Raw genomic sequence first — 288,358 nt, forward strand, 5'->3', positions numbered from 1 at the left:
TCGTCTTCATCTGAGGAGGAGGAGGGCGAAGAGAAAAGGAGAAAACCCAGCCACTGGTCGCTCCACGTAAATGCGCATCGGTGAATCCTACGTTTCCTTTGCTCGTCGCTTTTTTGTCGCACACAGATACACCCTTCAACGTGACATCAACTCCGCGAGCTTTCCTGAATCCTCTTACCAAAACATGTAACCATCGAACATACACATTCGAAAATTTCTCGAAGAAATCGAGAAATGTGTTCTCGAAGCGAGACGAAGGGAGATCTGGTCAAAGATTTAAACTGGCTGCCGGTAGAGATTCCAATTTGCTCTCAATTTTTCAAACGGGGAGGATTGAGAAACGAGGTGGAGGAAAAAAGGGATAGAAGTCGAAACTGAGAGCCCCTGAGGTTTAAGACGCCATTACACCCCTAGGCTGTCGGCCGACGCCCCTAAAACTATATTAAACTCCTGGAAATCTTGCGAGGGTCCTCTCTCCTTCGCTAATTCCCTCCCTTCTTCGCGTTCCTTCCGCCTACCCCTAGCCAAAGGTGCCCACATCATTCTCCTTTCCCTCCTCCTGATCCTTCGACCCTCCTCCGCGCCTTTCGCCCCGAGGAACTCTCGAGAGCGGAAAACCAAGACGATAGTTTGATCGTTTCCTCCATCGGGACGAGCAACTTATCTTCGTCCTCTCTCGTTCGAGAATAGTCTTGTTTTGACGATGCGTTCGATGAAGTTTCACAATATTTCTTCCTCTTCTTTTTCGTGTTTATCGTTATGACGACGGTGGAGAAAAGTTTTCCAAAATTACGAGATCGTTAAGATTGTTTGCTTCTTGATTAGCCACGATGGAGGGTGATGGAGGATATCCAGAGAATTGTCGAACTTTTTAAAACGAAGTTTCTCGTGATATTTTACATTCAACAACGATCGTAAAAGAAAAAAAAACTCTTTCAATACTACTCTCCTCGCAAAATCTATCTCCTCTCCTCGACGATTAAAAGTATATATATAATATCGGGGATGGATGGAAGAATTTGTAAATTGGCAAAAATGTTAGAAAAATATTATCGACCAGGTTGCTATTTATTTCCACGATTTTCCTGTTTGAATTTCAAGAGGGAATAATCGGAGAAGAGAAGACGAAGGTGAGCCGGACTCTGGCTGAGGCATTGATTTCCTCTCGTCTTCATCGACCACGTTCCGACCCTCTAGGGGCGTCCCTACCCTCTAACTGAAATCCTCGCGAGAGATGGGAGAAGGAAAATCGAAGGAAAGTACCATATCTCATATTTCATATCGGTGGGGCGGCATGGATTTTCTTGCGCGTCTGCAAAGCTTCGCGTAAGCGTTACCCGGCGACCGTCGAGCGAATCTTTCTTTCTTCCATCGAGCCGGGGGCTTCTTTCGTCGCGCGGAAAACAGAGAATCGAATCCAGCTGTTCTCAATCGGAATCCTCACCGTCCGTCTTTTATCTCGAGTCGAACAATGGGGATTTCTCGCTCGAGAATCCTCCATGATCGCCCTCGGAGAGAATCGTCGTCGAGAAAAAAATTATTCCGATAAATCTCGAGATTGGTCCAAATATGGTGCAAGTACAATTTCAATTACGACGCGAGTCATATTGGAGAAATGCGACGAAATTATGTGATTGAATTTGAATAAAAATTTCCTTGAAACTTAATTGCTCCTCTTTAATCGATCGATGACTGATCTGAAATTTGTTTCTCTTACGATTTAATCGAGATCGGGCCAAAAAATATTATTTCGAGGATTTCTAAAAGCGAAAAGTTGAAAATGAAATGATCCACGTTAATATATTATGCGCATATATGCGCATATTCGGTTTTCCTTTCGCTTACATCATCTTCTTACGATACTATATTTTGGATATTTAAAAAAAAATCAAATATCCTCTTCCAAAGATAAGATCCTCCTTCGATTTTTTTATACCTACGACTGAATGAAAGAGGACGATATACAAAATATAAAAATATTGTGCACGAATTCGTCATTGAGAGATGATTTTTAAAGGAAATTAATTCTAATCCGGGGAGCTATTTATCGGGAAAATTCCTTATCGACAATTTTACAGCTTGATCCAACAGCGTTCGGTCAACGACTGTTAGCAGTCCCATGGGTCCAGCGGGGGATCCAACAACCCGGTTGTATTTACTATTTCACGGGTACACGAGTACTCTATGGGAGCGGATGAAGTGGCCGGCTAAAACGGCAACACGATACAGGACGCGTTGTCGACGCAACTACAACGAGGAGGCACTGGTGGAGGGCTGTGCGCGGCGCGTTTTACATGCCGCCACGGTTAACGGCGAGGCTACATCGTTTCCACGGCCGATACGGATACAGGGCGGGTGTGGGTGGACGCAGGGTCGCCCAATGACAAGAGCACAGCCCTGGGAATTTGCGGCTGTCGAGCTGCAGCTGGAAATGTTTTGCACGGTACTGATATTCCGGCCTGACGACGAAATGCCTGGTAAACACGAAAAAATCGTCCGGCTCCACGGTTTTCCGGGTGGATGAAAAATATCGTCGATTCGAGCGGAGACATCGGCGCGTTTTAATTTCTCGAGGAAGGGGCGATGAAAAATGCTTATGATAACGTTGATACGTTTTTACTTGGCGATTAATTTTCTTCACGAAGGAATTTAGGGGGGAAAAAAGATAAAGAATATTATAATTATCGTTAATTAGAACAAGAGTATCGTTGAAGGAATTTTAATAACTGTCGAAGGAAGAATTCGAAGGAAGTATTCATTTCTCCGTAAAAGGAGAAACCAACGAATTGTAATATATCGGGTCAATTGCCTCGTGCACGTTACAACGCGTAGACGCGTTTTTGATCGCCAGCAATGGTTGGTCGCGATAATTCAAGAAGGGAGAGAACTATGGAGGAAGGAAGAAACACGATACGAGAGCTAAGTCTGTTAGCTCCTTAGTGCTTTCGGTATACCGCAGGGATCCGAAATAATAATCCTCTCTCCCGGACGATCACGGCGGATGTATGGCTATTAAATTATTACAGCGTCGATCAACATTAGGAATCGTGACAAATCCGATCTGCCGCGCGAAGGCCCTTCACCGGCCTCGTTTCCGTATGCGCGCACCTTAATTGACAATTGTGACTCACGAGAGACTTTCTTTTATCCGCCCATTGAGATCGCTCTGGCTTGGAAACCGGCTAATAATAGGCCCCTTATCATCGTGAATTACGTGTATATATATATATATATATATATATATATATAAATTATCGGTCGGAGAAAAGGATGTCCACGATGGACAAAGTAGAGATAAGAGATTCCGTTTCGAAAAATAAAGAAAGAAAGAAAGAAAGAAGAAGAAGAGAAGAAGAAATGCTGAAAAAAATGACTAATCAATTATCGAATCGTAGATACCAATTGAACGTTTATTGTAACTTGTGTCTTTAATTGAAATTTGAAAATCCCTGTCGTACCTTTCTTCTTCCTTCGTTCTTTTCCATTTTTCGAGGCAAACGTGCGGAAGAAAATTATTTAAGGGACGAAAGGTTTCAAGAAAGATGGAATATACATACGAATGCAATTCTAACGTTCCGGGCGCAGTTAATTTTGAGGCCAGATGCTAGAATTGGTGGATTCGAGCCGTGGGAGAGGGGAAGGGGGAGAGGGGGTTACGTGGATAGGTGGAGAAGCGAAAAAGGAGGAGATGCGGAGGGATATGAGTGGCGAGATATGGCGGGGCGGAGAGTGGAAGGGGTTGACGTGGTTCTGGCATGTCGATATCCCTGGAAATTTAATCATGCCGCTTCACTATGAACACTATGCGCCACTTGCCGCTATATGGATGATGCCTTGGATCCCTGGAACGTTATACCGGCGAATTTGCATGTTTAATGCGGTATCGGTTGCTTGTGCCGCCTCGCCGACACGACATTAAGTATAACCCCCCCCTCCTCCTCCGATCTAACAAACCTTAAGGTTATTTCTATTCTCACACGTCACAGGGAGATGGTATTCTGAAACGTCTTGATCACCCTTTTCCCGAATATTTGGCAAAAAAACTCGTCTCCCTCGTGAAATTCCATAAAACAGATCACCACCCCGATCGTCTCTCTCTTTTCCTCCTTTCGAAACACGCCTGTTGTCAATTTTTTTGAGAAAAAAGAAAAAGAAGAAAAAAGAGAAAGAAAGGAAAGGGGGAGGGGAAAAAAATGCAGCGACAACCACAAACGCGACTCGTACACGTGAACTATTATTTCGCGAGCAGGGGTGGGATACGTCGGTAGGATCGCTAACGAGCCGTAAAGACGAAAACGGGTGGAAAGATGGAGCGAAAGGCGTGGAGCAGGGGGCAGGGCCGGTCCTCGGAGCATGTCGCGAAGTTTAAACAGCTTAGAGGGATGTTGCGGCGCCCCCCGATGCTTGGGGCGGCAAGTCAGCCGGAAACCTCTAATAGCCCTGTCTCGTCTACATAGAGGTGGGGAGAGGGATGAGCCGCGGGGACAAGGTCTGGGATAGAGTCCGCAGGCACACAGGCGAAACGCGGCCGCAAAGGTGGGTTGTATGGGTTGCACACACGCTCGGTTGTATCTCCTCGGGTATACGATAACCGCACCCTCGAGGTGAGTTTGAGGGAGACGCTCGGCCAGGTATCCCTACATTAGAGCCACCGCTAAATTCATAATAACGCGTCCGTATCTCTTTCGTGTTTATAGAGTTGTCTCGTTTAGTTATCCCCAACCCTCCAACCGCGAACTCTTCCGTTTGAGCTTCCGGGAGAATCGATATACGCGATAATCGAGGATACTTCATTCTTTTCTTAATTTTCCTCCGAATAATTTGGTATTTGGCGAATTATGAAAAATGAATTTTAACATTTTTCTGGATAGAAAGAATCGTGATCGTTTGTTTCCGATATCGAGGAACGGTACGATCAGATCGGCTCGATCGAGATAAAAATGGAGGAGCGTAAGTACGTAACGTCCAAGGAAATCGCGTACAGGGGAAATCGATGACGATTTACGAGGAGCGTGATTGAACCACTAAAAACGAGAGCCATCTCTTTGCGAATCGAAGCGCGCACCATCTTCAGAGGCATAAACATCCGTGGCCCGTCTATACTGGCCCGTCTACGTGATGAGATCGAAAAGTATACGGACGTTACGGTAACCCTCGCCGATCTTCATCCCCATCGACTTCGCACCAACGATGAACAGGTTGTGTTTATTGTGAAAACACCAAGACCACCCACTGTTGTGGGTTCGATCGTAGGCGGCAAGCGTGTGTGCTTAAGCGCGCATGCACTCTGCAACTTGATTGTACCGATGCCAGAAAGACGCGAGTTTTGATCGATAACGTTTCTCTCTGTAATCACAGGCCGTGCTCTCGTCAACTTTGCATCTTTTGTAACCGATCTTCCAAACTATCGAATCTTCTTCTTAAATTCTTAAAAAAAGAAAAAGGAAATATATAAAATCTTGCTTTTCTAAATTTTTTAAATTTCCTTTCCAATCTTTTTTACTGGAATCCGTATTATTCGTCACTGAGAACGTGAAATGAAAAATTTGTTGAAACGGAAAAAGAAATATCAGAGTCGGAGAATCGAATTGACCCCTCGAACGCTTGGTGAAATCGTCGAGGGCGCCAACTTGAAAGAGCAATATTTTCCCGAGCTCAGGCGGATGATCAGAAATAGATAAGTTCAATGTTTTCTCATCGGTGGCTGCCGCCTGTGCGGCCACTTGTCGTTCTGTCACCGGCTCGTCCATCAACCGTCCATCCCGCCAACCCCTTTTGCGGGGCGCACTCGACCCGGCTAGGCCGGAAAGCGGCCCCGAAAGGCGCGACGAGCCAACATCGAAGATAACGCAGCCAAGTAACGCGCCCCCTCGCCACCTATTCCGCTCGCTGGCTCGCGCACCAACAATATTTGCAGAGCTCTTATTCCCGCACTTGCCGACCCCGTAAGCGCCCCTTCAACCCTCCCCTCGCCCTCGGTGTACGCGCTCCACCAAGCCTCCGCGTTTCTCTCGCCACCCCTCGTGTGCACCAGCAACCACCTACCTACCTACCTACCTAATAATGATTTTACGTTACGCCATGCCGGTCCCCTGGGAATCCGACGGTGCCGCACCCTTATTGCACATGGCCCGACCAAGGGAATATAGACGTGGTGGAGGGGTGGAAGGAAGGGGGAGGCCGCTGGAAAAGAGAGGACTGATTATCATTAGCAACAGAGTCCCAGAACACCCTCGGTTTACTGGTTTGACGCACGTACGCACGCCACCTCGAGGTCATGTCCGTGAGGGATTTCGCGTTTTAAGGATCGAAACGTGGGGATGGAATTTTAATTGGAGCGTGGAGTTAACGGGGGGTTGAATTTAAGAAAAAAAATTTGGAATGCTATTCGACGATTGCATGGTAATATTCTGTTCGGAAGATATTTTGGAGATGATGTTGAGAGAGGTGAGAAATTTTGTTTTGAGAATTGTACGAGGGAGGAGAAGGGGAGTTTCGATCGAACTAGTTTAACAGTGTATCGATAATTTTGTATCGAAACATCTCCCTCGAGGGAGATAAGACGATGAAACAATTGTAAAGGAAAGTGGAGGAGGAAAATTGCCACCGGCCAGAGGGCAGCGGCTCTCTCTTGCCTCCCCTAAATTTTTCATCCCTTTGAATAATGAATTAAATGTTCCGTGGCGACCCTCGAGGAGTCGTAGTGCGTGAAGGTGACCAGCATGGGCGCATGGAGGTCCCATAGGTTGTTAGAAACGAACAGGAAGTGACCAACCGCTTTGTACCCTCTTTCGCCGAGTCCTTCTTCGGTTGTTTCGTCGGAGCGAGGGTGAACGAGAGGGATGGCGGGCGACAGTTGGAGCGACAAGAAGGTGGAGACGGAGGAGCATGGGGGAGGACAAGGTGATAATTTGATAAGACATTGGGAGGGTTGCCATGGAAACGATACAAGACCCCGTGGAACGCTCCTTCGCCTATTCCTCGCTTCCTTGGAAGAAGCTTTCCTCTCGTGAACGAGTATCGCTCCATCAGCAGCGAGACACCTAAGTGGCGAGTGTCCCAACACCTTCGTCCACTCTATCTAAGATCTATCTAAGGGATGCTCCTTTCACGAATCCTCCGAAGTTTTGGAGAGAAACGAGGAAACAAAGGTGAACGCGTCCCCTCCGATATCTTTTTTTAAAAGAATTTTGCATAAATCGTAAAAATTTTCGATCGCCGTTCGAGCAACGATTATTAATTTTCCAACAGAATTCGAGAATTAACTGGCTGCGTCACCAATTGCCCATTTTTCACGAACAATTTTCGTCATAGAAAAATTCCATTCGAAGATTGGGGATCCAGCGTGTCAGTCTAGGTCGTGAAAGAAAAGAGGAAGACAGAACGACGGCCACCCCGAAAGACATTACGATTATTACCGAGCGAAGCTCGCAATGAGGGGCTGGCCACCCCTAAAATGCACTGGCCACATGTGCCACGATCCGAGTGGATCCTCTTGCTTACGACAAGACTCAGTCCAGACGGTTAACTGCATTATTTATCGTACCAAGTTGCTCTGCTAATTGATCCCTGGCATCCCCATTTGGCGATCAACCAAAACGAGAAATTTCTCGTGAAACGATTATAAATATTATAGAGATGAGTACGAATAGGAATAACTTTCTTTGTGCTTTCACGTGTGAAAAACAAGATTTCCTTTTTACGCTCCCTCCCGAATTTCGTCACAAGAATCGATATCGCAGCCAATCAAATTGAGAAAAAAAAAAAATCCCAAAGAAAGAAAATTTCGTATTCGCGTGTTAACAATCACTTTTAAAAAAGATCGCTCACCGGTGTGTATGTAGGTGTGCTTCTTCATGTCGCTCTTCTGGTGGAATCTCTTCCCGCAGAACTGACAGGGATACGGTCTCGTGTCCGAGTGGATTAAAAGATGAGTACTTAAAGTGCTGGAACGTTTAAATGCCTTGCCACACTGCTTGCACTCGAACACCTTCTCCGCGGAATGCACGGCTCTGTGTTGCGTAAGGCTAATTTCATGGCCGAACGTTTTATTGCACAGCTCGCAGGCGAACGGTCTCTTCCCATTGTGGGATCTCCTCGCATGCACCTATAAAAACCATATATTTCCCCTAAGAAACTCCTCGAACAAACAGACTCTTTTAAAATTGAAAAACTAATTTTCATCGAGTACGAATATGCAAGTGAAACAAATTAGAAAATCGAAATTTTTTAATACGATATGGATAACGATATAATCTTTGCAATTCATTCATTGCTTGATCTACGACAACGCGTTATCTCGTTAGGTAAAAAGAAATCTGTTATCTCTCTCTCTCTCTCTCTCTCTGTCTACGTTATTCGAGAAAGGGGGAAAAAAAAACTTTCTCTTATCTGATTAACCTACCTCGAGACCGTGAGGCGTGCTGAACATCTTGTCACACTTGACGCAACTGTAGACATCGCCCAGAGGATGATGATGGAGACCGTGCGCTGTGTGGGTGGAGTGGAGTCCAGGGTGACCCGGATGGACGCCACGTAGCAGCAAGTGTGGAGGTAACAAATGATGGGGGAGCAATTGAGGGTGCAGGTACGACAGGGGATGGTGAGGATGGGGTGGCAACAGTCCACCTTGAAGGTGAAGGGGTGGGTAGAGCATCGAGGATCCGGGCGGAGGTGGATGGGCGCCGATCGACGTCGTGTCCCTGTGCGGGGACGCGTTTTGCAGGTGGGCAGAGGGTGGATCCGGCCTGAGAAGGGCAGAGACGCTGAAACTGTCGCCCGATTTCTTGGGTGGATTCAAGGTGGGCGATATCGCGACGCTTGTCGGCGAAGGGGTGGTCGAGGAACGGGGTGGACTCGACGTGGCGTCGCGATCGTCCTCGTCGCCGACTTCCTCCACGTCTACGTCCACTTCCTCCTCTTCCACGTCCACGTCCACCTCGCCGTCCCGGCGATCCGACGGGGGAGAGTCCGGACAGGGCGAGTGCGACGGGGATGGACTCCTCGTCGCTGGAGAACCCACCAGGCGGCCCACTCCGAAGGACAATCGTTCTGAAAAAACGAGCGAATTCTTTGCGTTTTAGATTAATTTTTCTTTCTTTCTTTCTTTCTTTCTTTCTTTTTTTTTTTCTTACCATTTTCGAAGAATCGATGAAAGAATCGAAAGAAAGAAAGAATTATCGCGGAATCGATCGTTTATATGGGATAAAAGTTTGAGTCATACTCTAAATCTCTACTTTCTTATCTCGAAAGAAGATATAATAAAAGAAGTGGAAGATTAAAGAGACCTTGTACCTCATAGATTCGTATCTATGAACGAATTAGATTCTTCTAATTCCTTTCTTCGCATTATCTGAAAAATTATCTGAAAAATTAGATCAAACCTTGACTTTTTCCCGATTACAAAAATCCTGGAAATTAATCGAAAACGTGAGAATGAAATAAGAAACACATTCGATATCACGTATCGATCACACTCGTGATCACACTCGAGTCGAAATTATCAACTCGGTCGAAAATTTACAAATCACAACAATGGCCGATGATCGATCATCGAAACGGAGTCAATCATCGGTGATCGGAGTGTTTCATCGATGAATCAAATCAATGCGTGAAATCGAGCCACGAAGCTTTCAACGTCGAACGAGCCTCGCGTCTGGTATTTCTAATAATCGTGAACGATCTCGAAGGCAGTGATTTACGAGGTACATCGGTCAGAAAATCGGGTATCGCTTGCTGCTTCTGTGACGGGAACGAGGGGAGGGATCGTTCCGCCACCCTTCCACCGGCCGAGGGAACAATATCAATCCAACTCTCGCAGGATGCACGATGCACATCCTACGGTATATTATATTTATAATCCGTGCGCGTGACACGCGGTCACGTGCCTGGGTATATAATACACCGGTGTCGGTTAATCGCATTTAAACCTCTCTCTCCACCATCCCCCTGTTCTCCGATTATTATCGCGTCCTCCTGATGGTGTTGCAATCGAATCAAAATACGTCAGGAGTCTCGGTAGAGTAGCCTAATGTAATGAGAAACGCGTGCGAGTCCGTTGTGGTAAAAAAAAAAAAAAAAAAGAAAAAAAACCAGAGAGAGAGAAGAAGAAAAAGAAGAAGAATCGCACGATCCTGCGGGAAAAAATTGAAACGGAGGATGAATAATACGCGTGAATACGAATTTTTATTAGAACGAATACATATAATACGTGATAATATTAAAAAGAAAAAAAAAGACAAAAGTTGTCGTGTTCGATTATTATTAGATATTTACCTAGTTCATCGTTTTAGATAAGAGCCAGATAAATAAATCAATTATTATAAGGGATTATCCAATATCCTGTTTTATCGATAAAGCCGAAGTTGCGGTATTGGCAAAATCAGATTAAATTATCAGAACAATTTATTAAATTTCCTTGTTTCAAACGCGCGCGCGATTAAGAATTCTGACTCGAATGCGGTATTAATTCAAGTAGTATGGACTAATCATCACGAGCGAAGACAAGACTATCTATATAAAATCCGTCGTAAAGTCTAAAGTATCTCAACGGGATACACGATGATGATGCAAAAGGGAAAAAATGAGATAAAAAAGTGGGGAAGGGGAGGGGGGAAAAAAAGGAAGAGAAAAAAGAAAGGAAAAGGAAAGCGAGAAAGCGAGAATGGCAATAATCGAGCGGGGTAAAAGGTGGAACACGAGTCGAGGGAGGGAAGGGAGGGAGGGAGGGAGGGCAAAAGCAAGAGAAAAGAAAGAGGAGATAGAGGAAGTCCGGACAGATGTGACACTCCGGCCAAGATAGGAAGAACTGCTTACGCAAATGCCACCGTCTGGCCCTGGTGGAATGCGGTAAAAACCGACGGTGCAAACCGGCGAGAAAAAAACCGTCACCATCGCGCTAACCGTCCGGCAGATGGGTCTTACTTTGGTCCGGGTTCGGCACTGCTTGCATACACTTGCACTCCCGTACACGCGTGTCCGCGTGAACGTATACATCTGGAGGGTCATGGAGGATTCGCTTCACGTTTCCACCAGAGACGTTTCTATTCTATAGAGCGAAGAAAAAATTCTGGAAACGCGTCCTCCGAAATTATTTTTTTACGAGGACGTCTCTGATCGAAATTTTATAACGCGCCCAAGGAAAGAATAAAAGATGGTTGCTGAAGACGGTTGTTGGAATTTTCATCCTCTTCGTTCGATAATCTTATACTATCGATAATAGTATAATCGTGATCTGTAAAAAATAGCGGCGAGAGGAGAAGACAGATCCATTTCTACGAGTAATACGAGTCTTTTTCGATCGATGTTTCTCCCTTTTGAATTTAAAAAACGATAATTTTATATATGCAGTTTCTTTCTTCTTCTTCTTCTTCTTCTTCTTTTTTCTTTTAATTCTTCTTTATTAAATTCGTTGGAACAAGTGGATCCGACTGTTGAAAAGACCGAGTTCCTCTATTCAATTCGAGTTCCACAAGGATAAATCATGACGATTATTACCGAACATCGCGAATTTTATAGGAAGGAATTCAATCCTCGTCCGAGTCTGAGATGCGGTTACTACTAACCGCGGTCACGATTTGCCTCGAAGTTGCAAGACAATTTAGAGAAGACGCAACGATGGATCCGCAAGTAGCATCGAGAAGGAGGCTCGTGACAAGGGATGACAATGATGGCGATGCCGAAGATGCTTGTGGACGTGGATTAATAAAGGAAGGCCAAGCCGGGGGAACAATTAGATCGAGTTAACGGCCAACTTTAATCTTCTGTCGTCCGTCAGTCGTTTACTGCGTAGCGATCTGCCGCTATTAAAGCCGTTACACACTTCACCGTTTTCAAACCCCTTCCGTCCTGCCCTGCCGCCGAATCGAAAGAAACTACGACTTTTGTGAGGCAAAAAAAGGCCGCCACCAAAAGAAAGATGTGGGTTTTCAAAAACGGATCTCTCATCCTCGTGTCACTATCTATTTAAATTTAATAATCTCCTAATCTTCGGTGGCCAAGATCTTTTAACTTTGATATATCGAGTGAAAGGAGAAGAAAAGGAAAATATATATATATATATATAAGGGTAATCGATTAAAATCTCTGACGAACGAGATGAAAGATGCAACGAGGAATGCCTCAGATTGTAGATAAGATATAAATCATCGAAGTTGTTCGACCGCAATATTAATCACGCATCACAATCGTCCACGATCTTCACTATCGATCAAATCATCTGTCTTTTACGATATGTAGAATTAATAATCGTGCAGAAATATCTCGATAAAAGTCTGATTCCTGAATGTTTTATCTGTCTTCGTAACATAGTCAAAAACAATTTATTTCGCATTATCATCGTCGTAGAAATGATATGTAATATTTCATGGAAAAATCCCTTGATTTCCAAATCCCTTGCTAAAAAGAAAAAAAAAAAAAAAAATTCCATCCACGAACAATAAGAAGAATTATGATTCTTCTGCACCGAATAATCAACGATCGACGACGAGACGAGATCTCGGAAGATTATCTAGGTGGACGCAACGTAATGAATGGCCACGTGCATCAAGGAGTCGAGGAGGAGGGGAGGAGAGCTATATGCACGAGCGTTTAACATGACAAGATGTAACTAATTCAGGGTAGGTAGAACTGAGACGCCGACCGACGTACGAGTACAAAGGAGCCGACGGTCCGAATCCCTGTGCTGCGCCTCTAATCTGCTCCAATTGGGACGGCAGGAGTTAGAAGGGCCGATGTCCCTCCGCGGTGTATGACGCGTGCTACCATTTATCCCAATCATCGGACGACCGGTCGTTCTTAACGATCGACAAATAAAAACTACTCGTCATCCGGGCTGAGGAGGAAGCTGAAGCGGGGCAACAGGCCGCCCATTCCACACCTTCCACCTCGGATCCCCGCTCTTTCACGCATTAAAACATCATTAACTTTTCAATTTCCTCCCATATAAAATATGAGACCGCCCATTCTTTTTTTTTTTTTTTTTTCTTCTATTTCTATACGAACAATACTTCCGTATTACACGGATGGATTAAAGCGCATTCGAATAACGATTATCGAGTTTTATTGACCGCGTTGCGATATCGAGAAGGTTTAAACATTTAATCTCGTTATCTTGGTTTCGTTGCTGTAGTGATACGCGTTTTAATTAATTACCTAAAAATTGATCGGATAAAACGTATAAAATATTTCGATCGAATTAATCCCTTTCAATATCGTTATAATTCTAATTTTGTTCGATAAATTTTCAATAAAACTTTAGAAAAAGAAAACAGAAAAATAAAGAGAATTGAAATTAATTAAAACGATTACATTAAAACGAGACTGCACGTACCTGAATGACTTTTCGGCAGGGGTGGTAGACTCGTGACCTCGGTAGGGTTTCCGAAGGGAGCCCACAGTCTGGGGAACATTAGACGAACGTTGCATCCTCCTGAAAGCAGAGAGAACCGGCGTGAAACACATCTATCGCATCTTCGAAACGCATAAACCCGACGTTGCGTGAAATCTTAACGAAAATATCGAGAGGAGAGGATATTTTTTTCGAATCGCTCATGCATCATTATCCGTGTCGCCTGCCGTGGACCAGCCGCTAACGGAGAACCAGAAAAAGAAAGAGAGAGAGAGAGAGAGAGATCTCGAGCCGCCTGACAAATTTGGTATTCCCTGTTCGTACGAAAGATCAACCCCTCGACAAGAGCGTCTTTATTAGAAACGAAGGGAGACCCTCCTCTATTTATCAACGTTGCCCCGTCCATTATTCGCTCTCTTTTCTCCGTGGCTGCATTCCTATCCACCAACGTCCGCCATTCGTTCTCTCCCTCCGCCCTCTTTGATCGACACCGATAGCGCGCTGGAATTCGAATTTTGCTCCGCGACAACTGCAATCTCTCGCAGAGTTATCAGACCCGACTCCGATCGAATCAGAGCTCGATCTAAAATTCTCTCCAAATCTGTCTACGCGCAAGGGGAGGGGAGGAGAAAATAATTGACGAAATACGACGCGGATAATCCGCTCGGCGTCGATGATCCGAAGAGCGATCTAAGATTCGATCGATTTATCAAAATTCGGATTCCGTTATATCGCGTTTTCTTCGAATCGGATAGCCATTGATTAAAAAGGGAATGAATGGGATCGAGGCGAGGTATGCGTATTAAGAACGTTCCAAGAGGGAGAGAAAAAAAAAAAGATAAAGGAAAAAAAAGAAGAAAGAAAAAATAAAGAGGAAAGAAAGAAGAACGAAAGATCCGTAATCCGGGCAATATAGCACTGGTCGGGATAATCTGAGATAGCAACGAGAGATTAGCGTGCCATGCCGCAAAGGCTATCTCATTCTCGCAGGATTATCAGAAATAAATCATATTTTCCTATAAAAGCGAGCATACCACGCGGCCGAGATAAGATGACCGCACAGTTTAAGTGTACAAACCAACATCGATACCGGCGTGTGTACACACCGTGCAGGTAATGCGTGTTTGTTGCCCGTGAGCATCGGCGATATCGCATCGTTTGCCAGTGCGACGACGCTTATCCTGCGCGTTGCCTCTTTCGCGATATCGTAAATCTATAAACGGTAAATCCTATAGCGTGATTTCCGAAGGACGAAAATCCTATCCTATCGAGGACGATTTGCGGAGGCCACCTGCGTGGAAACCTGCGTGAAATTGACTTAAGGGCATGGTATCGATTTTCTTCTTTGGGAATGCGTGTTCGATAGAAAATGAGGATCCCTGGATTTATTACTTTTAGAAAAATGTATGCGTATAAATATTAATAAATATTCCTACAGATAATAAATTATCCTAAGTTAATATATCTTCCAGAGGATCTATTTAGGATTCTCGTTTGATTATCAAAGCTATGATTATTAATCATAATCTCGAATGAGTCTAGTAATAATGAAAACGTATTCTTGAACTATATACAAATTCTCTAAAATCGCGACAAAAGATTGATGAAAATTTAAATAATAAGAAATGATAAATTAAACGACGACTCAACGAACAATTTGTCGCACGATCTTCGTAACGAGCGTCTCTCTTCGAACTTCAAGTTCTGGGAACGAGACACCGAGCCACCCCCAAGGAGAGGAGGAACCCTCTCTCCTGCCCATCACCTGGCAATTATCGCATAAACCGTTTAAGCCGATTCCTACGCGCTACCGGCTTGATATTATTGCGTTAGCTGTTAGCCCGATTAGCGGTATTAGTATAGGTGGTCGTCTAATGCCCGTTCATCCCCTCTCACCTGTTGAACGACCGTTCTTGCGTGCCCTTTACGCACCTGCACGCACCCACGCACGCACGCACGCACGCACGCAATCCGCACACACGAAACCAGCTGTCGGTCGGTCGGTTACACGGGAGTCGAGTCGAGTGTGCGCGTGTACGTGCATCTCATCTCGCCGCTCGTGAACCAATGGTGAGGATCGGTGCACGCACGTTCGCCCGATGCGTGCACGCACACGCGTGCACACGCGCCGGGGAGGCAGCTCAGGTGTCGGCGCGAATTCAAGGGCGTAAACGGCGCGGTGCAGGGATAATGGGCAGGTAATAGATAGCATGATGACAGGCGACAACGGGATGAATGTCAGAGGGTGAGGCGCGAATCCGCGAGAGGAATGGAGAAACGATCGAGTTTGACGCGGTCGAGGGAAATGTAATTTCGCGATCCATTCTCCAATTACTGCACATAAACAAGGCAGGATCGTTTTCTTCCTTTTTTTCCCATACAATTTTGTTTCGTTTTTTTTTTTTTTTTTTAACGAATGATTCAGTATAGATTTTCGTTCGAATATCGGATATTCGTATATAATTTTGAACGCGATAGATGGGATTGAAATTGAACTCGTGTTTGGGAATCGATGATAATTATATCCTTTGTGATTTCATAGGGGATGACAGATAACGAGAGCGTAACGAAGCTCGTTTGTTACTAGATTAGAAACAGAAATTCCAATTTGAACCGTGGCGGGGTCGAAACTGTGACGTAACTGCGATTTGAAACCGCAGACGATAATTCTAATTCGGTTTGATGTTCATTGAAGTAGCGATGGATATTATTCCGCACGGTCTTCCGATTATTATTCGTCGATGCAACCGATTCAAAATCATCGATTTTGAACACTTTTGAATTCGGGCGAATCGATATGAAATTGAAGTCTCCGCCATCCTCGTCCTCATCTCATTTATATTTTTCGTCTCAGATCTTCTTACCTTCGGTATCCACGGGAATCTGCGAGTTCTCTTGAAGCGAATTTTCGTTGTTATTCGTTTCCGGGGACAACGCTTGCTGATGCACCAGCGACGACGCCGATTGCTTCGGTTTGACAACGCGAAAAGCGGACGCCTCCGCGACACCTCTGCGCGAAAAGTCGAGAGGACCCACCCCTACAGGGGAGTGTTGCTGCTGCACTTCCATCATCGTGCTCGGAACAAGTTGGATCACTTTCCTCTTTCTACAACAATCCTCCCCCCACTGTGCACGACATCCGCCCCTCGTTCAAGGAGCGCGTTCCACCACCACGGTGTCAACCAACCGTTCACCCTTCGATTACTTTTTATCATATACAAAGCGTCGAATACGAAACCAAACAACAATATACACGCCGATTTAAATAAATCTCCCCGGATTAAATCTCCCCGTCACCGCCACTTCCTTCGACTCCTCTTCAACTGCGATCCTCTTCGAAAATCATCCCTTCCATCCTTCACCAACCTCGTGAACAACAACCTCCCAACGGCCAACAACTTCCTTCGAAAAATTGATTCGAGGCACGCCAAGTGCGCGCGATCACTCCCCTCGATTTAATCTTCGGCTCGATTAATCTTCGGAGAACGGAAGTCGAATCAAATGTCGAAGGCGATCCCTGCTCTCGTTATAACGTTATTACGCGTGTCGAGTGGTTTCCGGCTCGGTCGGGTACACTGATTTCCGTGCGGCCCATCGGCCGGACAGGTCAGGAACGGCGAGCACCAGCAGCCGGGGATGCGAGAGACGTTATAGCGGGTGCCTCGACGCCGACTGCTGTTAACGGGTCTGATAGTGGAGGAACTCCCATGCGATGACGGACGAAAGTCGCGAGTCAGACTGAGAGAAAGAGAGGAGGGGAGAGCGCACACGGGCTTGATCATCTACCATCGGGTAGAGGGAGAGGAAGAGAGAGAGAGAGAGAGAAAGAGAGAAAGAGAGACTCCGAGCAAGGAACACCCACACAGATGTTGGATGCATGCCGGGATTTTCGATGGAGACTCCGCCTCCGAGGCACGCCTTCCAACGTCCCTACTCCACCCCCACGAAACCGCTCACCATGGCCCTGATACCAACACAGAGGCACGCTTTGGATACAGCACGAGGCGTACACGCATAAGCGAGCCGACGATTCCCAAGAGCTGATGCCGAGGCACGCTACCGGCCACCAACACACGTTATTTCCCGCGGAGTGTGTGGGTGCGTAAGGATACGTTTATTCGTTTCCCAGGTGATCGTGCGATGGTGATGCTGTTGCGTGTACGATATTCCACGTATGTGTGGCGCGTGCGCGCGTGTATGTGTGTGTGTGTTTGCGCGTGGAGAGAGGCATGGAACGGACACGAGACAAGGTGTGCAACGCTCTCTCACCTCCCCGGTTGCAGCATTATGTGGAACCACTCGGCCACCCTGATTCCACTCTTGACTCCACTGATTGATATTTGTGCGCCCTGTTCCTGCACAACCGGAAGTGGATGCACACCGTGTAGACGGTCCGTTTCCTCCACGCTCGCTGCATGCCGCGACGCTCTTGTGTGTATTTACTGAATTCTGGGGAGGATCGGAGCAGAAGCGAAACACGCGAAACACGACAGATAATTTGAGGAAGTTTATTCCAAGATGCTCGAACCATCTGATCTCGTGATTCGTTATATGTATATGTGTGTATATATATATATATATATATTTCTTTTTTCTTGAATTGTTGAACACATGCAAGACGATAGTTAGATAAAGTTATGTGAAGGGTTGTTCGAAGCAGATTTCGTGAAATCTTTGTTCGTTTCTTTTTTTCTTTACAGTTTTATTATCTTTAAGATAAACAAGGGTATAAAACTTTAATGCGAGTATAATTTAGTTGGATTTTGTCATTGATAAGGAGTGCAGAATAATAGATTTAGTATTTTATTTTTAAGCTTCTAAAAGTAGAGTAAAAAGAATTCTTAAACGAGCCTCGTATTATCAGTGCTTAGGTGCATCGATATAACAAGAACGAAACTACGTTGTTACGATTGCATCAATCACACCGCATTAATTTTTCGGCCGATTCGATAAGAAAAAAAAAAAAAAAAAAAAAAAAAAAAANAAAAAAAAAAAAAAAAAAAAAAAAAGAAAACAAACAAAACACATTAAGAACAAGATTATCGATGATTCCGAGGATTTCGAGCGATTTGATTTTCTCGGGAAAATAATTTTGACCGATCTGTCTGATAAATCCCTCTTTTCTTTTTCTCAAACAAGTTGCAAAATCATTTCTTATCAAAATTTCATCGATTCACAACATGTACGAACGACATTCACCCGTTCCAAAACGATCCATTATAACTTAAGCGATTACGTTCATCTTTTATTGCGTTCTCTTATTACAGAACAGATTATCCGAGAGAGAAGAATTTTTCACGTTCACGAATATTCAATTTTTTCCACGAACGACAAAAATTTCCTGGCGAAATTAAAAAATTCGATCCTTCCAAACAATCGAAAAGAAAAAAGAAAGAAAGAAAGATTCCTTCTTTTATTATTGGCAAATTATTTAAAATTTATCCGAGGAATCACTGATCACAATCCGAGATCAACATTGATGCCAATTCCAAAGAAGACAAGAAGACAACTCCAATTCACGACGATTGCTGCTCGACGCAGCAACGTTGTTTCGACTCGATCCACGAATCGTCGTGGAAAGCTTACATGGTAAAAACCCTCGTTCCCAAGCAAGATACGCACGTAGACGAAAGAAGTGTCGTCAGGGGCGTAGCTATCATGCCGGGACGAGATGTTCACCGTCAAGAGAGAACGACAAATCGCATCAATCATACTCACTCGCTCGCATCTCGTCCCTTCCCTCCACCCCGAACGGTGGTCCCAGCCTCATTCTATCTTCGCCGAAGAAAATTGCTTGCTCTCTTACCGCGAAAATAGGAAAACTCTCGACCTCGGGACGAGAACGAGCGATGTCCTCTCGAGCAGCACGCTTCGAGGAATCGGGCGGAGTGGAATGGAATGGAGACGAGGGGACAGAAAATGGGGTAAAAATGTTCCTCCCCCCCCCCTCCCTGGAACGAAATTGCCAAGCTTGGAAATTGTCGGCGATGTGGGCAAAGTGGAAATCGTTTCTTAAAGAACACGCGAGTTAGGAATTGTCTTCAAAAATTTAAAACGAGAGAGAAGAGATATCGGGTGTGAAGAAAATTTCGCGAATGATTTTCTCGAGAAAAGTTTTGGAAAAAGGGAATATAAAAATGATTTTTCAAGATATTTATAAGAATGATCATCGAATTTGTGAAACTTATTAAAAATTAATACGATTCCTTTGAATTTTTACCTCGTTCCCTATTTCGTTTCGAAAAAAAAAAATAATAATAATAATAATAATAAAACGATTAACAGTTATCGAAGGAAGACAGCGTGTGATGAAATTTTGAAGAACGATTTGAGGATATTAAATTTGTATTACTCGAAAATGTAACGATATCAGGGAATATTAAACATCGATCGGTTTCGAGATACTTTATCGATTTTCTTATTCATCGCTTCACACACATAGCTATCAATCCGAACCTGCCTATACGTTTGTTTGTACAAGTATATACCGGACGTGATTTACAGGCTGTAAGATAACTTAATCCGTCAACACACAAATGGACATCCACGAACGGTTCAACGGTGAGACGAGCTTTTACTACTTACATGTCTCACCACTGTCACGTCTCTTCTCGTCGAATCGCGTCGAAGTATTATGTATTTGTCTCTTTAGACGAGCGCAGCCTTGAATCTATCAAACTGATTTGCAGTTACTTATATTATTATAGAGTGTAGAGAATATGCAGAATCGAATGTGCAAAATCAATCGAAATGAAAGAAAAATGAATTCGAATCGAAGTTTCTTCTTCTGGCGATATAATGCAACACATTTTGTTACATTTTCATATCGAATAATTTCAATAATTTCAATAATCGATCCCATTTCGTTTCACCGTCCATCAATCGTTTCTTTTCTAAAAAATTTTCTAAAAATTCACACAAGGTTTTCGATTCTTTGCAACAATTTTTTTTCAACAATTCCGTTGCAAAAATTCCTAAACGATCCAGATATCGAAGCAGACGATTTCCGATCGAAGGAATCGAATAAACTCTTTTTTCCTTTTTTCCTTGAAAAAGCGCGAGTAGAAGAATATTGTGGGAATCGGGTATTTCTACCTTGACAAAGTGGTTCAACGCGCCGGATACAGGAGACGAGTGGCTGGCGCCACGAATTTAACACTTGATTGTCCCCGTCGAACAATTGTTTCGCCGGTATTATAGCAAGCATCGTGTCTCCTCGAGTCAGACACTGGGAGAGAGAGAGAGAGAGAGAGAGAGAGAGAAAGAGAGAGGGAGGATGATGTACCAGTAGGAATGACTCACTCCTCAATCGAGGAGAAAACATATTAGCGATTGTCTTTACCAATTGGGGGATGTGGGTGATGGTTATCGCCACGGCGGGGGCAGAAAACTATACGCGGTGAAACACGCGGTGAACGATATAATTCGTGGATATTATATACTCGTTCGTAAAAGAAGGCATCCACACGCCGGCATGTGGGCAGACGGTGCACACAGCCGTAGAGGAGAACGGTATATGGAAACACGCAGATGATACCCCTGCGGGTAGGCGAACGATCGTTTTACAGTAAGCCTGTTCGCTATCTGGAAACAGATACGGTGTAATTGGGAAGAATTGGTCTAATTGAAACCGATTAATCCGGATCTTGACGAATCTTGCGCGCGCGTGGATCGAACGGGCCGGTGATTTCGTTCGATCTCATTATCTCGGTATTTTTCGTCTATTTTTTCCACCGAGTCCTTTTCCTTCCAAAAGGAGAAAAAAATCGGATCCTCGCGATTAAACGATCCTCGAGGCTCCTAGATCGCATCGAATATAATCGTAAAAAGGGTCCAAGTTGAATCTTTCGAAAAATTTACTCGTGGACGGAGGAAATTTGGATTATTCGACAAACGAACGTAATTTTCGAAATCATTGGTTAATTGATAAATGATCTAATCGAGAGTAGTAACGGAGGGAAATAGTGTCAACAACGTTACGAGTGTATCAACGCGCTCGACGCTTCCTCGAATCGCCTCGAATCCTCTTATCTAATCTTCGAGCATGAAACGGTGGAACAGGCGCGATTTAAATCCACGAAGATGGATCGATGGATCCTCGACGTCGAGCATTCTCGAGCAGACGAGCCGTGTACGGGGATCAATTAAACGATGGAGTCATTGATCACGGCAAGGCCGTTCTTCTCTTCCTCCCAGACGAAAACAGTCTCGGGTCTGTCTGCGTCCGTCGAGCTTTCGACCGATCGAGCTTTTTCGCCTTTGTGAAACGAGATACGCGCAACTCGCTTGAACGAAGCTCGTGCTGCCGTCATCCCGCCTCTTTTTTTTTTTTTTTTTTTTTTTACGAAATCACGCGAAAAATCATCATATCATCGTCCCGTTGGTTAAACGCATAAACAAACGAGTTGTTCCACCTAATCGCGATAAATCCAATCGTGCTCGATCCTACGACTATCTCGAATGATTTCACGCGCAATTATTCCCGTTCATTTCCTTTTCTTTTTTTTTCTTTTTTCCTTTTTTTTCCCTCCTCGACACTGGAAAGTTGCACCGATTGGACTGGAACATGCGTGCATGATTACACGCATATTTTCGTCGTACGATTATACAGGAATAGGAAGTCGTCGAGGCACGAAGTCGCGGGTCGATTAGATTCTCATGGAAGAGGGCTTTTCGAAGGCGCGCATTGACTCACGTACGATGGGAGCACGGCATATGGTATATACGGAATGGCGCGCTGTTTCCATCCATCCACAAAGGAGGACGAGGAAACGATCGTCGATGACAGTGGAAAAGAGAAGGGAACGTTTAACGCGGGACAAACGAGCGTGACCAGGGTCGGGGCAGGGCGCGTATGGGGACTTTCATGGTAAATTTCGACGGGCTATGTAATCCCCCGTAATATACAGACATATGCACCGGCGAGTACATCCCCCTCGTCGATCCCCGGCGGACTGATATTTAGGGCCGATATTCATTAGCAGTTTCACGCCAGGATAGCGAAAGAGGGAAGGAGAGACGTTGCAAGATGAAGAGGGACGGTTTGGCTGACGTTCTCGATGATAACTGTTCAAAAGGGGTGGCACGATACCCCCGAAACGTTGCTCACCCTATGCGGTGATCTACGATTTCGTCTCCGAGAGAGGATCCAGATTGAGATATTTCCTCAGCGTTAATCGCGAGAGATTTTTCGAGATCGTTTAGGAATTTATTAATGTCGAGATGAATCCGATTTATTTCAACGAAGGAAGAAAAGTTCTTCTTCTTCTTCTTCTTCTTCTTTTATATCGACTCTTTTCGATGCTTGCAATTTATATCGCGCAAAGATGTAATCTTTATCTCGACGAAAACTCCTCGCTATGATTTTTATCCGAATTTATCGATCGACGAGGTTACGAGACGACGAGATATCGCTTGATGTATTTCAACTCGTCCGAAATTTTCGACAAGGGGGACACAATTGGCGAAAGGGACGTCCTCCTCGTCCTAAAACGCTCCTAAACTTCGGGATTACGTCAGTGGCTCAACGAGGCAGACGAGAGAGGCATATCCGGTTGGCTTAGATTGACTTGGCGCCAAGCGCTGCGCGTACGACTGCCGGAATTAAATGATTATTAGGTTATACACGGGCAGTCGGGATGAACTACTAACGGAGAAAGAGAAAGAGCAAGCCGACCAAGGAGGGAGGGACAAAGAGGAGGAAAGTGGAGAGCGTACATTGGTTGCCAAGCGTATAGCCAACTCGGTGGTTATAGGTCTTGCTCGGTAGGAAGCTCCAAGTGAAAAAAAAAAAAGAAAAAACCCGCATGAGTCCCTCTGTCACCTAAAGACCCACTTTGACCGTTGGACCGCTCAGCCTCGAGCAATGCCCATACAAACTAATTGAACGCGAGCCGACCCCCGCAGAGGCAGGAATTAGGAAACCGGGCAAAACGATTAATTTTTATAAGCGTACGCGTCGCGACACGGCCGTTCTATGTTCGTGGAAATTTCGCTCCTCCTCCGGAAAAGCTAATAATCGAAAGTAAACGAGCCGAATTCAGCGAAAATGGAACATTATGGATTTTATTATAGATGGATTTCATTGGAAATAGTTTTTGGATGAATGATAGGTTCCATGGATCGTTTTCTTTTCTTTTTTTTTTTTTTTGAAATTTTGGAAATCTAAATCTCCCCTCTTAAACTTAAAAATTAATCCGTTCGCAATATTTGAATCTCCATGTATCTTTTTCTTTTACCTACGAATAAAGTTAAAGAATTTTAAAGAAAAGAAGTAGTTTAGTGACGAGATTAACGAGTATCGAAATCGTGAGCTCGAAAAAGACGGAAAGGAGACAAAGGTTCACCTTCGAATCGTCGCGGAATCGACGCGCAAAATGCCCACGGCTGTCTTACGCTACTACACCCACTACACATCTCTATAAGTAAACCGTCCGTGAACGTACACGTGGCACAGAGTGAACCAGATCAAACGCACAGTTTTACCAAACGACTCCTGCCTCCCTGCGCCTCATCTGAATTGATAATATCGACGTCAGCATATCAAAGACACACCACCCTACCATCTCATCCCCGACGCACGTCTTCCGCACCTATTCCGCAAGAGAGAGGGCGGAAGCTCCGTTCGCCGTATTTAAAGTGAAAGACAACGGTAAAGAGCGGCGGAGGATTGGCTAGATTCAAATAAGATCACCGTCGCGAGGATACGCGAAACTTGTGGGAACGCTGACATCCCGTTTGCCCGCGGGGCGCACAGCCGAAAATTTCCTTTCCAACGATTTCACAACCGAGCGTCACAACAGCTTGAACGCTCGAACTCTGTTGGAGAAATGTTGTAAACGATGAACCGCTCTTTTATTTTATCTCTTCCTCCTTCTTTCAGGGGATTGATAAAAATTTTACGGAATTTTATCGCATCTGGAAGATAAAATTTCGAGTTGGAAAGGGATGAATCATCATCTTCCTCTGAGAGAATAGGCCTTGAATTCGATAGGCCTAGGTTTGAAATAATACGCGTAACTTGCGACAAGTTCTGGCCTACGCCCACAACATCTCGCCAACGACGCGCGCTACGATTATGATTTATCGTAATCGCGATAAAAAATTCACGACGTCTCGATGCGACAAGCAGCTCGGTGGCTGTAAGAGGGTTGTTGTTTATCCAAGTTTCGCCCAGAATCGGATGTTACAATCTCTGCCGTCTAGCTGGCAGAACGCTTCCACTAAAATAACGTTATATTATCCAGCGAGGATGCCACCTGAGCCGCTAAAAGCGCCGGTCCCGACACGGTCATAACGCGACCTCGAGGATTCGAGATTTACTTGGCGCGTAAAATTGCCAACTGGACCAACCGGTTCGGCCAAGATTTCATCCATCGATTACATCGCTTTGATAAATCCACCACCACTTTAATTCTACATTATGATATTCGCTTCGCTTTGCTACAGTCCAATTACATTCTGATCTAACCTCTGCTTAGACAGTTTTATTTTACCGATGACGAATCTGCCAACGTTCTATCCTCTTTCAATGGTAACACGTAACTTGGGATTTTTTTTTTATTTCTCTCTCTCTCTCTCTCTCTTTCGAAACAGCTGATTATCAAGATTCTGCGAACGCAGAATTGAATACTCTGGAGGAATTCGATCTCTCAAGAGATAGTCGATGTTTAGGAGCCGCGAAAATGGCGACGGTCGAAACATCGCGTCAATGAATCCGATTGATCGCAGATCAATGGGTCGTTGCCGCCGGACGATCGACTAATCTCGAGGGTCAAACGACGCCGGTCAAGTCGGACTTCCTTCGCCAGTTAACCCCGACGCTATTCTCAATCTCGACTCTGACTCATCCTCGTCATCGTCGTCGTCGTCGTCGTCGTCGTCGTCGTCATTGTCGTCGTTGTTGTTGACTTCGTTTCGTGCCTCTCCTTCTTCTTGGTGCGTGCCTCCTAGCGAGGCGAACGCGGCGCGAAGAAAAGAAGGCGCGTGTAACGTCACGTCACGATGATGTAACGTATTTCTCTAAACTGACCCTGCTACTTTTCGTGCCAGGCGTAGCAAGGTATTAATGTCTTCATCCATCCTTCCATCCGTCCCATACGAACTCTATTCCACAACGACGAACGAGACGATTGTAAAATTTAATAAGAACGTTTCTTGAACACGATATCAATTTTCATATCTTCCAATGCTAATAACACTTTAAAATTTCCCTTCTCTCTAAATGACGTTACGTTAGAATAGCTTCTAAAAAGCGACACTATTCGAAAAGTAATATTAAAATCCCGATTCCTTATCCACTCCTTATCCTTAACCACGACGATAATGTATAATTCGCCAGTACGAAGAAAGTACATGATCGAAGAAAGGCGACATTATTAACTGTGTCCGCAATAGAGACGCTCTTTACGCTCCCGAGATGATACGTGGAACAGAATAAACGGACAAAGTCGTAAACGACGTTAAAGGGGGCGAGGGTGGGAGGAGAACAAGGGAGGAGGTGATCCTGAGGCTCGCCTATGTTTGCCGAGCAATCAAGCCCAATCATTAACCCCTGGAAGCTTGGACGGATCGAACGTGGTGGGCACACGTTATATGAATAAACTCGCCACTATACCGGTTCGCCGGTTTGTACGCGCTTCGTACGTACGTATATACACGTGTGGAATAAACGCGTGGTAGAATTGTTGCGACGGCTCGTGGACAGGAAGTCCAGCTAATCAGGGGTAGTGAGTGGCAAACAGGGGTGCGGTTATGCCCGTCGGGGGTACGTAGTGCAGGACACCAGGGATTCGAGGACGAATCGTTCGACGACGCGATACTTTGACGAAGAAGATAGGAAGGGCACCACCACTCGGTCACGATCGATTAATTTAATTAGTCTCTGATTAATCTAGAGAGAGAGAGAGAGAGAGAGAGAAAATCCTATCTAGATAGATAAAAAGGTACACTCTTCATCTCCTCGTCATCAGCAAATCCATTTCTACCTTCCTCTATCCCTCCCTTCTCTCTTCTTCCCTCTCGCAGCTGTTTCTCGCAGCTTTGGTTTTAATTAAATTTTTTTGTCCCCAGCCAGCCAGGTTCTAGCTGGCCTCGCGTGATAAACTGGAAGAATAAAGAAATCCTCGAGGAATATATATGTATATATATATATTCTCGAGGTCCTTCTCGAAGAATGGAATCGTCCGCGTAATTTATTATAAAGGGTATATTAACGATAGCAGCAATTAATTCCTCGCTTCTCTCTCCTCTTATTCGCGGAAAGAAGAAGACGAGATAAACGGGAAACGATCGTTTCCCGAAAACCCGCTCGCGATAAATAATACAGACGTTTCATAACTGGCTGGCTTCCGTTGGATAAATGGAAAGGGCGCGAGTTATTATATCCGGGGAGGGTCTCCTCTTTCCAGCTCCTCTTTCCCTTCCCTCTTCTTTCTTCTTTTTTTCATCGCGCAAAGGGAAGGGAGAAACGAAAGGAAGAAAAAGTTGGACCGCGGACGATAATAATAAGGCTGGTAATTCGCAGTTTGACGAGCCCCTTACGCGACCCACCACGACTTAACTTTTTCGAGTTTTCCACTTCGTCGTCCGCTACACAGCGATGTCTCCCCAGCGTGCTCTCGTCGATTAAAAAGCGAGCACCTGGACAAGGGAGGGTAGGGAGGGTGTAAAGGGAGGGGCGAAAAGGGAAGAAAAATCGTGGCACTGATTATCGCTTGATGGACCACTTAACGCAAATTGACCTCTCTCTCTCTCTTTCTCTCTCTCTCTTCCATCCGTTTCTAATTCTCCTCGAGAGAGGAAAAATTAAGAAAAAGAAAGAAAGAGACGAATCGAGTCCTATTTAAAAAAAAAACTGAAAAATCAATCGCGCTTGATTAAAACCCCTTGGCAAAAATTACCCCTTCCAAAATTCGTTGGAAAGATTAACACAGACGTTTCGAGGAAACCTCTGTTTCTGAGGAGCGAAACGGAAATAATACGAGTGTGTATACGCGATCCCTCTGGTGAGCAACATCCGGTTAATCGTATCGCCGTTTTTTTTTTTTTTAATTTCAATTGGACAAAACGCGCGGAAACAAAGTGGATTTGTAGGAGCGAACGATACACGAATCGCGGGGGAGGGAGGGGACGGGCGAGTAATTTACGAATCTGGATGATTACTCGCGGGAACAGAAAGAAGAGGGGAAGAGGGGTACGTGTGAACCGGTCGGCGTCGACGTAAAAAAACGCTCGCGTTCAGCTAATTTAAACGAAATTGCCGGAATAAACGGAACTGCATGCATCCCGTCGCTCCAGATGTTTCGTAAATGAATCCTGCCGCGACTACTGGTCGGCCATACTCCCGTGCCTCGACCGGCTAATTACTTCTCCCTTACTTGGCCGGCTCGGTGAGGAGGAGAATCGTAACGGAAAAAAAAGGGAACGACGCTCTTGTGAAAATATCACGAGATCGCTTTCTTTCCTTTCCCGCTTCTTTCTCTCCGTTATCAAATTTCCCTTAGCACGAATCGATGCTTTTTGAGCATTGAGAATCGAAAATAACGATTCGATGGAAAATTCTTCTTCTTGATTGGAATCGATTCTTGATTGGAACGTGTAGTATTAAAATATCATCGATATCGTCTCCGTTGTAAGATAGGAGCAAGAAGAAAGTGAAAGAGCGATGTCAGATCTGGATAAACGGAAGGGGACGAAGAATCTCGAATCGATTACTCGCAACACGTCGAATTTTCACGTGTGTTGATAAGAACGACGATCATCGATGACGTTAAATAAAAAGAAAGCTTACTTTCCTCTTCGAGTAACAAGTAACAAGATAACACGAGTGGATAAAATTTCTTTCTCTTGATAAAATTTCATTAAAACCGGTCCGAGCGATATCTTGTCCCGTCGAGCTAGACGACGCTTAATTAAACCGAGCTAGTGGGGGATTCTGAGTTGACCAGACGTTGCATGTCCACGCTGTTATACGTATCATGTAAAAACCTCGTGTCTCGATTCCGCGCATCCCGGGAAACGCAGTTGAAACAACGAAAGGAACGGAGCAAAGAAGGGGAAGGAACGAACGAAATAAAAACGAAAATATATATATCTATTTCTCGTGGACGATTGTGGTTCTCCGGGAAGACACGGGAAACCAGAAAGGATTCATCCCCTCGTAAACCCTTGGTGGAACCCCAAGTTGGAATTCATGGCTGTCAGAGGTTTTCGCATCCTTGCATCCTTCGTTGCAAAAGGGAATCAACGCGATATCTTGGAGCGGAGAATGTGAGACGGAGATGGGGCGGTTTACGCCAAGGGGGAAGGGGGCTTAATTAAAACGAGGAACGAGCCGGTTCGCTGTTGTTATCATCGCATCGTATAACGGCGTGTTTCCATAATTCGGGCGAAAACCCGACAACCAGACACGGTGGTCAGCAACGGTGGTCAGCAACGGTCGGTGGACGACCGTGGATCCAAACCACGGTTATTAACTGACCAGGATGAACGAGACACGGGGGACCGTGGCAGGCTAGTGGAACACAAACTGCCGGATAGAGGCGCAGCCTCCTCCGAATTCTGTTGCCGAAAGGATTGATGAGAGAGTGGGAGATGGGCAGGAGATGCGCGTTCCTCCCTCTCCTGAAACCTGGACCAACCACTGGACAAACAACCTGGCCTGGTGAAATTGAATTATCGACCATTTGCTTCCCTTCCAATTCTTGGATATTTTGCGTCGTTCAATGACGCGTATAACGATAATAATCAATTAAACGATGATTATTCGAAAGAAGGAGAAAATTCGAGGGAGAAGGAATTGAAAAATATTCGGTAAGAGAGAGAGAGAGAGAGAGGAACGTGAAATGAAATCAATGATAATTCGAAAGGAGGCGAAATTGTATTCGAGATGATCGCGACCCCTCATCAGGTTGCATAAAAGCAAGGGGGGAAAAGGGGAGTAGCGGAGAGAGAGCGGAAAGGATAGAGGCCGCGCCGAGAGAGAAACCACCCCGAGTAAAGTCAACCGAGGATCTATCGTTCTCCAGGGAGTAAGTGGATCGTGCAGGTCGGAGATGGAGACCGGGTGAAAAAAAAAAAAAAGTACGGTGGACGAAGGAGGAAAGGAGAGACAAAGAGGGAGAGAAGCGGTGGAATTGAATCGAATTGGACCAACAGCGGTGTGGCGTGTTCGCAGGCAGTTCGTCCAAGGATATTTGTTCCGCATACGTATGTACGTATATATATACGGGACCTTTGGAGACTTTGCTTCGGTTGGGTGTAACGAGAACGAAGGACGAGGATATAAAGCACCGGGTCGGGACGAGGCACGTGGTGCATGCGAGTATTAAGTCCACGTGGAAAGTCACGCTCGTCCCGCGAGACACGAACCTGGATATGGGTGCGACCCGTCCCTGGAGAAGCTCGGCAACACACCCACGCTTGGCTAATTGTTTAAAATCTGATCGTGCAGAAGCGGTAGGGCTAATTAAACGGTGACGTAACTCGTTGCCCCTGGATGTGTGATTTACTCGAGGTGGTCATCGATCAGCACTGACATAGTTTCTTCTTTCTTCTTTTTTTTTTTTTTCCTTCTCCTCTTCTGATTAATTAAAAGTCCGGAATTAAATTACCGTCACGCTATCGTCTTCTCGCACTTATCGTAGCAATATATCGTGTAATTATATTTCGAATATCTTTATTTTTTTTTTTTTTTATCACGATCTTCCATCGAGATTATTCGTTCTCCGCTTTCGCGCAAGGATTTTATTCTCGGATCAATTTCTTATTGGAAATCGTAGAATCGGTATCGATGCGTTAAAGATGCCCGTAGCATTTATATTACTCGGAATTGATACATTGTAACTATACTAGTTCACGAGGTTCAAGAACCTGTAACGCTGTCTCATCGATCACGAAGACGCAAATAGACGATGATGTTAATAAAGATTTACACGATAACATTTCGCTGTCCTCGTCGATGTCGTATCGGCAATGCGGTTTATATTATTGTCACGCGGTGCATCGTGATTGAGAGATGCCAAATATCTGCCCGTTGGTCATTGCCCGACCTACTTCAATAAATACATCGATACGAGTATCAATCGTTGTCGAGTTCATCGAGGTCGACAGAGATTGTTCAGCTCAATCGAAAGGAAACCTAACCCGACCTCTCCTTCTTCTGGCATGCATTAAATCCGCCATAACGCCTAACGAAATCCGATCCGACTAACGATCCAACCGACCGACCGACTTCGAATTCATCGTCCAAGACGCGTACAAGATCGTAGATCTTAGTGTACCTACGAAAACACGCGAAAAAATTAATTCACGAGTACGGAAAAAGCCATTCGTTTCTCGAATCGTACTTTTTTTTTTTTTTTTTTCCCAACGAAGATTGGAAGGTCCACCCTCCCGCATTCGCATTCACCTTTGATTTATCCTCGAACCATTTGCACGCGTGCTGGCGAACGATCACATGAAGCTTCAAACGATATCGTTCCACCGCGGAAAGGGTGGTAGTAGAGGCGCGATGAAAATGGGATTGAAAACCACCAGACTAATCTCCTTCCTCCGGCGCGTAGTCGTAATATCTATACCCACGCCCTCCCTCAACGCGCGTACACACGCGCGCGATCCGCGATCGTCCACCTGCACGATCTCCCTCTCCTCTGTATTTTTCCACACGTAGACACGACTACGTCTACGTACGTATTCGTGTATACATGGTATATACGCATACGCGAGCGAAAGACCGCAGAGAAGAGAACATATATTAAATGCGTGTATGTACTTGACGGTATGCGTGCTAGTCGCGAGGCACCGAAGCACGCCTGCCATTTAAATAAATGTTTAATCTCGCCCACCTCTTGTCGCACCCCTCCCCTCCCCTCTTTCCACCCCAGGTAATATTCTCTCTGTTCCTCTGCTCCTTTCTTTTTCAGCTTTTCCATCCCCTCCGTCCTCCCTGTCCGTGGTGGCTTCACGAAAACGCGTGGCCGATGAAGTGGAAAAAGAGGTGGCGGTCGAATAGAACTGGAACAGAGAAAGAACTCGATGTTAGTAAAGTATATATATATATATATATATATAGTAGGAGAGAAGGGGAGGAGGAGGATTGAAAAAGAAGGGGGAGGGGGGCGAAACACGGGGTCGAGAGCAAGAAGAAGAGAGAAGGGAGGGAAAGAGACGAGCGGAGCTCGAGAGCTCAAGTAAAAAACCAATCGAGTCTGTGCAGTGGCTGCGTGCTATCTCTCCCCCCTCTCTAACGTGCCATCCCCGTTCCCGGAGCTGGACCGACCCCCGCAGCCATTTAACCTCTGCATTGCAAATGCCACCCCCTTTTTACCACGGCCATCGGTCTGTGTAAGGGTAACCGAGGGGCGCGGAGGGAGGGTGGCACTCAGTCGAGCCGAGACTGTTATTTTAACGAAATATCTTTAAACGGCGGCCCCGAGGAGAAAGAGAGAAACGGAGGATGAGAATCCCCTCCCCTCCCCTCCCCTTCCCTCCCCTCTCCTCATCCCTCTGCCCTCGACAGCGAAGCCTGGGGGGAAGCGAACGCGAGGGAGGGAGGGGGGAGGTGGTCGGCGGTTGTGCGGGGCGGTCGAGAAGGAGTAGGAGGATGGTTGGCCTCGGACGAGCTTCGAGGCAGAGAGATGAAAGGATACCTAGTTACGGGATGAGGGCCCAACGGTTTAAAGGATTACCGGCCTGCCCATTATTCAAATGTATGCTAAACGCGCGGAGCGATGTACGCGATAGCCTTATCAACCCTCTTACGAGCCATCCTCTGCTGGAACCCCGCACCGCTACACACCGTGTGTAGCGTGCGTGTATTTTACGGTGGCACGCCGCAATACCGATATGCAATACCGCCCTCCATATAACCGGAACCATCGATATTCCGCGGAGATGGAACACATCCCACCGCGGGATAACATGGACACCTCGTTAATTCTAACCCGTTTTTCTCCCTCTCTCCACGAATGGAAATGCGCCCTACCTAAAAGGTGTTACGAATCGATATCCTTGAAATTGTAACGCACGCTCTACGTACGTAACACGTACGGTCCAATTTGCACGACGATATTCGTATTCGCGAGAGAAAGAGAGAGGATACGATAATTAAGCGTACGTATTAACTGTACTGTACGACATCTCTCCAACGGTGGCGAGAACGTGGGAAGAGGAAAAGAACGGGGGATGAGGGATTCTTCGAAGATCGGGGAGGGAAGAGAAAGAGAGAGAGAGAGAGAGAGAGAGAGAGAGAGAGAGAGAGAGAAAAGGTGAGGACGATGGTGCTGCTCCCGACTCGACGCGACTCCTCCGTCGTGGCTCCGTCCGAGGGACGGAAAGAAAGAAAAAATTAGATCAGTCATTAAGCGGAGAACGATTTAATGAAGATGACCTCATACTCTCCGCAGCGGAGTTTGTACGAGCGTCTAAGCGGATTCTCACGTCAATCGCTGGCCGCGAGTCAAGTGGCGAGAATTGTCGGCAATTGTTTCCGAAATCCCGCGCAGATGCGCTCGCGCTCGCTCCCTCGCGAGCGGTTTGTGTGAGTGCGCGAATATCGTGTGAGTGACGCCGCGAGCACGCAAGCAACCACGGGCGGACCGACCGGCCGGCCGCGCCGATCCTCATGTGTGAATCACTCGGCACAATTACGACAATTACCGGGCCGGTCGCAAGTCACCACACTATCCGCGTTCGCCGTTTCCCACGCCCTCGTCCATTCACGCTTCGCGCAAATCTCAAGCGTACTTTCCTTCGACGCCGCCTCCCTCACCCGGATCGTCCTTCTTTCTGAAGCCTCGTGAACCGCGATCGAGACGCGGACCACCGTCGTCGCGAGACGATCTGCTGTGCAGTGTCCTTGGATCATGGGATGGAGTTTTACGTGCCCTTAATTGCAAGTTTACGAGCGGACAGCGTGAAGCGATACGTTGATCTTGATGAAACTTTGATGAGGGGAGAGAGAGAGAGGAAAGAGAGAGAGAGAGAGAGAGAGAGAGAAGGAGGGAGGGAGGGAGGGAGGGAGAAATGAATTTGACAGCCTGTGGAATAGCAGTAAAGTGGTAACTGGATGATGATGAAATATTCACGGAGTGCCATAAGACGATGCGAAAAATGCGAAATAAGGGAGAGGATCCTTGTATCTCGATTAATGACACGAGTAAGTAGTCAATTCGTTTCCATCATCCGTCTTTTTAGAGCGGAGTAAATAGAGATTTCGCAGGTGCACGAATGCTTCCTTTATGCCCACCAACTCTCGGCACGCTGGGTATTGCGGCGGTGTAATGGTAACTCGCAGAGCCACTTTGTCTCCGCATCCGCTTCCGCAGACTTAATGCTCCGAAGCATTAGAAGGTCCAACTTCCTCGTTCTCGAACGGTGACAGCTTCGAGCGTGCCGAGGCAAATTCAATCTATCCGTTTCCCTTTCGAACGGATGGAATCTTATTAGAATCGATTGTCGGCCGAATGTATAACCTCGTCGAGATCAACCCCTCTCCAAGCATCGAACGAAAGAAATCAATCCGTGTCCCGCAGGAGTTGACATTTGACACCTCGACGGGCAACGTGCCAGTGATCGGTTGATTATGATCTCGGTAATCCGGATCGTCGGTCCGGGTTGGTGGGCTTGGACCACCCTCGACGTGATTGTCGAGCTCTAAAGCAAATACGTGCAGAGAGAGAAAGAGAGAGAGAGAGAGAGAGAGAGAGAGAGAGAGAGAGCCGCCACCCCTGGATCGTTCCGTGTTTCGCGAGTCGCACGTTGAACGCGACCCCAATTTTCGTGCACGCGTACACCACGTATGCCGATTACACGCGATTCCACTGGGCATACCCGTACCACGGCGAAACGAAACGGAACGAAACGAAAATCCCGGCCATTTCGACGAGTAACATTCGAAAAACTCGTTGGTCATAGTGGACGTTTCGTGCGTGTTCGACTCTGCTCATCGTCGTGGCGGAATGGTCGTGCTTTAAATCGTCACTCTGATCATCCTCTATACATTTATTTCTTCCATCTTCCGGATGTTGTTCGATCGATTAACATCGATCAATTGTGTACAATTTCAACTCTTTCCTTTTCTTTTTCTTTTTTTTTCCTTGAGAATAAATAGTAGTAAGTAGAGTTGATCTTTCCTTCTTCCTTCGTCCTTTCTCAAGTTTTTAAAGAGGGTAGAGAAAAGCAGGGTAGAAACGCAAAGGTTAAGAGGAAGATTCCGAGGAGGAGGTCGCAATCAAAATGCTAATCGCCGCCCCCGAACAAGGTGTAAGTCCATAGAAATTGGATGTAAGGGACTTAATATTACTCTCCGCGTATCGTGGATCGCTAAAGAGTATTACGGCGGATTATCGGGGTAAAGTGACACCCGTTGCCCCCGGGGCTGCGGCAGCGTGCGGTGTGCAGTCTTAACAAAACACGGGGGAGGGGGAGGGGGAGGGTTAGCCGAGCCTTTTGTAAATATTGTTACCGCCACCCCGCCGGCAATTTCGCCAGCCATATGTCGGACCACGGATGTCTTTTTCGCCGTTCTCGCCTTCCTTTCGTGCCTCCCCCTTGCTCCACTTCAACCTCGGCTCGGCCGCGCGCAGATTCAGTGAGCGCGATCATATCAAGATTTCGCGTCTCCTCCTTCCTCGTTCCGTTCCGAAAATCGAGCCGATCGATTCGTTGATCGTGCACGTTGTATAAAGCACGTTGGATATAGAGGAATAATAAGTTCGGGGTCGAGGAGGGTGAATTCGAAATTAGAAAGCGGCGGGCACGGACGGAATTAGCATCGCTTTCAAGTCGCTTTCTAATCTCGGTAACTGGACAAATTGCCAGTTGAATGATTAGTAACGAACGAATAGATGATCTAACCAGTTGTTCAAGTGGGTTTTTTTTTCTTTTTTTCTTTGCGGGAGCGGAAAAGACGCGGGTCGTAGATTCGAGGGTTGTAGAGGCTTCTGGCCTTGCATCAATCGCTCGCGACACGTGTCACGGATTACATGTCGCATGTCGCACGGTCAATTTCGATCGATGGTCGAACGCAATGCGCGCGTCAAAACGACACGCGTAATCGCTAAAATCAAACCCTCCATTATTATTATTATTATTACTATTATTATTATTGTAAACTTCCTTTCGAAAAAAGGAAAGTAAATTTTAAAAACGTACATTCCTTTTTTTCTTTTTCGTTCAAATCCGATCCGAAAAATCCATAAAAATATTCCGTGGACGATTTCCGTTACGACAGATTATACAGCGATGGTAGCCGCTGGCCTTTCCCCCTCGCCCACCGCTTTCGTAAACATAAATTCGCCGTATATCCCGGAACCAGGATTTATTATACCCATGAATCGAGAAGGGGATGGTTTACAATGGGCCGGCAAATTGCGGACCGTTTATATCGATGGAGACGTTACGACGGAGGCGGAGGAGTTTGCGAACGAACAAGTGTGAAATCAGGTGCATCCATAATGCAAAGGGGTGGTTCGCCCGAAACTCGCCCCCGACACGGCCGACGTGGCGCAGCCCCCGTTCACGGGGTGGAAATCAATTAGACACGGAGCGGAAACGATGCGTTTGTTCCCGTGAACGTGACGAAAGACGAAAAATCGCCACGGAAGATCAACGTTCTAATTGCTTTATGAAAAACTACGATGCAGTTACACGTGTTCAGAATCTTAATAGAATCGGGATAAATGATCGGGAGAAAGATAAATATTGGAAATGCTGGTATAAAAGTATATGGAAAGTAAATCTGTAAATCTCTGGTCTAACGACCAGAAAAAGAAAAAAAAGAAAAAAGAAAAAAGTCGATTGACGAGGAAAATAGGAAGAGGAACGTAACGAGGGTAAAATGCGCGGACAATTTCGTGCTATCAGGAAGGCTCCTCCCGAGAGGAGGTAACAAAATATACTCGATGCAGCTTAGCGCTCGATTCGAGAGGCGCAGAGAAAATCGAACAAAGCGCAAAGTCGTGCTGATAGGTAGGGTGGTAGGGGCGATTCTAACTTGCTAAGAATTAAAGTGAACCGCTCGAGGGTAGGTAAGGGTCGTAGCCTCTAGCGATTATACTAATAGTCGGGGCGTAGACAAGCTGATAGGGAGAATAGGGGCACAGCTAAGCTACTAATTGTTTTACACGGTGGAAACTTCGTTTAGTTAATTCCCGCGCACCTTTAACGCGTTTATCTTCTCGCGAAAAAATCCAGGGAAATTACAATAACATACACCGTTGCCGAGTCCAGGTGAAAGTTCGATGTTTCGTTTTAAGGGATTAAACTTTGAACGATGTAACTTGTAAAGATACTTAAAAAACACGCAGGAATTATTTTATTTTCTCTTTCGTCTTTCTTCTTCTTCTTCTTCTTCTTCTTCGTTTCGTATCGTGGTACGCGATATTCGTGGTGGTGCGCGAAGAGAGGAAAAAAAAAACGTTGTTCCAACGATCGAACCGCAGAGAATGATACACCGACGACGTGGAAGAAAACCGAGAACAGCGGAGAAGCGAACAATGGCCTTCTTCCTGGCAGGTTGATCCTGCTTGAGTAATGTTGAAATCTGGGGCGTTCCTGGGAACGGCCACCTGACCTCAGCGTCCCTTCGCCAGCGTGGTTGCACCCTCTTGGACGAGTCATTCTCGTCCCGTTTCTCTCCCAACCGCCGAGTATCCCAACATCGGATTAATGGCATCGCGATGGCGTTAACGTTCTTGCGAAACACATAATCGAATGTTTGCCCTTTTTAATCCTTCCTTGAAACTCGAGAGGTTCGGTCGATCGTTAAATCCACCGGTTTTCCAACAGCCAAACACCGACAAAACGGATTAAACTCTGGCCGAGGGGCGATCAATTAAACGGGATATCTCGGAGCAAAACGATAAGATCCTCGGACTTAGAGCATTTTCGTTCAAATACGTTTCGTATTAAATTGTTTATCGCGTCACGAAATCGTTTCTTCCCCCGTCCAATTTATTATTGTTCGAGGAGAATACACCGCCGGCCGGCCGCCTCCATATCTTGGATGGAAGTCAAAAAATATTGGAATTTCGACACGATGGTGAAAACGTTTCCCCGGGACCCGGGTGGAAGCTGTTCGGGGATGGGCACGCGGTCGGGTAATGGAAGATGTGATAATTTAGTATGCACAGTGGAGTTTATTTGAATTTTATTGGCGGGCTCGCTGTCACGTGGGTCAACGCGTAGGAGTGGTGGTCGTGCCACAAGGGGGTCCCTCTTTCGCTTTATCGGATCGGGGGAGAGACGACGCTCCTCCCGTTTTCTCGTTTCCCCGAGGGGACACTTCCGTCCGACCAATATCGCTCCTCTCTCTCGTCTCCTCTCGCTTCTTCCCCCATGCTTTTTCCACCATCCACCCTCTCTTTTTCTATCTTTTACCCTCTCCTGAGCCGCTTCCAATATCTTTCTAAGTTCTCCGAGCCGGCCATGAATAAACTATTCCCCGACTTTGAATATCTCAACGTTTTTCGCGGGAATGGGACCGCCATCGAGGGACCGACCGCAGAAACGACGAGAGAGGATGATATCGATTGATCGACGTGTTACGTGGAAGGGGCTAACCGCCGTGCCCCGATGATGCTACCATCCTTCAATTTTTTTGGGAAACGTTGTGACAGAAGGCGAAGAAGAATGGCCGAACGTTTCGTCTCGAACGAGATGTTTCCCGATATATAAGAATAAAACGAGAATGTCTGTTTTCCCTCGAATGTCTTCGTTAAAAAAAAAAAAAAAAAAAGAAAGAAAGAGAAAAATAATCGTTCCTCGTGAAAATTGATCGAAATCTGCGAGTTGATCTTTATTCACCCCGATCACGAGGGACAATTAATTTTTCGTAACGGTGACGGTGATGAAATCAACCAGTCAGCATAATGAGCAGCGTTGTCTCCCGCGCAATTCATCGGATGTCGTGAAACGAGAGGTGAGACGAGGAGGAGGAGAAGGAGGAGGAGGAGGAGGAGGAGGAGGTGGAGAGGGTGGAACGAAGGAGGGGGTGGCGAAGGATGGCGCGGGGTTATTAATATTCAGAACGAGGAACAGGAGTCGAGAGCGGTGCCGAGTGACAAATACCTCGCACTCGTCCCAACCCCGGAACGGCTCAACTCTGTAATTAACGCTAATCTCCCGGCCGTTCCTCCGACACCGTACCACCCACTTCGTCTTCTCTCCCGCCTCTGTACTTACCGAGAGCCAGAGGGTGGCCTTAAACAGGCTCTCGAGTCGATTCTTCGAGTTCGAGAGTGTCTATGATTCCTTTTGGCGACCGGTGAAAAAGAAACTCTTGCACCTGAAAATTAAACGGCACATTTATGACGAACGATTTTAATTATATATTTTACGCGGTGTCCTTCTTGATCTTTTATTTAAGTTTCCGTTTAAAGAAAAACGGATGTTTCGTATTACCGTTTCATGGCACCTTCTCTCGTTTTTTGCACCTTTATGCGGGAAGAATTATTTTGTTGGCCCTTTTATCTTCATAACTGAATAAAGACAGTGTGGGGATGAAAAACATATCCACCAGCAGCGGCCTGCATATTTTTGCAAATATTACGATGGCACTGTTCGTTCGTCCTACGCTTTGTGTACATTTGAATTTACAAAACCGGAAGCTGAATTACTACCATTCGCCTATAGAAAGGTGAATTATCATTGCATCAGGGATGATGCAACATCTCTGAAATATTTTAATTTTCCGGCGTTGTGTCGTTGTAAAATAATCAAATATATTCTCGCTGTATAAATAATATTCCACAAATAATACGATAATCTTCTTATCGAAACGCGAAAATATTAATCCTCTCCCGTAAATAACATTCTTAAACTTTGATAAAATCTCCAAAGTAAATGTATCTTTTACATCGAGTATGTATTAATTGTTGCTATAACAAAATATTATATTGGAGACGTATACCGTGAAAAGTAAAAGAAAATGCACGTCGAATTACGAAAGACAGATAGGAGCGTCCCTGAGAGGTCAAAGGACGAAGATTCCTTCATCCACTTCCTGCGACACGGTGGTTGCGCGGCTCGGTTAGCACTTGGTAGACTAAAATAGCGAGTCAGCCGACCGCGAATATCCTTGATTAAACGCAAAAAAGCTCCGAGACCTAAAGCTCGCCTTGCGCTCTGGCGTGGCTGCGTTTTTTCGCCACCCTCCGCCATCACGATGGTCGGGTTTGAGCGTGGAATTGGATTGGCCGTCTTTCCTCTCTTCTCGTTCTCTTTCCCCTTCATTCCCTCTTTTGGCGAGAGAAAGAAACGTTGGCAGTTTCAAAGCTTCTGGGGACTCGATTAATGCCAGAGTGTGCGACATCAGAAATACGTAAGCATGATTCATTTCCAGGTATTTCTTCCGGTTAAATTGTTGCGCAACGATCTAATTTCTTAAGACAAAGGGGATATCTATTCCATTGTCATTCGAATACTTCAACAATATCTTGCGACTACGAATATATATGAATTTTCATGATAATTGAGTTGCCAATAAAAATCTATGTATTCTGAATTTTTTTTGCTTTTTTTATTTGTTCACTTTGGGAATTATATAAGATTAAGTTCTCTTAAAAGATCTTGAAAGAATGACTAGCATGCATTTAAAAAATTTCGAATAGAAAGATGTGTATTTCTTAAAATTGTAGTAATTTTCAGTTCTTCGATGGTGATAAAAGTTTATTTACATTATGGAACCATGAAATGATAATCGAGAATGACGTTGGTCGAAACAATGAAGCAGGCATCCATCCTCTTAGACATGAGTTTCGTATGCCAACTAGGGGTGATGTCAGGACACGGTGATATATGGTTGAAGCACGGGAAATGCCACGTGCCCGGCAACCTTCCATACAGCTGCAAAAGGATTAGGAACCTAATGCACACTGTACTAGATTATTTCAGAATGCAATTGAATTTCTTTCCCAATCATTAACTTCGGTCTATCGATCAGTATTGATCATCGATTGTTATATTTCCATAATTAATCGATAATAGACTTCAAATAATAATTATTCCAATTACTTTTGAGCGAAAACGTTATTAAATATTATAATTTTCTTAAAGATATTTGTAATATTGATAGAAAAATGGTATAAAAATTGATTCTAATCTTTGATATAATTATTAAATGTAGAAATTCATCGCCGATAAATGAAATTTCTCCTTTTCCAACAGAATACAACTATAGACCATTCCTTTCTTGCAAGAGATGTCATCAAAATCATGCTTAAGCCGCCATCTCAATAAAACTACAACAATGATAAGGGTTGCGTCGGTCCAATCAAAACGTGCATCAACTATTTGCGGCCCACTTGAAACTTTATCGTTCCAATGGAAAGTAGATTTAAATAGAACATGATATGATGCTCTTGATGAAGGTATCAGTCACTTATCATCGATGGCTACCGCGAATTATACGGTTCTTAATTTTATTCTTTTGCTTTTAAGTATATTTAACAACGATGTCGAAAGTTATCATGCCGTGGTCGTTATTCACGGCGTTCTCACTGGAAGCGACAGTATGGAACTTATTAGTAATAGAATTCAAGAAGTAAGTAATTCAAATGTAAAACAAAGAGTATTGCAGATGTCGCACCTATGTAAGTTTGGCGGGTAAACAACGATTTTTAATAAATATTTTAGCATTTTAAAATAATTATTGTCCATAAATTAATCGATTTTAGATGCATCCAGGGACACAGATTTATAATACTCCAAGATATGCTGGATGGAGTAGCTTGGAATCAATGTGGCGCCAAGTGGAAGAAATAGGCATGGATGTTATATCTATTGGTGCTGCATTTCCCGAAGGAATAAATTTAGTTGGTTATAGTCAAGGTGGTTTATTAGCCAGAGCAATACTACAAACATTTCCTGAACACAATGTCAGAAATTTTATTTCCTTGAGCTCGCCACAAGCGGGACAATATGGAAGTAGGTGATCGTAGTGCCATCTTTAAAAGGAAACAAAGGAATTGTTATTTTTCAAATTGTTATTCTGTATTTCATTCCAGCTCGATTTCTTCATTTATTTTTCCCCGACTTGGTGTGTGAAACTGCCTATCAATTATTTTATTCAAAAATTGGACAACATACCAGTATTGGGAATTATTGGAATGATCCTCATCATCAAGTGAGTATACGATTTATTAATTATTTCTCAACTTATAGCTGTGTTTTTCTTTTATAGAAATTATACTATAAATATAGTAATTTTCTACCATATGTGAATAATGAAAAAAATTCTACAAAAATGTCAGCATTTAAAGAGGGTCTCACCAAATTAAAACGTATGATACTTGTTGGTGGACCTGAGGATGGTGTTATTACTCCATGGCAAAGCAGTCATTTCGGATATTACGATGTTAACGAAACTGTGATAAATATGCGTGATCGAAGTATTTACAAAGATGATTTAATTGGACTAAAAACATTAGATGAAAGTGGAAGATTAGTTCTCATCACAGTGCCAAATGTTCCTCACTATGAATGGCATAAAAATATATCCATAGTAGATGATTTTTTACTGCCATATTTAGATTAATGTAATACTCTTATTCTAGATTAGATAATTGTTGCCATACAAGATAAAGAAAACTCCAAAGATCTCTTGAATCATGATATTTGATATAACAAATTTTATACATATCACATGAATTCTATACACTTTATTAATTTTCACGAAAATTAAATGTATAATAGATATATTTTTTATTTTTTAACAAAAAAATTTTTAATATTTTACAAATACAAGTAGAAAAAAAATTATCTAATGTATATATTTTTTTTTAATTATTAAATATTTCTTTTTATAAAATAAAATATTTTTATTCAATATACATAATTTATTAAACAATCATAATTTTAAATTTAAATCTTACATTTTTGTAATAAATATAAGTACTATAAGTAATTAGGCAACATGATTGAGTAAATTTTATTAGTAAACTACTTAAAAACTCTTATTATGTGTAAAACGTGTAATGAGATCAAGAGCCCATTTTGGCTGATCAAGAGGAACCATATGTCCAGCATTTCTTACCAAAACTTCAGTCAAGTTATCAATAGTCCTTGAATATCCAGCTAATTCGTTTCCAACAAACCATAGTTTTCTTTGTGCTGTTTTATATTTTTCTGCACCAGGCCATTTTAATTTTTGCAAATAATTTTCTGTTAAAGGATATGCAACAATAATATCAAGTTGTCCATTGTATATGAGAACTTTATAATATTGAATAAGATCTGCTACAATAAATGCTAAAGATTGCATAACGTCAGCTTTCATATATGTTTCTACTTTTTTAGATTCAGGAATAAATGTGCGATTGCCAACATGTATAGCTTTTCTGACATCTGCTCTTTGAAGCCACTCTAACATGTAATCAGATTCGTTACTTGGATCTTTTTCATACAAATAATTAAAATAATAATCAAAACCAGTTAAATTTTTAAAGAGTGAAGGTTGCTGTGTTATATCTCCATCAAGAAGTTCATCAAACAAATTAAAAGCTTCCAGCCATTTTTCTTGCTTGATTAAATTTTTACCCTGTTCCTCATATTTTTGAAATAGATCTCTGCCATTCGCATCAAGCAGACCCAATTGATACAAATAATCTCCATAGTCCAGTTGATTCACTGGATCGGTAAATCCATTTCCAATTGCCAAACCCTTTAAATTTATCTTTATCTTTGCTTTGATATTATAATCTTTAATAGCATGAGATACTGCTGGTACATATTTTCCACCATATGATTCACCAGTGACATAAAAGTCATTGGTTCGAAGTTCTGGGAATAATTCAAAAAATTGAACTAATGCAGTATGTACATCTCTTCCCACATCTGTTTCATTGGTAGCATAGCCTTTCTCATCTTCAGTAAAACTGAATCCAGTACCAACTGGATTATCGATATATAATAAATTATGACATTTATTCCAAGAATATTCACGTATTTTAACAGTTTTATTTTTAGTAATTATAAATGGACCATTTTCTAAGAATAAACCATACATGGATGTAGCTCCAGGACCACCTTGTAGCCATAATACTACAGGAGCAGTTTTTGGATCATGCTACGCAAAAATATTTCTATCTCACTACAGACATTTTTTTTTTTTTACATACAATTTCTTATATATTTTTTATTTATTTCTCATAATCAAAATTTCATTCAATATGTTTTTTAATTCATTCTATATTTCTCTTATTAATAAAAATAAAAATATGAAATTACTTACTTACCAAAGCTGGGAAAAACCAAAAGAACATATTCGAATTATACTTTTTATTAACAGTTAAGAAACCAGCATAACTACTGACAGTGTCCATTTCTTTGTGTTGTATAACAGCTTTATTACGGGCTTCATCTATTTTACCATTTTCTATAAGTGGTGTTAAAAAAAGAGGTGTACCAGCATCTTCTTCATGAAGAAGAGGATAATATTTAGGTTTAGGATAAACGTTTGTAAATCCTCTTGCAAATGAAATAAAAAATAAAAATTGTAGAAGTACGAGTTTCTTCATTGTGTTTTTAATCATAAAACACAATTACAGTAAAAATGGCTTCTCAGAAAACAACTTCCGTTATCACACGCGATCAGAACACAAGTACTTTGATTGAACGCAAAATAAATGTTTTTATACCGCCACCGGCTCGCCATTGTTGCCAACATGCTAAATTACCTGCAAGCATATCAAGTGTTTATTAGTACATATACAATATAAAATTAAAATTAAAAAGAAAAGTGTAAATTTTATATTTTTATATAATTTTTAATCGAAATTAAAACAAAATAAAAAGCAATGATATTAATATTAATAATAATTTTATAATACGAAATGCCAATTAGATTTTTATAGATGGCGTTTAGAAATAATAATGTATCAGCTGACTATATCAATACAAAATAAATTAGGTTTGAATTATATATACGTTGTGTTCCGTAATTTGATTGAAGGTTAACGTAGAATTGTTCCTATTTTTAAACTAAAGTATATTATAAACAATGCTATTGTATGCAAAGTTATATACTTCTTTCGATTAAAGGTTGAAAAATAATTAAAACTTTGACTTTTTGTTATAAATTCAAATATAAAAGTTAATAATATTATTTTTTGATGATACTGTGACCCAAATCTGAAAAGAAACAATTGTTATATTAAAGAATCTAAAGAATTCATTTATAAAACTAACAATAATAATAACACTATTATCTTTGCTATTACTTTAACAGAAATTATTTTATTTTATTTTATTTGTTGTTGAAATAAAAGAAATTAAAGAAATATGAATGATTCTTTCCTAGAAGACTTGGAATTAGTATCTACTGATGTTAAAACTGTAAATGCTTATTCAGTAGATCGTCACATAACAACAAGGAATGCAACATCTTCTCCTTTGCAACAATTGCGGCCAAATAGGGGAGAGAATGTGCAATCTGAAAAACAACCTAAGAAAGAATTGAATACAAGAGATGTAAAAAAATTGTCTGAACATGATACAAAAAAACAACAAATAAGAATAAAAACATCTGAAAGAAAAGATAAACTCGTTGAATCAAAATTGAAACCAATTGAGAATAAGGTGAAAAGTGATGGAAAAGAACAAGATGTTCAAGATGAGAGTAAAACAAAGAATAAAGAATCAAGAATAAGAATTTCTGAAAGCAAGATAATAGTGAAAGATAAAGTACGCCGTTCTGGAAGTAGTAAGGAAAATGTCCAAACCTCAGATGTATTTGCCAAGGAAAATAATAGGCCTCCAGATTACTCAAAAGAAGGAACTTCCCAAGTGGAAGAAAAAACTAAGGAAAAAACAAAAACTCATGATATTAGAAAAGTAGAATCTAGAGAAATTGATCCTGTTGCACTTCTTAATGCCATTAAGGATATTGTGAGTATATGCACAAAACAGGAAAGCACAAAAATTTTAAAAGCAATGCAAGAATTGCATATTAACTCTCAAGCAAATCTGATTAAACATTTGTTGTGTCAAACAGATGACATAATTAATGAAATGCATCCTAGTAAAGAATCAAATAGAGTGAAAAGTTTAATTGCACAAAATGAAAGATTACAAGAGGATATTGTTATGTTACAAAAAAGAAATGAAGAACTTAACAAGAAGATGGAAGAGTTTGAATTCTTAAAACAGGAGAATATTGCATTGAAATTGAAATGTAAGGAATTGTCTAAACAATAGCAAAAATGTACACTTTTCTGATTCTGTGTATTCAGAATTTGTCCATGAAAAGTACCATTCCACTGTTGTTGTTATTCTGTAATTATCAAATATCATTAATATATTATTAATTATCAATTATTAATACTATATGAAATGAACAGATTTGCAAAATTCTCGAAATAAAAAAAAAATAATACTAATATATACATAATTAAAAAAATATACAGAATTTTAAAAAAGAGATCTTCCGTAAATTTTTCGATATAATGAACAATCGATACATCGATATCGAATTTATTGTGACTTTTATATTCCCTTATGATTTGATTTTTTTATTGTATTTTTTTAGTTCCATTACATATAAAACCAATATAAAACTCATAACAAATCAAAACAGTGGATTTTCCATTTACATTTTCTTCGTAGAATCACTTTTATTTTCCTTGTAGATCGCTTACATTTTCCTCATAGAATCACTCATATTTTCTATTTTTAGAAAAAAACATTCGCTTGATTTTTTGACATTCTTTATGTAAAATAAAATATTGCATAAAGATAGTCATGCTATCGATAATTTATCTACTTGTTTTGGAAAATACGTGTTTTGCACAATATTGCTTACTCAATAACTTTCCGTATAATATTAATAGTTATTTATCGGAATGTAAAATTTTGCACATCTTTTAGTTATATGATATTTTTCTTATTATTACATATCTTGAATAAAAAGTGATAATATGCGTGCTGATATTAACGAGATGATATATTTTTTAACATTTTTACTAATATTTTTTTAAAAAGATTTAAGAAAATAAAATTATGTTATGCGGTTTAGATGTATAAGCTGCATTTAATATGTTATTCCTTGTTATATTATAACATATTCTGTGCTGATTTGTAGTTGATATCTTTATTGAACTGAAAAAAAAAAATAAATTGTAAATCTTCCTTTGTAAAGAAATATTCAATAAAATATTTTACAATGACATCTCTATACATATATTTTTTACAGTAGAAATTTAATAAATAAATTATGCCACATTCGTTTGAAACAATTTATATATATTCGAAGATATTTTTAAAAGGCATATTAAGGCGACATGATACAATGTTTTGCGACAAAGATGCACATCGTATAATGCATATTTACAAATAATGTTAATTCTTATGATGTCAAGATTTTCTTCGAATATTTTTAAATATATAAAATATGCTTGAGGTTTGGCAAAATGGCCAGATAATTATTTATGAGAGCTAGATGAATTGACGATTAGAAAAACGTATAAAAGAGAACGAAAGATCTTGCTATCGGCAGTATCGGGAATTCTAACTTTTTAATAGTAAAGAGTTTAACTTCTTACCTATGAAGATGTAATTTAAATGCTAGAAATACAGTTCGGTTTAGGCATGAATTGTAGTAAATTAGAGATAAAAACAAAGCACTATCCTGCACGTGCTGTAACAAACTTATTCATTAGATGCTTAATTTTATTAAAGCATTTCTTTCAAATTGAATTACTGATGTCTCGTAATCACAATTTTTCACATCTTAAAATATGAATACGATAAAGCGATAAATATTATTAATATTAAATTCCTTATCCTATAAATATTAAAATAAAAATTAGTAAAACCTGTGTTTCGCTTAAAAGTACGATTAGAAAGAAATAAATAATTCTATCGTATAATGTATCCTCGAACTTTTCTCAAATTTTCAAATCTTCCGCTTCTTTTAATTATATCATTTCCTCTCTGCATTACTTGCGTATATACATCTTTATAATATACATATTCGAAGATAGGAACGATCTTCGTTAATCAATTCTTTAACAATAAACACGGTTATAATAAATTCCTGAGTTTTTCGAATTTTTCGAACCATTCTTCGCGTCACTTTCGCAATAAGTGCGCGAACTATTGTCTTATCCGAAACTATCCGAAATTACTGATAATGAATTCACTTCGCGATAAGTGATAAAATATTCAAAATCTTTGACTCAACAAAAGTTCTTGGCCAAAGAACAGGCCAAATATTGTTTCGTTCGTAACGTTTATATCCTTATAAACGTTCGACAATTTATTGCCGAGATACTTCGCGAGATATCGCAGCATCCTCATCCGCGTCATCTTGATCTTCGTTATCAGTTCTCTCCCCTTCCTCGGGAGGCCTTGTCCACCTGAACAAAAATTTGCTTTCGTGATATCCTGAAAATTCGATAACGCATTTTTTTTTTTAATATAACTGATGATTTGATTTAACAGCAACCTGATCATCGTCTCTGGTGATCTATAAAGGAATATTAATTTGGCAAACAAATCTTCCTCGAGGCTCAACTCTCCACTTTCACGGACCAAATAAATATCCAAGCATAGTCGAAGTATCCTATCGACGTAGGGCAGATCATCGAACATAATTCTTGGCGCCATATCAGTCACCGCCCTTCTGGTCATTTGGCTTATGACTATTACGGCTGTAGTGTACAAACCTAAGATTCTACAGAAACGTACAAGAATCAAATAAGTTGTGAATTAATTAACTAATCACAATAGACAATTCGAGATAAACGTACCCTAATCCGCTGATAAAACTCAATCCTTCGGGGAACGTTTTATCATTGAATAAATACATCATGATGTATTTGCAATCATTTAGAGGCACTCTGTTTAATAAATTTTCGTATAAAGTATCGTTGCAGACCTCATTAACAAGCCACCATTTTTTATGCGAGCAACAATCCGGTTCCGAAGATAAAAAAAGACTAATGTTTCTATACAGATGAATATCTTTTATTATCTTATCGTCTATTTCCATCCATTTCGCTGAAAATTAATTTCGTATGCAATATGAAACAACCGTTTTACGATTTATCTTCGTTTCATTCTTCGTTATATGGATCGTCATCAAACTTACGCATCATCAATTGTGGAACGATGGTGGTGGTTCGACCGGTTACTTTCAGAAATTTTGGGAAAGCATATGGCAATATGATAGTGCTAGTATGGGGGATCGTTAAGTTGGAAAGTATATTGGCTAACGTTTCTCTCACGGGATTAAATTCCTTGTTTTCATACGGTTTCAATTTTATGTCTCGAACTGTCGTGGTTATCCCAGTCGAATCTTTCGCGTCCGTTTTCCGAGACACCGTCCACTCCACGTGAATAATCACGGTTGTTTCATTATCTCTTAATTCCTCTATCAGTCTGAATCAGAATAATATTACGTGACAAAAATCAATCATATCTCGTTAGAAGAAAAATATAAGGAACAAAGTGTTTAACAACTTGTTTTAAATTCATCCTTAACTCGAAGAGAATAAAAATAATTTTTATCATCTTACATTTCCAAGTCTGGGGGAGATATAGTCCATAATTTTCTAGAGAATCCGCTCAATCTCACAGCAGCAACATCAGAATGTATATAGTTCTCGAGAAAAGTAATCGCAGCTTTGTCTTTCGCGTACAAATTGACAAATCTCGTGTAATCGAATTTGCTGTATTCTATGATGGATTGACCTTGCGCCGACATGGAGTAAATGGGCTCGTGAGAGCCGATTCTTATTTTCATGGAAACCTCGTATGGTAGATTGGAAATGCCAACGGTGCCACCGAGGGCAAACAAGAGCAAAGGGAACCATATTAATCCGATCATGAAAAAGAGAGCAGCACCACCCATTAAGTATTTGCTTATCTGACTCTTCTTCTCGCCTCGTGGTTGAGGGAAATCTGTTTCTACCCCTCGCATACACTGTAATTCGAATTTTTGAATTTTTTTTTTTTTTTTTTTTTTTTTTTAGTAATTTATACGTAATTTATATATTTTTATTGCACGACATTACTTTGATTTGATAAATGTTGGCGAAGATATCTTCCATTTTGAACCAATCCATTATTGTCATGGAAGTATCCGTCCAGATCCAATCCATTACTGCTCTCAATTCGAACAAGAATGGGACCAACATGAATCTGTGAAGAAATTATGAATAGATTATTCGTTCGAAACGAATTCTAGGAAACTGCTTTTGAACGAAGGAAAATATTCTGACCCTTTGAATAAAACGTAGTTGATAATACTGTAATTCTTGCACAGGAAATTACCAAGTATTCTGGTTGGATAACCTTGCCTTAATTGATAGGCTGCCAATAAGAGATAGAAACACTTGACCATGTACCAAATTTGAGGCGGTAGCCTCTCGTTGAATCGTCTACGATTATTTTTAATTAAATATTCGAAATGGAATTTTTATACGATAAAAAGAGCCACACGATACCTTTCAGTTACACTTGGCAAAATGAAGAACATCCAAATGTGAATGCCAAGTATTAGGAAGTAATGGAAAATTAATTTGCCCAAGATCGATTTCTTTAAAAACAAAGCTCTATCGATAATTATCAATGAGAATTGTAATAGCAGCATCAATAGAAACGGCATCGGGACTCTATTTTCTTGTAAATAAGCTGCGACGCCACCATCACCTTGTTGCGTCTAAAAAAAAAAAAGTTAATAAATATCGCGATTAAAGAGGAATAATTGTAATCAAAATTTGAGAAAAAGTATTTGGAAAAATTATTCACTGCAAATGCGGAAAATCCAAAAATGAACAGCAAAAAATTAAAAAAGTCGCAGAGGAACATGTACGCGTATACGTTCGTCTTTTCTTTTCCATATGGGCTAATAATTTTATGGAAAAAATGTTTTATTGGTTCCGTATATTTGACGATCCTGAAAATAAATCATATTATTTAAATAAATATTAAACGTAAAACTTTTATTAAGTGAAAAACTATCTATTTACATCATTTTCATAACTTTGTTAAACTCTTCCTCCATAGGACTGGTTTCCTCCCCTTGAACCGCGACGAGTTGCTCGTACTCATCACTGGTTGGCACACTTTCACCGACAATCACAGCTGGTTGAAGGTTTAGAATTCTTCCTTTAGGCGTCGTCGCGCGAATATTATCTCTTTAAAATGAAAAAAGTTATTAAATAAAAATTAATAAAAAAAATTTCATAAAATACATTTAAAAAATTAATGTACTTCGCCTCAGGTCGTAATGTTACAGGCTCTCCTTGGCCTCTTTCGGATGGTGGTGGTTTAGACGGAACTAAAGTTAAAGCCGAAGGAATAATTTTTCTTGGTTTCAAAGACAAAGATGTCCATTGTCCCAATGACTTGAGCATAAATCTAAAAATTATATTTTTGTTCGACTTTCCCTATAAACGAAAAAACGATTTTAGAAATATTTGTATTAAATTTATACACCTTACCTGTGGAAGAACACTACGAGGAGCAATAATAAGTCCCACAGAGCGTAATTAAATTTGCGTTCAACTCCCATAATCCTAGGGGTGAAGAGAGGGTTATTCGGTGCAGGATCCCGATTCCAGGGCAATACTTCCAATTGAAAAATACACTTTACTATAACAATTGCCTAAAAAAAAAAATTGATTATAATTAATCGATCGATTTCTCTTTTGAAAAATTACTAGGAAAAATAATATTTCACCTCGGTGTACGCGATCAACGTTATCCAAAACGTTTTCGAGGGTCGAGGGATGGTTAACGAACCCCAGAAAAATACCATGAGAGGTAGAGGGATGGAGAGAACAGATGCATTTTTAATTTGATGAAGGAATACCATGAAGTAACAAAATAGAGACGAATGCGACAAAATTGCAAACCAAATAGACGCCAATAATTGTATAATTGGTGGTTGATCGGCTTCTGATAATTCGCCACCGTCATCATCGTGTTGAACAGGTGAAATCTCGGAGAAAAGTGTGCTATGGAAATAAAAATTTACATCAATCATATTGAGAATATGATATATCTTAATGATAATCATATTATATAATTCGCAAAAGAGAAATTCTTTTACGAAATACCAAAGCACATATAAAGCACATAGAAACCTATAATATAATATACCGAGCAAAAAATGATATACGATTTTTTGAAAATATAAAAATTTGTACAATTAAAATATTTATTATCTTTACGATAATAAAATAACTAACCGTTCAACTATTGAAAATTCGAAGAGAGGGCAGAAGAAATTATAATAATAAACGTGCTGCTTGCAAAGAATGTTGCAGAGAATGCGTTCAACATTGAATATTGAGTGAGAATGAAGATTTGAAATCAATCATGAATTTTACTAAAATACTCTCGATACCTGGAGGAGGATATGTCCAATCCTCGCTCCAAACTCGATGCCAGAATTCGAACGTAAGAGACCGTCAGTGTGCTGCTTTTCCTATTGATAAATAACACTTTCTCTCTGTCTACGTTTACTTCAAATTACATTCATAAGTTAAGATAAATGCGAAGGAAAAACTTTTTGAAGAAAATCATTTAAAAACGAGTTAATTGATTAATGATTTAAATGGAAGAAGCTCTAAACAGAATTTATACAGTAGCAACGAAACTGTTAATTTAAGCGATTAAAATATATCGTTTATTTTAAACAAGTTTTATTTGACATTTAAAAACGAAGCATTTTCTGATTTTCAACTCTTACCTCTGCTCTTGCGGCCGTGGTTGGCTAGGACCTTCACCAGCATCGTGAATTTCCTCGGTATTTCCATTAGTCGATCTGTCAGGTCGAGCACATTTACTACTCTAGCTTCTACAATATCTACTTTATATAGCGGGAGAAGATATGATCTACCTTTTCTTTTTTTCGAAGGGGGGGCTTCGAACCGATTCTATCGAGAAGAAGCGAATATTTGGGGCAAGCGCAATACTACTAAAGCTCTAAAATGTCAAATGTGAGATGCATATCGGAAGAGTTTACAAGGAATTGAACGATCTAACATCGAATCGAATCCTTAAAATCATCTCTGAATTCTTGTTAAACGCAAATTCTTTCTCTACGATATGATATCTGTACAATAAGGCGTCTTCAAACAAATATTTAAAGAAGCTGGGATGGCAAAGGAATGTTTTTTTTTTTTTTTTTTTTTAAATTAAAATCTATTTTATCTATCAAATCTTACTCTTTCTTCAGAAAATTCATTGGCTGCCACATTTGATTGATACCAAGTCGCATCCCCATGTGTAGATCTGGCTTTGCCTGTAAAAAAAAAAAAAATAAAAAAATAAAAAAAACGAAGAGAGGATAATTCATGGAATTATTGATTATCGATTAATTTATTCATAATTGGTACAACTCATGTACCTTCAATAATTTTTTCTCTTTCGTTAAAACTTTACGAATGTATCTATAGTCCCGTGAAAATCGATTCAGGTATCTTGTCATCGATATGAAGGTGCTATTAATCATTACTATGAGAAACTTGAAATACGTCGCGATCGATATTTTTTCTTCCTTCGGTATTTCCTCTTCATCCTTTTTATCTTCTTCAATGTCCGGTGTCTTCTCACGTTCCTCCATGGATACGTCTTTATCTTCGGTTTCTACGTCTGCTGATGTGGTATCAGCAGCCTAATTTCAATGGAAAATTATCATTTATATTATTAATCTATCTCGAAACCGTCGTATATTTTGCTACGCCGAATTTGAATATCATAATTCATCGAGTGATCCTTAATCGTTCAATAATGATCAGATCCGTGTATATATTATAAATTCCTCCGCCAAATGATTATGATTAAGATTTGGACGATGATTAAGATTTGGATGATGATTCAAATTCAGCGTATGCGATCGATCGATATCAAAGATTATTGTTAAGATATTAAAAGCGTGAGATTACGGTGCTACAGTCGCTGTAAAACGTAATGAAAACAAATTAAGCTAAGTAATCGAGCGGCAGATTATGTACACCAACGATGAGGAGCCTCCTGCGACTACAACATTAAAAAGAAATGACATAAAAAACATAAAAAAAAAAAAAAAAGGAAAATCGACGTAAAATGGTACGCCACCGCTTCCGTCATTATTTTTTATTTTTTTTTTTTTCTTTTTTTTTCTTTACAAAGCTGTAAGATGCGAAAAGAAAAAAAGAAGAATAATTACACGGTCGAAGCACTGTAATAACTAGCAAAAAATATAAATATTTGTACAATATAATTAATATCGCTATTACTCGCTGGTTTGCTGTGTGGTTGTATTATCTCGTGTATTATTATTATGTTAAAACATGTTAGAAAATGTGAGTTTTGCGTAGCTGACTAATTTAATTTGAATAAATAATTTCTCAATAAATATGCTCGTATTCAATGTAAATGAGATGATAAAACGAAAAAGAAAAATATATATATATATATATATATATATATATATATATATATATATATATGTATAAAAAAAAGAAAATAAATATAAATAAATCAAGAAATATAAAAAATTAGAGAAAAAAATGTAATGAGTAAAAAAATGTAATGTATAGTACAACGAAAGCTGATAAAAATTTATTCACAGATAATAAATTATTATAGAAGACACTGATGATCGACGATATTAGGAAACATAATGATACAACGATAATTACAGAGAGGACGAAGAAGAAGAAGAAGAAGAAGAAGAAGAAGAAAAAGTAGTAGAAAGAAAATGAAAGAATTATTAATCAGAGAGATTAAACGATGTTGAGATGGAGGAAGCTATATATATATATATGTATAAGAATGGAAAAGAGAGAAACGAAAAAGAGAAAAGAAGAAGAAGAAGAAAAAAAAACAAAAAATACAAAAAAAAAATGAATACAAGGAAAAGATGGTGGAAAGGTAAGAAAAAGAGAGCCTGTAGCAGTGACATGCAGCCTTTTAAGGGGGGTCTCACATCGGTGGCCACTGCGGTCTCGGAACGTGCACTGAGATACGACATAGACGATTTCTTCCTTGTTAAAGGCTCACTCCGACGACGTAGTTTCAGCGCGTCCTTTTCAGTCCCTCCGAACATGGCGACGTGCGTCGCGATCTCAATGTCTGTCTTAATCAGCGTGTTCATCAACTGCAAGGGGACCAGACTTTTGAGTCATTTTTCACTCCATGCAATACCGTATTGCCTTCTTTCGTATATTGTTGTCTGCTGTCTGATGATCTCCTCGATGGGCCAAGGATAGTGAAAATTGTGAAAATCGTGAAAATAGTGAAAATTCGGGGGGAATTGGGGTGGGGGAGGGGAAAGAGAGAGCCGACTCTTTTATACGGAGGGGGAGAGGGCGAGGGTTTAGTGGGTGGATCGATAGAATAAAATGCAAGAATTTAATGCACACACAAAGGAGAACAAAGTCAACCTTTGGCCATGATCCGATGATCCATCTGATAGATTCGTCGAGGAACGAGCGTGATATATTGAATATTATAAATAGTTAACTGAGTTAACCGAATGACAAATAAGTTAACAAAGTTAACTGAAGTAATTAACCAAATCGATAATTGATGGGATGGAAGAAATTAAAAAAAAAAAAAATATTGTTTCTCGGTTTTTTGATAGTATATATAAAATAATATATGTCGGGGAATTTTCGTTTCGCAGAATTTCTCAGTGGATCAAGCATTCTTCGATTAGTCAAACTTTCAGATTTTCTCAAAAATTCATAGCAGACAAACCAGAGTTTTTTATCGTGTAAACCCTCTCTAAAGAATAAGTAACGTTCAAATTCAGTTCAGTAGCGATTTCGATTTCTATAAAAATCGACGTACCTCGGAAATGGTCATTCTTCTTCCGCGTTGCTCCAACTCGCGACGTTTCTCCGCTTCCCTCTTCTCGGACTCGGTGTCCGGGATCATGTCAGTGACGTCGTCGTCGTCCAATTCGTCGAACATATAATAGTCACCCGATCTAATAGCTGATCAAAAGAAAAAAAAAAAAAAAATCGTTTTTAATAACTTTGGAAAACCATATCCTCATACCTTACACTATATATATATATATATGTATATATTTTTATATATTTATGCCAAAGCCATGCTACGATATCTCGTTTAACAACTTAACTTAACGAGTTGTGCTTAAAGAAGAATCGTAAAATTACTCCACAAGAAATTACTATTTAATTAATTAAAAAACATGTTACGTCTATCGTATCTAAGATAAATCGTTAGTACAATCCACGAAGATACACGCGTTATATATAAAGATGCACCCGCCACCATCATCGGTAATGCTATACATTATTAGAACTTCGTGTTTCATATTATAATATGTACAGTGTGAAGTTCTGTAAAAGCACAAGGATAGTTAGTCAAGGGGGTTGGGTGTTGGACACGTTGGGTATTGGACAAAGCCCAGATAAGCTGCGGAAAAGAAAATAATAATTTTCATTTACCCTCTTTGTTGGTCTTTGGCGCGCGAACTCTGTACAACGGCCGTGTCCTTGGATAGAGAGTATCTAACCGGAAAAGAAAAAACACAAAGAGGTATATGTAAAAAACTGAAAAACTGATGTGGAACACTCGTCTGCACAGTTGGATATAGAGATCTATCTTACAATAATATACAATATCTATATTACACGTAATCGTATCCGGCATCTCGATTCCTTGGCCATCACGATAGGCGGGATACAGGACGATCTGTCGAGAGAGATAAACGGAATTTTTTTTTTTTTTTTTGGATCTCAATTAATAATAATAAATTTTCCTTCAAAAAACAATTGTGAGAAAATGAAAATGGAATGGGAAGAATGCGAATGTTCGAATGCGAAAGCAAAGGCACAAATTTACGTATACATAACCGAGTTACACGAACGTGATGATAGTGGTTCTATTGTATGTACATCTAACTTGAAGAGATTCAAAAACGGATCTAACACGACACAGATCTAACAGAGATCGATCGAAACTCGATGGACAACAGAAAGATACAAATTCTCGAAACAGAACGAAAAAGAAGAGATAGAGGGGAAAATTTCTAACTTCGTGAAAGATCGATCGAACACATTCTACACATCGAGAAATCAATCATACGAGAAATATCAAAAACCAAAAAATTACCGAGGAAACATTTTCTCGTTTCTCAAACGAGACGTAACATAACGTTAATTATTAATTTTATACAAAAACCAAAAAAAAAAAAGAAAAAAACCTAAGATATCCCCTAAGGATCTTGAAAAAAAAAAAAAAAAGAAACCATCGAGAAAGAAAGAAAAGATGGGTGCTTCAGATAGATGATCTATATAAGTGCTTTCGCGGAAGCGTATGTACAGGACATCGTAGCGGATCGACGACGATGATCTTGTTCCCGATCTTGTGTCGTTACATGTGTGATGAGATTGCGGGGAACGAGATGCGGTGGAGACGATCGACTGCCTCGGTGTCTGCAACCCGTTCATCCATGGTGGGCCGACGAAGCTCGACTGACGCCGGTGACGTCTGATCGACGACGAGGTGAGGGATCGATCGTGCGCCCTTCTATCGTACGGCGGTGGCGAGAACACGGGGAATGTCTCGTCCGGCGACGGTCCACGTGGATTCAACTCGCTACTCGGCGGGGAACCGAAAGAAATACGGGTCGGCTCGAGATAACCCTCGAGGCTGACCGTCATCACGGCGGAATTGGGCGTGGGCGCCTGCAATAGAGAGGCGGCCCGTGGTGTCAACGGGGGTGGCTCGTCCTCCGGCTCGTCGTCGTCGTCGACAGGCGTCTGATAACCTTGAGGAGGGGTGCGACCGGAAGAGACGCACGAGCTTACGCTGGAAGACCTCGCCAGAGGCGCCTCTCCTTCTTTTTTTTTTTCGCGTGCACCAAATACAGAGAACAGTTATAGAGGAGATGTACCATGAGTCGAGATTCAAGCTTGTTTCTTGTTTATTATTGCGTGTACGGGGTACACGTTGGGTCGAGAGAGGGAGAAATAAAATTTCAAGTAAGGATGTTCGAGGAAGGATGGGAGGATTGTTGGACAAATAATAATCGTTTCATCCCGTCAATCTGATCGTCCTATAATATACTTTGAAGAAAGATAATTAAGGAACCGTTGAAATGATTCTTACCAACTGCGTGTATCTCTGGCTCCCTGTAACTGGGGCCTTGAATTTTCCTCTGATTCGCCTTGATCTGATCCATCTTGAATTTCAACTTTTGCAACACGTTCTTCTCGATGTTTTCTTGGATCTCGATGCGTTTCTGATGCAACTCTTCCAATAATTCCGCGCCTCTCGACGCCAGGATGCTCATAGCTTTCGTTTCGTTGACTATGTGGAAAAAATAGTAACTCTTGAACAATCGTTTTTGGAATAATAGGAAGGTGAAACACAAGCCGTCCCAGATCATTCCTATGTCCTCCTCGGGCACGTCGCAGTCCAATTTTTCCGGGATCAGATCGGTGATCGGACTTTTGAATTTTCTTACACAAATTATACCGAACAATTGAATGAATGGACACGCTACCATTTGCATCTAAAAGTTTCGATATTTTATTCGTTCCAATTGATATATTTAATAAAATCGTAACGTGATAAACGAGATATTACCTGCTCTATCATCACGCAACCGACACCTTGTAACAGAGACTTGGCGAATATGACTACCACGTTGTAGCCGATCAACAAATTCCACCATGTTAAAATCGTTTGCACTGGCCTCAAGTAAAAGTCGCTTCCTTGCCAGAGGAACACGAATGCACCGATCAAGTAACCCAACGAGAACAGATTAGTCCTCTCTGTTCCAGCCAGGAACACGATCGATAAAGCGATCCACATCAAACTTATAAATACGCCACGTTTCACTATGTCTAAATAATTGTGAGCATGGGACACGTAATCCTTCACAGGATTTACGAAACTTGGTTTCTCTATGTTTTCGTACACGGAATAATTGTGACCGGCTGGAAATTCTTGGCCAGTTGCCTCGCTTCGCTTTTCGATTTTGAAAACGTGACTTTGCCTGACGATCATCATTAATAGCAGAAAATCACCTGTATTTAAAAAAGATAAAAAAGATAAAGATACCCTTATCAACAGGAGATCGCGTTTGAATATTTTCTTTTTTTTTTTTTTTTTTCCATTATAGCAGCCTTACACATTAATTTTCTAGCATTAGGTGGAAAATCAGGATCTGGCAGATACATCCACTCCTGCAATACCCTCAAAATTCTGGACTTTTCCCATGGATAGTCTAAAAAATTATATAAGAAAAAAATCTCCGTAATCTCTAAATTGTTGAAATTGTTTTAAATTTCTAATTACTTTGAGGATATTCAATTACCTAGGCAAAGCCACGGAGGAGGTGCCACGACGAAAGCATATTGAATAGGTAGGAGAATTATAATGAAAAACTTGAAGAAGGGCCAAATTTTGGATAAGATTCTTCTCCTCAGACAGAACAATATTAAAAGCCAAATACCATAGAGGACCGAATAGAAATCGAGTCTGGTAGCGATAAGCGCCACGATTCCTATCAAACAGAATTCCACGCCAAACTTGTAGAATGCGTAATTGAAAAAGAATTTCAAGCATTGTAATATTCCTTCGTCAGCATGCTGTCTGGTGATTAAGGGGAACATGACATAAGGCCTGTCCAAAGGTTCTCCTCGTGCTTTTCTGTAGAAACATTGTCGAATTCTAATTATCTTTCTGAAAGTGGTCACCACTATGATTCCTATGTAGCCTTTCAATAACTCTGCCAGATTTCCTGGCTCGGCTTTCTTTATTCCAAACCATTCCGCTATGTTATACATAGTGTTATTGCTGCTATATTGATGATTCTCTGGAATTATCTGTAAACGATAAAAGATAAATATTTTTCTTCTTGAAAAAGTGTATCGATCATGCGCATCATATTTACCGTGCAATTAATATCCCAATTGCTGTGATTGATATATTGAATTTGATACAGCATTTTTCCAACCATTAAGATACCGATTATCGCTGCTACTATATTCACGGTGCATATTTGGATGTTTCTTCGAAAATTGATCATTATAACTGATATCAGGACGAATATTAAATTAATAGCACAGACCTGGAATAACGAACGAATTTTATCGAATAAAATTTAGATAAATTTATACCGATAATATATCTTTGATCCGATTCAAACTCACATCGTTGACGCAGAGAAGCATCACAGAAATAAAAATGATCTTTTGCATATGAATTTCGAAGAAGAGCCAAATGTAGTTATAAACATTTTTTACATGCATTATTATATCGCTAAATAACGCTACTAGTTCTATTTTAGACATGCCTGAAAATTTTCGTCAAGTCAGTATTTTTTTATCGTATTAATTTTTATTAAAAAAAATATATATATATGGTTCATCGTACGTTTTAACTGTTTCAACGTGTATTTAGGTTTTTCGTCATTGAGAAAAATTTGTTCTGGAGAGGATGGTGGCATAGTTAAAATCGAACGGCCAAGGCTCGGTCGTTCGATTTGAGAATCCTCGATTCTACAATTTTTTTTTTTTTTTTTTAATATTAATTTATTTAACACGGTTAATTTATTTAACAGAAATTCCATATGCTAACCCGAATTTTTCAAGATCGGTCACTTCTAAGAAATCTTTGTGGAAATAATGGATCTGAAGAACCGTAATAATTACAAAGAATGTTGGTGTGAGTAATCTAACGAAAAGATCCTTAATCTCGTATTTTTCTAAACCGATATCTTTTTGCAAGTTCTCGTCGATATGCAAATAATTCCAATATTCTGGAAAATTGTGAAATTGATAAGTATATACAAGAATCAGCATGATTACAGAATAACCGATAACTGTAAGCCAGAATGGATACATCATCTTTCTCCAAACTGTCCAAGATATCTATAAGAAAGAAAGAAAGAAAGAAAGAAAGAAAGAAAGAAAAAAATTAGTTTTATTTTTAACAGATTACTTTTTCTTTTTCCACGTACCTGGAAGGTAATAACTAGAACAAGGAAGAGAGACATGTAAATGATTCTGAACACCGTCATACGTTCACCAGTGATTCCACAAATGAAGAGCATAATAGTCACCACTGCGATCCAAAACTTGGTCAATAATTTTTTCAAAAGTATACCGACATCTAACATGAATTTGCTTTTAATTTCCGGGGCTTCGTGGTTCATCGCTGTGGTAGCTGTCGAAACAGATACGTGCAATGGTGCCACCATGTCTCTCAATGCCGAGGAACGTCTCTCCCTCGATCTTTCGACCGTGTATTGTCTCATGGTTATCCAGAACATCGATAGGAATAGACACTGAAAATTAATTGTTAACGTTTTGAAAATAAGATAATGTATTTTATATAAATTAGATTATAATTTACAAATTATTTCTTTTTTTTTTTTTTTTTTTTTTTTTTTCTTTTACTTTGACCACTAGATGCCAGCAACTTAGCTGATCAGTTTTGATGAAACCGATTTCTGACACTTGTATCCCGTTTATTTGCGTTGGTAATTCTTCTTCGGTCAAATCCATGCTATAAACGTATTGCACGATGACAAGGAGCATTGAATAAAAAACGATGAAGGGAGAGCACTTCATCATCAAAGCGCGTTTATTAGGGACCATCCAAAGGATCAATGCCCATAATAAGAGTGCAAAAGTTGTCCAACTGTGATACATTATACTCCACGTCTAATAATAATAGGCGAGAAAATAAAATAAATTAAAATAATTTCAAGTTTCAAAGAAAATTTAATAAATATCTGGCTTGTTAATTTCTACCATCATTATGATATTCGTTGCAAGATAAGACGAATTAATTATCAACTGGAAGATCGAGTATACGGCCATGATGATATGCTCGATAATTCCGGATTGTTCATCTGGGCAAGCTAGAAAAATATTTAATCGATTAATATATTTTATTTTATTTTTTTTATTCAATGGAAACTAATTTAACAAACCATCGCTGAGACTTTGCATCTGAATGTTGTCATCCTGATGGCCATCCTGGACGATGACGCTTCCGGTTGAATCTTGCAGTAGCCCCGTTCTCCCGGACCCAAATCGCATCAACTATCGATAAAATTAACTAAACTATTCTCCGAATATAAAAATAAACATTCTGAATATCTCTACACAGCGTCTCTTTTATCGTCTCTTTTCGCTTAATAATCTTAATTTTTATTCTGATTTATTCTAAACAATTTAAATTTGAATTAAATATATATTGTTCGTGAAACAAAATCTCGTTCTTCAAGCGTGTGCATGCATGCTGTGTATAAATGAAGTGGATTTACCTTCACCAATAGCTACCATAAAAAAGATTTCCAAAATATGTATCGATTATTTAAATAAAAAAAAAAAAAGAAGAAAATATAAACAAAGGAGAAAGAATATGTTTGAATAAGATAAAAGCAAAATTGATCGAATAAGAGAAATAAAGTAAAATTAAATAAATAAAATTTCTGTATATAAGTGAAACGTGCAAACTTAATCATTATACGTACGGGTGTGCGCTCGTCGACAGGTGAGAACGATGAATTAACGATCGGCTTCTAAAACAATGGCAAACTAAACATAGCGGCATCCAAATGGAAAAGGAATTTGCTCAGCATTAAAGAACAACCGCAAATCTGGAAGGCGATAGTAAATAAAAACTCGGGAGTTGTCTGAATGGAGGCGGTGAAAAACAAAATGATCTTAACATAAATTTATTATACCTTCTTCTTCCATAATTTTTATCGCCTTCGCCAATCAAAAAATAAAATAAAATAAAATAAAATAAAATAAATAAATAATATAAATTATTAATTTCACGGTATGGTTACTGTATATACATTCCATAATGATATATATTACATACATTTTCTTTTTGCCATGATAAGTTATATAATGATGGCACAAAAATGTACAAACGATCATACCGATGTTCAACATTCCATAATAAAATTTACATTTTTTTTTCTCTCTCTTTTACCATGATAAATGAACAATGGCACGTATGTATGATCGTATCGATGTTCAACAATGTAAAATAAAATCGGTGATAAATTGTATGTACAATCGAAGATCTAAAAATGTGATTAGAGAGAAAGAAGAAGAAGAAGAAGAAAAGGGAGAAAAAAAGAGAAAATTCGGCTCATGCAGGACGACGAGATCCTTACGCGAGCCTTTCGTCGCGCCGATTGCCATCTTTGAGATGGTGTCCTTCTCCTGATGGAAACGTGCCTGGACAACGGAGTGTTCAGATTCTCCAGTTTCCCGCTCAAACGTTTCACTTTCTTTGCCTGGAACGCCTCGTTAGTAAAAGCAACGTTCTTCAAAGAAAGACAGGTGTGTTACCAGATACACTTGTTGTTCGAACGGTTAGTAAAAATAGATCGTTACAAGCTTAGGTCGTGTTATTCAGCCGATATATCGGTGTGTTAATCGTTTTTTCCTTAACCGTAAGAAGGTTAATTAAGTCACATTAACAGGCACATTGCACGCGACTTGCATCGTTAAAATGATTCATGCTTGGATGAATTTCAATTAAATTGTAAATTTTATTGTATTATCGATAACTTCTGAATATTCGCGGTTCTAAATATTTCAACTGATATCTCAAACTTGACAGTATTATTTAAAATTTTAATTCGACAAGAAACTCGTCGACTTTTGTCCGACCAATTAATAATTCTCGTGTTTATTAATCTTTCGTCACGTTCTACTACTATCGTTTAATCGTTTAATTTTGACTCGTCGATTAATTAATTCGCGTTTATCTCGACTTTAAAATATTCCCAATATTAGCAAAGAAAATAAAAATAAAAATAAAAATACACTAACGATAAACTCACCGGCTTTTTGCTCAGGAACTGTGATTGCAACGCCAAAACGAAATAAAGCCAGAACAGTCTCAGGGAGTATCCGTAAATCAGCCAATCCGTATGATCGGTGTATTTCACGCATCTTGGATTGGAGCAGTTGATTTGATAGACAGGAATCAGGGCAAAGTATCGTTGCCAAGTGCTGTTCATGGGTATTAATTCTTGAGGTATTTGATTCTGGTAGCTGAGCAGGACCACTATATGAAGTACCACGACTGCCATCAAGATCCTGCACAACCTGGCAAACCCTTTTCGAAGCTCTTTGTTGCACGCCCACCAGGTCGAAGCTCCCAAGAAGATGAGGAAATAGAAAGCGCCTTCGATCGAAGGTCTCAGAGATGCTGTGATGCATAACGATGCCAGAACCACGTAAGTTCCTATACGTCCTAAGAAGTTGATGATCTGACCATGGAAAATAATGGGTTAACTCGAATTCTCTAAGCAAATTATTAATTATTGTTTCGTGCGTGTTTTGAAAAACTTATGAAAAAGCTTGGGCGAAAATATTATATGCATATTGTATTTTGTATTAAAAAAAAAAAAAAAAAAAAAAAAAAAATTGAACGATACCTTAATATTTCCATCTACAATTTTCTTAGAGGCCTCGATGTTTTGATGCAACGAGGCGTCGCCTTCTTCGGTGATCGTTTTTTGCGATAGGAAACGACATATGAAATATATTATTATACTAGTGGGCAAGACGATTAATTCTGGCGTCAACCAGAAAAATATCTCCCACTCGGTCGCGCTATCTAGCCTTACGAAACCTAAGTGTCTGAAGATCACTTCCATAGGTTCGCCTAGAAATTATTCATTACAGAAAAGACAATTTTTTTTTTTTTTTTTTTTTTTATTCCAAAGTGTATTTAAAAATTGGCAAACGTTCTCTTTCCTTGAAACTTTTCTTACGTACAATTCTGGAGGAAGTGTCCGTAAGTAGGCAGGGCCAATAAAACTATGTGGAAAGTGATTTGGCTGGTTGTCGTGAGAAAAGACAGGCCGATGCAAGTTTTTAAATAGTGGCCCGTGTGGCCGGCCATTGTTTTTGCGTCCGGTATTGGCACGTGGGGCGAATATAGCATCAGAGCCAAATAAACTAGTGACAATCCTACAGGCCTCCATACTACACCTGTTCAATCGAAGAATTATAAAATTTTTTTTTAATATCATTCCATTTTTTTTTAATGTCAATCCATGTTTTATCAATTATTATCTAAACCAGAATGCGAAACTAGTATTCTTTCATATTTTCACGACATTTTCTAAACGATATTCGCCACGTAGAAGAGATGCTGCTCGTTTCATTTTGGTACGAGAAGAAATAGGGTGGAAGAAAGGTCAATTTCAACCGAGGGACTTCAACAGAGATGAAACTATACAACGAGTGACATTTTATTCCCTGATGATTATCTCCGAATGAAAATTCAACAATTCACATTTTCTAATAGTTCTAATCGTCCACGTGTCATTACACTTCACAAGAATTTCTATACATGTGTTATGGAATGGAATACACGTTGTTTATAATTAAATCTATAATTAATCGAAAAAGCATCAGGATTCGGAACGTTGATTCGCTTAGGAATCGTTAGCTAGCGTGAAACGTAATTAATTTCTTCGTTACGAGCGTCTTCGCACAGGGTGCTCGCGTTTTCTGGCAAACGCGCTCTGTTTCTTCAAAGGAAAAATCTCGTCGGGATCGTGCTCGAAACTCATTCCATTTCGTTCCAGTCCTCTATGAGCGCTTTCTATTCGCGGCATGCATTCTGCTTACTATTTTCTCTTCTCTGTGCTCACAAACGAAAAGTTTGACCGGCTGCCAAGCAAACTCGGTGTTATTCTCTCCGTGTTCCAGCACTGTTACGAGTTACTTCGTTATTCTCGAACGTTTTGCGCCTCTGTTTCCCTCACATTTCATCCACGTATCTCGTTTCGTAGATCGAGAAGATCGAAATTAAAGATTAAGACGAGTTAATTGCGAATTATTAAAAAAAGAAAAAAATATTTTTATACAAATATTATTCATTCTCTGTGAGCACGTGACTGTGATTCTCGTGTGTTTTTAACGGGACATCGTTAATTATAAAGAACTACGAGTCAACTAATTACTCGTGCCAGTTTATGCGCATCGTAATTTCACAGATAACATCCGATACATCCAACGTCGTAATTTTATTTTTATTTTTTAGTTTATAGACTATCGAGGTCGAAAAATCGAAACGGCCTCTCGAAATTATCATGAACGATAAAAAGATTGCGCGAATTAGAACTTCCTTTCCTCTAAATAAAGGTCTTTGACTCGCGATTGCTCGCAATCGGTTACCTTTTGCTTCGAGAATTATCCTCATATAATTTAAACGAATAAGCAACGATGACTCGAACGAACGTTAACGAACGATAACGTTCTCGATCGAGTTATCGAATAAAATTCTCTAACCTAATTATAAATCGGGACTAAACGGGGCCTCGACCTTATTACTATGAAATTTAAGAGGCTATGGAATTTTAAGAGGCTTCCTCGGATTTGTAAATATATCACGTCTCTTCTAACTAATATTCGAAAACGCTTGTTCTTTTTTTTTTTTTTTTTTCTTTTTACTTTATCGTCTACTTTATTTACGGGAACGACGATATTTATATTTTTGAAACGTTGAATATGATGGATACGTACGTAATCTAATTTATTGTTTTCTCGAAATTGCAATCAATAATAAAATATTAATTGATGAGGTAGGTTATTTAGAAGATTATTTTATTATCGGGTTAAAACGAGGCAACCAATGGCGACCAATGTTATTTATGACATACTGTTAGGCGGATCTGGAATGATCTAACATGTGGCGCGTTGATAACATCCTGATAATTAATAATGGCATTAAACTGGCTAATGGAACGGTCAATATATGAAAACTTTTGATTCAATATATCCGACGTTAAATTTATATTATCATTTTTATAGCGTATTAAATTGTAATATGTTATAATTATTATATATTATAATATGTTAATTTTGTCACGATGATTATCTTCTTTCGTGATGAGTGTAGGTGTTATAACGACGATTGAAGACATTGAAACGAGACTAAATGAGAAGCGAAAGGAAAAAGAGTAAATTTCTCAGATTCTCTATTGCTTATTCGTCTATTTCTAGATTTTGCCTTCGAATATACTATATGCCTTGTTTGCAGTTTCACACGATTCATTCTTCACTTTCAAGAATCGACATAGTTTAGACCTAAGGTCAGTACAAATCATAGCTATTTTAACACCATGACATCATCGATGTGTTTTCTTTTATACATTTTATATAAAAATTTTGAATCTTCAAAATTTAGATGTATTGTATTAGATGTATTGTTTGTATTTTCGAAACCTGCTAATTTTCTACGTTTTTTTTACTCTTAATTTTTAAGATGAAAGAGAATAAATAATTTTATAATTAAGTTTTTTAATATTCCCTAATCTAATAATTCATCGAAATTACGTAATCCTATCGAAATTACGTAATGACGTAAGATTTCCTCAAAGCTTATCAATAGAAATGGAACGCACAATATATACATTCCTTATCTGTTAACATTTTAATATTCCAAATCTAAATGTTTAAATCGTCGAATCATTTTCTTTGGTGCGCAATATCGACGAAATTATTCGTAATCGTTTCGATTAAAATTTTCGAAAGATGAGTTTAACATAGACACTCACATCCGGTGAAGACGAACGGTAACAGAACCCTGATGAGGGCCACGTTCAGCCAATACTTGGACATGCCTCGATCTGCTCGTATGCCCTTTCACCCTGAAACACATAGACAGAGAAAGGTTGCGAGTAAAACAATCCACCGTGTACGTTGTCAACATCTCGAGATTTCACGGCGGCAATGTCAGCTCGACTGGAATCGATACGACACTGCCGCAGTCGGATACCTTTAACCTCGTTTTGCCATGAGACCGCGGCACCAACGTTCTTACACCCGGCCTTCGTTTTTACAACCGACCCGACCCCCGTCGAAATTTACGCTCCACAGAATTTAACCACCCCCTCGTTACATCGTTCTAGTCCTCGAAAATTTTTCACCAAATAAACGTACGCGGAGGGCGATCATCCTCTGACATTTCTTCATACGAATTGCCAAATTAACAGAATGTCTCGTTGACAGAACGAGGTTTGATCAATTTGATCCGATCGAATCATAAATACGAAATAGTGTAATGTATAAGAGTGCATCCTTTATAAAGGCTTTATTTAATTAAATTCCCTTCACGGATCGTCGAAAATACATTCGATTAGATCAAATATAAATTGTTACTTTAACCTATACGATATTTATTTGCAAAATGACATTAACAAGATGTAATTGAAAAGTAATTTGCTATCATGCCAAGCATTTAATAGCATCCTAATGTGTAGTCGATGTCTCTGGAGTGTGACGTGTACACCATCTGCGCCCATTTCCTGCTTCCGTCTAAGATTTCACGATGGTGTCAGCGGTGTTCGGTTTCACCATTTCGAAAATCAATCTATTTCCGTTCCTTTTTGGACAATCATCAATATCACATTTTTATCGAATCTTGCCATCTTTCTTTTCGTTAAAAAGAATTTAAATGCCTCTGCGCACTGTTCCATATAAATAAAATGGAAAAAAAAAAAAAGGAAGAAAGAACGCAAGATTCTTTTTAGAAATCGTTTCAATTTTCGTATCGTACTCGTTGAGCAAATATTTCGGTAAGAAATATTTGCATGTTTATTCACGATCGATGAAAATGGAAATAGAAAAAGCTTGAGGTTATCAAATGGTTCCGAGAAACGAAAATGCTTCGAGGCCTGCATGTTTTTCGATAAAAACTGGCACGCCCAATTTAATTACTAAGAAATTATATGGGGTTGAACTGGGAGGGAGGGGAACAAGGTGCGTCCAATTTGTTTTTAGTTTTACTAAAAGCTACTTAGTACTACTCGATACTAATGCAGAATTATACCAAAAGTAGGAGGAACGTTGTGAAATATAAGAAAAAGAAGATTCAACTTGTCTCGAGTTTTATATTTTCAATAATGCTGACATTGAACATCTCGACTAGACTGTTCATTTTCATTTATCTCAAACTATAGAGATCGCCTCTTCGTGAAGTCCTTCAATAAATGTATACAATGCAAGATTTTTTTTTTTTGTGCATAAGATTTTATCATTTGACCTAGATGAAGAATTTAATATATTATAAAGCGATCCTTAAAACGTTCTTTCGTCGAAAGATGAAAAGATGGAAGTATTATTGACATCGAGTAATTATATATCAAAATTTATTGTCATCCATGTTATATCATTGACATACCATATCATTTTATACGTATATCGAATCGTATTACGAATCGCTTGTATAAGTGAAAAATAATATCTTATTATTATTCGAGGATTGAAACGAAAAGAAAAGAAAAGCAAATCCTCGAACAAAAAGTGAAATTTAAATAATGAAATAAAATTGCGACATGTTAGGAATTTCCAATCTGCGTCAAGAAAAATTTGAATTCTTTCGCGGTGAATTACCTTTGCCTCGTGCATTCTTGCTTTCGAGAGTACGATATACTATACGATTATACTGTATAACTTGTGCAAATATTTTTTTTTTTTGTTTCATCAAAGATCATCCTCATCTGTCACGTGACTTAAAAAAGAAAAGGAGGAACAACGTCCTCGTTTTTATAAATATCCAAGTTTCGATAGGATACGCGATCGATGATCACACCTACGTGTTTAAAACGACAGATTGTGTAAATACTACAGAACTGGCAACGATAATTGGCATGCTCCAAACCTGGTGAAATTTTACTAATCCTCTGCAACAGATTTGTAATCGCGATTAAATAAACGTAAAAGTGAAAAAGAATAAGTATTATTTAAAAAAAAAACAGAGAGAAATCACGAGGGAAAAAAATTCGTAAAAGTACGTTTCAAATTTTTTGAAATCTCGAAACCTAAAGGAAATTTTGAAAGAGATCAACGCTACTTTGCATTAAGTGCATTTATGTTACTTAAGCGACTCAGCACTGCTGAGAAGCTGCATTTTAATCAACTTAAAATGAACGTCTTATTCATACTCTAAACCGGTTTGAGAAACATTACGCGAATTAAATTACAGCTGCACTTGCGGATTACTTTCATTTCGTCAATTTGGTCAATGTACTCGTATTATAATATATATATATATATATACAAGAAAGAAAGAAGTGTATTTTGCGCTAATATTAATCAAACATTCGATCGAAGATGCGTTTCATATTTTCATCGCTTTCACTATTTTTATAAAGAATATCTATTACTTCGATCACGTTTTATCTTTTATTGATTTCCATTGAGCAAACAGATAACGCGGTTCGTGATTCAACGCGGTTCGTGATTGAATATGATATGATTTACTTTATTTAAACTCCGGTGAAAAGAATATTTTTATAATTTTAATCTTAGACTTAAACGAAATTGTATATACATATACGACAAATTCGTAAAATTAATATCGTTCGATTAATACTCGCCAGTTGTCCATGGAATCAATGTCGATGACGAAGGTATTGCAGAATCCCGAGCTTAATTTTAGCCTGAAAAGTTCAAGAGAATGAGAAACTAACTCAGCTTCCATAGAAAACGTCCAACATGTTTTGTTATACAGAATAGGCTGGCTCGTTCCTCAATGAAAACACGTGACAGTTATCGTCTTTCTTTTATGAAGACATTCATTAACTTTTCAAATGTGTGATAAAGAGACAAAGACGAGAAAACTATTCTTACTTTCTCATTCTCGTTTCTATTTAATTAATGGAAAACACGTATTAACGATCGTTAAATTTCTACTCGGAGAATACAAAAAAAAAAAAGAAAGAAGAAGAAAAAAAGGAAAATGTAATCATGAAACACGAGGTATAGGAGGTCTTTTAGAAATAATTACCTTTGAAAAAGCTCACGCTTTGATTCCCGCTGTTATATTCCATTAAATTTCTCGGATACATATACCAATTTTAAGAAGAAACGTGCGCATTGCGTGCCCATCTTGCGTACGTGCGTGCTGCACGCAATAAGGAATTGATTAAGGGAGTGTGCACATCCCTCGTTACGCTTTCAGGATGAGTATAATTCGTGTTGAGTTTCCTGATGTTTCGATAAGCAACCATGCTTTTTCATTCTTCTTCTATTTAAACGTTTTATCTAAATCCGTGTTATTGCAATTAATCCTATTCCGTTTTTCATTTATATAGAAATTTATATTCCTATCTTGTTGTTCTTTTCCTATCTTCCTACGAACAATTATTAACAATTATTAATTATTATATACGAATATTAAAATTTTCTTAATAACGATAATCTAAACTTTTGTTTCAATATATTTTATTGGGAATGAGATATAATATAATTGTAACACAAAAATTTGAATAATGTAAGAAACTATATCGCGTTATTTAAATATCGATTATATTTTCTAATATTTTAAATACTTTTCTAATATTAATTTAAAACAGGTCAATTATCTACGGCGAAATACGCGTTGTAAACACCTTCATGCGGCGAGACGATAATGTATTGTATTATCGTTGCTTCGTCGACATATATACACGAAGGAAGACACGACATAACGAATATGATTCATTCTTATCGCATATACAAGAGACGGCCCCTAAATTTCGAGAATCCACATATTTGTTTTTGTACCGGCGATCTTCCAATCGTGAGTCGCAATAAACAACGTTACGGTCGAATTTCGTTTCGAAAATTTGCTTCGATTTACGACGTTTCTTTACCTTTGCCAAATCGTAAATGAACAAAATGTCAACCGTTTTACGAGCGACTTGCGTTTCCTGCGAACGAGCCAAGTTCCGCATTGTAAAAATTACGCGAATAAATCAACGGCATTCGATCATCGATTCTATTTTCGAAGATTATTATTAAATTATTAATAAATGATAAACAACGACTGAGTCATCACACGTGTGTCGACCAATTCTTTCACAGTTCACCTCTACTTTTTCGTACTTCTATTCTTTATCTTTTTATATAAATAATCGCTAGTAACAAGTTCCATCTGTCCTCCATTCTTCCATCTAGAATAAAAATTTCTTATTGTATTATACTCCAAACCTATTGTCTATGCCAACGATATGCTATATACCATGCATCATACATGAAAAATTCACTCCAATTCATTCTATCAATCACACGCCCACACATCCATGTATTTTTTTCCCTTAACCAACCATCCAACTTGGGTTGAACGTACCATCATCGCTTATTCCCAGAATAACGTATACGTATATACGAATCCACACACGCGTATAATTCAACTACCAACCACATCGAAGCATAATCAGCTGACTGGAATCGGCGCACAAAAGGGTCGAAAGAGAGAGAGACAGATGGAAGAAGAACACGCTCACCTTGAATGAAACCACTCCACCGGTGTCTCAAAGCATCCCTCACGACAATTCTTCTCCCAATTGTGTTCACGTCGATCGAACTTCCAGGAGAGCAACATACGCCTCCCGGCTCCAACACGCGTCAAATCTCACGCTGTCACACACTCACTCGATCTCCCCCTCGCTTAATGTTATATTTAACGTTCGATTTAAATACACTCCACGATACGTGATCCTCGAGTGGAACGATTCGCGAACGCCCACGAGGCACGTTTTCCTTTTTTTCCTTTTTTTTTTCTTTGACGAGGAATCGTGACTCATCCGCACGTATCACATTGATACGCCTCGAACGACGAACGACGATCAACGCCGGCTCAACACACACTGAACCGTTCTACGCCCGTTCTCTGGCGTAGAATGTCCGCGCCTGCGTACATCTTTTGCGTCATTTCCTGTATACAGTAGCGGACTATTCGGAGAGTCGTTACGTGAGGGAAGAATTATCTTTTCATCGATATTTGGGGATTGTTTTCTTCTTTTTTTTTTTTTCTTTAATAAAATGATATATTTTTTTTAATTATTTAATTACGATTTATTTGTTGTATGAAGATGACTGTTGTTTTGTGTGATGTTAATTAAATCGAATGATAATTAGATCGATATAAGTATTAATTTTTAGTTTTTAGTTTTATCTTATCGTTGAGGCTTGGTTTTGGATTAATTTATTTTTTGGATCAGGCTCAAAGATTTTTGATTTTTGTACTCCTCGATTCAGAATTTGATCGTCGTTGTGAATATCAAATTTGAATTTTTGATTGGATGAAATAAAAATATAAATTTAAAAAAGATAAATAATGTAAGATGTAAATCTTGTTTCCCAATTCCTTGTTTCATTTTATCCTCTCCATATCATCCATTCACAAGCCAGGCAAGAGAAGTAACAATAAAGTATAAAACACGCTTATTATCTTCTCTAAATATGGAATTCAACTAAAAATCGTATGAATTATTGGGAATGTAGAACCGTAATGAAGGTTTTAGACGAGGAAGATAAATTCTGTTCTGAACACCAATTCGATTTATCCAGTTACTGTCATTTTCATCTGATATTAACAGAAATGCAGAACAATGGTAGAGGTATTATATACGACAAAAAAGATACTCCAGTCAGAATACCAATTTTAATTTATAACTTACCTTTGCTCCTGTTATTTGCTCGCAAGTTAACAGGATGTTAGAACTGTGGAGGAGGTTTCAAATAAGGATGGAAAATTATGAAAAAAAGAATGGAGGTGAGTTTAGATCGTAGCATAGTTGTGCTCCTGTTATTTTTTAAACTTCTACGTTAACAGGATTCAATAATGATGGTGGAGATGTTAAATAACGAGTGTTAAATTATGGGAGTAGGTATTTGAAAGTTCCTTGCAAATTCAATGGATTAGTACAATCGATTCCTTACCAGATGGCGACTGCGTCTTGATACATATGAATGGACGAAATATTATAAAAAGAAGGGAAATGCATTTTCCTAGAATTAATTTACGATTCTTGTTGCTCGTGTCTTAAATTATGATTTAGTTTTAGAAAGTTTTATTTCGAGATAATAATTCGTTCTTGTGATTTTTTTTTCTTTCCCTTTCAGTAACTATAAAATTACGAAATACAGTTTTTCTCATTACTTCTCGTATCCATTATAAGTATAATTTTTTGAATCCTTCCTTTTTGTTTTTGAAATAAATTTATATATATTATAATTACACATCTAGTTTCTTCATCATATAATGGAACACAGCCAGGACCGAGAAACTGAAACCTAATGGTATAGATGTTGCTTTTATCCATGCCCAGATACTGAAAATTAAGAGATAAATATTTATTATAATTCATCAATCGATTAAAAGTCGTACTTATTCGAAATTACATTTAATTTTAATACATTTTAAATTTATATTTTTTTATAGATCAATTACATACCTTCTACTTCTTATACTATATCCTTTTCTACTGCATTTTTTTCTCTACAAGATATAATTCAACACTACGATTTACAGTGAAGCTCATATATATACTTTAAATTTATACATTTCTAAAAGAAAATTAAAAAATTATAACTAATAAAGACTAATAAATACTTAAAAGACTACGATTCTTCTACTGCGATACTTTATAAAAAAAATTAATCGATTTACTTGTAAATATTGTCATCCACTTTAAACGGAGACGGGGTAGGTATGGAACCACATTCGAAGATAATCACGGGTTTAATCGGCACGTCATCAGCATCCGTTTTCGTCTGCTCGATCTTAAAAACTACATCTTGGCCTTCGATCACCTACAAGAAAATAAAAATAAAAATAAAAATTTCTGCATCCTCGACATATTTTCTCGTTACCTTTCCAAACACAGTATGCTTCCCATCTAACCAGGGTGTAGGAATAGTCGTAATAAAGAATTGACATCCATTCGTATTCTTTCCGGCATTCGCCATGCTCACGTACATGGGTGCATTGTGACCAATCTCAAAATTCTCGTCGTCAAACGTTTTTCCATAGATACTAATCGATCCGGTACCGTCTCCATTCTCTATATCTCCACCTGAAAAGACACGAAAATTAACCAATGCTTCTATCTTTGTTAAATAATTCCAATTATTTAATTACCCTGTATCATAAATTTCTTAATCACTCGATGAAACGTGCTATGCTTATAAGTTTTTCCTCCAATCCCTGTAGTGGCCAAAGTGAGAAAGTTTTTCGTAGTTTTAGGCACGATATCGCTGAATAATCCTATGACGATTCTTCCCACTGGATGATCGTCTATCATAATGTCCAGATACACCTGATCGACTACAGTGAGATTGTTTTTCTGGAATAAAATTTGACAAGTCAGTAAGAGAGAATAAAAAAATTAATCGTTAAGTATTGTTTGCTTAATCGTCAATCGATGAATCACAAATAATTCACAAATAAAAATTGTGAATGGTGGTTCAATCGTGAATCGAAAAAACGAGATGACGGAATAATTTCGACGATGTGTCGTGAATAATTCTCATCGACTAAATTTCCACGACTTTCACGCACGTCAAGTTTCACGCTATTCTAACGTCCTCGCCAAGAATTGTCGAGAATCGAACGTGTATAAGTATTAAGCAGATGAAGGAAACCTTATGTAGTCCACAAAAGCACGAAACGACGTACTTCGATCCTCTTTCATTTCTTTCGTAATTGATGGAAATTCATTCCTCAGAATTTCATCAGAAAATCACCATTTAATATTTTTAACGATTTTTTAATCACTTTATCGTATCATATCACTTTTCCATCTTTTTCCAATTCTTCTGGTATCTCAAAAATGAAATTTCTTCAACCTCATTACAGAAATTATATTTTCAAATTCCAACCTTCGTCCTTCCTATTTTCTCTTATTCATTCTTTATCACCAAACGATACATACAGAAATCTTGCGACGATTTTCTTTCAGATAACGGTACGAAATTGAGACGCAATTGTATCAATGATATTTCATTCAATGTTAAATTCGAAACGATACCTCGAAAGTTGCGACCAATCCGACCAGGCAGGCTATCGCCAACAGAATCTTCATGATTTTACGATTGCGTTTAGAATGAGCCGTGTCCCCTGATAGTTGCAGCTTCATAATTCAACCCGCACTTAAATGCGATCAGAAGCACCACGCGATGACCGAGCACGAGGACGCTTGCGCGGAATATATTCCTTGATTGAAACCACGTTGATACTGTTTCAAATTCGTGTGACGAAATAACTACGTATCGTTAACATTAGTTACAATAAAAATTGTAACAATAAGTGTCATTAAATATTGATAAAATCCTGGTAAAATTAATTATCTATGTTATCGTGTTATCGTATTACGTAACCGTTAAAGTTGATTTTATACGTTTCGTTATTTTTAATTTTTTAATCTTTAAAACTCTCGATCTCAATTCGCGATTTCGAAAATCTCGGATCGAGAAATCTCATCGAATGATATATCTAAAAATTTTGGATGACACGGTGATGGATAAAAATTCATCGATTGATGAATTTCACGGAAATATATTTCAATTTTTTCAAAGATGGGGTCAAAGATCCTCGAAACGACCCACGATCGAGAAGGATCGAGGCGAGCTCGTTAAGTCCCGTTACTCCCGATCGTCGACCGGCTCGAATATTATAAAAGCAGGGACTATTGTCGATCCAAGGACAGTTGTTCGCGATGGAGAGGACCGGTCGATCACATAATGCACGCTTCATCGCGTTTTCCTTTCTTTTTGTCGTTGCCCTGGTTGCCGAGGCGGCGGCGGTGGTCGATCGTCAGAAACGAGAATTCGTGATCCCCGACTGGATCGAGATCGTGGACGAGCCTGCCCCGGAAAACTCGAAGACGATTCAAAGAGCGGTCAGAGTGAGGGATGCCAAAGTAACTTACGATGGTGCTCAAGTTTGGAGGGTGGAAGGGCACAAGGACATAGTGTCGAACGTCACCATGGACTTCCAGGAAGCTGGATGTTCGTAAATTTTTCGTCCATTCAGAGAGAATTTTTAAATCGAGAGTTTAGTTTTTCGTAATTTCGTAAGAGAAAAGTTTAAAAGTGAATGGAACTTTTCCAAAAAAAAAAAAGAAAAAAAAATCGTATCCAGTTTTAATTTAAAAATTGAACTTGAATATCCATCGATGGGTGTTTCTAAAATTAATTTATACAAGATAAGTTGCGAGAGATCGAGGATAAAAATAATTCTCTTATTTTTATTTCTATTCTTTGTACAGTACTGTCATTATGGGCCGGCAACGACACAGCAGTAGACGTAATGATACGTTCAGAAGAAATTTCAAGAGTGTCTCGCTACTTGAAAGAAAAAGACTTGAACTATCGGATAGTGATCGAGGATTTGCAGAAAGCGATAGACGAGGAAAATCCATCGCTTTCCGAGCAAGAGATGGAGGAACTGCAAGGCCGTAAAGGTTTGCACCAACGATATTTCATTGATCATCGCAATTCCATCGCTTTCCTCCTGCTTGGTATTTCTTCTTTCTCTTTTATTTCACCCAAAAATCATCGCCATCATACCAGCAACCGGGACGCTTTTACGATCGATTTCGCTCATCAGGATTACGATTCAACAGTGAAACGACGTTTCGCTTGTTATTTTATTTGTTCCACTGACACGAATGATGACGTTTGACGACTCACTCACTTAAAGAGTTATCGCGTATTCGAGTCACGCGGCGAAGAAAGCCGAGAACGTCATTCATACACATCGGTATATTCGAAAGTGATTTCGATAAGCGTATTTTATCGTCGTTTTTGATTCGTTCAGGAATAATCGCGTGAAATCGTTATTTGATTAACGACATTTTAATACCTTCTATGCTTTCGACTCGAAACTCCAAACGTTCGCTTCTTGGCTACGCTTACTTTTGGATTTGGTAAAGAGATTTTTTTCAGCGTCATCAAAAAAAAAAAAAAAACACTTGCTGTTTTCGACGGAAAGTTTACCAGGTTATTGCCCTCGTCGCGATTTAACCCGTTAACCTAGTTTCGATAGGTCGACAATGTTGATTAACATTAACAGTTATGCACGTTTAGCGTGTGCCCGCGCATCTCCAATTCGACCAAAGACGTTTTCGATTTTGTTGTTTCGATCGTGGTACCGTTATTTGCTCCCAGACAGTCGTCGAGATGCGCGTTGGCAATTGGCCCGGTTCGAAAGTTAGCGAAAACGAGAACTCTTGGTCAGTGAATCTTATTACAGTCTTAAAACATTCGCGATCGATAAATCATTTGAAAATCTCGACAGATTTTCTTCCAACGATATTTCTTGATACAATTACCTTCCGATTATACAACTGCTTCCGAATCGAAAAATTCATTTTCATTATTACATTTCATTAATTAGCAAAATATCGTACGATCTTTCACGATAAGCTTGAACGACTAACCATAAATATACCACTGAATACTGAGCTTTTTTAGTAATTTTCTAGCTCGTTACGCTTGGTGGCAGAGAGTCGCGATCAGGCCAAGTAAATATTCACGTCCTCGTCCTCTTCGTTATCCTGTAACTAGCGTGCACGGTGTCGGTGGCTCTTGGCAATTTAGGGGTGAGGCTCTTGCGCGCATAACCCGCTTCGTCGATTCAGAATAATTCTGATCTTATTTCGAACATTGAATTTATTCATGTTGACCAAAAAAAAAAAAAATCAATCAATCGGACATCAATTAATCCGATCCGAATCCACGTCTCTGAATCGACGGAGCGGAATATTTTCACGTGTCGTCCAAGGACACCGAACGTGCAACCTCTGAATAATCTTGAAGGTATACCCGTCAGGTCATCGAATGGAATGGACCAGTTATCACCGACTCGAGGACATTCACGGATACCTCGATTACCTGGCTGATACTTTCCCCGACGTTTGCTCTGTCGTCACCATCGGTCATTCCGTCGAAGGAAGACCTCTCAAGGTACGATACGTACGATAAAAAAAGGAATGTATTTTTACGAATGATTTAAAAAAAAAATATATCAGCAATGCGATAAAAAAAAAATAATAGGTTATAAGAATAAGCAACGGAAAATCAAATTCCCCGGCATTGTGGATCGACGGAGGTATTCACGCTCGAGAATGGATTTCCCCAGCCTCGGTCACTTACATTATCAATCACTTGGTTGAAAATAGCGAGACGCTCGAGGCCGATTATTATATTCTCCCCGTTGTGAATCCTGATGGGTAAATTGAAATATATCGCACAACGTATCTGTACGTGCGTCGTGCAAAAAGCCACGGTTAATCGACTCTCGTTTCTTGCTTCCATCGGCAGGTACGAGTACACGTTTACGAAAGACCGTTTATGGAGAAAGAACAGGAAACGTTCGGTGGGCAGTCTGTGCACCGGTGTCGATCTTAACCGGAACTTCGGCTATCGATGGGGTGGCCTGGGAACAAGCAAAGATCCTTGTCGGGAAATTTACGCGGGGTCAGGCCCGTTCTCCGAACCGGAAACCAACGCCATTCGATATTTCTTCGAAGCCAGTTCCGCCAATTTTAAAGTGAGAATTTAAACCATTGATTCATCATTTAACCGGTATTCGTTTCAAATTGTTTCGATTCTGATAATTGATTACTTACTCGTTATCGCGTATCCAGGCATATCTGACGTTCCATAGTTACGGCCAATACGTCTTGTACCCTTGGGGCTACGACAAACGGGTGCCGCCTGATTACGCGGATCTCGACAGCGTTGGCAAGCAAGTGTCTACGGCGATGAGGAAGGCGGACGAGGCGAGAAGCGCTTACACGGTTGGAAACAGCGCCACGACGCTGTACGCGGCTTCCGGTGGCTCCGACGACTGGGCGAAGGCCATCCTGAAGATGAAATATACGTACACGATCGAATTAAGGGATACCGGAAAGTACGGTTTCGTTCTACCATCTCGTTACATTATCCCAACGGCTAAGGAAGCGTTGGCCGCGGTTATGGTCGTCACGGAAGCTTGCAAGTCTTTGTAATTCGTTGAATCGTAGAGCAAGTTGTATAAATAACAATAGTTATACATATGTTACACACGATACGTATATGTACATTGTAATTATTATATTTTATAATATAATTGTATATGTAGGAAATAAGATGAGCGAAAACGGAAATTATTTATTGAATAAAAAAACAGACAAGCGTTGACAATGATTCTTGAGGTAATTCTTATCCTTATTCGTAATCGATTTTTTACGAATAATTTAACATGATTATGGCGATCCACGTGATGAAGGCGGAAACTCTCGTGTAGACGGAGGGTGCGTTCTTCCTTCCGCAAGGGAACAAACCCCACGAAACTATTCCCACCACCTCCGCTTCACCGAAACCATTCTTCGTGACTAAAGGACCCCCCGAGTCACCCTGAAAATTTTATATTTTCGAATTAGAAAAAAGATGAGGGGATCGATCGAATTTTTTCCTTTTCCTTTTTTTTTTTTTTTTTTTTTTATCATTATTATACTTTGCAAGCTGCCAAACTGCCGTCCAAAGGGCCAGTGCAGACATTCGTCGGATGAAGAGGATTCTTTTCTTTCGGTTTTAAACTTTTCGTAATTATCTTGTTGCACAATTGGTAATTAATTATCGGGAGTATGGCTGCTTGAAGATTCTCCGGCGATTCGTGAGCCTGGCTCCTTCCAATACTACCCCATCCAGTCAGCATAGCGTCTCCAACGGGAATCGTATCGGGATACGGCAAAGAAACGGTGGAAACGAAAAGATTCAACTCGAATGGTCGTTCCACTTTCATCAACGCAATATCGTACGGCCCTACGCGCCTGAATTACCAGAATTCGATGTTTTTCATAAATCGTAATTACACGTGGATAACAAAAAAAAAGAAATCTCACCCTTTGTATCGTGGATGAACGAACACCCTGTTCACCAATCTCTCCTGTTCGGTCTCCTCGATCGTTTTCAATTTGTACTTGCCGGCGAGTATTCGAAATTCTCCCATAGGTGGTGACAGAGTTTTGCAATGGCCAGCTGTCAATATCCATCCCGCTGTTATTAAACTACCTCCGCAAATGTGTTTCGTTGGAATTTTTCTCGCTGGATCGCCCCACTGCACCGACACCTGCCAAGGGTGCAACCCTTTCTGCGCGTCCTTCCCTCCGACGATCCTCGTTGGTCTTTGCGCCAACATCGCTATGCTCGAGATCATCTCTGACGAGCGAGAATAATTGAGTTCAGATAGGATTAATCCAAACCGGTTCTATCGTCTTTTTAGATAGAAATATTGAATAGGATACGATAAAATTGAATGAAATTTTTTTTTTTTTTTTTTTTCCTCTCACCGTCAACTTGTCCACACCACGCCAGACTCATTACGCGAAGAATTAATAACAATTTACCGTGAACGCGATTAATCGTCATTTCGTGGAACTGTTTCATCACCGAGGAATCGAGATCGAATGACGAGTCTTCTAGAAGGCGAAAGCAATCGCGGAAGAGCATATCGAAGAGGAACTGGAACTCATTTCTTCCTTCCTACCACAACTTAGAATAACTAGAATTTAAACTAGTTTTGTCGTACCTCGACGACAAACTTTTTTTCTTTTTTTTTCCCCCTCTTCTTTATCCATTAATGGCGTTGAATGTAATGTAGTGTCGAAGAATTTTTTATTTCTCGTATCAAGAATAGATATAATTTCTTTATAATTCGTAATATACTCACAACACGTGCATTTTATATTTTTATATCGTATACGTCAAAACACTTTAATTAATAAAGATTATTAAGAATTAAATTATTTAATTCCTCGCCATGATGTTTCCAATCCAGGTGACGAAGGAGGAAATGTTGGTGTATACAGACGGTGCACCGACGGTTCCACATGGGAAGATTCCCCAAGAAACGATTCCAATGAGTTCGGCTCTTCCAGTCGCGTTAAGAGCCAGTGGGCCGCCAGAATCGCCCTTTGATCGCGATTGAAATTAATTTATAATTAAGTTCAAGTCCATAAATATAGCGAAGGGCAAGTGATACTTACGTTACACGCGGAGAAACCACCGGTGAGCGGTCCAGTGCAAATGTTAGTCTCGTGCAATGGTGATGGACCAGTAAGTTCTTCTATGGCTTGTTTGCAAGTATTCAGATTGATTAACGGCAAATCGACGGTTTGAAGTTTGCTGGGCATTAACGGGGTATTGGTCCTCGATATCGATCCCCAACCAGTCAAAGTCGCGTTTCCGGTTGTGTTCGATGGCATACTTGGAAGATTAATCGCTTGAACAGCACCACCCAATTTCAAAGGTTTCTTCAGTTTCAGTAGCGCAATATCGTAGGGAGCCACGTTTCTGAAATTAATAAGAATAATATTGATAAGATAAGGATTATATTAATATTAAAAGGAGGATAGATAGATTTGGAAAAGTAGTCGATGAACAAATTAATAATATGATTTCTACTCTGTTAAATGAAATTATTTTATAGATGAAAATCTCGATTATATATTTCTTAAATTTAAATAAGATTTCAATTACCCTGTGTATTTATTGTGCACGAATATACTCTTAACCGCGATACTTTGCTCGGTGCTTTCTACTACTTTCAAGTCGTGCTTTCCGGCTTTGACTATGAAATCACCGTAGCTCGGAATAGCCCGGGCACAGTGTCCAGCCGTGATTATCCATCGGTCGGATAAAATGGAACCACCGCAGAAGTGAGAGGTAGCGGACAACCATCCCCATTGCAAAGAAACTTGCCATGGGTATTGTCCTTGTCTAGCCTCGTTTCCTCCGACTATGCGAGTCTCCAATAACGGTATTCTGAAGCCACGATAGGGCTTTGCTGTAAACGAGCAACGAATAATTTAGATCGAATAAAATGCGATCGATGAAAAGTATCGACGAAAAATTTTATATTTGATTTTTTACGACCATCTGTATTAAAATTTCACTTACCAGAGGCGATCGCCACGAGAAAGGTAATATAAATAATCAGTTTGAGTGACATTTTGATAATTTAAGATGTTGCATTCTGGGCACAGCAGTTTATATAGATCGTGCGTTATCGATATCAGGGAATCGAAAAAATTATGGTTTAATTCATGGAAGAGTTATTGATAAGTATAAGATTACAAAGTTTCCACAGTCATCTATTTATTAGATTGGATTGATGGTGCGCTTGTTTTATCAGTTTCGTACATAATAGAATGTTTTTTCTTAGAATTGTGCAACAAGAGAATTTTAAAATATCTTGAATCGTTCTATTTTTTTCATATCGGACATGATAATGATAATAATAAATAAAGTAATATTAATATATATATATATTATTATTTTTAAATATTTTTAAATATTATTTCTTCCTTTCGTAAATATTTTATATTATATTTAAAAAGATTTTCTATCACAAGATATAAACATTTTTATGAATCATTGTATTTTAATAAAAAATAGGAAATGAAATTTTTAAAAAAAGAAATTTATCTCATTTATCTCTGTTTCTTTCTCTTTAATCAATCTTTCCGATTTATCTATATCGATTAATTTTTAATCTTTTGAATTGTAATTTATCGATTACTTTTATCGAAAAATAAAATACAAACAAAGGTAAAGTGAATGAAAACGTCGAAATCGTTTTTTATTATTTTATTCGAAAAATTCTAATTATAAAATTTTATTTTAGAGACTTTTTTTCTTTTTTTAAATATCGTTTCAATTTTTTTCCTTTATTATTATTCCTTTTTTCCTTTTTATTATATTTTTATTATATATATTCCTTTTTATTATATATTTTTTTCCTTTATTATTAAAAAAAATTTTATAAACAAACTTTGTCAAATCAGTCACAATCGAAACGAGCTTAAGACATATTTTCATGGATCCAGTCTACGTAGGAGGCCACACGAGTATATACAGAGGGCATGTGGGATGATCCACAGGGCATCATACCCCATGAAACGATACCAACTTGTACAGATTTTTGGCCCACCTTTTGGGCGAGTGGGCCGCCAGAGTCACCCTGGAAACAAAATGCAAAAGATTTCTTATTCTAATAAATCTTTCAACTTTCATTTTCAATCTTTTTAAATCTACTTTCGTCTCGATGTATAATTTAATGGTCTCAGAAAAAAATAAAGTTTTAATAAAAAACATTAGTGATTCAAAATAAATTAATATACTTACGGAACAGGCAGACACCTCTTTACCAGCGATACCACTGCAGACTTGAGTGTCGAACAATTCAGGTTGGTTTCCAACAACGGGTTGGGAAGTGAGTTCTTTCAAGCATTCAGCGTTGTCCAGGATAGGTACATTAGCCTTTTGAAGGATGTTTGGTAAAGTTGGTTTTACTGTTTTAGAGGTTGATCCCCATCCAGAGAGAACAGCTTGTCCAGTTTGTTTCTCTCCTTGTTTGGGCAGGGTAATGGGTTGTACCAAGTTGTTGAATTTCAAGGGGGAGCTCAGGACGAGAAGAGCGATGTCGTGTTGCGCAACGCCACTAAAGTAAAATAAAATTATATTAGTGGAGCACGAGTGATATCGATTTTATTCTAAGTCAACAATTGAAAGATCGCCATTCGTCTCCTCTTATCTCGTCTCATTTATTTCGAGAATGGGAAATGTCGAGACAAGATTACGTATCGTCTTTCTTGATCAATGAAAAGAAAAACGACGAAGAGGAACGTCTGATATACCATTTTAATAATATTTTGATCCCAATATGATTTCTATTTTATTTCTTTAAAGTTCATCAAGATTCCATTTTTCTTTATTTTTTTCTTTCTTTCTTTTTTTCTTTTTTTTTTTTTTTTTTATTTCAACAATTCTTGCAAGATCGAATAAATTTTGCTCACCCTTTGTACCCTTTGTGAACGATGCTCTTCTGCACGTCAACGACTTGTTGAGAAGATTCAGCTTTGTTCAGCTCGTATTTGCCGGCAATGACTCTAGACTTTCCAACTTTCATAACACAGTGTCCAGCGGTCAGAACGTATCTTTCGTTCAGGATGGATCCACCACACGAGTGGCTGTATTGAGTTAAAGGTGGGATTCCCCATTGGACAGAAACTTGGTATGGGAATTCACCACGAGCGGCGGGGACGCCATCCGTGATACGGGGTTCCAAGGGGTTGGCCAAACAGGCTGTAAGATTAATAATAAGAACGTTCATTAAAATTTTTTAAAATATTTTTAATACTCGTAATATCGAATCTCACTGAGATTTATTAAAAATATAAAAATATTTAATAGGTTTAAAATAAGTAAAATAACGTGAAATTATTAAGATTATTCTCTTACCCTTGATTACGAGAATAGTAGCCAATAGACACTTGATGAGCATTATTGTACGATTATCTGTATACAATTTGAAAAATCTAGTGGAAATTACGATTTATATAGGATGTTGAAACTCGATATCTGATGATAATTCAAAATTATAATTGATAAGGGATCCACTCGATACTATTTTTGCGTCAGATATTTACATTAAAATAAAATGTTCACCTTTAAAGAACGATATTGATTATCGACCAATAAGATTTCAAGATTTTTCAAGATTTCCATCGCATCAAATTTTTTTCTCCAATTAATAATTCTCAACTATTATTGCTTTAATTAAGACTTCAATGATTAAATTCGAGTGTTTCAATTTCGAACTGTTTAATTAAATTATTAAAAAATAAAAATTATAAATTAAATTATTAAAACTCTTATAGATATAAAAAAATTAATAAAGTCATAATTATTTATAATAACATAAATCTTAATATATCGTGTGAGTAATGTTTTCAACTCGTTTTTATCTCATAATTATGAATCACAATTTTTAAAAATTCATTACATTTCTTTATACAACATTTATAAATCATTTTAAATTGATCAATCTTGATTAATTACATTTATTAGATTAGATTATCTCTATGAATAATTTTAATAATAATAAATAATAATAAATTTACAATATTTACAAGTCATCGTTTAAATCATACGCGATCGTATTTCTATTTAAAACGTATACAATAAATATAAAAATCCCGCTATTAATTTTATTATATTTTAATTCTCTCGAAAAAGAATTTCCCACATATTTGATAATTGCTGCTGAAAAAAAATTATCTTCGGTTTACATCAATGCTAAACATTAGCAGCAATGTCATCCCATCATACAGATTTTTCAGATATTTCGCTACTAAAAAACTTTCTAATCTTTGTAAACATGAAAAACGATGAAATATATCTCAGAAAATGAGAGATCAGTGCCATTCTCGGATCTCACGTTACTAAACGAGCGATCGTTCTTATCCCTGCCCAAATTTCACGAGCAGTTGGCACGATTTGCGATGCTGGAAGCAAGAATCCGTACGTTCCTCGATCTCGAAGTTCCAACGTGTAAGCGTATTTTATACCGGCTACACCCTTGGCCCAATCGTCAGAAGCACCTAAAATTTATCAAGTATTTTTCTATTCAATAAGAATTTTAACAAACAGCGAATCGATTTTCATTATCTTCGTTGCAAAAATTGCAAAATTTCGAATTATTATCATATTTTCATTGACTGTTCTTTTGAGTTATAAATTTGCATTTAAAAGAAAAGATATTTATGCAACGATATAATTAAATTTAAGTGTTTAATATTTTTGTACAAATTTGATGTAAAACATAAACGAAAATCCAAAAAAATTGCATTATTCTTGATTAATTGCTCGTACAAAAAGAAGAAAAGAAAACATTTCATATTATTATTATTGATACTTCTAAAAATATTTCTTTATTTTTTCATATATAATCCTATCTTGTCTTTTAGTCAAGTCTTATACTCAACAGTTCATTATCAGTTTAATTAGTTGTTACAAACAAACACATAAGAGAGAACACATAAATGAATGTGAGAGGATACTTTTTAATTTTTAATTATCGAAACAAGATTGATAAGAATCGTTTATTTTCTATCTCGTATCTGTGTAATTAATCGTACCTGAGGTTGGGTATAACAAATCGGCTGATGGGCCGAGTTGATAATCGGTCCCGTGTACCTTCGAGATCGCCCCTATTGCTTTTTTAGCTACGTTCATCAATTCCGTATAATCGGACGGTTTCGAATACGTGTATCCCCACGGTACGAGCCACATTTGCGAATAAGAGTGCAACGTCAGATAAATCCTTGAAAAATTTTATTTTATCCATCATATATTCCATTCCCGTTCCCAGAAATCAAATGCGAAATTTGAAATTTGAATCGATCCCCATATCCATTCGATGTGATACCTGATATCCTTTTTATTGGCCAAGATATAATCGGCCATCGCCTTGGTTTCCGGCTCAGAGAAGGCTCGTGGACCGGCGTAAGTTTCGTGGCAAGGGTCCAGGCTGGCCCCACCCTCCTTCACCTCGCCCCAATGGTATCCAAAATTCCTGTTCGGGTCGACGCCCTCGCACTTACCCCATAACCACTTCGTATAATGGTTCAATAGTTGAAGGAAGCTGTAATCGGTGTATCTATGCCGAGAAAACATTTATTATCCATTCATTCTTGCCAGCTGTTTACCGCTCGACGAAGCGTCATTATTTTTTAAAAAAAAAGAGTAACAAAGACGACACGAGGATACGAGATCGTACCGACTGTCGTCTTGATTCTCCTCGTGATTGCTCCTCGTCTTCCTCCACAATCTGTCACTCGTGTGACTGTACTCGTAGCCGTCCGGATTCGCGACAGGTAAGATCATCCAGTCTGAATTCTCCAGCAATTTAGCGTAGCTCGAGTTCTTCTCGACTAACTGGCTGATGATGTAGGTCGCCACAGCGGAACCGATCCATTCACGCGCGTGCATACCTACCGAATGTGAGGACAATTCGAGAAAAATACGGAGTAACGGGACAGGATCGCGTGGAACGCGTCGAGCATAAAAAAATTTTGCCTCCTCGAAATTTCTTTCTTTCTTTCTTTCTTTCTTTTTTTTTTTTTTTTTTTAAAATTTAAATTTTAATAAAAAAAATTTCATGCTCCGACAATTAAAGGGAAGCGAGATTAAAATTCGTGAATAACTTTCTTCGAGAAAATCTTTCGTTTGAAAAAAAGGAAAGAGATTCGAGAAATTCGATAAAATTCGAATAATTAAATTAATTTCCAGGAAGAAAGAAGTTTTTTGTATTTCTACTTCATTTGCATATTCCGATAATTTATTACCGTTCCTATATAATATTTGGTTGGTCGGTGGAAACGGGATAATTTGAAAGAGCTACGAAAGTACGCATTATGCTGTACGAGATGCTGACTTATTCATGCAGGAATAACTGTTTCTCGAAGATACCGATTCATACTCGATGTTTACAGTATGTTTACTCACTTACAATTAAGTGTAGTAGAAGTAATCTTTAGATATAAATTTCAGACTGTAATTTTAAATTGATTTTGCACGAATGTTATAAACATTTTATCAATTATATTTTTATTGAAAATAAATAAATAAATATATCGCGGATAGATTTCCGTATCCATCGACGAATAGCCAAGAGTAATATCCTTCTCTCATTACGAATCCAATATCCTATCTTCCTGATCTTGGAATTTTAATCGTACACAGGAAACGATCATTTCTTTTAAAAAAGAAATGAATTCCAGGCTAGAAATTGCCTCGTGCGTGCAGTCTCGCGGAAGGATTTCCACGTTTATTATGCGGAGTATATAACGTCGTTTGAACATAAATCCACGGAATAACCAACGAGAATAATAATAAAGAAGCCGCTTTCGTGTTGTCAAAGACCAAATGCGCCACGATTCGAAGAAAATTTGAACCACGTACGAACGCACGACGAATATAATTTTTCACGTATTCTTCTTTTTCCTTTTTTTTTTTTCTCGATGTAAATAATTTTCTTTTTATGGGGAACATAGTACAGGAATCGAAACTCACCAGCGTCTATCCAGACAGCCGATTTGGATCCATTCTTTTTGTTTCGCCCGTTCGAAATTTTGACCATTTTAATGGGTTGACCCTCGTAACTGTGGCCTATCGTTATCACTTCGACCAGTTTAGGATACTTTAGATTTAGATATTCCATGTATCTGACGATCTCTGAGAAAAAAAATATTCATAAAGATTTCGTTTATAATTGATCGTTATTAAATTGAAAACAAATGTTGTAAGGCGCGTTATAATGCTCGAGAAGTCTTGTGAATTGAACTAACAGGAATATTGTTATTCTGTAGTGGGGAGTAGTGGGGAGAGATAGGTTGGGATATGGTTAGAAGGAAGGCAGGAATGGTAAGAGGAGATTGAGAACGGTGGAGGGGCTACTTGGAACCAGGGGATCAGATTCGCGTTGAAAGTTGCCTTTATTAGAAAAGTTCAATGGGAAAGAGAGTTATGACGGGAAACTTTGTTTGTGCGAAGATTCACGTTTTCCGAGCGTGAAATTTCAAAAGTATAGGGATGGAACTAGGGATGTTTAAATATCGAAAATAAGGAAATTTCCAAGTTTGAAAAGTTGTCATACCTCCATATCGATGATATCGTTTCCAAGTCATACTGTGTCCCTGACTCGAGACGAGATCATCCCGTTGTTCCTTCGACATTTTTGGATTTTGATTCGCTATCGTTTTCTATCGCAATAAAATCGAAAGAAACAATTAAACGATTTGTCGTAAAAATTAATCTCCTATTGATTTATCTTAGTTGATTTTTTTTTGATAATTTAATTTCTCTTTTCTTTGATACCACCTCGTACCTGAATATTCGTTATCAAAACTTTGAAATCGATTCCTTTGTCTCTAAGGAATATTTTCAGTTCGGGGACAAGATCTGGAGCGACGACTACGTCGGTTGTTCTGAAGAATAAACGATTATAAAAATAATTCACAATAGAAATGGAATAATTCCATAGAATTAAGATTGAAGAAGTGGAAAGAGGAAGGAAAAATACACGAAACACACTTGTTGTACATCGGTTCGCTCCAGAATTTAATATCCTCGGTCTCGGCCTCCTTCAGCTCCTTTAACTCGTTCACGTGTCCTTGGGAACTAGGGAACAATCTGATCAATTGATAATTTTTGTAATTCACTCTGTTGGGTTTAGGCTTGCCACTTTTCTCCGTTCCGATGATACTAGTCACGATGGAATCGAGTCCGTTAGCCATCACAGTGAACACAGAATCGACGATGTTCGAGAAAGAAAATCCTCTGATTTCATTATCGATTATTAAATGATCCTCGGTCTCGTTGTATACGATATCCTCTAAATCCGTAAATCTAAAACAAAATCCACGATTCTTTTCTTTTCGTTTCTTTTTTTTTTTTTTTCCAAAATCCTCCACCATAATTTTAATTTCTTAATCACTGGAAATCCAATCTTTATCTTTAAATTCCAACGAGAGAGAAATATATTCAAAAATCTACGATCGACGATAATTATATAAATAAGACGATCGATCGATCACCACGAAACCTGACATGAACGTTCGAACGTCACCGTTGAATTTAAAATTCCAGAAGAAAAAAAAAAGATCTACTATCGAAATTCGAAATTCGATCACAGAAAATAATATTTTCCTCCAACCTTGCTTCACGATTCTTCTTATCAAAGGACCAATCGTTCTTGTTCAAGGACGAGCAATTATACTCCCCCACGGGCAAAAATTCGAAATCGGCGCGCTGCGGTCGAGCCATGGCTCGATTCGAGGCGATGATCACCGATAAACCGAACGCGAGACGGAAAATCGACTTCAAGTCGACAGCCATGGTCGGCCTGAATCAGGCCCGGGATGTACGCTCGTCGCGACGTCTTCTCGTTGACTAATCCCATGGTGCAAACCAGTCTTCCCGACCCCGTTGCTCCGTACGCGAAAAACGACAATTTCACTGGACCTGCCCCACGGGCTTGACTTACGGGATTTCTGTGTGGCTTTCAATACCTCGTGGGAACATTTATGGCCTCGTGAATGATGGATAGAAGGTTAGTGGAATAAATAAATTCTACTCTGTGATCCTTTGTGGATGGATCGATGATTTATAGCTTTAATTCTTTTCCTACTCTTGTCGATCATGATATTTCTATTTATTTATTTATTTTTTTTTTTTTTGAATTATTCGGAGAATTAATCATTTATTGCTTTGCGTCGAAACATCGATTCGATTGATCGAGAGGAATCCGGTCGAGAGGAAATATAGTCTAACATTTTTATTTGCGACACAGCTCCATTCCATTCTAATTCGTTAACGGTAATTTTCTTACCTACCTTGTCTAATCCTTGTTCGATTCTCTTCGAACGGAAAATACGAGGTTACGGAATGAAATCGTGCTATTTTTTCTTTCATTCTTCTTTTGACTGATTTTCCTTTCATTTTAAGTAATTTTACAATCCACGATATTTACAAGTTAACGAGGAAAGTAAAGTTTTTACTGTCAGTTTACGTTAATTTTTGATCCGTTCACTTTTGATCATTCTACTTTTGCATTCGTTCAAGTAAGGTTACTATTCCACGATTTAGATATAATAACATAAGCATATTCTGTGAGAAGAAATAAGGGGAGGGGGGGGGGAAAGTGGGAAAAGTTTATTCCTCTCCATTGTTTTAAATATTAACGTTCTCCTGAATCAAAATCAAAAGAGGATTGGATTATTCGGGATTACGCTGCGAATATGATTTATTATCGTTTACAACTATAAGAGCATTACCGGTGTTCCCGGTATATTGCGGCAATACAATTATTGCGTGAATGTACGTAATGATAGAGCGTAAATAAGTAATAATAATTAATAATTATATTATAATAATGACTGGTGTTAAATTAATATTACTCTGTTAGTCGGTTTTCCACATGTACGAAAAGAAATTGAAATACATACACAATACAAAGAGACGGGAGAATGATTCCGCGCCACGAGGCCGGAAGAAATCGGTCACGGGGAACGGCATCGAGGAAGAAAGTAGAGGAGATAAATCGATCGAGAAGAAAAATCATCGGATCATCGATTGTTCTCGTATCCTTGCGATCGAGATCTGTATCTTGTATCTCAGAATTCCCCGTTCGTTCGAGTATGCACATCGAATTTTGACTAGCAGCACGGTGTCTATGACGAAAAAAAAAAAAAAAAAAAAAAAATCCCCCGACCTTCGTTCCGTCCATCCATTGAATGGATTGGATTGGATAAAAGAAGAGGGAGATCCTTGCAACGAGATCCGGATTGATCTTCTCGATCTTGCATCAAGAACAGTAAGGAAAAGAAGTAGACGAAGGGAAACTAGGAAAGGAAAAATTTTCGCGACGTCGAGGAACGACGATAAACGACATTTTTTTTTTTCTTTTCTTTTTATCGTGGATCCTCTCGTGGCACGGTATTGTCGTAATTACACGTATAACGATTTTTTTTCCGTGATAATTGACTGCTTGTCGTCGTCCCCGCCGATCTCATCTTCCTTCGTCGACGTATATTTTCCAATTTTTATTCTTTTTCTTTTTCTTTCTCTTTTTTTTTTTTTTTTTTTTTTTCTAGACGAACGAAGGAGGACGTCACTCGTGAGGACGAATTAAATGGCAAGAACCTACGGGGAGTCATCAAACAAAATGTGATGTTTCGGTTTCGATACCGCTCTACTCCTCTTCGAGTATCGTTTATTTATTCAGTTTCGTCACGTTGACGCGTTTCAAAGGGGAGAAAAAAAAGAAAAGAAAAGAAAAGAAAATTAAAAATTTCTCTTCCTTTTTTTTCTTCTTCCCCCCTCCCCCCCTTTCTATTCCTCGACCTTTATCGTCGATTCTTATCTCAATGAGCTCGGATTGTCTCCTCCTCCTCCTCCTCCTCCTTTCCGCCCGACATTGCGTTTCATACTTTCTCGTGTTTCAACTTATTTACAGTTATTTATAGAACGTTTTACTCGTAACGTAACGTTGAACCGCTGCTTTCTCGTGGAACATGGCGGGCTACGATACACAGGCACGGCTCCGCACAACGACGTAACATTTTCTTCGATAAACATTACTCGAGAGTCCCAAGTATAACGTGATTAATAATATATATAATATATATATATTCAACTATATTTTCTTGCGATCTTCTTCTTCTTTTTTTTTTTTTTTTTCTCTTTTACTTTTTTCTTTTTTTTTTTTTCTTTTTTGTAACAATGTGTACGCGTGCAAACTATTCTTTTTTTTCTTTTTTAATCATTATTATCTTCTGCGATCGAGACACTTACTCGCGAGACTGCGCTTCGAACGCGCGAACGATCTTTCCGAGATTCGCGCATAGAGCACGGTCGATTACTCGTCAACTATACCTACCAACTATCGGTACGTTGCAATGATACGCGTTTTAGCGCAACAGTGTATCTCGTCGTGGTGGAAGCAAAGTATAACGCCGTGTTCTGTAACTTCTGTCTCTGAACGAATATACAATGATTGAGATTATAAAAAGAGAGAGAGAGAAAAGAAAAAAAATATCTGTGGGATATAGCTTGCATAGCTCGACAGATTGCTTCTCGATTGCGATGCGGTGACATTGGTAGCAGTAGATCCTCTGGAGGTGGAGTTAAGTAGAGTTGGTAAAAAAATTCGTAGAAAATATGCGTGTGTATACAACGACAGACGAATAATCGTGATAATAATTCTTAATATAAAGATCCTCGAATATTTTCCATACAAAAATACAACGCAATACAACGTGGAAGTTGCAATCCCGCCATCGTACTTTGCTCCCGATATCCGGGGTTTTTTTTTTTTTATATTACTCTACTATCATCTATCGATAAACACAACGAGCAGCAACGATCGTCGCATTATAATTAATCAATTTCATTCTCTTCTTCGATGAAACGTGTGATCACATCGACACGGATGGGATGGAATCATGGTGTTTCGTGTATCATCGTATAAACCTCTTCTTGTTTTTAGAACAATAACGAATCAATTCCCTATCGTTCTAATCTCTATCTAATAGTTTTGCTGAGAACTGTTTTCATGCTCTACTGATTCTGTCTCTACGCGCCAACAACGCGCCAACATCTATTACGAGAGTCAACTAACGTCGTTTTCGAACGAACAGCTCTGCTCATATATAACTATATTTCTTCGGTGAAACGACGGTCAAGTATGCTGTATTCATTCTTCGCGATGAATCGCGCTTTTATGGCTTTTTTTTTTTTCCCTTTTCTTTTCTTCTCTTTTTCTTTTTCATCGATTCTTGTCAGGCCTCGAAGACGAAAAACCGTTATTCATGCGTCTTGGAGGACGCCGTGAGACGAATAAAAAACGATTTACACGATGTTGGCCTTCGCTATGGAGTTGCCCATCATGACCTTGTTCACGAAATTCACTATGGCCGTGGCTGGTTGTTCCGGTTCTAGCTCGGCGAACACGTGACACTGGTTGTCCGATTTGTGCGCCGGTTTCCTGGCAACGAATCCGAAACATCGACTGGAAACATCGAAGAAAGAATCGATAAGAGAATTATTTTGTTTATATTTGCAGGTGCAAAATATTAAACTTTAAGAAAAGGGAAAAAATAAAAATAATAATTTCCAAACATAGAAAGAAAGAACAAATACGTACTGGGCGCTTACTGATCGGCCGGTCTCCTCGCTGGCGAAGTCCCAGGTGCGCTCCTCCGTGTCCAAACCGCAATAACTGATATTATTCGTGGGATAATGCCTACGGAAGAACAACTTTCGCGCGTTATCCGTCAGAGTGATCCCTTGGGTGGAAACTTTGAAATGAACTATAGTCGCGGCGGGCAATGGTTTTTGCTCGAACATGGTCGTCACTGCCTTCTTGATGGCTTGAGGCCCAGTCAACGATTCCATGTCCATGGTGAACAGGTACAAAACATTGCAGGCTAGAAGAAAAGATGATCAACGGAATACGAATTCGCGGAAATTCGATCGAAATTCACGAGAATAAGAAATAGAAAGGGAAGCAATCCGATCAATTCCTTTCGATCCATTTACCTGCACCCTGTGCGAGCAGTTGCTGCGTGCTGTTCGTCCCCGGCGAATCGAGGGCTCTGGCTGCAGCTTCCGGTTCTGGGAGCAAGAGCGGGCAAGGTAGAGCCATCGCCATCAAGCTGTGCTGGTAAACCAACGCCGACAACGAGCTGAAAACCGGCTCGTTGGCGCATCCCTTTAATCTGACGCCTCTTGAGGTGGGCTCGATTAAAAAGTGCCTGACCAGCTCGCTAGACGGGTCCCTGGGACTGCTGGGCGCGCCTGGAGGTGGGGTCGCCACCTTCAGGGCGAGTCCAAAAGCCCCTGGGAAGGAATTGCTGTCCCGGACGACGAACGTCCCCGGCGCTGCGTCCTTCAGCATCGAGATCGCTGAGAAATGGTACGTTAATTAATATTATTCCCCTTAACGCTCACTTTCCTCTCCTTCTTCTTCAAGTGTAATACCTTGCTCCCGAGATATGTTAGGTTTGTACCAGATTCTGCTCGTGTCGCGCACGAATTTCACGTTCGCGTCGGCCACTTCTTGAGGCTCGGTGTTCGAGTGTACACTGGACCGTCTCGAACCGTAATACTGCACCTGAGGAGACGATTGGCCACCGCTGTTTACGGAAGTGTACGACGTGGCACTCTAAAGGGGAGGAAAAAAAAGGAAAAAAAAAAAAAAAAGAAAAACGACGAGAATAATAACGAATGGAATAATCATGGAATGATTATTTCTTACGATAGTTTTAAAAAAACGTTTATTTAGAAACGCTATTTATATGTACCTTAGGACTTTGGGCGAATTCGATATGGGTCGGAGTACCAGGGCTGCGCGAGACAGCTTGCGACTGTTGCATCGTTGGCTCGTTTATCGGAGAAACAGATCGGTCCTTGCTACAAGGAAGCAATCACACGCATCGTTACAAAGTGCATTTTCGAGAAGGTTCGTTTTCCGCGTGCAGGCAGACGCGTGTATACTGTGATCTTTGTGTGTGTGTGTGTATGTGTGTTGTCAAGTGATTCGTGCAAGATGGCGTGTACGCCGTGAGAAAACACTGGAAATGTGGTACGTACAAGAGCGAGGGGAAAAAAGAAAAAAAAAATGGAAGGAACAGGGAAAAGGAATACATCGATTAAGGGAGTACAGGCAGAAAATGAATGTGAGAGAGAAAGAGAGACACGAATATATCGTCGTAATTTACAGCTTTTTTTCTTTTTTTTTTTTCAATCTAAGAACGACGATTCACACACACACACGTCTATATACAGATACGATTACCAAGAAAACAGTTGTCATTAAATAAATGATAGTGCACGTTATTATAATATATATATATATGTTAATCAACGACATCACGCAAATGTTTCCTTCTTTCTGGATATTATTTATTAATAAAAAGCCTGTCGATGATAATTATTACGCGAGTTTCCTTGTAATCTTATGTTTTTTTTTTTTTTCTTAACTTTGGTGATACTTGTACATTCTGTTGGATGACAATATGCTTTCACGATGCAAGAAGCTCGAGCTTTTGTTAGTCCGACAGGTGCAAATATAGACACACACTCACACACGAACAATGCGTGTTTTTTTAGCTCTTCAGTTTTTGCTTTTTTTTTTTTTTTTTTCATCACGATGCTGATCCGGGAAAACGCATCTCTGCAACCGTATCGATCAATCTCCATTTCAATCATGCCATGCCCTCGATGCCTTTCAAATATTCCAATTAATTTTACATTATCGATTCCCATATTTTACTTCGCGTCCCTTACTTCGCGATACGGTTGCAGCTGGGTAACGTATATACACCGATACAGATAGTTAGTGGCACGACATTAAACATTCACGGCGCATCCCGTCGTTGAGAAACGCGGATCCATCATTTTACACGCGTTCCAGTGCTCTGAAATAATATATTACCTATAGTCGAACGACGCCGATTGGTTAGTGAGCGGCCATCGTTTGTTATGCGTTTGTTTAAGTGGCCCGCTTGCCGGGAAACTCAAGCGTCTAGAATCACGAATATCGTTCTGTGTCATAATCATTGCTCCACCAGCAATGTTCGATGGAAGATAAATACTCCATCGAATGATTTTTGCCTCGTTTTAAGAAATAATTCAAAAAAAGAAAAAGAAAGAAAGAAAGAAAAGGAAAATCATCCTGTTTTAATTTGAAAAAATTGAATTAATCGTATCTCTAAATCATTATCCTAATAAAAATTCTATCGAACTCAATTGTTGAATCGATCGAAAGAAAGAAAAACAAAAAGAAAAACAATTAATCACGAATTATTCTTTGTTGATATTTTCATCGAATATTTTATAATCTACACCGATTATCGAATAAAACAATTTAACGAAAATTAATGGAAGAATAACGACGGAAAAATAATAACCCACCTCTGTGTTGTCGGACTCTTGGGTGGAAGCCCCGTCTCTTTCGAGACTTCTCTTCGTTCTTCGATGTAGATCGTTCGTTCGCTCGCGTAATTTCCGACGTTGTTGTTGTTGTTCCCGGCTGCCTCGACGTTATTTAAATTATTGTTGTTGTTGTTCACGTTGTATGTGGCGTTCGTGCTGTAGGAGCGATCAGCCGCGAACGTGACCGTGGGCGAGGAGTTGTTCACGTACGGGGTCCGAGGATGGACCGGAAATGCCGGAGTTTGAGGCCTCGACGCGCTGCTCACCACCGCGCTTCCGGGACTTACGCTCCTCTCGGTCCACGATGAAGCCGAGTCATTGTGCGACTGCAAGTTTTCGTCCGATTTTTAACCATCCTTTTTTCCCTTAACCTACTCATACTCGTTTCGAGTATGCTTTCTCTCGTTTGCAAAAAAGATGCGGCATACTTATAAAACTAGTGCTTCCGGTTCAAGCGTGGTGTTCCAAGCGATTTTCGAAAATGTACGAAAGATAAGATCTGTGTGGTGAGAAAACACATATGGTTCGATACGTGCAACGATCGGAGAGAAATTTTGTTCGTATGTCTTACGATATACTTTTTACATTAATCGTGAATTTTTTAATTTGAAAAACACTTCGGATTCACCGATTAGATTCGTCTAAGAAGAACAATCGAGAAATATCTCATCGAGAAAACGGAAATGTTCGGTCCGTTAAAAAATTGGATAAAGAGAAAACGATGAAAATCTCTCTCCTCCCGTGCGAAACGGTGAAAACTACTTTGAGTGAGGATGGAGGAGACAGGAGGACAAACCTGGGTGCAATTCTGCCATGCTTTGGGCGACTGGTTAGGGGAGCAATTAGTGATGGCGTTAACAACGTTGCCGCTCGCAGTGGTGGTGGTTGCTGAGCCGATACTCGGCGCGTGATGATCGTTCGCGTCTGTCTTGTTGTTGTTGTTGTTGTTGTTGTTGTTGTTAGTCACCGATTGGGATGATCGAATGGGCGAAATTTCAGCCAATGATTGAATGAGGCTCACGAGAGGGTCCGGATTGTTGCGCGTGCTCGATTGTTGCTGATCATTGACCATCGTCAACAACCCTCCGTCCACGTGGTCGGCGGTCCTTTCAACGTTCCCTCCGGCCAACGTGGTCGAGCTCAAACACACGATTCGATTTCTCGATTCAGGCCGAGAGTTACGAGACATGGTCGTGGCGTAATCTTGGCCAATCGGTTGCTTCTGTTGCTCCGTGTTGACCGCGTTGCTCGCGGCCAGCTGCTGCTGTTGTTGCTGCCTGTTGTGCTCGCGCAACAAAGCGTCAGCCCGAGCAAAGCTGTCGCTACGCGACTCTGGCCTTGGTGGTTGAGGCTTGTCCGTGTTAATGAACGGTGTTTGTAGCTGCGCTGCTAATCCTAAGGGTCGCGTGCTTGCTAAGCCTGAGCGGGGGGATGTCGGAGGGCTCTGAAAAGCAAGCCAAGCGCTTCATGCTAGAGGGAGACGGGGTTGTTTTAATCCTTTCCTGCCACCGAGTGTTTACACGGGCTCATTTCCCTATTACCGATCGGATCACCGCGATCCTCCATTACCGGTGCCGGTTAATCGCCTTAATTTCCAACCTATCTGCCTCCTATTAAATTTTAACGCGATCCACGTTTCACGCCAACGCGACGAGACCGGATTGGAAACGAACCACCATAAATTTTATATACGTATATGGTATATCGCGATTATTGAAGAAGTGGAGTAAGAAAGAAATTTCGTATCGTTAAAAATTAGCTTGGACTCTAATAGTCGCATCAATCGTGCGAGCAACGCCTCGCTTAATAAAACCGTAATAATCGGTGGAAAAAAGTGGGCAGAAGAAAGGGTTAAATTATAGATACTCATGGCACTAAAGGGAAAGCGATCTCTTCTTTTTTTTTTTTTTTTTTTTCATTCTCTTCTTTTGCGAATTCTACGGTGTAAAAGGAGTTGTTGTTGCTGTTTAGGATCTAACTGTGGAGCATATATATAACCATAAAACACGGGACCGCAGTGGGAGCTGGTTTTACAATCGCGATCTACGAGGGGCTAAATTGTAGCGTTCGTGCTGCCGCCGTTTCATTCGCGCAAAGGTAGAATCGATCGTGCCGCCGTTTCGGATTTATTATCCTTATTACCGATAATTATTTTAAGTAGTTCACCGCTCCGGGTGAAATGGCTCCCGGCCTAATAATACCACGTTCCTTTTTCTTTTTTTTTTTCTTTTCTTCCTCTCTTTCTTTTCCCATCCCGCGGCTTAATAAATATTTATTTCGCGTAATCGAGCGGCGTGCTCTCGCTCCCTTCGTATCGTATGTATGCACACGACGATAAACATTTTATTATGCTCCTGGACACGAAGCGCTCGTTAAACACGATCGATCCCACTGCCCACACACGTGTGCTGCCGGGGCAAACTACTTCTTTTTTTCTTTCCCCCTCCCCTCCCTTGCCCCCCTATCTCTAACTACTTGCTCTCCAACTGTGCACAGCGTATATACTTCCTCGGTTTACCTGGTTGTCGCTGTATTTGCGATATTCGTATGCCCGTTTCACGGACATGAAGGGACGCTCGTTCACGCTCTCGGCCCGTGGCCGTCCCAGGGTACCGGTTCCGGTGCTACCGTTGTACTTCCGGCTGCTCGACCGTTGCGGAAGCAACGGGCTCGCCGGCGCGGATGTGTAAAGAGCTGCCCTCGATTGTGACTGGAAAATTATAAGTCACAAACATTGTTAGCTGTTATGTATATAAAATAACATTCGCGAAAGGAAAATTGCGAGAGAAGAAATTTAATTTTATTATTTTTTCACTGTTGTTGTATTAAAGGCTAGGATCATTGGAGGATCAGGAGGTAATTTGATTTGATGATGAAATTTTTGGAGAAATTCAAGCGCTGTTTCAATGATTTTTTTTCTTTTTTTTTTTTTACCTGCCCGGAAGTGGAATTGACAAGCCACGTGTCCTCATCGTCGTCGAGAACCGCAGAATCGCTGGCGTACCCGTCGTGCCTCATCCTTCCCCTCTGCAAGCTTCTCAGCTCGCCGATCACGCGATTTCCGGTTTCTTGTCGCCAAAGTTTCCCCGGGTTTCTTTCATCCCTCCTCGCGGCAAGTTTCAACTGCTGTTGCCTCAACCATGATAATCTAGAGAAGAGAGGAAACAAGGTAAAACTTTCCCATTCCGCGCCGAAAAACTTTCTTAATCACCGCGTTGCTTCTAATAATTTTCGCCCAACGCATAATCCGTCCGCAAAAAATCACAAAAGAAGTGCACCCTTAGTAACTTAAACTAGCGCGAAAATCCCGAGAAAGAAATCGAAGAAACAGGAAGTTTCTCTCTCTCTCTCTTTCTCTCTCTTTCTCAAGCGTGTAACTCTTCCTCTTTAAGAGGGATGGAAAGAAAGCTCGATCCGCGAATGTTACACCGCGGATCCTTTGTCACCTGTCACGGATTAGAATCTCTGGCTACTTCCCGCGAACCAGCTGTTTTCATCCTGTAAATCGTGATTTCTCGCTTTCCTCGCCTTCCTAGGAGGAAGAGTTACACCGACTCGAGTTACTCGCGAGGCCGGGCGGCGACGAAAACACGAGAAGCTACTTTCTCGGGGAGGGGAACACGAGACGAGGGGCACGGAAGCGTGTAACAAAGCCTCGTTAGAACGGGGCCACGTCACGGTTCCAGAGTCGGAAGAAGGCCGGAATCCAGGACCTCCTACCGAGATAGATAATTGCATCCTGATCGATGGAGTAGCTCCGGGCCATCGATTTCCGTTCGTGTGTTTCGCTCGCGGTGCCTCTCCCCCCTTGTAATAAATCCACGACTTCCCTCCCCTTCTCCTCCCCCCATCCGGTTTTTATCTCTCTCCCTTTTAACGAAATTCGTGGAACGGCCACACCCTCGCGATCGAGCGAATCGTGAACTAAATGGAGGCGATCGTGTCGCGAAGCGGAAACGATTTTTATCGCCATCCCTCTTTTTTAATAATAAATTAAACCGTTATCGTATGCTGGTATTCGTCGATTGGTGTTCGTCGCATCGAATGCACAATATCCATGTATAAATATTTGCGGGGATTGAAAGGATTTCGAAACGAAAGCGAAAGCTTCGAATGCTTCGAACGAGAAGGACGAGCTATACGAATCCGAACGAAATCCTCGCCCGTGTCAGAGGCTCGTGCACGGAAGCGCATCAAGTTTGGATGAGAAGTTAATTCGCCGCGAGATCAAACGGTGATGATGTAAATTTCACGCCGGTGAAAGAGAGAACCGTAAATAGGATTTCTCAGTGCCTGCAAACTGATGGAAAATCAACCCTCTTCCACGGAGGGGAGGGGGTGTAACGAGCTTTGAAAGATCAACGTCTGTTCCGTTCGCGAAACTGCAACGTTTAAGTTCGAAGAAGTTCGAGATTTCTGTTCCCGACTTGCACGAAAATCGAGAAATTATTTCCCATTCCGTTTGAACGCAATATAGCCATCTTCAAACATTTGATTACAGATTTCATATATATATATTCGTTACGTTGTTTTTTTTAATTTTTATATCTTTCGACATTGTATTAAACTCAAAGAAACGCAAACGGAATGATCGACGATTTTTGAAATTTTTTTCAAGAAATACACGCCGTTGGATTTTAATAAATGTTGGCGAAAAAAACGAATATCGCTCGCATTTTTCTCCTGTGTGTCTGTCTCCTCTGAAAATGACGTCAATCGAAAAATCCAAGTTGGCCAAGAAATATCGTAACGGTGATTTCATTTCATATTCACGCGGGAACGCGTAGAATTCGCACGCGTAACGAAACGTTCTACGTTTCTGGTGAAATTAAAATGTTCCATATCCATTCGCGAAATAAAAAAAAAGGGGGGAGGAGGGAGGGAATTTAACGGCAATGGAATTTACGAGGACAAGCGTTCTATCCCGATTCTATATCGGTTTGAAATAAATCGAGACGGATATCCTCGTTCTCTATCTCCGCAAAAGATTCTCGCGTTTCGAATAATAAAACGGGCTCGTTACGTTGATCCAATTTTTTTTTTTTTTTTTTCGACACGAGATATTTTCGGGATCGTTCACGCGATTTCCTAGGTCGGATGTAAAACAGTTTCGTTTCGTGTAGCCAATATTTTACGGCGTGTAACACGTAACCTTGTTTAATAGCAATTTCGTAGTCCGCGTTTTGGAAGAGTAACAATAACTATAAATTCTGAAGCAATGAGCGTAAATTCGCGTTAACCTCTGTACAGGGGCTATAAATTTTAACGTCGTGTTTCGAGTGTATTCGATTGCTCGATTATTACTATTTCTAAGAACGAATTATTGCGAATATTACTTGTTGTAACATTCAAATTAGTTGAGATTACTTCTTTCCACTTTCTTGAAGTAAGAAAAACGAGCCGATCGTTTTGAGACAGCTAATTCTTCTCCTTTTTTGCCATATACATCGCGTCGATACATCGATTTGCAGATATCTATCTACGGATATTTATCTCTCTTTTCTGTTAATAATAAAGTTTTAAAGAATAAAGTTTCGAACGAGGTTTTAAAAAAAATTCGAAATTCTCCTAGCGAGAGAAAACCATCGACGAAAAGTAAACATTAAAAATTAACTTCCCTACTTGCTAAAAAAAATATTCACATTTTACGATCTCGCGAGAAATCCACAAAAGCAAAGAATCACCGTTCCACCATCGATATGAAATAAATTTGAGAAGGAAATTTATAAAATATCGAAGAAGAAATTCCAAGTCTACGGTGGTATTTTCCCGGAGAAATGACGATTTATCTCGGCATGGAGCACGAGAGAATTTTTCACGGAGCGAGAGAATGATCTTCCTCGAAATAATATCGCGGTTAGAGGGAAGAGTAGTCTCGGGCAGGATAGGTCCGGAAAGGACGTCGGAAACGCGAGCTCGTCGTGGAAAATTGCGCGAAGCCTTTACGAACCGCTTTTGTGCTCCCTTTCTGCTTCGAATGACTTCCGTATCCGAGCGCTCCGCTTCCACGAAGCTCCTCCGGCGATGGAAAAATTGCCAGCGGAAAGAAAATGCAGTTGCGCGGGAAACAAAGAACAAACGAGAAAGTGGGGAAGAAGGAGAAGAAAAAGAAGAAGAGGAGGAAGAAGAGGAACAAAAACAAGAAGAAGAAGAAGAAGAAGAAAAAACAAAAGGGGTGAGTCTGGTGGCGGCCGATTTACCGTTCTATATTTATAATTATGTCAGAGGGCGGTCGGAGTCCCGCGAATAGGGACATTCTCCCTCTCCCTTCAACGAGTCTCAGAATATTTCTATTTTCGTCGTATTTTCGCCGACGTTCCTCGAATACCGTAGACGCGGTTTCTTAATGGAATCAATCGTCACCGTTTCCTAAGCTTGGATTCTTAAAAAATTTAGCCACCATCCAATTTTACCGTCCCCCGAATATTTCGATTCGTTCGAAACTTTGCAAATTTGTATATATATTAATAATAACCGTACGAATTGACGAAATGATTAGGAAAGGAAATAAAATATTAAACGAATCTTCCGAATTTCTCTTCTCTTCTCATTTTCCTTATATAAATCGGGACGAGATTTCGCGAACGAAACGTCAACATTTTTGAAAAATGTCCCATTGCGAGAATCGCTTCCGAGTACTCGACAATTTATTTCCACGAACGGGATCAAAGGGAGGAATGTTATCTTGAAATCGGATGAAACGGCATCGATCGAGGTACAGATAGCCTCCGGTACTCGGAACGATTGTTTCAGAGGCAGAGCAGCGGCCGTAGATGGAATTTAAACAGCTACGAGTCGGGACGGGGAGGGTAGGGAGGAAAAGCAGGATCGAGAGACGAGGAACGAACGGTGAAGCCCCCGAAAGGAGAGCTTCTTTGCGGCTGAGAAAGCAGACCTGCCAAACGTCTGTCGACCTCCTCGACCATAAACGTCGCCTGTTTCTCCGTCGTAGCGGATCACGCTTCTTCATAAATATCCGGGCGAAACTTGCGGTTTCGCTCGCTCTCCGCCTCGGCTCCGCACGAGGGACGTTTATTTTCACGGCTTTCGGCCCTCCAGCGACTCGATACACGAGTATTTTACGGTGACTGCCAGTCCAGTTCGACGAACTCCGGTAACGTACGGTTTAACAAACTTGTTAAGTGTCGGATCTTATTCGTTTCTTTTCCATTCGTCGAATAAGATTTCGAACAGGAAGAGAATCCAATCGTTCGATCGAGTCGAAAAAATCTTGGAAAAATCTTTCATCCGCGCGATCTTTTGAATAACGAAAAGTCTGAAACGTTCCATTTTTCGTTCGCTTCCCCCTCCCCAATTTTAATATTCTCGAATATCGCGTGGAATAAACTAAAGATCTAGATTAATTCAAATGGATATATTCCGACTCGATCCAAGAATTAATAATTTCTGTGCATAGGGTTAATCACGCGAGCTCGTTCCCCACGATCAATTCTCCAATCAACGACAACATCGAAAATAGAACAATCTCGTGTCTGAGAATAAAATTCGATTAAAATTCCCCTCCCCTCCCTCTCTCTCTCTCTCTCTCTCCTCCGTCAACTCCGCTCTCCGATATATTTCTAAAACTGGACGCAACGTTCCAGAACGGCGAATCAACGAGGCGACAATGCGGTCGTTGGCTCGCCAGTATCCATCCTCCGACCGCGAAACTCGTATTTCATAACGCGATACGACGCGTGTCCGTGCCAGCATCGTCCGCATCCACCGACTTTTCTCTTTCCATTTGCACCGGCCGGCCGACAATGACTCACGACGACCGCGTTCGCCATTCCTGGCAGAAATACGACGACCGCACTGCGTCGCAATCGCGTCCGCCTATGGGTAGACAATTTATTAATTGTACGTCCTTTATCCTCCTGTCCTTTCCATCGTCTCTACCCTCCCCCCCTTTCTCTCTCTCTCTCTCTCTCTCTCTCTCTCTCTCTCTCACTCTCTGTCGTTTCGATCGAGTCCTTTTGCGGCGCCCTATTCGGAGGAAGGAGAAGTTGCGACACGTCCGTCGTCCACTGGAACCTCTGCCAGTGGAATGGCCCAGTTTCCGCCAGTTCACCATTCCGCCTTCGATCCCGAGCGGAAAATCTCCTCCTGATCTCTCTCCTCGTCTCTCCTCATCAGTTTCACAATGTACGTCGGGCGTGACGAAACGGTTCCCCGAGCCGGGCCTCATCGCGCTCTCACCCCTCCAAGTATTATTAGAGACGGGCCGAGCGCATTTAATTATGGGATTTGTTACACGTAGTATAGCTTGTCCGATGTTAAACGTTAGCCGGGAATCGTGCCAGGAAAAGGGACTCCGAAATCGGTCTGTCGAGGGTGTATATATATATATATATATGAGAAAGAGAGAGGAGCTGCGTAGATACTCGTTTTGACAAGAAATCTTTCTAAAGATCGTTTTCTTTTTCGAAAGAGAAAAGATAATAATACGTTTTCTCGAAGAAATTATTTTTCAACAAGCGATATTTTAAACTCTTATTATCTATTATCTCTTATCACCTTAGAAGAATATACAAGAGATCGTCCTCGATACTTTTAATTAATAAATCCGTAAAAAGCGAGAAGAGAGAAAAATATAATATAATCACTCACCCGTCCACGTGATCCGAGGTGTTCTTAGCAGACCCGTTGGCGAATTCTGGCGGGGGATCGGGGGTGTTCGGGCTCAAAGGGCTGATAGGTCTCCTCGAGTTCTCGCCGAGAATGTCCTCGAAATCGACGACGGGCGCGGTGCCGCGTACAGACGCCTTCCTCACCAAAGAGGGGGAGGAAAGTTTCTGATGTTTGAGCATGTCGGTGGTGGCGCCGTAAGAGAACGGTTGACTCGTCTGCCTGGCGTGATAAGGTATGTCCTCGTCGATGTAATCGATATTTCCAGGAGGCGAGAACGAGTCACCGTGCTTCCTGTACGGGTCGGTCGAGGATTCGGAGATCTTTCGGTCGGGCGACACGCGATACTCGAACTCGTCCCTTCGATGATCGATCTTAGCGGGTGGCTCGCGATATTCGTTCTTCAGGGTGCTGTAACTGCTGCTCGAGTTGTACGGGGGGCTCGATTCTTTCCCAGTGCTGTAATTCCTGTACGAATCCTTCAGCGTCGAGTAAGTGGAGGGGGAATGGCTGCTCGCGTGGCTGCTGTAGCTGCGAGTTTCTTGTATGTACATCTTCTCGCTCCTGTCCGTTCTGTAGTCCTCCGTTGGGGGATCTGGCATCGACTGAAATTAACAAGATTCGTTCGTTCCGGTGAGAACACGGAGGAAGTTCAACGATCGAAATTTTTTTCTCGAGTAAAAAAATTATTTTCTTTCTCTTGTCCCGGAATCATGACACGTTAGAAAAGTTATGGACGAAGGGAGAGGTTACCTCGACGGTGAGCATCATATCATGGAGCAGCTTATCGAGATCACCGTGAGCCTGGTTATCCGGCTCCGGCTCGGGTGGGCTAGGTCGTTGCGGCGGGGCGCTGCTAATTCCGCTGTCCATGGAAACTGTCAATGGCGAGCCACGGGCACCACCGGCAGCACCCTGGTGTACCACAGCGTACAGGGATCCATCTATGGGACCGCAGGTGTAACCCAATCCGCGAGGCGACGTCTGAACGGAGGAGCTCGAAGGTGGTGGCGGCGATAATGGAGTTTCCCGTCCTTCTGAACAAAAATTTCCATCCGATTCCATCGGATTAAATTTCTGCAACCAACGCACACGCGCGTTTCGTTTCGTTTCGTTTCGAACGAACGTAACGCATCGTAACGTCTAAACGCATCGGAACGGAAAGCTCGGAATAAAATAGTCTATAAACAAGTCTCGGTGGAGGATCGTTACAATCGAATCTAATTTCTAATTTATCAAAGCGTGCTTTATTAATACCGTTTCTAATAATATAACGTCCCTCTTGGTGTCTCTCTCGATCCTCCTCGCGAGAAATTCGCCTGGTGAACAAAGAGGCTCGTTAAAGGGAAACAATCGATTGTAAATCGATGAAACTGGCAGAGACTAATTGCCAAACAGAGAAAAAGAGAGATGTATACGTGTCCTATCCTCTTTCCTTCTTCCAGAATCGTCGGGCCAATTTAACGCTAATCCCTCATGGTCGTGCTAGAAGAATCTTCGCTCACGTGTGGATTCTCTCCCCCATCCCTAAATACATCCTTTCTTATCCGCGGGGAGAGTGCAAGCAGAGGGAAGAGGCCGAAATCCATCCACTTCGCGCTTTGCACTCTTCCGAGAAGATCAAGAAGAGAAACGCTTCGCGTGACGAGAGCAATCGCGTGCGAGCTTTCATCCCGGATTCGCAGAAATCCTCGTCAAGCGACAGGTATGCGTCTTAAGGGACACGCGGGGACTCCCCTCTCCAGGCACCGGGCGAAAATACGATCTTCCTGCACTGGTTCGTGAAATTCGAAATTCCAACGAGACTTCAAAGAAAGAAAGCATCCTTTCGTCACTGTCATCATCGCTTTCCAAACTTCTTCCCTCGTGGGAAGAGTTTGAGCGTAATCGACGAAGGATCGTGGTGTTTTCTTTACAACCTCGAGCGATTTGGAAACGAGAAGAGGGGAGGGGAGCGTTGGTTCGAGAGAGATCGATCTACGATATTTCTTTCGATGCGTTCGACTAATATTCCTCTGCTGCGACGAAGAGAATCGAAGAAAGAAAAGAAAGAGAAAGAGAGAAAAAGGTAAAACAGTCCGGCTTTTAGAGAACTGCTGCGATTTTAAAAGTGCCGTCGACGCACTCGTGGACCATCAGCCTCCACGAGTGGCCGACGCTTTCCCTCGTTTCAACTCGACTGGAAATTCGAGAATTTATCGCGCAAGAATTAAAATTATTTTAGATCGAGTTGGTAAACGAATGAAAAGAAGCGGCTAGACGAGAGAATTTTGAATAAATTCGTATCGATCTCTCGTTTTCAACCCATCGTTCCCCGTTTCTTCTTCGATAGATGTCCATCGAGATCGATATCGTCGCCCATACGCATACGTGAAACGCTGGCCATGACGCGCACAATTCTCGTCTGAATTCAATCGTTCGAGTTCGTCCTATCCTATCTGAAACGACGCATCTCGCCGTGCATAAATCATTTTTACTGCGGACTACGTTCTCTCGGTGAGAGGGGGAGAAGAGAGAGGGAAGGAAACTGGTCGGTGTAATCCACCTTGGCCGGCAGATGGAACGCATTTAACACCCGCGCGCAAACGCGAAACACGCCGCGAACGACCAGCCTGTTGCTCTTGATCTCGATCAAGAGGATTATCGCGACGCTCCTTCCAACCGAGGTTGGACGGGGGAGGAATCTGAATGGCGTTGGCCCATGCCGAGCCGTAGCCGCGAAAACGCAAACGACGTAGTAAATCACCGGGGCGAATACTCGCGAGGCCGAGATAAGAAGCTGTAACGACACTGATACCTTTATCGCGAGCTTCGGCCACGATACGAATGCTTGCTTATCCCCCCTCGTTCAGATAAAAATCAACAATGATTCTTAAGAGGAGGGGTGAAGGATCGAAGGTGGAGGGGTGAAGGATCGAAGGTGGAGGGAAAAAAGGAAGAGCACCGCACGTACGCGAAGAGGAAGAATTCTGAAAGGAAGAAAAATCTAAGAGGGGAGGAGGATCGAATCGAGGTTGCCGTCTAGCAGCTGGGAGACGACCACCCAGGATTTTCGTTTCGGGGAAGCCCGTCTGAAAGGTAAGATTTAAGGTTTTTTGGGCCGATTCTCTGCAACCGATCGTTTACCGATCGCCCGGAGGAAGCGTCTCGCGTGCTTTCGAAGATTGAGATCTTTGGCTAGTCGTACGTGAAACGACGATTTCCAACAATTCCGATTACAACACGAAGTTTGCCGAGTTTGAGAGAGATATTAAAGATGATGGTCAAGTTAAATTTAACCACATTCAACCTTATCGAAATTTAAATGTTGGAAATGCAAGCGATTGTTAATTGTCGATATCGATAGAAGGGATATGGATACATTTACGTTGATTCTTCTTGGAAAGGTTCTTCTCATTCGAGAATGTTTTTTTCCGACATTAATTTCGAGAGCGATTCTTAAGAAACGACGGCATCAATTTCTATCGGGTTGATGGCACAATAGAAGGGCATAGATCACGCTAATCATTGCGGTAAACATCGAAGAGAGATCTAACGACTAGCACTTAACACGTGCACGAGCCGCAGCTGCAACTTGCACGCACACATTGTCCAATCGATATGTACAAGCTATGTCGCCTTTGGCCAATGGCCGTTCACGATTCGCGCGGATTTATTGCGCCAAATGATACGTCCACGCAACGATTACGTTTCTGCCTCGTCTGTTATTCCCATTCTCGGCCCTCCTCTCCCTCGCATCCGTGTTCGCATCGGCGAAAACAGGGCCGATCCAGCGCGAGTGATCCAAGCACGGGGTACGATCGATCGGGCGCAAACTTTATTGTGCATCTCGATTCTTATCTGAATGCGGCCGGCTCGGCAGCGTACGATGCTCGTGCATCGATTGTTTTTTGGCTCGATACCGCGGACGCTTTTAGCCACGGGTCGGTGTAAACGCGATTCGTGCCGGCTGAGAAGTTACGGCCATCGTTGATGGAGTTATGACCGGTGTATGGTATATCGTATCGCGTCACGTGATGCGAGCGCAATTTTCGCGAGATAAGGTGATTCAAAAGTAACGTTTATCTCTTCCTGCTTCTTTAATTTCGTTTCCTCCTTTTTTTCTCGCGCGATGCGACAAATATTTGGACCCGTCAATACTACTCTCTCAGAATAAAATCTCGTTCGCAATTGCGATTCTACAAGTGTATGAACGTATCCATCCTCGAGGAAGAAATCATCGTGGCACGATTCGCGAAACGAGTCGTTAAATCGGGTTAATAGAGGAAGCGATAAAACCGTATCTTCTCCCTTTGAGCGGGTTTCAAACGTTCCCCGAAGAGAAGTGGTCGGAGGAAGTGGTCGAGGGAACGGTCCACGTTTCCACGAGCTCCGACCGTCATAAACAATCGGCCGGGAACATCGTGCTCGGGTGCACTCGCGTCGCACCTCGCTAAGTAAACGATGGAATTAACGATGAACGGACAACGCAGCGGCAGCCGCAAGAGGTTCGCCCGAGAGACGCGATCTAATTTCATATCGCGCTCTTTAATAACGTCCCCGCCTCGCGCATATCGCTCACTCGCTCGTACTCATCGTTGATTAAGAAACGCGGGCATCGTTTCTTATTGCATCGTTGAATGTATAATATCGGAATGGATAATTTCTCGGTGAAAAGGAGAAAGAAAGAGAAAAAGAAAAACAAAAAAAAAAAAATAACAAGGAGGCGCGAGTTTATTTTCAAGCGAGCGAGTTTGACGTGAGGAAGGAAATTCGATGGAAAATTTATTATTAGTCTTTTGAAAATAACTCGCGAAGTCGTTTGTGAAAGCCTTGGAATTTACGATCGGGTATCAATATTTCATTAATAGATAATCTCGCCGAGTGGTTCTTTTAAACAACTTACGTAATCAATACATCTCGAAGCGATTTTCTGCGAAAAGAAATCGAGACACGGACTGTTTCAAGAATAACTTTTTCCCCGGAAAATCGGAACGAATCGAAGAACGATCGAAGAATGTATTCCCTTTTCGTATTCGCTCTTTTCGAATTACATTTTCTCAAAAAAAAAAACAGAAAAGAAAAAACGAAATCTCAAACAAGAAAATTATTTTTTTTAAATCTCCATTCTCCCGACTGAATCCCGAACGAGAATTAGATTACTCGAAAAATTATTTATCCTTCGATCGATTTCCTTCAATCCCCGTTGAAGCTTATCCTCAAGCGTGCAATCCCCTACACGCGAAAATTTCAGTTTCCAGTTTCATTTCACGCCGTTTCAACGACCATATCCAACACCGCGTATATATATATATATATATTCTTACGGTCGAGAAAACGTAAGAGGAGAGGTGGTCAGAAAGAGCGGGATTCCTTTCTTAGCGGATAGAAACGAAAAAAAAAAATATATATATATATATATAGATATCGAGGAGCACCGACGTATTATAGATTTCACCGAGGATTTCGTTTCGTCTCGGTGTCGCATTATTCCTTGTTCGCGATCAACCCCCTATCCCCTGTACTGTATGCGTTCAAACCCGTACGTATTAATAAGCGGTGTAGGCAACGGTAGGATCGTTGCCTCGTCGAGGTGAATATGGTAATTAGATTCTCGCGCGGAGACGTCATCGCTTTAGCCGGTTCTCCCTTCTTCCTCCTTTCTCCCCCCCCCCTCCCCGCCGTTCCGTCCCTCCTTACTTTATTTCCTCCCTTCCGCCCTCCTTTCCCGCCATTCACGGCCCCATGCGGATTACTCTCGACGGTCTTATGGTAGTAAAATTCGCCATTGGCCGGTTTCTATTCATACGGTGCCGCCGTCATTATCTTTCGCGGAGGAGAAAAGAGCCGAGGCAGGCCCGTAGAGGCTCTCCCCCTCCCTCTCCCCCCGTCCACGAGGAAGAGAGCGCGACTGCGCTGGACGAGGCGAGGGAGAAGGACAGGGTGACTCGAGTGGAGCGCGTGCGAAACGGAGAAAGAGAAAGAGAAAGGGAGACGTACGGACGAATTACTCGTTTGACGGCCTTATAGAGATTCGTGTGAGACGCCGACGGGGAAGTGGGCAACGATCCACGGAATATACCTTGTTCGGACACGAATGACAAAAAACACGAGGCGGGGGCGTAACGATTTCTTCCTCCTATTCGGAAATTGAAGGAGAAAAGGAATTCCATTCCAATCCCGGTTCGAGCGTGCGAATAAAAGAAAAGAAGGAAGAGAGGACGAAACGATGATGAATTCGAGTTATCGATTCGATTGATCGATCAAACGCACGATTGTTTTCGCCGATACAACCGATATATATATGTACATATAAAGTTACGCTAGATTCACCTTTGATCGAGATCCCAATTCCGGTTTAAGGTCGGGGAGAAAAATCGGCTGAGTCCCAAGGATGGCCGTGGTGGATCGAGTTTCACGATTAAAGGCCGAGTAAAAAGGCGATTCTGGTCGGCGAGATCTCGGCGAGAAGAAACGCGTGTTCCGTTCACCGGGAGCACAGAAACGGCACTGTACGTTGCAAATGCTGCTGCACGATGGTGATCACCACCACCGCTCTCCACCACCGCCGTCATCGCGATCAGCATCAATCCGACCACCACCACCCGGTGTGGCTACGTCACACCATCGTTCACCAGCGTGTAACCGGGGCTATCGTCATCATCATTGGAGGCAGGCCTCGTTTCATCCTACGCAACGAGCTGGCATGGCAAAGTCTCTCCTTCTGCCTCCACCTTCTGCCCATGAATAAACACGAGTACTCGCCGCGTTACGATACCGAATCCGCGCCTGTCCGTATTGTGTGTGTGTGTGTGTGTGTGTGTGTGTACGCGCGTGTGCACGCACCTCTGGACCGTTTCTTCCGTGTACTCGCTCGTTTCTTTCTTTTCTTTTTTTTCTTTTTTTCGCGTAACGAAAAGTCCACGTTAATCGGGCGGGGGACATTTCTCACTTGTTACTGTTGTCTGGTTCGAAAATAGGATAGGTTACACGTGTTTGAATCTTGGCTGTCAGTTACTTCCTTTTGGCAGCTCGGCCGTTTAATATTGTGTCGAAAATGTTTCGCAATTGGTTGGCTAAAATTAATGGGATTATTTTCTAAGGAAAGCTCATTTCGCATCGTGTTGCGAATCCTTGGAAAATCGACGCGAATTCTAAGTTTAATATCTTGGGAATTCTAGCTTCTAAGTTTAATAATTTTAAGAATTCTCCGGTAGACGCGTAACGGGATCGAAAATTTTGTAATTCGTCCATCAACCTCCTCCTCCACTTCAAAATTCCATCTCTCTCCTCGAGAGAGTAATTTCTGCCTCTTCGCACAAGAGTAGTATCTTTCACGTGGTTCCTGACCTGCGTAAGCGTGTGTGCAACTCTCCTCGCGGGTATTGCGTGTTCACGGTGGGCCCCTCTACCCATTCGACTGGCCTCCAGTCGCCAGTCCTTCTACGGCAACACTCAGCTCCGCAGCTCTTGCCTCGGCTTCGTCGTCGTCGTCGTCGTCGTCGTCGTCGTCGTTGTCGTCGTCGTCGTTGTCCTCGCCGCGATTCGAGTCGATATTTCGTGCGTGCGTGCGTGCGTGCGTACACGCACAAAGAGCGCTCATCGATTCGGTTTGGACTAAACGGTAAACTCGGTCCGCGCCGCTAAATTCGCCCCTTTCTTCTCTCCTCGGTCCAACAATCGGAGAGTACGTGGTGACACAATCTGTCTTTAGAATCTTCAATCGGGGCGCATAGAAAGGCACGGCTCGTGTACTACACGCTCTTTCATTTGTTCCAACTCGTTCGTTCCGAGTTCGTTCCTCCTAGTGGGCTCGTTCGCTCCACGAGAACCGAGAGCAATTTTTCTTATCTCCGATCGATAGATCCGAACGAATTCGCACGATTCGCGTAACTTTCGCGTCGAATAAATCCTTCTCCTGCAGAGCTTATACCCATTATCACATCCACTCGTAATTTCTATCTTTGTATCTTTCGTTAAGGAAGAAAAAAAAAAGGGAGAGATATATAATCTAAACGAGCTATTGCGTCTTTAATTCTTGGATAAAATCTGTATTTATACAGAATTCGAAGGTAAAAAAGACTATTAAAAGGAATAAATCTCCATCTCTTTACTCGATAAAAAAATAAAAATTTCGAACTTTTAATATACTTGAGAGTACAATCGCAATTTTTAAGAAAGTTTCCAAGATTAAAACTGGATATTGCATTTCCTTGGCAAGAAAGGAAGTACGAAAAGAAGGAAAGGATCTCCATTACGATTCAAATTTAATGGAATATAAATTGTGGCGAACGAGGCGCGTTACAAAACGATGCGCAAACAATGCTCGGTTCCTTCGTTAACGTACATCGCGTAGAATGAACGCGTCGTGAAAATTAATAATCATCGCGCGATCCGATCGAGCACGCATTCCGCGATCGATCATAGGATGCGTATTACGCGTTATGGCACGTGTCCTTTGCAAGCGTGCCGTTCCAATACTCGTCCCGTACCTGTCCCTACGCGCACGCGTGGCCTTTCAATCGCGCCGCCGGACGATGAATTATTAATTGCCGCCCATTCGTTTGCTACCGGATTCAAACACAAATTCGAGTCGAATAATTGCCATCATCGCTCCTTCGATATTACACTTGGTTGCTTCGAGCATTTTGACCGATCTTGGCCGAGATGGGACATCGAATTAGAATGCATCGGATCATTCTTAGATTCGTTTCTTTCTTTGATGCGCAGAACAACGTAAAACGCGATGTTCACTTGAAATTTTATCGTATCAACATCTCTATTCCGAATGCCAAGGTTTCCCAAGAAATAGTTACAGAACGTTACGTTGTTTCTCTGGATTCCCTTCCTCGAGGAAGGGAAAAAATTAGGATCCAGAAAAAGAAATTTCCTCTTCGCGTTTTCATTGTTCCGTTTCTAATTTTATCAACGATCAACGAAATAAATCGCTGCCACGTATTTCGTATTTTATCCGTTGCTCGCCGTAACTCGATCAAACGATCGTCGCAATAAAATTATTACGCGAGATATAAACAGGCTCGTGTAAGTTTCCCAAGGTGTCAAGTGTGTGCATTTACGAGAATCATACGTGACACCCGTAACGATTACTAATCACGGGCCGTTCAAACGGGTGTGATTCGTCCAATCCGGATCTCTTCGTTAAATAAGCATACGAGGGTGAAATTGCCGGTAGCCTAATAATAATCCGGGTTCGGGTCGCCCCGAATAACGGCCTCGTGTGTCACGAGAAATTTACATAAATGTGCCGTAACTAGATCGGAGGAGCATCGTCGTTGCATGACTTATACATACAAATCAGCTGTTTCAATTCCTAGAGGCTGTTCTCCGTGGAACAAAAGACAACGTCGTACTTTGTATTCCTGACATTTTCAGACAATCATCCACCCGACCGTTTATTAGAGGGGAGTACCGAGAGTAGAAGCTTCCAAAGATCCTATTTTGCTCTGCGTGATTACTCTCCCTGCTTTTCATTCGTCATCTTTTGTGCCGTAATTTACCGTCCATTGATATATTATTAAACCGACCTACGATCATAATTAACCGCACGTTCCTTTTTTTTCCCATTTTTACAATTTCGTGTTGTATAACAGGCGGACTATAAGTGTTATTTACGAGTAACAACGGTGAATCTTACGTTTAACACGAACGTATCACTCATCGAAATTATTCAACTACGTAAAACACGAGCTTTATTACCTTTCATTGCGCAATTTTACTTCATATAAAAATAGATATTTCGATAACGTTATTATATATATAACGAATTATTATTCACATTTTCAATCCTACGCTCGATAAAATATAAGATTCGACTTATAAAATCCCCCCTCCGCATAATTAAAGAAAACATTTCCCCCTCCCCGAGAGTGGAACGAGACTCGAAGCGAAGGCGCGGCCGAGTTTCTCGAAAGCTTCTCGCCGCCAACTTCCCGTCCCATTCCCCCGATCAAAAATCGTAAATCGAGCGGCGCGTGATTCATCACCGGTAAATCCAGATCGATGTTTGTCCCCGCGGCACCGGCTCGAGCTCGTCCGAGCGTATCGTGGCTATTTCTACTTCTGTCGGCCAGTGACGAGGACGGAGCGAAAAGTTGGTCGGCGTTGGCAAGTGGCAAGCGGTATTCCTAGGTGGCCGAACTGGGACAAGGACGCGTGCACGATTCGTGCGTAAGGTGAGGCGACGCGTGACGCGTGGCTCGGCGCACGGAAAAACTTTAACCGCCGCGGGAAACCGAACCGATTCGAATCGCGGAAAATTTACGAATATTTCTTATTTTAATCGATGAAATAATATTTCTCTCCGATTGATGCATCTCTCGTGGAAATTTTGTGGAAATTTGAGATCGAGATTGAGAGGCGAGAAAAAAAGGTCGTGAAAAAAAAAAAGAAAGAAAGAAAGAAAGAAAAGGAAGAAAGGTAGGGAGGAAGGAAAATAAATGTGGCGAGTTTAATATTCGTGATGCGAGGTGTATCGATTCCAAGCGAATGCCTCCGGTTCGAGATTATTTTTAACTCGGCGGGAAAGAAGGAAACAAAGCTTGTGTGCCGACTCTCAAAAGTCGTTTCCACGGCACGACCTCAGCCTTTTGTTCGGTCACTGTCGAAGAAATTGTGCGCGGCGAAACGAGGGAAGAGAAAATGTTCGTCGTCGAGACTTTGGATCAGGAGAGTAGAAGAGAGGAGGAGAGAAAGGGTCGAGAGGAGAGAAAACAGAGACAACGGGCCATTGTCTTGTCGCTCTTGGTCGTACGTCTTCCTGCTGTTACGTCACCATTGTTTACTCCAACCCCAGAGCAACTCTCTTGCGCATTTTTATTTCGTCACTATTCCATGTCCATTGTGCAACTGATTCGCCCTTTTGTGGCTGGGATACTTTGACGCGGCTCCGTCAAACGTATCGATCAATTATTTTTCTCTTCATTCGGAATTAATTCGGAGTCAGCGAGTGAAAAATATATAACTCGTTATCTTATTCGTCGCTGTTTCAACATTTGTGTTTTCATTTTCTCTTTGTACGTTGAAATAATTTTTCCCAAATTATTTATTACTCGAATGAGTCAAGTAACACTTTTTACAAGGGTTATCAAGGTAACCGAGGTTGCTTTGATAAAATCGTTAGAGCAGTAACTCTTTTACCATTTACTTTTATCAAAGCAACGGTGACTACAAAGTATTACAAAGTACATAATAACCTCGTTAATTTGTTTTTTTAGATACGAGCCTACCAGTCACCTTTATCGACGAAGCCACCGACGAGGAAGACAAAATTTTCATAATTTATCCATCAAATTATCGATAACTTGGAATTAATACGTCTGACTGAATGGAAAATTTGGATTACGTTCTTCGATATGATTTCGGTCTCGAAGGAAGGAAAAGGTCACGATTGCAACGACAAATCGAGAGAAGAAGAAGAAGAAGAAGAAGAAGAATTTCACGAGAGAGATCGAACGAGATATATCGATGGAACAATGATAGAAACGATAACGGATTGAAAACGATGGAGGAAAGCGACATTCCGCTTGGCAATATCGATGTCCATTGACAGAGTATTCACGTAGGTGAAATCTTACGCTCCGCGGACGGAAGTTGTCCACACACTTAGTGCACGCTTCCATCCAAGGTACGTTTTTCCAAAGAATTACAAACGGCCTTTCCAAGAACACACTTTCCACCGTATCACGTTGTTTCTTGGAGCGAGAGTAGCGGCCGATTTACCAATTTTGGATCACAAGTCTCTATTCCGACCGCGGTTTTCCCCTCGTGCACGCGTCGAATATATTCGAAGAAACGAATATCGTATTTCTTTTATAAGGATAATACAAATAACGTGGAATGGACCTTTTTTTAAATCAAAAGTACTCCCGCTTCGAACTACGTAAATCGAGTACGTAAAAACTCTAAACGAAAAAAATTCGCGATTCGTACGCGAGCGAGTGATCAGATTGACGTTAATTAAATGTAAAAGTAACGATGATCTCTTTTTTACAATCGATAAAAAGAAATTTTCCACTTACGAAATACGCACGGTGCTCGAAAACACTTCCATCCACGTCGAGTTTCGTTCCGTGTCTGGCGTCGTTCCGTGTCGAAATCGATATATAAACAAACGAAATTCCACTACACGGTTTGTATAATATAAACAGAATCACGCACACACCGAACGTAGCGTCGGATAATCCGCTCGAGGCTTCGTGCTTCGTAGAATCGCGCGAAAACTATTAAACACCGTCTCGTCCCGACGCCAAGAATAAACCAAACTCCTCCCCACCAACTCCACCTTCTACAGTTCTTTACATTTCCGTCTTCTCGTCGGAGGATCGACCTTCTGAAAATCTCCACCGCCACATTTCCTCTCTCCCTCGCTTTTTTAAATAATTTTTTAGAAAAAAAAAAAATGAGTTTTTTTTTTTAAATGAATTTTACTTTTTACTCGATTCTCGAATATGGATATATATTGGAAGATAGATAGATTCGATTATTTGGAGATAGATAGATTTCTCTCTCCCTCGCTTTTTAAAATTTAATTTTTTAGAAAAAAAGAAATGAGTTTTTTTTTTGAAATGAATTTTACTTTTTACTCGATTCTCGAATATGGATATATATTGGAAGATAGATAGATACGAGACAAATATAATGGAAAATAATCGTTCGTTTTACGAACGTGGTCGCGTGGGTGCTATTTCTTCTACGGCCGATAAAAGTTTATCGGTGGGGAACGGAGAGAGAAGCGGTTTTCTATAAATTGGGGGCAAAACTTCTCGGGCGGAAGATATTTAACGACCGATTCGTTTCTCGTATATTTCTTTAAAAAGGAGGAATCGAGGGAACAGGAAGTGCGGCGAAGAGAAGGGTAAACTGGAGAGGGAGGGGGGTAGGTTTCGATGAAGAAGATAGTGGAAATATTTGGAATTAAAATTGGTCGGGTGCGCTCACGGTTTTAATAGCCTTCGTGGTATAGTAAAGTTCTAAATTAAAGCATCAAGTGGCGGCTTCAAGGATAAACTGCACTTTGTACGGCATCCATATAGCTATCCTCCTTCTATTTTCGAGTGCATAAATTTTGATCACGGATGACCTATTTATCAATTATTAATTATTAGGTAAGGGGGGAGGAGAAATGCATGATATATATACATACCGAAAGATTTGAGATTACAAGAATGAATAAATATTTGCATAGAATTATTCGCGTTTGAAATTAATAAGAAATTCAAATTTTTACGTAGAGCTTCTTATTGAAGATTAATACGAGAATTCGCTCTAAGTTCAAACGTTATTTTTAAAGTTTCCCTCTAGAAACGAGTCTTGGAACGAAAGTTGAAATTCAATTTTTATCGAATAAATTTCAGGGCTAAAAGAAGGCAAGAAATCCTAGCAATAAAAGGAATAATAAAAAATCTGGCAGAAAAGAATTTCAATATCGAACAAAGAAAAAATGCAAATATATACACTAAAATTTCCTAGAAAATTTCCTAGAATCTTTAAAAAATGATCTTTAAAAAATGATAAAAAACATCTCTCGATTAACTTTGACTTTTAGCCGAGATCTAAGATGATAATAATAATTTAATCGAGTTCCTCTTGTCGCTCGATCATCGCCGTTTATTAAGAGATTTACGCGGATTAAGGATGGAAGGCGGTGAATAAGGATAGATAAGGGATCTTACAAGGGAGCGGGGACAAATGAAAGGGGAGCAAACGTAATGATCGGCCGCGGTGCAAAAAAAAAAGAAAAAAAAAAAGAACACTCCTCGTTATTTTCTCGCTGTACCATTTGATTTAAGGGGCGTGCTCTTAATTCTAGATTTCCACGTTGCCATAAGGCTCGATTCCGTCTTTATTTCCTCGTCCCGGTTTCCTATTCCCATTCCATCCAGGAATGTAAAGGAGCAAATTGTAATAAAATTTCTTCTCCTTCCTTTCGAGGAAATTCGCTCTCCTCGAAAAATTCGATCGGAATGGGATCCTTCGTGAAATTAAGTCCAAGTACGTGATCCTGCACGACGAATATCTCGATCAAAGGATAGGAATCACGTTGCATAAAAATTAATTTAAAGTTAACGTTTCGTTCTTCGAGGGAACATCTCGGAATTTCGAAAGAATTTTCTCGAAAATTTTCTCGTTCATAAATATTTCCATCGATGAAAAGTAAATTTAAATACTTGGCGATAGATCAACCGAGATAGATAGATCTCGAAGCGAGAGCTCGTCTCGAGGAAACGTGCGAAATGGAGAAAATTTTATAATGTATTTCACATTTTCCCCTCCCGAACAGGGGAGGAAGGACTCGGCAAGCTTTCCTACATGCCGGCACTCGTACATCTTGCAGCGCATCGGGTCGTTAAAGTCGATCGTTTGTAAAGCGAGAACAAGCTCTTGGAATCTTATTTTCCATGGCGTGGGTGCACCGTGTGGGCACTCGCGCAACACCTACTACTTTATTCCTCAAGGTTCACAACTCGAAGCTTCGCTCTACGCTTCCTGGTATAATCGTAATTCCTTCCACCTTTCATCCTATCCCTCCCCGTTTCCACTTTGTGAAAAATAACCAGAGCGTTATGAAACACGTCATACGAAAACCGCCGATTTTTTAACGAGGAAAATTCCCATCGACTGTCTATCCGTACGAATTCATGAATTTGAACCGACCCGCGGTTTCAATTATCCGGCCGAATATGAAAGAGCCGATCGGCAGCCAGGTGCATTTATCGAATGCACGTTTCGATACGTTGCGTCAGTGACAACAGACAGAAATGAAAAACCGTAGGCGACGCGTCAATACCAGGAAGAAAATCCGCGTCGGATTTGACGGAATATAAATGTACCCTGAAAAATGAAACCAATACACACACACATATATATATATATATATATATAATCGATTCGTCGTGCCATGACACGGGGGCAAACGTTTATATTCTCCCCCTTCCAAATTTTACTTTATTTTATTTTTCGATTAACGAAACGAACCGCGGTTAAATTTCTTCATTCCTTCTTTCCTCCTCTCCACTTTTTTTTTCTTTCATTTAGCGGAGATTCCGCTGCGTTGTTTCTCCCCACTTTTCTCCCTCGTTTTCGAACCTCGTAAACCTCGAGAGCCACATCGATGTAACCAACAATTTAGGTCACAGCTTTATCGGAGGCATGGGACGATCGTTAACGAAACGAATTGAATCGGACTCGTCTCTCGTTTCATCTCGTCCCGTTTCTTTTCCCCGGCGCTCGACGGACGCGTCACGGTGTGATGTAACCGTCCCGAATATTCGAAACGGTTCGGTGAACCGGGGTAGGAGCAGCGTGGGCGACGATTCGCTTCGTTTCGTTTAACGTAGGTCGGAATTTGGGGGAAATCGGGGGATTCGTTCCCGTTACGCGGCACGCGTCCACGAGAAATCCATCATCCCTCTATGCACTCTATTTGCCCTTCCATCAATGGGACGGATATCAAAGAAATATAGATGATTCGATATTTCCAATCTTGTCGATCCTTCGTCTTCTTTTTTTTCGAAAGAGTCGTCGTGTTTCGAATTTTCGAAAACCTTTCCCGAAATCTTCGAAAAATGTTCAAATGCTCTTACGTGTACATTGAATTTTTTCGAAACTCGAGATCGGCTGAAAAATGTTTTGACACCTCGGAGAGGAGGAGATTTAATTGAATCAAGCGATCGATCGACGAACGAGATATGGCACGGAAGATAATTGCGAAGATTTGGTTCGTGAGAACTTTCATCTTGGCTTTGCGAAAAAAAAAAAACAGTGAGCTCGAAAAGAAATCGAACTTATTATTCGAGCTCCATCGTGGACCTTGCCCAGTCGTTAGGCGAGTCGACCTTTGATCTATTTCCGGACGAAAACGCGTTTGTCGCGGCGATAAACCGCCATTTTACCTCTGTCTGACAGAACGTATTTCCGGCGACGTTAGTCACCCAGTTTAAATACATCGCATTAACCGCTAGGTTTTCGTCTCTGTCCACTTCTTTCCTACCTGTAACCCTTTCTTTCTCCTCCCTCCGAGCCAAGTTGTATTTCTGACTGCTTCTCGCCGACGGATCGAGGTTAATTGGCTACCATCAGGACGAAAATTAACAAGAATTAGTCCCGGGGCCCGATGAGTTTCCGTCGCTTGAATCGCGGACTCGACCGAGTTTTTGTCTTATCGATTTAATCAATCGCACGACGAGTCGTGATCGTCTCACCGATCCTTTCCAAATCCAAACTTAAAAATCGTCGGAAATAGTGATTCTAAACATGATTGTACACGCTTTTGAACAGAAAGATTAAAATTAAAATATCCTGTCCAGTATTTTGAAACAATTGTAAAAACTGAAATTTCTTAGATCCCCGATCTAATATGATACAATAATACCCTCGTTACTCGAAACACTCGAAAATACACGAAGAACTCTCAACAAGAAATATCTTAGAGAAATAAGGAAAAGGTAAACTAAAATAGGAAAATTCCAGTGACGATACAAAGCGTCCACCATTACACAACACACGTAGATTGCCATCTAACCTACAATTTTCCTCTTCATTTTCGACACCCTCTTCCAATTCTCCTCAACCTCGTGAAGTGACCTCCCCGCAGTAAGCCGATCTAACGCACGAGCAATTGCGCCAAATTGGTACGGCCGCGTTGTAATCTACTCTAATCTAACCTAATCGAGCGCCTCGTTCCATCTCCCGTCTCTCTACTCTCGTCGTTAATCAACCAAGCGACTTCTTGAAATTCCTTCGTCGTAACCTACCACCAATCACCACCCTTGGCACAACAACGTGGAATAACAAGACCAGCTAACACGGGGATGATAGCTCACCGTCGTCGCTCATTTCGAGATTCGTGTAGCTGTCCCAGTGGAGGATGGGGTCGTGGTGGGCCGAGGCGTGGGGAACAGCAGGCGTCGGCGCTGGTACAGGCCCGTCCTGGCGTTTGGCGTCGGTGGCGAAGTACAGTGTGACCACGCTGTCAGGTGGACACCTTGGATCGTCGCAGGCGACGTCGAGCTCCGATCGAGGGAAGGAAACCACGTTCTCCGTAATCACGCAGGTGTGGAACTGCGGAAACAACATGAAACAAATCCGCTTCTTAATGCTTCTTACGAGCTACGATTTAATGATTAATACGATCTGATTGCGCTAATTTAATTTATTTCTCGAGTGTCGAATGCGAATCGACGAGAATTGGAGAGGTAATTTATGGGAAATGATTTCTCGTCGAGATTGGGTTGGGTCGGTCGTTGAGAAAAAAGGACGTGGAAGGAATGTATCGTGTATCAATTAGGGAAAAGAAAAATTAGAAATGATATATAGCGCGAACGAAGTATGTTGATTATTTGGTAGATAATTGGGAAAGTTTGGTTGGTAGTTCAGTTGGTATTACCTGCAGGGAAAACATTACTTCCCGGCTCTGCTTCGAGTACACTCTATGGTAACATTTCACCAGAATGTCTCCCCTCAGACGAAGACCCCCGAGATTCACGGTGAACTCGCGAGCATTCGTCACGGAGTAAAGATCCGAGGTGTAGACGGGATTCAGACCTTCGTAGACCTTGAGGAATGCCCGACAACCCGTAGGCTCGAAGAGTGGAACGCCCAGGACGGTGAGATGCGTTAAATAGAGGGGAGATTGACTGATCCTTAAGGAGCCTGATAAAAGTCCGCTGAAATATTTGATGTACCTGAGGAAAAGGAACGGCAACAATTTTTAAAAGTATTCGTTCACAGACGCGAAACATATGATGAAAATGTAAATACGTAAATACTTTTATATCGCGTAAATGCCAAAATCGCATTACATTAGCAATGGCGATAAAATCACAAATGGAACTTCGACTTTTCGTGTAAAAAAAATGTGGGAAAAAATTAAATTTTCGTGATCTAAATCCACGTGGGAAATAGAGGAAAGCGTCCCGTTGAAATCCCTTTTTGTTTTATCTCGATATCTCGAACGGTCGCCGAGATACAAGGACTCGAAGTTTCCGTACGCGGTTTAACATAGCGCGAAAATTATGAATGGGTCCGCGACATAGTGACCTACATTTTTTTCCTGGAAACGCGTACTACGTTTTTCCAGGAATCGCGACTGTCGCTTGTCTGGAGTTTGGGATAGGTCAGCGAGACGAGGTGCGAGCGAGGATTCCGAATAAGAAACAAGGATGGGGATAGTAAACGATTAAAAATTAGCTTTTTCTTTACACGACGATATCTCGGGAACCGGAAGTCGTATCGGGATAAATGAAAGAGCATTTTGAAGGGGAAGGTTCAGCGCTTCTAACGATTTTTTACTCGTTGACCGGAAGTCATTATCTTCGGAGTTATAGCGCTTCAAATTTTTCCTAATTTTAATAGGATTCGATCGGATTTAAACTAAATATTAAAAATTACCTCTTCTTTATTCAACGATATCTCGGGAACCGGAAGTCGTATCGGGATAAATGAAAAACCGTTTTAAAGGGTAAAGTTTCGCGCTTCTAACTATCTTTCACCCATTGACCGGGAATTAATATCTTCGGAGTTAAAGCGGTTTAAAGTTTTCCTAATTTCAATAGGGTTTTTATCGAATTTTGAGGTAAAATTTTAATCAAATTACTATTCCAAAGATAAAATTAGTCAAATTTATCGACAGTAAAGGCACGTTTTCGATAATTGTAAAAAAAGAAATCCAAATTTTAACTCCAATATTAATACAACCAGTCGTTAAAAAGAAAAAAATATATAAAGACGTGATATAGCGTGTTCTAAAATTTCATAATAGAAACATTACGACACGCGACACGATACAGCAATTAGCACCTAAATACCGCTTCCCGAGTACCACGTTATTTACGCTTAGGTCAAGGTAATTCTATTTTTTTTTCTTTTTCTTTTTTTTTTCTTCCCCTCCCCTAATCCAATCCCATCGGTAAACCAACCAGGATGATCACTCAAGGCTCGTTTCCATCACGAAACGCTCGAGGGAGCGAAAAAAAAACGTTCGAACGTTCCTGTAATAATTCGTGTCCAACCACGAATATCTACCTCGCGCGAATATTTCGCCGTATTTGGCCTCCCTCTCGTAAACGCATCGTGCCAAACTATTTTAACGTCCCCTAATAACTGTGACACTCGCTCGCCGCGAACAGGCTTTTCTAGCTTCTCACTTACTTACTTTTACCGATCCCTATACCAAAACGGTGCAACCTCCTGTTCAACGCACGAACGAAACGAAAATTCCTTCCTTCGAAAATTCCATTCTCGACGATCGCAGCGACGATTCACGGCTTACGCTCGATTAATCTGACACACGGTTGCCCGGATACACGCGCGCGCGGCAAACGCGGAAGATCAGACGAGAAGATCAGAAATCGGGGAGAACCGTCGTCCCAAGGATACCTGTCGATTATGCAGGCTTCGTGAGCGCTCATGACCGTAATTTCGCGTCGATCTCTCACGAATATCCCCGCGTGTCGCTCGTAACGAAGCAGATACGATCTCCTCGATCCCCTCTGGCGAACAGGAGAGGGGGAGAGGGGGGAGAAAAAAAATACCTGCTCGCTTCTTGGTGGCAGCCCAAGGTGCTGCGCGTTACACACGTTGCACGATGAGGTTGCATCTAGAGCCTGGGCTCTCGATAATGGATTCATACGTTCGCGGGGAGTACGGCTAACGACATGCTAATGCTCGCCGCTCGTGGAATTAATGGGGAAACTCGATCGTTCGGGGGATGTGAGATCGCGGACGATGGAACGAGGAAGACGACGGGCTCCGCCGTGTGTAACCTTCCGCGTATAAGGACATCCCCTCGGCTTCGATCGGGGGATCATTACGATCACCCGTGTGAACGTCGAACGACGAAAACTTAAAGAGACGCGGTAAATGCGCGCTCGCTCGGGGAACGGATGGCGCGAGGTTGACAGGTTTACCTACGGGGGATCGTGTTTATTCGGTTATTTCGACTCGATTTTTTAATCGCGCGTCGTCGCTTCCGATACGCGTTGAACCGCTTCTGGCGACGCGGACGATCGCCTTGTTTATCGAGTATCCTACCTCATCTTAGATGGATGATAGTGGCTCTGTCAAGGATGGAATTATTACATCGTACGTGAGAATATTTAAAAGAAATATCCGTGAGAGTGGAATTTCGATAAGATGATCATTGTTGCAATTGAAGCTCGAATTTTGGGATTAAAGGAGGAGAGATTGTAAAGTAAGGGAATATATATATTTTTCCTTTTATTTTATATATATATAAAATAGAAGGAAACGAGGTCATTCAGCCTCTGAAGTGAGTTATATTTCCGTGCAGTTTTAGAATCGTTACTAGAGTTATTGGAGTTTTCGTAAAATTCAGTAGGTTTTCGCTAGATGTCACCTTCTACCACTTTTTCAGCTTTCGTGTAATATTCATCCGGGGATCGCGTGCGATAATTTTTGAAATTATTTTTCTGAAGATTAATTGAATTTAAAAAAAATTTCGTCGACCATTAACGCGCGGGACTAAATTCAATTCGTGAAAGTTTTAGAATCGTTAAAGTAGAGAGGAAACCTGGTAACACCTTACGAAACAAATCTCGTATCTATTCGATCAATGGATTAAAAGGATGAGCCAGATATATCTGTTAGCTGGTACAAGTGTGACTACATTCGAGAATTATATCGGCCTTGAGTAGAGTATTTTATCATAGAATTTACGGGACTTTTACGGCCGTTTTATTGACGCTATGATATAGAAAGCTTTTAACTTCCACTTTTTACGGAGTCATCAAATACGCATTAGAATCGGGCAAAATACGAGTTAAACGCAGTCGTGTAAAAAAATATTTTCACGCGTCTCTCTACAATTTATTAATTGCCCGATAATAAAAGATCGCTTCAAAATGATAACAAACCGAATTACTCCGCTATCAAAACGTTATTCTCCTCTCACAATAATCAATTAACCGAAATCTCTCACGTTATTCAACGCTATTTTTAAAAAAAAAAAAAAAAAAAAAAAAAAGAAAAATCCTATTCTCACGATTACCAAGAACAATTGACTCTGTTGCATGGCGCGCATCCATTAATCGTGACATAATAATTTTACGTAAGAGGAGAGGATTCGAGGTAACGCTTCCCTTCGAAATAAGGGACTTAACGCGATCAACTATTCGCTATAAGGTGGTTGCTGGACGCGGCCACGCCCGTCGATGCCGCCTCGACCGAGCATTATCTCAGTTATTCGCGACTAAGAGGCGATAAAGTTTGCTTTATCGTGGCAACGTCAACACAGGCAAGTAACGTCATGCACCGCGGTGATTACCTTCGATGCGAGGGAACCTGCAGGGATCCAATCTTGTCGTCGAGGAATCTCCTCATAGCAAACCTGTCCAACGCCTGATCACGTCCGCCGCAGATGCTGCTGTAGTTCATGTAAGCGGACACTGCCACACCCAATCGTTCTTTGCTTCCCCTGAACAGATGCGCGGAATGAGCTTTTCTTCGCCTTCCTCTACGACGACGGACTTTCTCCCTCCTCCTCCTCCTCCTCCTCCTCCTCCTCCTCCTCCAGTCCGTCCGTTCGGCCAAAGAAATGACCAAGAGAGAGGACTCACCTGGCGTGGAGGACGACCACGCGATTCGGAGCCCCGTTCAGCCAGGAGTCCAGCTCCTTGCACAGGGCGCACAATCTTTCCAAACTGGGCGCCAGACCCTGAGGCCATCCCGCTTCCCTCGTGTTTGGCTCCCCTGCACGACCCGGCGACGAAAGATTGAATATCTGCAAAACGAGAGAGGTGAGATTATCAACAAATTTTGTCCAAATTTTCCAAAATGAAAAGTTGGAAAATTTTTTCGAATTCAATCGATATTTCACGATTATTCGATATCACCGACGATACGGTAACGATCAGTGACTCCTGTTTATAGGATGATATCGTGAAATTTAACAGGCTTGGAGAAGGAGGAGGGATAAGAGTCCTCTATATAAGAGGTTGAGATAAAGATATTCGAAAGATAACGACGAAAAAATTTTTATAATCTCCTCAAAATGTATCGTCGAGACTCGTCGATTCCTTTTACCTGGAATCGATCGAGCGTCACTTACCTCTGTTATTATTAAGATATTCAAGGATAGCGAGGATAGCTTATTAATTAATAATATCGCCAATTAGAGCGCGTTAGTCGATGTAGCAGATGGTGTAGCACCGACAACATTATCCTAAGCTGGTTTCCTCCGTTTAATAGGTATTGTTATTATTTGGTAAAAAAAAGAAAACGTTATATCGGCCCATTAATCTCGCCGCCATTTACTCACCATATAATTATCAGCGTGCTTTCCACGCAGAAGAGCGGTAGCGTGTTCGAGGACTCCCTGCGCATCCTCCCTGTACCAGAGCGCGATGATTCTTTCGGTGACGTAACAAAGCTCCATCACTTCCGTCACACGGCCACCGCCTTTCCCGGATCCTGTCGTCGTCGCGTCCGCCCCGACGCCTGGCGTCCTCGCGGGTGTCGTCGTCGACGAGGACGTCTGAATCTGAAACGCGTACGAGTTTTCTTAATTAATTCCTCTGGGATTTTCCAGTCTACCTTCTCAATAAGATATATGTATACATATAGAAAGAGAGAGAGAGAGAGAGAGAGAGAGAGAGAGAGTCTAATTTAACAACGATTTCGTCAAAATTCTCCTGAGAAAGGTTCTCCGGGAAGCGCTCTTACTTCGTTGCCACTCGTTTCTTTCTTGCTACGGGAAATAAATTATTTTAAAGGCAGTTTCGAGTGTATATACGGTTCCGCAAATTGTACGAAATTCTTCTTGTACAATAACATTCTGGGGAAGGAAAGATTCGAGAAAATAGTTCACCAGCTACTTCAACGGAGGGAAAACAAATTATTTTAGAGTATACGCAACCTAGTTTTACAAGATTCTCCTTTTACAAGGCCCAAGGAACTTGCCGTAAACTGCACTTCGAGTTTCTTTTCAAGGATAACGTTTTTATTCCAAGATTAATTTCTGACAACAATTTGGTAAATTACTTTTTTCTATGATATTTCTCTTCCCTCGTTCCCTTCCTTTCCCAAAGAGGGAAGGCCTATCGTACGTATAATTCGAGGGAGTAATTCATAATCACGCTTATCCACCCAAGATTCGCTAACAATTCCAACGAACCAACAATTTTACGACCGATCATCTCTCGTCTCGATAATTAATTTCCAAGCTTTTTCTCTCGAAAATGAAGAACCTTGGAATATTTGGGTGCGTAGACGATCCTGACCGCGACCACGTTGTCCGGCATGTTGTCCCTACGGGAATCTCGTAACGAATCGACATCAAGCTCTTGGCCGCTCGAGGAGCTTTTATCCTGGCGGGAAGCCGACCGAGAAGGATGCAAGCACGACGCGGCACGATGCAGCACGGTGACAGACTACCTCCTATTGTGCGTTCCCTCGATTCCACTCAATTCATTCGACGTCTTTCGCCTTTGCCCCGCCGCCTCTCCTCTCTCCTCTCGCACAGCTGACGTTCCACCCATCCCCCTCCGCCCCTCCTTCCTTCGCGTCCCCGACCGTGCAACCATTTCTCTTCTCCGCGTGCACCGCGTGATGTAACGAATTCGCCCAGGTAGCGTGACTTCAGTCAAAGTCATGCTCGAGTCATTAGACGAGAGAGGGGGGAGGGAGGGGGGGACGGATAAAGCGGCCAATGGTTAACTCCGCTTCAAGGGCGACGCGGAAAAATCGACCGAGAAATATGAATAAGTTCCTTGTCCGCGAATTGCGCCGCGTCTGCTCGAAGCTGTCTTCTCAACGAGTGATTCTCGAGTTCGAGGAGACGAGGAGGAACGAGTTCTCCCGAGGCGTGAATCGTTCGTTTCCTCCGTCGATAAATCGTTCAAAACGCGTGGAAACGAACCACATACATTTTCCAAGTGGCAGTATTTAATATACGGGATCCAATTTCTTTAAACCGAAAAATCATCCACGTAGTTTCAATTTAAATATACCACGGGTTTCAATTTAAATATGGATCTCGAGTGATATTAACGACACGTTGATTCTCGTTATCTCAACGGGATATATTAAAATCTCATATATCCCATCTTACAATGACGTTGTAATTCTAACCTCCTCGAAAACTCTGCCGAGTTTTCTTGAATTAAAATAAAAAGAAAAAAAAAAGAAAAATAGCGATAATTCTCCGCTATCTCGAATCGCGAAAAATATCGTATCGCAGAAAATTCCAACAAGTTTGCAACGATAAATCGTTATCGTTAAGAAATTACTTACCGTCAAAGAATCGATAAAAACACCTTCTTCAAAGTATCCAAGAAATGCGACTTCCTATCTCCGAAACGTTTATTTTTTTCCTCGCCTCTCACTCGCGGAACACAATTCATCGGGGCGAGTGAGAAAAAGGCGGCGCCCTAGCGTAACGCGATATCGCGCGAAACGCGAGCCGCGAATGAAAAATCAGGCCGGCGTGTCGAACGATATTATCGACTTACTCGCGCGTGACGCCCGACAAATATCTCCCGGATGATACCGGATTCTCGATCTAGCATCGGACGGATGATCTCGCATGATCTGTGGACGCGAGAGGAGCTCCCTCCCCTCCTCCCCTCCCGGCACGATCTTCGAATCCTAAGCGAACGCGCGAGAAACACGAAGGACGCGGCGACGAGGCACGAAGGAGCCTCGACAGCTGCGGTAAGACTGTAATGGCAATTTCACACGTGAGGCCGAAGGGAGGGATTTATGATCGTCCGCGACAGAACGCGCGAGGCGAAGCAATCCGCGAGAGGGAAGCGGCGAGCCGCGTTACGATCCCATAAACGTATTTTTAGGCACCTTCCTCTTTCTCTCGCTTCGCCTTGGCTCGATATCCGCTCGCTTCCGCGCCTCTTTTGACTCGCCACTCGGCTACTCGATGCCCCCTCCTCTCTCTCTCTCCTTTCCTCGAGGCGGAATCGTTAAATTTTCGATTTACCACGTGTACGGGCGGAAATATATTTGAATAAATTTCCCGGAGGAGGATGAATGGAAATTGGATCGAAATTACGACACGGCCAAATTGTTCGAGCTATTGAATTGTAATTGCGAAGTAATGGGGGGGGGGGAGAGGAAAAAGAAGGAAGAAAGGAGGAAAAAAATGGTAAATTTCTTAATTCCCTTGATGAAATTATTATTATTAAATTTTGACGAATTAATTAGAATTAATTAGGAGAAACGAAAAGGAAAGAAATCGAGGAAATTAAACGTGCACGTGTTTCGTTCGCTTCGATACCAGAGGCCGCCACGATACAAACGTAGCGCGAAAGCGAGAAGCATTTTTCGCGGAAACCGACATTTTTCACTTTTGCTTTTTCACTCCTCCCTTGCTTACTCGTATTAACATCGTGTTATACGTTACGGTATATAACTTCAAACGCGCGCGGATAACTCGAAACAGCTTGTTCCCATTCCAGGAAACGGTTTAGAGATCCTATAATAGGAAGGTGATCCTGATCCCTCGAGAATATCGTTTTTTTTTTTTTTTTTTAAATCGATCTCTGTTTACGTACGAGATTTTTCTGCCCGTTGGAGGATCTCCTCGTGTATACGTATAGAATCGTGCACAGGCCTTGGCATTACTAGGAAGTAATTATTATTCGGGGGCGTGAATGGAGCGTCGTGCCGGTAACGTCAATTATCGTTAATCCGCGTAATTGCCGGCCGGCTAATTTCTAATTGCAAGCAAAGTGGCGAGAGAGAGAGAGAGAGAAAGAGAGTGGGTTTTATCGTTATCGACTTCTTTCCGCCCCGATGTGTGCACTCCTCATCGTTAACATCGTCGAGATCCGATCGATACGGGAATGTTTCGCTAAAGATCCGGCCAAAGGTAAATTCCAAACTTATCGGAATTCTCTGTTATTGCGAGGCGTTCTCTTCCCACTATTTCTCGCGAGAGATTATTAAATCTCGATCAGATTCAAATTACTCGAATTCTTCCGATCTTTTTCCTACCTACGACGTTTTCTTAATTATCATTTATTTGGCCATTTCCAATTACGAAATATCCCGGAATTTCAGATGAACAGAGAAAGGAAACGGAACACAAGATAGAACGTAATATTCAATTCTGATTGATATTGTCTCCCCCAAATCAATTTCCTCCCTCATTATCCGATGCAAATTAACCGTTCCCTTATCCACCAATTAATTTAATTAATTTACCCCGTCGAATTAATCGAAATTTCGATACCAATTTCGAAACGAAGCATCAAGTTGAATTTAGACTCGACATAAAACTATATTAAACGATTGAAAGAAAAAAAAAAAAAAAAAAAAAAAATAGAAACTTTCTATCCGTATATATCTGTACATCGAGCGTATTCGAGCGACGCGAGAAATCGATAGAGCAATTTTGCAATAAATTTCCAAGCCGTTAGCCGCGATTGGCCATTGAGGAACGATTGGTCGCGACAATCGGTAATAACCAGTTACGAGCAATTGTCAGAAATTCTCCCCGATCACGCCGAACATTCCGCGTATATAACATACGCGTGTACGTATATTTTCGCGAGAACGGCCGCGGCACGAAGTTGGACAAGGGTTACGCATTTATATACGGGCGACGTCAATATACTTGGGATTATCTCGACGGAGGATCGGTTGATACTCTCTCTCTCTCTCTCTCTCTCTCTTGGCGGAACGTTCGTACGGTGAGCTAGCTTACCGCCATTTTACCGAATAATTTTCTCCTGTCGAGACGTTAACGCGTAAAAGATGGCTGGCTGTTGCCTATCGGCCTACCCGCTGCTACGATTTCAAAAAGGAGTGGAAAGGAAGGAGGGAGGAGGGGGAAAAAATCCTCCCAATAAAGCGTAAAACATTTCCCGACCCGTTTCTCGCATTCGTTTCTTTCATTCCCTTCCCTTCGGCTTTAAAACTTCTTCTAAAGTTGCTGCGCTATCCAAGATAGTTATCGCGAATATGTATCGCTAATAACACAGTGTCCTCGCTTAAAAACTAGAAAAATAAGCGTATAAAATTAGCGGAAAATTGTAAACCTCCTCTGTGCTCGTATTCATGAAGAGAATCAGGGAATCGCGATTATAACGAGCTATTTAGTTTTGCGCGTTTTGGGCACGCCTTTTGGAGTATTAAGGGGCCAATTTTTTCCACGTAAATACAAGTAATACATATCTTTTCTTACAAACCGTTGTCGTTGCCTACAGTTTTTAATTTTTTCAAACATCTCCGGTTTATAAATTTCCTATCTATAAAATTCAATCAAACTCGTGAATAATCCAATTGATTGAGAATGAATTTCGAGAGGACTAGAACTCGAATAACGTGATATTTTTCAATTTTCGAGCCTGTTTCGTCCCGAGCAAACCGGAACAATAAAACTTTTTTTACGGAGTCGTCGAAATCCCATCTATCGCCCAACGATTACCGAGGCGATGCAAATGATTTCATACGTATGTACGCCTCGAAGGGTAATTCCGTAGGCGAGCAGGGGACAAGTTCAATATTGCGATCGTACGCGAAACCGAATCGTCGAATCGCGGGTGTACGCGAAGAAGGTTGTTCAGCCGAGGAACGACGGCCAACGTTTCGAATGTAAATAGGTCCTGGCCGTGTTTTCCCGCGGAATAAATGAAGTCACGGGGCTGATGTAATCGACTCTGCTCCTCCAACGTGTCGAGCGTGTGCACACGTTTCCTCGTACGTGTACGTATCACGCTCGGTTTGTTTTAATATTAAATATTTGGAGAGGGCTGGGCTTGCGAATCGCGGCCTTTCTTATCGGGTAAGAACGATAAGCCGCGTATATATAGCCGCGGATCGGCCGCTTATTTCCATCCACTTGTCTCTGCCATCTCCAAGGCAAAAGGAGGTGGTACGCGCGAGGCGAGCTTCGCCCGCGAGAAAATTTAACGCGCGACAAACGGGAGGCGACCACGGAACGCAGCAAATTTCGAATCGGTTCATTAGCGGAGCTGGTAGTAACCGAGATTCCGATGAATAATTTATGAGAGCCGGCGCGGATGAGACGGGACGGGAGAGAGCAATTTTCGAAGGGAGACAAAAATTCTCGATTCTCGTTTCGTTTGAAACATCTATCGGGATGATTTACGGCGAAATATAGCTTGTGTTATAACGTACGTGGGGATACGTGGGGAGTGAATTATGGATAGAAAAAGGAAAAAAGAAAAAATAGGGAAATTTTATTTTTCTTTACCTGTTGTTGTTGCTGCTGCTGCTGCTTGCTTCTCGAGATGGTGTTAACATTCTTCGGTTGCGCCTCGTAACCCCCATTATGCTGCAAAACGGAAAGAAATGAATTATAAAGAGATCCTCGGCTTGTGCCTCGAGCGGAGACGAAGAGGGAAGGGAGAGAGAAACGAAAACGGGTATTCGACTGAACGAATTAAAGGGCGTCGCGAGAGGAAATGCGTTGCCCGTCGCGATAACAAATGCCGGGGCGTAAATTATCTCCATTGTTCGAATGGCTGAAAACAGCTGTTGCGTAAATTCGAGCCGATGCGTCTGATAATAAACATCATCGATTCCCATTTCGCTTCGATCTACGTAAATCTCTGTGAAAACAAATTTCCGGCCATCCCTCTTCAGAGGGACGCATTGTGCGTCCATTTAATTTCTTTCCATTCGAAATCGAATAATTTCCTATCATTTTTCTTTCCTTCCTATTTGCGTGTATTCATTGGTAGAAATATTCGAGAATGGGCACAGCAAGATTGAACGAGGAGAGGAAGCAACCCACGCACCTCGCTCTCTATATGGAGGGCAGTGTGCCAAACCGTGAATGCGATACGGTGCAAAAGGGTCTCGGTCTCCTCCCGCAGTGGCGTCTCATCCTTGAGGTTATTGTTCACAGTGTCCTGCCTCGTGTCGCCGCAACGGCAGCAATTTGCTCGTAGCCAGACGCGCGACAGCGAGCTACTGTTCGAGTTTGTCATGCTCGTTTGGATAAGGGATCCGTGCAATTGCGAATTCAGAAACCTCTAATGCACGATATCTTCGGGTATCTTATATATATATATATACATTCCATTTTGATATAATTTATAGGGAGACGTAGAACGTGTTCCCTTTGATGGATCACTCGACAATCTCTTTTCAAAATAGTTACTCATGGAAGAAGAAACGTTGATCGCGGGAGAAAAGTGTGGGAGGAAGAGTTGCAACGAAAGAAGTGTCGAAGACGAGCCACGTGTCGACGCCGTTGACTGGCGTGNCTTTTCAAAATAGTTACTCATACCATGGAAGAAGAAACGTTGATCGCGGGAGAAAAGTGTGGGAGGAAGAGTTGCAACGAAAGAAGTGTCGAAGACGAGCCACGTGTCGACGCCGTTGACTGGCGTGCTCGTTACGAACAGTTCCGCAACATCGGCCACCGCCTTTTCTTTTCCTCCGCCGTCTTCTTCCCCGTGTTTCCTCGCGAGAAACCGCGAGAAACCTCTGCCAACAACTATGAATCATCGACCAGCATCACCCCTGTTAATCTCTCGGCGCCTGTCGGCCGCGTTTCTATCGCGCCTCTTCCGTTCGCCGGATAGAAAAAGGAGAAACGATCGCATCTTCCGAACCAACATCTACAACGTTCCTATCCACCGTAGGAACTCGTTTCTCGCGTGCTAATCGGACGCTCTTCACCCACGACCTTCTCCTTCTTTCTTCTCGAATCCAATATCAATGGCACCACACCAATTTTCCATCCACCGATCTTTCTTCATCGATCGCACGTAAAGATCCATCGATCCATCTCGTCCCCATTTATTTATGAAAAAAAATGAACGGTCGAATCGATACCCTCCCGATTATTAATTACTTCACACGCCTCTTCACACGCCTCAAGGTCTACCAGCTCAAGGTCACCGAGCCACCCTCAGCTGAACGACGCTCCTCTATTTCGCAGTTGCAATTTTTCGAGGAATCGGGACGAGAACCACCGTCCAAAACCAGATCTTTCCTCGCCTTCCGTTTTCTTGTTCGAGACGGACACAGCGATCGACACTCGATCTGTGTGTAAGCGGAAAAAATTGTCGAGAAGGGAAGAGAAAGGATCACGCGACCTGGGTCAACCGGCACGAACGTCTGCGCCGCACGGGAGCCGCCCCGGCGCTGCGCCCGTACGGAGGGATGAAAGCCTGCATCTCCTGCTCCGTGCCACGTCCGCCGAGCCAGCAGGGGCGGGGGGGAGGTGTACGTAACCATGGAGACGAGAACCAGCGTCCCGTGTTTGCACGCAGGCCTGGTCCTGCGCCGCGGATCTCCACAGGACCGCGCGGTGCGCGGCACAGGGAAAAAGGGTTTGAGTTTCGAGGTTGTAGGTCGAGTGCCACTCCCTGTAAATATAATTACTTGGCCAAGTTGTCGCACACCCGTGAAATTCGATGCCTCCTTCCACGATTCCACGAGCTTTCACGAGCTCGCGGAATTTAATGGAGGACGGAGGGTTGTGCGGTTTTTGATTTTTGAGAGGGTGAGTTGGAGGAGGAGTTGGCGGTTCGAAAGGAGTGGGAGTTCGATTTTCGCGGGACGAGACGAGAGATTGCCTTGGAGGAGCGTTTCATTTGGGGGAGGAATTTTTAGAAGATAAATCTTTCTTTTTCTCTTTTCTATCGTTCGTTTTTTCGATTTTGTATGAGAATTGAATAAAAGGATAAAAAAAGGAAATGTACGCTTTTAGAAATGGAGATATCACGTAAGTTATATAATTTAATATTGGATCAGTTATAAGAAAAAAGGATCGATCGTCCGACTTTCACTGATTCCAATTTACTTTAAATTTATTCGAGATAAATTATCGATAGCTTGGCGTGTCTTGGATTGCTCTTACCCGAGAATATCAATTTTAAACAAGCTCGACTTGAAATCCCGGATTTTTATATTTTTGCTTTCGTCGGAAAAATATAAAGATAACTTGTCGAGAAAGGATTGATATATCTGGCTCGAAGCGTGGACAAATAAAAACGATTGAAATTTCCATTTCGGGCTGGACACCGACGAAACGATATTTTTCAGGTATTCGAATCGACGCTTGCCAAGGAACAATGGACGAATATTTTTCACGACTCGCTCGAAGACATTTAGCACGAGAATTGAAACTAAATTGGCCACTGGCTGTTTCTGCTCGAACACGGCGGACAAGAGGAATATATTTTACGGGGCGATAAATCACTTTAACTAGCCCATAGGCTTTCGCGGTTGGAACACGTTTTACCAGGACTAGATGGTTGGATAAATAGACGCGTGTCCTTGTCCGGCGAGCCGGCGTGAATAAAGATGCGAAACGTGGTAATTCAGATTCACGGTATCGATAATTTAAGTGGTAGCCACGAAAATACCAAGCCGAGAAGGAGGGTTGGATATAAGCGATTTTTATCTTCCCTCGTGGCAATACGATTCTATAAAGTCCACCAGGTAATGCGCCTTGCCTCTGTCGGGACCTGAGCCTCGTGCAGCAAAACCGATAAATCAACCGGCCAATTTTAACATCTAAATTCTCAGAAATACGGGTATACGCGCGTATATTAAAAGGGAGAAAAAGATTGGATTATTGTAACCCGGTGCAACACGCTGTGAGGAAATATTATTAACCGTGGACTGTGCTTTTTCATTGCTCCGCGAGAGAAAAGTATTCGGGGAGAAAAGATATTGGAAGATAAATATTTCTGATTTGAAGAAAATAAATAAAGTGGAACGGCTCGATCTTCAAATTGAGTAAAGTTTCTCCGAAAGAAGATTTGCAAGGTAAAATTGAACGAGATTTGTGTAGTATAGCGATGTAAGCGTGAACGTTGATAGAGGAGCGAATTTTTAACAGCGAGGAATAGGTAATACAACGAATCAAGTCGCGAGGCGGACGGATTGCTTAGCTGGCGGCTCGAGTTTCGAATTGGAAACGGTTTCTGTTGGCCGGGTTGGAGGCAGATGAAACTTTAAAAAATGCAAATTCGGGCCAGGAAATTCGCATATTAAATTCGAGCGTCTCGACGTAGCGGCGACGTTTAACCTTCTTCGATGTTAATTAGCCACGTCCACGAATGGAATATAATTTTAGTCACGCGTGACACCGTGTTACATGCGTGCCATTTAAATGAAACGGAGAATAGAGAACCTTTCACGAGACAACTTATTAATAAAAAAAAAAAAAAAATCAAAACTCCCAGAAATATATTCGTTGTATCTCTTCTCTCCAGAAACGAAAGTATTCATAAAAAATTGAAATATAATTTTGTTAAGCGAAATATATATAAATCACACGGAATCGAAATCGTGGAATTTCTCCAAAGAGAATTCTCGAGAATTTCGCGCGGGAATATCGATTTGGAATAATTTAACGAAACGTAAACGCGATACAGGATGAGATACGAACGAAATGATCAACGGAGGAGGCAAAGCTGCTCCGGCAAAGAAAAGGACCCGATTGGCTAATATACCGACTTAATTGACTTATGCCCTGTAACGAACCGCGCATTACGATTGAGAATCACGTCGAACGAGAGCACAGCTGCGAGGAGCTCGCTTCGATACGATCGTGACTCGTCCTATGAGGAAAGAGTCAAAATAACATTGACGATCGGAGTCACGTCGCGGTTACATCGATGGATAAATTGCGAAACCTTTGTGGAACGATGAAAATCGACCAAGCGATATTTAAATTCAACCGTTCGAGGTTTATCGAATCGTGTGAAATTCATCTCACGACATCTCTCTTATCCGGGCCTAATTAAAATTTCTATTTCGAGGACCATCACGCGACGTTGATTTTTCTCGACACGATTCGAGTTTCGAAATCCGAAGATCTCAAGATTAAATATTCCTTAACGACATTAAAATCTTCGAAAATCTCGAAATCGAAAAAATGAAAAACCGACGACGAGAATTCTGATAAACAAGTTGCCGATTCGTCCAAGAGGACAGTTATTCGAAACCCGCCACGAATGCAAACAGGAAACAATTGACTTCAACATCGCATCCTTGATCGAGACAGGAAACTTCGCGCCGCTAGTGTGATACTTGCGAGACTTATAATACTTGCACGCGCTTAATGACCGATATTTACGCAACGCCTCGCCTTTTTTTCTTTCTTTTTTTTTTTTTTTTTTTTTTACGCGAACCGACAAACATTTTTCTATCTTTTTCTTTCCCACTCCTTGTGTACTCTTCTATGATCTCATAGGAAATGATAATCTTCCAGTTCATCGTTATAAATATCCATTCTCTCGCATGCCAAGATTCAAAGAAGCGACACTCCAAAGAAAGCAATATTGAATTCTTTTATTCCTCCTTCTTATTTCTTTCTTTCTTTCTTTCTTTCTTTCTTTCTTTCTTTCTTTCTTCGTCGCGCGTCCTCGACGAGTTTTACGTGAACGTACGTACGATCTTACATAGGCGCAATATAATACCCGATAGAGATCGTAGAGAGCGCGAAAGAAGCACGCGTTTTATCTGAAGAAGCTTCGCTTTATCTCTGACCCATGAACCTTCGCGTGAACCAGCCGGTTTCTACCCTCTTCTACACGCTCTCCTCTACACGCTGGACACGATCATCGTCTTGGAAATTTATGAACGTGTGACAAATTGCTTTATTATTCGTCGTTTATGTGTGTCGTTTGAAAAAAGAGAAGGAGAGAGAGAGAGAGAGAGGAAGCGAGAGAAAGAGAGAGAACAAAAGTGTAGGTTCAATTTCTATATCATAGGCAGTATAGGCAACGTTACGATAAACTCGTACGCATGGAAACTTGATATTTTCTCAGGCAAGAAATGCGTTTACCCGAGTCACTATAGTTTTCAGCGGACTCAACATTGTACGGTATTTCGGCTCGCATTCCTGAATTTGCTTGGAAACGCGATCTCTTTAATTGTTTCGAGCGATACGCATCGCTCGGTTTTATTAAAACCTCTGAACCATGGTCTCTTCGTTGAACTAATCTAATGCAGGACACCGAGAACATTCCTTCCAATTAATTCTCTAATTCTTCCACTTTCCATTTCGTTAATGCAGAAACAAATGTTAATTGTGCTCGTCCATCGGGTCGAGTCGCATTCGTGTCGAATAAATCGTGTCTCGCGAGAGAGAGAGAGAAATCAGAAAAATCGAGAGAGAAGAGAGAGCGAAACGAGCCGAGGTTTCGAATAAAATGATTTCCAAGATTTCAGATTAGATTGCTCGTCCAAGACTGGACAGACAGCGGGGAATGGAAAGTTCACAGGTAACCGAGTCGATGCATGCGACCGATGCGATTCCAGTTTCGATTCCAGTTTCCTGGACCGTCGCCAGTTATCGAAATTTCCTTCTGTTGTGCGTTCCTTGTGCGGTGGCCACGAAAAAGATGGGATAAAGAGGGGTTTCTCCGTTAAAATTACGCCAGTCCACCACCAGTTTCTTCTCAAGCGAGCATTGCGCTCTTGGATGGACTTGGATCGCGACCTATATGACGTGTTCGCGAGTTTCGACGTAATTTGCTTCGAATAATAATCTTTTCGGAGGACGGCAAATCTTCTCTCTCCGATCTCTTCGATTTTCTCGAATCAAGTCACGATTTCGTAAAATGTATATTTTCATAGAAGGTAATTCCGTGTAATTTCTTTTCTTCGACGCGTTCTAAATTGAATTGACGGTTTTACGAGAAAAATACATTTCTCTTAAATTCGGCTCGATTTCTCGAGCAATATTTATTTTCCTATCGATCGCGACTCTTCTCCAGACTTTTTATTGCCTCAGAGTCGAAGAAGCAAGACTCGAACCCAATCTCTTTGATCGATCGAAGAGAATAAACCGATCGATTTCTTATTAAAGAACTAAGCGCAAAAATCTTCCTCTTCCTCTTCGGTTAACGACGCTCAGCTTGGATTATTACGCGGAGATTCTAAGCGTGCAATTACCGCAGCGTAACTGATCGCAAAGTTCAAGGCCTCGATCGTACGAGACGTTTTCTGCTCGATAAACAAGCCTCGTTTCTTTTTTTTAAACTATTATTAATATTTATACCCCCGGACGGATTGACGTCATCTTGGGAAAAATCGCTCTCCTTTCCAATCGTTCTCGAATCAAAGCGCGGCGATAAATGAAACCCAACGCTGGCGATAGTAACGGCGATGTTTCGACCAAGACGAGGACCAAAAAGACTTATTAAATTTGCGCCAGCAATTGTGTCAACAACAGTCGTTACACTGGTTTATTCGTGGTTCGCGACGTCGCTGCCAGCCGAGCACGGAAATGTACTTCGGCAACGATTAAAAAATCCGGGATTAGATTGTAGACGAATTAATATGGCATCTGGCGTGCACGCACAGATCAAACAAGAGCACACCACCGCTGTGTGTATATACGCGTATACGGGATCATAGGCAATTGCTCGCCGCTGCTTGTCACAATCCGTTGAAACGACATGGCTCGCCTACTTCGACGTACAACTGGAACACGCCTAATATATATATATATATACATGTACGGATGCCTGTTCAGAGACGAGAACAATTTTCCAACTTCGTTCGTACGTTGAATTCCATTTTATTATGACCGACGAACGATAAACGCGTCGAATAAAAAATCGAGCAAAGAGCTCCTCTCCTCGGTGAATAACACACGCCGTTATCAACTTCCTGATATGCGCCAATACTCGAGTATCGAAGTCAATGAAAAGTTCCTTTGCGCGTCGTAAATGTCCTCGTATCTTTGTGGAGAGAAGCTCGGCGAGCCGACACGAGAAGAGGCGAGTCTTGATAAATTTCTCTCTCTCTCTTTCTCTCTCTTTCTCTTTTCGAATGAAAGAAAAAAGGAAAAACGAGGTCGTATTGAAGAGGAGAAAAAGGATCGTAGGATTCTCTGGTTCGTCGGATTGAATCAAGTTTCGAGCGCGCGAATAGGATGCAATAAAGTTTGCACGTATCGCGTGCATGCATTGGGAACCAGATACGTCGCGTCAAGTCGATGAACTTGAGGGACTCAACCAACTGGTACCTCTCGAACAAGACCATACACGTGCTAAACTGGTTTTCTCGCCAACCGTGCCTCTCCTCGATTCCGTCTGTTACAGCGTGGTAATCGGCCACGACATTAGGCGAGCACACGGCAAATCGCGGATCACGGCCTGCCTCCGTGTACCCTCTTTTTCGTTCGAGGGGGCCCATCGATTAGGCGGCCCCGCGACAACTCGTCCTTCGTATCCGTAAATAAACGCCCCCGCGCCTTATCCTACGCGAGAAACGCATTCTCCTACGCGAATTCGTCGACCCAACGAAACCGACACAGATCTTCGCACGCGCCTCCTCGATGAACGGAAACGAAGCTCCTCTTCCTCGAGCGTGTGTCGTGGATCGGATCCAAGAAGACCACCAAATCTTCGTCAACGTGTATTTCGGATATGCAATAGAAATGGACACGTGGTTTTTCGCGATGGACGCAACACAGAAGAAAGATTTATTCTTTCATTCAACTTCGCTCGTTTTATCGTTCATTCATGATTAAGAGGCCTCTAACGCGGACGCTATCGAGGATGATGTAACGATCTTGTCCGTGACTTTTTACGGAATTTACGGAATTTTTCCTTGAAAGATGTTGTTAAAAAGATGTTGTCTCGATCGAAAATTTTCTCGCTAACAGCATTTTTTATTGACCAACAGCGTCCTATACCCGGCGAAGTTTTCCACAACGCGAACCCCTCCCCTCTCTGCCCCTCAAAAAAACCAATCCAAGCGGGTGTGAACGGATCACTTCCACGGTTATTCCGTCCTTCGAGATCTCGCACGCCCCCTGTTCTCGTGTTACACCCGTACACACATGATACACGCGCACTTCCGCGAAAGAGTCACTCGACGCCGCGCTTTTTTCCGTCCGCGCCTTGGAAAAGGTGGCGGCGGCGGCGGCGACGCTTCCTGATTCTCGCGTTTCCCTAGCGGCGGTTTCACGCGACTCGAGACGACGAAACGACCGATCACCACCTCTCCCACCCTCCTCCTCCTCCTCTTTCGTTAAATCCCTCGTTCCTCTTCGCCCGTTTCGATCAATGAAGAGAATAACGCGTACATTTTATTGTAACATACGTCAGTGCACGCTATATCGTAAAATTACGCGGGATGTTTAACGCGACGCGGGTCTCTCTCAATAATTCAATTTAACCAGGCGGCGAGTTATAATTTACTTTCCGTAATACGGTTTCCGAGAGGCGAGTTCCGCGCCACTCGGAACGGGGAGTGCGCTGGTCGCTTAATTTGTTCGAGAACTTGTAACTATCTTGCGTCGACACGTCCCTCCTTCAGTTAATTGTTAGTCGCATCTCCTTTTGCACGTCGGCCGACTATGGGGGAGGGGAAAGTTTCAAGGATGGGGACTAGTGTTTCACGAATCCAAGCGAGAGCGGGGAGGGGAAGGGAACCGGAAGGAAGTCCGAAGGAAGTTTGCCAGGGATCGGAAGTTGGCGATGCACTGTTTGACACAAATTGCGGGGAGGAGTTTTAAAACGAATCGCCTCGAAACACCTCCAAGGGTGGAAACTTGGAATTTGTAACGAGGGGAGGATGAAACACACGGGGGGAGGGAGGATCGAAAGTTGTATCCTAATTTCCTCTTCTCTCGCGTGAAAAGTGGATTCGAGGCGAAACTTTTCTTTTTCCTCGTTTGTTTTTTTTTTTTTTTATTTCATGGAACCTGTATCGCCCCTCTCCTTTTTTTAGTTACGAAACAAAATTTCGAAATCGCGTCTCTCTCTCTCTCTCTCTCTCTCGAAATTCGACGCACGGTATAATTTAATACGCGCTCACGTTTCACGGACACACGTTGCGACTGCGAAACGCGTAGAAAAAGAGAGAGAGAGAGGGAGGGAGGGTGGGAGAAAGAGAAAGAGACGCTCGTTTATGGTATCTAATCTCCTAGTGACAGACTCTTTCAGACAATTTCTCTTTCTCCTCTCTCGCGGCTTTTCTCCTCGTGCCTCGTGGAAACTCGTGGACGGTTGAAAATTCCGCGACAGCCGGGGTAAACGCGGGGTTCGAGACGATAAAGCCGGACCGAGAATAGACAAATGACGTAAGGCGCCGGGAGGTCGTGATACGCGTTCGATACGTATTCGCGGATCGAGCGAGGAAGTGCGTTTTATGGAATATCGTTACAACAATAGTATTAACCAGATTCTTTCTTTTTTCGTAAATGTATACTGGGAGGAAAAGAAAGAGAAGGAAAAGGAGAAGGAGGAGGAGGAGGAGGGATCGGTGGAATTTATCGAATGCTCGACGAGATTGTAACAAGGACGATACGGATTTCGATAACTTCAACGGACAACTGTACATCATAGATGTCCGTTGTGTTTATTATTGTTTCTTTCTATATAATATGCGCAATATTTCTAAAGTCGAGCGCGTCAACAAGCAATCGATAGGTTCCCAACGGCTTTATGATCAAGTATATGTAATGTTTACACCGTTCGTATACAAAAGCGTAGATAAAGGTTTCAAAGTAAAACGTAGTTAGAATGCTTTTTATTCGAATGAATGGCCGCCACTTTTAGGAATCAGCATACGTAAAAAAAAGCTGACTCCGTGATACGTCGCCCCAGGTTGAACCCATCTATTATGTCGTTGTACGGTTCAAAAAAACGATCGACGAAACACCTAGAAAAGACGTATTGAAAAGACGCATTAGAACGCAACGAATGAACCGTTTCGGAAAAGATTCTTGTTTCGAGAGGATAAAAAAGAACGACGATGAAAATCTGTCCATTCTTTCACGAGATTCGATCGGATGTCAGGGATATTCGTATAATCATCTTGTTTATCGAAGTAATCTCTATTTCGAGAGAGTTACACGACAGTGGAATTTCTCAGAAACGACGTTACATCCGTTTCACTTACATCATTCCACGGACGGATAGGCTCATCCAGATTGGAGGAGCCGTCGTTTAATTATCGTTCGCCTGTCATCATCGGCTTCGATCAAGCCGGCTTCGAAATTTCCATCGAGATACGCAAAAAGAAAAGAAGAAGAGAGAAGGACTCACCGTATACGCGACGTGATAGTTCCGTTGATGCACGTCACCGTGACACTGAACGGTGGACAGCATGTTGACAGCTGTCACCCACGAAACAATTGACTGCCGATCAATTTTCGAAACACACTAGAACTCTCACCACCGGCCACCCCCTCCTCCAACAATCGAAGAATCTTCGTACTCTCGTATCACGACGTTCTCTCGATCGTATCATCGATCGAGCCATCTTCAACGTTCAACCGGAAGTGCATGGTTCGTCATCGATGAATTAATTTATTCCTTTACTTTCGTTCGATTCTCGCCCCAACGATTTTTTTATTCCTTTTTTGTTTCGAGAAGAGAGCGAAGCGAATACGAACGGACGCAGAAAAGCGAAACCGCGAGGAAAGGACGCGCGGCACGTTCGATGGCAAAAGCCGACGGAACTCGAATGGAGCTCGTGTCTTTCGGATCACGCACGGAACGTATAGGTTTAAGTATACGGAACGCGCTTGCGCGATGCCCCGACCAAGGCGCCCCGAGACCGCGCTTCGTTTCTCCATTTCTTTCTCCCTCGTCTTTTCGCCTAAGATCGTCCTTCTTCTTGAAAGAAAAAATATAATCTTGAGGCTCGTTGAAACTTTAAAAAAATTAGTTATTCGCGATATAATTTTCTTTTTTCGTACAAGTAAAATTTGAATCCTCTTTTTGAACGAGAGTTCGATTTGATTTTTCCATAATTATTTTTGATTACGATAAAGACGGTGCATCGCTCGTCGATCGAACTAAATTTTCAATTAATTTTCAATGGATATTGTAAAAATTCGATATTCGAGACATTTATTTTATCTCTCAACGTTTTTCAATTTTTCTTTGAATCTCTATCGAGCGAAGACGAGTATCTCGAATGCTATTTTGTTCAACAACATGCATTTCAGATCCCGTTCTATACAGGAAATCTCGTGATGATAAATACTCATGATTTATTCACACTCTTTCGCAATAGTTATAGTTATATATATTCACAGCGCTATATAATGGTCCTTTTCCTCTACTACACGCACCGGTAAAGAATTAGTTTCCCTCTTTGAATCTATATAAAAAAAAAATCTTCGTTTCGATACACAAATTGGCGATTTAAAATTTTAAATAGAAACTGGAAAACACGGAATCCGTTGTCAAGAAAAGAATCTAATCAAGATTAAACGTCCAACTCCGTATCGTAATTACCGTAATATCCCTCTTTTTTAATTTTAAAATCAGCCGGAATAATATCTCATACACGAAATCCTCGATGGAATTTCCATCCATTTGCATGGAGGAAAAGGTCAAAATATAAAAAAAAAAAAACCAATTCTGATGCATGTTATATTGCGACGATATGCAAATCCGGGCTAGGGGGAAAGAGAGAGAGAGAGAGAGATTATCGCAAAGGCTCGATAAAAGAGAGGAGACAGGATTCTCGATGATTATTCGTTCTTGTACACACAGGAATTCGATTATCGATACAAATTCAATCTCGAGGCATCTCTTCGTCACTTTTATCGATTCGAAACCGGTTCGCCTGGGCCTGGATCATTTGTCTCGATCCATTCGATCCTACGCGTCGTGTCATCCCCTCGTGTCCTTGATCCTCGATCGTGTTCCGATTGCTCGCAATTGATAAACGGCGTCTTCGTCAATTCACGAAAACTATACCCCCTCCTCCCCTCTCCCTTCTCTCCTCACTCTTTAAATGTCGCATCAATCTTCTTTCTTTTCAACAGTCATCCTTGATAATCAATGAAACACACTCGAACTCGTGGCGCGAAATTAATTTCGAGCGTTTAATTATATATATATATATACACACACACATATAATGGTCTTCTTTAATTATTCGAGGCGAGTGAACAGGTGGGTCGTTTCACCGGTGGCCCGATTAACCGTCCTCCCCGATTTTGCATCGTTAATTTTCATTTTTTTATGGACAAGCTATGTTCAAAAACTTGGATGCGGATTCGATATCAAATGTTTCGCAAATATATGTTTTAGTTTCATCGAATGATCGATGGAAAAATGCGTGGATCGAAGAGAATTCGTAAATTCAATCTCTCAGATATGAGAGATATATATACAACGTGTTATTATACGTTGAAACCGAATTATAGGACAATAAAATTGAAATTTATAAATCTGAAATATAAAATTGATCGTTTAAAACATATTTATAAAAATATATATATATACATATATATGCTGTCATCGAAATCCATACGATTAATTTATCGTCGTAATCATTGTCAATTATCCAACATTTCGTCCAATTAGACACCAATGCTCGATTCGTGTTCGAATTCAGTTAACCGACCGCCCGATATCGAATTAACCACACTTCGCCTCGGTTACGCGTTAAACGTTTCACCCCGGCAGGCAAGGGTTAAAATCACACTCGACAACAGGGAACGGTAACTAAATGGTAATAACACACTGGCCGACACTTTCGACCCATTTTCTCCCCGCCATTGTTGTATTAATAGAATTGGATCGGCCTGTAATAATAATAATCGGTAGTCACGCAAAAAAAAGAAAAAAAGAAAAAAAAGAAAAAACGCAGTTTCACGCTCGTGTTTCGCAACCACCACCCACGCGTGCCAGCGTGTATTGGCAAAATAATACGATAAACGAAATATACGAGAATATTCGCGAGGAGGATGAACGACGTCGATCGAAAGAGGAGGAGGAAAAAAAAGAAAAGAAGAAGAATGATTTTATACGCCCCGTCCATTCGAATTCTTTATCGACTCGACGAATCTCCGGCGTAATTAGAAGATATCGAGCTCGCCAAGATAGCTGGTTTCCAGGTGAGTCTCCAGCCATTGAAATCTCGAAACGGTCGAATGATATTTTACGATACCTTAAATCTCTTTTATGCACATCGACGTCGTACGAAAGGAGGGAAGGCTCGGATCCTGAGAGTGACCGCGCTCGTTCTGAGTTATGGGAACGATCAGATCTTTGGATGTTCGAGAGGCGAGGCGTTGCGCGCCTTCATTGCGTCGAAATCGGTCGATCGGAGGTGACGAAGCGAAGAAATCGAATGCTTTAAAAGAAATTATCGAAAGTTTCAAGTAAAACGTGCAAAAAATTCGGAAAACTTGAAAGCTTAGAAATACAATAGAAATTTTAAATTTAGAATCTCGCTCCAATTTTCAAATCGGTCGGTCCGTGACTAAATTTCAAAAGAAAAATATCCCAAGATTTATTGCTCATTCTAAATCGAGAAAACCGAGAAACAACAATCTTCAAAGGAATTACTCGCGTTCCAATTTCTCGAATCCACACAATTAAATTTCGAAAGATGCTCTCTAAATAACCGAGCAATCTCTCTCTCTCTCTCTCTCTCTCTCTCTCGAAATCAATCGGATCATTCATACGCGAGCGATCATTCCCCAGAGTGCGTATATGTACACTTTGTATTTCACGAGATTCACGTACGGGGGAGGATAGGATGGCGTCGCAACATTTTTCACGCTCCCAACGCGAAATTCAGCCGAGGAACCGAGGCATTAATCGTTCGGCTTCGGATTCGAGCGCCCGCGGCGAGGGGAGCGGAGGCGTCGGTTCATAAATTTCGATGCACTTAGAGGCGCTCCAAGCGCCTCCACGCCTTTGGCGCATCGAGATCCTCCGCAGAGAGTCTCCAGAAAGGGTGAAGGGGGTGAGAGGGTTCCGTGGATGGGATAGACGATCCGGTACACGATGACAAATCGTTCACGGAGGAAAGGATCCCAACTGTGAAACGACGACGCGCGAATAAAACTTGGAGGCGAGAGAGGGAGGCGATCGTCGTCCCTCGCAAAAGTCCAGGGACGTGTTAAACCCGGCATGTGTCGCGCGATACATATTTCAACAAGTTTCTCGCAGTTCCGGGTTTGAGAACCGGTGTGAAAGGGTTCGATACGTTCTTTCGTAAACTGAAAGAAGATTCGAAGCGTGCGTCGAAATATTCGTGTGTGAAATATTCAAGGAAGGAACAGAGATATTATACGTTTAAATGCAAATACAAAATTGAAAAAATATGTCATTACATCTGTATTATATGAGTGAATTTTTCATTCGATCATGTGATAAATAAATTAAAAAAGGAAAATCGTGTTTCTCGATATTTCGTAAACCTGTTAAAAAAATGTCAGAAAATGAACTTTATCCCATAGATACGTCTAGATCCTCCTTTAATCCCGAATATAGTATAAATTCTCTTTGCGTACAAGTTTCAGGATCCCTGTTTAAAAATAGATTAAGCTTGAAGAAAGTCTCGTCGATGAGATAACGCATTGCTTTTCGAACGAGAGCAGGGAGAATTGAACGATGAACGAAGGGCGAAACCGCATAAATTCTTGAATCAAGATCGAAGGATCGCTCGCATAACGGATCCACTTAATTTATTAGTTTTCGTGGAATTCCAATTTCCAATTTCACCCCCTCGTCTTCCACCCTCTTTGAGTTTATAGTTTATAAGTTTCGCGCGAATCCCGATCAAACTCGTCGTTTAGGAAGGTTTGCTGGTGTAGGGCGACGCGTGGCGCGTCTAAATTTAACCGGAAATCAGAGGTGGCCTCCAGAACGGGGGATGAGACGGATGGATGGAGATTGCGTGGCTGGTGGCTGGCTGGTGAAAGTGGCCGCTTCCCTTTTTCCTTCTGTCGCCAAAGATCGAAGCCAGCTACCCCTTTCGAACCGTAAATAAATCCATTCGATTTACGCGCGTCGTGGCAGATGCAGCTTGCGCTCGTATCTCGGTGGCGAAAGGAAAACAGCGGTGGCTTGGAAAACGTCTCTCGATGGAATGGACAGCTCTTGAACAGGCTCGATTATGCTCTTTCAAGAGCGCGTTGTATTTTCTTAAGTGGATACAGCACGCGGGATTTTGCTTCGTTTGTATATAATTTTTGTCCCCGTTTCTTCCAATTCTTGTAATTCTTATAATTTATTTGGAAAATGGCAAAACTGCATCGGATACAGAAAAGTGAACGAATCGATGAACATTATGGAAATTTAATTAATAGGAAATTGAATGCATCTGTCTTAGTTCGATATTGATGAAAACTTTCGTAGGAGATCGTAGGATTTGGAAATTTGGAAGATTAAGGAAAGAATTGGTTGGTTAATTTTTTCAAATCGGTGTTACGGTGAAAATAAATCTGGATACATCGTGATTTCGCTGGAAGCAAGATGCACTTTTTCCCCTTGAATTGAATCGATAAAGCGAGCAATGAGTTCGAGGAATAGATCGAGGATCGGGGTGATTGATTAATTCTCTAATAATTGCAAGCATTGTATCTCTTCTCGGTAAGGGAAGCAAGGTTACGCGAGCAAAATTTCGTTTTCAGCGGCGTTTGCCTGCAACGCACAAAGCAACCCGTGCAATTAAGTTAAATAAGATTAATGCTCGGCGTGATGCAACAACTTGAATGGAGCGGCGTGTTTCAACCGCCTTGACGCGAATTCGTACGATCATTGGTACACGGGCCAACGCGAGATTAATTGCATCGAAAATGCAGAAAGCGTTGCGCGTAAAAGGCGAACAAGACCGCTCTCTGTCTACCGACCTCTGACTCGTATGGGTTTGCTCAATTTGCATTCATCATCAATTTCCCAAATTCTATCTCCACGCTCCACAAAGAGGTACACAAAGGGGTGATTTGAACTTCTGAACGGAATAATAATAATAAATAAGGATATTTCTTAATATTGTTTATAGATGTATATAAAAAAGATATGTAATAAAAATTTTTTAATACTTTATAGATATAAATATATTATCTACCTCATAAGAATCTGTTTTCAAAATTATTGTTGAAATTAATCATAATAAAATTTCATTATTATTCTGTTACTAAACCGAAGATTAATTTGTGCTCGAAAGATCAAATGTTGTGCAAGATTGCTACTCCTTTGTCTTCGACAAGACAACCAATTTGTCTCTCAAACCATCCACTTAACAACTCGTCAAATGATCACATTATTGTGACATGCCACGACAACGCGTGTATATATATATATATGTATTTATATATACACATACTCGTCAACCTGGAAGAAATCCTAAAGCGAGAGAAAAAAAAAAATAAGGTACTCGTGCCCAGCTGCCTAACAGCGAACCTCGTCTTTCGCCGTCAACACTTTAACGACCTCAACCCTATTTCCTAACCCCCTCTGCAAGCACTAAACGGTCAAGACGTGGAACACGCGCGACGGTTTCCTGCGTTCAATGAACCGATGACGACTGGCAGCTGCAGGACTCTCAAGGACCTGCAGCCTCTTTTTTTCTTCATTCTTTTTTTTTTTTTATTTTTTTTCTTTCGACTCGAGGCCCTCTTGACCTCGTGACTCCTGTTTCCTTGCACGTCGTCATAGCCAAACAGTCGAAAGCGGCAACCTCTCGACGAAATTCACGAAACAAACATTTTTACCCCTTCTTTCCTCTCTTCGATTCCGAACAATCTTATCGAAATTTCGCATCGTGAAACTGCGTGTAATAGACCGGAAGAAGACTGGAATTCGTGCTCTGGGAGTAACGTGCCTCTCGTCGATTCGAAATCAAACTTTACTTTTAAAATAAAATGGAAATCGTTCGATCTTCAGAAAATTGATTTGCAGATTGACTAGCGATTCTCAATCGATGACGATCGAAATTACGAAAGTTTACAAGTCTTAGAATTTAGATTTCTTTATATAATTTCTCACAGAATACACGTATCCTTGCAAACTTTTCTTTTTTTTTTTTTTTTTTACAATTCAACTTCGTATTTCTTGAGAACTTTAAGAACGTAGGTTCAGAAGGGACACGTGAGAGTGTTACGTTGTTACTAATTGCCGATTAAAACGTTAATTATCGAAAGGCTGACCGATTGCTCGTTTTCGCGTGGAGGAAACCTTCTGATGAATTAATTGATCGCGACTAAAGGATTTTTTGCGTGGATAAAAAGCGTTTAAGAAATCGTAACCTTGTGAGAAACATAACGATAAAGTTAATTGGGAAACGGCACGCGGAACTCGCTTAAATCGCATAGGATGATACACTTCTTTGCATGCTAAAGGATTGGATTAAATCGAGTCGATGTCCTGATTTCTCGTCAAAGGGGAATCTTTAATGCGGTTGATCGGCTCGTTTACACTGATTATATTCTTTGAGAGATATCACTTGAAAAAGAAACGTAAAATTCGATAAATTTGGAGATTCTGGTTTTAAAAAAAATTAATTCCCAGGTATATTACGCTTAATATTTTACGATTTCGACGTAAAGATTTGATTCGTACACATCTTCCAAGAATCGATTCTCCATCGTCCCAAAATTTTTTTTCTTCGAACGAATGTTGGGATTTTGAAAAAAATCCGTGCTGAAAGAAACACAGAAAATCTCCATTCATCTGTTTCTTAAGAATCCTTCTTCTCATTTTTTAAGAATCCTTCCCCTTTCTCTAAAGATCTTCGATTCTTCCCTGCTCCACTGATCAATCGGCCGACAATTCCGAGTTACACGAGTATTATATTATGTTTCGACGATGAAAATGATTGCGCGACATGGCGCGACGAAGCGGCGCGGCGCATCGGTTAATCGGCATCAACGCGATAATAATGTCTGGCTAACGTGCAACTGGACGACCCTCGATAATCCAATTGGACTTTACACCAATTGGACGATTCCGAATGGAAGCGTGGCCGGTCGTTTAATCGCAGCCACCGTGTATACATCGTTGCGGTTTTGTTTTCAATGGCCGGACGCCTGAATTCGTTGCACGATAGTGATCCACTGGTCCCTCCTCGCAATTGCTTAATTAGGTCAGCCGGGCAAAAAATAAGGATGGGATCATCGGCGGTACAAATTGTTTTGATGTTGATGTCACCGAAAATATCGAGCTGCCTCCGTCATATCGGAATTTCACGCTTAGCCGAGAATGATCTCCGCGGATGAAAAACAAGATCGTATCGTCGAACGATTGCGACACGAACGTTGACTGAACCGTTCCGTTCGATTTTTTTAAAGCTGGTAGCTCGGAATCGAATCATCTCGTATTTTTTTCGATGGCAGTGTTTAAACACGCGAGATTTGCATGTATTATTATTTTCTTTTTAATGGAATAAAAAATAAAAGGAGAGGGTGGGAGAGTAGATGTGCAACAGGTTGAACGTTCGTTTTTTTTTCTCCTTCTTCAAAAAAGTATCCGTTATTTTTCATCGAGAAATCAATCAACGTAACGAGATCATCTATGATATGAAACGAGTAATTTCTCTCCGTCAAAACTCATGCGATGACCCGGTGAACGCAAACTTGAACGCACAGATATCAAAGTACAATTGCGAAGGGTTGAAACCCTCATCTCGATTGCAATTTCAATTGGTTGTACGGATGACAGGGACGTCGATAGAATCATCGCAGAACAATGATGCGCATTTATATTTGTACGCGCGTGTACGGATATCTATGTATCTATGTACCACTACGCAGGATGCGCGTTATCTGTAGATAGAATTCTGAAAAGCGATACTTGAAATAGAGAATTCGTTGAATATCGTGCGCTTCCTGAGATCTGTCTCTCGTGATAGTTTTTTTAATATCTTTTTCAAATGTTTGTAGTTTATTTTATTAAAAAATATATTCGATCGTATGGGATACGTATAGAAGTTTAAAATTTTATTACACTATTAATATCGTATATCTGTACGTAATTTTGTGACGAGCTGTCGATTCATGATACAATGCACGTAAGCTGACGTAACGTACAAAAGTGCTAATTCGAGTCTTGGTCCACGTACATGGTAGAATCCTGTTGATATATATCCTTCGAGAATATTCCATGTTCCTATATCTAATGTCCTATCGCCACTATCCGGAGATTTATGCCCGGAAGAGGTGTATATATATATCTCGAGATTTCGTCGTATGAGACAGGTGAAACCTTACTGGCTCCCGAGAAGAGCATGGATTTTCGAAACGTCTCTATTTCACACGATTCTTCGTCGTATCCTTTCATCCGTCATCAAATTTTTTTGCAAATATACGAACAGCTTCTTGTCCCTTGTGAGATAACTTTGATGACTTTTAAAAATTAAATCGTCGACGATCTATATCTTTATAGAATAATAACTCGGAAAAAATTTTAAAATTCTTTTTAAAATTGTTTTCAGAAAATTGTACGCTTCATAAAATATGGATAACTTCGTTGAAATTCGCATTTGATTTAAATCAATTTCTAAAAGATTCAAGGCAAGAAATCTATTAATATTTTCAAGAATTTCAAACTGGCTATAGTATCTGGTTTCCCTACGTGCTTCCCCCCAAATTACATCGATACTTTCCGTATCCGTCGACCCTGGCCACGATTTCATTCATCGCCTCAAATTCGACGACGACCTTCCGAACAGTTTGACGGACAAGAGGAAATCGATAACAGGGTCAGAGCTACTTACCGCGACTTGTTGACTGTTAGTGGGGCTAGGGCTTGGGCTGGGCGTCGAATTCGGGGTTGAAATTTCGCCCGACGTCGGTGAGATCGAGCCTGTGGTGACGGTGCCAACTGTTGGAAACGCTCGTGCCGGATCCGCCTGCCATTGCTTATGGATTTGCTGCGAGGTATCCCGGAATCTAGCGCCCTGCGGATAAAACCGTGAAAATTCAACGAACCGTTTTACTTTGATAATTGAATGGAAAATCATGCGAAATCCATTTCTCTCCCCGATTCCATTTCTCTGTCAAGTTAATATTTCCCTAATTAAAATTAAGAATTCGTGTTTCGTAATAAAGTGGATTGCATTCCCATTTGTAATTGCCTGATGACGAAATGAGATGAAAAAAAAAAAAAAAATAGAACGTTGATATTAAAAACGTTGCCATCAAGAAGACGGAATGGCGAACACGCGAATCCTCGAGGAATCAGAGCGCACGAGTCGCTTACGCACACCTCTGCGCACCGTCGTAAAACGCACGATGACACAGTTCGATTAGTCGCGGATATTTGCCTCCGAACAATCGTATCGTGAACGATAGGTTGCCACGGTCCAATGAAAAACTGGTTTCGAAAGGCGCAATTGTTACCACGAAGAGGTACGAGTTTCGAACGTCGAGTAATCATTATCGAAATGAATTATTTCGAAAAAAAGATGAAAAAAGACTGGGAAAATCGTTGTATCGCCGCGCGTATTCTTGAAATTCCCTCGTACGAAATTCTGAAATAGCCTTGTATTGTGAATATATATATATATATATATATTATCCTTTTGGAGAAGTTTCGAAAGAATAAACGTGTCAAACACCTTATTGCGGAGGTTCATGGACCTCTTGAAACGTATCCACGAAACAAAAGATCGCGTGCGATCGTGCCACACGACTAAAACGAACAACGTTTCTCGCTGTACGATAATTATAGTTACGCAACCACCTGCCATAATAACGATTAGCATAGCGGTATAATGGAAGTCGTAAGTGGAACTGCTTGCTTTAGACGAGAAATGGTTCTAGCTTCTCCTCTTCCTCCCTTCCCCAAAACTGCCCCCTTCCCCTTCTTTGAGATATTTATCAAAGTGTAAAGGATCGAAAACGTGGAGCGGAGTGATGCCCTCGAGTGGCGCAATCGGAATTAATTCCACGACGAATAATTTCCGAGAACTGTTCTCTGTGTTTACCTCAAAATTGCACAGGCACAATGCGCGCGATTCCATCCATCGTGGCTAATTGCGCGTGCAATTGCATTCCCGATCGAGAGAAGGAATCGCTCTGTGTATTTCTTTTTCTTTTTCTTTTTCTTTTTTTTTTTTTTTTTGAGCGTTAAACAACCAGTCACAATTCACGATCTTCTCTCTACAAATTCTCCTCTTTTTCCCTCTATTTCTATTCTATTTTTCTTCTCCATTTTTTTGTTCTTCTCGATCGATCAATCAACAAACGATGAAATTTATTAACTGACGATGTGGAAAAAAAAAAAAGAAATAAGGATCGAAAAATTCGTCACGCGAATATTTTTACATCCACGCACGATAAAATAGTAAGTGTTCTTTTTTTTTTTTTTTCCAAGTGAAAATTTCCACGCGCTTCATTAATTCAACAACGACGACGGGGCTCGTTTTAAAAAAATCCAATCTTCGCGCACATGTTTTTACACGTCGGGCCACGTCTCGTCCTCGCTCTACAGGCCGTTCCTACGATCAATCTTTGTTCGCGTTGCATTTGAAAACGAGCACGGAATCTCCACGGTTCCCCCCTCCAGCGGAGATAAATTCTGCATTTCTGGAATCCATTCGCGGATAGGGACAACGCTGTAAATCTCTCGCCTCTCGGATTAAATTTCGAAGATTCGAAACGCGAGCAGTGAAAATTTGTCCCGCTTTAAACGATCGGATAAGTCTATTCTTCTGTTTGAAAAGTATCAAATTTTTCTTATTTTTCCATACCGTTTTTTTGACAAAAAAAGAAAAGAAACAATACCACTTATACATGTACCGATATACATAATACTATAAGCACATTTGCATTATTCAATTCCAAGAATATGCCACGACGGAAAGGATATTGCGTAACGTTATCGAATAACTTAAAAAGGCCAAAGATTATCTTTTTTTCCCACGGAATATACATGAAATCGTCGTTACGTTAAAAGTCCAAAGAGAGGATAAATTTAGAAAGAATAAATTTCCAAATCACCCTTCCCCTTCCCCCGTTCAACTGATTCTAATGCCAATCACGGAAAATATAAAATCACCCTCTTGCGACCCGACATCCCACCAGATTGCTCCTATCCCTGCTGTGTCTACACACCTCGATAATGATCCGTAAGCGCGGCACGTTTATCTTCCTCAAGATATTACGACGAAACGAGCACGAACAAACGTAGGAATTAAAGGGTAGCCGCGATTGAAGGCGTTCGGGTTCGAGAGCGATCCGAGAGCTGGACGATCGAGATCGACGGGTATACCCGGTCTGTCCAATATCGATCCGGTAGATCGTGGGGGTCGGAATACGGTACACCGCGTTTACACCGGCCACGATTGCCTCCTCGTGTAAATAAAGGCGTGGTTTTAATTAAGCGACAAGCAGCTAACACACAGAGAGGGATTACGTAACACGCGTAATTAGGCAAGGGGCGAAATATATATATATAGGAATCGCGTAAGAGAGGTGTTTCGATCTCTCGAGGATGAAATATAAATTACGTATGTAACAGGGATGGGGTGAACGTTTCGCGTAAATACGAGGGATTAATTAAGACGGCAGACCGAAGAGATTACAATTTCTACTCGCGATAATGATAATGTCTACAGACTGGTCGATGTAAAGCGTTTATCTTAATTGCGCCAAGATTAATAAAATGCATGGGGAAACGAGCGAAACTCCGTTCCGAGAAAGCCGCTTGAAACTCGTCCAAAAGTTATCACGATTGAACGGCGTCGTCACGGTTCGTCGATAACGTCAAGATCGCGTGGTCGTTAAAAGGGGACGAATCGATTATCGTACAGGCGGTATATATATATCCATGAATCTGAAAAAAATTTCGAAAATATATATATAATATTTTCGAGGAAATTAGGAAAATTAAAAATTCTTTGCGTGTTTTCAAAATGTGATATTTTGCGAAAGGAAGAGTGGGAACGCTCGACGTAATTTATACTTATCAAATAATTATTATCAACTATCAACTGTGCAATTACGTTAAACGAAACACAAGCGCGGCAGAGTGAGGCCGTTTAAAAAAATTAATTGTCTCTAATCCATACCGTTTACCGCGTTTACGTCGTTTAATCAACAACGGCGACAAAGATCTGGAAGAATAAAACGAGCAAAACGAGCAAAATGATCTGAAGCTTGCACGGTTCGGTTGGAACAGGCGTCAATGCGCGGCCCGATCAATTTTCCCGCTGCTCGTAAGTCACCGAGGAGCATGTTTCACCCGCACGTACGTGTACACACGTGTACGTGTACCCCGCTTCTTTGTGGTCGTATCGCGCGGACAGGAATTACGTGATAGATAACGGTTAATCTTACACGGTGATCTCGACGATCAGATATCGACGTTGATAAAGGAAAACACGGCGGGGAGGGTGAAAGAAAAACGGCAGATATCGATCATTTCCCCCGGATGTTTCGACGCTGCAACCAGATCCTATCCGATTTCCTTAATTAATTTTAAAGCAAAATCAGGATCACGCGTGATCGATTTATCACCGTCTCTACCGTTTCGTTACACATTGTATCCCTCGTTTATTATTAATTGCCATGGATAGATTAGAGAACCGTGAAGATATCTCGTGCCAATTAGCACGAGAGTGTCGCCCCAAAAAGACAGATACAAGATCCAGATAGGAAAATATCGCTTATCGGAATATTTAGAAGACTTCCCGATTCAAAGTGGGGGAGAGGTGGGGGGATGATAGAACGTAATTACGTTTAAACTGAAATTGATTAATGATCGCCGTTCCCCCTAACTAACTAATGCACGATCCACTCGACTCGAAAAATTGCGCCTCAACGTCGCGTGTATATATATATATATTCAACGAATATACGCGAATATAGAAATTATTTATCTAGAATGGGCAACCTTGTTCCGGTTGGAAACATCAATTTGCATTCTTTCGATGACGCAGAAACGGCGTGGCTTAATGGCCACCTGTAAAAACACAGCGACCTCAAGAGCATGATATATCGCCTAGCTATTCAGGTTTATAGGTTCGCTTTATATATTTTCTATTTTTGTTTTTCAAACCGCGTACAAAATCTCTTTAACGCAACCAGCCAATTTTCAATCCTATCCTATCAATCCAAAACTATTCCAGATAAAATTAAAACGTTCGAGATATATTGCGAGTTATAAAAAAAAAAGCTTCCCATAGCTTCTACGAAAATGTATCTCGTCGAATTTCCTCTTCTTCTTTCTTTCTTTAATACCTCGCTAAACAGATCATCCAGTTCTTTTCGCGACAGCTTTGCCTTCATCCCGCGAGCATTCCCTCGCATCGAGTTTGCCCAGAGAAGTCGGCCGAATTATCCGCTCTATCTTCAACCGAGTCGACGAGACGGAACTTCTTTATATGCGATCCTCTCACCACAGCTACCGTTCCTCTTCTCTCCTCCTTCCTCTTTAGACTCTCCCTCTCCCTCTCCCTCTCACTCTCTCTCTGCTTCCCTCCGCCTCAGAATCCGCTACGTCTTTTTAGATACACAAATAGTCGATGACGCGAGGCGAAAACTGCGACGGAAGGTCGCAAGCTAATGCCCATATCGCACGATCGGCCCTCACTTTTCGCTCGAGCCGACATCGTAGCGAGGAATGGTCTCGTGTCACGCTCCTCCTCCCCTCTCTGCCCGGCCGAGAGCTGCTAATTAATGAAACGTGGAGCATCGACAAACGTGGTGACACGATAGCCCGATTCTCTGCCAATTCTGCGAAAAAATATGAACGGATATGAGCGACATTCGTACAAACGCATATACGCGCGCGCAGTGGAACGCACGGCCGCGTCCTTGGTGGAAGGATCGAGGTGTCGCGATTTTTCGCCCGTCCGCGATTCCGTCCACGCCCTGGATTCGCGTGACTTGGCGCAGATAGGGCACCAGGTCCTTCCCGAAACCGATATCGATTCGCGCCGCGTCCTCTTTCGCGATGGAACAACGCGGACTTTTACGTCGCGGTGAAATAACACTCTGACGAAGCGAGACGAGGCTCTAATCAAGGACAGGACAGGTTAACATTCTCGCATCGATAATTCTTTTTTAATGGAGGATTGTATCAAGGAAGAGTTTTATTTTTCTTGCATTGGAAAAAGATCGATATAATACTTTTTCTTATTACTTGGCTCGATCCACTTTAATTCTTGTTGTTCTAGTTTTCCGTATTGACTTCTTCGAGAGCTACTTCTTCTCGACTCGTTACGCGAACAGTATCATTAATTATCAATTACCGTATCGTTCCTATCGATAATCACCGTATCCTATTACCGACAATTTTCTTCTTAACATGATCGACGTATGATTCCTCCCTATAATAACATCAACGACGAGGTTCCACGCTGTTGAATTCTTCGATCCGCAAGTTTCTCCGCACTGAAGAGCGGAGAGGGAAATTCGGAAATTCGTGGGATGGGACGATGATCGAAGGGATTATCCGCGCGTGACAAGCCTAACGTGCTCGAGCTGGACGAGGTGTCCAGGAATTCGGCAAGAGTTTAATTAAATCGAATCGATCCCTGCGCGAATTCCGAGCGTTCGACCCGCCATTTGGACACCCCACTTGTCACCCCTCCAACTGGCCCTACCGCCCACGCCAAATTACCCGACCTCTCTTTTTCCATCTCGACTCGATCATTCCTCCGTGGCATCTCGTATTTCAGGCCGGTACTAAGATTTCGATCGATCGGCCGTTGATACCGGTAAGGGCGTGTAAAACGTGTACGGTTTCTCAATGACACAACGAGGAGAAATCGACGCGATTTCTCACGGGGTTCGATACGACACGGAGATTCCTTCGTCGATCCGAGATAACTTTGTTAATTCGTCAATTCCGTACAAGAGAGTAATTATGGTTATGGGCGAACGATAGGATCAAGATTAGGCGTTACAGTTTAGAAAGTTAGAGGAAAGGAAACGAGAGAGAGATTCGTGAATCGGAGGAATTTTCGGGAAGGGAAAAATTTCCAGTATTTGGTCAGACACTTGGCCCTGTGTTTGCACAGCTGTTTCGCTTTTGCAAACACGGTCTGCCTTTAGTTTTAAGACTTACGTTTCGTCCAATTCTTCCTATTTATCACGAGAAAAGTTTCCAGAGGAAACTTTGATTCCTCCTAGCGGATTACTTTCTTTAATCTTTCCCGTGATTGAGAGGCGAGAAACTTACCGTCTCTTCGAAATTCGCTGTTCTTAAAGAAAACCCAAACACCGATCAAAGTTTGGAAGACCGAATCACTTAGAATCGCTAGAAACACTTAAATTCTAATCACAGTCAAGTTGGAAGTAGTTGGAAAACGACAACACGATACTTAATTTTAAAATAACCTAAAATCCAGAAAATTTTACCTCCAATTTCTCAAATTTCAAGCCGGTCGGGCTTCAAAACACCCTTTCGATCGAACGAAAAAACCGTCGTTCCCGATATCCCGATATCCCAAGAATTCTCGACCACATTTTTCCTCCTCCAAACCCCTCCCCCTCCCCCTCTCACACGTTCAAAACACGAGCAGGATATCCACGTGAGAACGAAGCCGGACATAGCTCTGGATCCGCATAGCTCGAGGGTGGATAAACGATCTCTCGCTCGACCGGTCGACCGGGATCGAGATTGCACCGGCGGGTGAAAAGCTCTCCAGATCCTCGTGTCCACGGCTCTAATTTAACCGTTTGTCGGCCGGCTGACAACGGCTTTGTCCCGTTCACCGCGAGAAATTCAGGTTACCCTCAAGACTTGTTACTCCTCTTCTTTTCCCCGGAAAACCGATCGGTCGGACGGGGCAGGCTTCACCTGGCGCGCCACGTAAATGTGTGCCACGTTTCTCACGTGTGCCGTTATCGTGCGCCCACGTTCCCCTATATTAAAACAATATCGCCGCGCTTTTCTCTCCTCTCTCTCTCTCTCTCTCTCTTCTTTCTTTCCCCAACGAGGAACGCCAACTTGTATTCCGCGTCGTCGATCCTATCGTTGCGAAATCGGGGAGGGGAAGGGGGATGGGGACAATCGATCCGTTTCGTAACGAACGCGCCGCATCCGCACGCGTATAGTGAATAAATATTTATACGAAAGTACGTAGAGCGTACGTAGAGCGTACGTCGCCAGAAGGAAGGAATTTCCTTTCCTTTTTCTAGCCTCGAGTTTTGTTATGTAAATAAAAAAAAAAAAAAGCGTACACGAACGGCCGAGCATTCGTCCCGATGACGAATTTAACCGTCGTTCTCTTATCTATCGCCTCTTCGTTGCGTTAACTTTAAGAAACACTCGTTGAAAAGAATTGCGTTGTAAAGAGAGAAAAAAAGCGTTTAAATATTTAGCGTTTAGAAAAATGCGTGCAATTGTTAATAAGAGGATAGGATTGGGAACGAGGGATTACGCGCTTAGAGTAGAACAAAATCGATGTATAAAATATTCATGGGCCGAATAATACACGGGAGATTGAAGTACAAGGACATGGACGAAGATTACACAAATTACTCGGTTTAATCTACGCAACAAGTGACTAAATCTTTTTCAATCGACTTCAATTGTTGTGCAATGATATCTGCGCAACAAGCATCGCCACGTATAATTCTTATAGAATTCAAAATTTTCTTCTCGCGCGAATGGGAGACGGGATAGGGAGAGGGAAGGAAGGAAAGAGAGAGAACAACTTCGTCAGAGTGATTCGTCGCGACTGATGATCGAAACGCCTGATGTGCACTTAATCCGATCGATCGATCCATCGATCTATCGAGTTCGACTGACCGAAAACACGCGAAAAACAACGCGAGCTAGTTTCTCACGAGCTACGGGGACGGAATCGCGCGTGCTCTCACATGTATCCACGTACAACGACTGGCGGAGGCAGGAGGAGATCGTGGCGCGCACGATCCACTCCACCAGTTCTCTCGCGCTCAGCGGACGGGACGGAGGATATTTCCAGTAAATATTTATCCATATAACTCCGGGGAAATAGATCCGTAGCGACCAGGATCCCAGAAGAAGATATCAGAGGGAGCCGCCTTTATAGATCTCCTTTATTCCCTTTCCTCTCCCGAAACAATAAAACTTTTACGACGACGGGTCGTCGCGATGCTAATGACGCAGCCCCCTCCCCCTCTCAGGCTTCAGGAATCGGACTTAATCGAATTGAAAGCTTCTCCTCGAGAAGCTCGATTTTAAATGTCTGCCCTCTCTTCCATCAAGTGTCCCTCTTCGAAATTGCAATTTAATTATCGTCGAAACGCTTCGTGAAAGCGGGCGAACATAGGACGAGTATATAGTCGTGTCGTAGAGCGGCTACGAAACTACAACGACGACGACGACGCTTCGAACGAAGCGTAATTCGATCAAACGGAGCCAATTTTACCGACGTACACGCGCACACGTTACACGCGCACAAAGTAATCGTTCATAGGATCTTCGCTCCTCTTCGTCCTCCCATCCATCGACGAAATAATCGTAAAATAAATTGGTGATCGACGAAATTCGGCGGGTCGAACTTCCGAATCGGGGGACGGGGGATCGAATCGATTCTCACCGCGTATGGACGGATACGAAGCACGTAACGCGTAAATTCGAATATCACGCAAGAGTGTAAACACGTGAACACGTGAGGAACGAAGACGAATTGGCAATTTTCCGCCTGGCACGGAAATGCTCCGCAGCTCGTGGAGACCGACTGCTCTCGCTCGACCAACGTGCGCCTGCACGTATGCGCGTACCGCAACTGGCCGCGGAGATCACGCGGAACAAGAAGCTAGACCGTGTGTCGCATGTGCACGCGCGGCCCCCCTCGCCCCCCCGACCACCTCGCCACCGTGCTTCGCTTCGTCGCGAATGCGGAACGCAGCCGGCTTAAGGCTTTTAGGCTTCTCTTCTCTCCCCGCAGGGAGTCGAAATTTAGTTTCAACGTTTCGAAGAAGAAAGTTAGAGTTGGAGTTAGAGATCGGTGGTTGGAGATCGGGGCGCGGTTTTCGCGAGAGACTTTAAATTTCTCTTAAATTATGCTTTATTCGATTTTTGGAAAATTGGCTAATTTCGTCGTCTCGAGACAATGCGCTAAATATCCATATTCGATATTCGATTCGTACAATTGGACGTTTATTAAAAATATTTTCTCCCACTTTCAGGAAGGAAACGACGGAATACCGTGTTGTTCAGTTAGAAGGTTGACGAATCGTTTACGAAAGTTTCCGTAAAACTTTTACGTAACTCCTGATAAGAGTTATTGACAATTTTTCTTCATCACGAGGAATTTTGAAAAAAAAAAAAAAAAGGGGAAAGTATTTTACAATTCCAATCTCCAGGGAGGATTATCGCAAACTTTCTCCCTGCAAATTTCCCCGTCGCTGTTGAATAAGAATTATTTTCAAACTTTTTCCCGAGCCGGTGAATTTGAGCGTTTAAATTCGAGTAACGCCTTTTTTTTTTCCATTTTGGTAATGTTTTTTTCTTTCTTTCCCTCCTTTTCGAACGAAGTTACATCTTCCCACCATCTCGAATCTTCGAACTAACGAACCATGCGCCACCGTCGCCGCACAGATTTTAACCGTTCCTTTTTATCGCCTCGGTTATCTTCGCGAATTCCCGCAAATATTGTCGCGGTGGTTTCGCTGGGGGAAGAGGCCGAAGCTCTGGAACGTAGGCGAGGGGTACGGAGAGGGGAAGGGGATTATAAACTGCAGCAGGAGTCCCTGCAGTCGCGGCGATGCGGACCGAACGCCTGCTGTGCTTGCGTAACCAATCGGACCTTGCGCTTGGCGGCAAGAATTATGAACCGGTGGACGAGAAATTGGTCCATCCTCGTCCTTTGTTCTCCAATATTTCCTCGTCCACCTATTCTTTGGCGTTCGCTTCTTTGCCTCAAAAAGACTGGCCATAATTTACGCAACGGTGGAAAGATGACGGAAGGCATGTGGGTTTTATTACGATTATTTCCGCTAGTCCTGGATACATTGAGAATGATCGTACGAATAGGATCGTGTAACACCACTTAATGTAGAATTATCTTTCTTGATTAAAGTATATTCCATTTCTTAATATCTTTACGAATCTCGAAAGAGTTCACAGTTTAATATATTTTATTTAAGGACAGTTTTGAAATGGAAAATGAATATTCATTTTCGAATAATATTCGATAAATAAATCTAGTTTCTAACATTTGCCCGCACCAATGATGTAAAAGATGTTCGAGAGAGAGAGAGAGAGAAAATTTTTTCCAAATGAAACATTTGAATTCTACGAAGAGAGTAGTTTTGAATGGGCTGTCACTCCGGATTGATGTAACAACCGGTTCTTGGTTGGCGCACCACTGCTGCCAATGAAAGAGAACGTAATGCGTTATTAGCATCTTGGCGGGCGCTTTAACAATCGGCCTTCGCCGAGGAGGAACGGAAATTGCGATAACACCGATAATCGAGTAATCAAGATCGGCAGGATTCATCATTTTCAGGGATGATTCAAGTGCAATCACGTGCTCGAATATCCAACAACTCCTTTTTCCCCTATGATATTTGTTTGAAAATCTTCCTTTCTCTCCTCTCAGAGAAGACGAGCGTTATTACAAAATTTCGCTCCGAGGAGGAAGACAACGAATCGTTCGTCGAAACGTATCTCCCAATCGAACCCCCCAACCTGTCTTCGTTCGCTTCGGTTCTCTTGCCAACCAAATTCAACGCACACTTCCCGATCGCGCCCCACATCCTTTCTCGACATCTCCACATCTTCCCTCTCGACGATCCAATGATGCCAGAGAGATATCCATCGGAGAAAAAGCTAAGGTGTAACACGTGAGCGCGTTGCAGAATAAGGTGGGCACGACACCCACGTGTCCCGACCACGTACACACATTCTGCGCGTGGAAGAGGAGGAAAAAGGCTCCCCCCTCGACGCGACCCACGCACGCGTGTAACCCGTGATACCCTGTCCGGTAATGCAGAGTCGTTTGCACGAGGAGAACGAGTTCCTTTCCAGCGGTGCCGACACGTGTAAACACCGGCCACGGGGAGGATCCTTTGGCCTGGAAGAGCAGACGAGCACGATCCGAGTGGCCATCCTGTTCGGCGCATCGCGCGATCATCGGGCGAGCAAGGACGCGCGAGGCACAATGGAGTCATAAGGAAGTCGGCCCGCTGAGTTATGAGACATTGTCCGCCGACCTGTCTCTCGGGCATAATTGCGTGCCGATCGGATGATTCGCGGAATGCAATTTGTTCTCCTTCGACCGGTTGGGGATTCGTCGCGCGTCCCATCGGACAATTAAACCCAGCCGGCGGTAATTAAAGCCTCGAAACGATTGCCGCGTTTGGGCCATTGTTTGGGCCCCTATCGATGAACGGCTCGCGATTGGGGATACGATGACTCAGGCCAAGTTTCGAAAATGGTACGACGTCGGTCAAAGTTTTTAATTTTTATCGGGAATCGTGGGTGCATGGATACCGTGAATCGAATGGATGAATCGAAGGAAATATGGAGTCATTCGCGCTTTTTCATTTTTTTTTTTCTTTTTTCTTTTGAATTCTTTTTTTTTTTTTTTTTTTTGAACGAATGTCGTCGAACGCTAGTTTCGAGGAGTACGAGTTTTGCTCGAGGCGCGTATTGCACACCTACTCGCCGCTATCGCTCATCGTAAAGTCGAGCAGTAGTTTTTCCATGAACGTTATCGCGACAACGGGCGAGCAATAGTCGGTGTTTGCACGCGTGTGCACGTTATTATTATGGCTCGGATTTTAATGCTACCAGCGTGGTTCGTTCGTTTCTCGTTTTATGAATCAACGATCCGAAATGCAACGTCGAAATATCGAGTTTTAAGTTTTAAGCAGAAAAAAATTTCGCAGAGGGAAGAAATACGATACGTATGGAAAAAAAGAAGAAGAAGAAAAAGTAGAAAATTATCGCTCGATGATTCTTCGAGAAATATAACACTTTCTTTTGTAATGATACGTGTGAATCATTTGCATAAGGGATCATTTCGCGTAAACGTACGTAAGAGGAAGGAGGAATCGTATTTTATTCCAAGTAGAGGCAGACGATCAACGGCGGGCATGGCGCGTTTTCGTGCGGTCCGTGCTCGAATGACAGGAGAGCCGAGGAGAAGGAATGCAAACACTGGAGAACAGTGTACGCCTTGGTTATACACACACACACACACACCTCCGTGGGTGGCAGATTAAAGTGGGTGGCTGGGCAGACTGGTTGGTCGATCGGCGGAGAGCTCGAGCACCAAAGCTCGAGTGTTGATCGTGTTGCGAACACTGGACGAGACCGTAACCTTTTCGTTTATCATTCATTCGACCTTCGAGGCGACGAGGTGAACGAGCCCACGAATACGCGAAGCTGCATACTCGATCGAGAATAGCTCTTCGATGCGCTTCGCCCGAGGAACGAGGAGATTATTTGTTCGAGCGAATCTTGCGATCTCCGTTGCGCTCGTGCGCCAGTGGTTCTAGAATAGCAGTTTGAATAGCTGGATTCGAATTTCTCTCCCTTTTTTTTTTTTTTCCTTTTTTCTTTTTTCTTTCATTATTCCTTCCCCTCGTATCGAATCTCGCATGGTTCGTTTCATCGATACAAACAGTGGTGCTCTTTTAATCTCCTGCCCCCCTCCCTCCATCCTCCCCCAAATAAAATATACTTCGATCGGTCCACAGATCGTTCCCTCCAGTGTATATACCGTTCGAGCAAACAATATCCGGTCGACCTTAGCAACCGCGATAAAGCACGTCGACGATCGTTTAATCGTCGGTCAAAGCTCCCTGGTTCCCGCTCAATTACGGGACTCGTCGTTGTCATTTGTCGACGTAGTGGCTCGAATAAAGAATGAATGAATTCTCTCCGTCGACTTGGTAGGCCGCCGTCCCTTATCTGCGTAGTACAACCAAGCCTTTCCATGTTTACTCCCGATAAGGCGCCGATCGATAAGAGGAGTGCACAAGCAGATTCGTCTCACTGACCCATATATATATATATATATACTGCAACGTGATTAAGAGTAGACGCGCAAATCTCGCGAGATCGAAGAAACGAGATCGAAGAAGAAAGAGACGAGAAAAAGAGAGGAAGGTCCTGGAGGAGATTCCGTTTCAGGAATTCGAAATCTCTCTTTTTGACCACGATCCCATCGACGATTCTCTTTCGAGGACCGATCGTGAACGTAATCGATCGAGACTCCCTGACCCAATTCCAATCTCCATGAATAATAACGAGTGGCCGGATCACCTTTGAGTTACGACTTTCTTTAGCCGCACATCTTGAACGTTTTACGCGTTAACCCACTTCGATCAGACCGTTCGGATACGTATACATATGAAAGATCCATCCGATCGGATCGTGTTTGTTCTTCCTTCTCGTTGCTCTCTTTCGGTCGGAAGGTTTACCAAGCGTGCATACGTGTATTATATATACGCGTTCCTCTCTGGCCACTCGTCGCGACGAGGCATTTTTCCCCGGCACCTAGACGGTCCGCATGCGGTCGTCCACGCAATAAGGAATAAAGAAAGAACAAAGTTCGATTGCACTCGATCGACTCGGCGCGGTCAAGTGTTAGTAGTCTTCTCGAGCGAGAGAAAGAGGAGGCCACTTCGATCAAGGGGTTCTCCCGTCTGGTTTGTCACGATCGATCAGTTATATATACACTTGGAGTGTCACGTCGCGCAGTATTTTTGCGCCGGTTACATTTTTGCTGTTTTAGTCCCACTTGATACCTGTTCTTCGATTTCTGGAATGTCGCCTTTGGGAATCTTTCTGGATATCCTTTACCATTTCTTTTCCAAAAATCTTACCTTTCTTCTTAAATTCTTCGTCAGATTCTTACAATTCTTTCTAGATACTCCGCGTTATTTGTCCTCTTCTGATTTTGGAATTCGTTGGATCGCTTAACTATATTTAAATTCACGTTATTTAAAACGCGTTGATCTCTTTAATATAATTATTCAACGAATTATTCTCGTAAATGTAGTACACAATCGTACGGGTTCTTATACACCCATGTTCCAGTGAATATATCAATCGATATTGCCGTGCTTTAATTCAGGACAGTCGTGTATCAGGCAAAGTATGTACTGCAAGCTCGTGCAACGTAATTAAACGTCCAAACCAGGTGTGCGTTTTATAAAGCAGGAAGAGCCTGTCCTTTGCCATAGGCAGTCGAATTATTCGAGCAAATGTTTAGTTCGTTTTCGAGTTCAAAGAAATTTCGTTTACCCGTCGCTCAACGTTCTTCCGCAAAGTTTACCATTTTTCCCTCGCTCTTTCCACTCGTGTTTCCCTTTTCATCCGTGCAATTTAATCATTCGAGATGGAATTGGGATTGTGATCGTCGTGATTCCTTTGTGAGGAATCCATTCCTTCTGTGATGTAAGATTCGAAGAGGAAGCCTTAAAGAAAAAGCCTTAGAACGAAGAGAGAGAGAGAGAGAGAGAAAGAGCGACTCCCCGTTGTGAACGATGCCTAATATATCGATGTTATGGCCGGAGGTCTGGAAGAAGAAGTGCGGAGGGATGAGAGGCGAGGCTGTTCGCCGATGTTATGGTAGCCACGGCTTCAAGGTCGCCGGGATCACCACGAGGACGTGGCCGTTTCGCCAATCGCGGCTCGCCACAGCCGCGCGATCCTTTGAAAAACGAATCCGGCCGCGTGTTATACGTTTTTGTTACGTTCCCATCTATCCAGGCCCACACGCTCCAGAAACAGACCCACCCATCCCATCTACGCGAGTTCCTCGAATCTCTGCATCGGCGAATCCTTTCGATTCACCGAGTCCATTTGCATCCATTGATCTTTAGCTAGCCTCTTGTGAATTATTCACAATTCAATTCGGCGGAAAGTGTACGTTCAAGCGCCTTAAACCGCTTCCCTCCACCTCCTCCGGTGTCTAAATATAAACCATTCTCCACCGACGATTAATTGCACGAGACTTACTAGTCTTAGAATTTCATCGAATTTCACGGGAATTAACATAACCAGCCGAGCGAAGATGAGCGAAAGTGAGCACGAGAGTAGCTTTCTTCCATACCTTTTTTCATCTATTATGACTATCTCCTCCGCGTTTAATTGGCAGGATAAGTTATATAAGAGAATAATAATCCCCCCGTTCCACGAAATTTCCTCGTCCCCCTCCCCCGTTCGCGATTTTTTATTAATCGTTTCTCGAAGGACAGGAGCGGCCAGTATATATTTTCTTTTCTCTTTCTTCTTTATCGAGGCCTCCTTCGCGTAAATAAGACGGGGAAACAGGGAGGGAAACACAGAGATTTAAAGAGGTACGTAATGGCGAGGGTCGAAATAATTCAGACACTTTACGACGATACCTCCCCGGCTACCTTATGATAATGAAAAACACGTCCCTTTACGAGGAATAAAAAGAGGGTACGGGGCGAGGGACGTGTTCCGTGGACGATCGAACGGCGGTTGTAAAGTAAGGCCGCGTCCAGGCGGCCCCCGCCGTAACGGTACCCCCGTTTATCATCTCCAAGGATCGAAGGATTCCGCCGCGAGGGGAATTACGGTTACGTCACTGCTACGCCTACGTCTTTTTCCAATGCGCGCGTCCATTCAGGTCCGCGCGAGGGAACGAGCGATCATTGGACACGAGACGTCGCGGTTTTTCGACTCGAAAGAATCCGCCTCGGTTTCGCCACTCTCTCTTCCGGTTTGGGGCTGACAAAAGAAGGCGAGAGAGAGAGAGAGAGAGAGAGAAGAAATAAAGATCGATGCGATGCGATGCGGACGAACGTCGACAGGAAACGTTTTGACAGATATTGCAGTTGCGCTGCCCGGTCTCTCGTTAAGGTCCATTTCATCCTGACTGAACCAGAAAAAGAGTGAAAAGGGGAAGAGAGAGAGAGGGAGAGAGAGAGACACTAGGTGGAAGATGCATCGCTCGTGAGTTACGTATAACGTATATATCGTTCTGATTTTCATTGGCCGCGGCCAATTTCTCATCGCTTCTTCGACACGTACGAACGCGCACCGCGATAAATCTGCTTTCGCATTAGCGGCCATAGTCGATCTAGAAACCGACAAGAAGAAATTGCTTACGCGAGGTGGAACGGATCGTAATGACTCGGCTCGCCGATACACGCATCATCGGCATTCTTTCGCGTATCATCCTGTGTATCATCAAATACACGTAATCTCGTGTAATTATTGAAATTGACATCGATTATACTCCATTATAAGATCGCGTTCGTCCCGTGATTAAAAATTATACAGGATCGATTCGAAGGGAAGCGAGACGAAAATTGCCAACGACGATTTTTGAATACCAATTTTCGAACTTGTCTCGATCGAAGGCCTGGAAAAATATCTCCCGTTTTTTCCCATTTCCCTCTCTCTCTTTCTCTCTCTCTCTTCCAGAGATCCTATATCGAACGGATCGGGAATAAAAGAGTGCTGTGTTTCGTTTCAACGTTAAGAAGAACTCCTCGGTCAGAACGAGACTACGCGACAATAGAAACTCTCTTGGAATGAAAGGAACCTAAAAATATCCAGCGAGGGACCCGTTGCTTCGAAAGCAATATATCCTAGCGATATATCTTTTCGCCACCGAGAGCAAAACCTCGGCACCCTTTCTTGTTCACAACGCGACGCGGCCATCAAAACCTTGAAAACCTTGGCAGCCGAGAGTAGGAATAGGCGTATGGTATCGAGCGTACGTACGCGTGTACGTATACTCCAACGTGTTCTTAAACGTCGTTAAATCGATTCGCGCCAGAGGCGCGGAGACTTACGTACGCGCGATCGTGACAGGACGGCCGTGAATCTAGCCGCCGACACTTGTAAACGTGGCTTTAAGGTTAGCAAAGGGGTGTAGACAACGCTGGGACAAAGTGGCCGCGGTGTACGCGGTGTAACGGCCGTGCGGTTACCGGTTTATAGCGCGGGAATGCATCCACCAGACGCGCACAATGAAGAAAGCGGAGGCACGCAAACGCGGCGGTGAACATTGGCCGACTCGCGAAACGGTTTTCCAACCGCTGAATTCGAGCCGCTGGCGACCGACCGGCGAACGCCGCTTGATTAATATTTCTAATTACCCAGCTCGGCTTCTTCTCGCCTAGCTGCGTAGTCCTCCCGCCTGCCAATTAGCCTGTACCTGGCTACCTCGTAAACGCCATAAATGATACCTTCTGTCTGCCTCGTTTAATCCTCCTCCTCCTCTCGTTACAAGAGCGACAGTTAGTTACAGGTTGTTGGGGAGATTCCATGCGATCGATCGTCTTGCCTTTTTCCCCCCCTCGCGTTTCTTTCAGACTATTGGACTTTCGATAGTTTTAATTTTAACTGCAATTTGGATCGTCTCTCCTCGCGGATGGATATTTCGAAAGAGATTTCGAATTTAATTCTCTCGGTACGTTTGAACGAGGTTATTGAACCTCGGATCGTTGGATCGTTCGAACCACCTTTCGCTGCTTTAATCCTCGGCCAATCGAATATGAATGAGATTTAGATTTAGCCGTGTGGCGACAAACGAGACTCGAATTGCGAGCATTTTTCATAAATTTCACCAGTGGAAATCTCACTCGATCGCAAGCGTCGATCGATGGGTGGAGGAAATTAATCTTCGTTCGGATCGATACGATTTCTCGTCGAATCTCTACGGACGATTCCACGCGTCCGGTCCATCGGCGCATTAAACTCGAGGTAGCTAATGAAGCAGCGGATAAGCAGGCGTGCATCGGTAACGGCCGATAACCCATTGATCATTCGTGGAAATTACAAGTTGGGAAGTAGGGAATTCTCGATCGATACGACGGCCGGTTTCTGCGCCAAGTTTCTTCATTAACAATCGTAAATAATCTCTCGAATCGAATTCCTCCTTGCTATCTTCATCTTCGTACGTACGTAATCATTCACCGCTTTTCGAGCGGTAATTAACGTCAAATGACGTTTTCTCCTCGTCACGGTGGATAAGAGCAGCTTCCTCTGCCACCTTTTTTTTTCCCCTCCCCTCCTCTCGCGATGACGCATACGAAAGCCTGGAAACTAGTCGCAGATCGTCGAGTCGATCGTCGATCGCCCACGCGAATCACTGGCACGCAGTTGAGCACGGCTAATCGATTCGTAAGTGACTCTCGCAACCAGGCTGATTAATAGTCGTAATTATAATCCTTTCCATTCCACCTTCCGTTAATGATTTTTCGTCCCTGCACCTAAAATATATCGACTCGTTATTCGAAGTCACTCAGTGCTAATAGTGTTCGTTCATGATGATCAAAAATGATGTAAAAATGATCGAATCATTGACCGATCACTGCCAAAATTAATTGTCAACTTGTCGATCGATCGAGAATCGGGTGAAATTTATCCAACATTTCCCTGCATTCATTTGTTGTTCGTTGGCCTCGAGTTTTTCTTTCTCTGCAACACTAGTTTATGCTAGATCGGAGCATGGACAACGCGATATTAGCCAGTGACTAACGGGCTCCCGCAGACGCGATAAATTGGCGAGTAAGCGGGCTGGCAATACAGCGATTCTTTTACCGATGAACCGTTGATTCCGGCAGAAAGAGGACGATCGAGTTCTATCTCTTTTCAAGGATAATGTCATCATTTATTTAACGAAATATATCTAATTTCTTCGTTCACGGAAATTTTGCAACAAGATCTGTTCAGAAAAATTATTGTTTCGTCTCGAAATTGTGTATCTAACTTTCTCATGTAAGAGGAGATATTCACAATAGCGAGAGAGATTCTTGCTTGAAAGATTGTACGTTCTCAATGCTTTGAATAGCCAGCAGAAAGTTTACGTTTGAATCTTGAATTGAGAGCTGTTTGAGATCAGGAAGCTTAGAAATATTTGACCGGACCAATTTCACGGTTTTATATATAAAACTTCTTTGCCTTTCACTTCCTTCTTCTTAAAAAAGTCATAACGTTTTCGAATCGAAATTAGGTTGGTCGTTTAAGCTCGTTTTGAAATGATAAACCCTTTGCTTTTTACGTCGGTAATCAACCTGAATCTTTCGCCGTACCAATGGGCCAAGCAAACGATTCCGATCCGAAGATGGTTGCCGGTTCTTTTCCTTCGGCTTAATCGCCGGACGAATCGAGTTGCTGGTTAAGCACGAGGAGAGAGAGAGAGAGAGAGAGAAAGTTATCTTTAAAGATAATCGATAAGATAGGAAAACATTCCGCTTTGACCGTGATTTATCTTCAACTTCCTTACCATCCTTCGGCCATCCCATCTTCGAGGAATAATCTAATCAACGATTCGTATATAATTATCGAGAGTATTTTTAGAATCTCGATGTAAGAAATAATCTTTGCAAAGTGTGGGACAACGGATGACCCGGCACGAATCTCCTCTACCAAGAATCCGATTGGCCAGGAAATTTGACAGCGGACAGACACTGGCGGCCGCTCCCTGGTTAAGCTCTAATCGCATTAAATTGTTTCGCAGTCTGCCAATTGATCACGTTCAATGCTGGATACGGGGAGCGGCTCGACGTTTATAATATCAACTCTTCGCCGATTAGATACCACGTGAACGAAGCGCTGCTTCACTCGTGCTTGACTTTGAACTTTTTCCCGTATCACCTTCGATCGCGATCGCGACACGCCATTGCCCATTGGTTTCGATCAAGGTGTACACATTTATTTATTCACCGATAACATAGAAAGGATACGACGATTCGACACGGAGGATCGATATCTTGCATCGATTCTCGGAAGAAAATTATTTTTTTTTTTAAGCAAACTCTATACGCGAGAATGATTGTTTGTGTATTTTTCGAGACCGATCTCTGATATTCTTCAGATTTCATCTTTTTAGCTCTTTACCTCTTTGTTTCGTCGTCGAGAGGTGTTAATGACGCTAATGCATCGACCTCGGCCAGAACGAAGCCGAGCAGAGAATCAATATTCGTTAGCGCTTCGTTCCTCCGCCCGAATGATTCCTCCGCTTCTAACCCACAAACCCAGTGTGCGTACACGCGTGTGAACCCTTTTGCCCAGCCTTTCAAAGGATTCCTTTTCGGATTCCACGATTCACGCGATCGCCGCGTGAACACGTGTTTGCTCGCCGGTCTGGGCTACATTTCTCAGGTAGAAGAGCAGACAGAAACCTCGCGTGGACTTCGTACCCGATCTTTGCCCACTCATTAACCCTTTTGCTTGGCCGAGTATCATCACACTTCGTACCGATTCGTAATCTAACTTTAATCTACTCTCATTACGCGAAAAAACCTTAACACAGTTCCATATCTATACAGGTATTCATAGAACGCTAAATATACAAATTTTCTTTTAAGAGAGAGAGAGAGATATCGAACGATCTCCTTTTCGAAATTTTCAATCTCTAAATCTGGGAGATCGAATCTCTGAAAGATTTCGCGAGACGGAAATTTCATCATCGTCTACAGATCCGTCCACACGAAGCTCCGTTACTCGGATCCAGTGATCCGCGTGTAGCGTGAAGCGTGCAATATCGATTTATCGCAGCGGGTTCGGGCGAGGTTGGCGTTGCACGCGCCTCGATACACTTACGCACGCGTGGCTCTCGACAAAAGGAGATCCGTTTCACGGCGAGACACCGATTCGCGCGGTCGTCACGCCCACGTACACGGCTTTTCTGTCCCCCGTGAAACTACCGGAATGCCACGGATTCGCGTCCATCCACCGAGGCAACAACCGATACGTTCGACCTCTCTCTCTCTCTCTCTCTCTCTCTTTCTCTCTCTCTCTCTCTTCGTCCCACGTTATTAAGCCGTTGACCGCGCTTGTAGTCGATTCAGTAAATTAATATAATTAAAATAGGAGTAAGGAGAACGGGACTGCCTTTTCAGGAGAGCTTGGAAATTTGGGAAAAATTGAATTCGCGCGATGCCCTTTTCCCATGTATTTCACGTTCACCATTTTATTTTATTGTCTCCCTTATTTTTCTGCAATTTCTTTAGACATTATCGCCGAGTAATTTTCACAATGATAATCGCGTGCTTTTTTTTAACAAATTAATTAAAATGAAAGGTTATGATATCGCGTGGGGAAATTTTTAAGCGTGAAAAAGGTATTTATTAAAATTCTTCGTAGCCAACAAGTGGGAATAACATCGAAAACGAGCATCGCGAATCTTCTTTATAAGAACAACATCTCGCGAAAAATTCACAAGCAGATAAAACTCGGCTGTTTACACCGTAAACGATCCTCGAGACGACGAAATCACCCGCTTATCTTATCGAGCATTTTCATCCCAAGGAATTAGAATTGCCTTTGCCAATGGTCTCGTTCGCGAGACTCGTCGCCTAATAAATTTCGTCTCGTAAATTTTCCCCCGGATTTTTAAACGGATCCGCAATTAAACCGATATCGTTATCTAAATCGGCGACTACCTCGGGCACCGCTGTCGGATCGGCCGATTCCCGAACCCCATATCCTCTCGATAACAGGGCTGGACCAAGCGGCGGGGACGTTTGAGGCGGGGCGAGGCGAGAAATCGGCGCATAATCGGCGCCGATCCCCTTCCCACCACGAGAAATTTATCCGGAATTTATTTCCACGATCGATTCGGGAATCGTGGATCCCCGGTTTTCGAGAATGGACGAGCGAATGGTGTCGGCCGATGCCGACCGCGGCGAATCAATTTTATGCAAGTCGTTTACGAGCTCCTTACGAGCGGGACGATTCCCCTCGAGCCGGGCATCGTAAAACGTTATGGCCGGTAATCCGAGGTTAACCGGACAAAAAACCAGAGATCCACCCTCGTTCTTTTCACCGTTGCGTCATCGTTGCGAAGATCGTCGCAAGCGGAAGTCTCGTGCCACCGGTTCGAACGATCGCTCGAGAGGAAAGGACGATGCGAATTTCATGCCCTCTCCAAGAGCATAGGGGAGAATCGTAAAATGTTAAGCTTCGAGTTGACGAGTTTTTCCGCCCCTCCCCCCAAATTGCGTCACGATCGCATCGTTCGTCGACGATGGAGGATTCTATTACGTAGTATTGAAATTTCGCGCGGCGAAGAAGGGGGATGGAGAAGTTTAATAAATCGAAGGGTAAGGGAGGAGGAATTTGTAACGTTGTTTTACGCCAAAGACGCGTAGGGATTGTCGTAGCGTTTTTCGGGCAATAAGGAACGTCTCGAGAGTCGGGCCACAGCCGGCAACTTTCTTAAACTCTATATCTGCATCCGCGAATCCTGGCGGTGTTTCGACAGTCAGTTTCTCGACAAGTTTCTCGTCTCTCCAACTCGGACGGAGAAGTTTGCAAAGGTATCTCATTGGACGTTCTTGTTTCTTCTATCGACGAAACTCTCGTGGAGGAATTGGATACGAAGAATGGCGGTGACGTTGAATGCTGTATTCGGAATGGAAACGTTTCTTTAAACGTTTTCCTATCCCCGGTATCGTTCGTCCTCGGATATAAAATCTGTGCGGATGAATTTTTCCACAACAATTTTCACGATAATTCTTGTGCAATTTAGCAGTTTCGAATTTTGAACGAGAGATTTTTCCACGATGGAAAATATAAAATCGCTCCAAGTCGATATTTCCATCTTCCAGTTTCTTCTTGATAATCATACGTCTTGGAATAGATCCGATTCTTTTATGGAACGAGCAAAAGTTTAAGATCCGTGCAGACGAATTTTTCACGATAATTTTCACGATAATTTTCACGATAATTATTGTCCAATTTAATAATTTTGTAACGCGGTGATTTTGAACGAGTGATTTTTCCACGATGGAAAATATAAAATCGTTCCAAGTCTTATTTTCTTCTTGATAATCGTAGACTTTGGAATAGATCCGATTTTTTTAAAGGAAAAGTTTAAGATTCGTGCAGACGAATTTTGATAATTTTTACGATAATTGTCCAATTTAACAATTTTGTAATATGCGGATGAACGAGTGATTTTTTCCACGATGGAAAATATAAAATCGCTCCAAGTCTTATTTTCTTCTTGATAATCGTAGATCTTGGAATAGATCCGATTTTTTGTTAAGGAACGAGCAAAAGTTCAAGATTCCTAACGATACTTCTAATGTTAAAATCATAAAGGTTCCCGATCAAACTAAATTACCACGCGTTCCCATCGGATCTAACGACACAAATATACACGTAACAAACGAATATGAAACGCTAATTCGCCGACTGCTCGTCACTATTAATAAGTACATCGTATCCCGTACTTTCCGCGAAATTTCATGAATATTTCATCGGGCCTGTGTGCACACTTTCGACTAGGTGTGCTCAAGTGGCCCGGACAGATTGCCGTACATAGCGCGAAACGTCCCGTTGCAAAGTACACACACACACACACACACACAGCAGGAAGGGGAGGAGAGAAAGAGTTGAGAGGAATTTCAGGGAAAAGACGCATTATGCGCGACCTTAAAAGCCAAACGCGATTCTCGGAAGGACTCGTTTCGCCTGTGTTTGCGAATTTCAACCGTTTTTTAGCCTTAGCCTCCTTAAATCGAACATGGAAATCAGAACGATGGTTATCCGGGCGGAAAGGAGGGAGCATTTCGTTCGTTGTCGGCCAAGGCTCGACGTATTAGCGCGATCGATCGGATCGATCGGCGAGATCAACGGTCTCTCCTGTCACGAAATTAAAAAAAGATCGTACGCACACGCTTTTGGTTCCACGATTCTCGTATTCCCCGTATCCTCATTGCTCTGTCCTCTGTCTTTCGTCACGCGAAATTCGAAAAGCCACCATTCGAAAAGCCATCTTTCGAAATTCCCATTTTCAGCCACTTTTTCTCCTCCCCCCTCCCCCCTCTCCTCCCTTCCTCCCCCCGAACCAGAATCAATATCCGTCATTCCAACTCGTCCCCGACGACAAAAGGAACTCGTTCCTCGAGCCCAGTCAATTTGACTTCGCTTCGAAGAGCAAACAAGCGATAGGAGGTATGCTAAAAACGTGACGACACAGATATCCGGTGCCTGCGCAGGAAGCACGATTATCGATGTACTCCACTCGCGAGCCACGGGACAATGCACACACCGGGTGGAGGGGAAAAAAAGGGAAACTTTGCCTTTCGGTTTTTGCGTGCGAAAAAAAAAGGAGTCCCTCGAATGCTTTTCACTCGAGGATTGGCGCATAGCCAGGTATACAGAGAGAGAGAGAGAGAGAGAGAGAGAAAGGTTTGCCATTCGAGCCGTTCGATCAATCTGGACGCATGGGGGAGAGACAGAGAGGCCATCCCGATATATCGACTATCGAAATTTCGAACGAGCATCGTACGCGTAGCGTTGCGCGCTATCGCTCCAGCACGACACCACTCGCCTCGACTCGTTCCCTCGCTATCTCTCCTCGATAATTAAAATTGTCTGACATAGATACGGATTTATCAGCGTTATTTACCGACAATCGTTGCTCGAATAACGCAATCCTTCCTATTAGCGGGATTTATTTTATTTTTTCGTAATTACGGCGAAAGATCGCGGATCCAGAGATGGATGGATCCAGAGTTGGTAGATGGGTAAATCGATTAGATTTAAAAAAGAGATTCGAATTAGGAATGGGAAAGGTTTGAGGAACGGGTGAAGGGAAGTAACACGCGTGTTTTTACACGCGCAAACGGTGCCATACCTGTCACCGTGCTTCTTATCTAATCAACGAGCCTTATCGAGTCTTGCCTCTCTCCTTCCGTCTTTTCTCTCATTCACCCAGAATTTATCCAACAATTGCGAGCTGTTGCGTATTGAATCGCGCTGAAGCGAGCGATTCCACGTCGCACAGAAGCCTTCGATAAACACGAAATCGATAAAGTAGCGGTCAGTTTCCCAGTCTTAGTCACGGATTAAAAATAATCCAATTAATATCAGATTACATCGTTTGTTCAATGAAATTATTATTATTATTGGCGATAAGCTCGATTTAAACGATATAGAATATCGTTGGCGAGTGGAAGGCGCGGACACACCATCGTGGCGCGAACGTCGAGAATTCCTTCGCCATAGCTAAATATAAGGGCTCGTGCACACTGAACGCGATAAAAAAAACGACCCTGCCTCTCCACCGTTTCTCCACCTTTCTCGATCGAGTACATCTGAAAAGTATACCTTGGCCGCGAAATTAAACGCGGAACCCATCGATCCTATCGCCACCCAAGCAAAACTGATTCACTGCCGATAATTTTTAATTTCTATCCGTTCCCCTCGCTCTCAAGAATTTATCAACGCGTATCTCGAGTATCACCCCTTCGATATCTCCGCCATTGGATCGGCCCCGGTGTGCACGAGCCCTAAACTCGCTGCGCGGCGAATTTAGAACGCAACAAGAAGAAGAAACCGCGTGCGCGCGGGCGACACGGGCAAGAAACGGAGGGGAAAAGAAAAGAAAAGAAAAGAAAAGAGAAAAAGTGCAGGGAAAAGAAAACGTTGGACGTTGGAACGTGGCGCAAGTACCTTATTGGTGGAACCGTGACCGTTCATCTTGCCGTCACCTCTGGTATCCCATTACCGGTCTGCGGCGAAACGCTCCAAGGATCGTTCACCTTCTCGCATCGGTTCTCGAAAATGGCGCATCTCGTCCAAATATCCTCTCCTCCGTGTCCCCCTCTCTCTCTCTCTCTGTCTCTTCTCTCCTCGCCTCGAAGAAGAAGTCGTGGCGTGTCGCGATTCCTCTCAGATTCGAGCGATACGAACGATTATTCGATACCTGACGGACCACTCTCGATTTTCGTTAGGCTGGTCAACACCGGTCAAGGTCACGGGTGGATCGAAGCCGCGACTAATTTCGTCTCAGTGTCCACGCTGGGTTCGACGACCCACCACCACCACCTCCTCCTCTTTCGTCCTCCTTCTTTCGCTCGTCCACGCGCGTTTCGCGAATTTTTATTATCGATGGATCGATCGGATTATTCCCCCCTCCCCGCGTCTAAATCAATACCGAAATCGTCTCCTCGAGACGAGGCCACGCACAACACCTTCCTTCCTTCGTGAAAAACATGAAAAAACAGAGGATTCGTGAAAAATATTTTACCGCGACACGGTCACTTCACTTCACTTCATTCGCTTCGCAAACGGATATTTGTCACTCCATTCGATAATCCCGACTCACGACACGAGTTCTTCCTCTCTTCCTTCTGTTTCTAGACTTTCTGTTTCTAAGACGATTACCACCACCGAACTTTCATCGAACGAAGAGAGATGGAGGAGGTGGAGGAGGAGGATATCGTTGATTCGATAGGAATCATATCGGGCGGATGGAGAGATCGACGGATACAGGAATGCATGGATGGATCGAGAACACCGACGGCGAATCGATCTTTCCCACGTCCTTCGCGTTGGAGCGCTGTTCGCGGACTGGAGAGGTCCGCATCGCGCGTGCACGGAGCCCATCGCTATCGCCGCAGGTAGACACCCCACCAAATACGCGGAGACCGGGAAGAAAATTTGTGGTCGAATCTTAACAACCCGCTGTTACGCCGAAGACGTTAAGAATTATATACGAGCACTCGCTGATTTATCGCAGCCCAACACCGTCGCGAATATATTTATATCGTTAATGTATAGACAGAGGCCGGCCTTATTTATCGGCCGTTCGTTACCGCCGCGAAATAATTCACACTTCGGCGTCGCGTAACGCGATCGACACACACGCGCGCGCGCGCGTAGACGCATACGCGCAGAGAGGAAGAAGGAGAAAATTGAATTTTCGAGGAAGCTGCTGTTAATTCGTCGGATTTTTACATCGAATACCCGCGTAAATTCCAAGATCGTAACTCACTTGACAATAATGTGTGTAACTTTCATCATTCTGCAGGGCAGGCGTTGAAATTATCAAGTTATTGCGAGAAATATAACATATCATCGATCTCTTCGTCCTTTTTCCCTCTATTTCTCCAAAATAACGATTATCCGTGAATTTAAATATTATACAGGGAATGATTATACCTCCGTTAATATACCTCTTCGTTCGTTCAAAATCGTTCGAACGTACAGCTCGATTTCAATCGTATATTTTCTGTCCCAAATGAATTTCTGGAAATATTTCACATTTTCCAAGACGGAAAGGGAAGGTAAGGAACAATGTGTGATTAGCATAAAAACGGGAAGGGAGGCAATCTCGGAAGGAAAACATCGATGCGAGGAGAGTCAACGACCCAACGTTGGAATGGGACCTTAGCGTGTTCCACGTCCTATCCGTGGTCGAGGAGGAACGCTTGGCTAAGGGATAATTCCTTGCATAATGGCAATAAATCAATGGCACAAGAATACGGAGGGAAGGGGGAGGATCGTGTCCCCGTAAATTCCGCCTACTTTCGCGACACGCCGCTCAATCACGGAGATGTTATTAGTCATTAAAACGCGGTTGTCGGTTGACCGCCGTTGCCAATGTCGCGAGACGTGCTTTTTTTTATTTCTTCTTCCTCTTCTTCTTCTTTCCCCCTCTCCTTCCGTTCGTCACACATTCATCCATCTCGTCTTACCGCGTGTCTCGATCCTCCTCCTCCTCCTCCTCCTCGATCAACTTTACCTCCTCGTCCGATCAATAGCCCCGACCCCGCTCCGAATCCCGTTACAGCCCTCGCACGCGATCGCATCGATTTTCCTTCCGCGATTCCGAAACGTGTGCGAGCCGATTACTCTGCGAAAATGTGAGCGGAGAAGGAAGGAACGATGGCCACGAAAATTTCGATCAGAGTCGATAATTTTCATTTTAATTTTAATCCCGATTCTTAGAAACTTGAAGAGAGTAACGTTCAAGTTGAAGTTTTGTAGTTTGAATTGTTGAGTTTCTTTTCTTCGGCCGAAGAAACTTGGTGCCAATTTCGCGTTTTTAATTCTGTGTAATTTCTTGGTTCAGAGTTTGTCGAGATTCCATTAATTTATCGAGTTCTAATTTCGAAACAGTTCGAAATTGTAATTTTCTTGTTCGTAATTGAAATATAATGTAACTTCGACACGGTGTCTTCGTATACACGCGGAGAGAGGAGGTTTTATTGTTTTTTTTCTAACGTATAACTTTCTACATCTCGCTTTAAGGAGGAATCACTTCGAGTAGAATAAGACGTCAGCCGGGACGTCAGACGCGTTTTCTATTCAAAAACGGGCACGATACGTGGTTGCAAAAGGGAGACAACGATCAACGCGTTGTCTCGCGATTGTTTCGAGCTCTCTCCTCGACTCGAGGTGAACGAGATTGAAATTTAACGCGATTCAACTCTAATTTAAGTTTCCGCCTCGAATCTCTGTACCGTCTGGCCGACAACATCTCAAATACCAATTTTCCTCAACGCTTGCCTCGCGCGTACGCGGCTCACAATCGAGCAACTCTCCTTATCCAATCCCTTATCTCCGTTTTCTTGAATCAACAACGATCCTTCATTCGTCACGAACAAGGGTATCAAGCCGGATCATATCCGAGCTGCTGCTGATGATGCATCAACACGGCCGTGGTGTGTGTCACGGCCGAGAAATAAAGAGAAAGGAGAGGAAATAAGAGGCGATGCATCAGAGAGGCGTGCACGACCTCCCCAACCCTCCTTGTCCACGGGAACAATGGCGCATCGGTAATCCTTTGGACACCTTTGGACCCCGTTTCTCCCTTCGAAAACTCCTGCTTCTCTTTCTACCTCTTTCTCCCTGAATTTTCATCACTCTCTCGTAACAGGGAGAAACTCATCCTCCCTCGACCTCTCCTCCTCGAGCTCTTCCTCTTCGAGCTCTTCCTCTTCGAGTTGCGGCGACCTCGCGCTCGGACGCGGAGGAACGCCGACCGGCTTAATATCGACGCTCGCACCTGGGCGCATCTCGACGATCCTCGAAGAAGGAAGAAGAAGCGCAGAAGAGGAGGAGGGGGGAAGGGAGAGGTGGAAGGAAGAGAGAAGCGGGACCAAACGTTAGCCACCGTCTGGTTTCCCCGGTTCTTGCTCGGCTGTTTACAATCTTGGAAGGCGAGGTGGTGGTACACACCGTGCCACCACCAGGTATGGTAGCCACGGGTTTCGTACTTGGCGAGGACGAGACGTGGCCACGGTTCGCAACGGTGGACGGTCGATGCACCCCGCGACTCGTTGCGAGTAAACTACGTACCGGTGTCCGCTCGAAGGAAGCTCGATCCGCTAAAAGGGCCGCTTGTGTGCCCCTCCCTCTTTTTCTTCTGCTTGCTACCAACCTCGCCGCAAGGATGATCGAGCGCTCGTCACGTTCAGGAAGCAAGGACGTTCAACGATCGAAACTTTGTTCACCGATCCTTGACACTGATCCTTCTTTCACGCGCGCCAATCGAGATCGACCATAAATAAACGGCTACAACTTTTCCAATCCTCCGATGGAGGAATTGGGAGGGGGAGCTTCGATGTTTGGGAGATTAATAGTGTTTGAAAGTTTCGCGATAGTTCATAGAGTGAAATAACTCGGACGGGTCCGAGTTTCGGCGAATTTCACGAGCGAAAGAGGATGCAGAGAGAGAGAGAGAGAGAGAGAGAGAGAGGAGGAGGCGACCTTCGATGTCAAGGAAACATCTGGCCTCTCCATATTCGACGAACGATGTCGTTCGTTAGCTCGTTCGTTAGCGGTTCTCAACTTCTCCCCCCTCTAGGGCTAAGAGAATTCCAGGAGGAAAGCGTTACCGGCTAAACGATGATATCAATACCTTCTACTAGCACATACCAACGCGTATCTTGCGAGATAGGTGGCGTGATGTATGGCTTGGTCGAACATACGGTAGCAACGTTACATGGAAACCGTGGACGATTGCTTGCTTACTTGTGCCTTCAAAAATAATTGTATTCCGCAAACATGCGCTTTTATATCCGATGGGTTGATAAATATGAACGAGAGAGAGAGAGATACGTTTCGAAAAAAACAAAGAACATTTCGCTTCAACGTTTGTTTCGAGCAGTTTCAAGAATGAAAGAAAAACGAGCGTTTCTCGGTAGCGCGAGTCCCGACAAATTACATCATGCCGTCATAAGAAGAAGCTGATGTTCCACGATACCGCGAACAGAATTTCTAGATGACGCGGCCACGTGACAACACGCTGTGAAGTAACACCGTGACTAGCCTCGAATTTCAAAACGTTTTCAGAGGAAACGCGCAATTCTTCCGAGGAGCGCGAAGACCGCTTGTCTTTTCAGACCCTCCTTCTAAAGAGGAATAAGCGTGCCTCTAAACATTTAACAATCCTAAAAATTCTCGATGGCCCTTGCGATCGCGGAACACGGGAAAAGACGATTCGATAAACCGGTAGGGCGTCCTCCGTTCGTATCCGTTCGTGGATCTACCATCGTTTAAGCGTTTATGGTCACAGTCGTTAATATCGGTGGAAATAGCTCTCGAATCGCCAATTAGACCGGAATTGTAATCTTTTTTATCTCGATCCGCAACTGGATAATCGAGTACAGGCTGGGTTTCCGCGTTGCCGATCGTCCCAATAATCCGTCCCCCAACGATCCTGCTAATTAAACTTAATACCCTCCCCCCTCCTTAATACCTTCTTCTCTCGAAATGTCGACGGTCGAAATGTCATACCAGTCCCGATCCCCCCTAATTGGCCGGGGACGGTGACAAGCTTTCGGCGAAAGTCGAAGCGCGAGGGACCAACACTCGCGACCGACGTACCGCGCGTTAAACGTTAACGTCGTACGAAGACGTTAACTTTCCTCCGCTTTCACCGATCTCTCCCTTCCCACCCAAACCGGACCGATTCCATTGCCGACCGGTAATGGAAGCTCTCGTCGAAATAGATACGTAGGTATCAAAGGGATCGGAGCCGACGAAACGTTTTGCGCCGCGAAAAAGCCTCGTAACAAACGTCGTCTCGCCACTTTCCAGAAGGAAATCGTGCTCTCCTCTGCCTCGTCTCAGCCTGCTGCCCACCGTTCATCCGTTCTTTCCGTTCCTCTTCTGACCGCGTACGTTTAACCGTACGTGTGTGTGTACATGTGTGTGTGTGTGTACGGCCAACCTACCATCCCGCGTTCCTCGACGCGTGTGTGTTCAAGCGAGTGTGACACAGGAGCACTTCAAGATACGAAGAAGGTAAGGTAAGTAAGGTAAGGCTCGTGCCCCCCTGCCCGGTGACTGAACCCACACCGTGTCCGTTTCACACAGGTAGAATCGGTTCTGCCACGATTCTCGCGCACGGCTCTCGGCGAGGGCTTCGAGGAAGCCGAGAAATCTCATCGATCGAGGGGCCCCCCGATCGATTGACGAATTAAGATGCATCCGTTAAGTGGGCATCTGTTCCGTTCACGGCGTCGTTCTGATCGCTTCCGGTTTTGCAAACTGTACGAGCTGTGCGACGCGCGTGGTTTTGAAAAAGAAAATAGCTATTGATAGACGGAGGGCTCGAGCTCGTTGGAGAGCTTCGTTCGAGAAGAACGTTTTGTTGGACGTTGTTGGGTTGGGGGCGGGGAGGCACGGGAGATTTGTTCGAGCACCAGGAAGTACGATGGAGAATCGTGCACCGTGGCAGGAGAGTCTCTTCGTGTACGTGCAAAGGGCTCTCCAGGTATCCACTCTGTCGCAAAGTTTCCGAGAAGACGCTGCCTGATCGCGTATGACTAATTCGCGAGAAACGAACGCACCGGGGATCGTCCAATTGCCCCTCGTTCGGGTTGAAATCTTGTCAGGTTTGGTGTTGCGTATGTATGTTTACTCACCTTGTCCTCGCAGGTTTTGTGGCAGATGTACTTGCACACTGAAAACGAGACAAAAATCTTAAATAACACGTGCGACATTGTGATTACGATCTACGATCTATTATAGCGAAAACGAAAATTAACATTTAAAAGTTTCGAAATGGAGATTAAAGAGATAGAGAAAGATGTAATTTCAGAAATGTCGATTAAAGAAATACGTATTTATGGACGTATAAGAAATGGAACGAATAAGAGAGATATTCGCGATGAAAAAGAAGAATATTTGCAACGAAGGAACAACGTCGCGTGGCGGATATCTATTATTCGGACTCGTCTCGAATCGATCAACGTTCAAATTTCCCTCCGCAATTTTTACCGCAAGGGGTTCCTCCACACCTTTTTTACCGTGCACGGATGTGACAGAGCTACCGACCGAAAACCTTTCAGGCCAACGGAGCACGAGCTTGCCACGTAGGGAATGAACTTATCGACTCACCTCTGCAGCACGATGCCTGTTTGATCACCGCCTGATGGCACAAATGGCACGGACGCGGCTTGCGCAACTGCTTCGTCCGGAACACGTGACATTGCGGCTCGAACTCGCTCTGAAATCAATCGGGAGGAAAGATTGAAATTAATCGAATAATCTTTTCCTTTTAACCGTTCGTTATTACAACTAGGAGTGTCCCTCCATCTCGCTCCCATGCTTCTCTCTCCTTCTTTTCTCCTTTCTTTTTTTTCCTGCATTTTTTCACCGAATTTAATTAGCGGATAAGTACCTCTTCACTGGTTAGTTTCAATAAGGTCTAGACGGTCTAAATGAAGCGCTTGTTCAACCGTTCCCTTCAGCCTCGCACAAAAACTTTCTTCTTCCACTCGAAATTATTATTCACGAGTCAAGTGGCATTTCTCGAGCGAACGCGCGGCGAGGAGACGGCGGGAGGAAAACGAGAAAACGGGAGGAAGAAGAAGTTTCACCGGCTTTCTAGACCACTTTGATCGAGTGTAATTGTTTCGTCTCCCGATCCATAAGCGGATCCGCCGCGCCGCATCATCGCGGACGGCCCGCAAACTTGTATGCGCGAAACGAATCGCCTCGAGCGTTCGAGATCCGAGCGTGCGCGGGTTCCGATTACGAACACGCAAACGCCCGCCTCTTCGCCTGGCCAGCGGATAACCCCTCGTCGAGCTTTCACTCCGCTTCGTCGATCGATCGATCGATTCGAGGAAAACCGATCCGTGGAGCCGAGCCAAATTTTGCGTACCGCCACGTCCCGCTTGTCGAGGGACAACTGATTCACGATTCCCCTTCACGATCGATGGGCGGGACAATTCAATCGGCTTTCCCGAGAATTCGATCGTCCCTGCTGATAAGGGAACAACGACTCGCGCATTTTCACTCAACGATTTTTATTGCTCGTTTCGTTCGTTCGTTGAAAATGGCTCCTACGTTTACATTCGACAATCGATCGTAGCGAATTAATCATCGAGGAGAGACTAATATCGGGTTAAATCGATGTAAACGAACCCTTTACGCGCGGATTAAGGATGCGATAGGATGCAAGGGGAATAAGAACGACATGGTCGGACGACCGAGTCGAATCGCGTTTCGAAAAATCCGATGACTTACGCCCTGAACGTTATCTTTGAAAAATTATTATTATCTCGTGCAAGAAGTTATCTAAGGAACACGAACACCGTTACAGAGATTAATATCTGCTCTCTTTTTTTTTCTTTTTTCCGAGACAAAGTTGATCACCTTGATTAGCTACTCTGGTGATACTTTTTTTTTCCTTACACAACTATTCCATTCCGAAAGCTATTATAAATTGATTAAAATTCATTTTTATCGATATACTGGTTTCATTCTTCTCGTTCCCTCTCCTCATTTTTTCTGCGTAAAGAATTCAGACCAGTTCTGAAGCCGAGAGCGAATTAAATCGTTTCGACTAGCTTCGTAAAACTCGAATTTAACGTACGAATGGCAAAACAGAAACGGACGGAATTCCATCGATTTCCAGGGAACGATGAATTCTAAGGAATATTTCTGCGTCGTTGGTTTCGTCCCAATTAACCCAATACCTAACCGCACGCATCGGCCTTCCAACATTCCACGCGCGATCCCATATTTTCCTCGTCGCGGAAAATTCCTCCTCTTTTTCTTCTTCTCTCTATCCTTTCATCCATCCGAAACAACTCGACTCTTTCTCGAACACGATACCATCCTTTTGCAATACCCGGTCGAAATCAAAATCGAATGTTCCCCATGAAACGCGGTTCAACGTTAACTTGCCGCTTTATCGGCCGGAAAAAAAACTTTGCTGCAGCTTTGGAATCGAGAATCACGGGTTGTAAAGTAGCGGCCCATTAAGAGGCCGTAATATTTCGTAATTATCGGTGTTATCGGGCGGGCACGCGAGTCACCGGTTGAATTATCGCCACTCGGCTCAAATACCACGTTCGCCAATCCGCACAGGCGGAAGAACCGCCTTCCTTTATTTGGTCGCCAGTATGCAAAAGCTGTTTTCATACCGTGATCGTGAACGCAGTGATCACGCAGCAGCTTCCATTCTTCCTCTTCCTGTCCCATGCCCTCTTTTCTTTCTTTCTTTTTTTTCTTTTTTCACGAAACTACGAATCGCGTATTCGTAATATCATTCCGTAGGATGGACGCTGGATGGGTGGCTGTACGCAGGCAGCCTCTCGTCGAAATCGTTCGTCCATTAGGTAATTAAAAATCTCATCCACGGGTCGTGAATTATTCGCTATAAATTACCAACCTCTCTTGTAAGCGCGCACTGTCTTCCGTACATTTTATTACTCAATTTCAATATCCAGCTAATAATTGGTTATTAATTGTAGTTTGACTGGTAATTAAAGAGCTGAGGGACCGCGGATAATCACCAGTCTATTAAATAACGAAACACGATCGATTAACATGGAAATTACCCAGCCGGTTGAATAATTCCCTTCGTTATCCGGTTTAATCGATCTCTCACAAAAATCAAGTATCTCTCCCTCTCTCTCTCTCTCTCTCGCTTTTATCGAGTAATAATTGATGTTCCACCGGGATCGTGTCGCGGGTCTTAATCTCGCTCTTCTTGTAACGATGATTTATCGTAAATACCGATCTTGCCCGATAAAAACAATAAATACCATTCGACGCACGATTTCGCGGCAACTTAATTCCAATTCTCGTTTGCCTCCTCTTCCCCCCCCCCCTCAAGGATTAAACACGTAAACTAATTGTCGGATTCGTTAGCGAGAGTGACCTTTGAACGGAACAACGGTGGCCATCGATCACGCACGATTAATTGATCTTTAATCCCAATGGTGAAAATCCATCCAAGCCCCGATGATCTTTGATACGTCCGTAGGCGGTCAAGTCAGTCAATCTTTCTACTCGTCCACCTTTCTCCTCGAAAACAAGGTGGTGGTAGTAGTACTCTCGAGGTCGAGGTCGGTGTTGACCCGCCGTCCGTATTTTATTCCCGCGATCGAAACGCAATATTAATTCCCCGTCCCGTGGTGTAAACGCCGAAACGATTACACCAGCGACAGAACGAGGCTGGAATTTTATTCGATCCGCGGAGGTGAGGCGGGATCTCGTCGGGAATATCGAGGATGAACGGCCACTCCGGAATTTTAATAGGTTGCGCGTCGTTGCGCCGTTTTCGTGCACGGGAATTCACGAGGGAGAAACTTTCGTTTCGAGATTCTTCTTCGAAATCGAAGGTAAGAGAAAAAAAATAAGAAAAATTGGAGAGCGTGAAAATTTCGAAAGGAGTGAAATTTGGGGAAAAGGAATCGAAAGAACGAAGATTGTTGATACGAGGTGTCACCATACCTACTCGAAACGACATCCGCAGCTCCTACAACGATCCTCCACCACTTAAACTCCGCTTCGCTTAGAACTCGTTCCCGTCAACCGAAATTGAACCCCGTGGACGGGGTGGAGAAACGTAAAAGCGCGAAAACTGTAATTGTACGTTTCGAGTGCTGGCGATTTTCGCCCTCTTGCGAACAGAGAGACCTACCACCGAGTGTTTCGAACCATCACCTCGATTCGAATCGAGGGGTTGGAAAGCGAAGTAAAGGATTTTAGAACTAGGTGGAGATACATCTATCCCAATTTCCATCACGATTGTTAATTAACCGGCGGTTATACTCGACGCTCACTGGCACACGAGAGGAGAGGCACACGAGAGGAGAGGCACACACTCGAAGCCGCATCTCTCCCTCTCTCTCTCTTTCTCTCTCTCCCTGGACGGATCGAGTCGAACGGGTTCAAAGTTCTGGGCGTGGATCGAGTCGAGTGGAAATCAAGTGCGTTCCGCTCTCGGGACGATACCCTTCATCCTCTTTGACTGGAAAGAGCGAGAGAGAGAGAGAGAGAGAGAGAGAGAGCGGTTTCTGGCGTAAAAGCGAAGAGGAGAAAGGAGTTCGGCCGAGGAGGAAGGACGAGCGGTTGAACAGAGTCGGCTTTGTCGGGTTGTGTTTGCGCTTTGACTCGGAACACTTCGGCTCGCATTAACCGGGCGTAGATACAAAGGAGAGAGAGACGATCACGGCCGAGTGCACGTGTATTTTTTTACCTTTTTCTTTTCTCTTTTCTTTCCTTTCTCTTCCTCCGCGCCCGTTTCGCACGCGCTTCTTCTTTCTCCCCTTCCGCCCGCCTATCCTCTCAAAGCCACGGTTTTTACTCGACGGGTATATAGGTGCTCTCCACGTTGCACGGCAGACGATGCGCTTGTTCCGCGAGAGGCTGTCAGAGACGAGCCAAGAATCGTTTATCCGGAGGGTTGATAATGACGTCTGCATCGATGCTTTCGGATGGACGGTGCAACTTGATTGGTGGAACGAGGATTGTTGGTATTCCGAGAGCAATCTCTCTCTCTCTCTCTCTCTCTCTCTCTTCGCTTTTCAATGTTCCATCCTTTTCGAAAGCGGAACACGCGCCGAATGCGTGTATTCGGAAGGATCTCGAATGAGGGGAACGGAAACAAACAGTCCAAGGGTGTAAACAAACGGGAGAGCGTTAAAAAGGGAATGCGAACGACGCGTGGAATGCAAACGGAGAGAGTGTACGTAGAGAATATCTACATAGAGAGAAGGTAAACGAGCCGAGAAAATAACAGGAAAAAAATCTCTCGATTAAATTCGCGTTCGGCTTGTCGTGTGGTGCGATTCGAAGAGAAGGAGGGAGGGAGGAAGAGAGAGAGGACGGAAATGCGGAAATCGGGTGGCATCGATCGCGTAACAAAGCGCCGTGAAGGGAGCTCCAAATACCCGAGGATCACGGAGCGCGGATCGTAAATACAAATTTATCGACGCGGAAAAAGGAGAACGAGCGCGACGCGAAGTCATTACAAGGGGGAGGGGGGCCACTATCGATGAATCGTGAACGCGGGATGCATAGAGAGGAGGTGAAAGGGAGAGAGACGGAGGAGGAGGAGGAGGAGGAGGAAGAAGAAGCGGCCGATCGAGAGTTGAAATACGATTTACCGGGGTGGTCCAACGCGATAGAAACGACGACGAGGGGAGAAGAGGGGAGAGAGAAAAGAAGAATATAAACGAGGCTAATGCCTCCAATGACAACATCTTTGCGCGGATGATAGACCGTGCATAGGAAGAGGCTTGTTGTACCCTCCGTCTCGTCCATGTGCACGTGTGTGTGTATGTGTGTGCAGACAGTGGCATTGAATCCAACCGTACGTACTTCCTCGAAAACATCTCTACGATCGCGTTACACCGCTACTCCTCTCTTGGAACTCGCGCGCGCGCGTGTAACAGAGCGGGAAACGCTGCGAGAAGAAGGAAGGAAGGAAGGAAGGAAGGGAAGGATGAATTATCGTCCCGGTATTCAGAGCGTCGAGCCCCAACAAACTGCAGAAACGTGTATGCCTCGCGTCAGATTCGAGCCTGGCTTGTGAATATTATCGCGTCGAAACGGATCCCGAGACCCGTGCTGTTTGAACAGCGTGGTAATTTAATGAAACACGGGTCCTGGGAGCGCTCTTCCCCTACGAGAGGAAGAACTCGCGGTTCTCCTCCGTGTCACGCTGCAAGAATCACGGATGTCTCTCTGAGGGCGATCGTTAATAATAATCTGGAACCACACCGGTTTTAGACCCCGTCCGCAAAGAACGATCACAAAGCCTCGCGAGGATCGATCCAGCGAAATTCACCGACGGAATTTCGACGCGATCGTTGACCGAACGGACGCGTTCAACGCGTTCGAAAATGGAAATTTATTCGGCTCGAATAAATTTTCGACTCTCGTTCGCGCGTCCACCTACGAACTTGCCTCTCCACGATCGAGATCTCGACCGCCTCCAAAGTACCCTCTCTCCGTGGATTTCCGCTCCCCTTTCCGCCAACGATTTACAGCGGCGTTGGCACCAAGGATTACCACCGATCAGGACCATCTCTCCCTCTCGTTTTTTTCTTCTTCTTTTTCTTTTTATTTTATTTTATTTCTCCTCTCCCGATGCATTTTATTCACGCGAAATGCGCTCGGCTCGCGATTTTTCCGAGTTTTAGTTCTTCGTGAGAAACCAGCGTGGATCCTGTGCACGGTTTTTCATGTGTACGAACGTTTCGTATTTGACTTATTTGCGCGTGGAAAAAATTCGAGGTGTGGAAAAGACTAGCTAATTTCGCATGAGAGAGGGAGAGAAAAAAATTTCGCATAGGAAATTTTTCTACGTCGCCTCTGCTCGAAAAAATTCGAGGGTAGATGATAAGAGATAAAATTCGCGCGTGCACTCGATGGAGAAAAAAAAGTCTTGAGTTTTCCCCTTGAGTCATCGTTGACAACGACGACGTGGAGGAAGATAGACAATAGTTTGAAGGTATCTCGAATAAGAAATTATACGATGAATCTTTGAAAGAATCTCGCCAACTTGTTCTTTTCAACTTGGACGTATCAAAGGCGTCGCGCGAAAGAAACGAAAGATCAGCGGGACTGGACGTATGTGGTCTCAAAAGTAACACGCCAAGAAGCGCGAAAGTAAGCAGACGTCGATGTCGAGGCGAAATTTAAAGCGACGAATTAACATAATCCGACATCCTAGACGCAAGTCGGATCAAACGGGAAATCCATTCGACCTCCTCACCGACCATTTATCCTCCTCCGATCTCGGGATCAATATCCGCATAAAACCTTCCGCAACTTCTCCCTATCGATCATCGTTCCTCTTCGATACCAGTGTGTACCGAAGAATCGCGAAATAGAAACGATTTCTCTCGTCACGAAGGTACACGTATCCAACCACCGTTAACGTTCCTTCCTACCATCCTCTCTCCCTCTCTTTCTCTCTCTCTCTCTCTCTTTCCTCCTCTCTCTTCCCATTTCCCGTTTTTCTCTTCTCGAAACGCGATTAGAATCTTCTCTTACGCGGGCAGGAATTTTTGCCCCGAGGCCACGATGCAACCGGAGAGATATTATTGACACCGGGTCTCGAATCGCAAGCAGCCGGTGGAGGACGGTGGATCTACCTAGGCGAGAGGGTAGAGAGATCTTGTTGAAAGATCCAGATACACGGAGATAAAGGAGCAACGGTGTACTTGACACACCGCGCGAGATTACGTTGCACGTGCAACACGGACGCCCCGCCGATTCTGCATCTCGAGTAAAACGCGCAACGACGGAGGGGGGACGGTATGCGCTTCCTCGTGCAGCCCAACCGGTTCCACGCTCGGATTTTAGCGTAGGAGTGACCGCCAATTGAATACACGCGCGTGAACCATGTGCCTCGGACCAACGCGGCGTATCCCTTAAAAATTACACGAGAGAGAGAGAGAGAGAGAGAGAGAGAGAGAGAGAGAGAGAGAGAGAGAGAGAAAGAGAGAAATTCTTCGGGAAAATTGATGGGACCGTGGTTTGGAACTGTGAACATCGGAGAAACTGTCCCGACGATTTCTAACGATAGCGTTGGCTGCGTGGGAAGCCAAGACAACACCGACTATTCTCTTGGAAATTGTTATAACTGAGAAATTTGGATATCGATTTCCAATTCAGAACTTTTCGCAATGAGCAGTCTTACAGCGTACAAGAGAAGAAACTCTGATTGTTTAAGATAAATAGTAGGAAATTTATCGTACGATGTGTAATTTCTTAAAAGAATTTCTCGGATTCTAAAACTTGGGAGAAGTTGCGACTGCGTCTCGATAGCGCTTTGGGGGAGTTTGAAAGGAGAAGAAACGCTTGGAGCGTGAACGGTCGAATTAATCGACTTTCTTCCCGCCTCGTACAGGGAACAGCCAATCGTTCAAAGTCAGTGGAACACGCAGCCGCGACGACGAGATAAGACCCGACATCGCCTCGCTTACTTCTCTGCAATCGCGTGCTTTTTCTTCGCCACGATCGGACTGCCACGGCGCCAATGTGTTCGTCATCCGTCACGCCGGAGACTGTGAGAAACTCCCGAATCGAATACGTAAAAATATTCTCAAACAAATGATTCCCAAGAATTTCGCGTGGAATGGAACTTCGTTTGTACTCCCACAACCATTATTTTCCCATTTTCGTCGTGGAGGATAGACACTCGTATCTATAATTCTGCGAAAATCAATTGATATTTTAAAATTGTATATAATATCCAAAGAAATGTACAATTCGTTCTTAATATCCCTACTTTTCGTACGATTATTTTCCCATTTTCCAAAATGTAACCTCTTTGAAGAAAGAAACTCGTCGTGAAGAATGGATACTCGTATCTATAATTCTGCAAAAATCAATTCCTATTTTAGAATCGTATCCAAAGAAATATATAATCCGTTCTTAATATCCCTACTTTTCGTACGATTATTTTCCCATTTTCCCAAAATGCAATCTCTTTGAAGAAAGAAACTCGTGGAGAATAGATACTCGTATCCATAATTCTGCAAAAATCAATTGCTATTTTAGAATCGTATATAATATCCAAAGAAATGTACAATCTTAATATTCCTTCTACTCGTACGATTATTTTCCCATTTTCCAAAATTGTAATTTTTTTTTTTCCTATTTTAGAATCGTATCCAAAGAAATGTATAATCCGTTCTTAATAATCCGGTTTCTTTTCAAAATTTTCTTCGATTACAAAAATTTAGGAAAGAAAAGGTAAAAAACGAAATATTATCCAAACTACGTACGCAAGACCGGGATGTGACAAATGTTACGAGCGCGCGAAACTTATTTCATCATTGGTTATCGGTGCCATAACATAACGGATAACACCGCGACCCGCGACAAGACCGAGGGAGAAAACACGGTGGACGCGAGCGACTAATAATGGCCTCCGACAATAAGACGAAGAAGCAAATCGAGCCAAGTTTATACCGATAGCCAGTGGACAGGGAGGAAGATCCGATCGTTTCGAAACTGTTACTCGATTTGCCGGCCGTAATTCCGCGTGGAATCGGATTCACTCGCCTTTGGGTTTACCTAACGATGACAAACGGGTCTTTGGATTATTTGGCCAATTGTAAATTTCCTCTCCCTGGAGCCACCAACCTTTCCAAGCTTTCTGGTTATCCATAAGAACGGAATGGACAGGGCCAATAAGCCGACCGATTGAAAAATGGCGGCGCGCGAAAGCGAGAGTCCTAAATCTCGAAAATAATCCGGCGTTACATTTCGTCGTCTCTGCCTCTCTGCACCGCGGCTCGCGTTTTATTTCTAATATCGTGAAAGGGTAAACTGGTGCAAGTATATAAATTCAATGCTATTACGGCCGATTTTTTTACGGCCCTCGATAAAGGCAAATGGGAATTTATCGGGCGTCGCGAATTATGCCGGGCGCATAAACTTTGATTCTTCCACGGCGGACCGAGCCGTGGAAAGCGAAACGAAGGAGAGATCGTTGATGCTTTCGAGTTATGTTTCGACGACAATGGAATTCGATAGGAAGGAGGAACATAAATATCGTAGGTATGCGTAACAACGTCGAGCTGTTGAGTTTGGAATGCGAGCTACGATAGATTTTCAACCCTTTCGAATATGCGCTCTCTCTCTCGATGGATCGATCTATTTATACGTTATCGTATATCTCTGATATTAATGACAAAAATGCGTGCGATATCGAGCAAGAGATACGTTTTGGAGATTTGATTTTGGAATCTCGAGAGCGATATCTGTATCGAGAGGTCGATCCATTTGTTTAGATTTCGATGTTAGATTAAGATTCTTCAAAAAATCATCACTTTCGCGTGAATATTTTGTTTCAATTCCACGATAACGTTCATCAAATAAAAGATATCGCGTTTTTTCTCTTCCTCTGCATTCCCAACCTATCTTGGAACGAATTAGTTTCATGATTCGAATCATCACGATTAATTTACTTCACTTTTTCTTCTTCCACAGCTTCGAAACATTCGACTATATCCCTATAAATGGGACTATAAAAACACGCAATAAAGGAAAAAAGGCTCAAAGTGCACACGTGTCACTTCGTAGAGGCGTAGGGTGTGTTTGGTTACTTGGAAACATCATAATCCTACTTGGACCGCGCGCATATGGGAAGGAAGGTTGCGTATAAATCTTCCGGCCGGCCCTTCGCCACAGACGCCCTCCACGTCGTCTTGGAATTTATCCATGGACGAGTTGACGACGATACCACGCGGTCACAGACACCGTTCTACGCTCGAACAAAGGCCGAGCCGCGTTCTCCGCTCGCCGGCCAATAAGTCGTTTGTTTCAGAAACGCTCGTAATTTTTCTGACACCAACCCCTGCCTCGCTTCGAGACCGCTTCCGAAAAGGAAGCGTGGTGGTCTATACCGTGTTCGGAAGGAACAACGCGCGTTAAATAAAAAATAAATAAATAAATATCAAACATATTCGGAGAACTCGTTCCCGGAAAGATAAAAGAGAAATTACCTACTTTGCTGGGTGTAATTAATTTTTGATTAATTTTTTTTCTACTTAATAGAGTTTTGAAAAAAATTTCCTCCGAGTCACGGAATAAAAAAATATTACAATACTCGAAGGAAGCGATGTTGTCGTTGTCGAAACATCTCTCGAGAAAGAGAAAGAAGAAATCGGCTTGTTAAGATGATCGTTCTAAGATAAGAGAATGATTTACCATGTTGCGTCAACGGATTTGAAACCGGGGGCAAAAACCTCGAGCTAATAGCCTCCATTTCGCCGGTGGGATGAATTAAATCGAGAGTTTGGTTGTTGGAAAGGATCGAAAGGTGAGGCGAGGGAAAACGTGGCGGCGCGCTTCAAGATTTCCGCTTTTTGCTCGCAAGTCAGGAACAATGCAACGTTCCGTAAATCGTAATGAACGAAAATCGAGTGTGTGCAACTCTGCACACACGCGCACACGGGGGCCGGCGTAATAAATTCAATGGAAGTTGTTGCCCCGATTTCTTTTCACCTAGAGCACGGTTGGTGATCTCGATAAAACGAAGTGAAAACGTGAGTCCCTTCGAGGCGAGCTCTCGTTCGCTTCATCGATTTCCGCGTTTCTCGCAATTAGAACCTTTCGTCCCGGCTCTGTGTATAATCCATCTCTCGCCGTCTCTCGAGCGGAAGACAAGCGGAGACGGCGCTTATTTCGCTCAGTTCGCCGAGTGCCACTTCAAGGGACGCGTTATTCACGGCTACGAGGAGAAAGAAACGCTTTATGATTCTCGTCTCGTCGTTGGCCCTTGTCTTCCTTGGATCGGCCGCTCCACTTCCCCAGTTTCCACGTGGAACGTTCTCTCCTCTCGAGTTCTTGGCAAACGCTCGTGACCGGTGGAAACAGCTGTTCCAACCAACGGGGATAACGACTGTACAAAGCCGGCGTGTTATTACATTTAAACGATTCCTCGATCACTTAGCTGGGTTTGCTTATCTCGCTGCTTTTCGCGAGACGGTGCGAAGTGAACGATCGATCGGCGATCGCTTTGCGCCGATTTTTAACGCGACGCGCTAACGAATGGAGGAAGAATTATTTCTTCGAGTTTACTTTTCTTGTTTGAAGTTTGCCTCTTGCGCGATAAAGTCGAATGCATAAAATCGAACAGTTCTCGTCCTTGGATAAAATCATTAAATGCATGGACGATTACTTTATCGATTTTATAATTTTCCTATTCGAGGAAAACACGTCGACGCATGATATTAAAGAAAAAATTGAATAATCGTTATGAAAGTAATTGGATACGTTTATTTATACTTCCCGTGGGAAATTGAGGAGAACATTATTATTGATTCAAAAGTTGCAGCACTTTTTTTTTAATGATTAAAATAAAAAATCCAGAAACCAATCGATTCTTCGTTTCGACATTTTTATGCATTTTGATTGATAATAAATTATCGAACAATTGCCCGTTCATTTTCCCCCATAAAAAAAAAACAATTTCACCGATTTTTACCCCCCTTTTTCCTCGCCCACTGTTAATGAGGATCGTAAAATAACCGGAACGAGACCACGATTCTAATCGTAATAGAGGTACACGTGTAATTTGCGCCGCGATACGAAAATAATGTTGCCCGGTCTTCACAATTAAGCAACACTGGCCTCGTAATTACTTATCGTTAATTAAATCGGCCTCGGTGTTATCTTCCACGAGGCTTCGTGCGTTCCGTACAACCTCTTCAACCAAGAGTGGCCTCCTCGTTCGTGCAAACTAGACTCCACCTAGTTCTAACAGCGAGTGCTCGAGTGCATATGCAGCCCGTACCCGGCATCTTGGAACACTCGTGAAATCACGAGATGGAACGAGTCCCCGTTTTTTACCAACCAATCTCGTTCCCTGAAGCTCTTAAACAACGTAATACGTCCGCTCTTTTTTTTTTTTTTTTTTTTCTCGAGAAGAAATACCTCCTATCCGATATCAACTTGGAAACTTTATTACCATCTATAATTTCGCCGACAATTTATCGACTTCATCGATTCTTGCCACAACTCCGTGGTCAAACCTCTATCTCTCTCTCTCTCTCTCTCAAGTTTTCCCGGTATTATTAGTTGGCCGAAGTTTCAATCCGTTTCCCGGGCAAAATCGTTCCACCTGGAGTGAGCTGCTCCAAAGTAAATACTGGCCAGACATTCCACGCCTCGAGTTGGTTTCCAACCAACCGATTTTTTTCCCTCCTCCCTCTCCCTGTCAACGGGACGAAACGCCCGAAGCGGATTTCACATTCGTCGATAAAGCCGCGACACGATAGGATTAAAATAATTTTCGATCCGGGGCGAGAGTGTGTCCCAACGCTTGCGTCACCAGATAAGCGAGCCAAAAGTGGGATAATGACGGAGTAGAGGCGCGGAATGATTTGAATTTTCCCCAACGATCGGTTGCGCAAACGATCGCATTCTCGGCCGACGTGTGGATAAAAATATTGAGAGAAGACGGAGATGGAGGAAAGAAGGAAAGGAAAAGGCTTCCCTCGGCTTTTAAATAACGATCCGTTGATTTCGATGAAGGGGCGTCGCGTTAAAAATACGAAAGAAGAAGAAGAAGAAGAAGAAGGAAAAGGATCGGCGAGAAGAATCGACGAAAAGAGAGAAGGAACGACGATGTGATAGTTGGAATCGAGGCAAATGGAGCGTGGTTGGACGCGAGGTATTTTCACGTTGACGGGATTACAGTGGAGCGTTATATGGATATACACATATATAACAGAACTGGGACGTGACAAACAGGATCACGGATCCTTCGTTCTCGGTTCCCTTCTCCTCTTTCGGGGATCATCTGTCGCGGATCTCACGCAGTTTTTCTCCTCTCCCATCCCGCAATTAACGATCCTGTTTTATTGGCAGAGGCGATCGGAGAGAAGAGTCGCGAGAGGGAAAGGATGTAAGGGTGGAAGGCGTGAAATGCAATTTGACGCGATTACCTTTCCTCTCTTCCCGCGTCTACGTGATTCTACGCGGGCGTGGAAGCCGGCCGCTCCGACAGTCGATTGGACACGCCTCGAAGGTTTGACGGCGAGAGACGGAAAGAACGTATCGGGAGTGGACGGTGCAGAGAGCTTGTCCGATTTCACCCGATCGTTCTCGATTATTCCTCTCTCGAGAATGGTCCGCAAGAAACGTATCAAGGTTTGTCGACGTCTCGCGCTAGGACACGTCGGCTACGCCGTGTGAGATGCGTGGCGTGAAACGTGCTAAGGCGAGCCTAAGTCGAAGACTATCGGCGACGGGTCTCGATTAATTGCTCGAGTGTCCATATAGTGTGTCGCCTAGTCGAGATCCTGGATATGTTGCACTTCCTGTCGGTTCGGCTGAATCGGTTTCAAGGGAGACAGAGAGAGGGAGAGAGAGAGAGAGAGAGAGAAAGAGAGAGAGGCATGTTCTTGCAAAGAGTTTCTCGCATGAGTCACGAGCGCGTTACGCGAGATCTATGGAAGTTAGAAAATCGAGCACGATCTTGATCGATCGGTATTAGGTTTCGTCTTGGACTATATATATATTTTCCCTATTTTTCCGTCATTTTTCTAGAATTTTCCAGAAGAAGAAAATTTGAAGCGCGCCGCCGTAAAGGTTCGATAAACTCGTCACGATCAAATGTAGCGATCTTTCGATTCATCGAAACCACCCACAGCCCATTCAAGAAACGATTCACGTACGCACCTATGGGTTACTCACGTCACCAAGTGGCTCGAGGGAAATATCAATTGCGAGTGATGAAGCCACGTTTCTCCGCAGAGAGATATATGTACTATATATATATATATATATCTTGCATTGTTGCACACTCGATCGAGTGTTGCGCAATAACGTACACATATCCGCCATTTTGGCTCGTTTTCCCGGGATCTTGGATTAATTTATAGCGATCTACTCGATGTTAATTAAAAACAAATTGACGAAATTGAGAGGAGAGGAGATGAAGATTTTCTTTCAAGATGATCTTATTATTATCTATAAATAATAATAACTTCAAACTTATTTTTTATTTTTATCTCTCTTTCTCTCTCTGAATTGCGATTATTGCAAAATCTGTATCGTGCACCGTATAGTAAAAATTAAACCTCTGCATGCATTTAATGGAAGGTTAAATCCCTCTCTTTCCCTATGTTTATCCATGGAAAATCGTATGTCAGTCCCTCGTGACGTACCTACGCCGGTTATGTAACGTAATAATACTTGCGTTCTGCGTAATTACAGTGTCCCATATTCGGACCGACTACCATCCTTTCCACAACGTCGCCTCTTTCCTCGCTTGCGCGCAATCGTGAATTATTGAAACGAAGATGCGTCCTCTCAATGAAATCGTTGTGCATATCCACGCGCATTAAAATGCTAATCGATCCTTTATGCAATCCTTATCGAATCGATCTCACGATTAAACATCTCGTCGAGATATTAATTATCTTCCCCTTATCCTTCTCGTCGTTTCGGTTATCCATTAAACAATTTCTTTCCTCTTTTTCGCAACAACCTTCGCTTCGAAATTCAACGAACGATGCATTACGGATCTTCGTAATCCGCCACCTCGCCGCAAAGTGAACGGAACGAAAAACATAGATCCTTGCTTAACCAGACGTTTTATCGGCCCGACGAAACTCTAATCGGTTTACGCCAAGTTTTACGCGGATCGGCTAATTGAATCGAAGAGACCTCGGCTGGCCGGATTGAGAAATTGAGAAATACACTGCCGGTCACGAACGCAACACGGCACGACACACGACTGGCTAGTCACGACCTCGTAACTATTTCAACCGGCGGCGACGGTGTCGGCTCGTACAACGCGTTCCTCTTGTTTCCAGCTTAATTGGTACAAATTAAAAGTGGATCGATCACCACGATGCGTCCCGTGGACGGGGATATAAATCAAGGTTCAAGGACCTCTTCTTGTTTATAATACGTGGAGACGATTGGTGAATAGAAGCGCTCATTGTCAGGGCCCTGGCTCTACGCGTGCACGTAACGATGTTGATGATTACGGCTCGTAAATCAACGTTTTAAAGAGGCGAGTAGGACGTCGAGTTTAGTGAATGGTTATTGCCACGAATTTCTCCGTGCGGGATATAAACAATAATAGGCGGAAACATCCGCGATGAATCGATGCAATCGTGAAGAAATTAATTCTAAGATAAATTGAAAACGAACGCGTATAATTATTATAATTCAGATCGTTCGTTTCGCGTTGGAATTTATATTAGTATCCTCGATCGAGTGGTGTTATATTTCATCGCGTGGATTCCTTCGTCGATGTGGCCGTTTTCTTCTATCCAATCTTTTCTTTTCTTCCAACGCTCTTGTATTTCTCTTTGTATACCGTGTAACGGTGTAAAAAAAAGAAGATTAGAAAGGAAGCTTTTTGTCTTGGATACTGCCGGTGGGTTCATCGGGAAAGCATTTGGCAAGATGCCTTAGATGCCGGGATGTGATTAATTTGAAATTTCGTATCGCGTACGAAGGAATTAAGAATGAGCCAGGAAGCAAGAATTAATTTGAAATTCGACATAATAAATATCATTATCGAGGTATGGATTTTTTTGTTAATAAAATAAATTTGGAAACCAGATAATTACGATGTGGCCAATTGTTAAGTTTTCATCATTCGGGCATAAAAGAGTAATTTTGATGGAACAACTCTAAAGATTCTTATTCATCCATATCTTTTCTCAAGATAATCTTTGGCTCGATATATAAAATTGTCGATGAATCCTCAACATCGTATGAGTTTGCTATTCTTTAATAAAACGCATACGTAAAGATATATTGAAATACAATTCTCATTCGTTTCGCATCCCAACCACGTACACACGTGATGCATGCATCTGCATTAATCAACGCATATAGCACATGATCTAATCTCTTCGATATTAAAATATACCCGCGACGAATAAAATTTATAATATCGGGGATATAGTATATTTGTCGTTATTAAATTATGCCACGAATCGATCATAATTTTCACTATTCATCGTGAAGATTTTCACCGTTTATCTTCGTCTTATTTTATTCGAATAAACTTTTTTTTTGGATAAATGATACGATTCAAACACAAAACGGATCGATCAATGATGGATGATATCGGATATCATTGAATATTCGTCCCGGCTATAACGACGTCGGCACAGGTTGTAAAGCGGTTTCTCGTTCAATAATGATTGACAGGACAACAAGATCCCCGATGCAATTTTAGCTCTGCCGTCAACATCCAGACCGTAATTCACCTTGTTAAGCAGATCTATTAACTGAACGGGTACCATTCGTGACATCATCGTTGCTTTTGCCAAAATGAATTTTGAATCACTCGAATTCGTTCGATTCTTATTAAGAGTACAAGTTGCTTATACGAATAATGTAACAAACAAAAAAAGAAAATATACCATTCTACATCCGTATCATTTTCGTATCATTTTCATTTCAGCCACGAATTTCAGATTCAAACAGCTTCGTTCTTTTGACCGCCATTAGTATGATTGAAACGAAGAAAGAGCATTGTGTTTCTCTGCACGCGTAAACATTTTTTGAACCAGCGACGAATCAGTTTCCCCACCCTTCTAATGTGAAACAATCCGTCGATTCGACGAAAAAATCGTTCCAAGCGATACATTGACACATCGTCAACTGTCAATGATACACACGCCAATCCGTAAATAATCCAACAAACTTATCCAACACCGAAACGTCAAAACTCGTCGACGCATCGTTCTCCCTCTCCCTCTTCTCCCATAACAAATTTTCCCATGGCCTGAAAAGAGCGCGAAACAAACGAAACCGGCCCACGCTCCGTCCAAAGATCGAGCTCGCCTCGAAAGTCACGCAACGCGTTCTCGCGGATTCCCCAACGATTCTTCGGGGACACGTTTCCGGCATTATTATTACGACCACGTGACCAACATATTGCGCTTCGACCGGAGATAATTAACCCTCGAACGGGAGGAGGGAGGAGGCAGGGAGGGAGATTAGCGAGGCAATCTTCTGAAGAGCGGGTCATCGCGTGTCGACGACGAAGTAAAAGCAGTTTCATGTTCCACGTGTGCTGCAACCGCGTATTATCGATCCTCTCGGGCGGGAAAATGACACGGCGAGACGATGACAAATCAAAAAGCGAGGAGAGAGAGAAAGAGAGAGGGAGAGGGAGGAACAGGAAGCTTCGAGATTCGTCCATTTTTTCTTTTTTTCTTTCATTTCCATCTTTGAAAAAAAGAAAGAAAAGGTCCCCTCGCCGGATATATTTATAAAACACGGTGCATTAGGCTTGCATTCCCTGCGATGTTACATTTCTCGTCGATTCTACACGGTTGATTTACGAAACAAATTCCGCGAACGGTTCGCCACGCTCGCTGGCGGCCGATTATGAAACATGGCCGGACTAGGAAGACGAAGCACCCGAGGGGCGACCGGTTGAAAGGGCATTAATCCTCCCGCAAATTCCCCGCCCAAGATTATACACTCAGGGAACACGCCTCGCACACATCAATCCGTAGCCGTCGCTATCTTGTCCATCGACTTTCCAGGAACGAGAGCGGAAAACACGAAACTGCTCTCGTGTCGATCACGATTCACGGTGGGATCGGAGAGCGTTTCTGTGTTCGTTATGGGCGAGTCGATTTTTTCCTTTTTCAATCTGATTTTCTTTTCATTGAAATTCGTTCAAAGACACTCCCACCTATCTCGATTATCCGGTAATTCAAGCATCGCGAAACGACGATTCATCCATCGGATGAAAATTTCTCTCCCTTTCCTCGTACATTTTGCGATTCCATTTGAAATTTTTCAACCATTTTTGAATCCTGTGCCGGAAGATAATACAATTCACGCGTGTTAAACATGTATAAAATAACGCTATACGATTTACAAGAGTAAAAAACAGGGCATTATTAACGCGCATATTAACATCGAGTATTCCCATATAGCAAATATCGCGTGTTCCAATTTTCATATATATATATATATATAGCGGAGACTATATACGCCGATATACTATTGCTGTTAATATTAGAGGTGTCATTAAATCTGATGACCCGAACCCGCTTTCCATTATCCGCGCGTGGTGCCCCATTTAACGGTGGCGGATACGAAGAGCCCGGCCGATATTCCACCGAATCGTGATTGCAGCTCGTACTTTCGATAATTTCTGCTGGGATTAACCCGGCAGAAAATTCCGTTGTTGCGGCCTGGAGCGCGGCCGGAATCGACTCGAACGCCTACGGTACCATTTTGTGTCTCGTTTCTATATTCTGCTCTCCCCCCCTTTCCCCTCGTTAACGATCGTTGCTGGCGAAACGCATAATTATCGACAGTGGGCCTCTATCCGTGATAACGCGTGTCCAGATCCATTCACGACGATGCATCATCGATGCAAATGATCGAATTACGTAAGGTCGTTTCTCACCGGGGCCGGTATACCAGTTAGTTAAGCCATTGTGAATTTTATCTGGGGATCTCGGCCGCGAGGATAGTTGTGCACACACGCGTACGCATACATGGGAGGAAAGATCGTGCGCTACGTTTGTTCTTTCTTTTTTTTCTTCCTTTCGTTTTTTTTTCTTTTTTTGCTCGCTGGCACCGAAAAATGGCCGATTGTCACACTTCGTTAGCTCGTGTTGGACCGTGTTGGAATTTTAATACTTCGCCTTGTCGTGTCGAACCCTTTGTCACGGTTTCAGCAACGCGAAACAGCACGGTTCCAGCACTGTAGAGGAGGAGGAATAACGGCGAACGAAGCGTGGAACGTAGAAAAAAGAAAATCGGAGAATATTGGTGGAGTTGGCGTTTCGAAAGGAATTTACTTTCCTTCGACGGTTGATCGTCGGATACGGATTACGGTAACAGAGTTGTCTTCTCTCGATTAATATGCATATAGATTGACGACGCGTGTTGACGAAGGTGATTAATATTCTCTGTGATATTATCGGCGAGATCAAGTAGTACAGTACTGTTTTTTTGATATTCGCAGACAAGATCGATTTCGAGCGAGTGATGATTTTCTCTCGTTTATCTTAATCGAAATCACAATCCTTTAGATCGATGGATCGATCACTTTGGCCTAGAAACTTAAAAAAAAAAAACTTAAACTATAAATATATCGCGTGTTGAATCTGATTATAATTGTATATAATTCACAGAATTGAATCCAATTAAAAGCATTAAGCCACGATGATATTCGCATAAATGCATCTATATATATATAGTTCGAAAACGATGGTTAATAGAAATTCGCAACGCACGGTCGATATCGTCATCTGTGGAATACTTAATTAACGATAATTGGCGGGAGTCATAACAGCCGATGGAATCGTCATCGGCTTTAATAGGCGTTGAGCGTCGATGAGGAGCAAATTGGACGCGACGAATTAATTAAGACCACGAAAAATACGCTCCATAGTCGAGGCTAAAAACCGTGACCGTGGAACACAACGGGTTTTACCGTTAAAATTAATTTACACGGAGTGGACGAATGGCACGCGTACACGCTCATTATCAGATCGTCACTCATGGCTGCCATAATGGCGGAAACGCGACTTCCTTCGCGCGCCATTCGAACGATGATGCGTGGAATTGGCGTAAAATTATATTTTTTAATTTCCATTCGAGCGATACGCCGTTGGAAACACTCGTGGCCTTGGGATTATCGCGCTGGCAAAAAAAAAAAAAAAATATATGCAGCATTGTTAAGTGTCGAGCGTAAGTGGGGCAGCTGTTACATCGGCTACTTTCCGGTGTTTCAACGTTAAAATGCATGAAACACTCGTGTTTTTTAAATGGGACGAATGTAAATTTTTTTTTTTCCTTTTTTTTTTCTTTTTTTTTTTCTTTTTTTAATGTAGTTTTTTTTCGTGGATGTCGCGGTGAATAAAATAAAAATACGAGTCTCGGCAGAGACGAGGTCTAAATAATCGATGCCTCTTTCAAATATTAAATGCAAATTTATGCTCTCTATATTTGCCTATCTATTATGAATATCGGGAATTATCCACGTTTGAAATTCTTCGAATATTAATATCAAATTTTGCATTTTATTTTTCGCTCGCAACTCGCGTTTCTTCTTTTAAAATCCGAACACTTCTTCGTGTTATTCCATATACACCGTATGTTCGAAAATCACTTCCACTCTTTTCTATACAGAAAAATTAACCGCGAAGAAACATGTGTTGTGAATGTAAACGAATTTAAAGAAGCCCTCTCGACACATCTTACTTTGAGTGTCCAACTATAATAACGAGATTCTCCTTGGGATGTAGAGGAGCGCGTGCTTTAGGCAAAAGCACGTCTGATCTTCAATCTAAGAAGCGTCTCGACTCGTCTCTTTGCCCCCCCTGAACCGACTAAAAGGGGAAACCGCGAGCGAGAAACACGACGTGGTTATTATCTAAACAGTAGAATCTGGCCAGTGAAGCAGCTCCCTCGCGGCTACGAGAGGGAGGAAGAGAGAAAGAGAGGAGAGACTCGCTGGCAGAAATTCACGCTTTCGAGATTTATTTTCCAATGGATGAATACACCACCCGGTCCTCTTTCTACCGAATCGCAATCGAACGGATGGAAAGAAATCAAACGGGCCTTGATCGCATCTCAAGAGAGATTCAAAGAGAGAATTCCCTTTTTCCAAGGAATCCCTTCCCCCTCCCTCCTTGAAAGGAGAGATTTCTTTCTTTCTCCAAATTCAATATTTGAAAATGGTTACCCTGGTCATCCACGTTTGTACGATCAACTTGACCGAGTATTCGTAGCTATTCTTAGCTAAGATCGAAGGAAGATCTTTCTTCAACAAAGAACATTTCCAATTCAAATCCGTGTGCTCGTATCTTCGGTAGACTTTGTACTGATAAATCCCACGAATTCGTCCTTGCGATACGATAAAGCATACGTGTGCAGAGACGTTTTACGTAACACGATTACGTTTTCTACACACGTATAACCGTACACACCTGTGCATTCGTAGTAGCGATACACGTGGTCCAATTTCCAGGGAATTAAAAAAAGAAGCAGGGGTGAGAACAGGTGGGGGGTAAACACATGGGAAATTTCGATGGAACGGCAAGGGTCAACGATTGGCCGATCAAGTTCAGCAGCCAGTTAACCGACGGTTGGCCTGCTGTCCTGCGTCCGACTAACGACTTAATGACGGGAATTCGCCACTTACGGGGCTCCTCCTTTTCTCCTCTTTCCTCGTGTATCGTCGTATCGTCTTTCTCCTCCTCACCATCGGCGAGCAGCATCGGCGTAAAACGAAGCGAGGCAACGGTCGTCGTGTAACAATGTCGAAAATTGGACGATCCTCTCAACAGGGATCTCTATTAACCTCGTCGAGTTTAGCGGCCAATTACGTACGGAACGAATAAATTCGGCTCGACAAATCGTGCGGCGTGTCAGCCAATCTACTCGCGTTAAACGAGAGAGCTTCCCCTTCGTTCGGTGTTGATATCGTTAAAAAAAAAAGGAAAAAAAGAAAACGATCCTTGCATATATCTCGTTCGTTGATAATAATCGATGCGATCGTTAACAGAGAATTTGCGAAGAAACGGAGAAACGTTGGCGATGGAATAAGGAATAAGTAGGTTAAATCATAGTTAACAGTAGATTACTTGATGGACGTGAAACAAGATCCCCGTTCAATGTGGACAAGACTTCATTGAATTTGAACCAGACTGTTCTTAATTTTGTAACAAGATTTCATTGAAATTGGATAAAGACTCTATTAAATATATATTAGATTAATCTCTTTAAAAAAAAAAAAAAAAATTTCACGCATTTTCCTCTATCAAGTAAGAAGTCGTATTTAGAAATTTCCAATCTCGATAACCTTTGTGCATATCCAACGATAAAGATCGATAAGTCGGTGGAATTCTCGATATCCACGGATGCTTCCCTTCTCCCTCAATAATAGCCTCATAATGCTAGGAAATTACATTACGACCAGAAGCTACCGTCTCGCGAATAATTGTTATGCACCGGCGACTCAACAGTGGCGTAGCATTCGAGCGAACACTTGTTTACTCCCGCCCTTTCGTTCTTCCTCTTCGTTCCTTCGTTCCTCGTAACCAATCCCCTTTCGTTTCGTTTTCAAATTAAACAAGTTCGAAAAGAAACGGTCGATCGATTAGCTAGATTCGATCGATCGATCGATCGATTTCCTTATCGACAAAGAAGGAGTATTTCGAATAACTCTTTCACGCTCCTTGCACCACCTCAGAGACAGGAATTCGCCCAATAGTGGACGAAAATTCCTCTTTACCTCGAATTCATTAACCTTTAAGAGATAAATTATTCGTGACGCGATTATTCGATCGGCAACTGGTTCTTTCGCAAGGGTGACCAATTTCTTATTGATTTTTCACGATTGAAAACGAAACCGTTAAATCATAAGCTTCATTTTTATCTTCAACTCCACGTTATTTTAGACCACCTTCCTTACGATCCGCTCTCTTTCCAACTCACCCTCTCTCTCTCTCTATCGTTCCCCCCTCGTCACGGCCAACCGGCTGTGAATATTCCTTCAATTTACCACCAATTTTTTCTTTTTTTCTCTGGTGGAGAGTAAAGAGAGGCCTCGCGTGCCTTTGACAGGAAACGTGCTGAGCCACGTTTTACGTAATGGAGCGATTTTCCCTCGCTCTCTTCCCCCCGCTCCACGTAGCGAGCACGCAGGTGATAACTTCATCGAGGATCAGTTTCCCCATTCGGGTATATTCGCTCGTCTCCTCTTCCATCGGCTCCATCGGTTGGGGAAACGGTCGAGGTTCGCGAGTTCCCTGCGTGCCGCACGTTTTGCAGCCTGTTCTTCTTCTTCGCCGCCGCAGAGAAACGCATTCAGGAAGGAGCAAGATTATCGGCAAACAAGTTGGCGATATCGAATTTCTCGCGTATCGGCGCGAGAGTTGATCGTTGATCACACGAGCGGATCCCACAGAATGGACGTGAGTGCTCTTTCCACAGAAACGTTATCTCTCTCTCTCTCTCTCTCTCTCTCTGTTCCATAATTATACGGTGAACGTCGATTCATTTATGTGTTTCGATTTAATTAGTCGAATGATTGGCTCGTCGAATTCAAACGACGATCCTTTGAAGAATATATTCATCATCCTCGATATATTATTCACTCTGACATCCTCGAATATTATTAGAGGAATCGATCTGATCGCGAGGGAAAAGAGAAAAAGAAAGATTTTGTTTTATTGGCGATTAAAGTTATAATAAAAAGAGAAAAGGAGAAAGAAGAAAAACGGAACGATTGGATTTCAGGGGGAGGAGAGCAAGGGAAGCAACGAGGTATCGAAGCTGCAATGGGCGGATTATCTTGTCATCGGCGTAATGTTGTCGATCTCGGCCGGGATCGGGATCTACTACCGATTCACCGGAGGCAGGCAACGCACGGCCGAGGTTAAGCCCTTGGAAAATTAATTTCGCCGATCGCGAATCGACATCTGGTCTATCCGGTCGCGATCCAATAACCGTGATAAACCGGGGCCGAGCGATACACACCACGTGTATCCGTACATACATCCACGTACTCGGAGAGCGCGCATTAGATCCGCCGGTTCCACGACTCGGATCTTTCACCGTTATCGCCCGATCGATCCAGCCGCGCGATAAATATTCCCATCGACGCAAATTGCCAACTATCGGCCGCGCTATTTAATTTATCCGTGGGCTGGTTGGCCGCGAGCTGCGACGAGTCGCCGCCGTAAAAGACGGAACCGTTGATTGACGCTGAAACGATTATTACGAATCGAATTTAGAGGAACGATCGAGCGATAATAACGATACTTGTATACGAAATAACACCAGGTTTTTCACCCCCACCCAACACCAATGTTCCAATATAGAATCGATCGCCGCCTCGAAGGGGCGATTCGAAATCGAATTTCGCAATCGATCTATTAATCCCACGCGCTGGACGACTTATTAATTGCCTCTCTTCTCGAGAAGTAATCACGCGAGAAATAAGCCGTAACCGAACGTTAATTGGCATCGACAGGAGTACTTCTCGGCCAATCGTACGATGGGCGTCGTTCCCTTGGCTATCGCGCTCACGGTGTCTTTCATGTCGGCGATCACCCTGCTAGGAATCAGCGCGGAAAATTACGTCCACGGTACGCAGATCACGCTTTTGTACCTGGGTGGTTTCTTCGGCACGCCGATCGCCTTGTACTTCTACCTTCCCGTCTTCACCCAGTTGAACAGCATGAGCGTGTACGAGGTAATCGTTGGATAGATTTATGACCGATCTTGGGAATAGATTTTTAGAAATGGAAGACGGAAATCTCTCTTCTGTAGTATCTGGAGAAACGATTCGGAATCGGGGCACGACTGGTGACAAGCTGCGCCAACTTCCTTCAATTGTTGCTGTACACCGGAGTTGTGTTGTTCGCTCCATCGTTGGCCCTCGAGGCGACGACCGGCCTGTCAGGGAACGCGAGCGTCCTGTTAATAGGGATGATTTGCACTTTCTATTCTACGGTGGGTGGCATCAAGGCTGTCCTCATCACAGACGTCTTTCAAGGATTGCTCATGTTCGTTGGAATCGGTTGCGTCCTCGGCATAGCGGCCGGCGACCTCGACGGAGGCTTGTCCAACGTGTGGACCATCGCCCGCCAGGGTGGTCGAATAGAATTCTTCGAGTAAGAGACGAGTCGGTCGAGAGTTCGATTCGATAGAGAAATTGTTCCATTTCTAAGTTTCAGAATTGATCCAACCGTAAGGCATACCTGGTGGGGATTGCTGATCGGTGGCACGACGATTTTCCTCTCTCTATACGCCGTGAACCAGGTTCAAGTTCAACGTTTGCTCACCGCCAAGTGAGTATCTTCACGATCGTGTGTGGATTCGATCGATCAAACCTCTAACTCTATTTTATTTATCTTATTTATCAGAAGTCTGAAAGCTTCGCAAAACGCGCTCATTCTGAGCGGCCCGATCACGTTGGCTCTAGGCATCATGACATCGTTCTCCGGCCTGGTTTTGTACGCTGTCTACAGAGACTGCGATCCTCTCATGTCCGGTAAAATTTCCAGCTTCGACAAAATAATGCCGTATTTCGCGGCTGATAGAATGTCACGGGTGCCAGGGGTCACTGGCCTCTTCATATCCGGCGTATTCAGCGCCAGCCTCAGCACCATTTCCGCCATGTTGAATTCCTTGGCCGCCGTGGCTCTCGAGGATTACGTGAAACCTGCATGTCGCAAAATCGGGCTACAATTTCCAGAAGAGAGAGCCACACTGATCGGCAAAGTTCTGGCTGTTTCGAACGGTTTCAGTTGCTTGGCCGTCGCCTTCATCGCCAGATCGATGGGTTCTCTGGTCGAGACTGCCATAGGAATATCTGGGGCTATCGGGGGCCCGATCCTGGGCATTTTCACCCTAGGGATGTTCGTGGAGAGGGCCAACGAGAGTGGAGCCATCACGGGGATCGTCTCGGCGCTCGTCACCTGTATGTGGGCCGCGTTTGGGCCGAAACCGGACGTGCCGTTACTTCCACTGTCCGTCGAGGGCTGCGACAATTCCACCTCGCTGTTCCATTATCGAAACACCACTCAATCCGACGAGTAAGAATTTCTTGCTCGTTAAGAAGGCGAGCTTGTTACCGAGTCTTGTTTCGAATCTTGCGTATCTCGAGCCCAGTTGTACGTAGTAAAAAGTTTTAGTCGAATTCGTTCGAAGAGAAAATAATTGATTAATAGGCGGAAGTGGAAAATTTTCCTGGGACACGTTAAAAAGAAAAGCTATCCGCTTTTATCGAGTTTATCGATTCCCTTTGACGCGTAAGACGTAATTACGAGAGCAACAAGAGTTTCGTTCTTTTATAGGATAAAAGCAGCTTGTTCTCTTTCTTGTTTTTTTCTTTTTTTTTTTTTTTTTTTTTTACGCGCAATAAAAAATGTTCTCGTAATTTGTAATAACGCGAAGGAGGATATGAATAATTTTCTTCGATAAAATATTCTTCTTTCGCTCCCTCGAGAAAACTTCGAAAGAATTGATTTATTGATTCGTAACTACGAATATAGTCTTCCAGTTTCTCATCTACCGGCCAATATATGAAATAAATTCCAACGATACTTTTCTCAGATCTATGGAACACTTCCTAGAAGTGTTCTACGCTCTCTTTCCGCCAAGGAAAATTGTGTTACCACACGTGTTACCGTTCGACTCGCTTCTGGAACGTTATTGGCGCAAAAAGTGGCGAGTGCTCGGTGAGGAAAAGGCGGACGGTGAGCATTCCCTTCGTTCCTCCATCCAAGGCAGAAACGAATTTATCGGAAACGGAACGCTTATGGTTTATTTTTATCGCACGACAATTTTCATCGCGTCCAAAACGTAATTGGATAAATCAACGGTGAATCGATATACGATCGTTATGCGTTTCATAAAAAAGCAATTGAACGTGTAAGAAGCAACCGTCGATTGCCGATTTCTTTCGAGCAGAGAGAGGCTCGCTTTCACGGCTCGCTCCTCATCGTTTCCCACGATGGTAACTAACGCTAATTACGCGTTAATAAACCATAATCACGGCCCCTTTAAAATCCCTGCCGCGTTCCATCGTTGCATACGATATTGCTTTCTCTTCGAACAAATGCCTCTAATATAGCCGATCATATTTTTCTCCTTCCTTTCCTACGGTTTATTATAAACGGCCCAGTTTCCAGCGTTGCTTCTAACTTTTGTTATACTACGCGATACGTTCTGTTCTATCGAGAAGTTAATATAATTCTGAACTTTTAGACGCGTGAACGATTTTCTCGCGCCTTTTTATCTCTGTCCGTGGTTTACAAATTGATTTAAACTTTTCATCATCGCGCGATTCGATTTCTAATCCACAGTGCCGCTACTTAACTTCTGTTACGACTCGTATAAATGTTCTATCGAGATCTTAATTACGCGTTCGTTCGGTGATATTATTTTTTTATTTATAATCGTGTGTATCTGTGCTAACGAAATCTTTCCTGGCTTTTGATTGGTTGATTCTAACGTGTAGTCTCGTTGCTAGTCAACGTATGATAGTAAGTGTAAATGTCGTAGTATGTCGAAGAACTTAATTAATCGCTCAGATGGTATTTTTTTTTTTCCTTTTTGCCTTGATGTTATTTCAATTTTTTTCTTAAATTTCAGACACGTGGACGATTCCTCGTACTTTTATCTGTATCGTGTATCGTACATCTGGTACAACCCGCTTGGATTTTTTATCACGTTGATCGTTGGATACGTAACGAGTTTGATCACGAGCAGGATATTTCACAAGGACGGCCGTGAACCGGATCCAAGCTTGTTCGTCCCCTTCTTGGCGTCCCGAATCAGGCGGCGAAGACAGAACGAGGGTAAAACTACGAACAGCCAGGTCTTCGTCTTGGAGAGCAGGAAATGAAATAAGAAGGCATCGAATCGAGAATAAATTCCTCTCGAATTAAGCTTCAACAATTTTCGTGATCGCTTCACGTTTTCAGAGAAGGGCGTTCCAACGATTACAAATTGAAGAGCATATATATCGTCAAAGTTTTCCAGGAGTGGAGCGGAAAATCCTTTATACCGTTTCTTCTACGAGAGATATAATGTACAAATTTTATAAATTTATGGATGTTAAGAACCTTACGTACCGAGTGAAACTCGACTGCTCCCAACGAGAGCAGCCTCTAACCAGCTCGTCTGACAGGAACATGAATCTTCCCAGTAAGAGGATGTGCTTGAAAAACGAGGGAAATTATTTATAAATTTGGAACCCTTTGCTTTACCTAAAGTATTTAAGTACTTCGAGTACCGTACTTTCTTCCAGTTGCGAGCAATTTTCCGATCAAACGGAAATAATCCGGCGCATGCAGTTCAACGAATAATACTCATTAATAAAGTAAATGCTTGATTCAGTCTTTCCTTCCAATCACCACGTGGATTATCTCGTATTTTCTCGGATCAAACGTTCCGTAGAATCTGCAAACAATTTATCCCTTAAAAAGAAAAGAAAAGTAAAGGATCTATCACCAAGCCTCTCCTTAAATTAATTAAAATTTATACACAAAAATGTCCATTCGCGATCGAAAACGATAACGAACTAAATGAAATCTAATCATTTTTCGTTACATCCCTTCGAACTCCATCAAAATTTTCCAATAATTCGATGAATTAATAATGCGTTTAATTATAAGCTGCCGCTATTTCGCGGCCGTTCGTCATCTTTCCGCGCGGTTCATTCGCGACTTAACGAGGGACGATTGGCCAGGAAACGGACGTGAGCCATCCACGAGTGAATATTACATCCAAACACATCTGGGTCGCGTAATACGCAATCTGGAACGTAATAATTTTGCGAAACACGGGAGGGGGCGGGGAGGAAATGATCGCGCGGACAACTTATCCCCGACGGCGCGAACCTATCCGTTTAATTAAACCTGCACGTCGTCATCCACGCCCATCCATAGCTAGCTCAATAATACCATCGAAAGACACGCAAATAAAAGGATAATTGATTCTTTCAACGCGAGCGGCCGTCCGTTTCATTAAATTTCACACCGAAAACGATCGATCGTGCATCCTCCCGTTATTCACGCGTGAAAATCGACCGCGCGAAATGGACGCGCGAAACGCCGCCACGTTTGCGGAACCGGAATTGTCGTAATTTATCGCGTAATTGTCTCCGAGGGGGCTGGCTGGGAAAGGCTTTATATATAATTCGTTTAATCGCGATTTCGTTCGGCGAGTTGAATTTTCGTCGTCGTAAATTCGAGGCGGATTCCGCGTGAAAAAAAAATGAAAGAAAGAAAGGGAAGGGAAGGGAAGAGAGGAGGAAGAGTAATAGGCGAGTAAAGTGTCAGGCGAAAATACACGACAATTCGTCCAACCGACGAATAACGCGTATAAAGTCCGGACGTGTCGAGTGTCCCCCATGTGTCGAGTAAAATTAAAAGCTCGAATTAAAAGCGACGCTTTTCTGTACGTGTTGACGGGAATTCGTAGATATTTCTCGGAATAAAAATAACAGCCGCGCCCCTGCGGCGATCGGACGATTAATTTCCTGCCGGAGGCCGGTACCCCGGTGTTTCGTACGCGTCATCGATCAGCGAAATTTTCGTTCCGTTTTTGGGACACGTGCGTCCACTCGTTCAAACGTTCAAACGTTGCCACGCATAAATTTCGCGTGTAACCAGAAGAATCCTGTGTATGCTTGAAAAATTTGTTGACGGAGGCGCGCCCATCCTGGCGAGAAAGGGATCCTTGAAAAAGAGAAGAAAGGTGGTGCACGCGTGAGAACGTCGTCGATCGATATACAATATTCGATATGAATTTGAAACGAGATCCTATCCCTCGTCGTTAGCCTGATCGAGGGATTGTTTTTTGATCGATAATGCGAGAAAATTATTATTTTAACGAGATGTTTGCTTTTTTTTTTGAAGAATGATTATTCTCTCAATTATTCTCTCCTCGATCTCTGTTATCAAGAGATTTCGTGTTTTTTAATTAACAATTCTATTCTCTTCTCGAAATTCTGGAATTAAATATTTCCCACTTTATTCGTCATTTTTCAACGTCGACGAATGAAAATGATAAATCGAAATCCTACTGCGTAGATTAATTTTCCTATAATAGGGATAATAGGAAAAAACCGCAATGCTGTAAAAACTTATATCGGTGAAGATCTAAGAGATATCCTCTTAGAGATAAATAACGTTGACAAAGGCATTTGCATCCGATCGGTGGTAAGGAACGATTTACAAGCGGCCAGGGATGATTAATCCTCGAATCCTCGTTTACGAAACGTCGTAAAGCTGTTTGCTGTTCGAAGCTGTCATTTCCATGAAATTTAATTACACACTAACCCAACCGAGCACCGCAAGAGAAACCAACCGAGTCATCACGACTAGGATCGCGACGAGTCAAGTTTTATGCATTTCCTCCGCTGGTTGTAAATCCACCTCCCACGTAGAGATCCACTGTATCGGAAGCTACGGCAGCACGAATCTAGGAAGGCAAGCTTGTTAATTGTCTTTTGCCGCGTCCTTTCTCCTCGTTGAAAATTGACTGGCTTTCAGAGGCGACGCCAGTTCAGCAACGCTCTTCCGGTACGGATATCCGCGCAATCAGGGGTCCACCTTCTCCCTTCGATTAAAAAGGAGGGGAGAAGTGATAGTTGATCGTTTCAAACGTAGATGAACGACCAGACGAATGACGAATCTCTTATTTTCCAATATTTCCCTTTTTCAAACTCGTAATTTATAATTTTATTCCGACTTGGAAAAGAAAAAGAAAGAAAAAGAAAAAGAAAGAAAAAGCGTTTCGATAAAAATAGATATAATTTTTTTTAACTCGAATAGACGATCGATGAATAAAAAAAATTATCGGATCTCTTCCTGATGGATATTTCGTTTTTAAAAAAAAACGAGACTCGAGAGCGAAACGGAAGTAAGTTTCGAAAGCCGATTAGAAACGATGGAGAGAGGAGTAGCGCTTGGAGCGATCGGACGATTTCATGGAGAAGCGGCGTGTAGCCGGTATCCGTTGCGTGACCACGGCCGTAAACCCGGCACAATGCGCGGGACCCGATCGAGGTCGATACATCGAACACCTCGGTGGTACAACAACCACGCCGACAAAGTACCGAACAAATGCACCCGGCGAATAAGAAGCGCGGGAGGGCAATAAGATCACGACAGATGTAAGTATCAGCTGCGCGCCCAGGGGCGGATCGTTGCCGGTTACCATCGCCACCAGATATTTCCTCGCCTTTCACGAAACTCTCTACCCGATAATCCATCACCGAGCCGACCGAAAAACCGGCCGCTCCTTCCTCGAGCTCGAAACCTTATTCTCGTTAATAAGAAAAAAAAAGGAACGTCTCCGTGATACTCGCTCTCCGAGCGCGTATTATTAATAACGTTGCGCAACGATCAACGTTTCCGTTTGACATATCCTAATTAACGTCGCTATACGAATAATTTACGCTTATTAGAAACGTTGGTCAGATTCCACCATCGTGGGAAGCCTTCAAACGATAATAACGATTTTTTTCGTACATCTTCTCGAAAGATATCCCTTCCGAATCGTTCCAAAAATATCATCCAGGAGGATATTTAACCTTTAACCTTAACCCGTTTAACCATATTCTCCTTTAACTACAAAATAGGCACAGTTTCGAAACCCAATTAAATCGAAGCCAGTTCGAAAAAATTCCAACCGCGATCGAGCGGTCGAGATTCCAGGTTCCTGCGAGAAAAGAAACGTTCGAGGAATAGCAGCCACGTGGAAGAAACGCGAGAAAAGGGCCCGGTGGCGAGGCGAGGCGAGGCGAGGCGAGGCGAGGCTGGGCCCGAGGCTAGGGCCAGGGCGAAAAGAATGCGAGGTCCGGCCGTATCCCGGGTCTTTCACGATAACCTATGCAAAAGACAGTTCGTGCGCCAGGCCTCCGCAAGCCGTGGATGCGCAAGCCGCTTCTTCTTCACGGAATTCACGATATATACGGCCGGCTATGCATTATAGGGAATACGATATCCATCTTACGTCAGATGCACGGGGATCTTATGGCCGTTGCGGCACCTAGCCTCGAAGCAAAACGAAAACGAAAAAAAAAAAAAAAAAAAGAAAGCGCTACGAAGACTCCCCTTTGGAAGAAAATATCGAGTCGAGTGGTGATAGTTCCTTTTTTTTTCCTTCCTTTTTTTCATCTTCTTCTTTTTCTTCTTCTTTTTGCTATTTCACATTGTATACGTTGGAAGGAGTTGTTCGAGAGGAGAACAACCGCAAAACCACCCGACGAACCCGACTCTTCGCCCCGACCTTCGAGGAGTGATGGAGGAGAGAAGCGGCCATCGCTGTCTCGAACTGTTGCTAACGGTCTTCGTGACGCGGATTTACGGACAGCCGTGTGAAATGATCGCTACCGGGAACGTCGGTGCTTCGGGGTTAGCTGGAATTGTCGAGTTTACCGGCTACCGGTCATGCTTGGGAATGACGTAGATGAAGCGACATTCCTTTTCTCTAAATTCGCAATTATAGATATTCCGAGGTATGCGGGGAATTCTTTCCGTTGTTTTTACTTTCGCGTATTTTCTTTTCTTTTTTTTTTTTTTTCAAATAGAAAGTAATTTATTCTTTGCGTTCCCAGAGAGGAAAAACGTAGAATAACAAATTGGACGATTTATTCTAACTTGAATAATAACTCTAACCTCGCGGGCAAAAGGTATTACACCAACACGTTTCACTTCGTGATTTTCACTTCGCAGTTGAAAATCAGCAAGATTGCCAAATAACAATCAACGATGCGATATGACAATAATAAATTTCTCTCGTATTCTTCGAAATTGAGATTGATCACTTGGGCGATCAAGAGGATATATGGAAGATAAAGACTGATCCTGGACGACGATCGGGATCGATGAATGAACGAACCAGATAGGATGATGGAAATTCGTGCTGGACGAGCGCCAGACAGATCGAACTGATGAAAATTCATGGGACACCGTGTGGTCGCGTACGAGCGATCGCGATGGAGGGGATCGACGGAAGGGTGGTGGTGGTGGCGGTGGTGGTGGTGGGGAATGGAGCGAAAGAAAAAAAGAAAAAAAAGGAACGAAAATATATAAGGGAGAGGAGAATGGAGGAAAATAAAAAAGAGAGGGAGAGAAAAAGAGGAGTTCGATGATCAAGATCGTACCGAGGCGGACACTGTACGTTGTATGAAGGTTCGTGGCGTACGGGGGGAGAAGGGAGCGACCGTGATTTCAATTTTAAATGCGATTCCACGGACCACGGCTAAGCAAAAGAGAGAGAAAAAGAGAGAGAGAGAGAGAGAGAGAGAGAAGGAGAACGCTTCAAAACTTCGAGAGGCCGTTGTGCCCCGACCTCATACGTATGTACATACTATCGGATAACCACGAAGACCATTTGGCCCTTTCCATGATGATATCTTTCTTCTTTCTCTTCTCGCGTTTCGAGAGATTTAACTTTGACTTTTTATCGAGAAATTATCATAATCTCTCTCTAGATTCGAATAATATCAAGCAAAATCTATGATATCATTTGGATCTGATCGAATAATGGTTTTCCTTGGAAGCGGATAGCGAAGTTCGTTTAGCGGGTCATGAAAAGTATAGTATGAATAGTAGTAAGGTTGGGATAGTGTCGTTGGATGGCGGGGAGTCAAGGTTATTCGAAGGTCGTAAAAAGATCACGGAGAATCGTGCCCGACGATGATTAGCAGCTAGGATTATTTAAAAGCCAGAGTTCATCGAGCTCGTTCGATTAATATTTAAAGTCATTTCAAGGGGTTAAAAGGGGTCATCCCATCGCTGCTCAAGGTTATTTTAAGATCGCATCAAGGTTATCAAGGTATCTCGTAATTACATCACATTCATTCAAAAGAATGGATATCGTTACTCCTTCGCGGTTGAATCTTTTCCAAATTGACCAATAGAAGGCATCGCGTTACGACTTCCTTTTCTTCATCGAATAACGTAATAATAATTTCATTGTTCGTCCAATTTTCATCCGATCGATTTAACGCGCCCGGAATTCCATGGTCGAGAGATGACCATGGTCGTATTAAGGGACATCCGGAGAAGAGGTCTCCGGTAGGCGATAAAAACCGGCACCATTGAATTGCGCAATCACAGACGAGCGTCTATTATCCCGATCGCTTATCAAAATCGATACAACTCGTATCGGATCTTAATTACCCCCGAGGCAGGAATAATTGCGTCGGTATCAGATAAAGAACCAGTCCACGACGTTTAATACGACCCTGCGGCAAACGTACACGAGAGTACGTCGATTAAAAACCGAGCATGGAACGCGACTGCTCGCCTCGCGATAACCTTTACCTCTCTCTCTCTCTCTCTCTCTTTCTCGTTTCCATATTTCCATCATCCTCGTTCATTTTTCTTCGTGTATCAGGACATCGCGACTTTCTATCCGTGGAACGTCGTTGACGATACATCTATTTTTAAATATCTTACGCGTATTAACGTTCGCATGGGAAAAGGAAAGAAGGGAGAAGAAGCTCGTGGATCTCGCCCACGATCACAGCGGAATCCTAGAACTCGATTGCTCGCGTGCAGACTTGCGCGCGCTTCGCATTCCTCGCTTCCCTCTTCCTCTTTCTCCACTCTTTCTCGATCCACCACCGGGAATTCCACCGTTCTTTCCGCCTTTCCTCGACCGCCGACAACAATGTCCTCGTCCGGGGATGAAGACAATGGCCTCGGCTGGACGTTGACGGACTCGCGTTGACACGCGTTAACGATCGTAACTAAGGCCGCGACCGGAACACGGCCTCCACGATTCCAGACGCGACACGCCCCGGGAAACGCTCGATCGGAAATCTAGACGATGCTTTTTGCATTTACGCATCACGTGTGGCTGTTGATCGTTTACGCTCAGGCATGCGCTCCACGCGCGTGCTAATACTTAATCGTCGATTCTTTTAATCGATGCTAATTTGAAAATTGAAAAGTTCGAGTACGTTTTATACTCGAATAATTTTTCTCCACAGTTTTTGAGGCGCGTGCAAGCGTTGCATCAAAGGTTCGATTCAAAGTTTCAAGGAGAAATTTCATTGTTCGAGCAATGGGAGGGGGAGAGCGAACGTTTTCGCCAATCCCAAGCACGAGGTAACGACCTGGATTATTATTCGGGCGCGGATATTTCGGAAATTCGTAGAAACGACTAAAGGTGGAAGCAGGAAACCGCGTGGCAAAATTTCAGAGCGAAGTGCAACGACCGAGTTACGTAAGTAAGTTGGCGAGGAGCGTGCCAGAATCGAAGGCTCGATTTTCGAAACCGCACTTGGCCTGGGCTCGGCTGTATCGGCTCGTCTCCCGTTTTCCCGCCAAGTGGCAACCGAGGATCAACGAGCCAGACTTTGTTTCCCTTCGAGACAGCTTCTTCTTCGCCGTTCAACGAGCCTGTCACGATCCCACGCGCGTGCAACTTCTCGGCCATCGCTTTGAACAGTGCCGCTCGTCCCTCCAGGCGTCCTATCCGCCGATTTCCGCTAGTCGAATCTCCTGATTCGCGATAAATTCCAAATTGCTCGTGGAATTTCTTCAGAACAGATCGTTCCAACCGTGTACACGATCCTCGATAATTCTCTTCAACAACTTTTGTACCGAGAAAATGGAGCAATTCAGAACGAGGCACGATTTCGTAGGATTAATTCGTGGATAAATTCATAATCCATTCTTTTCCATCCATCTGTTCGCGATAATTTCTTCTTCAGATTCGTTTAATCTCGATATATCAGAATTAAAAAAATACTTTTTCACGGTGAAAAGGATCCGGGTCACCGGCCCAGCTCCGCAATCCGTTCGACCAATTTCTCCCCGACCTCCCATCCATCTCCTCCACCTTCGTGTGAACGCGCGCGACAAACAGCAATTAACCCATCATCCGGAGACGACGTTTAAACTCTCTCCAACCTTCTTCTTCCACTTCTTCTTCTTCTTCTTCTTCTTCTTCTTTTTCTTCTTCTTCTTCTTGGTTCCCCTCCTCGGTCGAATATTGCCGACGGAAGTGTTTAACTCGTGGAGACGATAATTGAACGGTGATGGTGGCTGCGGTTCGGTCCGTGTGTTTTGACGCTGCTCGAGGAGGAATCTCTTCTTTCTCTTCTTAGAGCGACGCGTTGATCTTATCCCCGAAGGATCGAGTAAACGTGACCTCGAAAGGATTCGCCAATCGTCGAAAAGTTAACACATGGGAGCGAGGAGAGCGTCTTTCCTTCCTTTCTGCCCAGAAACCGTGTAAACGAAACGTCCAACGTTTTTTCTTTTTTTTTTCCACGCGTAATTCGAGATCGCAGGAAGCGGAGGACAGGTTGCACAGGTGATCCAAGATTAACCGGTCGATCGAGAAGGGGGCACAGGTAGGACAACAACAACGGGAGTCTCGGATCCCACGACGATTTATCTCAGTGGGAGGTCAGGATGCGCTTTCCCTGCCCTGGCCCTGGAAACCCGGCCCTCTGGTGTCGTCGATCAACGGATATGCCCCCTTTGTCTTTGCCCGTCCGTCCACGAAATCCTTCCTTTTCCACGGATTAGAGGACCCCCTTTCTTTCTCGGACCCTCGCCCACCGTTAAATTACACCTTCCCCCGCCTTCTTCTCCCTCTTCGAGAATATATAAAATACTTGGAGAGAATAATATCGCGCCCCATCTCGTCAAAATTTATCTTCGATGCCACACGATGATTACGTCGTTCGCATGGGAAACGGGTTTGATACACCGACTCGACGATATACGTTCTCAAACGGCCACAGGGGAAGAGAATATACAATGCTGGTTTTATATATATATATATATATATACATATATATAGGTGTGGCGCGGATCTAAAGTACACGGATCGATGTTTCAGAGGAGGAGTTTTCGTTCCTCGAACGGACTTCCACCAGTCGGTAGTCGGTGTTACACGCTGTTTGACCGGCAATATTCACGAGCATATCCGGCTCGCGAACGCGTCGTTACTTTAACCCTCGCGACTGACCGATTATGTAAAACGCGGGTGGCCTCGCCACCCACCCGTTGCGTCGATTCAATCCCCGCCGCGCGGAACCGCGTGGGTGAATACACCCACGACCATGAATCGAACGAATCGCTCGATCCATGCATCATCCATCTCTATAACCGATTTCTATAACACTCTGGATCCAGAGTTAAGCAGCGTGTATCGTTACTGTACACGCTATAGTTAGCTATAGTGTAGTATCGTTTTCGTAAGGAAAGGAAAGATGATTTATTATTCGATGTTAGTTGATCAATATTTAGATCTCGGATTGTTTATTCCTCCGTGTATCGAGAATTGAATCGAATAGGCCGATCGATCTTTCTTCACGAGGAATAAATTAAAACAATATCGTAAACGTCTTTCGTCGTTCTTATATACAAAGGAAAGGAAAGGTGCGAGTTGAAAGAAATATACAAAGGATCCTAGACAAAGGATCCTAAAGGAAAATTTAGAACACCCTTTGTCCCCGCGAAATCACCTCAAACATCTGCGTTATTTACCCGATCCTTTGCGATTAATTAACTCCGTCGAAATCTGGTGGATCTTCAACTCCGTTCCCGGGAAGGGAACGATCAGAGATCCAGACTGTCGAGTCCAAAGTCGGTCATCAGGCGGTCGAGTTTCGTGTTTAATGAGGCGACGGGCCAATTAGTTTTGGAAAATGTCCCCGCGAGAAGGCAATCAGGGACGAACAATGAGCGTGGCTGAGGGGGGAAGAGAGGAAACGAGGGGCTGAGTTTGGCCCCCTTGAAGAGGCTGCGAAGGAAAAAGAGAAAAGGAAACACGTGCGGGGGAAGGAGGAAACCGTAAGAGAGCGGTGGTCGGTCCTCTCGTTTATGCCTGGGTGACGAGTCGACAGGTTCCTCGAGGACCTTTCGACCAGCTTTCACAGTTTTTCTTCACGGCTTCTTATTTTTTGCCGACAAACGAACGCCGTTCCAGGAACCCCTCCCTCCCCATCCCTCCGGCCCCGGAATAATACAGACCGGACGCGATCTCCTAACTCGGGCCGACGAAAACTCCTCCCAACGACCATTGTTCCCGCGAAATGTTCGCACGTGTAGAATAATGGCCCGCGGCGAAAAGACGAAGGAACCAACGGCGAAGATCATCGCGCTCTTCTTTCTCTCAACCCTTTCGCCCATTTTTTCGCCAAGACTCTGTTTTCGTCTCTGACTCTTCTCTCGCGGATGTTTTAGAAGGATATTTTCGAAAGTTACAGCACGATCAATATAGATCGATTCTGGTGGTCGTAATTTTTAAAAAATAATCCTACGATGACTTATTTCAATATTGATTTTCGATTGAGAAAAAGCAGGGGGAGTGAAGTTTTACGAATTTTTTTCATCCAGAGATGGTGCATTTGCTAGAATGCACGGGGAACGAATTTAGAGATCCTAAATACGAATAAAGCACTCGTATATCGCGTGATATTTCTCGCGTTCGGAGGCAAACTCGGTTTTCGACGATGTCAGACGCCCGCATCCGTATCAATATCCCTCAACCTCTCCCATAAAACGCGTTAGCCTCCAGTCTGAAAGGCATGCATCTCGACGCATCGTTCCACACGAATTTATCAATCGTCTATTCGGGCAATTCCTCCCTTCCACGAGGATGACTCTCCAGCTTCTCGTCTGGAAGTAACGCGAATCCTTGAAACGAAACGGATAGAGATATATTTCAATACGAAATACGAAACGGAAACGAGCAACGGGCGATTCGATAAATCTTTTTCGCTCAGAGACGCGTATATCACGAAGGTGTCCGAGCTGCTCTTATTAATCAATCGCGTCATATCTAGGGAAATTCTCGATAAACGCGTTAAACGATCCCTTCCACTAGGGGAGCATTTCGGAATCTCGCTTTTGCATAATGCCTTTTCTTCCCTCCCTCGCGTTCCCCCTGCGAGCGCACGTTTCCTTTTCCTCGGGCGGGATGCGTTGTGTGCAGCCCCGGTGAACGAGCAGTGAATTCTTCAATGGCCCCCTCGAACGTGCCCTCGTGATGCGGGGACACATTAGCGGTCGAAATATTTAGATATGCGTCGAGGGCTCCCGAAGGAGCCGTTTATTCGGCCTTAAATCGACCCATTGTGCCCTCGAGACTTGGGGGATCAAAGGATTTCACAGCGTGATATCCGAGGCTCGAATAAAGCTGGCTTCGAAGGAAAGTTCCCTAATATTTTCTTAATCGATCCCTTCCACGTGAATACAAGCCTGTGTGGTCTCGAGGAAATGTGCGTAACAATTCACCAAAGTTAAATTAAGCGAGAGTACGAGGAGCTGTTTTTCGTTGATAAAAGATGATAATGGATAAAAGAAGATATCGAAGACTCGATGTTTCTCAAACTTTCAAATCTGCTTAACGCGAATTTCGAATTGATTTCCTTCTACGAAGGAAAGAAGGCGAGATCGAATAAACGTAACGTTCGATCGATGAAAAAAGAAAAAGACTATTGGCACGCGCGTAATAAGCTGTCGTATTAATGAACGATCGATTCTTTAAAGGGATGGATGAAAGGAGAAGAGAGAGAAAGAGAGAGAGAAACCGGTTCTAGATTCTTCTCCATAGGTGACGATAAGGAGCGACGATGCTCCCCTAGGAAAGGGACCTTTCGTTTATAACCGTGCGCGTCCTGTGTCGTTAGGACCGAGGTATTCAAGGGCGACAGGAGAATGGAATGGATGCAAGGAGGGGAGGGAGGGCGAAAGAGGATGAAAAGCGGCTGCCTAAAGAGAAAGAGAGAGAGAGAGGAAGAGGCAGACGAGATGAGATCTCACCGTGCCCCGACCTGCTCTAATCTGCTTCGTCGTACCTTGGCTCGTCGTAGATGCCGAACAAACCTCTACTTCTTCTATCTATCTTCTTCGTTATTTCTCGCTCTACGCGTCCCCTCTCCCTCGTATCGAATCTTATTTCTAGCTTTGCCGTTCTTCCTTCTCTTCGCGACACGATCAGCCTCGAATATCTTCAACTTGTTCCACGCCGCTTAACGAGAATGGAATTTCCATTCGATCGATCTGAATCCGTTCGAAGAACGGTTTTTTTTTCAAAGAGAAAAAAGCCAACAGGAGAGGAAGAAAACGCGTGAATCTAGCCTCGAATCTGCAACAGCGATTGCTCCCGTTGTCGCGAGAAGAACGTGTCTCCAACAGTGGCATCTAAGAGATTATTGGCTATCGTTCAATCGACGTCGGCCACTCTAATTGGATTTATTAATACAATTAAGCGGGGAAGAATTACGACCACGAAACCGCGTAACTGTACTCGAAGCTGTACTCGTTGAGGAATCGTTAAGATGGATGATCCATCGTGTTTTCCATTCGTTATCGATCGAGATACGGAGGGGGGAAAAAATAAGCTCGAGGATATTTACGATCGGGACCGAGTGTTGGCTTCTATTCGAAATGAATTTATGACGGCTATTACGTCGATAGATATGGAATATTTGCGCGTAGATGTGCAGGAGGCGCGATGATGCATCCTTGTTTGCGCGCCACGGTGTATATTTATTTTGTTATCGAAGACGTCACAGCGTAAGGAGACGCGTAATTTCCGGCTGGTAAATATTTGCCATCCGTTATTGCCCTTGGGAATCTCTAAATGGCTTGCGAGTACGTCTCGCAAAAGGGTGACGATAAGTGGCCGAGTTCGACAAAATGGACCGCGTGTCCAAAGGTTAGGTTAAAGCGATCGAGGGATCGAGGATCACGATCCACCAATGTTACGTCCCGCAATTTCAACGTGATCGTAAATACACGTCACGAGGGAACTAGCAAGGATAATTCGCGATTTCGAAGTTGCTCATAACATCATCTCTTCGATGGTAACGCTAATAGGATAATTCTGGATAACCACGATCCTGAAACCAATTCACGAAAGATCTACGTTTACATTTCTACGGAAAAAGAGAGGGAAAGAATAATTTAAATATTCAATTTACTCAGAAAAATATAAATTGCACGAAAAATACTTTACTTTACTCGATTTGAAATAAATCATCCGAAAAATTAAAAAATTTCAAAGAAAAATAAAAATTTCAAGATCCAAAAAAAAGAAAAAAAAAATGCGAATGAATCGGCAAACAAAACCGCTTAATTCCACTTACTTGTTTCGTGTGCAACCGCGGCCAACGAACATTAATAATTTGTCACGCGGGTTAATTTAAACGGAAGTGTCGCGTTGCACGAGCAAGTTCCGCGGCTGTCGTCGGTAAATCGGCCATGCACTTCCTGCACTCGCGTTCGTGCCACGCAAGCGACTAGACACGGTTGTTATTGTTTGCTACCGCGGTGGGGAGGAGGGTTGTTTGAAAGCAGGCAACGCGTTGGGGACGTGCATAATAACGCGTCTTTGTCGTTGACGGGGGTACACGCGGCGGATATTAGTCGTCTCGCCAGACTCGAGGGGGTTGTTACAGGTAGAAATAACAGCGGAGGGCGCTGATGATAGGCGAGAAGAAGAAAAAAATGCGGAAAGGACATAGACGAAACGCGAAGGGTAAATGAGGCGCGGGCGAGATTTCGCGCCCCCGTGAATATTCTAGTGGAAAAATTTAATAAGGGTCGTGGCTCTCCCTCGAGGAAGACGCTCGTTTGGAACCTCATCAAAGGGGGGAAGATCGAATTTCTTTGAATTTAGAAGAAAAAAAGAGGAACACTTCTTTTTATGTTAATTTTGTTACGCATATCCCGTTTCGATGGTGGATATTTTGAACAGATAATATGATGTACGATATAATGTTGAAACAATATTCAAATTTATCCAATATTGTTACGATTATTGGAATTCATTAGTGGAATGAAATTTCAGTCGATATCCAATTCAAATTATATCCTATTACTTCGACGTAAAAATAGAACGGAAGATAAATAGATTTCTACTATATTGTATTTTTAATATCGTTCAATGAAATTGTAATCCTGGAAGAAAGAGAAGAAGACACACACACACACACAGAGAACGATTTAAAGGATCCAAGAGAAGACGGAAGGAGGAACGAGAACTCGATCTCGTAGGGAAACAAGGATCGCAATATCGGCGTTGCGAAATCCAAGTATAAACGGCGCCAGATAATTGCACACCTGTTTCAATCTCTCTATTTGGATTTGCACGTAGGCGCGTTGGATTACAGGCATCGGAGACAGGATTATAGGGAGAGTCCGTGCCCGAGGACGTAGAAAATTCGGGGCGACTTTTAATCTGGGTGCACACGGGCGCGCGTAAACGGCACACGTTATTTCAAACAGAGGTACGGAATATTCGGGAAGTTTGCCAGACGGTGGAATATATGGAACGACGACCACGCGTCGCGTATTCCAGCATCCTGGTCTCGCAATAACGTGAATAATGGCGGCTCGTTTTCTGGAACGGTTGTGTTTTACCGCGCGAAGAAAGCATCCACCGGTGCCAACTATATGCCGGAAAATCACGTAACTCGGTCCAGTTAACTGGATTTTAAGACTGAGGTTTAATATCGAATACGAGACGGGAGGCGAAAGACGAGAGAGAGAAACGCGTATCGTGACGACCTATCGAAGACTGTCGGTCGTAATCGCGAAACGAGACGCCCGAGACGATTGTTGTTATTATTACGTTCGTCTTGTGTCGAGTGGGAGAAAGAGGAGAAAGGGGCGATGATTCGAGGTAATTCGTTCGTGAAATTGCCAAAAATGTAAATATTCCGCTCGCTCGTCGACTTTTACGGAAAAATAAATATATAATAAACGATTTACGGAAAAATATATATATAATAAACGATTTCGAATAATAAACGATGTAAAATATAATTGTCACGGTAGTTTCGAGAGATATAATATCGTTATTTTCGACGAATATTTTTTCGTACAAAAAAAACGGCTATTGGAGTCGAGCTAATAAACGCGAGATTGAGGATAATTTTTTATTCTAAACAAAGATTCTGGCGAAATTACCCTTTCGAATTATCCGTTATTTTTTCTTTTTTTTTTTTTTTTTTTTTACGTCCAGAGAGAATTGTACGCAAAGTATCTCGGTTATTGTTTTAATAAACTCGGAAAGTAAAATCGTAAAAACGACGGTTGTTTACCATCGGCAAACGGGAAGAAAATTACGTAAGCCGATTCGATTTTAACCAGCCACGCCACTCCATTGTAAATTTTTAACGAGACCATTTTCATTAGCGCGTTATCTTCCATCGAGCAGGAAACAGAGGCTCTCGTTACGTCACCGTTTCAAAAGAATATTACGTATTCGCTCGATGATCGCCACGGCCAACTATCCGACACGTTTCTGCCTCGATCCAGCGATTAAATCAATCGTATCCACTCTTGCTGCTTCTCACAAAGGACACAACGTGGAATCTGGTCCAATCGAGAGACGACCATGTTTTATCAGTGTCCCCTTCCCTTCGTTCGAGGGCATCAATTCGACCCATAAATTCTCGTCTGTCGGACGAGACCTTTGTCCACGATCGACGAGGTAAATGGTGATATTCGTGGGAAATACTCCCGGGGATCTTTGGTGTACGTAAGTCGTATTACTCGCCTCGATCCTTCGACACGATTGCGCAATCCACGGTAGTCAAAACGATCGAAACAGGAAACGGGAGCGTGGTCGAATTCCGCCCTCTTTTTTCCCGACTTTGCGCTTTCACGCCACGATTGGACGCGCGTGCGTCTCTCGATCCGATTTCGATTTTCAAATGGAACTACGCCCGCCCGGAAACGATCGATTAAACGGGCCAACGAATCCAACCGATCTTTTCAATCCAGATCTCGTAAATAAAGTTTTTTTCAAAGCAAATTTTATTCTTCGAAAATGATTCGAAACGGAATACACTAATTTTTATTCCTTTTCTTCGTTATTTTCTCGTTTTATTGGTAAATATTGGGGGAGTAATTCTTTGCGCACGATCGGATGCATTCGATCGAAAAAAATCCTTTCGCGTTCTTATCTCTTTATTTTCAATATAGAAAACGATTTTCAAGCATTTTCTCCGCCTTTGAATCGCGCTGAACGCGATATCGTTTCTCGGGAGGGAAAGGGTAATGGTTAGTTTACTGGTTGGCCCATTATGCTTGGACCGTTCTCGATACCGTTGATGAAGCGAAACGTTCGTTTCCACGCTCGTGGACGGACGATAAATCGTCCGAGCTAAAGAGCCCCTCGTAATTCTGGAGACCGTGGGTCCCGGTGATTAGACGATTTCCTTCAAACGGATACTTTCAGCCGAGATCGACGTGTATCTCTCTTTTCTCCCCACGCGTAATCCTCTCACGGAAATCCTCTCTCTAGCTCTCTAAGTGCTACCACGATTACCAACCACGTGAGAGACCCGCGGCCAACCAGTTTAAAACGGTGTTAATCTAAAAGCAAAGTCTAGGGGGGCCTTTTTAATCGTGGGCAACCCGAGTAACGCGGTCTAAGAAGATTAGCCGCGAATAAAATTCTAACGAGCTGGAAAATAACCCGCTCCTTTCTACTTTCGACCTCGCCAAATACCGAGTTACGTCGGTATCTTTGCATCGTATGTACGGGAATCGCAGATCGAGGTAAGGAGGGAGGGAGGGAGGAAGGAAGGAAAACGTTTCGCGAGTGGACGTTGCTCATAATTCAGGGAAACACGGTGGCGGACGCGCGAGGGTGCCATGCATAGCCCGTATCTGATCGATTTAACTAAACGCCTCCACTATATCACCCTTAACTGATCTTCACCTTTCACCCTTTTATACACGGTAGACCGCGTTCCTCGCCACGGTCTCGTACTTCTTCTGCTCGCTCGCCACGAGCATCTCTCTGCTACACGAGAGGATGGCTTGCACGGGCGGAAGGGGGAGGATAGATAAAGAGAGGTGGTGCTCGTGAGAAATCCGAGGCGTGACCGCGGCGTCGATTACTTTTCTAGAGGATTCGTTATAATTTCCCGATCCTAGGGTGATAACAGGCGATTTGGAAAATTCTTTGGAAAGAGATCCGAGATCGGAAAATGGAATTGGAATTTCTCGAGAAAAAAGAATGGAGAATTAAAAGTGATGGATACGCGATGATTTTATATTTTATATTCGTTGAAAAAGAAAAGAAATTTGAAACGATTGAATCGAGTTATCCGATTCGTAGGATAAGAGATTGGAATTTTTGGAAAAGTGCCGAGATATGATCGGAAAAAGTGGAGAACGTAAAAGTTTCTTCTTAGAAACTTAGAACGGTACCATATTTTTTATTTTTCTCTAAAAGAAAAGGAAGATCGAGATACTTTCCTTCTAATTTCAAGATCTGATTCAAAAAATGAAGAAAGATTTCTTTTTTTTGTTCTCAAGAATCGAAATTCATTTCTTCGTCATTTCTAAGAAGAAGGAGGAATTCTTTCCAAGTTGAAGAATTCTAAAAGTTAAATCTCTTTATCCCTAATTGGCAAGGTAATGCAAACGCTGACGGAAAAGTAATATGTCGTCCCTCGTTGTGCACGTGTTTGAGCCAAGGCAGAAGAGGAAATAACAGATTTCACGTATTTTCCGCTATGCTCCTCTCGCGTTGCTCATTACCGGCTCTCGAGAAATCATCCGGCGACCTTTGTTCACCTCCGAGGCCACGGAAGAATTCTGTCGTGTCGCGGTACTCTCGGTGAAAAGGGTTTGTCTCGGGCTGATTGCTTGGAATTACCCGGGATCCAGCTGCAGCCGTCGAGCAATCGCGGACATGGGGGAACGAGACTTCGATTCTAAGGGAAAATGGCGGTGCACGAGCGGTTCTCTCGAAGAAAATCCCATTCTCATACCGTGTCATACCGTGTACAAACTCTCGCCAATATCTTCTTCGAGTTAATTTAGAAATCCCTCCCTCCACTTATTAAAAAAAATCCTCGTTTACTCTCCATCCAATGGAATATTTGCTCCGTTATCCTATCGTTTCGATCCTTCTCAATAATAATTTACAATAATAGATTACACAAAAATTAATTGACGAACTTTCCCAGAACTTTGCAAACGTGCGAAACGCATCGAGCATCTTAAAAGGATCCACTCAACGGACCTAAAAAATAAATAAATAAATAAATAAAACAGAATAACGTACCATCGCAGCACTCTTAACGCAAGCGACAATTCCCCTCCCACGTACGAATTAAATCGATGCATGCAAATCGATCTTCACGGGGAAAAAAGAGGAAGATCCAACGAGATCTTTTCCCATCCCTGGCGGGACACGTAAAATTACGTCACCGCGCGTGCGACAACAATGATTCTGTTCGAAAACTGTATACGTATCCGTATCCACGAAGAGAGGTGGAACAAATTCCTTTCGCAACGTCGATGCTCGCTGACATGCCTCGTAACGAGACTGCACACGGCGAAACGCGCTGAGAAATGCTCGCGTGTTTTCTGACATTTCGCGATATTGGACGGGATTATCATATTACACGTGTGCGTGTGTACCTCGCCGACGTCGCGAGATTTGCTTTCCGCGATTCCAGATAATTCGTTGATGGATCGTGCCGCGTGTAAATCGCGGAGACAGGGCTTTAAGGTAGGGAGAGAAACCACACACGAGCCACACACGATCGCCTCGATTGTTCTCCTCCTCGAGTGCAGCATCAATTATTCAGAAACAATGAGAGACGATCCCGGCCCTCCGATCCCTGCTTCCTTATTACCATCGTTCAACGTCCTCTCGACGAGATCTACGGGCTCGCTGCTTTTTTCCATTGCGTTTCATCGATGTGGAAAACGCTTGGGAACGTTGAGAAAATTTCCTACTTTGGAGGAGGATTCGTTAATTCGACGCGGTTCGAAGGAAGTTCGAAGGAGCGTTTGGATCGCAGAAGAGTTTTGAGAATGATTTCGCGATGGATGTTTATCACGATGGATGATGCAGCTTTGTCAAATTTTTATTCATCGTTACAAATGAAAATCGAGAAGGACTTTCGAAAGTTGGACAGATGAATTCTTTTGTTCCTCTTACTCGTAAGAGGAGAAGATAAAGAATTTTATCGCGGGTATAATAATTTATATCCGATATTGTAATTGTGAGAGAATTATGGTTCGGATGGAAACGCTGCGTTCTCATATCCAATATCGTAAATAAATAATTTGGACGATAAGAAAAATCCTTCGTCTTTCATCGTACAAACATCTTTCTATCTCACCGTTGAAGGATGATACCAATCCTAAATAACAGGACCACCGTTGTGCATCTTAGACGCATACAATTTATAAACTATGAAAAAAATTCTCCATCTCCTTTCTCTCCTATCGATCATCATTTCTTATCACTCTCCGATAGCTTCGAAAACCCAATTTAACTTGACGCGTGGAAATGTTGGCCGCGTCAGCGGGATCTCATCTCGTGTATACGCGCGTTCATAAAAACGGGGATACGCAAGCTGGTGGAAGTAGCTTTCTACGAAGATAATCCATCGAGGGGGGAGGAAAAAGGAAAAGAAAAGCGGGCAGTTGACCCAAAGGGTGGATAAAAGTGCGAGACACCGAGAGATACGTGTGTCCCAATTGAACAACTTTTAATTGCTTGCACCGGCGTGCAGCTGCAATTAAGGAATCTCGAGAGGTCGGGGGCATCGTCGCAGGATTCGAATCGTTAGCCGTGATATCGCGCGATTTAATCTCCGCCGCCGCTGTTCGTTTCTTTTCTCTCGGCCCGGCGCTCGTTAAGTCTCTTTCTCTGTGCCGCTTTTTCGCGTATTTCCTCCTTTACGAAGCTGGCCGTCTCGTCTGGAAAATTCTCGAATAATTTCTCAATTGAATCTCGCGCTCTCGTTTCAATCTTGCCGCTCATTCGTTCGAAAACTTTGCAAATTTCCTGCCTCCCCTTAATTTCTACGTCTATCCGTCTAGGAAAAGTTTTGAGTTTTCTCGTATATTTTTCTTTCTCTTTTTTTCTTTTCTTTTTAGAAGAGTCGCAGATAATTTGGCAAATGAGACAAGAGAAAAATGAGCCGTGTGTTTAAGCATATATTACTTTTTCGAACGTTCATTTTCGGGGACACCCTTGCGCCTGGAACAAAAATAGAGCAAGGATGGAGTAGTTGATGGAGTAATTGACTATCTCGTTCTAATCTCGTTAGAGCAATTTGCCTCGAATTTGGACACGATTAACACCGATCGCGTGTACCAACAGCCATCAAAGAGATTCCACGAGAACTTTGGAGATAAGGCTGAAACTTCCATAGAACCCTGTTTGCGAATCGTGTTTATGAATATGATGGAGAGGAAGAAGGGTGTGCATCCAAAATTCCTCGAATCGATGGAATAGCCGAATCGTTACGAAACGTTCTATATTTATTGTAAAAGTTGGTCGAGACGGGAGATGGGACGGGGCTGTTAACCTTTTGAAACGCAATAATATATCTCTACCTACGCGCACGGTCTCGGCTTCTGGAACCGATTCGCCCGCGGGGCCTCCGCTCAATAAACTCGAAAATTGTTTGCTTCGCACACACGGCCTTTACTTTACACCTTTTAAACGGTGTCACAACATTATCGACACCCACGCACGTGTCTAACTCGCGGACACTTTGACGTTTCGCGTAGAAAAAAAAAACACGCTCTTCTTCAACCTTGGATATATCGATGACCGTTCGAAAAGCTGATGTCATTTCATTTTTCGATTCTCCATCTTTTTAATCGAATCTTTTAATCTCGTTCTATATATATATATATATTTAAAATAAATAAAATTTCTTCAAGTTTCCTCCAAATTAAAACTTATCTCCTTCAACCTTGATCCACCATTTTCAATCTATTATTTTATGAAATTGGAATTTCCGCTTGATTCGATATGAGATTCTATCACTTCTAGCGAAAGTGAACCCGTTTACAATTACTGTAATGTACTTGCGACGTTGTTCACGCGATTATTTGGACCCGCATGTTTAATTTTCAGCAGACAAGATTGAACGTATTAGATGAGCGTATTACGTGAAGGAATTTAAACAAATTTTGTTTCGAGAGTAAAACATTTCCCAAACGTTCGCTTTTCCCCTGTACAAATTTCAACATCCGTACGACACAATAATTGACATACAGGCCGACCTAGAAAAAGTGGAAACGAACGATGGCGTCCGTACGAAGGGAGTGGGCCCATGCAATAAAACATTGTTTTGCCGTGTGTGCGAGTCAATGGCATGCGCGAATACGTTCCACGTAATATACGACCTGGTACACGTACCGGTTACCGGTGTGCAATGCACGATGATGACGATAGTTATGAGGCTTTCCTAATCTTCCCCCGAGAATTACGAAGCTCCGCTGATTCACCGGGAAAGATAGCAGATCCCCGGCTTTTAACCTTTCGACCAAAGGTAATCGAAGCGTGTCGGGTGTTTTCCACCGATCGATCGATCGATCGATCGATCCTGTTCCATTGATATTTTTCTCGCGCACGCGTGTCCAAGCATACCATTGAAACTCGAATTTAAGAATTCTCTCAACCGAGTTTCTCGAGTATATATATATACGGGAATCGATCTACCCGAACCAATTGGTATCATTAAGCTTGCACAAGATCGAGAGGAAGAGGGAGAGAGAGAGAGAAAAAAGCGGAGAATGAAAGAAAGGATATGCAAACGTTTATCACGTGAGCGTGAGCGTGTCTCGAGGAAGAAAAAAGAAAAAAGAAAAAAAAAAACGGTTCGCATAATTGCGTGGCAGGTGCAGTGACTTAATTGCCAGGCTTTGTACAAAGCGGCTATAGCGCCACGAGGAACGTGATGCAATGCGTGGAATTCTGATAAACAGGCTTGCAGATAGGTACGCTCATTTTTGCATATTTGCAAAAATGATGAAACAAGAAGCGCGAATCTGACCGAGTTGCAACGATTAGGACGAAGAAGAAGAATCCCTCCCCCTTCTTGGGACGAGGAAAGGGTCGAGATTCGTACGAATCTCGGGTGAGTAACTAATGAAACCGACGCTAAGCTAGAATTACAAGCGAAAATTCTCCAAAGACACACCTCGGAATCGTTCGTGTCGCGACCTTTCCCGTCTCGAGTATCATTACGTAAAGTTTGCTCGCGCGAAAAATGGCGGAATTGCCAGGGGCTCGCTAATTTAATTGCCAGCTCTGAGTACTAGTGGACGGTCGATGGGCGTCGCGCACAGGCTACCTCTGATCAATGCAGGTGTATACAGCAATACCGATAATGATACTTACGCTCGTAATAACAGGCATCGAGCTCGAGGATAGCTCGCACACGTCGCGATATCCAACGTCTGAAGATTTCGAGAAACACCTGTTAATCGTAAAAACGCGGTGGTAAAAAGCGGCGGGAAGTGGTAAAGAGATGGCTCTCCTTTTTCTTTTCTTTTTTTTTTTTTTTTTATCTTCGTGCCATCTCGTATACGTCACGCGTTTCCGTGTAAATAAGAAGGACAAACACGGCGAAATTCTCGAGTCCGCGTGATTTTTACGAGCGGAGGAAACGAGCACGGAGGGAGGGGAATATATCGTATTATAAGCTTTAATGAAATCGCTATTGCACGACACCACGGCGGGTGGTGGCACGCTTCGCTATTATTTAATTGCGAGCCGCTATTTAGCCAACGATTTTTCTCCCTTAACGACGGGAGAAAAATTTACATGAAACGAAATTGGTCTCCGTCGTGGAACACGTCGCGAGAGGAACACCTCACGTGTTTCGTTACGATACACCATGTGTGACGTATCGGGGATGGAAATTAATTTCTTCGCCTCTTTTCAACACCAATCAAGTTTTTCAATTTCGAAAAAAATAAACGATTTTGAATTTTCCATCTTATCAAATGATCATAATTATCAATATTACAAACGAGTAAAGATCGATTAATCGAATCGATTAATTGGTACATTTAAAACGTACGCATGGTGTCGCATTTGACGAATTATTTTGTAAGACGGATGACACGTACGGTTCTCGAGAGAAAAATTATTATTACCACTCGCGACATGACGATCGAGAATTGTAAATGAGATCGATTCAATTTCGGGCGGATGTTTAATTAATTTGTGGATCGGTCGTTTCTTGCTTCCCTATGAATTAATCTCGATGTAACCGCCGTTGATTCAATTTCGTTTAATTATTCACCCGGACGACGTTGTTTGCATAAAAAGCGTGCTGAATAGCGGGCGTTGTTAAAAAAAAAAAAAAGAAAAAAGAAAAAAACGGAAAGAATGGAGGAAAATGCGCGAAAAGAGGCACGACCTTGTTTCCAAGTTTGCCTTTGTGTTTCGATAATTGCTTCGATAAGCCGTACACGTCTATCGTGACAAGGTAATATTTTCCTCCAACGCACATACTTTACCGATATTTAAGGCTCGGTAATTTTCTAACTACTTAAATCGACCAGTTATTCACCAGGATCGTTCGTTTAAATCGTTCTCGAAATAACTCCATACAAAACTTGGATCAGAACCAAAGAATCGGAGCTAGCTACTTCTAAATATTAGTCTTAGACGGAAGGAATTCGACCACTAGACCGTTCGCACTGACCACCATTCGGTAAATAGAAAATCCAAATGTAGCACATTTTTTCCTGGCTACGCTCCAAAATAATTTGAACAATCAATGCAAAGTGTCAACATTTTCACAAAAATATTGGCCACCACGATTTTTTGCCAATATTTATCAGGCATCTTAAATTTTAAAACATTTTTCAATGGTAAAAACTTCACTGGATTGTTCAAATTAACGAAACGAATAAAAATATAAAACGGATCTAATTTTTCTAACTTCAAAACTCCCATCCCTTTTCGAACAATCTATTGACGATTGAGAGATTTCGAGATGCGAACAATCCTCTCTAAAAGTATCAACCATTACGATATTTCCATCAATATTTAAAAATTATTAATAAATCCTAAAATATTATTCTTCGACTATCTTGGATTACTTTCACCCGATATAAAAAGTATAAAATACAAATACAATTAATTTTTCCTAACTGCACTCCAAATCTTTTTGAACAATCAATAAAATTGGAATAACAGAGATGTCAAATCCCTGTGGAGGATTTCATTGAAATAGCATCACGATCCTCTCGCCGATCTGTCGTCCCTTCAAGGGCCATTTCTCTCATCGTCACGATCGCACACGAGTGGGTGTCACTTAACGATTGCGTTACGAGTGAGAGGTAGGAGGCACGATAACGAGCAGGTAACGCGGCGCTATTATCAATTTAATTGGTAGATCGTGTCGAGGTATCATCGAATAATCGATACACCGAATCATGGGTCGGTTTCACAAAGAGAGCCAAGTCTTGGAAGAAATTAATAAATCAAGACTGGTTTGGTAGAGGCCACCATGGCGCTCCTTCGTCATTCCAAACGTTTTATATCTAGCCTTTACGGCATTCCAACCGTGAAAGAAACGCTCGCCTAATAATCGTTTTCTAGCCTTTTTCACATCCTCGTTTTTTTTTTCTTTTTCCTTCGTTTCTTCGTTGCATCTTCATAAACTAACCTATCTTCCTCCGTCTTGAAACGCGACTGCTTATTAAATACCTCGTGTCTGCTTATCTGTTAGTTTTATCCCTTTGTTTCGAGAAACTATCGAAGGCTATGGAAGGCAATCGGGACGAAGAATGGGACAAGTTTATCGCCGAATTATCGACGGGATGATAGGAGAGTCCAGACCTCAAGAGAACAATTTCTCGAAGGATAAAGAAATCGATGAGATTATTTTCTGTAGATATTTCCGTCTAGCCTTCACGTTTTTCTTTTTCTTTCTTTTCTTTTTTTTTTTTTTTTTTTTTCGTGAATGGAATCCTAAACGTTTGATAGAAAGTAACGATAAACCGACTCAAAGGTTCGCCTAAATTAATATTCACGTCAGTGATCGTTCTAAATATACCCTGATCGAGCTATTCGAGTGGGTGATCGTGTATATACGCGATTTAGCGGCGCGTAATCGCGCCAATAAAATTAAAAAACCGCCCATAAAAGATCTGGCGGTATCTCGACCAGAATCCCTTCGAGATTCGAGTCGAGGATCTCTTCAACGCTGGAGGTAAAAAAAAAAAGAAAAAAGAGAGAAAAAGAGAGGAGCATCGATGGCCGGATTAATCGGGGCCATGTGCGCCACCAATCCGTACGCGGATATATCGACACTAATTTTTTTTTCATCCCCCTTAACCCCGTTAAAACGTGAAGACAAGTCGGTATGAAGAAAGAGAGAGAGAGAGAGAAAATTCGTGAGAAAAAGCAAAGACGAATCATACCTTGACGAGCAGGTGGATTGGCTGGCTGACGCTGAGTGGTTTGCCTCTTCTGGCCTTTCCGCCTCCGCCGCCCAAACACTTTATCCACGGCATTCCTCGAGTGTTTTCTCGCCTCTCCGTTGCCTCTTGTTCGCGACTCCGATTCCTCTCCCTACTCTTCTCTCCCACGATTCTCTCTTCCTAGCTCGTTCCTCGTCCTCCTTCCGCAAATCCCTCAAGGCTTTCCGCTCGTATCCGCGTCGCTCGTTCGCTGCATCTCGCGGATTCCCCCTCTCGTGAGAACTTTTTAACTTTTTAAAATTCACGCGTTTTCAACACGCCGATTATATATTTAAAACTCGACGCGAGTCTTAATAATATTTTTCTTTCGTACGGAAGAATCCTCTTCTCCCAAATATCCGAATTCCAAACTTCGCAGTTTCCTTTCGTCCGGTCACTGTTTTGTAAACAATATTAACACGCCTCTCCCACAGGCCAGACCAAGTCCATCGTGATCCCGCATCGAAGAATCGAAACTTCTCGAATTAATTATCTTTCTTTGTCACTGCACGGTGTACAATCGATCGTCCATTATACCGCATGATTTCCTTTCGAGATTTGCGGTTAATAGATTCGTTCAGGCACACGGAGGCAGGCTTCGATGAATTACGAGATAGATAAAAGATAAACACGAACACAGAGAGACGGAGAGGAGACAGAGAGAGAGAGAGAGAGAGAGACGTTGCGTAAACTCGGTGACGAGATGGAAACACGGCGTGGTAGGGAGCATCGGTCGGTTTTGCGTTTCCACGCTGCTTTTTCCACGCTGCGTCGACGTAGCACGGAACTAACGAGAACGTCCTCTCTCGCGCGCGGCTCCCGCGACACTGCCGGCCGTCCGCTTCGCTATCGTCGATTTTATACGCGCCTTGACACAGGCCGGGTCACACCGCGGTTCCTTATCTCCTCTTCATAGACAATCCTTTGCACTAATATATATATTAATAATCATATATTAATAAACATCTATCGTACAATTTATACGAATTTTAATTTCGTTAATCTTTTCTTCTTTTCGTCGATTGAATTTTTTTTTTTTTTTTTTCTTTAGAAATTCTTTTTAGAAACTTGAGTTTATCGTGAAGTTGGTGATGTTACCGCAGACTCAAGCTCGGATTAACTTCTGGTCAACTGTCAATGTAGCCTCGTCGATCAATCTTCTTCGTTTTGATCAAGTTCCATGGATTATCCAGAAAGTACCACCAATAATGAATCGTAATTGAATCTCGTGCAAGTTTGTAGAATGTTCTGTGACATTTTACAATTATTTTTTTAATTCAATAGTTTGTTCGTTTTAGAAAATTATTTTCTTTTTTCTTTTTCCAATTGTAAAATGGATAGATATTTATAAAACGACGATATTTTTTGTTATTTATATTCTTCCCTCTTTCGAAACATGTCTTCAATCCGTGGAAAATTATCAAACAGAAATTGAAAAATATATACACGTGTGCGTGAATAAACGTGAATGTGACTTGATTTTACGAGCGTCAGCTTTTCTCGACCAGCTCGACCCGCGGCCTGCCGTCGACTGACAGAAAATACCAGCCGGGACCCCGAAGAGCGTTCTGAGGGCCGGACAGAGGGGCGGAAGGAATCGACAATCCGTGTCGAAACGCAGCGCAACTCTCCGCATCTGCGCCTCCGCCTTCCCGCTTCTGCGACGATCACAAAAATCATCGAAGATTCTTATCCTCGACAAACAACGATCTCGAACCGATTCTTTTTTTTTTCTTTTTTCGGATCCTCAATATATTTGCTTTGCTCCTCCGCTTCTATCTTTATAGAGCGTTCATCGATCGAGAAGGTAATGTCGTTTGTCTATTGAAAAAAAGTAAATCGAACCAAACTCCATGACTCCATCTTCCCGGCCACGAATTTCCCAGAAGACGTTTCAAGAGATTTTATAGTGGAATAACTTTATGATCGTTTCATCTTTTTTTCTTCTTTTTTTACCGATCGCTTCAAGTCTCAGAACACAGATGTCAGATGAAAATAGATGAAGCTCGTACACTTGTACAAACATCTTCGTGTCACGAGTCAACCCTATGGACTAATGTGTCCGCATACTGGACCTACACACGCTCCCTCTGTCTCTCTCTCTCTCTCTCCTTCTTCTTTCATCTCTCGCCATATCGATCATCCGATTCATCTTACACTCTCCACACTTATTATCCGCGTATATTTGACGAGAGATACATACGTAACAAGGTTGTATCTCTTAAAAGTCATCTTCGTACCTACGCAACCCTTAAAACCGGTACTTATATGCTTCATCGTCTAGCCGGTATATTCGAGTTATGACAGGATGGTAACGGTGTCGATGGGGAAACATTGACATGGGTCCCCCTGCACGGAGGCAAATTACGTTACCACGTGAAACGAAATGCCCCGTACCCCCCGTACTATGTCGTACAAGGGCAGTATCAACGGGAACCGTGTTTACATCTCGTCGTGGTGCAGCGGATCTTTACGAGAGGGGGGCCTATAAACCCGTACTTGCTGCACCACACGTATTTACACACGAGCCTCGCCATCGTTCCGACCGATCATCGAATCGGAAATCAAGTTTCCAACGTAACGTGGAATTTTTTTATTTTCGGCCGATCTATCGACGAGCAAACAACGCGATATTAAGTTATCTGTATCTGAAATTTTTCTCAACCATTTACATAATCCGTCCAACTGTGAGCACGAAGAGCGGATAAACTCGAGTCGATAACGGGAACAATTTCGTAATAGAGTAATAAAAAAATATTACCGATTAATTACCGAATCGATACATTTTTAACGATATGTATGTATCGGGATATGTTCATTTCCTGTTGAAATGGGCGGATTTCGGATGTTTTCCTGGTGTTCTTGATAGCTCAATTAAAATCGCGTTAACATTCGAGGTGATTAACTATGGTTAATTAAAATATACGTGGCAGTTAATTAAGAAAATTTTGCGAGTATTTTTTTCCCATTAACGTGAAACAATGTAACACTTCGATTAATAAATTTTTGAAAGTATCGTGGCAATATGTATCCGTTCAATTTACGTTCCTTCATTTCCTTTTTATCCTTGCCATTGTTTTAACAATAGTAATTTTCACTCCAGGCTGTATAAAGTGACCCACATAAAATCTCACGAGTTATTTTCTTGCTAAACTAACGAAGATATCGACTTCTCTATTTTTTTTTTTTTTTTTTTTTAATCAAATAGATTCACATTTGATCTTTTGCTGCGCAATAAATTTAAACTCTTGTGAAATTCTTCTACTGAATTTTTTTAAATGAAAAGTGACCCATTTCTTTTTCCTTTTTTAAAATTATTAACACGAAGAATTTTTACGTTGCAAATGTTTGCGTATAACTCGACGAGCAATTTCGTTGCCGTATTATATCTTGGTCGATACAATTACACATGCACGTAGGTACGTAGTTGCGCAGCGTCCCGCAATTACAATCGAAGAGCTGCCCCCTTTCACGGCCACGAAACGAGATTCCAGGGCCTGCAGGGACCCCGGCCAGATAAATCATCGGCTTCTTCGAAGTGTCTCTCCTTTCCCGATGTCCGTAGTCGCTAATTAAGTTTGCAGAACGCTGTTGGTGCCGCTTCTGGCCGCATAACGAGGCGTGTGTAACTTTCTGTTCAGCGGGAGGTAATGCGAGTGGAATACTTAATATCGCGGGCACCCGGCCTCGGATCTCTTTCTGGGCACGTGCTGCTCGCCTTAGGCCAGAAAGGGTTGCGAATCCGGAAGGCGCGGCCACGTTTTCTTCGTTTCCACGAAACAACTGTTAGAGAGGGGGAGGGGGAGGAAATTACACTACACCGCGTTGCAGAGAATCTTCTATGGAGTGAGCCTTCTGAACGAGTAATAACGATTGTAGAAGTTGAAGGAAAAACTTTGGCAACTTTTTAAATTGCCAAGATAAACGTTGAAGGTATTTTTTTTTTTTCTTTGGATTTACTTAACTTATATGATAAATGATATACGACGAAGATGTTATCTCTTGTTCTGTGAAATTTTCTCAAACTTTTCTTGATGATATTGAAAACTTGCTTTACTTTTCTCTACGTTATTTTATCATTCCTTCGCTGTTTTCGAATTGTTATTCCATGGAAAAACCGGGAATAATTTCCCTCAAACTTCTTCCTCCGTTCCCTGGATCTTTCGGCTGGACACTTTCTAGTAACTTTCCAAAGACGTTCACGGAACTCAGGTAATCGCCAGACGTAACAGTGGAACAGTGTAATCATCGACGACCACCGACTAACTACAGGTTACTCGGCCAAAGGATGGTCGATAGCCCGACGATCTCAAATAGCGCCGGTAATCATAGAAAAATCGAAGATCGTCGTATTCCTCCACTTTTATTCTCCCTTCGTATTACAAAATTACATCCTCGGACGGTTCGAATCGTAATCTCTACCTAAACGTACCATTTCCTGGAACAGAAACCCATCGCAAATTATTCCTCGAGAGAAAATCTCGTAAAAGTTTGCTCGCCGGCGAGACAACGGCGATAAAATAAAATTTAAGGCAACAAACTTACTCCTCCCCTCATTCCAGATCGTATCTGCTGAACGTTCGCTGTTTTTCCAACGCATCTCTCCTTCCGGAAGATCTTTCTTTTCCGTTTAAAGGCGTTACTTCGAAAGCCATCTCCGCGTCGAGGAATTAGGCACGCGCGCGAGATATCATAAAAGAGAAGAAAACCAGGCCAAAGGATCGTAAAGAATCGGGTCAACCAGAAGATGAGAAAACTTTTGCCCTTTTCCTTAACGCGTCTCGTCTCCTGGATAACGAAAATCCTTCTCCTAACACATTTAATATCGCGATAAAAATCGAAGTAGGTCTCCCGTGGCCTTCGAACATTGTTAAATAGAAAAAAGACTTGTAAAACATTGAGAAATTTAACGAAATGCAAAATAATTGTATCAGTGACAATTGATATTATTAATATTCTAAATTATTCAATAGAAAGTCAAAGTTTTAGGAATTTGGTATCATTTTTTCGATATCTCTTAAATTAGCAAACTTTGTCGAAATCAATTGCCACATTTAATATTTTACAAAAATTTTACGATATCTTGACCTTTATTTCATTTCCTTCACTATCACTTCCTTCACTTCAAAATCTTCGGATATTGATCCTAATGACAATACTTAAGAAAATGTGTGAAAAATATTTGTCCGTCTTTCGCATCGCCTGCTTGAAAAAAATTGATAACGCGATCGTGCGCGTTAGATAAACACGATAGAAAATCCGCAAGAACATTCACGTCATCCGCATCGGATGTGTTAAACGAGAGAGATCGAACTGGTTCGCCCTGATATGCCCTGGCCTCGTTATAGGTGGAACGAAACGTAATATAACCCTTGCCGATCCGGGCTTCCCGGCTGTAAGGGTGGGCCAGTGACGTACGCGGTCGCGGGGTGCAGAGAGGAGGAGGATGGTTCGAGGGAACAAAGTTATTCCGGAGACCACGAGAGAGCCAAGAGGTCAGCCAATTCCAAGGGATCCTCTCTTTCTCTCTCCCCCTCTCTCTCCCTCCCTCTCTCCGCTCTCCTGTTAACTTTCGCGAGGCTACGTCAGATAGCCAAATGGGCTGTGTGCTCCGCATTGGCCTGCATTTTCCTTGCTTCCCTTTCCACCGATCTATCTCACCGACGCTCTGATCGAACGTTTCGCAGCTTTGGTTGTCGGTTTCGATAAAGAGGCGAGCAGAGATGTTGATTAATTGAACGTCACCCGGTGTTTTCGACCATGCCATGGATTAAAATGAATCAAAAACGATCGTTTATCAAACACCAGCTTTCCTCGTTGGCTTATGAAGAACTTTTAAGAGATGAGTAAGTGGTGAAGACTTTAAAATTTCTTTTTCTTGCTTCTTCTTTTTCTCCTTTTTGCTTTTTATATTGGAGCAGAGGAAAAAGGAAAATCGGTGTAAATTAAAATATTTATTGAAGAGATAGGAGAATGTGGTAATAGAAAAAATTTTTTAATTCCGTATAAACTGTAGTTTGATCGCACTTGCGGATTAAATCTCGAGCGTATTCCCCTTTAAATTCGTATGATAACGTTGGTAATACGGATTATCGTAGTGGTTCCAGAGGTTGGTATTACACTACTGAAACTATATGCACTTTAATGCGTTCTATCTATGAAACACGGTGCAATATCGAGTATCGGAACACTCGGAACCTCGTACATCACGATTGAAAACCACGAGTAAAATTTCTATTCTACCTTAACTTTACCCTATTTTTTATTTCGAACCTTCTCTTAAAAAAAAAAAAGAATCCAAGCTTGAATTTTAATCTTTTAAACGATTCGATATCGGTCATGATTGATGCGATTCTGAAACGAAAATAATCCATACATGGATTATGAAAAATTTTTATGTACACATTAATATAAAACTAATATGGTAATATGATAATAAACTATTCATCCGATTCGTGGAATGCACCTCTAAACGACGAACTATAATAACACTAAAGGGGTTAAGAGATATTTCCTGAACCGAAAGCATTTCGGCTCCCGATTGAAATTTATAATGGAAATGATTCATGAAAGGCGACACGCATACTGAATGGAAAATCAGAAAAAAATGAATAGGAATTTACGAGCGATAATTCATTCTTTCGATGCGCAATTATACCGTGAAAAATTAAGAAAATCCAATCGAGGCTGATAAATTTCACTTTTGTTCGTTTTCGATTAATAACGAGACCCTTGTTCGATTCTTCCTTTAAAAAATTCATCGACGAATGCGGTGGTATTTCCTAATTCGAAACTTTACTTTATTTTCGATGACGGAGCCAAATGTCTTTCACGAATGGACGTTCGAATGTAAAATCGATTTCGCGCGATTTCACACGTTTCATCTTTGAAAATATAGCTCGGACATAGTCTTGTCCGCGCGATAATCTCGCATCCGGGAACGAATTCGTGAATAGCCCTTGGAAATATGCCACTCGCGAGGAGGTAAAACGCATTCGTCTGCCTGTTCTGCAAATATTCCCCCTTTCGTGCATTCTTTTTCTCTGTCGCATCCGAGAGGCGCGAGATGTTCTTCTGCCGGCATTATGAGAACGACGAGGACAAATAATGCGGTAAAATGTAACTATTTTGCACAACCACTTTCCACTTTCTCGCCGCGTGGCTGGATTGTTAATGCAAATAATGGAGGATCGTGTGTGGAATCTTTTATCATCCTTCTTTTCTATTAGTTTGGAGAAATCTGCAGATTTTATAGATTTCTTGATTCCTTTTTTCCAAAACGTAGCATTTGTAAATATGCTGTTGCGTGCAAATTATTCGATATATTCGATATTTTATCATGGATAAAAATTCTTAATCGCGAAATCAAGGCTCAATATATATTATATTCTAAATAAATTAAAAAATTACATAATTCTTTCTCTTGCTCTGAAGTTAACAAATGCGATGTTATTAAAATCAGAATTAAAAATCAGAGAAAATTCTGAATATTTTCTCTGTCAAAAGTTGAATCAAAGAAAAAAAAAAAGAAGCATTCCCTTCCAAAATCTCTCGCGCTTCATCACATACATCATACGTACAAGTTTAGATCTCTTCGAATTCAAGACTAAATCGCTAAGCCTTCGACTAATAAGTTAATTCCATCCGCCACTCCAAAAATAATTCAACGTATCCCGGTGTGACGTCCCAGGATTTTTCCCTGACTGTAGCAAGGGCGAACAGAGCGAAAACGAAGCGATAAAGCAAAAGCAGTTCACCACTGGCTGGCTTACGCGCTTTCCGCTTGCTTCGTCGCGTGCGGTCTCTTTTCGACCTCCCTTTCTCTCAACCTCGAAACGAATAATAGACGCGCGAAACGCGTGGGCGTTTGGATATGCGCGCGTCCCAAAGGAGGGGAAAAAAAAAGAAAAAAAGAAAAAAGGAAACGATCGAGAAAGCGACACGGAGGCGCGACTTTCTCGCTTTCGCGATCCACGGAGATTAGATTAACGGGGATAACAACCCTCGGATTAATCGATCAGAATTTATGGGCGAGGAAAATTTCGCACGCGAATAATAAATTTCTCGCTCGATAAAGTTGCAGATTTTTCCATCGAGCCGGAACACGATTTATCTGCGATAAACCGTTTCCCATTAATCGAGTTTCCCCCTTTCTTCTAAGGCCGTGGTTGCCTTAACGGAATCGGACGATTTATCGGGATACTTTGTCGTTTTGTTTCCCATTTATCCTTGAATCTTTATATATATATTTCATTCATCCATCTTCGATGTATTATTAATTCACGAATTTATTCTATTTCTCGCTTTCTGAAAGCTGTGAAGCGTGAAACGTGTATCTCTTTAAGAAATAACTTTGATATTTTTGGTATTACAAATATTTATGTATGCTTGGATTCCTAAATTGTTTTGGAAATCCAAGGAAATAGTTTTCGTAGTATTTTCAGTTTCCCCATTACGAATACTCGTACGCATTCCTTTCGTTATTTCTGGTTTCGAAAAGTTGGTAGATTGACGAAATGTTTAAAAGGAGGGAAATTCAGACGAATGGTATCATGCTCTTTCAATCGAGTTTAAATAACGAGCATCTCGGGGGAAAAAAAGAAAGAAATAAAATTTCCGCGTTCCCACGAAAGCAGAAACCGGGCAATTTGCATTTTACGCGGGGATTTTCAAAAATGGCCGCGGACTTTCGTTTCAGGGAGAACAAGCCGCAACCGCAATAATCAAAGAGTACAATGAACGTTGCCTGACTGCAATTAAGCGGCGGCGTCCGCGTAATTAAACATTTCTGTTTATTGCGAAACAATTCTTGATGCTCGTGCATCGAGATAGAAAGTTTCGTGGAAACAAATGATTCGTCGATACGAAAAATCGATTGCTCGATTTCCCTCGTAAATCAACTACAACGTAACTAATAGAAAAGAGCAAGAAGAATAAAATGAAAACGTAATGGAATACGAAAAAAAAATCTCAATTTCTCTTATAAATCAACGATATCCTCGCCCATTACCGCTTGACGTAAGCGATTAAGTGAACAAGAAAAAGAAAGAAGAAAAAAAAAAAAAAGAAATGCAAGAAGAAATGGAAAGATCGAAAATAAAGTTCGCGTTGGATTTTGGAAGCAATAAGATTAGGCGGGGGATTAATCGTGTCGAGTTGTAAATAATTGAATGAATTAACGAGTTCATGTAATGAAAGGATAAATCGACCGATATACGTATCGAGATAGTAATGAATGGGCTCGTAGGCGCGTTAGAACGATGCGAAAAAAAGAAAGATGGGGAAAGAGGAGGGTGAACCGCTGGCACACCGGCTTACTTTTACCGCCGTGTAATTACGCTATCGATCAAAAGTTTGGCCACATCCACGTCGTCCACGCTTCGCGGACGACTGTGTGCCAGGATATAAATCTGTGCGACCTCTTCTTCGCGAGTTTGCCGTTGAAGGGTGAGGGCGAGTTCTGATAAAACGCGAGATTAATGGGGCGGAGAGATTTCGAGGAGCGCGTCGATGGGAATATATACGACTGAGTTTGTTTCATAATTTCTAGAATCTAAAAAATTGAAAAAGGAAACGGGAAAAAACGTTTGAAAAGACACACATCCGTCTCTCGAAAGAAGAAAGTTGTAATTACAATTCCTCGTTCCCTTTGAAAATAAATTTCAAATTTCCTTCATTTTTCTAAATTGTATGTATGAAAATGTAACGCGTGTCTGTTGCATCCTCAAAAATATTAAAAACGGAACGAAGAACGAATGAAAGCAAGAGAGAATCAAATTACGAGTAAAAAGAGAAAAAAGAACGTCAAAAAATTAAAATCTAAAGATCAATGGTTTGAAAACGTGTTATCGAATGCCTTGATGATCGGAGGTCAATTCCACGAGGTCAATTAACGCTCTCCATTCGCGGAATCGTAGAAAAAAGAAACGTCGCAAAACGTATCATTACTGTATTATAGGTGGTGGGTTTCGCACCTTGCCGCGAACCGTAACGGGATCGTGGGATAGAGAGCTTAGGGCAAGGGATGTGTAAGTGCGTTATGGTGTCACGTGACACGGAAACCATAAGGCTTGGTCCCGCGTGTGCGGGTACGAATCCGATTCCCGTTATTCCTGTCGGGATTCCACGCTAGTGTCAAAATTCACAGCGCCGCCCCGAGAGACCTTTCCCTTCTCGGAAATAGAGACGTGTTTTAATGCGATGGAACGTGTATGCCATGGTTACGCCGGTTACAAATTAACCATACCATTTTGAATAACTTCTTTCTCACCCCTCCCTCCCCTTCTCTTCCACAATAAATTCTCACGTGTTGTACGAAGTCTGATTTTAAATTCTAATCGTATTAAAATAAGCTTTGTATCTTTTTTCTTTTTTTTTTTTTTTTTTTTTTGTTAAACGATCGAGTTAAATTATTTTACAGAACGATTGTTGAAATTAAAGTATAATTTTGGGAATGGAGAATTTAATGGAAATAGAAGAGAGAGAGAGGTTTATATCGTACGTATAAAATATGATTTAAAATTTTAATAATTCTAAAACGACCTTTTCATATTTCTTTTCACGATGAGTTATTTTATGGAACGATTGAATAAAATTTTTGAAGCAGAGCGGAGAATTCCGTGAAGATATGAAAGCTTATGGAAACCAGAGTTGAAATATCTGATAAATAAATTCCGTCGAACTTCCTTTCAAGTGAGAGCATAGTTCTCGTACACAGCCCCCTGTGACGATTTATCGACCTTAATAAAGAAGATTCAGAGAAAAAATAATTTCTGCATTCCTCCGAAACGAACGAGATCAAGATGAAAAGAAGCATGTATAAAGAAGAAAAGTTGCACCGAATCAACGTAAACTGGATTCGAAACCCTCTCGTTCCCTATTTTCCTCTATCTCGATTGTTTATCCTCCGACCATAGAGAGTTTATTTTTCTTTCATTCTCGCATACTCTATAAATCGTTGACAAACACGAGGGAGAGAGCCTCGTGGAATCGAATCGTCGACGAAATTCCAGAGAACCGACAAAGAAGAGATATTAATTATTCACGAATTTCGAATCAGGATTTTAATAACGAATCGAATTCGGACGAAACTCATTACTACTACTACTACTACTACTACTAAATAGTTTTTTCTACGGTTGGAAAAACGAGTCTGGGTTGGAAATTTTAATTAAAATTTTAATTCGAATTTATCTACTGTCGATTTCCAAATGAGTCGACATTTTAAAATATGAAAGCTCGCCTCGTTTCCACCATGGATTTGAGATTAACGTTTCCCGTGGATATAAAATCTCGGGTGTTTCCATCGATCTTGTTCGACAGACAGCCGTAACCGTAATTTGTTCGTTGCTCGATGAAGACGTAAGGTACGCTTGTAACTAGCAACCGAAACACGGCGTGAAAACGTGTCTTAAAATACGTGACACCGTATTAATAGCGTGTCGATAGACAGTTATCTCATAATATATATCTCGAGAAGGAGAATTTACGACTGTGTACGCGTACGATATTAGATTAAAAAAAAATAGAATCCAATATCGTTTAAGTTGAATTTTTTTTTTATACGTTCGAGAAGGGATGAAGAAATGAGAAATCTCATTTAAGAGGAAAGGGGGATAGATCTATTTTGGATGGATGCACTTGTGCGCGTGATAAGAGCGCATGCCACGCAGAGTTTATATTACTTTTATTTTATAATGGATTTCTTTCTCAAACACTTTCGACGCGATGCAACTCGACCCAGTTCCCTGATTCGGCCTGTATACCGAACAAGACCGAAAGTGGGTCACAAAATACATCCTTGATTCAGAGCTGTAAAAGTATTTTCAAAACAGAAATATTCAACTTTTTTTCTTTTTTTATCAACAATTGAAAAAGATTCCCCAATCGATCTTGCACGTATGAAATTTTCCAAACCGATCCACGTTAATCGCACGTTATTGTTAAAATCATGGAAATACGTGATTCGAATCACTAAATTCCACAAATTTGTTATAACATCGATCGTATAATCATCGCTGAATGGTTATAATGAAAACTCGTTAGCGGAAAATATGTCGAACGCGATTATAATACCAATTCTCGGCTTATCTCGGCTCATTGCCGAGTAATAGTTCAAACACGTTGAAACAGCGGAAACACGGGCCCGGTTGCGGATTATCGGTCTCCAGACTACAACTCTTTCCCGGTGTTCTTTAGTTACGCTTTAATACCGGTACCAGCTACCGCCCTATACTTATCCCTGGCAATTACTTTCTACCTCCACTTAAAGCTATTTAAAGCTGAATTTAATCCCGACGATCGATAAGTAGCTAACTAAGAGATATCTAATTTTCGTTGAAAATAAAATGGAACAGATATTAACGAGATGTACTACGCTTTAACGAACTTAAAAGTGGAAGGAAAAAGAAAAAAACTTTTTTATACTTTTTGAATCGATACGATAATACGATTAACGTCGGATGCGATCAAGTTAATGCTCAGAAGAAATCGAATCGAACGAAGCGATTCTAAAATAATTAATTTACAAAAAAATTTATTTCCTTCCTGATTGTGATTGTAAGAGTTGAGAAATTTGACAAGTTTGAAAAATCTGATTCCATTGAAATTTCTCGGGAAAAAAATTGAAGAGAAAAGACATCGAAGAAAATCTTGGATTAAATTTAAAAATCTCGATAAACACGAGAAAAGATAATTTTAACAGCGGAATAAGAAAGGATAAGGAGTGTCGGCAGAGAACGAGGAAAACAGAGAGACCGGTGGAATAAAATTCCCATTCCCCCTACCGTTCGGCAGGCCTATCACGTATTCTTCGAGTAACAGCTTTACCTCGGCCATCAGCCAGTTTCCCATTCATTCGGTTCGCTCATTCATCCCGGGGTATCGGGCCGGCCTTTAATGCATTTTTGACGGGCCACGGAGTCGCGTGCCACACTTACCACCTGGACATCCTGCCATCCACCGAAACATCTGTGCGCCCATTTCGTCAATGCTTCTTTTCACGAGGATCGATTTCTCCCAACGACAAACCCACATCATCGTCTTCCTCGTCGCTATTCAGAGTTCTATTCAGACATGTAAGCGCGGCCAACTCTTCGGTGTCTGCCGTTTGCCATTCCACGAAACGTGTTTATTTTCCTCTCGCCTCGTATTTGTATAAAATTGGAAGGATGGAAAAAATAAGAGATAGCAATTTTTTCTTTTAAATAATTTAGAAAATTAGTCACTGCAGTCGAATCGATTTCTTTTTTGCAAGGTTCAAAGGTACGAATAATCATTGATTCTTCGAGGAATTTAAGAATCCTCGCGTTTAAGTCATTATTCAATAAGTTACTTTTGGAAAATAGTTTTTGCAATCAATAAACTATCCACGTTGATTTATTTCTGTAAAAAAAAGAACAAAGAAAAATACGTTTTACGTTCCAAAAAAAGTTAAAAAAAAAAAAAAACGCAATTTCCAATCCAACTTTGTATACAGACACAAAGCTTAAACACGATACGTTTATCTCTCTAAATCGATAGATTCCGCTCTCCGCGTATAAATCACTCGAAATTCCATTTACCAAAATCCAATGCTAAACACGGGTGAAACAAATTTCGAAGGGAGAGGGGAATCCGGGTCGATCGAGTATACGTACATCGATCGATGGAATTTTTAACGAAAACAAAAGGCGCGTAAAATAAACGGAGGCGGAGAAGAGGCCAAGGTGATCGCTGTTCTCGAAACCAATTACCTTGGAAGAATTCTCTCGCAGAGATCCGGTCGGCGAATATTTCCTTCGCGACTTGGAAGACTTTTCCTCGAGGCGCGGCTCGGAGGGCGAAAAATCGCGGTTGGAACGCTCTCGAGACTTTCTCGAGAGATTTTAATTGGGCAGATAAAACGAGGCGAAACGCGGAGGAGAAATCGTGTACGATCCAACGAACCGCTTTTTATTCATCGCGCGGAATCGCATCCCCGCCGTGTGTCTGCCCCTCGAGCATCGGACTAGTTTATACGTCGTATAACTGTAACTTTACGGCAACCGTGGGTCCGATTGAAATTCAATAGAGTCCGCAATAAAATCGCGACCGGTCCCGTAAAAGATGCCGTGCACCGGCTTACCGGCCGATAGTAAACGCTCGAAAGGAGATTGATAGAATCGCTCGTGGACTTGATCTCTGTCCGGGATTGCAGTTGGGTGAATTAGGGTATACGAGTAAACGAGTCCGTAAACGAGCCAGTGAGTTATAAGCGAATCATTTTTGAATAGAAATTGAAATGTAACGAACTACGAAAGTTTCTTTCGTAAAAGAGAAGAAAAGAAAAGAAAATTGAAAAAAAGATTTAAGAACTCTTCGCCGTATTTGTCGTATACACGAAACAGAAATCGAATTGATAGAATTCGACTTGATCTCTGTTCGGGATTGTAATTGGGTACACTTCGTAAACGAGCGAATAAATTATAAGCGAATAATTTTTGGATGGAAATAACGAACTACAAAAGTTTCTTTCGTAAAAGAGAAGAAAAGAAAAGAAAATTAAAAAAAGATTTAAAAACTCTTCGCCGTATTTGTCGTATACACGAACGAAATCGAATTGATGGAATCGCTCGATTTGATCTCTGTCCGATTGGGTACACTTCGTAAAGTGAGTTAGTTACAAGCGAATAATTTTTGAATGGAAGTTGATGTAACGAACAACGAAAGTTTCTTTCGTAATAGAGAAGAAAAGAAAAGAGAAAAAAAATAGTAACTCGAGACGAAGAAAATTAAAAAGATTTAAGAACTCTCCGTCTGATAGAATCGCTCGTGGATTTGATCTCTGTCCGAGATTGTAGTTGGATGAATTAGGATATACGAGTATACTTCGTGCGAGTGAGTTATAAGCGAATGATTTTTGGATGGAAGTTGATGTAACGAACTACGAAAATCTCTTTCGTAAAAGAGAAGAAAAGGAAATAAAATTAAAAAAGATTTAAGAACTCTCCGCTATATTTGTCGTATACACGAACAGAAACGGAAATCGAATAACTCGAGTTTAATGTAACGCGATCTCGAGGATATTGGAGGGAAGACGAGAGAGATTTTGAGGGAGAGGGGGGAGGGCGCGATATAATTTGCGACGCGTAAAACATCAGAAATAGCGCGACGCGTGGAAACGATGGGGTCCCGATAGGGTCAACGAACGGTCATCGTCGCGTTAGATCATCGCGCTAGATCGCCACGTTTGGGCTCTCTAGGCGGAGACAATCGAGCGATCAGTGTCAGGGACCAACCCTTTCACGACACAGAAACAGTTCGTTTCCGTTCGCGCGCGAATCTCGAACCGCATGCCAATCACCGCCATTTGCGTGCCCGATACGGCCAGCCGTGAAAAGAAAACAGTTACACCTCGCATAGTTTATTCGTCTATTCGTTTCGATGCACGTAGGAAGTTCGAGCGAGCCGATCATTCACGATTCTCTGAACAGATCTCCGATACCTTAATATTCTTAATATAAACCTGAAATCGCGGATCAACTCTTCTCGTCTCCTCTCCTTATTCTCCTATCGTTTCGAATCGAACATCGACAAGACGCGAAAGATTATTTTAAAAGACTCCCAAAATTATCCATTCACCTAATAACCTAAATTCCACCCTTTTCTAACAGAGACACACCCTGCAATTAACTTAACCTAACACCGTCAAGAATATCGCACGCTTCGTTTCCAGCTACATTCGATTAACACATCACCGTGTGTCGCGTCCATTAATAGAATTAATAGACACCGAGGTTACATTAATCAATCATCCGAGTCGCTCCGAGTCTCGAAACAATTACGAATCGATTCAACGTTTCTCAAAACTGTGCACATCGGTCCATGAAAAACGATTAACCCGCGGTCCACCCGAGTTTTATATATATAGCGCGCGCCGAAATAGATCGATTTCCATTACGGTATCTGTCCGTCGATGACTTCCACCCAGACGCGCGCAGCACGCCCTTCATCGAGGGCAGATGGGCCCTGTTAACTCATTATCGTTATTGTTTGCCCGCCGCACGCGGCCAGCCCGCCCCCCGCTCGTTTTAATACGCGTTTTAATATACCGGGTGGCGGGAATATAACATACAATGCGATAAACGGAAGAGAAGGAACCGCGTGGTGAGTCACACAACGACTCGAGGCGCCGTTTCTTGGACACGGGCCACAGGTAATTGGCCGATCGTACGATCAACACACGCGTGTTTGTAAAAGGGTTCGCTTGTGTGCTGCGAATCGAGAAAGAGCCGAAAAGCGGTCTCGTTGAGTCATCCTCGCCGACACGCACGAGCTGACCCTTTCCGACAAAGGCGGGGGTACTATTCTTTCCCATTTCGCTCTCTCTCCCTCTCTCGAGCCTCCGCCCGTGTCAAAGGATCGGCGAGAGCTGGGCGGAAGTTGCGCGCGGAAATGGCCAGCTCTTTTTTTTCTTTTTTTTTATCGACGGCTCGCGGAAAAATTAGCGGGCAGACATAATGCGTGCGATCGAAACGTGGCGGGTCACAATGAGACGGTAATTGGTCGTGAAGGGTTTGATGGATCTTCCGGGAACCGGAGGTATGGGAAACTGACTTCCCGTGGCTGGGCGCGCCACGCTTTCTTTCCAACGCTCATCAGCCGTTTCCCTCTCTTTTCCTTTCCTTCCCTTTCCTCTCTTTTTTCTTTGACGTAGATCAAAATATTCTTGAAGAATCGCGTATTAAACGTAGAGCATTGCAAGGAATTATCGTAAAGACGTAAAGAGAACAGTTGAAGAGAATAGATAGAATATCGTTCGAGTATTCGACGAATAGTTTCGATGTTCGTCGTGGATAAATCGTGTTCGTCAAGGAATGGAAAACTTGTCCCAGATCTGATCTAGAATACTTGGCACGAAAATAATTTCGTTCGTACGTGGATCGTACGATATTAACGCGTTTCCTAGGGGGGGAAAAGGCAATTACAGTTACACAATTCCTTCGACTGTCCAGCTGTCGGCCAATTAGGGAGAACTTTGGAAAGAAAAGGGATCCCCTCCTCGTACACATCCGTCACGATGCTATCATGCGATACGATTTACCGAATCGCAATTTCCTTTTCCAAGAAAATTCGTCACCCTCGTCCTCCCCGTCGAGGGGAGGAGGGTATTTAATCGGCGTCGAAAGAGGCGGTTCAGTCGCGGAAACGCGTCGTCACCGGTAATTACGCGAGTCAGCAGTCGGCCGTGACATCGACGACCGACCCATTTTTAAACTCTGCGGTCCACTGGTGGTGGAGGAGAGGCTGGCGACCGCGGGGAAGAAATTCTTCGCGCTCTCGTAACTGTTCCCTCATTAAAGATTTATGTTATCGCGGCGGTTGGCCAATGATCGGACAATGGATGAGAAACACTCGTGGAATTGTTTCGTCGGGATAAAAATTACGCTCCCCTCCTAACTTTAATCCCTTTCACTCGCTCCCTTTTTCGCTTTTCCCGCGATAAAACGAAAGAATAACAAAACGAAACAAACAAACTTTTAACCCCTCTTTTCACCGTTCCATCCTTTGTCGACTTTCGAACAACGAATCGCGTATATTCTTATATTGGAATTAAGAGGGTCTCAGCTTTTTTTCGAAAGGCGTATATACATATATATATATATATTTATATGGAGTCACGGGTGACTCCGGGTAACTGGTAATGGTTACGCATTGATGGGTCGCAGGGAGCAAACAGCCGAACACCGTTGGCCACGAATAACGAAGCATTGTATCGTATTGTATCGAAAATACGCTTCGACCCTCACTATTTTTTTCACCGTCGTTCCCTTCTCTCGACCTTTTGATGAGGCGAGGAGAGGGTTTTATCGCGCGCGAAACGAAAAGAGGAGATCGTTAGCACAGAGGGAGAGGGAGGAAACGGGAAGAGAGAGAGAGAGAGAGAGAGAGAATGGATTCCAACAGTGGCCGCGAGTCATTAGTAATTCGACGAGCCGTTGCGATTTAACGCTGAGAAAAAAGAAGAAAACTTCTTCTCGACTCGTGGTGCGTGGCCTTGCGAGAAGGAAAAGTAATCAGCAGCTCGTGCGGCCTCTCCCGGAACGCATTACTCTTTCACGAGGCACGAGCTTTTTTTTTTTCTTTCAAGGGTGAGGAGAGATCTCCCTCTCTCTAGTCGAGATTTCTGGCGCAACGACGAAGAAGAAACGTACGACGGAGCAACACAAAAGTCCCGTGTTTTACACGGGAGGCCGGCCATTTGTTTAGACATTAGCATAAAGCGCACCGAACTTCCTGGCCTCACAGTCACGTTCATTAGCAGCTACTCGAAAGCAAGCGTGGAATGTCGCTTATGTGTACCGTTGACTTTTTCTTTTCTTCCCGTTCCCTTTGTCGCCGTCGTGGCTAACCTTTCGCGTTCTCTTCTCTCTCTCTTCACCCTCTCTTCGCGCCATTATCCCTCGCAACGGGGACACAAAAGCGATCGCGACGTTCCCGATTTCGTGCCCGATCGTAACCCTTTGCCCGAACCATTTCCCATTGTTCCGTGCGTATCGAGGGTGAAACGAAGCGTGAAAATCATCTCGAATTCGCCGCCCGTCCGCAACAATGTTGTTTGCACTTGGTCGATTAACGATTATTCCAAACAGTGGCGATAACATCGAATTTGTACGAGCCTGTAATAATGATAAGTCGGGTTGTCAGTCGTGATTTCGTTCGATACGTATCGATAGAGATTGATAAACTTACCTTGCAGAAAGAGCCCCACTTCAAGACGATGCTTCGTGCATCTATGATCGAGAGCTGTTTATGTATTTATAAGTGGGCTGGGATTTGTATTTCTACGTGATCATTATTCTTAGCGAGGAAAATTGGCCTTGGCACGGTAACGAATCCATTTCGAGAAACGCGCGTGAAAATTTCGCGGGTGAACGATATTAAAAGGGTGGAAAGATCGTGTATAAGATGATTCAATGGGGAGATAAGAAATATATATATATATGTGTGTGTAGACAACAATTTGTATACGTATGAAATAATAAGAATATAAATATAGCGTATAAAATGATAATAAGAATGTAAATGTAAAAATTGGATCGAATAATTATTGTTTGTAAAATGTTTTAATTCGATAGTAAAGTTAATCAGATATTGGAGCCGTCTCTTGAGCGTATAAATACGGAGCAAGTATGAAAAAGGAAAGAAAATAGTGAGAGAAGGATAAAAACGAGGTAAACGAATGAATCTTACCGCCATCTATTGAGCGCGTGAGTAACAAGATGTAGACAAGGAAAGAAAACCGTGGGAGAAGGATGGAGATAGTATAAAAATACTGCAATCAGCGCCATCTTCAGAGTGCCGCAAATGAAACTCGAAATCTAAGGATAGAAAATAGTTAGAGAAGGATGAAAATAGCAAATATGGGACTCGTGGCGCCATCTCTCGGTTATTAAAAAAATATTCAGAGTTTATAAAAATACTCGAGAGATGGCGCCAGGAATAAGTTTTTGGCCTATTTTGTCCTTCCTTTCGCGTTCAAGAGATGGCGCCAGTTTCTACTCTTTCTTTATTTAACACCGCTTGGCAAATAAGACTACGCATTAAATATATCCAATAAACTTTCCTATACCGTGCGAACGAAAATTTTAATTTTAGATATTTAAATATCATAATTTTCAATATTTTATAAATAATTTAATACGGTAATTTATATTTTATCGAGACAAATGAATCGATAAAAGTGTATAAATTATCATCCACAGAGGATGTGATCATATTATCAACAGTAGTAAAAAATAATTCGACCTGAAAATTAATCATTGATTAATCACAGTTCGCAATTGTTGAATTTACTACTTTTCACAAAAAAATTGAAATTTGTTTGAAAGAAATAATAAAATTTCATAGTTTGAATGGTTAAAAAAATGGAAAATATATTTCACGATTTTTTATTAGGATCTTATGACTGCAAATTCAATATGTACATAATGGTCAATATATGCATCATATGGATTCTAACTATATAATATATATAAACGAGTAAAATATGCTAATAAAAATTAAGTAAAAACTATCGAATAGCATGTCACGAAGATCAACAATCGTACAAATCGTGAATTAACATTTACCAAATGTTTAAATAATTCTAACACGTATTAAAAAAAGAAAAAAAAATTCCTCTCCAGTTTAGAAGATTTTAAGAAAAGTTTGCAATTCGGATCAAGCAATTTTATAATACCCATCCAATTACAAAATACGAATTCCCCGACAAGTAATAATCGCGTCTAATACACATAGTTTATTTTAACTATAAGTTATCGTTACAATATACGCACAATAGTCTAAAGTCTTATTGTATAACCACAGATATATTCTCTCTTTCAGTTACTCATACACACGTAGCGCCTTATATTAAATTTGCTGAGAGCAAAATAGGAACTGTGATCGCCTGATGTACCCGATTCGTCTTCACCCGATCTATAAGTAAATTCTCAATTGCTACACAGACGTATTTAAATCTCCAAATTAAAACCAAACGTTTTCTTCCATTCATCTTCCGTAATACATTGGAAGAAATCCAAATTTCGTTTCACGAAAGGAACGTTCGTTTGAAATCTAAATCCCTAATATATATTTTTCAAATTCGATAATCGATCCGATGAACGAAACTCAAACAAAAAAAAAAAAAAAAAAAAAAAAAAAAAAAAAAAAAAAAAAAAANAAACAAAGAGAAAGAAGATTAAAATCAAGAGAAAAAAAAAAAAAGAAATTATTCGAAATCGACGAATTCGTGGTGCGATTTGCGTACAAATCAGGCCGTAAGAAGGCACCAGAGCTACGTAACGCACCAACTTCTCTCGACACGATTCGATAAAAGGCTTCCATCGAATGTTCGTAGGAGGAGAAGCAGAGATCGCGACGACGATCCGTTAGAAAAACGTCTCGTTAAGTTAACGAGGCGTCCACGAAGCATGGCGCGGCCGGTAGAAAAATTACCCGACCTTTTTTCTCCGCGCGCTCGCACACTCGACGACGATCCGTTTCCAGGATGAGGAAACCCGCTCTCCGCGTGAAATACGCGACGTCGAATCGATGGGAACGTCGCGCGCATCCGTATTAAAGCGGACCTTTTCTCTCTTCGAATCCAAGCCCCGGGCTCCGTTCCTCTTTCGGTTGGCAACCTTTAAAAAAACGGCTCTTCCCTCGGGCCAGACGTTCTCACTTTCGATCGATTGCACGCGAATCGAGACAGAGATCCGTGCGAACGGAATCTGATAGAACAAGTAGCAGTGAAATCAAATAATAGCTTGAAACAGATGCATTTTTCACGCATCACGACTTTAATATATATAATTAATTTTATCTTTCCTTGAAAAATTTAATTCACGAATTATTTCTAAGAAAGATTAATACATCGAGGACGTATTATTTTATTCGCTGCGTTTGTACACGGCGTCTCTCTGATCGAGAGAAGAGAAGCGTGTAAAAATGAATTTCTAAATAATAACGATATCTACGAATTTCGATCGAAAGGAAGAAGGTTTCAAGGTACTCGCGTAACATGAATATTTGATTTAGCAACCAAGCCGATTTATATTATAATATTCTCGTCGCTGATCGATGAAATATCGGCGATAAAAGGAAAAAAAAGACGTACATGACTCACGTGATCGCATCGATTTTACGATCGTCACTGTTAATCTCGCGACGGATACCCGATTACGCTTGAAAATTACGCAAGGAATCCGTAGCTCGAACTACGCACGTGATACGTCCAACATTCCACCACCCTCTCGGCTTCCTTCTTCTCCCTTCGAGCGCGATGCATCGTGCATCGTTGCACGGTTTCACGCTCCCCAACGTATTTAGAGGCAATTTCCGGCCCGATCCATTATTCCTGGATGCGGGCAACCTCGATAAATAATAAACGGCGATAAAACGCGTCGACCGCATTCCCCGCGGTGTAAATCGTTCCAATCCTCTATTTCTTTCTTCGCCTCTATTTTTTCGTTTTTTCTTCTTTTTTTTTTTTTTTTTCGTTACGAAAAAAAAATATATTCTCTCCTCTCCAAAGTGTTTCAGATTTGTCTCTCGATGTACGTGTTCGATTATTTATTTCGAGGAAATTATTCGTCGGATCGAAAGTGCGACCTTCCCTGGCCCTTCCACGTACATGTGTAAATCTCGAGGATGATTTTGTACTTCGATCGAACGAAATTTCCACCACTGTTCTACGAATAATAAATTTTGTGATTCACTTATGGTGGAAAGATCGACGACGTACGGCGTGATTATCATTAATTTGAAATATTGGAAAACCGTAGAGATTTCGATCTGAAATTATACGCGAAACGAAAAAAAGGATAAGATTAAAGATTAAGTTTGTTCGAAAGGAATAAAAAATAGGATGGATGTAAGATAAAATTTGTACACGATTTGTAGATAGATGGATGTTTCTGACTTACCGTGCCTCGAAAATCGGTAAAATCAAAATCGATAGGTTAAGGATACTTACTTCTCGAAACGAGAAAAGAAGGAACTGAAATAAATGGGAACTGAACTGAACGCAGCACAGTTTCTCTCCTTTCTAAACATATTTTATTGTAATCGTATTGGCAAGTTGGATGGCTTACATGCTAAGAATGGCAAAATAAAAACGTATTGAACATAAAGTAGTAACGTAGTATGTGTGAAGGAAGGAAGGAAGGAAGGAAGGAAGGAAGAGGAGACAAAAAATTATAAAAAAAAAAAAAAAGAAAGAAAAACGAATAATAATCAGATTTAAAAAAATTGGGAAAATTCGTTGGAACGGTTAATATCAGGTAGATAAATAGATTGGTATTTACAAGGTGTTAAAAAAAGAAGAAAAAGAAAGGAGAGGAAAGACAAGACAAGATATAGGATTTTCAGGGGAAAAGAAAACAGGATATATCTGACATACTGGCTCGTTCACGTTATAGCAAGACTGCCTCTGTCTCAATGGCGAGAAACGTGGGCGAAAAAAAAAAATCGATGGGCGAAGAAAAATACAACGAAAGATAAAAAAAAAAAAAATAAAAAAATCCAAAAGGACGAAGGAAAAGAATATATTCGAAGCGCGAAGCGTTTTCCTTCTGTGCACGTTTCTTTCTTTTTTTTTCCCCTCCCCCCTTTTCTTTCAATGCCCACGAAATAACGCGATCTCGTTTTCCTTGTATCTTTTTTTTTTTCCTCGATTCCCTGCCAGGAGACAGATGTACATCATTCTTTTCTAAACACGATCTAGCGAAGCTAATAATAATGAAATGATAATGACAATAATAATAATAACATTAATATTAAATGACGGTAATAAAAAAAAACGTAACGTAACAATATTGAAGCACCTTAATGATAGTTAACCGTTAAGTAAAGAACGAGGTGGCGTTGCGTCTCGATGACGGGGCCCATGATGATCGGTAATTCTCTCACTTTCTCTCTCTTTCTCTCTTTCGCTCACTCTTTCTCTCACTCTCTCATAACCATTCTCTCTATCATTATTTTTTTTTTTCTCTTTTATTCCCTTTTTTCTTCCCACCACTCTTCGAAACTCTTCGCTCTTACGGATATGCTCGAAATTCTCGCAAATTTTTACAACATTTTATTTTTCTTTCCGACAACGTTCGTCCGCATTTTTCCTTCTCTCCTTTTCTTTTCTTTTCTTTTCTTTTCTTTCTTTTCTTTTCTTTCTTTTTTTCAATCTCTCCTCTTCATCCGTTTCTTCTTCTTTCACTTCTTATTTCTCTTTCCGTACGATCAATATGCAAAATACGCCGATAGCGTTTACGATTAATGGGAGAATCGCGCCGGTTCAGCAAGGCGGCGATAACGATATAACAAGCAAATCGATAATACGTTTCGCAGGCAAAACGGTTTTTCACCCTGGCCCCCGTATGCCGATGATATTCAAAATTAATAAATCCGGCGAAAGAAAAAGAAAAAGAAAAAGAAAAAGAAAAAAAAAAAAAGAAACACGAGAGTTATCCGTCTCATGGAGGAAATCGTGATGGAAAGTGGATCCAGATTTATCAGCCGGATAAAAATCGTTAAAAAAAAAAAGAAAAGAAAAAGGATCGAGATCGGTCGAGATCGTGGCCGTGTACGCCAATATGAAAATTACTCGCCAAGTTTTTTCGTTTCGAAACGAAAGCGTGGCTCGAGAATTAATTATAACGATGAACTTTTGAACGACAATGATGCTCAAAGATTAAAACGTTTCGCTCGTCGTTTCCATCAAATGTTCCCTCCGTGAGAATCGCGGGATTTAAAATTTTATGGAGATTTTGTAAGAAACGGTGGAAACCTGTCACGATCGATCATTTCTCTATCATCATCGTATTGTTTCGAAAAATATGTTGAAATTTGATCACGCCGTACGTCGAGAATTGCACGCTCATTGGTTTCGTCACGCGACCGTGTTCCTCTTCCTCAGATCCGACGATGAGTTACAAAATAAGTTAAGAGTTTATGGTTTTTTTTTTTTTTTTCTTTTTTTCTATCACTAGAAAGAGATTCTATTATATAATATATAATATAATAATTATACGTCTATGGTTACGACGCGTCCCTGATTATGTTCTCTGTAAAATATCACGTAGATAGGTATATTTTATATTTTTCCTCTTTTCTTCTCACTTTCTAATAATATATATAATTATATGCATATAATATAATAATAGGAGGCCATCCGAACGTATTTTTTTTTTTCTTCTTCTTCTTCTTACACGGTCATCTCGCATTCTAGTCTTCTTTCTCACTTCAACACTCTTCCTTCTCTGTCACACCTTTAAAAATCTCTACATTTTCACCTGCCTTGCACGCGGCGTAACATCGTGTATCACGCATTAACGCATTCACGCGAAAAAAAAATGTATTTTTTTTCCTCGATTTCTCTCTCGTTCTGTCGTACGATCATCTCTTTCATTCTTCTCTCTCTCTCTCTCTCTCTCTCTTTCTCTCTCTCTATGCAGCAGTAAAATCACTAACCGGTATATATCGACGAGTCAACGCGTAAAAACGACTGTAAGTACAACGTATTGCATTGTGATTTTGGAATTCAGCACTGTCGCACGCGGAATAGTCGAGCATGGCACGCTTGGCAGTGAAATAGTATTTCTTGTCCATTTTCAGCGAGAAAAAATGCGGCTCGAGTGCGCGTTCTATGTCGATATTACATTACATATCGTAAAACTGAGGTAGCTCCATTGTTAATCTCCGACCAGATACAAGTCGTTTTTTTTTTCCATCTTTTCCGCTCAAAGTAATCAGAGAAGAATTCTATCGTTTGTGTGTTCTATATATTTGTGATTCGAATGCGCTAATAATTTCGAACATCCTCGATATTGTAAAGATATTTTTTTCTCATAAAAAGAAAAAAAAAAAAAAAAAAGAAAAAGAACATTGCATTCTGCGAATACAAATCTATCTCGACTTGCAACGGGGAAAAACAACGATGGATAACACTTTGGTCTGTCTATCTTGACTCTCAAGACTTTTTATTATCGCCACAATTTCGAAGATGTTTCGAATATATCGCGATCTCTGGACAGAAGAAATTTAATAAAAAATAATAATAATAACAATAATAATCTACTATGGCTATTTCATTCGATTTACCTAAGTCTGTATGTGTGTATTCGTACCACGAAACGAAATAGTTTGAGCAGTGTTCGCATTGAAACGCGACCGGCGATTCATCCTCTATCCATCTCGTTATCACCTAGAAACGTAAATCTTCGAATTATTTTGAGCAGTCTGTCTAAAATATAATTTCCACATCGAAACGCGACCGACGTTCGACGAAATTCTCTACACCTTTTTTTTTTTTTTCTTTTTTCTTCTCTCTTTATTATTGTATTGTTCCATTGCCGGCTCGACTGTTCCGCGGAAGGAGGCAAATCCTTAAACCTATATAATCCATGGAGGCTATATTATCCCGCGCTTCTGACTATGTGTATATAAACGTTGTGTATACATAATTATTATATTATAATAATATACTCGCTATGCGGAGATGCAATGGTTTCGTCGAGATGACGAATTACTCGCCCCCCCGAAATCGTCATCGTAAAAAGTAACGTTACTATATGCTTTAGGTAATCATGAGCGTGAATATAGCGCGAGAAGAAGACTGATATTTAATTAATTATGGAGGTAGCTGTGGTGATTTTTCACAATCGTTTCTTTTTTCCCTTACTTCTTTTTTTTTTTTTTCTTTTTTCCTTTTAATATCCCTTTGCCTGCCTAATAAACCGCATAATCACGTACGTGGCTCGCGAAACAAATTCGAGCCGTGCGATTCGTCGCGACAACGAAATAATTTGTATGAAGATGCATCAAGTCGGATACAATATAATGTAATGTATAATATATATAGTGTATAATATACTTCGTTTACGGCCTTTCTTTTTCGCGAATGGAACGGCTCCAATCGATTTCACGGGGCACATTCGCTGCAGATTCGCAGACACGCGGTGTGCACACGCCTTGCCACTTGCCAGAGTAAAATCTCGTAACAAACAAGAAACAAATAAACAAACGAAACAAAACAGAATAGACGCTGGCTCGCGAATCATCCGAGCGTCCGTTTGACGCATAAAGAATCAAACCTGTAGTAGTAGTAGCAGTAGTAGTAGTAGTAGTAGTAGTAATAGTAGTAGTAGTAGTAGTAGTAGTAGTAGTAGTAGTAATAGTAGCAGTAGTAGTAGTAGTAGTAGTTTCTATAAGTAATAGTATCACGGCCTGGTTGCTTCAGATTTCCTGAGTTTGTTATTACATTTACAACAATGCATCATGTAATCGTGTCAATTTTTCAGAGTACCTGAGATGGTAGATCGCTCCCCTGCGAAATTTTTAAGTTTCGAGAGAAAAAGAAAAAGAAAAAACTGATTCTTCTGAGGGTGTCACGTCCTCCCTCCCAAACTTCAATCATCAATAATTGCATGATCAAAAATTTAACGCACGACAGAACAACATTCGTCAATCTTGTAATGCAATTTAAGAAGAAGAAGAAGAAGAAGAAGAAGAAACGGAACGAAGATTCGATCGATATTAAGCAGGACGATATTTAATTATAATTATTCGTATAATTATTCGCAAGTCTTTTTCGAAAAGACACGTTCGACAATGGTCTCAGGTTTACATTGCTCTCGCTCGAGCCACGATGATATCCTCTATAGCGAGGATATCCGAAAGACTTTGCCGGATTCCCTTTATTCCGGTAGGCAAGAGAATTTCAGAGACGGTTTATTTGCATTTCCCCCCTAAGAACTCGAACGAAACGTTCCCGACTGGCGAACTATTCGCGAAAGGTTTAGCCGCGTTTACGGCGTCGTTAATCCGACTTTATAATCACCGTAAAGCCACGCGGAGACGAGTGCACTCGCACGATTCGGCATTTACGAGCGCCGGCACGCTCGCCGTTTATTATTGTCGATACCGAGAGAGCCGCGGCGGCTCGCCGATACGGAAGACGAGTGTTCTGTCGTGCGTTCACCACCTTTTTCTCTCTCATCCTTCTTTCTATTTTCTTTGACCGAAGAATCATCGGGCAGCCAAGAATATATTTCATTCGCTCCTCTTCGCTTCGATTCGTTTCGCGATATTTTTCAAGCGATCAAAAGTGTTTGTTCGTTGCCAGTTTGTTCTTTTTTTCTTTCTTTCTTTCTTTCTTATTTGTTTATTTTTTTTTTTTTTTAATTTTTTCATTTTCCTTTTTAACAGTTTTCCAATTTTTAATCGATCGGTTAGGGGAAAGGGGAGCGTTTTCCACGATTACGTTCGCACGATTGTCTCTCTAACAACTATTGCAATACTGTAGTTGGTGGTTATTTTATTCCAAATGACTATTGCGAACTACGTTCAACGGACTATTTTATTTCAACCCGGGGATACACCCGACTGAAGGGTGAGATGACGGGGTGCTGGCGCGATAAAGGGGATCGTTCGTGTAAAAATATTTTAATATGTATATGTACATTTCGTATATACATACAATATATTTCTGATTGTGTATATGTATATATATATATAGATATAATTATTTATATGTATATATAGCTATATAAATACTGTCGTAGAAAACTATGATCTGCAGGGAGGGTATCGTGAATATCTGTCACTTTAAAGGGATAGACGAACGCACCCCGCCAACCCTTTTAACTATAATGTTTGCTTACGTGCCTGTACGCAAACGTGTGTGTGTGTGTGTGTGTGTGTGTGTGTATGTGTGTGTGTATGTATACGCATTTGCAGCGTTCGATAAATCTGTACATGTGTCAGTGTACATATATATATTTCAATGTGTGTATTGCGTGTACGTGTTTGCATATAACATACATTATCGCGACGATTGATCGAAATCGACGCTCGTATCTGTACAGTTAAAGAGAAAAAAAAAAAAAAAAAAAAAAGAAGAAGAAGAAAAACAAAAAATTGACAAAAGATTAAAAGAAAAGCGAAGAAGAAAGTCTATCGACGAGATCACTTGTGTTGGATTCATCAACTTTTCCACGCGATTACGATCAACGCGTGTACGATTTGTTGATCGTCATGGATGGTTATTGAAATAATTAAGGGGAGACGCTTTCTGTGCAATTTTTCTCCGGTGAAGAAACAGCGAAAGAATAATGACGACGAAAACGAATGGAAGAAAAAAAAAGATTAAAAAAGATTAAAAGGAAAAAGAGAGTCTTAAATCTCGTCGTGTTTGATTAATTATTCGCAATGGCACAAAGAAAAAAAACGATCAAACCCTATTTTCCATTTTCCTCCCTTCTTCGTTCCGACCCGGACAGACAGTTGTCACAAACGCGTATAACGATACCTAGAAAACCTTTTAGCTTCCTCCTTCGATCGATGTCCACTATATTTTCTTTTTTTTTTTTTTTTTTTCTTATTTTCCATTATCTTTTTGTTTTCTTCTCTTTAAGATTCTTCTCCTCGACAAACATCGCGAATAAATTTGTACTCTGCGAAGAATTTCCTCTTTTTTTTTTTTCTTATTTATTTACTTATTATTCTTTATTTTTCTTCCTCCGGATTCCTCCCTCTTTTTTTTTTTATTTTTAATTTGAATTTTTATCTTAACCCTTCTTTCGCAACACGATCGCACCTGATCCGTAATATTTATAGAGAGCTTTCTTCAAGGCAAGAAGTGGTTTCTTTGTACCGATTAGACCTGGATTCGCGTCTCGATCGATCATATTCCCGCATTCTCTCCATTCTACGATAAAACACGTCTATCCACGAAGCTTTCCACCGTGCAAATTCGCGCAGCGACGACTCGTGAATCTTTCTGCGAAGCGAACGAGCGATTAAAAATTTCATCTGTCCGTAACAAGCGTTAAAAATAACACGGATCGAGGTCGCACGATATCGATAAACGGTATCGATTATGATTCTACTATTTTTTTTTTTTTTTCCTTTTTCTTTCTCTACAAAGATCTACCCGTGGCCTCGTCCCCGCGGATTCGTATACAAGTATTTCGATCGTATACAAATACCCCACTGTGCACGTATGTATGTACAATATAAAGATTTTAAAAAATCGAGGAATCTCAGCGTCGAACTTCTTCAACATCCCGCCTCTTCTAATTCTCTTATCCTGATAATTCTGTGAACATTGTTTCAATGCGATCAGTTCTCTCTTAATTATTGTCGCGGATAAAAAGTTTATACTCTTCGATTGGTAAGCTTAAAATCTCTAATAAATAAGATCTCGAGGATTCGTCGAAAGGGGGTTCGATTTTCGACGCTGCTCATCAAAAAGTTTGCTCGTCTCGCGCTCGATCCACGATCGATCGTCGGTTTCTTTTTTTTTCTCTCTCTCTTTTTTTTCTTTTTCTTTTTNTTTTTTTTTTTTTTTTTGATTTTTCGAATCTACTACTTCTTTTTTTCTTTTTTTCCTTTCTTTCTTGGACGTATCGTCTCGCGCAGAAATACACAGCTTATATTCCGTTCGTGAACGACGTATTCTTATAGCGACAAAATCACTAAGAGTCCCTGTGTTTCATAGATAAAATGCTCTTACAGGCTAAGAAAGGGTTAGTATACTCCGAGTATTGTTTACAACCTACTAAATCTAGGCAAAAAAAAAAAAAAAAAATAAAAAGAAGAAAGAAAGAAAGAAAAAAGAAAAAAAGAAAGAAAGAATAAAAATAGGTGTTAAAGATCTAAAAAAAAGAAAAAAAGGATTCATCTTCAGCCATAATCGATTTTCTCACTTATTCGTCATTCGTCACTCTTCCATGCACATTCGCGCAAGAAAAAAAATTCGCGCATTAAAAGAAAAAAGAAGAAATGAAACAAAATGATAAGAAAGGACGAAATTAATAATTATTATGATAAAGAACGTGAAAGGGAAGAAAACTTTTTGTTTAAAACGCGATGCGCCACTACGTATTGCTAAGTTTCTCTTTTTTTTTTCCTAGGCGTATCTAATTATATGTGTATTGTGTGTATATATATATATATATATTTATATGTATATAATATATATTCTCAAGATATACTGTAAATCAAAGTAGCTCGTGTATGCATTCAATTAGTAGGAACCATTTTAATATTATACTTCTCGAACCTGGACACGAAATCGCGCGCGCAGTTACGATCTTAGAAACTGCTTCTAACTTCTTTCTTTCTTTCCCATTTTATATATATATATATATATATATATCTTCATCGCCACTCGTGGAACGAGAACCACGTGTGTATAATTTACGAGGATGATCGGAAAAAAAAGAAAAAAAAGAAAAAGATAAATAAAAAATAAAATTTGAAATACAATTTATCGTGAAACGAAAAATCGTTAGAGAACGAGAAGAGACGGATTTATAAATAAAACGAGGCTAGAGAGGAGTATCGAGATGAGTCAGAGCTAACGACACGTTCAAGAATGCGGAAAGACTCCGATCGATGCTCCATTAGGAGCAAGACGAAGTTCAAGAAAAGATGAAACAGTTCTTCCTTTCCACTCGTGGCTTCTACCTTGTTTCCTCATGCGTCACGTTTCTTCTCTCTTTTTTTTTCTTTCGAAAAGAAAGAAAACACACAACAAAAAACAATACACGAGCAACTAATCGTCTATGAGAAGATCTCTACGGATAAAAAGAATCGTGTCGTTCCCTTCAAGAGAAAAATGATCGAAATAAAGAACTTAAGTACTAAGAAAAGTCATGGCAAGCCCTTAGGGGATGAATCTCTTTTTCCATTTCGATTAATTCGACGGATTTTCTATGCAAGAATGAAAACTATGAAAGAGGGTAAAAAAAAGAAAAAAAAAAAAAAAAAAAGGAACGACAAGAATAAGGTTAATTGATTTACCCGAGTCGAGACCTTTTTTTCTTTTTTTTTTTTTTTCGTAGTTTCGCGCGCTACTTCGCCTAATTCCATTTTCCAGAACCGAGTAGAACGCATCGTCTCGACCATCTCTCGAATCCTAACGAGATTCTACTTTATCACGTTTTATCGTAACAATTATATCCCCTCCTGGCTGGTCAAAGAAAGCTAGCCAAAGCTTCTTCGTTCGAACACCGTTCTAACCTAAGTTTACAAACGAAACGAGAAACAACGAGAATATTTCATTGATCGACACGATGAGATTACCCGGTTTCTCCGACTTTACATATCCCGCCTTTTTCTTTTTTTTTTTTCTATTCCTACGATAAAACGAGTAGATAATTAACAATCGTAATAATCGTCGCGATTCTAAAGCGACACTCTTCACGAGACACGACCGTACGTAATTGATTCGCGCGCGAATTCAAATCAAGCGCGGAAACATAATCTCTCTTTCTCGTGTGTGTGTGTGTGTGTGTGTGTGTGTACGTGCATATGTGTGTACACCATGCGTGAAAAATTGTACTGTGTGGGCGTGTGTCTATGTATTTTAATGTACGTAATGCCGTGTATTCGCGTCTGTAAGTGAGTGTACGTATCTTGGAAAGATGCACGCGTGCATCTAAAAAATATAAAGGGTGCTAAACCCTAACGCTACACACGTGTATCATTCTACTCGTTATTCTAACGCGTCCTTTTCTCTCCAATTATTATCGTTATTCTTTTTCTTTTTTTTTTGTTATTCGTATTGTGTACGTACGTACGTACGCGTCGTGGTATACTAACTTCTCTATAAATCTAGACAATATATATTTTTCCTCAACATTTATATATAATAATAATATAATATAATATAATAATAATAATATCTTCTCGGGAGTCGCGTACATATACGCGACGGTCACCGTTTTTTCTTTTCTCTCTCACTCTCTCTCTCTCTCTCTCTCTCTCTCTCTCTCTTTCTCTCTCTCTCTCTCTTTTTTCTTCCTTTCTCCCTCTTTCTCTCAAACAGCTCAGTTTTAGAAAATAAAAAGAATCGAACAATTGATCCTCCCTAGCATCCTCTCGTCTAAGGTTTCGTCGATTCGCTGGGGCGATCTCTCGTTTTTTTTTCGACGAACGAATCAATCGTTTCGACGAGACCGTGAAAACGCCGGTCAGTTGGAACTGGTTGAACGACGTCTGTCGCGATATATCGATATCTGATTCTTCGTATTCATAAATCATTTTTCATAAATGAGTAAAAATCATGCGAAGAATAGCCATGACGATATCATTTCTTTTTATCGTCTCCCTGATTCTGATTCTCTCTCTCTCTCTCTCTCCTCTCCCCGAAACATCATCATCATCGTCCGTGAGATTCGTCTTGGTCTGTCCTATCACTTATCGTTTATCGTGGTTCACTGAGGTAGACAGATGGAATATTTTAAACTGGGGTAAAAACTGTATACGCGCATATACACGTGTTTACATGATGTGTGATAGAGTATATATATATATATATATATATATATATATATATGTATAGGTATGTGTTTTTATGCGTGTGTATGTATCGTGTTCGTAAAATAAAAGGGAAAACGGAAATCACTGATCCGTTTCTCCGAGTGTAGCGAAGGAGGGATTCGTTTCTCCGATCGGAACCGGCCCGGTTTATATAAATGTAAACGTGTGAATTATACGTGTGTGTCATGACTTCGTTTCATCTTCTTTCTTCATCTTTTCTTTGGAAAAACAAAAAAAAAAAAAAAAAAAAAAAAAAAAAAAAAAGAAAAAAAACAAAAATTCTATTCTCCCGCAACGAAAAGAAAACAATGGGAAAACAAGTCTCTACTGAGGTAGTGGATGGATTTGACTGCGAGCGAAGGGAACGCGCCCAGATCCAAGATCGGATCCAAGAAAAAAAAAGAAAAACGCGTCTCTCCAAAGCGCTTGCTAATAATAATCGGGTCACTCGTGTAACAAACTATGGTCGCAGATTGCCGCGAGCGTGCCACCTATTCGGCTTTAACGATTTCCGGCTCCTCGTTCTCGCTAAAGTCGTCCTCTTCGCCCCCCGACGACTCCCCCTCCTCCAACAATCCAACGTGCCTGTCCTGCATCGCGTCCTGGCGATCCTCGTGCACCACACCGGGCCCCCGACCCTCGTCCCGGCCGATCATGGGATAATCCTCGATCCCACGACCGCCCAACTTGTCCATGGCGCTCATGTGCGCCATCTTGGCCGCGTGCGCCGCCGCGACAGCGGCGGCTTGTTCGGGGCTGAGGCCCATCGTCGTCAAACCGGAATTCTCGGCGATAAATTGCAAATATGTGTCGAGAATGGCTGATCCCGTCGCGCTGGTGTTGTGATGGCTCGGATGAAGATGGCCGGGTGGATGAAGGGGCGCCGTGTTCGGCTCGCGGCTGCCGTGCAACGTGTCCAAAGACTTGGCCGCTATCGCGGTCGTGGTCGAGTTCTTGGTGCTGCCGCTGCCGTTGTTCCCGCTGCCGCTCACCTTCGTGATCACGGTGTTGTTATTGGGCGTGGGTGATCCATACCTGAGGCTGAGCGGCAAAGTGAGATCCTCCGGATCGTCCCCGCCGCAGATGCTGCTCCCAGCCTCGGACGGGGCGCCCCCTCGTGGTATCTCGAGCCTCATATCGCCCCTTCTCGGGCCGGTGGGGCTGGCACGGGCTCGCAACTCGGCGGGACTCACCTTGACACCTGCTTTGGCCAACAGACGAGACGCCAATTCAGGGTCGAACGGGCTGGGCATGGGTAGGACCGGTAGATCCTTGGTGCTGATCCCTCGATGTTGGCGCGACATGTGCGAGTGCAACGAGTTCCTCGACTTGGCCACGGTACCGCACAGCACGCAACGATACCCCGGACAGATCGTGTGCTTATCTTCCAGGTGAGTGCGCAATGTGTGGGCGGATCGATAGATCTTACCGCATTTCGGGCAGGGGCGTGGATCCGTGGCGCGGACCCGCATCATGTCCAAGCCGCGGCGGGCCACTGAAAAAAGAAGACAAACAAAAGGGTGATGAAGGCGAGTTTCCCCAAGTGAAAGTTTCCTCTATCGTTTTTCGAGGAGCTTGCGATGGCCGATGGTGGCGGCGCAAGTCCCGGACCGAGTAAACCACGTGGGAAGAGTAGCTAAAAAAAGTTAGATTAGAAACGAAACAAGATAAAACTTAAAGGAAAGATGAAACTTTTTTCTGCTTTCCGTTCTCGTTTTTAGAATCTCGTTCGCCTCGGTAATTCGGTAAATCGAATAAAGATGGATGTCCATTGATGGATTGATCAGCCACGTCATCTTCTTTGAATACCTTTTATTGTACAAAGCATTACTTAAATAGTATATACTTTATTTCGTGTGTCTTACGTATAATCTTACGTACCCTAGTATCTGCTAAAATAGTGCGTATGATGCTCTATACATTGTCCGTGGCACGAGCTGTCGCTTGTGAGAGCGATTTCCATCCAATCAAAATTTGTAAAATCAAGGCGCGTTGTGTTTATCGAAAAGAAAAATATATATATATATAAAGTAAAGAAAAAAAAAAAAAGAAAGAAAAAAGAATATCGTAATCGAGACTAATCGTTGAATAATCGAGAATAAGAAATTCGTCGTTTCTTTCTCGTGAATATATCATCGTCACTCGCGCAACCAACAACTCGTGCACACGCGTATATGTATTTATATTTATATATATTTATATAATTTCCTCGTAATTTATTCGCAGCGTATCCTCTAGTAACTATCGGTGTGTCGAAAAAAACTTAACCTGTCTGGGATATATTCTTCTACCTAGAGAATACTGACGAAAAAACAGAAGATTGTAGAAAAATAAGGCTAGGCGCTGTTCGAATCGACTCGTTCATCGTGTTCTGTTCGTCGATCGTTTTTCAAATGTTCGCTTATATACGTTTAACATATGTTATTACATATGTTCGTCTGTTGTTTAATATATATAATATTTTTTTCTCTACGCGTGTGGATTTACGTGTAAATATACGTATTAATTAATTATTCGTATTGCGGCGCGTTTCTTCGGATAACGATTACGGAAGCATCGTAAAACTAACTTCTCGATACACGTCCAATTTTTTATTTTTCCTCGTTTATCTATTTTTATTTTTATTTTCTCGCGCGTAAAATCCTCGGATTCCAATTTTCCTATCGTTTCGATTTTTTAGCTGTTACGATTACAAGATCGACTAACGTTCCGCTCGTAATCTAAAGAAATTCTCGACTCGTGTTTTACTCCGCTCGTTTCTTAAAAACTACGCACGTTAACGTAAGGCTGGCTTACTCAGCTTTAGAGGAACATTGTTTTCTCTTGTTTAAGATTACGTTAACCTAACCGTTATTACATTATCGTAGTCGTATAATCAACGTCGATCTTATTAATACACGATCTCTATTGGTGTGACTACCATTCTTATTATTTTATCCATTCTTATTACTTTTTTATTTATTTATTTATTTATTTACTTTTTTTTTTTATTAATCAGGCTCTACTAGAAATACTGTTTCGTACATTTTCTTTTTATACAAAATCAACTCTTTCTCTCTCTCTCTTTCTATATATATATAGATTTACTCTTTTTATATATATATATACTCTCTCTATTTATTTATATTTATATATATTTATATATATATATATATAATATATTCCTTTTTTTCTTTTTTTATGTATATATATATATAATAATAATAATAATATTATTATTAATATTAATAATAATAATCTCCCGAATATTTACAAAATGTGCGCTTCTCGTTTAATTGTCAGGAAGAGAGGTGGGTGCTTGTGCGACAATTGTCTCGATAATAAAGCACTAAAAAGGGGACCGATCATCGTAGGCGCGCAGACTCGTCCCGAAATCATTCTAAACCCTCCTCCCCTCCTCCTCCCCAAGATGTTATACTTACATTCAACCAGATCGCAATATCGCGTATACAATACCTTCGAACTCTTTATAGACTCTGGCACGCGAGACATTTTTCCTTGAAACGCGCCCTCCACCCTCTGAGACTACCAAGACACGTGTATATGCAATCGATAAACGGCGAAACTTTTATATTGGGGATGTAAAAAAAAAAAAAGAAAGAAAAAAAAGAAAAAAGAAAAAAACCGCGCGCATACGAAACAAGAGAATACGAGAATGGAGAAGAAGAAGAAGAAGAAGAAGAAGCAAGCTCGAAGCAAGAAAGAGAAAGAACGAGATTAAAAGAAGAAAAAAATAGGGGGGAGAAATAAGTAGAGAAAACCCGATAAGAGAAAAAAAAAAAAGAGAAGAAAAAAAAAAATAGCTACGCGAGTCTAAGGTAACCCGGATAATATTATCCATCGGCCTGTTTATCAGACGTAAGTCCATCTGAGCGTCTTTATCTGATCCCATTGTACCGGATGCTTCAAACGCATGTGATTCCTCACGCTGTTGGGATGAGAGAACGTTTTCGCGCACGAGGCAACGGGACAGGTTGGCGAGTCGCGCGGATAATGATGCTCCAAGTGAGCCCTCATCGTGCTGATGTCCTGCAACGTCCTACAACAAAGGGGACACCTGTAACCGTGCTGTTGATGATGATCGCGTATCATCTTCTGTTGCCTGTAGTCAGCCGGGCTCCGTTGATACTTGGTCGTGGTGGTGTTGGTGGTCGACGCGGTGGTCGTCGACTGGTCTTGCTGTTGCTGTTGCTGCTGCTGCTGCTGGTCGTCTTCCTGTAGCGCCTGATGATGATGATGGTGAGGAGGAGGAACGGATAGTGGATGATGATGACGATGCCGATGATGTTGCTGGTGATGGCTGTGGTGGTGGTGGTAAGCCGCGCCCTCTGCCTCATCGAGCCCGTGATCTGCAACCACCACCACACCAACGTTACCACCAGCCACCACCACCATAAACTCAAACCCAACCCCTAATAAAAACAGAGAGTACCAAAGCGCGCGAATACGCGTTCCATCCGAGCCCTATACCCACCCGCAACATCCCCATTGATTCATGCGGAATATCTAGAGAGGAGGTTACATCTCCCGCAAATGGTTACCGGTTACCGGTGTATATATATATATATATATCCGACGGATCGCTAATTGCTCTCTCTCTGCTCGATATCTCGCGCAATTGGCAGACAGAGGACTCCATGGAATTCGTGCAATCATCGCGTAAATCGAATACTACTACGGCAGAGATGCTTGAACGTGTCCAGGCAGAATCTCACGTGCCAGATTATTGGGGGGGGGGGGGGGGAGGGGCCGGAACCGTTCGATTCTCTCTGTGAATGTACTATGTGGTATATTTGTATGCGTGGGGTGGCTGAACACGGACGCTTCTCCGGATATTACATTTCCAAGGATAAGAACTGGACACGCGTTTTGGCTCGAAGGTGGCGGAGGTGTGTAAGCGTGTGTTCTTTGTTATTAACTCGGAAAATACCTCATTTCCATTGCGCAAACGATCGAGCGAACACATTGTGCATCACTCGATCGATAGATATTTCGTGCCATGCGATTATTCTTTTCTTACTTTCTTGCCGGAAATCTATTATTACGGATATCTTTTATATATGTACCTTGTCTCTCGTGATAAATATGATATATTGTAATCTCTCTCTGGAACGTTGCCTCGGTTACAGTCACGTAAAACCATCCGATTCCTTTTTCGCGAACGAAATTCCCGAAATTCGCTGCTGCCTCGGCTAATCCTCTCGTTTAAACTCTATAGAAAATAGGAATATCTGAACGTGATCTCGATGATACAGGATACTAGCGAGCCGCGTTTCGAACGTCACGCGTTTCAACTTTCTTCAACGATGTACAAATAGTTTAATAGAAATAACCGGGCATAACCCGCCGATTCACCCAGTTTCCTCCAATATCCCACCCCTCGTAAAAATAACGCGACGATAATTCTACCAAATCCGATCGACCCCGAATAATTTCCGTGAATATGGATACACCGATCCATTCCAATTCGAAAATAACCCGACCGAGAACCCGGATTCGTTTCGATATCGAACAAGGCTATCCTGTATCGACGAGAGGCGTGAGGGAACGACCCCCGACTTCATCTGGTCGCGGATCGTTTCTCATGGGTGTTCGACGACGACGACAATGACGACGACGACAATGACGACGACGACGACGACGACGACGACGACGACGACGTGGGGATGGCGGAGCACGAAGAGGATTGTACTCATGGCAACGAGGAGGACGAAGAGGGCGACTGATGCTGTTGCTGATTAGGATTGTTCAGGTTTGGCCGTTGGTGTATCCCGTGCGCCTGAAGCTGATGATTGATCAGGTAATGCTTGGTCTTGCACCGTTTCCCGCACACGTTGCACTGCGGCCACGTCTCCGGGGGCGGCCAATTCGAGTGGACATTTTTCACGTGTTGTCGAAGGTTGCTCGGTGACGAGTAGCTTCTGCCGCAGTAACGGCAGAGAGGCCTAGCATCGTCGTGGCGCAGTGCCGTGTAGAGTCTCGCGAAATTCTCCACGGCTGCCGTAGTTTCGTTGGCGGCCGCAGCCACCGCCGCCAACGCGGCTTCCTCCCTCTTCGGCATCACCGATCCTACAACCAGGACGTGCCCGTCAGTTGATTCTGTCTGTCTTTCTCTCTCTTTCGTTTCTTTCTTTTTCTCTTTTCATATCCCTTTCTCTCTCTCTCCCTCTCTTTCTCTCTCTCTCTTTCTCTCTGTTTCTTCCTTTATCTTACTCATTCGCTCGCTCATTTTTTCTCATTCCCCATCTCTTACTCTCCCTTGCACTCACGATTTATTTCTCTCCGTCGTTCATTCCTTCTTTTTCTAACTGCCGCCCGCCACATTTACTCTTCTCTCTTTCTCTTCACGCGCACAATCGTACACAAGTCGCTCCTTCTTACGTACATTCACACACGTCGAGCCTCTCTCTCTTTCTCTCACTCTGCACCGACACACACCCACGCTGGAGTCACACACGCGTGACCAGCCTCTCACACGAGTTCCTTTCCTTTTTCTTACTCACTCCCTCTCTCTCTTTCTCTCTCCCCCTCTCTCTCTCTCTCTCTTTCTCTCTCGGTCGTGCCGTTTTCTCACTTTCTCTCTCGGTCATGCTCCGCACCCTCGGGCCACACGCTATCGTATCCGATCGATCTATCCTCTTCCTCTCTCTCTCTTTCTCTCCCTCTCTTTTTCACCGCCACGTGCACACTGGTTGCACTCCATGCACACGCATTCTCATACCTGGACACACACGCACGCAGGCTACTCTCGTACTCTCAGGGCATGCCCGGTTGTAGGATGTTTGGTGTGTTGTTGTTGTTGTTGATTGTTGTTGGTTGTTGTTGTTGTTGTTGTACTTGTTGTTGATGTCGTTGATGATGTCGTAGCCGTCAACCATTGACGCTTTTAACAAAAATTCTATATTTCGATTATCACGATCGTCGTGCAGAATCGCACGCGTCTTTCGATCCCATCCCTTGAGATTCTCAAAATGCCTCATCGATCATTCCCTTTCCTTTGTTCTCGATTGTCGTTTCTTTTCAAATTCGCCCGCGGGAAACGGTCACCGGAAATCCCATCCTGGTCGCGCTTCTTTGACAGAAGCTTGGATGATGGAAGATAGAAGTCGCCACCTTCGTCCTCTTGCATTTCAAGCTCTCGGCGCCACAGAGAGAGAGAGAGAGAGAGAGAGAGAGAGAGAGAGAGAGAGAGAGAGAGAGAGAGGCAGAGAAGAGTAGAGAAAAGAAAAAGAAAGACGGGGAAGGCAGACAAAGAGAGAAAAAACAAAAAGTAATAAAAAATTCAGAGAGAAGAGAGTTTCAGATGTAAGAAGAAGATAAGCGAAAGGACAAGAGGGGTGGGGTCGTTAGAGACGAAAGGATGGGAGAGAGAGAGAGAGAGAGAGAGAGAGAGAGAGAGAGAAAGAGAATACACGAGGAAAGGAGAAGACAGTGAGGAGATAGATAGAGAGAGAGAGAGCGAACTACGTAAGAACCCTCGTATTGATCCACCCTCTACGCCTCGTTACGACTATCTTTCCTACGAATCTCTAAGCAAAAGGCCTCTCCCACTTTCGTGCACGTCTCATTACGTAAAAGGGGAAGGATGTGCAGGCACGGCGTGACAGGTATCCGCCTTCGAAATCGTCTTCCATAAAGCTCGCTGCTGCCATCCTCTCGATCCCGCCCCCACCTCCACCATCGCGTTGAATAATATTTGAACGTATATACGAATTCGCCAAAAATTATTCGAAGCCGCGTTTAATTTACGACAATGTTACGCGTTTGTTCCGCGACAAATCCAATCAAATAGAAAGGGGATAAGGATTAATTTTTGCCCTACCCGTGAAATATTATAACCCGGATATAAGGAGCCGTAACGGATAAAAAGCGGCCTTTATGGTAGCTGCATAAAGGGAATGCGGCACGCCGCCGTCTGATTTACAGTCGGGACGAGCCGATTTGTTAGAATTACGCGAACGTACACACCCGGAAAACCGTATTCAACGATGATTTACGTATCGGCTGCATCGCGTTCCGCGATGTGGAATTAAGGTCACGTCGCGCATTCCACCCGTCGAATCCTTTTCACCGTGCCGGTACCTATCAACCGACGAAAAATAAACTCGTCGACGAGCAATGAATAATTTTCTTTTCTTTTCCATTTTTTCACCGCTTGAATTTTTATTCGTCAAAATTATTGGCGCGATATATTCTTCACAGGACGAGGAAAAAACGAGCGGCGTGGAAGAGTAAGAGTGACGGTAGAACAATCTCAAAAGTTTTTCTTTTTTCTGTTGTTAGAATCGCGTAAGACAGTCGGTTGAGTAATCGTACCAGTTTGATCGATCTGGGGTAGGAGGCGTGGGGTACGAGCGCGCTTGATTACAACGGATCTCTGAGCCGATCGATCGGAAGGGAGTGATAGAACATAGGAGAAATGGCAATGGATGAGGTGGTACGACGAACCGGAAGAGAGAGCACGAGGGTAGAAACGGAATGAACGATCGTGTGATCGGAGGAATCACGAAAGTGGAATGAAGCGCAGACACGTAATGGTTGTATACAGGATGTTTCTAAAGCGACCAATCTAAAGAAAGGAGCCGAGAGGATCTCGTCTCGTTAAGAAGTTTCACTTTTACCTTCCTGCAGCATCTTCCGACCGACAGATCTCACGAAGAAACGAAGAATGACAGTCGGAAAATAATGACGGACGCAAGACGAGAATTAAAAAGAGAAAGAATTTCGAGGGAAAAAAATTAACGAAAAAGAGGCGAGGAAAAATAAGAACGAAAAAAGAACAACTACTTTGAGGCAGATGGTTAGAGTCGGGAAAACTGAAAAGAGTGGCAGAGTGGTTAGAGATCCGACACGAGGAGCGAAAAAGACAAAGAAGAGAAACAGGAAGTGACAGAGTTGTGAAGCGTAGGCAGAAAATGGAGCAGAGGTTAGACGAGGCAGACAAGCAGGCAGGCAGGCAAGCAGGAAGGACGGAAGGAAGGAAGGAAGGAAGGAAGGAAGGAATGCTGTCGACGGAGAAAGGAGATTCGGTAGCGAGGCCTGGGATGATTGCGCCAGTCCATTAGCAGCGTCGCTCCGACGAATTGCGCTGCATTAACGAGGAGCCGCTTCTCAAGAAGCAGTCGGCACGCTGATTGGCTGAAGGGAAGCCGAAGATCGATGTCTTCGGCTTTCCGGCAAACTTCTTTGCCGTCTGCCTCTCGTCTTACGCAACGAAATATCTTGAAAACGTCGATCCACGCGATCGCGCGGATATCGACGAGAAACCGCCGGCCAATTCTCCATATCTCTCTGACGCGAACAGAACCATGGATCCTTTCAATCATGTCGGCCATTCGCTCCCCGGGGAACTAATCAGGGGAAGAAGATCACCGTCTTCCCTCTCGCGGACGTTTCGATGCTCCCGTTGCAATCCAGTTACCAATTAAAAACTGACTTCGAAATTCTTCTAGTAACGTCGTATTTCGTACGAATATTTTTATGATGTTTATTTTCATGTATAACGTAACATTCTTCCGGTATATCCGGTATATTTCTTCTCTCTCGCTTCATTTTCATCGCGCTGTAATTCCCAGTGAAAATTAGAGAGCGGGAAAGTTGGGGCAAAGGAGAAGTTTTTCGATAGGCCTAGTTTAACATTTCCATGGCGAAGCGAAGCAAGCAATTTCGAAGCGATCAATAACCCCGCGCTCTCTTTATCCATCCCGCGTGCCTTTCAGTTCCTTCGAACGGTTATTCCCGTCGGAAGGTACACCTGGTTTCCGGTAGCGAAGTTTAACGATCGGTTACATCGAACGCGGCTTGGCACGGCTTAGGTTTATGACAGGCTGATGTATGGGGGCTCGGTGAACGGATGGTAGGGTGAAGAGGAGGGACGCGGGCCGAGGAGAAGAGAGAAAAGTTTAATTTAGGTAGGCCACGTTGTTGCCTGCGAACGTTGCCTCGTGGCCCTCGTGCGCATCCACTTCCATCGCCGCGCCCCTCGTTGCCCTAAGTTTTTTACGAAGTTTCTCGTGAGGGTTCGCGGAGGAAAAAGGAAGCAAGAGAGAGAAAGAGAGAGAAAAGAGGGAAAGAAGAGAGAGAGGGAGGGAGGGGAAGAAGAGAGCGTTGACGAGAGTAATTTTTGTCCTTTCGTCTCGAACACGTTTTAACCGTGTTTCCCCGTTTCATATTCACGAAGCTCGCTGTCGAACTAGCTGTAGCTATTTCCTCCCTTTCGTCGCTCTTTTAATTAATCCCCACGTCGTCGCGGCAACACAGGGAAATTTGAAAAGCGACACGCTTTTCGACGAGATAGACAACCGCCCCATGGGAGAGCGGAAGAAGCTGCCAATCACGGGGAGCGAAGCCAACGCGCGCAACCCACCCTCCCTCCTCTCATTCTTTTCCCTTTCTTTCTTTCTTTTTTTCTTCCTTTCTTTTCTTTTTCCCTCAAATTGAAAAATCGTGTTCGCCGCGAGGCGTATCGCGTGTGACGCGTGACAAGACGCGCGTGTCTACGAGCAAGGCACGTCCTCCCCCTTTCCTAAGGCACGTTACTGGGAAACTATAAGGGGGTTGGTCGAATATCCGGGGTGGAGGTAACGAGTAGTAGTTCCAAACAGACTTTGGACAGCGAACGGCGTGAGAGACGGGGTGTTTGGACGATCGTGGGGATCCCGAAGAAGCTAAGGGTGGTTGGTGGTGGCGGCAGCGGCGTCAGTGACGGCGTCAGTGGGGGTGGCGGTGGTTCAGTGTGGCAAGGGTGGGCGCCGGGGGCAAGTGAGGGCAGATCAATGCGGACATGTGCGGGAAATTGCACAGGGATCGATCCCAGGACCCTCGGGGGAAGCGCGGCCTCTCTCTCTCTCTTCCTCCTTCTCTCATCCTCTCACTCTCTCTTCCCCTTTTTCTTCTTGTCTTACTCTCTCTTGCTCCCTCCCTCTCTCCCTCTCTCTCTCTCTTTCTCTTTCTCTCTTCCATCTCTCTCACTCTCATTTCAACCCCTCCTCCCTCGTCCCGCTCTCCACTGCTGCCCTCGTAACCGTCTCTCGCCTTCTCACAACTCGTCTCTCGCTCTCGCTCTCGCTCTCTCTCTCTCTCTCTCTCTCTCTCTCTCTCTCGTTCATGAAAACCATCCGATGGCTTTTGCGCGTCGCTCAACCGACTTCGCAGAGCGCGATCGTTCCCGTTTCTTCGTATTTTTAGAGGACATTTGTTGCGTCGCCGTGAATCTTCACCGGATAGGAAGTCGACTAATTCGAACGTATTTATTGACGGGGAGAGATAGTCGATAGTTTTCTTTTCTTCTTTTTTCTTTTTTGGAGGTAGCGCAAGAAAGAGTGAGAGCGTCGCGAAATACGATTAATTCTATCCACGAATTTACACGTATCTTGTATCGAATGGAAATAGATAGAAATGAATTTTATGCTCGTTGATCAATTTCACGAGGAAAGTAACTGTTGAAGAAGACAAAATCTCTTCGAAATCTGTTCCCAGCGGGAATTTCAAGGAAAATGAATATCCCAAATCCGACGAGAGGTTGACGGTTACACAGATACAAGAAACGAAGAAGGAGAAGAAGAAGAAGAAGAAGAAGACACGGTCGGGGGTAAGTGCCTTCGGTTGAAAATTGATGAATCGCTTCGTAGGAAAGCGAAAATACCTTCTATACGGCGTCGAAAATTCTTGACAATGTGGACAACGAAAAGTTCCAGGAGAAATATAATTCCAACGGAATAGTAGAAAATGAGAAATGGAACGTGTGGAATAAAGGAGGTGGGGATGAAATATATATCCCATTCGTTCCGCCATCTCCGTCACCCTTGACCTTTCTCTCTCCGCTGCCGTTTTATTTTCCAACCTTTATTTTAATTTCAAACACGCCTATCCGCGGCACGGTTTTAAAATTGAAGCGTCGCGCGTGCTTTTAATAAAAGCTCTATCTCCCCCGTTTAATTCAGTGACTACAACGGGGGCGAACATTTAGCGCGGCAATAACGGAACTCTGTAATCTCTCGCGTCCTCTCTAATCCCTACCGGCGAACGTGAGAACCGAAAATAACCCCCCTCCCCCTCCCCCGATTCGAGCTTGGGCTCGAAACTCGGATAGGAAAGGCTAAAAGCTTTCTAGCGGACGTCTGATGAAAAGAAGAAGGGAAAAAAGACTCTTTGTGGAGAGGGAAGAGACAGGAGAGAGAGAGAGAGAGAGAGAGAGAGAAAGCTCGAATCAACTTGTCCATTTCCTGATACTCGTTGGAATTCAATCAAACTTGCAAAGCTTGAAGGGAAGACAGGGAACTCCGTCGGTCGGTCGGTCGGTTGGTCGGTCGTTCGCTCTTCGTGTTCCTCTTTCTTCTTCGAGTGTTGACTCGAGCTTACGAGTAAAGTAAACAGCGATAGATAGACAGATAGATAGATAGAGGGGCACGGTGGCTCGGCGACGATAACAACGAGAGGAGGAGAAGAAGAAACGCGAGAAAACGTTTCTTCCATCGTAGTTGTTTGAAGGGCGAGCGAGGCAAGGAGAGAGAGAAAGAAAGACAGAGTTTGCGGCGAAGAGAAAATTACCAGGGAGGAAAGAGGAGAAGGAGGAGGAGGAGGAGGAGGAGGAAGAGAAAGAAGAAGAAGAAGAAAAAGAAGACGAAGACGATGCGAGGAAATGGGATGGAGAAAGAGAAAGAGAAAGAGAGGTAAGATAGAGAGAGTGGCGTGGAAAATCAATGTGGTCAGAGAGAAGATAGGGGTGGATGAAGGGGGAGAAAGAGACGGATGGTAGCTGAAGACGAAGGGGGTTCTCCTTTATGTCGGGTCACGTCTTTAATATACCTCGCGTGGGCGGCGGTGGCTGCGGCAGCTTAATCAATCTTCCTGCTAAAGTGTGCTGCACCACCACCCCATCCGTCGTTGCTGCAACCGTGAAACCCAATCTCATTCTATCGTTCCTCTACGTTCGACGCGGAACAATCGATACGCTCCGGCCGGAACGAGTCTAGTATTCCTGCATACAGTAGATGAATTCTATTCAATGTTCCTCAGAAATTGGGAAATTTAAATTAGTGGATGGTACGGGAACGTGTCGTATTGGCAAATTAAAAAAAAAAAAAAAGAAAATAACGCGAATCGTTAATTACAGAGTTATTTAATTAAGACGTTCGACGCTCGATGTAAGAAAGGGTGGGTTTAACTCTTTTAATTAACGATATTTTTTCCTTCTTTTTCTACGTTACGAAATTTTCTTGGAATCCAAACCCAAGAACTACCCATTTTCTTTCTCTATTTTAACCCGGAAGTAATCGACGAAATGAAAACGATATGACGGATCGCGCAAGAGAGGAATAATGGTAAAAGGAGCGATATATGACACACATGCTCCAGCCGCGCGCAGTCTTTGTTCGTCATTTTTTTTTCTTGATGACGAGCCAAACTTTCGTAATTTCGAGAGGCAACGTCTGTGGCACGTAACTCGTGAAGTTAAACGGGTTTATAGCGTGTGTCAAAGCGCTTTCGTGACTCTTCCTCGCTCTAATTTCGTGGCGTTATATTCTTCGCGTTAATGGCGCCTCCTGTCAATTTTCTGTCGACGACTCTTCCCCATACATGTCGAAATTCAGTCAATCTCGAATAAATCGAGGTAATAACACTTTAAATAAGTAAGTGAATTCAGATGAAATAACATTATCGATAATAAAAAATTTCCCATCGATCTTCCTAGCCTATCGAAAACGAAAAAAGAAACGAACGATAAGGATAAGGACGGGTAATTTCACGCAGCGATCTAACGATTCGCCGTCCGGACAGAAGACTAATGCGATAGATTCCAAAAGGGAATTGCAATTGTCATTTGTCCGGACGACGCAATATCGGATGAACCGCCCTTCGGGTCGGTCGATCCTTTCCTCCCCTCGCGCGCGCCGCCAACACGTGGATGCCACGAGGGTGAGTGAGAGAAAAAAAAAGGGATTCCGGAACATTAAGGAGACAAGAAACGAGAAGGACCAGCGGGAAATCGGGGATAAGATGGACGTTGGGAAGTAGAAAAAAAAAAAAGAGTAGCAAGAAGACCAAAAAAATACGCAACGAGGTAAAGAGAGAAGAAAAAAAAAAAAAAAAGAGAAATCCACCGAACAAACATTTGAACTCGACGGTGTACGTGGCCGCTTATCGTACGAAATCCCATTTTTATTCTTCAACCGATCCACCCTGTCCCTCCCCCCTATAAGTGGCCATCTTTTTTTCCACCAACCCTAAAGCCTCGATGTATCTGATCGCCGAAGTGGGCCACAATATCCTTACATCCCATCTCATTTCCTGTTCTTCCTCTCCTCTCTTTGTCTCTTCCACTTTGCCCTTCTCTAACCACTTTCCAAGCCAGATTATACTTATTTAATCGATCATACTTTCGCGTGTTATTTGTTCGAGGTTCCTTCCCTTCTTTCTTTCTTCCTTTCTTTCTTTCTTTCCTTTTTTTTGTTCTTTCTCTTTGGAAGTTTTAACGCCACCCCTTAGCTCTCGGCCAATGGAGGAATCTGTATTCCGAGCGTTGCACACAAAGAAGGGAGAAGCAAGAAGTGACACAACTGCGCGGAATTAAAGAAGGAAGAAAGTTATTTCCCGCAAACTTGCTCCGACTACGTGACACGTGTGACACAAACGGGCAGATCTTTCATTCTTTCCTAGGACGCGATAATCACGCGATCGACTTTTATACTTTCCTTTGCAATTTCTATCGTAATCATCACTCTTCCAAACTTCTCCCCCAATATATACGTCGAAGGTTATCACGGTATACGAGGAGTAAGTTTGGTCAAACGATGGAACAGGCACGCCAACGTTTTTTATCGGGGAGATTTATCAGGTTGATAAGAATCTGGCTAAGGTCCGAAACGAACGGTTATCCGGATCGAATCCGGGTGATAGATGACTCTAATCTGTGAAGAGTAGAAAATGGAGAGTCGATTTCGCCAGTGTCCTCTAAGATTTCCTGCGTTTGATGATGAGAAAAAATTAGATTAGGAAAAAAAAAAGAAGAAGAAGAAGAAGAAGACGGAATTAAATAAAATTAAAAGAAAAAAAAAATAGAAAAATTTTATAAATTTTTCTCCAACCATTCATTAATTATTCAAAACCAAAACAACAATTTGATTTATGAAAATTACTAAATTTATACTAATTCCATACAACAATTCCAAACATAATACCAAACATAAAAAAAAAACACATTTCACAAAAAAAAGACAAGAAAAGAAAGACATATGTTATCAGGCCATCACCTTCGGCGACAGGAGGAAGTAAAACCATTTCCTCGCCCTGTCTGTGAAACCAGAGGCGGCGAGTGCTTTTAGAGCTTGGTAGCTCTCAAAGGTGACGCAGTTTCACGCCAAGGAAATAAGAACAAGACGATCCAACCGGTTGAATGGCAGGGATTGCGGGTTGATGGTAAAAACGGAGAAAACGAGAACGAAGGATCGAACGAACAAAGAGAGAGAAAGAGAGAGAGAGAGAAAGGAAGAGGACAAAGGGGTGGCTGAAACAAATGCTCCACCTCCATTTACGTCGGAACTACGAGCGTCAGGGTTGGGTAGCACAGACAAGAGATGGAAGAGATTCGTGGAAATGCCGTGGAATTGGATAAGCCAGGCAGGGTTTGTTTTGCCAGGGGTTCCCAATGGGGGTTGTAGGCTGATCGTGTATTAGGCATCGCGTGGCCTACGCTCACTAGGGCCGAGTATCGCGTGTCCTCCTCCAACTTTCCTCTCTTCTACCCTCGAAAAACTCTGGTCCGACACTGACACCGTGCAACCTTAACGATAGACAATTCGATCGCCATTGAGTGGCGTACATCCATTTACTCTTCGATCCTTCAACGTCTTGCGTGATATTGCATCGAGATTACGCGATATATCCATCATATTTCCAAATATATCCTATAACTTTACGATTATCGTGATAAATCTAACTAATGCACTAAAAAGAGTAAAAGTAGACGAAATGGCAAGATGACACTGACATATGCATGATGAACAACCGTAAACGTCGAGTAACGGAGAAGAATTGCCAAGACCATTCGAATATCGGGGTGATATTGAAATTGGGTAATATCCCTCGCGATGCATATAACTTAACGATTACAATTTACGATGAATGTAGAAAAGAAATAGAAAAAGAAAGTGTAGGGTAACTAGAGAAACTATCGAATGGGGTATTAGAGGGGTAGAGCTCGTCGAACTCCATTCGGAAGACAAGCCGAATCCTATGAAATACGTGGAGAAGGAAGCGAGAGATAGGGGTGAGGTGGAGGGTGGAGGAGTAAGGTGAAGTTAGAGAGGAAGGAGCGGGAGGCACTAGGTGCTGTTTGTTGAATCCTCGAGATCAATACAACCCAGTCTATCTCTTTCTGCCCTCGTAATTCCGTGTGCCTAAATGTGCGCGGGCACGTTCGACGTGTATGCACGTACGTGGTGGTGGTGGTGGTGGTAGTAGTGGTGGTGGTGCACAATGTTGCACTCAAACGCACACGTTCAAACGTATCGTGTGTATATATATATATCTATCGCGGCGAAATGCGACGCGTCAAGATGAGAAAGCGACAGAGAGCAAATGAAACGCGCCTCCGTGTTTCTGGCTACCAGTTTTAGCTATGCGTGTCAATATTTTAAAAGCATCACGGAGATACTCCGGTAAAAGACAAGCGAATATTACGCCCCAAATTCGTTTCAACGCCACGAAACGTTCGAAATAATTCGCTCGGTTTTTCTCCTTTGTAATAAAAATACACCTCGG

The 288,358-nt window shown here is 42.4% G+C and overlaps 13 protein-coding genes across 40 annotated transcripts in view; 4 read left to right on the forward strand and 9 right to left on the reverse strand.

The window, feature by feature from the left end:
* LOC122716073 (zinc finger protein 205-like) overlaps positions 1 to 16,985 on the reverse strand; it is a 21,187-nt gene extending 4,202 nt beyond the window's left edge. The window contains exons 1-4 of the mRNA XM_043938785.1: positions 16,213 to 16,985; positions 13,331 to 13,429; positions 8,405 to 9,051; positions 7,831 to 8,107 (exon numbers count right to left, since the gene is read on the reverse strand). Of these exons, the coding sequence (XP_043794720.1) occupies positions 7,831 to 8,107; positions 8,405 to 9,051; positions 13,331 to 13,429; positions 16,213 to 16,420 (1,231 nt within the window). The 5' untranslated portion in view covers positions 16,421 to 16,985. The remainder of the gene's footprint in view (positions 1 to 7,830; positions 8,108 to 8,404; positions 9,052 to 13,330; positions 13,430 to 16,212) is intronic.
* A 23,754-nt stretch (positions 16,986 to 40,739) lies between these two features.
* Positions 40,740 to 42,057, forward strand: LOC122716088 (lysosomal thioesterase PPT2 homolog). Of its 2 annotated transcripts, none has more exons than XM_043938832.1 (4): positions 40,740 to 40,892; positions 41,026 to 41,275; positions 41,356 to 41,474; positions 41,532 to 42,057. In XM_043938832.1, the coding sequence occupies exons 1-4, from the start codon at positions 40,740 to 40,742 to the stop codon at positions 41,883 to 41,885; spliced, it is 876 nt and encodes a 291-aa protein (XP_043794767.1). In that variant the 3' UTR covers positions 41,886 to 42,057. The 2 variants fall into 2 exon arrangements, with proteins under 2 accessions (XP_043794767.1, XP_043794768.1); XM_043938833.1 differs by having other exon boundaries at positions 40,755 to 40,941.
* A 91-nt stretch (positions 42,058 to 42,148) lies between these two features.
* Positions 42,149 to 45,728, reverse strand: LOC122716085 (venom serine carboxypeptidase). Of its 2 annotated transcripts, none has more exons than XM_043938829.1 (3): positions 45,600 to 45,728; positions 43,585 to 44,025; positions 42,149 to 43,415 (listed from the first exon to the last, which is right to left on the reverse strand). In XM_043938829.1, the coding sequence occupies exons 2-3, from the start codon at positions 43,879 to 43,881 to the stop codon at positions 42,294 to 42,296; spliced, it is 1,419 nt and encodes a 472-aa protein (XP_043794764.1). In that variant the 5' UTR covers positions 43,882 to 44,025; positions 45,600 to 45,728; the 3' UTR covers positions 42,149 to 42,293. The 2 variants fall into 2 exon arrangements, with proteins under 2 accessions (XP_043794764.1, XP_043794765.1); XM_043938830.1 differs by lacking the exon at positions 45,600 to 45,728 and adding an exon at positions 44,276 to 44,456.
* On the forward strand, positions 44,486 to 45,735 carry LOC122716087 (protein CROWDED NUCLEI 2-like). The gene has a single exon (XM_043938831.1). It carries the CDS (start codon positions 44,630 to 44,632, stop codon positions 45,542 to 45,544), a length of 915 nt encoding a protein of 304 aa, XP_043794766.1. The 5' UTR covers positions 44,486 to 44,629; the 3' UTR covers positions 45,545 to 45,735.
* A 192-nt stretch (positions 45,736 to 45,927) lies between these two features.
* LOC122716082 (piezo-type mechanosensitive ion channel component) lies at positions 45,928 to 71,959 on the reverse strand. Of its 6 annotated transcripts, none has more exons than XR_006346940.1 (38): positions 71,592 to 71,959; positions 66,879 to 66,971; positions 64,087 to 64,302; positions 63,744 to 63,973; positions 63,144 to 63,575; positions 62,469 to 62,621; positions 61,266 to 61,377; positions 61,084 to 61,193; positions 60,727 to 60,993; positions 60,288 to 60,614; positions 59,906 to 60,198; positions 59,702 to 59,826; positions 59,479 to 59,621; positions 59,220 to 59,396; positions 58,641 to 59,151; positions 58,455 to 58,550; positions 57,908 to 58,350; positions 57,428 to 57,833; positions 55,762 to 55,824; positions 55,136 to 55,281; positions 54,270 to 54,440; positions 52,707 to 52,973; positions 52,525 to 52,601; positions 52,047 to 52,121; positions 51,033 to 51,309; positions 50,794 to 50,957; positions 50,564 to 50,710; positions 50,320 to 50,487; positions 50,099 to 50,246; positions 49,795 to 50,009; positions 49,570 to 49,728; positions 49,363 to 49,489; positions 48,865 to 49,271; positions 48,438 to 48,727; positions 48,097 to 48,346; positions 47,793 to 48,020; positions 46,888 to 47,703; positions 45,928 to 46,444 (listed from the first exon to the last, which is right to left on the reverse strand). XR_006346940.1 is itself a non-coding variant. In XM_043938811.1 (38 exons), exons 3-38 carry the CDS (start codon positions 66,940 to 66,942, stop codon positions 47,604 to 47,606), a joined length of 7,584 nt encoding a protein of 2,527 aa, XP_043794746.1. In that variant the 5' UTR covers positions 66,943 to 66,971; positions 70,112 to 70,457; positions 71,592 to 71,959; the 3' UTR covers positions 46,487 to 47,603. The 6 variants fall into 6 exon arrangements, 5 of the variants coding, with proteins under 5 accessions (XP_043794746.1, XP_043794748.1, XP_043794749.1 ...); XM_043938811.1 differs by lacking the exon at positions 45,928 to 46,444 and adding an exon at positions 70,112 to 70,457 and having other exon boundaries at positions 46,487 to 47,703; XM_043938813.1 differs by lacking the exons at positions 45,928 to 46,444; positions 62,469 to 62,621 and adding an exon at positions 61,812 to 61,859 and having other exon boundaries at positions 46,487 to 47,703.
* A 1,181-nt stretch (positions 71,960 to 73,140) lies between these two features.
* Positions 73,141 to 78,872, reverse strand: LOC122716090 (peptidyl-prolyl cis-trans isomerase, rhodopsin-specific isozyme-like). 3 transcript variants are annotated; one of them, XR_006346941.1, is made up of 6 exons: positions 75,120 to 75,292; positions 74,231 to 74,435; positions 73,963 to 74,165; positions 73,760 to 73,902; positions 73,545 to 73,656; positions 73,141 to 73,421 (listed from the first exon to the last, which is right to left on the reverse strand). XR_006346941.1 is itself a non-coding variant. In XM_043938837.1 (5 exons), the coding sequence occupies exons 2-5, from the start codon at positions 74,391 to 74,393 to the stop codon at positions 73,325 to 73,327; spliced, it is 606 nt and encodes a 201-aa protein (XP_043794772.1). In that variant the 5' UTR covers positions 74,394 to 74,435; positions 78,723 to 78,872; the 3' UTR covers positions 73,141 to 73,324. The 3 variants fall into 3 exon arrangements, 2 of the variants coding, with proteins under 2 accessions (XP_043794772.1, XP_043794771.1); XM_043938837.1 differs by lacking the exons at positions 73,545 to 73,656; positions 75,120 to 75,292 and adding an exon at positions 78,723 to 78,872; XM_043938836.1 differs by lacking the exon at positions 73,545 to 73,656 and having other exon boundaries at positions 75,120 to 75,293.
* LOC122716092 (carboxypeptidase B-like) lies at positions 75,692 to 79,114 on the forward strand. Its single transcript, XM_043938839.1, has 7 exons — positions 75,692 to 76,098; positions 76,359 to 76,553; positions 77,577 to 77,693; positions 77,924 to 78,057; positions 78,148 to 78,323; positions 78,415 to 78,643; positions 78,741 to 79,114. Exons 1-7 carry the CDS (start codon positions 75,807 to 75,809, stop codon positions 79,101 to 79,103), a joined length of 1,506 nt encoding a protein of 501 aa, XP_043794774.1. The 5' UTR covers positions 75,692 to 75,806; the 3' UTR covers positions 79,104 to 79,114.
* A 111-nt stretch (positions 79,115 to 79,225) lies between these two features.
* Positions 79,226 to 84,508, reverse strand: LOC122716191 (transmembrane protease serine 9-like). Its single transcript, XM_043939047.1, has 10 exons — positions 84,379 to 84,508; positions 83,934 to 84,222; positions 83,263 to 83,578; positions 82,942 to 83,098; positions 81,616 to 81,922; positions 81,123 to 81,429; positions 80,427 to 80,619; positions 79,980 to 80,295; positions 79,592 to 79,907; positions 79,226 to 79,491 (listed from the first exon to the last, which is right to left on the reverse strand). The coding sequence occupies exons 1-10, from the start codon at positions 84,419 to 84,421 to the stop codon at positions 79,321 to 79,323; spliced, it is 2,415 nt and encodes an 804-aa protein (XP_043794982.1). The 5' UTR covers positions 84,422 to 84,508; the 3' UTR covers positions 79,226 to 79,320.
* On the reverse strand, positions 80,791 to 82,188 carry LOC122716089 (trypsin-1-like). Its single transcript, XM_043938835.1, has 4 exons — positions 82,036 to 82,188; positions 81,616 to 81,922; positions 81,123 to 81,429; positions 80,791 to 81,048 (listed from the first exon to the last, which is right to left on the reverse strand). The coding sequence occupies exons 1-4, from the start codon at positions 82,085 to 82,087 to the stop codon at positions 80,884 to 80,886; spliced, it is 831 nt and encodes a 276-aa protein (XP_043794770.1). The 5' UTR covers positions 82,088 to 82,188; the 3' UTR covers positions 80,791 to 80,883.
* Positions 84,509 to 84,873: 365 nt separating the features above from the next.
* Positions 84,874 to 91,025, reverse strand: LOC122716091 (carboxypeptidase B-like). Its single transcript, XM_043938838.1, has 9 exons — positions 89,636 to 91,025; positions 89,014 to 89,328; positions 88,808 to 88,907; positions 88,577 to 88,682; positions 87,994 to 88,155; positions 86,699 to 86,912; positions 86,348 to 86,578; positions 86,058 to 86,242; positions 84,874 to 85,520 (listed from the first exon to the last, which is right to left on the reverse strand). Exons 1-9 carry the CDS (start codon positions 89,815 to 89,817, stop codon positions 85,354 to 85,356), a joined length of 1,662 nt encoding a protein of 553 aa, XP_043794773.1. The 5' UTR covers positions 89,818 to 91,025; the 3' UTR covers positions 84,874 to 85,353.
* Positions 91,026 to 91,529: 504 nt separating this feature from the next.
* Positions 91,530 to 239,719, reverse strand: LOC122716083 (tensin-3). 11 transcript variants are annotated; one of them, XM_043938817.1, is made up of 22 exons: positions 238,736 to 239,717; positions 185,694 to 185,802; positions 185,219 to 185,256; positions 153,439 to 153,621; positions 133,232 to 133,312; positions 127,319 to 127,540; positions 126,618 to 126,781; positions 126,326 to 126,475; positions 122,429 to 122,726; positions 121,866 to 122,103; positions 105,799 to 106,079; positions 105,028 to 105,650; positions 99,352 to 99,565; positions 98,936 to 99,127; positions 97,214 to 97,861; positions 96,397 to 96,743; positions 95,918 to 96,007; positions 94,785 to 94,893; positions 94,462 to 94,645; positions 94,021 to 94,386; positions 93,626 to 93,908; positions 91,530 to 93,490 (listed from the first exon to the last, which is right to left on the reverse strand). In XM_043938817.1, the coding sequence occupies exons 1-22, from the start codon at positions 238,826 to 238,828 to the stop codon at positions 93,331 to 93,333; spliced, it is 5,073 nt and encodes a 1,690-aa protein (XP_043794752.1). In that variant the 5' UTR covers positions 238,829 to 239,717; the 3' UTR covers positions 91,530 to 93,330. The 11 variants fall into 11 exon arrangements, with proteins under 11 accessions (XP_043794752.1, XP_043794751.1, XP_043794759.1 ...); XM_043938816.1 differs by having other exon boundaries at positions 105,799 to 106,082; positions 238,736 to 239,714; XM_043938824.1 differs by having other exon boundaries at positions 97,439 to 97,861; positions 105,799 to 106,082; positions 238,736 to 239,701.
* Positions 208,819 to 213,920, forward strand: LOC122716084 (putative sodium-dependent multivitamin transporter). The gene is made up of 7 exons (XM_043938828.1): positions 208,819 to 208,987; positions 209,313 to 209,450; positions 210,049 to 210,270; positions 210,348 to 210,691; positions 210,749 to 210,868; positions 210,944 to 211,615; positions 213,177 to 213,920. The coding sequence occupies exons 1-7, from the start codon at positions 208,982 to 208,984 to the stop codon at positions 213,427 to 213,429; spliced, it is 1,755 nt and encodes a 584-aa protein (XP_043794763.1). The 5' UTR covers positions 208,819 to 208,981; the 3' UTR covers positions 213,430 to 213,920.
* A 28,904-nt stretch (positions 239,720 to 268,623) lies between the features above and the next one.
* LOC122716162 (protein abrupt-like) overlaps positions 268,624 to 288,358 on the reverse strand; it is a 62,580-nt gene continuing 42,845 nt past the window's right edge. For 6 of the 9 annotated variants that reach the window (XM_043938989.1, XM_043938990.1, XM_043938986.1 and 3 more), the window contains exon 8: positions 268,624 to 273,092. In XM_043938989.1, coding sequence (XP_043794924.1) covers positions 272,089 to 273,092 — 1,004 coding nt within the window. In that variant the 3' untranslated portion in view covers positions 268,624 to 272,088. Of the gene's footprint in view, positions 273,093 to 274,730; positions 277,667 to 278,318; positions 278,481 to 288,358 lie in introns of those variants that run through there. The other 3 variants (XR_006346972.1, XM_043938992.1, XM_043938993.1) reach the window with 3 other exon arrangements.

This window comes from Apis laboriosa, unplaced genomic scaffold (assembly GCF_014066325.1).
Source record: "Apis laboriosa isolate Shangri-la unplaced genomic scaffold, ASM1406632v1 scaffold42_cov153, whole genome shotgun sequence".
In the NCBI taxonomy this organism is placed as follows: domain Eukaryota; kingdom Metazoa; phylum Arthropoda; class Insecta; order Hymenoptera; family Apidae; genus Apis; species Apis laboriosa.

Bases quoted from the DNA above. Each gene is read 5' to 3' on its own strand.
- LOC122716088 (XM_043938832.1), top strand. From the start codon at position 40,740: ATGGCTACCGCGAATTATACGGTTCTTAATTTTATTCTTTTGCTTTTA. The intron at 40,893-41,025 runs GTAAGTAATTCA...AATCGATTTTAG, and splicing joins TTAGTAATAGAATTCAAGAA to ATGCATCCAGGGACACAGAT. The intron at 41,475-41,531 runs GTGAGTATACGA...TTTCTTTTATAG, and splicing joins GGAATGATCCTCATCATCAA to AAATTATACTATAAATATAG.
- LOC122716085 (XM_043938829.1), bottom strand. From the start codon at position 43,881: ATGATTAAAAACACAATGAAGAAACTCGTACTTCTACAATTTTTATTT. The intron at 43,416-43,584 runs GTAAGTAAGTAA...ATTTTTGCGTAG, and splicing joins TTTGGTTTTTCCCAGCTTTG to CATGATCCAAAAACTGCTCC.
- LOC122716087 (XM_043938831.1), top strand. From the start codon at position 44,630: ATGAATGATTCTTTCCTAGAAGACTTGGAATTAGTATCTACTGATGTT.
- LOC122716082 (XM_043938811.1), bottom strand. From the start codon at position 66,942: ATGTCCAAGTATTGGCTGAACGTGGCCCTCATCAGGGTTCTGTTACCG. The intron at 60,199-60,287 runs GTACGTGGAAAA...TCTTTCTTATAG, and splicing joins TTCTAGTTATTACCTTCCAG to ATATCTTGGACAGTTTGGAG. The intron at 50,488-50,563 runs GTACATTAATTT...TTCATTTTAAAG, and splicing joins ACATTACGACCTGAGGCGAA to AGATAATATTCGCGCGACGA.
- LOC122716090 (XM_043938836.1), bottom strand. From the start codon at position 75,227: ATGAAGCTGCAACTATCAGGGGACACGGCTCATTCTAAACGCAATCGT. The intron at 74,436-75,119 runs GTATCGTTTCGA...ATTTTATTCCAG, and splicing joins GATTGGTCGCAACTTTCGAG to AAAAACAATCTCACTGTAGT. The intron at 73,422-73,759 runs GTAAATCGATTA...CTTAATTTTCAG, and splicing joins GTGGATGACAATATTTACAA to TATCTGGGCATGGATAAAAG.
- LOC122716092 (XM_043938839.1), top strand. From the start codon at position 75,807: ATGGAGAGGACCGGTCGATCACATAATGCACGCTTCATCGCGTTTTCC. The intron at 76,099-76,358 runs GTTCGTAAATTT...TTCTTTGTACAG, and splicing joins GGACTTCCAGGAAGCTGGAT to TACTGTCATTATGGGCCGGC. The intron at 78,058-78,147 runs GTACGATACGTA...AAAAAATAATAG, and splicing joins TCGAAGGAAGACCTCTCAAG to GTTATAAGAATAAGCAACGG.
- LOC122716089 (XM_043938835.1), bottom strand. From the start codon at position 82,087: ATGTCACTCAAACTGATTATTTATATTACCTTTCTCGTGGCGATCGCC. The intron at 81,923-82,035 runs GTAAGTGAAATT...GCTCGTTTACAG, and splicing joins TCTCGTGGCGATCGCCTCTG to CAAAGCCCTATCGTGGCTTC. The intron at 81,430-81,615 runs GTAATTGAAATC...TATTAATTTCAG, and splicing joins GTGCACAATAAATACACAGG to AAACGTGGCTCCCTACGATA.
- LOC122716191 (XM_043939047.1), bottom strand. From the start codon at position 84,421: ATGCTCATCAAGTGTCTATTGGCTACTATTCTCGTAATCAAGG. The intron at 84,223-84,378 runs GTAAGAGAATAA...TTAATCTTACAG, and splicing joins TACTATTCTCGTAATCAAGG to CCTGTTTGGCCAACCCCTTG. The intron at 81,430-81,615 runs GTAATTGAAATC...TATTAATTTCAG, and splicing joins GTGCACAATAAATACACAGG to AAACGTGGCTCCCTACGATA.
- LOC122716091 (XM_043938838.1), bottom strand. From the start codon at position 89,817: ATGGCTGTCGACTTGAAGTCGATTTTCCGTCTCGCGTTCGGTTTATCG. The intron at 88,156-88,576 runs GTATGACAACTT...TTTTTTTCTCAG, and splicing joins ACGATATCATCGATATGGAG to AGATCGTCAGATACATGGAA. The intron at 86,579-86,698 runs GTACGATCTCGT...TTCTCGGCATAG, and splicing joins GAGAATCAAGACGACAGTCG to ATACACCGATTACAGCTTCC.
- LOC122716084 (XM_043938828.1), top strand. The intron at 210,692-210,748 runs GTAAGAGACGAG...TCCATTTCTAAG, and splicing joins GGTCGAATAGAATTCTTCGA to TTTCAGAATTGATCCAACCG. The intron at 210,869-210,943 runs GTGAGTATCTTC...CTTATTTATCAG, and splicing joins CAACGTTTGCTCACCGCCAA to AAGTCTGAAAGCTTCGCAAA.
- LOC122716083 (XM_043938816.1), bottom strand. From the start codon at position 238,828: ATGCCGTGGATAAAGTGTTTGGGCGGCGGAGGCGGAAAGGCCAGAAGA. The intron at 185,257-185,693 runs GTGAGTCGATAA...TCTCGTTTTCAG, and splicing joins ACAGGCATCGTGCTGCAGAG to TGTGCAAGTACATCTGCCAC. The intron at 93,491-93,625 runs GTACGTATTTGT...CGATGTTTCCAG, and splicing joins GGCCGATCAGTAAGCGCCCA to TCGATGTTTCGGATTCGTTG.